This window comes from Chelon labrosus (genome assembly GCF_963514085.1).
Source record: "Chelon labrosus genome assembly, chromosome: 7".
Taxonomy (NCBI): domain Eukaryota; kingdom Metazoa; phylum Chordata; class Actinopteri; order Mugiliformes; family Mugilidae; genus Chelon; species Chelon labrosus.
The window spans coordinates 6,941,439-7,178,567 of NC_140343.1; the positions used below are offsets into that span (position 1 = coordinate 6,941,439).

A 237,129-nucleotide genomic window follows, 5' to 3' on the forward strand; every position below is an offset into this window, starting at 1 on the left:
TAAAAAATCTGCATTCAAAGGCTTGGATGGATACGTAAATATATTTAGCAAGATGCATCATTTACATGGAATCTGCTGCAGTACATTTTCCTTTTTTTACAATGTTTAAGTGTAATTAAAGAAGTAATTAAAGAGAAAACGTTATGTACATTTTGTGCACACCTATCTGTGCAAGCTCCCCCTAACATATTGGTTGCTGTGGCTATTTTTGGAAACACTGTGCTCACCACCACAATTTAAAATACAAAAAAAAAGACTTTTGAGGAATGGGTGACATAGCAGCCGCTGTTAAACAGGCAGCAACAGTCTGTTAAGAGGGAACACGCAGTAGAAACGGAGCTCTATCGTCATTCTCTGCAACCAGCGCTCATCTATCACACTGACTTCCAGTCCATGCCGTTAGGCCCCTCAAGCCTCACAGGCACGTGTTATTTATCATCAGCAAGAAAAGCTGTATATGTGTATTGCCTTTAGCGTACAGTCATAATAGGTCTAATTTAAAGCCACAACACAATCTCTTTGTTAAATTGTTTTGTGTCTTTGGGATAGACTTGTCCTTTGGCCACAACACACACATGCACGCACACACGCAGTAAGGATAGTATGTCTCCTAAAGGTTGTTAAACATAGTTGCTGCATTGATCTCCTATCATTACTGCCAGAGTGAATCTTAGTCGTAGCACAGTTGCAATGAAATATCATACTGTCCAATGAACAAGCATTATTAAATAAATAGTTGTGTACAAGCAGTAAGTGGCAACATCAGGTTTGCAGGTTAATAGATCCATTTACGACATGACCTTTATAGTTTAATTTTACAGCAGTTTTAACCATGCTGCGAGTCCTGCCAATCACAAACAGCAATCATGTGACGGATATCCAGCCTCAAGCGTGATGCTATCATAGTAGCAGGATGTGCCACGCCAAAAAGGTTTTGGACTGAAGGAGGTGATCCTCTCCATCATTCCAGTAAGGTCTCTAACATGCATGCGGAACAAAGTCTGGCTGCTTAAATTCAGGAAATATAAGGATAAATATTAAGCACGCACATGCGCTTGCAGCTGAAAATGATTTGAGTTTGTAGCTAGTAGGCCCCCCAGTCTCATCACAATGCCGCTATAGTAGTTTAGTTCCAGTCAGTGCACTTTTCATCAATTCAAAGACTAAATATATTAACATAAATTGTAAAAAAATAATGCAGTGTGATTACTGAGCCATAGCTGCAGAACTCACTGACAAGAGAAAACCATTTGAAAAGAAAAATTACTAAAGTCAAAATTGTGCAACTGTGCGGAAAGGAAATTATTTTATTATCTGTATCATACACATATACAGATTGGGGTTACTGGATTGTATGCTCAGACCTTATAATAATTCACACTGATTCATTTCTTTGACTCTGAAGTTGCAGCGAGCCACTCATTTTTACTTTCAAGTAAAAGACAGACGCAGGGTTGATGTTTTGATTGATACCGAGAGCTCAGCTGACTCACTGCTGTGCACCTCCTCTTGTCCTCTCAAGTGGTGTCGCGCATCAAAGACGCGAAGAGTGAGAGTCCTCTGCTGGAAGTGTGTTGACTCCTGATTGGATGCTTAGCGATGCAATATTGAAATGATATCAGGTTGCAGCAGAACATAATGTCACATGGCAGCGCACGGTTAGAGTTAGTGTGCATTTCCTGTGCAGCGACAGAGAGCGTTAGATCTGATCATCATCACTTCCACCTTCAGACATGCACTGAGCTGCTGCCAGAAAGAGAACATTTGACCACAGAGGCACCAACGCAAGAGATTAAGAGATATCTGTGAAGGCTGGATTAACACAAGATTATACACAAACCAATATTGTGTAGAGTATTTCTTACGCATATGTTTACAGTAACGGGAAACTCAGGCTGCGATTGCACACAGACCCATGCTTTTTGCTAACAGTGTGACTGGCAGCGCCTCTCGCATCCATCTGCAAACACAAATTAAACGGGGCATAATTATCTGAGCCTTTAATCCACGGTAAAATCTCCCAAATAAAATGAGCTCTTGAATGTAATTATGCATCATCAGTCTCTGCCACCTGTTGGCGTTCCTATTCTTATCCTCCTCGAGTGTTGCTTTTAAGACCAGCCAATACGCTCTCATTTGTCTCCCTCTAAAGGTTCTTTTTGATCATGTTCCCCTTCATCACATCAGTACACGGTAAACCAGGACATTCTTACAGGATTTTGCAGATGCCAAATAAAGGGCTGTTGCTGTTTTGGTAATTTCATGGTTATTTGATTTCAGTCTTATTCTGGGCGCCTTATGAAGCCTCTTTGGTGCATATTTATTTAAATGAACATGAGAATCAAACTGAAAAGACAGCTCTACTTGTAGTCTGTTTATAGCAGAGATTTGAGTGTTACTTCCTCTTTTGAACTCGACCGTAGCGTGTTTTTATGCTGGAACATTCTGCATGCAGCCAGGAAGTTCCTGTAATCAGTCTGTCTTTCAACTTGAAAGACAGCAAGAACAAAACAGTCCACTGAACGAGGCTCAGCGTGCGAGCCCACATGCTATGCATCACCTCTCCTCCTGTGTGTCTTCCCGTTTCTGCCTCTCATCAGGCCCTTTCAAATCAGCTTAACTCCTGCTTGAACAGGCTGGCTGATTAAAGCTGCCACGACGGAAGATGGTCTCCACTGCTCGCAAAGGCACAGGCGCAGTTTTGGATCCAGAATAACAAGCGGTCCTTGGCGGTCCTCAAATCTCCCCTAGAGGTTCAATGCGTACAGCATCTATCTGTGGTAATAAGCACTTTGCGTCTGATCTCACGGATATTGCTGCTTTTTGCCGGCTGTCCCTCTGGGCCAGGTGTCTCCCTCTCGGCGGGCTTGCTGGCCTGCAGGGGAGGTGAACAGAGATATCACTGCTCATGTCTGCAGAATCATAAATTGATGGAGGCAAAGTCACAACATCTACAATTATGTTAGAACAATGAAAAATGCACATAAGGCAAAAAATATACATAAATTGCCATTAATGTTTTAAATGTACTTTCTTGTACCCTTAGTTTAGAGTTCAGTTTAAATCCAACAACAGAACTTAAAATGTTTCTATGAACTTTAAATAGTGTGTTTCCTTACACATCTTCCCTTTGTCATCCTTGATAGCCACAGGTATAAAGCACAAATTAAACCTTACACTCTGGAGTGTATACATGTTTTCCTTATTAATCATTTGGTCAGAAAATGGTACTAATTACTAAAGCGAGGCACCTACGGTCAATTTAGAATCACCAATGAACCTAACCAGCATGTCTTTGGACGGCGGGAGGAAGCTGGAGTACCTGGAGAGAACCCACGCAGACACAGGGAGAACATGCAAACTCCACACAGAAAGGCCCAGTCGGCCCACGGATTCAAACCCTGAAACCTTCTTGCTGTGAGGCATCAGTGCTAACTACAATGCCACTGTGCAGCCCCTGTCAGTTATTACAAAAATGAATTTGGGAATAAAGCTGAACATGTTGCATAAAGATGATGAGAGAAAATATCAAATACACTGAGCGTGTTTATATGCGGGAGACACGAAAACTGACAAGATAAGTCAACCAGCTGCACAGTAAAACACATCTGGGAGTTACACCAGTAGCAGATTTGGCACTTTGGAATTAGGGAGTGTCAGTCATTCATTCATTCACTCCCCATCCATCTACATGAACCTGAAGGAGGTTGCTGTTAAGGTCACCGTGTCATTCTCTGGGGTAAGGTTGCAGCTTTCTCAACTACATAAATAAATAAATAAATTCTTGATAGGTGCAAGAGGCAAAGGGCAAAAGAAATCTGGGAAGAGGAGACAGCTGCAAAACTTTAACTTAACTAAAAATTTAATTAGACCCTTCCTGGAATGAGTTCATGTGCAGTGTCATTGCCGAGCAGCACTGATACTCATAAACACAAGGGGGCGTACTGACTCTACTTTCCAAACTTCCTCAGCTTGTCATGAGTTGTCTCCACACATTTCAAATTATCCAGACAGAGGCTCCACGCTTCCCTGGATTTTTTCCTACAGTGCCGTTTATAATTATTGCTTTGACACAAGTGAGCTAATGTGAGCACTTTTCCTGTGATTGTACCATGACATGATGGGGAAAATACCACAGGCATGATACGGTCCGTCAACACCTCCAGCCAGAAAACACCTAGATTACAGAGTCAACACAGCAGTCAGCCTGGTTTAGCAAGAAGAATCACTTTTGTTATGCACATGTAAAAACCTGCAAAATAAATGACCCAATATAGTGATATATGTGTATTTATTTATCCGTGTCTATACAGACAATGGTTTCTCATATATTTCTGGATAACTTTTGTGCATTTCAGTCCTTGAAAATGCATAGAATAAAAACTCTCTTTGTTTGTAGATTTTACAAATGCACAGAAACACACAGAAGGTGGGTATGTTTTTTTCAGGCTTGAACACCGTTAAATTCTGTATGTAGCAGCCTGTCTGTGTGCCAAATTTAATTTACCAGTCTTTTATCGGAGTTGGAGTACAGCTGCCATCCAACTATAACTTCAACAGATAAACATTTAAGTGGTCTGATCTAAAATAGTTGACATTTGGTCAGTGTAAAAGCTTTCAATTTACCTTTATTTGACCTCTTGTTTAATAGCTGTTAAATAAAATTGCAATAAATATATAGTTTGCTGTCTTTAAATTTGTTTGCTGTACGCTGTGTAAATGAACCCGAGGAAGAGTTGTTGTTGCCAAAGGCAGCAGCGGATAGAGACAGAGTAGACAGTAAAAAACAAACTAACATATATCAAAGAGGTGTTAAGAAATAACGTCTGTTAAGTTCCTGTAATTGAAAATCCACATGCCACTGAAGTCTTGAATGATGTAAAAGTGTCCAGTTCTGCTCTATTTTTTTTTTTCTTTCTCTGCTCAGAAGTGTGTGAAGTCAGACGTCTGTCTGGCACAGATGTGTGTTGATGTGCTTCCAGCTGTTTGCGGGGGAAACATGATGTCTGGACCTATGGTCAGGACTAGAGGCCCCTCCCTGCAGCCTTTGAGATCGTCACACTTTTAATTAGACCAGATCTGACAATTAACAGGGGGTCAGACCGTCTCTCTCAGCCTTTTAAAAGCAGTCTGAGTCAAACCTTCAGCACGGTTCGGACAGAAGCTTAAGCGAGGTAGGTGCTTTCCGTGTGATTTCTTCTATTAAATGTGAAAACCCTTCTGACAAAATGAAAAATGGGATTTATTTATTCTCTGTGTGCTTTGTGCTCAGTTTAAGATTTACAGGAGGATGGCTTCCACAATACTTTGTGTTGTTTTGCTGGTCTGTGCACTGAGATTCAGTGCTACTCAGAGTGAGTATAATTTTATTTTGTATAGATACAGTTATTTTGTATAGAGAATTCATTCTGTTGTTTCTATTGTAAGGCTTTCCTGGAAAGGATGTGTTTTTTGTGCTTGTACTCGCTCATGTTTACTCTGTAAATAATTATTTACCAGAGGGGGAACCTATGTCTACAGTATGTATTTGTCACTACTTCAGAAATCAATGTTTGGCACCATCGCACAAACTGTGTCCTCATGTAGACTATGTTGACAACACAGATGCTATATTATCTCGTTACGAGATGTCCCACTCTGACATTTTTTCATTTTCACTCTCTCACCGACAGCGAGCTGCAAAGGACGGTGTGGCATTGAGTACTACAGGGGCTACATGTGTCAGTGTGACTACACCTGTCTGTCTTATGGAGAGTGCTGCGAAGACTTTGAATCTCAGTGCACCACAAGTGAGGCTTTGCACAGATTTATTTCTAACCGATACCCCCTGTCTGGATCTGAACAAGCATTAAAAAAATAACCATTTATTCGTGTTACTTTTAGAAACCTCATGTCAAGGACGGTGTGGGGAACTTTTCAAGAGAGGCCGGCTGTGTACCTGCGACTATGATTGTGAGAAGTACAATCAGTGTTGTGAAGATTTCAAATCGCAGTGTGATGTAGAAGGTAAACCTTGTCCAACACATTCAGCACCTGTGTGTGAGAGTGTGTGTGTCTGTTTGCATGCTGACCACTCCAGGTTTTTCCTTTACAGCTAAACTCCCATCAGAGAAATTGTTTCCCTGATGCTAAAAGTGGTCATCCATGTCATGACCAACAGATGCATTATTATTAAAACCAACTATTTCAATCGCACTGTCATGCAACAAATGTAATTAGTACACAATACGTGCATGAATAGTGAAATAAAATTTGATAATTACTTCCTACAGTGCAAGCTTGTCACTATGAGGCTACCTGCACGTCCACCGGCAGCATGCACTTTAGCATGTAGCATGCAGTGCATGCAGTAATTTGCCCTGAGGCTTTGGGATTCATTTGACATTATTTTCTGTCTTGGTAATTGCCACAGAAAAAATCAATGGAGCTGCCAGTGAAACGGCACCAGTGAAGAGTAATTCATGTCATAATGTAAATGATAACAAACCCAAAGGTATTTTTTTCTTGGCTAAAAGTTTTATACTACTACTTTTCAGTCATTTAGGATTTTAGGCGATTACCTTTTTACAAGGCCACACTGCTGACACTTTTTCATGAATGTCCCCACAGACCCAGATCTGACTGAAGAGACCGATCTGTCTTCTACATTAGGCGAGGGCAACGATGCAGGTGAAGATGACTCCCATGCCAAAAACAATGCCCTTCAAGTTTGCCAATAAACCCCACATGTTTTACCACACTTAAATGACTATTAGGAGCCAGAACTCGGTGGATTCAATCAGGCAGATGTTAGGAAGATTGCAGGAAGTTGTTTATGGTTTACTGCCACAGTGTGGCTCTGTCACTGCGGTTCGCTTCCTTCGGGGGCCAAGTCTCGACGGAACGAGCCAAGAGCATCGGCCTCCCGGGCCAAAAGAAACACAAGGAAGCAGTGTTGTCGTGAGTGGACGGTGGAGGAGTGTTGGGCACGGGCTCAGTCACAAGAGTGGAAAGAGCAAAACGAAGCCAAAACAGGATGATGTTTTTCTTTTTCTTTCTTTTAATTATTTATTTCTCATTCAGTAGTTGATGGATTTAAGGGTGGAGAAACTTTTGCAATCCTACTTTACTTTCGGGGAAAAACATGTCACGACATTTTTGCCAAACGCAGGAAAAATAAAGATAGTTTTAATGTTTTACATGTTATGATATTTTGCCTTTATTTTGGCCCACAGGTGACTCCTTAACTCCTCTGGACATTCCAACAACATATTCACCAGATACCGTCACTGATGGTGAGCGATAATGTTTCTGACAACACATCCAGCTAAGCGCTTTCCTGTTAAACTTAGATCATGACATCCGAGAGCATACCTCTTCTCACTCTTGTCACATTGTTACAGACATCTACGGTCAGATATTTCCCAGTGATGAATTTTCCGATTCAAGCCCGAGTCCGGCCCCGGAGAGCACCAGCGGCTCTGAGCCCTCTACAGCTAACCTGCTGGAGGTCACCACAGAGGCGCCGGCAGTCTTTCCTCAGACAGGCGATGACAGCCTCTTCACACTTGACCCCACTGCTGGAGAAGTCCAAGCTGAAAGTACAGGTGTGTGATATGCACCAGTCATCTGGCAGAAGCTGGTTTCTGCTTGTACTTAGCATGTGCAATCAGTATTTTTACTTTGTTTTGAAGTTTTACAGGTTTAAATGAGGTATTCTATGTGTTTTTGCACATAATAAATACTTCAGAAACTTATTTTATTAAGGGGTTTCCTTTACTCTGTCACCTATCTATCACTGAATAAATGTGATTCTTTTTATTATCCTGCTTCCAGATGCTATGGATCTTACAGGCTCACCTCAACCCACAACTGCAGCTGACCCCGACTCCAGTCAACCTACTTCACCCAGCGTCCCAGAGCTCGAGACAATGGGCCAAGTAGAGGCAGTGTCTGTGGACGACATTTTTCCTTCTGATGAGCCAGGTGTCACAACCTTCAACACACCGGAGTCAGAAAACTCTGAGGTCACCACCATCCCGGCCTCATTAATGCCGGACTCCACAGTCATCCCAGAGGAAACCACTTTCAACACTGAGAGCAACTCAGACGATGTCACCACAAGCCCTACTTCTCTAACCACAGACCTTGAAGATCCTTCCACCAGTGTTTCTCCAACTGAGCCTGACGCCGTGACGACCGACACTCCCTCATCCACAGCTGCAGCGCAGGAAGACGCCACAGGGGTAACAGAGGCTGATCAGTTAGCCACCTCCGCGCCAACTAGTCCTTCTTCCAAACCCCAGGACAAACCTGTTGCAACCAAACCTTTGCCTACTAAACCCATACCTAAACCTGGGACAAAGCCCCAGGATGAGCAGAAAGAATACCAAGCGGGTAAGACGTGTCTTAGCGCTGGTTCAGATGCTCAGCAGATCATCCGTAGATAACAGGAAGTCTGTGTGCTGAAATTTTAGTGTCAAAATTGCCTTCCTTCCTGCGGGCAACATTTAATTTATTTTATGAATTATTGCGGAGATGGAAGGTTCCAGTTTCAGTTACATATTTATTATTACTGGTTACAGCCTGTTTTATGAGCTCGGGTGTTTTCTCATTATGCCTCTGGCTGAGCAGAGCTATGTTTTGTGACAGAAGCAGCTGTTTTCTCCCACAGTTAATAAATCCAGCAGTCCTCTGAAATTGAAAATAAAGCTCAGGTACATTCAAGAAGTACAAGAAGGAAAAGCTGCTACATAACCTGGAGCATAAAATTACACTCTGCACAAGCTTTGATTGGATTGGCGTGTTTAAAGTTGTTTTTTTTTTTGCTCTTTATTTCTGTTTGTCCCGATGGTTTCTTCCTAACCGCGTCCCTTTGTCCTCAGATGACAGCAACGACACAGACCTGTGCAGCGGGAGGCCGATCGGTGGAGTCACCACACTGAGGAACGGCACAATAGTGGTGTTCAGAGGTCAGAGCCGTTAGCCAGAGCAATTAAAAAATGCAAATACATTCTCTAAACAAATTGGCTGATCTTCCAAACAGGGACTTAATTTAGATAACTTAACAGTTTGAAGAGATGTAATTGTACATTTCACAAAAAATCTAATTCACTCCAATATAATACATTTTGTACACCGATCAGCCATAACATTATGACCAGGAGAAGTAAATAACATTGACCATCTTGTGGCAATTCAGTGTTCTGCTGGGAAACTTTTGGACCTGGCATTCATTCATTCATGTGGATGTTACTTAGACATGTAGCACCCACCTAGACCAGACCAGGCACCCCCACCCCATAGCAATGACACTCCTTGATGGCAGCAGCCATCCCCAGCAGGATGCAGCCTGACACAGGCACACACACAAAAACGCTATAGGAACAACTAAAGAACATCACAAGGTGTTGACCTGGCCTCCAAATTTAGTAGATCCCAAACTGATCAAGTATCTGTGGGATGATCCACAGAGGCCCCTCCCCTCAAAGACCCCCCCACTAACAACATTCTGTTGTCAGACACCACAGGACACCCTCAGAAGGATCATGTCCATTCTCTGATGAGTCACCACAAGGGTGACCTACACAATATTACGAAGGTGGTCATAATGTTATGCCTGATCAGTGTGATGCAGAACATTCAATGGAGCATTTTCAAATTGCTTTATTTATAGTTTTATTTCAGTAAAAACTATTTACATTGATCCAACATTGCAATAAGCACAGAACAGACCAGAAATCATTTATATACACTTAAAACAAATATGAAAACAGCTGATTCCAGTTCTGTGAAGATGATCCATTAGGTGAACTTATGTTATGAATGTGGACCGACCAGCCTTGTGAACTGATGTTATTTTTTCACAGGCCACTACTTCTGGTTACTGAATAACGATAGAACCCCGGGTCCGGCCAGAGGCATCACGGAGGTGTGGGGCGTCCCGTCACCCATTGACACTGTGTTCACCCGCTGCAACTGCCAGGGAAAAACATACATTTTCAAGGTAAGATGACGGATCTTGACAAATTTTTCTCATTATTATTTCACGGTTTAGTTGCCCGTGATTAATATTTTTTTATTCTGTGCTTCACAACGTTCACAGGGAAGCAGATACTGGAGGTTTGAAAATGAGGTTGTGGACCCCGGCTATCCCAAAGTCATTCAAACAGGCTTTGACGGACTACGCGGTCACATCACAGCTGCCCTGTCTGTGCCTCAGTACCGGAGTAGGAGGGAGTCCGTCTACTTCTTCAAGAGAGGTTCTATATGTTTTATTCATGGCTTTTGTTTTAGATTCAATAAATAGATTCTCAGATTTTTTTTTTTTAACTTCTGATTGCTTCCTCCAGGGGGCTCGGTGCAGAAATATTCTTATCAGTTTGGGACCAGTCCAACATGTGGCCGGAAAGTCCAGAATGTCGTTTACACAGTCCGCAACCGCGTGGTTCGACAAGCAGGTATCAAAACGAAGAAGAATTAAAGAGGGAGAAATTTATATTTCAAACAGTTTGCCTAAACATCAGTTTAAATTCTTACTACAGCTAAAGTGTGATAGAAGTTGTGAATGCTTGCTCGGTATTTTAACAGGTCTGTTTTATTCAATTTAAAACACATGCAGTTCTGTGAAAAGTGAGTCACGCTTTGGTGGTCCACCTTGTAAATAAAGAGGCGAGTGGAAACAAATGGCCTGTTTATGGTTTACGGGACCGCCACTGCAGAAGGGGTGGAGATTTCTGAGGGTCAAACAGGGCCAGGAGTACTACACCGCATCGCCACACACAATTTCCTTTCACATGTACACTTCTTTTGCCTCCAGTGTCAGGTTTGGAACCGACCATCAGCATCCGGACGTCCTGGAAAGGCTTCCCCTCCACCATCACAGCTGCTGTGTCCGTCCCCAGCACCAGAGAACCAGAGGGATACAAATACGTCGTCTTCTCCAGATGTAAGTCTTCTGAACAAGGATTGTGTTCATGATATATGTGTCATATGTTATTCTGGCAATAAAGAAGGTGAATTTAAAACCAGCATCAAGCTGTAATTTCAACACTAAATAACTGAGGAAATCATTTATTTTTTTCTCTCTAGTGTGTGTTATTCATATTGAGGACCAGATTTGCAAGTATATATTTGATAAATACAGCGATCAGCCATAACATTCGGACCGACGATTGTGACAATTCAGTGTTCTGCTGGGAAACTTTTGGACCGACGATTGTGACAATTCAGTGTTCTGCTGGGAAACTTTTGGACCTGGCATTCATTCATGTGGATGTTACTTAGACATTTAGCACCCACCTAGACCAAACCAGGCACCCCCACCCCATAGCAATGACACTCCTTGATGGGAGCAGCCATCCCCAGATACACACACAAAAACGCTTTAGGAACAACTCAAAAAAACATGAGGAACAGCACAAGGTGTTGACCTGGCCTCCAAATTCACTAGATCCCAAACTGATCAAGTATCCGTGGGATGATCCACAGAGCCCCCTCCCCTCAACCCATAGGACCCCACTAACGACATTCTGTTGCCAGACACCACAGGACACCTGTGAGTCACAACTGTTCTGGAGGCACAAGGGAGACCTACACAATAACAGGAATAATAGTAAATAATAGTTTACTCAATAGCAAGCAGCAACTAAACTAGCTTCTTGTTCTCTTCTGGATCTTTTAAGAAAAAATTGTTTGCTCAGTGAAGAATGTAGACACTCGTATACAATGACAGAAGCAGTTTTGCTTTATTTTGGTTTATTTCTCCTCACACACTGGTTCAAAAAACATCTTGTACATAAAGACTCAGTTTTAAGAGGTGGAGACGGTCAACTGTTGTTTCCATTCGCTCCTCCGTTCGTAATATTTCCTTTCTCAGCTTCAAAAGAGCAAAATGTCCTTCACTTGTCTGTTAGTAACCTCACTCACATCATGTCTGAACTGTCTAATGAGGACCACATGTCTGTGTGTTAGGGTGGAGCACTGAACAGATGTAAAGATCATTCAGGGTGGTGTCCAGTCACGTTCAGATCATGAAGAATGCTGTAGTTTCTGAGGAAATAGTTTGAAGAATACACAACGTCTCTCGTCAGAGGAGCTTTACTGTCTAGTCATTTACGTCATTCCCAAAACACTACTGCTTTTAAAATTCAGGCATGCAAACTGGTCAGGGGTCAAAAAGGTGAGAAGAGTGCGAAGAGGGAAATGCCCCCCCCCCCCCCCCCCCCCCCCCCGCTTGGTAAACAGAGATTTACAAAGACAACAGACTACAAATTCACTCATTTTTATCAAAAATACTTTTGTTTTTCCTCGGGCCTGAAGGGCATATTTCACTGTCTGAATGGAGTTGAATGTGCCAATTTTCATGTTTCCACTTCTTCCGTCAATAATCTCATTCATGAGACTGAACGAGGATTCAACTCTGGGGCCGTGAAAAACAGAGAGATTTCCGGCGTCTGAACGTCTTCTTTTGCTTCTCCCTTGTCGAAGACTGAATTAATGAATTGCTGTAATGTACTGCGGTATTGATCGGTGACGTGCATAGCGCTTGCAAGTGGCGGGTAAAGTCTGTGCATGTTTAATAAACACATAGGGGCTACGCATGGGGCTCTGACAACACATTTCAATATGTGTTCGCGTCTGTAAATAAAGTCAGCGGTTATATATACCGTATTTCCTCTAATACAGGCCCAAGCCTTTATTTTACTCAAGCGCATAGCGGTCCAGGCCTTTATTGGAAGGAAGCCAGAATTAGAGGCAGGCCTTAATTTCTATTTGAGCAAAACGAACTACGAGTAGAATTAATAAAAACAAGATTTTGTGTATATTTTAACCTATAAAATACTAGGTTCATTTATTGAAAACGTACAGTTACCATAACATGGTATGCATACAGAACATTAATAACAAATGAGCGGCGCGACGCGGTCGGAGCGCACTGAGGACAGTGAGTCCGCTGCCGGTCGGCAGTCGCGCCGGGAGCGAGTGGGACCCGTCCCTCCCCGCACGGAGAGAGGGCGCAGTGAGCACTGATTCCACGACCCCAGGGAAGCGGCGAGGCGAGATGCGGGGGGTCGCTGTAAAGCTCGCGGCCGGAGCCGACGAGCCACCTTCGCCCTGAGCACTTACAGGCCGCGCACCGCCACGGAGGTAATGCGCCCGGCGGAGGTCCCGCTGAGGGATCCTCCCACACCGTGCCGCCGAAACCCTGACCCGCCGAGATGGTTCTAATAATAGCCCCGGCCGCTATTAGAGACCGGCCTTTATTTACCTCTGCTGACAGCGAGACCGGCCAATGTTGGAGACCCAGCCGCTAATGGAATACAGGCCAATATTAGAGGATTTACGGTTATATTATTATATTATTAAAATATATTAAAATAAAAGTCAACGAGTAGGCTACCCCCCCCCCCCCCCCCAAAATATTTTCTCCTCGGATTTGCACGAATCACATAAGTCACCCAATTTGGATTGAAAACGGCGAATTTCGCCGAAAGGTGAGGAGTTTGCATGCCTGAAAATTAGGGGTCGTGGCAGAGAACTACAAACGTCAGGTTGGGAAGATAAAAGCTGTTTTCTGTACACGATGTAACACGAGCATCCATTTAAATCCTTTTTTTTTTTTCTTTTGCAGCAAAGTCCTACAACGTGAGGATGGATAGCGGCCGTCCCGTCCTCGCTGCTCCTAAAGCCAACACCTCGCCTCAGACCAGCAACTTCATCAAATGTCCCAAGAAAGTCTGAGAGAAAAACTAAGTCTGGGCGAAAAAAGAAGAAGATGAAAAAGAAGCCTTCCACAGCAATGTTATAACAAGTTTAAGTTTATTATATTTTTCATAAAACACGCTGCTTCAGCTTGGACCGCAATTACAGAAGGTACTTGTCAAGTACATTTAAAAACAAAAACAAAAAAAATAATTAAAACGAAAAATAGAACTACAAGCCTCGGAACAAGTGAACATTGTTAAGACTGAATACAGAGTCTGAACATTTTGATTTGTTTCTGACGGGAACGACGTTTCCTGATTAGTGCTTCATCTTGGGAACTGTCTCCTGTGTATTCCCCGAGAAGGAAAGGCTTGACCTGTTGAAGAGTAAAAGAAGATTTGTCAAGATGTCTGCGCACATTAAGATAAACGTCAACAATGTGACTATTAGGATTAGGAAGTATATATATATTGCCCAAAGCATGCAGCATATATATATATATATATATAAAGACAAAGGTCTGTTTAAAATGGGATTTCATCAAAGAAATACATTAAAGTATATATGAATAAATTTGGTGTTAAAAGTGTTTAAATATTTAAGCTGAAATCTGTAACTTTTCTATTTGATTATCAATAAAGACGTAGTGTCGTAACAGTGTGTGGAAGCCTGCGTTTTATTTAGATTCAATTGAAAGAGAGAAAAAAAAAAAAAGTGTGGTTGTTTTTTGTCGTGTAAATACAAACAATGTGTGTCAGCCCTTTGCTGTCAGCTGGTTTGAATTTGTGCCAGGTGCCTGAAACACAAGATACTTCCAGCATGAGGCCCATTTTAAGACAAATGTGAATCTTTGTCTCAGACTGTATATAAATATGGACAATGCGTCACCACTTCCTTGCACTGGCCAAACTGACGCCATTACATGTTACATGGAAATGTTGGATTATACACTGTACTTGTTTTTTTAAAAAAAAACAACTCTCATGGGGAGTGGTTGGCATGGCAACTGGTCGTCACCATTACGTCACATCCTGTTTCTATAGCGTCAAAACGAAAACGAAACTTATCCAAAGAATTGACACTTGAGCATGCATCAACATCATATTAACTACCTAAAATAACAAAAAAAACATCCTTGAAAAAAAAAAATAAAAATATATATATATATATATATATATATATATATTTTACGTGTATTTTAGTGTTTTAGTTTCGGCCCAAGTCCCACCCACTAACATAGAGGAGGCGGAGCTTATGACCTATACTGCAGCCAGCCACCAGGGGGAGCTCTACTTGCTTTGGCTTCACTTTTGAGGAGCTGTTCTGCCATCCATCTTTATACCGTCTATGCTTCGTCTCAATAACAAAGTCTTCACAGTATTTTATTCTACCAGTTTATGATATTGGTTGTATTTTAAAATCCAACAGTCCAGTTTGCCACAACTTTAGCAAAACACACTTGATAGTCGACAGCTTTTATTCTGCTGGTAATGCTTTTTTTTTTGGTTAATTGTTAACTCTCAACACTCCCTCCCTCCCTACCATACTTTCATTCACAATATCAGGATTTGTTGGATATAAAAAGGCAGAGTGATTTTGCCATAAATACTAAAGTGGTTTTTTCTATTAATTTTGTGACCAGTTGTGCCACCAAACTGAAAATGACCATAAAGACACCATGGACATGTTTATTTTTTTCCCAAAGATCAGTGATACCACCACAACAATGAGTTACCTCCTCTCTTCATGCGGCCTCCACGGCTCTCTGGCCAGCGCTGCAACTGTCTGCTGGTTCCAGGTCGCGAGGGTTTAGGTGGAGCACAGCTCGTGTCTAGGGTCAAAGCAAACAACTTGATTCAATTAAAGACGCATCAAAAATTTAATTATCAAGTCGCAGTCGGAGTGCACCATACCTGCTGAGCTGGAGGAAGGCTCCTGGCTGGTGGAGGGGAGGCTGGTCTTGTCAGACAGCTGGCTTGGCTCCTCCATATCTCCCTGAGACACCACAGGCTCCACTGACACTTCAGCACTGGGCCTGGAACAAACATACAAAATGCATGGGAATTCCTTTATTTCGTCAAACACGTCCCATTAAGATCACTCAGGACTGCAGACCTCAAACTCTGGAACAGTTTGCCTCTGCATATTAGACAGACTTCATTGTCTTTGTTTTTGTGTCGACTGTGCGTTTATACCGGTTAGGCATAACATTATTACCAACTTCCTAATATTGTGTAGGTCTCCCTTGTTCCTCCAAAACAGTTGTGACTCATCAGAGAATGGACATGGGCCTTCTGAGGGTGTCCTGTGGTGTCTGGCTACAGAATGTTGTTAGTGGGGGGGGCTTTGAGGGGAGGGGCCTCTGTAGATCATCCCACAGATATTTGACCAGTTTGGGATCTAGTGAATTTGGAGGCCAGGTCAACACCTTGTGCTGTTCTTCATGTTTTTTTGAGTTGTTCCTAAAGCATTTTTGTGTGTGTATCTGGGGATGACTGCTGCCATCAAGGAGTGCCATTGCTATGGGGTGGGGGTGCCTGGTCTGGTCTAGTTGGGAGCACTTAGGTCAACAATTGTTTTTAAATGTGCTTTATAAATTAAACTTTGCATGACAACCGCTACTATAAGACTTGTTGGCTTCAGGGTCATAAGTATAAATTCCATAAACTCTGATAAACTGCTAAAGAGGAGTGAGGCTCACCTATCAGTGTCAGGCTCCAGGAAGACGCCGTCTCTCTCCTCCCCTGTACCAGCTGCTCCTGGCACCACCAGGCCTGGTGTGGATGTACTCACCATGGGAACCGACTGGGAGGCGTGCTCTGTAGTGTCGGACTGAGCCACCTCTGAGAACACTGTTAGCGGAACAGACGGACAAGAAAACAAAATAACATTCACTTGTGTTGTTTTTAGGTCACTGATAATCCTCCCAGCTCTGAAAACTTCCACCCAGAAACTGGAGATTGTGTTGAGTTGGAAAAGGGCATGGTCCTCTTCATATCAGAATGACAGAGACAGACGGTTACCTGGTGCTGAAACTTGAAGTGGCGTGGTGGGAACGCTGCGTCCTCCAGAATCCTCCTCAGGAGTTACTGAGAACAGAGGACTTTCATACATCCCAAGACCTGAAGAAAAGAATTATTTTGTATTTAAGATGAAAAACTACATAACCACCTGTGTAGCACCCAACACCCCTCTGCTCTCTCTCCCTTCCACTATTTTATGTCCACCTTTATATTTCCGTCTAATGAAGTATTTAAAAAGGACAAACTCAGTGTGTGAAGTGGTGAAGTACCTCCTTGCGATGCGAGCTGTCCCAGGTCAGAGTGCGAGGAGCTGGTCTGCGGCGTGTCGTCTGAGGGACCAAACCTGAAGCGAGGCACCCCTGCCACCTGAGGAGAACTGAGAAAACAAAAGAAATGTAGAGGTGCATCACATGGCACAAGACCACAGAACAACTTAACACCAAAACGGTCCAGTCAGTCTTAGGTCTGGTCCGCGCTAGTATGTTTACTAAAAACTAGTGTCCCACTTGGTAAGCAAGCTTTGTAACGGGGGCTCACTTACAGTAGAAGGCAAACTTTCTAACTTCATCTAAGATTTTTTTAGATGTGATACCATGGCTTTCTTTCCTCACATACAAGACATTGACATTTATACGTGTTCAGCGCTCTAACTTGTGTCTGGATGCGTGTGAGACTCACTGGATGGCCTGGTCGAAACCATCAGAGCGGTGATGCACCACCAGAGTGGGAGTGCTGGGAACCATCCTGTCGTCCTCATCAAAGAAGTGCTGCTGCAGAGGGAGAGCAAAAAAAAAAAAAAAAAAGAGTTGGATTCAAGCAGAGACACAGGAGTATAATGTTCAAATGGATGCATGTAAAAAAATAACAAAGCGACTTACAGCGCTGCCCTGCACCCCAGGAGTAAGTCTACCCACCGACTGACGACGAACAGGGATACGCTGTGAAGGTAGTTTTATGAGAGACGTTATTTTAATAACCATAACCAAGAAACAACAACAAACAGCTTTATCGTCCTGCGTACCTGAACCTGAGAAGGCGGCCCCAGTTCTGATGTCGGCGCTGAATGGATGTTCAAGCGAGGGGGAAGCTGCTGCATTGGTCTCCGTGGCGACTGGGGCATGCGTGTACCGGAGCTGGAGATGGGTTGCTCTGTAGAGAAGGCCTCCATTGAGCTGCTCTCAACTAAAACAATAATAAAAAAAAAATGTTTTTGGTTAGATAAATACACTGACCCACACTTATCAACCATCAGCCAACCAAACATTTACTGAATTATAGGTTCCAGAAATCAGAAAAAAGCAAATATAGCATCAAAGTAGCAGGACCCAAACCGAGTAGAACACCTCTGGGACATTATTACTCCGGGACCTCACATCTCGGAGGAGATACCCGAGAATGCCATCCGCCGCCTCATTAAGAGGATTCCCCCAGATGTTGTCAGGCATGCATACAAGCACATGGGGGCCATACTAAATACTGAGAACCATTCTGAGTTGCTGCAATGAAATTTCAGCAAAATTAACTAGCATGCCGCATAATTTTTTCCACTTTGATTTTCAGGGTGTCTGCGGATTCAGCCCTCTGTAGACTGATAATTTTAATTTCCATCAAATGATGTGGCATCCTTTTGTTCCTAACACAATTACCCAGTCCATATCAGTATAGATATTCAGCATGACCCCCCCCCCATCGAGATCTGATATGCTTTCAAAGTGTTCCTTTCATTTTTTGAGCAGTGTTTAATGAGTAAGAGGAGATTTAGACTGAACTTAAAAGAGGGGAATTCATGCATCGGTTTAACAAGAAAATTGCGTTGTCTTGATGCCTAATAGTTTTGAAGTTAAACAACTTTATACGAATATTTAGTTTCATTTTTAAAGCGACGCCACCGCTGGAAACAACCTTTAATTTGACCACCCTCCCCCTTCAGACAGACAACAACATATTACAACTTTCCCAGTCACCGTGAAGAGTCAGATAACTAATTCGATGACGGGGCAGTTCATGAGAACATGGGCAGAAGCTGAGGTGGATATACGCTACGTGATGGGGTTTACGGGATCTTACAGCTGGGTGTCTGGGAATCTGCTGGCCTCTGGGTGGAGTCGGACGCCCCCAAACTCTCCTCTGTCTCAGTGCCCGGGTCTGTTGCATCAGCTCCCTGAGAAAGGAAGGAACAAAGGGAAATAATTAAATAAAATGAGCGGTAAAAGAAATGAAAGATGATGACATGAATTTTAAAACATGGTCAAAAGGTTAAATGGAAAGTTAGACGGAGAAGTGAATTAGAAAGGGAACAAGAAACAAGTTATGGCACAGTTCCCATGCACTATAGTTGCCAGTGTATACTGGCAGAACCCCACATACAGATTATGAATCATTTTCTCCCTATAAGGAGCAAAAATGCCCTTTAGAAAGGAAAAAGAATCTTGTTAAAAAAACAAGACTCCATAGAACCGGATCCTTCCAAGGAATGAATTAAAATGTTGAGGAATCATCAAATGTAAACGCAAATGGCAGGCTTCACTAATTTGTTATTCACTTTATTACTAGTTTATTACTATAAGCTAGAGACCTTTTAAAAGGTGAGCACCTTTTAGCTGCTATTCACCAATCAGGCATAACATTATGACCGAATATTGTGTAGGTCTCTCTTGTGCCTCCAAAACAGCTGTGACTAATCAGAGGATGGACATGGGCCTTATGATGGTGTCCTGTGGTGTCTGGCAACAGAATGTTGTTAACGGGGGGGCCTTAGGGTCCTATGGGTTGAGGGGAGGGGGCTCTGTGGATCACCCCACAGATACTTGATCAGTTTGGGATCTAATGAATTTGGAGGCCAGGTCAACACCTTGTGATGTTCTTCATGTTTTTCTTTTAGTTGTTCCTAAAGTGTTTTTGTGTGTGTGTCTGTGTCAGGCTGCATCCTGCTGGGGATGGCTGCTGCCAGCATTACTATGTCATTGCTATGGGGTGGGGGTGCCTGGTCTGGTCTAGGAGGGTGCTACATGTCTAAGTAACATCCACATGAATGAATGCCAGAAGTTTCCCAGAAGAACATTGAGTTGTCACAAGATGATTAATGTTATTTACTTCTCCTGTCTCCTGTCATAATGTTGTGGCTGATCGGGGTATTTTTACCGCAGTGTTTTCTGATTTCGGGAAGTATTGATGGGTTAACACACTTTAAATTAAAGGTTTCGATCTAATTATATAGAAATCTGAGAAGTGTATTGGCACAGGAGTAGGATGTTTGGATGAGTACAAGACTTTTGTTTCACAGGCCCTATGATCCAAACAATGACTATCAGTATAGTTTAAGTCCACATTCATGTTTCCGGGGCAAGAACTCTTTCCACACAGAAACTAGCAGTGCACCAGTTGTTGTCCATCACCTTTTAAACTTATACACATGTGGACGACAAGTCAAAAGACCATTTACCGCCTCTGTGCAGACACTGACTCATCCCACTGAATATGCACAACCAAGACAAGAGTAAAAGGTAAACAGCTAAAGTCAACACCGGCCCAGCTTGCACGCAGACAGAAAGTTACGACATGGGGGTAAAATGCAAGGGACAGTGAAATGAGACTGTGGAAAACCTGAGTGTGGGAGATGTGAGGGGAAAAGGGAGTGTAAATCTCTGACTGGAAGCGTGGGAAGGGTTAATAACACGTGTGTGTGTGTGTGTGTGTGTGTGTGTGTGTGACGGTATAAAAGGTCAAAAAGTAGTAACGGTGAGGACATCATGTGTCACCTGTAAACCAACCTCTGTGTCGTCTCCTTCGTACGCCTCGTTGCCATCCCCACTCCCCTCGTTGCTGTCCTCTCCTTCCTCCCCCATCCCTCCGTCGTCTTCCTCCTCATCTTCTTCTTCCTCCTCCTCATCTTCATCCTCCTCCTCCTCATCTTCGTCATAGTCCTTTGTGATGTTACAAGACACATTTTCACAATGATGTCTCGTGACTAGTTCACATTAATGCTCCATAGAGAGAGAGACTCCCTACCTGCTCTTCTTCCTCTTCCTCCTCCTCTTCCTGGTCTTCTTCACTCTCTGTGTCGGTTACTATGACGATAACTTCCCGCTGTAGCTGGTCATTGGTGTCGCTTTGGCTCAGGCTAAAATCTTGTTCCATGGTGACGGACTGAGAGGATGCAGCTTCATCTCCCTCCTCCAGTGCAGGAAACTCGTCGGTCTGCAGGTTGAAACAAAGATCGACGACGCGATTATTTAAATTATTTTTTGTTAGCAACCGTCAAAAACACGTGTATACGCGGTAAATCTAAAGCTATTAGAACTTTTAGGTACACTAGATAAAACAAATGCATCCTAATGTAACAGTCCTGCATTATATGTTTACATCATGTAGGTTCTGGTATTCAGCATTTGTTTAAAATATGTGAGAGCTGTTGATTCAACTGTGTTTTCAGTTCGGAGGCTATGGTTTGTCGTACTATTGCACTGAATTGTATTGTGTAATGACACACATTTCTATTTTTCTGACAACCCCATTTTATTCAGTGGGCTAAACTAAATAACCGTAACACTTTAACTCAATCCAGCTTAACAGCAACACAAACTACATCCTCCATAATGATCACACGGTTCAATTAGCACCTGGTTTCAACATAAACTGAACATTACTGATAGTTTATAAATCCCAAACTGGGAAATCTCAGTGTATGATCTATAATCGCAGAAAAATCTATATTTACTAAGCAAAGAAAAACAACAAAAAAATGCCGTGTGCCAGTTACAAGAAGACCAGTGTCGTCTGTCAAACACAGACGAGAAAGTGTACGGACTGATGGTATGTGGCAGAAAAGATTTCCAGTAACATTCCTTCTTTTACAGAAGCTGCTCCGTTGTCTGTATGGTATATGATTAGGGATGTCTGATATTAACTTTTTGCCGATATCCGATATGCCGATATTGTCCAAACACACAATTTCCGATTCCGATATCAACCGATACCGATATACAGTATGGAGCCGTTTTTCCCCCAAAACTATTTTTAGGTCACATCACATATCTCCTGTCGTGGAATTAACACATCACCTACTTTCATAGGTGAAATTAACATTGTCTGTACAAAATAAGAACACTCCTTCAACTTAAGGTATGGAAAACGTGCCATATTTATTTTCAACATTTTGTCTCAAACAACAGCTCTTCCTGAGATCATCCTGACAATGCCCATTACAACTAGACTCTTTGAGCGAAAGTTGCGTTGTTTTTTTCAGTGCGTCCTTTCCTAGTTGTTTTGCATTACTTTGCCGCACAAGCGCTTCGTGTACCTCGGGATGGTTCTTCCTGATGTGAGCGATTAAATTTGAAGTGTTGAAGGACGAAGCCTTGGCCCCCCCCTCGCTTGATAAGCGCCTTGCAATCATTACAAATTGCAGTTTTGTTATCCGCAGGTGAAACTTTAAAAAAATTCCAGACCAAGGACATTTTCTGTAGCAATGAGCGAGTAAGCCTGTTAGCCACCACAAGCCACACACTGTTGTTGTTATTTTGCCTACAGGTGCGGTTTGATGATGTAATCAATTGCGCGCCGGTAAACGTCTGAGGACCCCACAAGCGATTCCAGCATATTTGCCGAAATCCAAGCTTTTCATTAACGGGCTTTCATTATCGGAGAAAAAACCGATACCGATTCTTACCAATATTACATAATTATGCTAATATCGGGCCGATAATATCGGACGACCGATATTATCGGACATCCCTATATATGATGGAGAGGCTGGTCCACCATATACTAGACAAGCTTTATGACTTTATAACAGTTATAAAGGTAAGATTTAGAGCAGGGTTGTTTTATTAAAATGCATTAATTTCCACTAGTGTATTTAATGTGTGTGTGTAGATATACAGCGTAATTTATATACGTTTATCCTCTCTCTGGTAAAGTTAAAGAAATATATCAACTCTGACTGGAGACATGGTTAAAAACGTGAAATGCTAAAGGAAACTATATAATAGTGTCTATTAGATTATGTCCAACCTGGCTGACTTCTGTGCCATCTTGACTGTCTGTAGGAACCACTCCCTCGGCCTCAGCACTTTCCTCTGCCAGCATCTCGTCCTTTAAGGAGAACAAACAATAATCAATTATTGAAAACACTTCTATATTTCCATAGCTTTCTGCATTGCCCCGCCTTCCTCCTCACCTCTGGACCCACTCTCTGGATGATGCGCAGCTTCTTGGGTATTGGAGCCCTGGATGTGTCTTCCTGGGTCGACTCGGTGTCAGTGACCACAGTGTTGCTCTCCTCCTCCTCACGGGGCCTCTTGGACATCGCTGAGGTTCCTGGTGTTGCTGAAACTGGAGATAAAAGCTTGGTTGTTGCTTACTGGTGAAAAGTAAGATGATACAATTAAGCTGTAGCACACTGTGTAAATGTAAAACACTGCATTTGTGGCTTACGCTACACGAGTGTCATGTCCACTTTAGCTTAATCTATAGCATCAAGTGCAAAACAAATACATAATGATTGCCTCTAAATATCCCACGGTACTCGACTTCTTTTCAGAGCACATTCCCTCACCTAGCTTTTATAAAAGTCTACATATCATGTCACAAGCATGAGTTCTCACCAGTGCCAAACACAGAGGAGGTGGAGGACGTTGAAGGCCACTCCACCTGCGAGGTGCTAGGTGTTGCTTCAATCACCACAGGCGGCGGCTCTTGATTGGCTGGCTCGGTGTGGGTCACGCTCTGCTGCTGCGTCGGCTGAACAAACGCCGTGGCCTGAGTCTGGGTCTGCTGTACGGTCAACATGGGGCTCGCCAAGGTGGTCTGGACGTTGGGGCTGGCGGAGCGAACCGAGCCGCTGGCGCTGCCGTACACGGTCACGTGCTCCACTGGTGGACCTTCAGTAGACTGCATAGCTGTCAGAGTAAATAAACATTGTTACCTGATACACATCTGAACAGTTTGTTGGTTGGTTTCGTACAAGGAGGAGGATTATGCATGACGGTTCGAGGTTAAACTTACCTTCCTGGGTCTCCACCTGTGTGGTGGGCATGACAGTCGCAGTGGGTGTCGGCGTGGGCACAGTAGCTGGGGTGATCATGGGCCTGATGCTGGCTCTCGGAGTGGGCTTGTTCCCCGGGTTGACGGGCTGTTTGCTGGCTGTAGGGACTACAGGCGTTGGCTTAATGTTGGCAGTCGGAGGCTCTGAGGTGCTGGCACTGACGGAGACGAGGACATAGATCAACGATGATTCTACTTGACCGTGAAAATATTTCTTGGATCCACCAAGTAAATGATCTCAGACCACTGGTGCCTTCCCAATGTAGATGAATAAGCTACTAAGAAACATCTAGTTAACAATCTGTCAGCTTAATAAGGTTTAATGAGTACTGCCAGTTGAATTTATGCATCCTTGTACATTTAATAACACAAAAACTACTAAACTGAAAAATACATACCTGCCCCTGTCTGCAGCCGGGGTCGTCTTCAGACTGATCTGCCTCTGTTCTGTGCTCCTCTGCTGCTCCTGCGTCTAAAACAGAGACATGTGAATGAAACCTACAGCAATATCGCTCAACAAGCCATTTAGATATCTTAACGTTTCTAATCCAGTCTATTAAAATTGAGACATATTAAGTTCTAAATGTACTTGGTTCAGAGCCAACTAATGCTGTACAAAGTTCCTCAGATCTCTTTGTCTGTACATATGTTTGGGTGTGAGTAAACTAATCTAAATTATGCATGTTTAGGGTTTCTGCTAACTTAAAACTCTACAGCGACTCTCACCTTGCTGGGACCTGCCTCGGGAGGCTCATCTCTCTGCTCTTGTCTCTCCTGCTGACCCCTCAGGTCTCTGAGTTCTCTCTCCTGTCGACTCAGACGGCCCTCGTACTGAGACTTGAGCGCGCTCACTCGCACCTCCAGCTCCTCGCGCTGCTGCTTTAATTCCTCGTTTTCCTTCTGCAGCTGGTCTTTGGAACCTGGGCATAAAATTATTTAGGAATGAGATTCCAATAAAGCAAAACAAGCAATTATGATGGGGGCAAAATGAAGATAGGAATGATTAATTTCGAATCTATAAAAATTGGGAAATCCTCACCCATGAGTTGGTTAATTTTCTGCTTGGCACAGACGATAGCCTTCCTCGTTTTGTCATCCTTCTCGCCCATCTGCTGTCTCAGCGACTCCTCCTGAGAAGCCTTCTCCTGCAGCTCCTGCCTCAGCCTGGTAAGCTCCGTCTGCAGCCTGGTTGCCTGCTCCTGGGCGTTACGAACCTCAGTCTCGCGCTCCGTGACCACCTGTGGGAAATGTACAGCCATGTTCAGATATTGTCTTTTTCAAGAAGATATGATGGAGGGCTTAGAACAATTCAGTTAAGATTTAATCTGAGACTTGTCATGTGCAACCTTGTTGATGTTCTCCAACTGTCCTTCCAGCTCTTTGGTCCTGGCTTCAGACTGGCTCAGTGAATCCTTGAGGCTCTGCAGTTCCTGAACTGAGGCTTGACGAGCTTCCTCTTCTTGGGACGGGCCCGCAGCAGCATCAGCTACCAGCTGGAGGACAACCGGTGTGAAATATTAACGTCAAACTAATACAAAAGTGCTGTTGCTAGTGGACTCAAATGTACACTACAATCACAAACCTTTATTTCATGTTTTAGACTGAAGACTTAAGCAGTGAGAAAGCCAACTACCTTGTCATGTTCGACCTTGAGCTCATCGTACTGAGACTTGTAGCGCCGACCAATCTTCTTGACCTGGGTGATAGTTCGCGCCTTCTCCAGGATTTCCCGATTCTTGGTCTCCACTTCCTCATTCAGCTGGTTCCTCTCATCAGTTATTTTACTCAAGTTCTCACGCAAGTTCTGTATCTGGCTCTGCAGGGATGTTGTGAGACTATTTGTCCTTAAGAGAGAAAAAGAGGGCAAAGAGAAAATGAATGCGTGGAAGAAAGAGAACAGACAAGACTGAATAATATTCTGCTTCATTCAGCGGTTGCATTATATATCATTGCTCACCTGGATACGTCTGCTTTAAGTCTGGTGCTCTCCTCAGAGAGCTGCTGGATTCGTTTGAGGTGTGCCTCTTTCTCAGAATGCAGACGCTTGTACTCTTCTGGGTCCGAATCTTTCTGCTGACTCACCAAATGCTAGAAGAGCAAACAGATCACATGTTAGAAATAAAATAGTTGTAGAACTTTTCTTAACACAGTCTCAAATCTGATGACAGGCGTAATTATCTTCTTCATATAAGAAGTATTAGTGATTTACGTTCCAGTCTCTAAACTGACCTGAGTACGAGCTTTCCAGCGCTTGATTTCCTCTTCCAGTAACTTCTTGTCTGCCTGCAGCATGCTGGTTTTCTCACTCAGCTCTGAATTAGCCTGCTGCATTGGCAAGATGTCTGACTCCAGCTTTTGCACCTGCAAACACGTAAAGAGATGAGCTTTAGAGGCAAACGTAATCAAGTGAAGTAACGGGACAAGTAGTTAAAGGACACAAGACAAAAACCACCAACTTATCCTACGAAATGAGACCAATACCTTAGCTTGAGTTTCCTGCAGTTGTATCTCCATCTTATTCTTCTCCTCTCTCAGGATCTTGTTGGTCTCCATCAGGATACTCATGGTTTCCGTCTTCTTCATCAGCTCGTCGTGCTGCTCCAGCGTCTTTGCCGTCACCTGAGACAAGATTAGCAACGCATTCGTCAGGTCCCGTACGTTATAGGTTTGAAAACCGCTGGCGAAGTTAAAGTGATTTGTACACATGGATACTAAATTTGTACCTGCATCCTCTCCCGTGCAGAACTCAGGCTGTCCTGCACCTCCTTCAGCTCTCGTTCCAGGTGCTCCATCCTCAAGCGGTAACGCAAACTCTCCCCCTGGGCAATTTCAAAACGAGACTCGGATATCTCCTTTTCCCGACGGACGAACCTGTGACAGAGGACAGAAATGGTAGGTAGGCAGTAGAACTGGTCAAAACTGAACACCAGTGGAGACGTTGAACCTCTTTACTAGACCAGACTTGATTTGTGAGATTCCTCAAGTACAAGAAAAAGATCTGGGATTAATGTGTTACCTCAGGATCTCAAGGAGCTGGTCTTGAGATTTTCCCTCTTCAGTCAGAGAGATGTTCATGGAGCCCTCACTGGCTGCCTGCTGCAAATTATCAGCCATCTTCCTGCTCACTGTCTGGATCTGCTCATGGAGGAGCGCATTCTGCTTCTGCAGCTCTTCATAGCGGTTCTCCATCTTGGACATCTCTTCCTGTAAAATGAGGGTATTTTCTTAATTTAATACCCCTAATCTAGTCTGCTCATTACTTATTTTATATATCTACTGAATCAAAAACAAACCTTTAGGATCTTTTCCTGCTCCTCCCAGGAGACTCTGGCCTCCAGCAACTCAGCACTGACCCTCTGGGACCTCTCCTCCAACTGGTGTCTGAGCTCTGCGGCCTGCAGGGTCTGAGCCTTGGCAGCCTGCAGAGCCTCCACGTCTGCTGCATGCAGCATCATCTCCCGCTCATACTTATCTTGAGCTTCAGCTGCCAGCTTAGCCTGGGGTGGGAGAGAATATTTTATATCGTCCTTGAATATTGGAAAGTTTATTTTTAAATGTAGAACTTCAACATAAAAATAAACCAACTGAAGCTGCCTTTTTGTTACAGTGAAGTATTTAAGCATCTGGTTGGCAGATGTCTGACATGTGTAGAAAGAGTTGTATGTAAAATCACTTAATGCAGTATTCAGGGAAGAGAGACACAGATTTTAGAGCTTTTTACAGAATATAATAAGATGCAATCTATTCTCCCGATATAACAGCCTCTATACAGTAAAACATGACTACTGGTACAGAGGATTGTTTTGACTTTGCAGAACATATTCTGAAATAACTCCAGATCAGCTTGTTTTATTATAGCGTCTTACCTGCTCCTGGATGTCCTGCATAGCTTGTTGCTGCTGGGTTTCAGCTGCTGTCACTCTCTGCAACGCTGCCTGGTGATCTGCCTGAGCACTGCTAAGACTCCTCTTTAGATTATTTATCTAATACAGACACACAAGAACAAAAAAAAAACATTTTCATTTCTTGCATAGAAAATATGCATTACATATACACAAAACTTTAATTTTTTTCCAGCAATACATGCTTGTTCGTTATACCTGTTCCTCCAGAGAGGCCAGGGCTGTCTTCTTCTGCTCCTCCAAGTCTTGTTTTTCCTTCTCTGCCTCCCGAAGCTTTTCTTCCAGCCTGCAGCGCTGCTCCTCGGCCTCCTTCATACGGGCCTCGATGGATGAGCGTGCCTGCTCCGTTACCTGTTCATTCACAAATATGAAAAGTTTATACAACAATTATCTTTAGTTTCCACTTCAAGCTCCCAATTTGCTGCATCCCAAAAGGTCTTCAAAGATAAATTGTACATGAAAAGTTACTAATTATATATATTCAAAACTAATTGAATTCTACGTAGGTTTTTCTTAATTGACTGTTAATCCTCAAGACAAATCTGTATGGTCTGTATTTCTGTATAAAGTTATAAATTTACATGAATTTAGAAATTCTGTGGTGAATAAAAACACAAAAAGTTTGGAGGTCGTGTCATGATTGTGCCCTTGACCTGTTTTTCTTTGTCCAGAGACTCCTCCAGGCTCTGAGCCATGGCTCTGTACTGCTCCATGGTGGAGGTGACCGACCTCAGGCTCTCCGCCAGCTCCTCAGCCCTGGTTTCAGCCAGCTGCAGACGACCTTGTAGGTCCTCTCTGTCTTGATCTGAACCCTGTAGGCCTGCAAGTCAGTGACACAACTTGAGTCAGAATGGATTTTAGGAGGGGAGGATGCTTTGAGGACAAAACAAAACAAAACAAAACAAAACAAAGCCACTGCACTGTTGAGTCTGTGGTATAAATGTGTGGTTTAGGCGTTTCGTTGGGATGTTTTTACTGGATCTACCTCATAAACAGCAGCATTCAAAAGTAGGTCAAGAGACTATAAAAGTGGACATTTGTAAAATCTTATTTACTTCTTTTAAAGTAATCTAGCGTGTAAATGAACATTTTAATGCACAACAGTTACACAAATAACGGCTTTACAGGACACCGTAACTCATTTGACTTAAAGTGTGTGTACACGTTTTGCAACTCTTTATTCTGTTGTATGCATTAACACCAACCTCTGATGATGGGTGCGGACGGGGAGCTCAGGCTGTGGCGTGCTTCAGTGCTGCCCTGCTGCACCCTCAAGGTTTTCAGCTCCAACTCTGCAGCATTCAGCAACTCCTTGGTTTTCTGGTGTAAAGCCACCTGAGTCTCAAACTGCCTCTTTGCATCCATCAACTGGATCTGTGCGTGAGAAAAACAGTTATGTTAAGAAATACCACAATTACAAATTCTTCTTTGCCCTTTGACGTCTGCTTTCGTTAACTTTAGGCCAGACAGCCAACTCTAAATACCTACAGTTCTTACACTTTTGGCTGAAATACTTACACAGATTAATTTAATGCTTACTTCATGGTTTCTGTTGAGGAGGTGTCTCTGTTCCACTTCATTCTCAAGCCTCTTCTGCAGCTGGGAGATCTCTCGTTCCTGCTTCTCCAGCTGGCTGTTGAGACGTTGACGTGTATCAGTCTCTGAACGCTCGAGCGTGGCCTAGAAGGACAGAGAGGTCAAAGGTTACTAGCTTTGTTTATACATGTATGTACGTGTGTTTAAGTTCGAGAGACTGTTTACCTGAATAGTCTGGAGATTGGTCAGCAGCAGGTTCTGGTTCTGCTGTTGGCTCTGAATTGTCTCCTTCTCTTGACTCAGCCTGGACTCCACCAGCTTCAGCATGTCTCTCTCCTTGCGCAGATTCTCAGCACGGCCCTAAACGGCAGGATAAGAACAGTATAATATCTCTGCATTTCTTCAAGTAGCGACAAATTAACCTCCTCAGCTGTGATAATGAACTAAGACACAAACCTCTGCCGTGCTGACTTTCTCCTTGGCAGCTTTCAGATCCTCGTTCAGGGTGTGGATGGTCTGCTCGAGCTTTTGCGTGGCAGTGGTCATCTTCTGTCCTTTCTCTCTTAGGGATGCGATCTCTTTCCTGTAGCCTTCAACATTGTCCTGCAGCATCTCATATCTGAAATTGCAGTCGTTATTTTTCTTTTTAGGCCAATGCTCTCTCTTTGTAAAACCAGTGTACAAATGATCTGATTATTAGTGCTTACCTCTTGGAGGCAAACTCCAGCTGAGTGGATATCTTGGCATTCTGGGAGCGGAGGTTGGAGAGCTGCTCCTGGAGCTTCTCGTTCTGCCCGGTCATTGCCTTATCACTCTCCATGCGCTCCTTCTTGTAGGTGGAGAACACTTCCTGCAACTGCACACAGACGTTTTATTTAGTTTTGTAGCGGTGGTAGTTTTCTTGTCAGCGGTTTATTGGATGCAGAAATATGAGACTTCAGTCTAAAGTTAAAGCGTTCAGTGAAACCTGGGCAAACAGATGATATTAATACCCTCTAGAAAAGTACAAAAAAGGTGCAAATGTCATTTAGTTTCAGACTGACAAAAGGTAGCAGAATAAAAAAACTTTCTGCTATATCAGAAGCAAACTAGTGTAAGGCACATAAGGATTGCAAATGTACTGAAATATAGTGGATCTTTGTAGGAACAATGCCATCTGGTGGCAACATAATATAAAGATTCAAGCCTCACTTGTCCTCAGGACAGAACCAGTGCTGTTGCTGTGCTTCATGTTATTTCGAAGGGATTTAGACGGTTAAAACTCAAATAAGACAGGATTCCTGCTGCATCGCTCTTGTGCGGCAAATGTGGCGCTCACCTGACGCAAAGCTGCCTTGGCCTCCAGAGCTTCAGCTGAATCTGTGGCCATGGAGACGAGTGCAGTCGGCGTTCCCGTGGTGGGAGTGGTAGCCGGTGAACGTCTGGGAGTAGAAGTCAGGCTGAACTCTTCGGGCGGCGTACCTTAAAGGATAAACAACCAGGATATTATCAGACACGCAGGTATTATTTGAGATGAAACCTGACCGAAGAGCTGGGAACCAAAGCTAGGCTCAAGTTGGGGGAAATCAAATCCTACAAACTCCTGATATTGGCGCTTTGTAAAGGGGTAAATGTGCACGTGTTGTACCTTGTTGTGGGAAGCTGACTCCAGTTGCCTGAGCCAGAAGCACACGGTACATGTCCCTCTGCCTCACGATGGACTCGGTCAACTTTATCTGCTGGCAGCGTTGCTCCTTCAGAGACTCCAGCTCTGTCAGGGCTTTCTCCAAACTCTGCTCCAGCTCCCCTCGCCTGAGACAGTCAATTGGATAATTAATTAGGCTGAATAATTTGGCAAATTTTAGCTTTTATTGCCTTGCGGATAAGCAAAGAGAAAAAGAAATGAAAATATTAGAACACATACTTATTGCCAGTGGCCTCAAACTCCTCTTTCTCTTGGGCATCACTGAGCTCCCTGAGGGCCACAAGGAGACGCTGGTTCTGCTTCTGAAGCTCCTCCACACTGCGGAAGGTCACCAGGTGTTGGCTGATCACCTCTGATGTGCTGCTAACGTCGGCTGAGCTCACCTCCTCCTCATGAACAACATGGTTTCCACGGGCCTCTTCCAGCTCAACCAGCAACACACGCACCTTGGAAGAAAGATAGATAGAAAGTTAAGATGTTAATCAGTTATATCTTTGATTTTCTTTTAAAATAAAACAAAAAAAATTTGCCTGGGATAAAGAGCATGCACCCACCTGCTGTGCCATGTCTGCCAGCTGTAGTTCACACCTCTGACTGTCCCGTTCCAGGACAGAGGAGCGCTTGTTGGCCTCATCCGCCTCGCTCTGCAGACGGTGAACCTCCTGTGAACAAATATTTGGCGTTAACCGTTGTCACTCGACTAAAGAAAAACTAATGAAAGTGCCAAAACATTTTTTCTGCACTACACACCTTTACTGCCTGCTCCAACTTGGCAGAGAGACTGGCCACTGACTTCTGCATGCGCTCATGCTCGTCCCTTTGCCGTTTGAGGATGGGGGCTTTCGCCTCCACTTCCTGCACAATGTCATCTAAATACTTGTTGACTCGTTTGTTCTCCAGTCGCTCCAACTGAAGCTGCTCCTGGCACTCGACATATGCAGTGTACAGCTGAAAACACACATGATGTGTCGTTAAGCAAGGAAAGCAACTCTCGCTGGTAGTTCCACACAAAATGTTGAGAAATTAGAATAAGTAAGAGATTAACGGCCGTACATACCTCAGTCAGCTTCATATTTGGTTTAATTTTGGACACGGCGGCTGCTGTGGGAGACATTGTTGTTATTTGCTCCTCTGTGAGCAGAGATGTTGAACCAACAGGGCCTGGAAAAAAATTAGTAAAATAGTATACATCATTCATTTAAGGAAAATCCCAGGAAGGCTTGGTGTAAAGTTATTTTAAATTCAAGAAAAAACTGACATGTATTTATTTTAAAATGTCCACCATTTAATCATCCAGCGTCACAAAGATAAAAACAAGACTACTGACCTCTAAATTTAGAGCTTGACAGAAGGTCGTTGGCGTTGTCCAGTTCTTTCTCAAGGCTTTGGATCCGCTCCTTTAACTCACTAACGGTTTTGTCTGTGGCTCCATTTATTTCCTGCACCTTCTCCTCGAGAGCCTTGTTTGCTGCGGCAGAAGGAGAAAATTGAAGAATGAAGCACATTCAGACTCTGTCTTTATCTGGATACATATAACGAACTAAATAAGAATGGTAGGTTTATGGCGATAAAGATCATTCTGTGGTAGAATCGTACTTTCTCCTGCATCTTTGAGCAGTTTATGCAGCTCCTCCACGGCCCGACTCAGCTCTTCGCTTTTCGCCTCAGAATCTGCTGCTGCTCCCTGTGAGAATAAATGGTTAGAGGTGGAAAAACACAGACAAAGAAACTGAACAACTACACACAGACAGAATCAGTTCAGTCATGGAAATCAAACATCAGATGTTTGCTGAAGGACAATTGTGTAGGATAAGTCTGTTTTCACAAATGAGCTATTAAAACTCTACCCTTGTCTAAACTAGTTAGCCAAACAGACACAGCGTGAATTTAAAATTGGAGTAAATGTTTTGGTCATCACGTAGCTTGCTTTCACACATCTACATACCTTGTATAAATTGGAAAGCTTAATGTTGGCATTCAGCTCATTTCTGAACTTCTCCTCCATGGCGGCGTGTTGCTCCTTGGCCTAAGATAAGAAAGCACAAAGCCATTCACTCAGATGATTACACTTCACCAAGTGAGAGAGAGAGTAAACAAATGTGAAATACACATACTTCTTTCAGTTTGCTGATCATGTCCTCATTTTGTTTCTGGAGGTGTTCGTTGGAAGTCTTCAAACTGGCCACTTGATCTTGGAGCTTGTTCAACTGGAATCACAACGACATTAGACATTTAGGTCTTTATATTACCTAAAAACAGAACTGCCCAAAGTCAAGGTACGCTGAACGCTGAGCAAAGTGATTCTTTAAAACGTGAAAGGTAACCAGACTTGCCTACTTGTGTCATCATCTCTGTAAAACTAGTCGGATCTGCCACTATAATGTTTTAGATGTTAATAAAGACTTGCCTCATCTTCTTTATTCTCCAGGGTGCATTTCAGCTCCAAGATCTCGTTACCCTTCTGGCGGGACAGGGACAGCATTTCTTCAGTCTTGGCCTTCAGCTCCTCATTCAGCCAAGATGTCTGTCCGTGGAGCAGCTCTTTTTCTTGCTCCATACGCGTCTCCTTGTACTGGAACGGCAAACCACAACAACTTTGGTCAGTAATTGTCTTTTAGACCAATATGTGCAGTAGATTAAAATACAATGTGTTAAGATATATAACCATTTTGAAATTAAAGATATAACTCACCTTAATGTTGACTTCAGCTGCTTCAAGCCCATCTAACTTCATCTGCAGGGCCATCTTAGAGGTGTTGACTTCCACCAACTTATCATTGAGTTGCCTCAAGTCATCTTTTGGAGCAGTCAGAATAACATTAGTGCTATGTACATGAGATATTTTGTAGCTTTTAACAATAATGTCCATATTAATTAATCGATCCGTACCATTTAAATGCTCCACTTCCAAGGATCTCCTCTCCAGTGTTCGAACAAGTTCCCGCTTTTCTGCCTCCAGTTCCTCTTTGGCTTTTGACAGCAAAGCCTGAACAAATGAAGAACTTTAATCACAGACTGCTGGCATAGCTTTAAATTAAACACAATTTAGGGGTTATACCTGAAGCACTATATACATAACCATTTTTTAGTTCAAGTATCTACGTCAGTTATACTTTAAATGCATTGCAATTTAAAGAAATAAATGTACTGATAAGGCATCTTTGATCGGATTAAATCAAGCACGTAGCCAAGCCTGATCTGTAGCGTTTGTTCTAATACTGCCGTAAACCAAAACCAAATTAAAGAACGTACTTAAACATGTAGGCTGTGTGGAACTACTTTACAGAAATGAGAAGAAATTTCTGTTGTATAGTTTTGTAATGCTAGTTTGAGAAGAATTTTGATTTAGTATTTGTTGAATGTTTAATAGACACACCAGAGAGCTATTTATTAAAAGATATTTATGTTAGCTGGTTATTTCTACAGTCAAAACCATTTAACTCTATGTGTTTTTTTGTGATGAAGGTCAGTACACTTGTATGATGAAGAAGAAGGAAATAGTTTGGAGGCACGGACCTTCCCTAAACGCTGTAAGGAACTATTCAAATATTAAGCATAGAGGCCTACACTGGTTTAATGCACATGTTTTCTGGGAGAATACAAGTAAAACAAGAAAAGTCTTTATGTATCACCAGGGAAGGAAATTTAGTTAATTTATAAACATAAAAAGAAAAAAGAAATAGGCTCATACTTCATATTTAATTATCGTAGAGGGGAAAAACTTGATTGGGACATCCCTAAATAAATGATAACAAACTGTAAACCTTTCAAAACACCAACGTACTTTCACTTTCTAAAAGGCCAACAAAAGATGGTTTTGGTTTCTATTAATTTTAGGTGAATATTGTGTCGAGAAAGTGTTTGTGTTCACAGAAGCTCCATCTCAATAAAAATCTATAAATTACATTAAACATCATTGTTTTTCCCAGCAGCATTACTTTATGACACCTCAACTTCATGAACTTGAGGTTTACGTTTTAATCCAGAAGCTAAAGGATGTTTTCTCATCCAGACCATGGTGAATTCACTTATTCCTCATTAAACATCTTGTTTTAGACTGAAACAAATGCTCTATGTATGTCGTCTGTCCTCTTAACATTTGACCAGGGACCAGAAACGCACTCCTTCAGCCTCAGATGGTCAAAAGTTTAACAGAAATTAAACTAGTATCTGTATTTTTGTTACCTGCTCTGATGACACCCTCTCCTGGGCAGATTCATATTCTCTGTTCTTCTCACGTACACTTTTGAGTTCCTCTCCTAAAGGAAAGATTTAGTCAAAGTCAGTATGGTGAAGTAATACAAACTAATGAACCTGAGTGAAGTTAAGTCTGTGTAATACTTACTGAGCTTAGCAAAATCTTCTTTGAGATTATGATGTTCTTGAGTTTGGGACAAAAGATCCACCTGACATTGAGAAAGTTGTTTAACTTTCTCGAAAAACTGTTGCTCTGTAGGATGAAAGTAAGAAAATATGGTTAAACAGATCAGATACAAGCGTCACTTTCTGTTCAATGTCATCTAGCAGTTAGCTCTGGAGGTTAGCATGCTAGCATTAGTTAGCTGCATATCGTGTTTATTGATAAACCGTTTTATGTAACATTAGCGATGGGTCGAACTCCCAGAACCGTTGGCAGACAAACTAAACTTTCATCTATGCGAGGCTGCCATATTAGTCCATTCAAAACAAAGTTATTTGCATTAACTTGGCCCCAAACATGCAGGCATGGTGAGCAACGCCAAACTATTTAGCATGGCAGCGCCGCAATATATAGCCACGTTACAGGGAATAACGTACCGCTGTCAACACGAAATTGTTCATATTGCGCTTTCAATGAATCGATTTCATACTGCTGATCCGACAGGGCTTTCTCGAGTTTGTTTTGAACTGCTTTCGGTAGCTTGGATATCTCCGAACCGTCCAACTCCTGCAGCAGTAGTGCCGCCATTTTTCCGACAACAACCCGACGCGCAGGCGCAGTTGTTAATAAGAGATTGCCGAGGAGGTTTCTGAAGCATTGTGGGAAATGTATTTATTTCATGTGAATTTGAAGTTTTCGCCTTAATCTGGAGGCTAGACGCTGTTTTCCAAACCAGAGCGTGGCAAATATGCTTTCAAACGTGCTCAAAGAGCTAGTGCAAACCTAAATTGTTCATTATCAAAGCTTTAAACTGCATTTTAGACTGAATCTATTGCTTTATTCATGTTGTCTGGGTGCTACAGATGGTCGGTAGATGTCGCCATCACACACAAAAAGACAGGTGCACATGTGCGCAAAACTGTACTTGTCTGACTGTACATGTGGGTAAATTTCCATGTACCAGTAACAGTCAGAGGCTTTATTGGAAATATTTCATGCCATACCTAATAAATATAACAAGTGCGGGCAAAGGGGGAAATAAAAATATCTGATGCATCACGGTTAGACTTTCATTATTTCTTTGAAAGCACAGACTCTTGCTTTTTTTAATGTTTGAACAATACTTAGCATTATAAGTTTTCACTGTTGGAGTCTCTTCAAATAAAATATGATGATGCCATGATTGGTAACACAGAGTTCCTGTTCTTAACACATCTGGGAATTTAGCGGTTTAATACCACACATACTGCATATAGAGTGAATTAACACGTTGTGACAATAAAAATTGTTTTTGTGATATATTAAACATTACTTTGTTTTAAAATAATGAACTTGTCTCGCCCTCTGAAGCTCAACACTCTACATTATACTGCAAACTGTATAATATTGTTGTACAGAATTGTAAAAGTGTATTTTTGTTTTCACCAGGTTACCTCCAGACAGAAAAACATTCACTAACGTTCCTGGAAATCTGGAAGAGCTGAATTAATGTGTGGAACTCCTTTTTTCATACTTTCACACTTACTTTACTTTAAGTTTCAGTCACTGCCCTCTACGTGGGTTTTAATTGCTTCCACAGTTTCTGTTTAACTCATTAATTACCTGCGTCCGGGGTGACATAAACCTGGTAGGTATTTAGACCCTGTCAGGACCAGTTTTGACAAATACCTCAGTGGCTTATTGGTTCATATTCACTGTGGTACTTCCACGAGACAAAAGACCGTCAAGCTATTGCCCCGGGCAGCCAAACTATTTTCTTACACTCTCCTGTCACGCCTGGATACCAAGATGTACAGTAACCTATAGCAACATTACAGTGCAAACCTTTTGATCTGAGTCACCTGGTTGCTGTTTGCACTTGTTGCGAAAGCCAGAAGAAGCATGGACCCTGCAATCTGAGGCATGATTCATGCCAAATGTTTGACTTCCTATTTTAAGTTCCATGCAACAACAATGCGACCGAACAACATCCGGCAAGAATTTAGAAATGTTTAACTACCTCTTCTTCCGTCCTTGCGGTTTGTTTTTGTGCATTCAAGTAACTAGTGTCTGAATCAGAATCAGATTTATTGCCACGTATGTCCACACACACGAGGGATTTCTCTCGGTGTTTGGTGCAATAAACACGGTAAGACAGAAGAAACAACATAAATTATACAAAATATACAAAAATAAAAAAAAGTCTGCTTTTCAATATTAGTAAAAGGAACTGTAGAGATCAATAACCAAAAAAAAAAATGTAGTGTAGAAATGTTCACAGTGTTAAGTATTGATTAAGAGACAGAACGTGTAGGTTATGGTCCGGGGAAAGTTAATGTGATGCATAGACACTGTGTGTGCGGCTTCATCAGATCATCATCATCAAATCCAGAACTAACAGACTAAAAAACAGCTTCTGCCCTCATATGTCTCACACCTTCAACCTCTCCTTCATAAAACTGTTGTGCAATAACCGCCATCCCTATCCCTATTCCCCAGTCTACCTGCACTCAGTACGTTTTATTGTGTATTGCTGCTATAATTTTTATCTTTATTGCTTCTGAACCAGAGAGTTGCTCAACTGTATTTCGTTGTTTCTAACCGGACGATGACAACAAAACTTCTTATTCCTATTCTTAATGTCATGCACATTGACTTATACGAGTCCTGTCACACCTGGGACGAAATCTTGTGGCGTGAGGATTTGGTCCTGGTGTGGTCCTAGCGTGCCAAACATCAGTACAATTACAGTTACGTGGGAGGATGCTGTCATTTATTTACTCCAATATTTCCAGCTTTTGTCACTCATTTTCCGAACTCGTGTTATGCTTTACTCACTCCACCTTTGTTTTAGTCATAACAATTACAGTTGCATTGCGGTCCAGTGTTTACCACTCATTTGAAAAGTAGTTGTTATTACAAAAGACGCACAAGTTTGATTTCATCAAACGGCACCGTCACATTAATGAGTCATGAGGATCTGTCAACAATGTGACTTCAAATACGTTATCACTTCTGTTGACAACCGGCGAGGTTTTATTAGTTATGTCATCTCCCCACCACATCCGCTGTCCATATTTGGTCAAGCGCGTTTCAAACGGGGTCTCCGCCGCCGTGCCATGACGTCACCTCAGTGAAATTGGTTTTTATGTGGATGAAGTAGAGCGCGACAGCTGGGCTTTCCAAGAGCCCAAACATAAAAAGCGCAGAAGATCTCCAATTAGCGGAGCATTGTAAACAAAGGGGGGACCAAAATGTCAGAATGTGGGTGGGATCAGGTGGTCGGAGCCGGGGGTAAACACTGAGGTAAACATTTGTTTGAGTGGAGCCATGAGTCAAATCAAGCTTTGGGGCCTGATCCAAGGGGCAAGTTTGGAGGTAAAATCTAGAACATCCTCCAAATGTGTAGCACGCAAAAGCTACTCAGGACTTTTCTAAGCAGAGTCATCAAGATAGCTCAGGAAACCTGCTTCTCAGTGGAGGCCCATGTTTATGCTCTCCAGAACATTGAGGCAGCGTACGCCCTCTCACTTGGCAATCGTTTATTTTTTTTTTCTGATTTACAAATGAGTCACTGAGGAGAATCTTCTCTCAGCTCTCTTCTTCTCGTAGCTTCTGCTGCACCCGTTGAACCCTTCTTGCTGTTAGAAGGCTGCCGCACATACAGGACATACGTGTGATGTGTGAGTGAATCTCAGAGAAATATCTTTGTGTCATGGCTGCCACAGATTGTGTGACGTTTCTGGGTTTGCATCGTCCAAAGAGCTTACATGTGATGTTTTTTTTGCCAGTTGGCTGCCCTCTTGGATACCGCACTGTAGTCTAGGTCAGCAGTCTGGCGGACATGTTCGGGCATCTCGGAAAATCGTATCTCAGCTCAAAAAACACTTGTGGGAGGTTTCGACATCTTAGACACGCTACTGCATAAAGAAAAAAGCATTCCCGGCTAGAGGCTATGCAAGTCATGCCAGATGTGGTGCTGTGGAATCACAAATGCAAGTAAGTCCTCAGAGAAATATGTGCTAGCGTGTCACTGTTAGGCAGCTCCTGCTTTAAGGGTAATTAGAAGTCACGAACTCCTTCGCAGGCAATATGTCAGAGATGAGAACGGAATTTACACGAAGCAACATAAAAGCAGATCGTGTTTGGAGAAGCTTTTCAACAGGTATATTCCGTTACTGAGATACCAAACAATGCTGTGTATTAGTCAATTTAACAGTGGAAATGAGATGACTATGACCCTTATTTGTCTTTGAATCAAAGCAGCAGTAAAAGCAGCCGACTGCTACTGTTAAAGCGACAACCATAATCCTGCAAGAGGAATGGCCGGATACATGAAAGGCATATTGTACTTGTAAATGTGGACAAACAAGTAGATTAATCTGAAAATATTGGAAGTTTTCAGTTGTCTTTTACACACGGGTAAGGTTGAATGCCACAGAAAGTAAAAGCTGGATCACCAGTTTCTAGTTTTACCTCAGTGAGTCAAAAGATCTACGAGTTGGGACAGGTTCACATTGAACGAGCAGGCAATACAATAGTCCAAGTGACAGGAAATATGGAGTTTTATGAAGCTGTCTGAGAAAAAAATAAATAAAAAATCCTTGTGATCTACTGTATATATATATATATATATATATATATATATATATATATATCAAGCAACAGAAAGCAGATTTTTCCCTGAAACCAACACCCAGATTTCCAAGTGGCGCTGGACTTCTCTTTGAAAAATAAACTAGAATATAACAAACACCTCCTGTTCTTAAGGTTTAACACTATCTACAGTAACTTATGACTTGTCCTCAGGAAGCCGGAGGAAGTTTTGGGACATTAAAGTGTTTATGTCTTTGATGCTTTCAACCAGCGACTTGACAAGGTGAAGACTCCAAGAGGCTGCAGGTATAGAAATGTGTCATTAGCATATTGATATATCTCGTCAGATAGTTAGATATTTAGATCTGCGTATATCCATATAGTGGGAGTGACTGGGGCACTGAAACGTAGCCTCTAAATAATGCATTATCTGCCGCGAAACTCTTTAATTTCACCAATATTTTGTTATAATACGCTAGTGCTATTCCCCGTTGAGTCCGGAGTTAGCTGTTATCATCATCCGGGGTCTGTAGATTGACCTGGATGATGTCATCTCTGAGCGCCGCTTGTTTACCTGTAACTGTAACTACTGCTAGTTTTTTGCAACATGGCTGAATATTTTTCCGATTCTGAGGTTGTGGATGACGACTTTGTTTATGATGGACGTCCTTACCTTTTTGAGCCAGAGTATACGGATAAGGAGCTTGTTGAAAGGAGGATGCGGAGGCAGAGAGAGGAACAGCTGGCCAAAGAACAACAAACCGCTGCACGTCAGTGAATAGATAACAGGTAACTCCGGACTCAACGGGGAATAGCACTAGCCTATCATAACAAATTAATGGTGAAATGAACGAGTTTCGCGGCAGATAATGTGCTATTTAGAGGCTGCGTTTCGGTGCCCCAGTCACTCCCACTATATGGATATACGTGGATCTAAATATCGTCCGAACTCCAAATGACACCAGAGTTATATGGGTGAGTAAACGATTGTATTTTATGCCAGGAAAAAAGGTTGTAAAAAAACTGTAATTCCTCTTTAACACATTAAAAAAAAAGAGAACCCATTATATGCAGTTAAAACATCAGAGCACAAGCAATTAAATGCACTTTTAAATTAAGCTGTCCCCTCAGAAAGACCAGAAAGAACAGCTGAGTCTCCGTACTTCCATCATTTTATAATAGTGACGGAGAGGGCGAGCAAATCAGTAGTGTGATGAGAAAAGAGGAACCAAACATTGTTTTTATTGGTTAATGTCTTAATTGAGTTATATCTGAAATGTAGCTGTATAGGGCTATGTTCTCAAATATTCCCAAACCTTTTGCTGAAGCAGTATGTGCTGCTGTCTGATATTAGTGAGAAGAGTTGAGGCTATTTTTTTTTTAAGGAGAAACAAAGGTTAAAGAGGAAACAGAAAACCATCAATTAACGGATGCTGCTTGGCCTGTCTTGCAAGTCTGTCCAAGGACAAAGTTGAACTGGCTTTATGTGATAATGCAAAAATGTTTTACACATATCTAACCTCTATCTTTACAGCAAAGTCCTGTTTCCTGCAGCAGCAGCGGACGTGATTGTGTGCGGTGAAGCTTTTGTGTCAGATAAGAGACAACTTAATTTGATGCACTTCATATCAAATTGTGGGTTAGTATTGCAAGTCTTTACTTAAAAATCTTAATACACTTTCATGTTGTGGGTTTTGGCACACCCAGAGCTCACCGGGGTCACAGGAGAGTCAAATATGCTACAAGACAAGTGAGGTTATTCGACATGTGACAGCCTGCTTCCACGCAGGAGAAGAGGGATTTTGCAATGGCATGCATCGCCGTGTATATGTGTACTTTGCAACGTTCTGCCATCTGTGTTTCTATTTTGCATTGAAATGTTAAGTCTTCTTTTAGTCCCGGCCATTTGAATAAAGAAATATTTCTTAAAAAAAAAAAAAAGACGAAGAAATGGATTTTTTGGCTTGAAATTCAGACAATGTTTTGAAGTTATCAAACCATGTCATCTACATAAAAAAAAAAAATGCATGCAGGTTGTTGAAGACAGACACACATGGAGTCTAGACACTGGTCGTAGGAGTGAAGACAGGAGGGTTATTTTGGAAATGAAAAATTTGAATATAGCGAAAGAGTGGTGACGTAAGGAGGAGGCAAGTTTTGCAATGTTTAGTCTGTACCAAGGACTCAGAGATTGAAATCGTAAAGACGCTATCATTTTTGGAAAATTCGCTTTCTTGCCCAGAGCTATATAAAAAGATAAATTCCACTCTGTAGTAAGCAACTGATAATCTAAATATAAGTTTTGGAGTACTTCTGTAGCTGTCGGGATGAGTTACCAGCTAGAAACAGTAACTCCCTATACCCAAAACCCAAATTCAGACGGATGATGAATCGCTGAAAAAGACATCTGTTTCCTTTTGCTTAATTTCTGTCGCTTTCTTTACTTTTCTTCACTTTTCTTCACTTCACTGATGAAAATGAAGCTCGTGAATGTTTTTTTTTTCCATACGCCATACTCCTGCCACTTTGGCTAAAGAAGCGAGGTTAGGTAATGTTGGGAGACAAGTTTAAACAAAAATGTTTCCACGTCTTAAGTGCTTTGGCCTCATCAAAATTTAACACTTGAACTTTTTTATTTATATTTTGGCAGAACACTACAGAGACATTAAACACTCATCTTACATTTTGGGATTTCACTTTTGTTTTATAACTTGTGCACACATCCACCCAATCAAATGCTAAAAAAAAAAAAAAAAAAGACTCTATGAATATTTCTTTACAAATACATACAGCATGTAATATTTCCTAATATAACAAAATAACATATTGCAATTATAGTTACAGCTAGCTGGTTTTGGCTTTTATCAAAAGCAAGGGCGGTTTGTGCTATATATATATATATATATATAATTATTTATAAACGCAGGATCTCCTCACGTCATCGTTACTCATTGTCAGTATCACCCATAACTGGGAAACTGAGGTTTCTTCACTCACTGGAAGTAAAATATCTCCTTTAGACAACAATCCTCCCTAGTGAGCTAGTGGAGATGTTATGGTTTTCCTATTTTTCAAATCCCAAAAGAATAAATTCTCTTATTTTATGAAATGTCTTTCTTTGGATCTTTAGATCTCTTTCCAGCCAAGCTCTTTGTTTACTCTACATCGTTTTCTTCCTCATCCTCCAACCCTGGCAACTCTTTCTCCGGCAGAAGGCCGTAGCTGTTGAGGAAGGCTTCCACATCCGTAGCAAAGAACTCCTCATTTAGGTGCTGCGTGCAGGCTAGGAAGTTCCCAAGCAGGTCTCCAGCCTTGTACACGAGCAGCGTGGGCAAAAATTCATCCGAGAAACGTTCGGCGGCGCCGGATGCCACGGCATCAATCCTGCAGAACTTTACGGTGGGGTACTCAGTGGCCAGGCAGTCCAGGCAGTTGTTGAGCTCCTCACAACCTTTGATCCCATTTTTGTAGATGTGCACAACCACCATGGTGCTGTGATGCTCCTTCTCAATGACTTCCAGGAAGGCCTCTCCGCTTTCCAGGTCATGCACGCCTTCAAACTTGGGCCCGAAGCTGAGCTTGTCGTGCATCTCTTGCATGCATCGCCTTCTGTACTTCTTTAGGCAGCCTTCATCCTCCTCCTTAAGCAGTTCATACTCTTGGACACTCATCTGAAAAAGGTTAAGAGCTTTTAATTTGTCAATGCACAAGGTTATCTGTGCATATAGATGCATTCTTAGTTTCCTTAACCCTTTACGGGGCGAGGAACCCTATTCGGTAACTTCAGCACACATTTTAAATTGTGTCCCCGTGCCTCTCAGTGAGGTTGAGAAGCATGTGGTTTTCACCCAGCCAATCAGAGCAGATCAAGGTAACGTTCTCAGGTCAAATCAGGGTCGTAACTGTTTTATTAGGTACCAAGAAGAAATGTAATAATGTTGTCTAATGTGATAATGTGCATGTTGACAAGTGCCTGAATCAGCACTTATATTCTAATGATATAAACACATGTTTACATTTGTTTTACCAATTAAGGGCAAAGAAGCATATATGGTAAATTCATTCATTAAATTAATTAATTATTACATTAATAAATTTTGAAAAATTTCACAAAAGTAAAAAAAAAGTCTTTTTATGCCCTACAATAACACCGAGCGCCTATGAAGGGTTAAATAGCTCAAATATCAAATCACTGCAAACAGACTTTCTTTTTGCACAGAGAAGAATTTGTTTCCTAATGCACAATGCCCAGAGATTACAGTCAAGTGCAATCATTAAAGTGAAAGTCTGCTCTGTTAACACATGGTTTACATAGGTTCTGGGCTGTACCTTGCGGTTAAGATTGGCTTTGGAGTCATCTTTTGGCTTGTTGGGTGATGACATCTGTCTCAGCAGTTCCCTTTTTGCAGGAGGCAGGTTCTCCTGGTCCATACTTTCCAACTTGAACCTCCTCCAGTCATTGATGACCCCTTTTGGACCTGTGGAGAAAGCAAAGAGCAGTTTGTATTCGCATTCTCGAGGGTGATGTCTTCTTTCAGCCTGTCGGGACAGAACAGAAGGGGAAAGCCAGGGAACATCTCTTGGCAGACAGGATTCGGTCCTCGTCCAGCAGGAATAATTTGGCTTCAGTTTCATGAACTGGCAGTCATCAACATGTCTTTTACAACTAACCACCGAACATATTTTGAGAGATTTTCAAGCTGAATGACTGCTACTCCATTGATAAGTAACAATGCACACCTATGAATAACTTGTGGATAATGCGTCCTCTTTTAATTTGGGGATTATCTTAACCCTCTGTAGTGCACTAACTACCCCTGTGTTGCGTAAGAGAAAGAAGATTAGAGCATCTGTTAAACTGCCAAAGCTCTAAAGATCAGCACTCCACTCTGCTTTGGTCTTCCTTTTAGTTTTCTGTTTAGGCACTTCCTCATAAAAGCACAAAAGACTGGGATATTATAAAAGAGTGCGTCTCACCTGTTTGGGTTGCGGTCTCTTCCAAGTCAATCATTCTGTTTGACATTTTTCTGGGTTAGCAACCTGTAAGAGAAAAGCACTGATCAATCATCTGATCCCTGAATGAGTCTTTATTCATATTAGTTGTCATTGTAATCAATCGGGCATCTACAGATTTAAAGTCTTTGTGCTAGTGACGGAGCTATTGGATACCAAGTTAGTCCCATGATATTTAATTAAATTAATGCTCTCTAAGAGGATTACTGAACGGCAACTGATCTGCGTCGCCTGTTGTTAGGCCTTGAAGTTCCTGTTGGAAGTTGATGGACGTGGCGACTCAGATCATGAAACTACAATAATAATGCAGTTGTTTTACATCTATGTGTACATGTGACACCACTGTTGCATTTATTTATACATTATAGGAATACATTTTTAACTGAATGAAAAAAATATTCTTTCCTGCTGCATATTATGATGCATGTCAGTGTTACGTGCACATAACTCAGATAGTGCAGCTCATGCAGATGCACATTTTTGTCCCCTCTTTAAAATACGTTGTCTTTATAAGGTCTCTGGTGTCATTTTTTCAAACCTTTAGAGAACGTGACGCATACAGAGACAATATCTGATTGGATTAAGCGTCCTATCCCCAGTGTTTCAATTAGCGCAGTCCCACTTCCTGCTTGCCTTGCCGTCACAATGCTGATCTTGTCTAATGATCTTTTACGGCCACGGCCCTCCGACTCCGAGAGATTTTCCATGATCGGTTCTCACATGAGCAAACGAAAACAAGTTTAAATGTTTCAGCTCCGTCTCTGTATGTGCGCGGGACGAGAGGTGGACAATAAACTCTTGTAAACAGCTGACTTCCAATTAGACACAGAGCCATGACTAAACTCGGCAATGGAAGAAAGAAATCTTTGTTCTTACTTTGAGCATTTAGTTTAGTTTCTTTCTTATTCTAAAACATGAATTTGTAAAACCTCTCTGTTTGATACGTAACAATAAGCATAATCCAATTTGTTTGTTTTGCAAATTATCTACATGAAAAATGAAGATCAACCCTATGATAAGTTTTGGGTGTATTTAAAAATACTCACACACCAGATGTCTTAAAAGATCTATAGAAAAACCGCATGTCTCCATATATCGCCACACGTTTCAGCAGGTTTCTTTCCATTGTTAATAAAAGTTTGCTTACCTCCCACGGCCACAATAAAGTCCTGCCTTTGTGTGAGTAGTTAACCTTGCACTGGTCCACTCGATCACTTGACTGAGCTATCTATTGCTGGATGGTCTGTGTTTTTCTGTGCATGCGTGAGTCTTTTCCAGCCAATGAGCTCGGTCTAACGGAGATCTCAAAAAAGACCCTATAGAGCAAACAGAAATAGAGCATAGATCCTAAGAGGATTTCACCTCAGGAATTAGAAGCCTCTGCTTGATTAAGACCTGACGACGCACAATGCAGAGAGATAATGACAAAGAGGGGAAGACGTAGAACTGAACACTTCTTCTTCTTCTTTTTTTTTCAAAACTTAAAGACATTTAACACACTCATTAAAAACGGCAGTTTGATAAGAGCAGCACACAAGCACACCACTGTGTTGGATTTCACAAATACAAAACGGCACTTCAGGAGTTAAGCGAAGCCGGAGCGCTATATCCCTGAGATGAACTTTCAAATAAAGTGATATTGTCTGGAATTCAAAGTTCTTCCAGGCACAGAGCTTCACACAGAAGGAACACATGACAAGAGGTGTTGTAAACACAAAACACCGCCAGCGACGGGTGGCAAATACTGTATCTAGTGATGCTTCATCATGTGCTTCTTTCGACACAAAAATCCCACTGTGGTGTCCTCTCACTTCTTAAAACTTTTAATTTTAGAGGCTATATGAAGTTGATGTTGGGCTTTTTATTTTTAAGTTTACAAAGATGTCAATATCTAGTGAGTACACACAGTAACATAAAGAGAAAGACCCAAGGAAAATAGTAGCGTCTGTAAATCTTGCGGTTTTACTATGTTGCCTGTAAAAGAATTAGAAATACTAAGAATGTAGAGCAAACATAACAACATAGGTATAAGATAAGATAAGATAAGATTTTATTTGTCACATGCACAGTTATACATAGTACAATGCACAGTGAAATGTATTTTTGTACCTGCAGTCAGTAGTAAAAAGGTACTGCAGTAAAATAGTAATAACTGCACATAACACACAAGGTAAACAATATAAGTGTAAATGTAAAACTGAGAAAAATGAAATAAAATACAGACTGTAAACTCAAAATGTGAACTTAGAGGGGGGTAACCTGTATATATAGGAAAGGGAAAGTTCTGTCTGAAAGTAGTGATACGAGTTAAATAAGGTACCTGCTTTCTCTTATCACGTCTCCAGTTTTGTGAATTGTCAATATTCAGAATACTTAGTCAAAATCTCACTTAATCTTTAAAGTATATGTGCTAATGTGATGCTTTCAGGGTTTAATTTATCATAAATATATGATCCATTGTCAAAATCTTGATCTCGTAGTGTAGTTAAAATGCAATTTGTGCCTCAGTAATGGAAGAATATGAAGTAAAATAATTGGAAATACTGAAATAAAGTTCCTAACTGCTGTAAAGTGCCGCAGCAATTCACCACTGCTGCGTCTGTAAAGTTCATTGTTCTCATCAAACACCTGCGAAGGCCGTCTAATCTTTTGCACGGAAAGTGAGTGTCAGCGCTAATGCGGTTGTTCACGGTGCAAATTCCTTGAGTTCCACCTTAGACACACAACAAACGTTCATCACTAAATTTCAGTCGGTATTTTTTCTTTATCTTTTTTTTTTTCACAAAAGCTGTCGTGCCTCTTTGTGAGCTTCCCTTTTGGCTGGGCGCTGAATCACTGCAGTGCAAATAGTAGAGTAAATGCTCTCCACACCCACACGATATCCTGCCGCCGTGTTTGACTTCTGTCCTTCGACTCTGTGTCTGTGTCCTGTATTTATTGGCTTAAGGGATTACTGGACTTTTTTTATTCAGGCACACAGTGCATGCATGTCAGGTGGGGTTCCATTATTCTCCGTCACCCGATGAGCGTAGGTTGCTCGAGCTGGAATTCGGGTGATTATTTTTGCACCTTTTGTTCTAAAACTGCCTGTCAGCTGCAGCATACCAGTCCAAGTTTAGCATTTCTATCTATCTATCTATCTATCTATCCATCTATCTATCTATCTATCTATCTATCTATGTTGTTCTGTGCAGAAGAAATATGATAACCGAATACACTACATCATTCCATTGCTTACGTACACACACAGACAAACACGAATAAACCATGAAGCATCTCATTTCCTTACAAAAATAGATCAGATGTGTTTTATGAAGCACAGCGACTGCCAGACGACCATTAAACGCTATAATAATCCGTTCAAAGCTGAGGACTGACGTAAAGTGTCATCTATTTTTTCAGGATAAAAAAATCACATGTTACGTAGAGGCTTACATCAGTGACGGATCTTATCTCACAGCAAACTGTACAAGTTTAGAAAAAAATAAAAAAAGCGTTCTTTATCAGGTTAAACCCTAAGGGATGTTGTCAGTGTACGGTTGCAGAGCATTGTGTGTCATTCTTCCATTCAGAGTCATTCAGTCTGTTACATGAACACAGAACATTGGATCAGTTCTCTTGGCTGGATAACAAGGCGGCGCCCGGTCAGAGACTTTAATCTATTTTTACACACCAGAGGTCAGACTTCTGCCTTCATGATTTGGCTTATGAGGCCAACAGTCATGACGGAGGATGGGAGATACGCTCAGTCACTTCAGGTTTATCATAATTGATGCAGCTTATTGAACTTTTCTATTTCTTCAGATTGAATCAATTTAAAACACAAGTTTTTTTTTCTTGCATCTGTACATTTGTACATACTTTTTGGATACCAATACACCAATCAGCCACAACATTATGACCACTGACAGGAGAAGTGAATAACATTGACCATCTTGTGACAATTCAATGTTCTGCTGGGAAACTTTTGGACCTGGCATTCATTCATGTGGATGTTACTTAGACATGTAGCACCCACCTAGACCAGACAAGGCACCCCCATCCCACAGGCACAGGCACACACACTAAAACGGTTTAGGAACAACTAAAAAAAACAAAAAAAAAACATGAAGAACAGCACAAGGTGTTGACCTGGCCTCCAAATTCACTAGATCCCAAACTGATCAAGTATCTGTGGGATGATCAACAGAGGCCCCTCCCCTCAAAGGCCCCCCACTAACAACATCCTGTTGCCAGACACCACAGGACACCCTCAGAAGGCCCATGTCCATTCTCTGGTGAGTCACAATTGTTCTGGAGGCACAAGGGAGACCTACACAATATTAGGAAGGTGGTCATAATGTTATGTCTGATCTGATTTTGTCTCGTTCACTGACACACATTTGTATATCACACCAGAGTTGGCGTGGCATTTCTTACCTCTTTCCTTACATCTTGTTTAATTTTTTATTTTTTTTTGTGCTCTCTCCTCTGCCTCCTCCTCCTCCTATGTGAACAGAACGCCTTAGTACTTATATCCTCATGACTCACCAACACCAGGACGTCTTTGTTTGGTTTCTAAATATGAATTTACGTCTACCGGCATGTCCTTTCCACACAAGTGTTGGGGACAATAAACAAAAAAAAAAAAATGAAGCTATTGCTGGTACATAGGTGTGTATGCATGTGTCGGCGTCTTTGGAGCCAGGTGTGGTTTTCCAGCCATAAACCATTAGCTCTGTGACATCACGTACGAGCAACTTCCACATACTACTTCCACAATGAGGTCTATGAACGTTTTCTTTACCAAGTATTGAGTCACGGAGATGGACTGTTTAGGATTAGACATACCGTAGTCAGAAAAGCCACCTTTTTGTTTTTGGATTAGACAAGTATGAAGGAATCAAAACACATTAAATGTCACTAATGCTTTCATGTGAATGCAGAGCTTCTCTTGCAGACTCTGAAAGGTCCACCTAGACCTAATTTTCTTATGAGTAGGACACTTTATGGTGCCTTTTCTGGCGTCACATCCCTCATTCATATCGGCTCCTGTTTGTTTTCTCCTCGGCTGCTGGCTCAGGGCACAAGCCGCCCTTTTGTTTGATTTAATAATTTGAGGTAGTGCCTTTAACGGCGGAATGCACCATGGGACCGAGGACACATTTTCGTTCACACTGCTGAACAAACGTGGGCTCATGCAACCCGGTCCACACCCAGATGTGGTCCCATTGATTGGATCTCAATGCGTCATGGGTGCATTCACACCTGTAACTTAAAACTAGCTACTTGTGATCAGATCACCCAGTACAGATATGACACAGGGCCACAGAAAAACCTTCATATTTTGGAATGACATTTAGCTCTACTTGCTTGTAACAGGCCTTTGGTGTCTCTCCCACACACTGAACTGTACATATGATGAGTGAATCTTCTTTTCACCTCCCAACCCCACCCACACCCCCCACCCATACCCCTCTGGTGACTCAATCGTGTGTGCATTCCTTAGATAAGCTGGGAGCAGCTAAATTAGGCAATGGCTGTCCTTGAGGCTATTGATCATCATCGTAACAATGGCAACAGGCGGAACTTCCAGGTAAGACACAGGACACCCGTATGTGTGTCATTGTAGTTTTGACAGGGACGTTTAATTACTGCATGAAGTGTCATGCTTCTTTTTTAAAACGCCAGTCATGAAAGGATAATAGGTGTCAGAGTGAAGAATGTTAATAGCGAAAGCGGAAACCGCCGCTAGCTCTCATAACAACAAACCTGTTAAGTGGCAGGTGCTTTTATTATCACAAACGTCAAACATATTTATTTTTTCTCCCCCCCTCCCTGGAAAACACTGCTACACATTTTCTCTAATTGTTGACAGACACCCCGACGAGTCGTCTGCAGAAATGGTTCTGTAACTTTCCTCTGGCCAGTCTCAGACCGGCCGACATGCAGTTTTCCTTCTTGATGTGGTTTAATCACTCTTACGAGCAGCGATTGAAAGTCTTCCAATGTTATGACAGCTGTGGCTATTACGCCGTTATGAGAGGTTGCCTGAAAGTCCAGCCTTGCTTTACGTGGAACACAGAGCCAACACAGCTCCCCTGCTCTGACTCAGGAGCTTTCATTTCCAGTTCAGCAAACTGTAACAGGCATTCTCCTCCGGCGGTGGGGATGAATGCCACGGAGGTGACTTTTGTTTTTTAAGACTGTTGTGGAAAAAACATTCTACTAACTATTGTGCAATCCACTCTTACTTATTTCCATCTTTCCGGCAACACATTAAAGGCCAATGAGTTTTTTCGCTTATGGCAAGCTTCTCACACATTACATCTCTTGGGCATATATTTTCCTAAACAGCTAACCATGCCCACACAGGTACACATGCAGGTGTGAAAATCGGCAGAGCTCCAAATTCTTTACTGCTAAATGCTGCAGGCACCTCTTTCCCTCTTTTCGTACGAAACGAAACAAATGCATATGACATGTTTCACAACTTCTTTGACTAAAGCTGACAACCAGTCAATCAAATTTATTAATTTGCGCATCTCACTTGTGAGATCTGGAATATCCGTGGGTGGTCATTGCTATGACGGGTGGGGGTGCCTCTATCAACGACCCGATATTCACCTGCAATCAATATTATTTTTTCAGAGTAACCCTGCATTGAGTCTTCTTTTTCACAATTAGTGGTTCTATATGGTTTCATTAAGGCCAGATACTCTCCAGACTCGAGGAGTGAATAAGTGTGAAACGTTTTGGGGAAAGATGTTTAGACTGTGATGTAAATGGATGACAATTGGCGACTTTAGTCCACCTACCCTTGTTCAAAGAAGGACTCTCCAGTTGTACACAGATGGCTTCTCTTCCTCCTCTTTCAAAACATTTATCTCGTTTCTCCGGTCTGTGCACTATACTGCATAAACTACGTTGCTCTGCTTAAACTTTGCCTCCTTGTATTTAGAAGATTGAGACATTCGATCCATTTTGACCGTAATTTAGAGCTAAAATAAAAACAGCTGCTAAAATGCAAAATGTGAGAAAAAGCTGTCATCATGGTGTCATCGGGTTTATTGGAATTATTTCTTAATTTGAAAGTAGTTTGGGTGACGTTCTTAATGATAACCCTGATAATTGACCCTTTAAGGCTCAGATGAAAAGTATGAACCCGGTGCCTTCATACCACCCGCCAGTGTTTCCACTGTCTGCGCTTACAGTAAAAGTACACTGAATGCCTAAGGACTGAGTGAATGTTAACTCCATGAGGCAAACAGATGGAAACTGTGAAGGAGCGCACATAGAAGTAGTTTGAAGTCTACTGTATGTCTGTATGTGTGGGAAGTCCGCCACGGAGTCTGGAAACGCTCGTATGATCCGAGTGACAAAGTCAAAAAATGACCTTTGTGTTTCTTCAGTGATTCATTGTGGCTAAATGTTTTTCTTTCCCAAATGTTTTCTTGCATGCGGAGCGGCACGAACGCCTGCTGCCCAAAGCCACGGAAGCAAATGGAAAAAAGACCAACACAACAGAAACATCTTTATATTAGAAATCATTGACGCAAAAAACATGGTCCTGTTCGGCATGATAATAATTATGATATTTTAGATTTTTTAGTTTATCACACGTTAGTGACACCCATGCTAATGTGCTCAAGGGTAGAAACTTCAATCATCTTAACACATGCTGTGATTTAGGCTTTAGGCTAATTGCATCTCCTAATTTATCCCTAAAATTAAAGGAAAGTTATGTCTGTGAAGGTCCTCAGTCATCCAGGTCATGGTATATCCAAAAAAGGTTCAAAAAAGGCAACTGGACTATTGTTTTTTTTTTGTATCTTCTGCATCTTGCACTGTTGTTTCCTGCCGCTGTAACACCCTAATTTCCCCACGGGGATGAATAAAGTCTTATCTTATCTTAAGACGTTTCACCACTCATCCGACTAGCTTTCCCTGGACGACGTAACATCGTCATCACTTAGGCAAAGACTGGTCCACCCTAAAGACAGAACACCCAGGCAAAAACAGAGTAATGTGGTGTACGCTGTTCAGTGCAGTGAGGAGTGTACAGACTTATACATCTCTTCAGGAAACAATTCAGCGGTCCACCTACACCTGAAGGACAAAGGGCAACAACGTCCAAATCTTAGCTGGAGAAGACCGATGGTTTGAAAGAGGAGTAAAGGAAGCCATCTATGTCAGACTGGAAAAACCTTCACTAAACAGAGGAGGTGGACTGAGATTTAACCTGCCATCTATTTACAATACAGTTTTAACTTCTGTCCCCAAGAAGTTTCAACCTCATTCACACCTTGACACTGGAGCCTCTGACGGACAAGAGTCATTAGAGCACCATTCATAGGGAAGAGGACAGAGGCAAAAACAGTCCCCCCTCAACAACGGGTAAGTACCCAATTGTTAATGGAAATTAGCTGCACCGGTTTCTGGTTGTTAACATAACAAGCAAGTTTCAGGAGGAGTTCCTATTTAAACCTCAGACTTCCCACCAGTCCCCTAGAACTGAAGAAGCTACTTGGATGAGTAGTGAAACTACAAGTCCAGTTGCCTTTTCTGAACCTTTTTTGGATAAAGGAAAGTTATTTGGATGAAATAAGAAAGTCCGGGCCAGCTTAGGTACAAAGTAAGGTTGTTATAAGGTTATTTAACCTTTTTACCTGTTATGTTTGCAGTTTGATCATCATGATGAATCTATTAGTCATCTCTAACATCACGGACACAAAGATTTGTTTCTCAGAAAATCAGAGAAAAGCATCACACAGTGAAGCTGTGATTTATTAGCTTTCCAGGCCTGACAAAAACATTCATTTAGTCTCTATAAAGACAAAATGATTATTGAGAAAATGAATTTGCAAAACTGTTGATAAGTTTTATCTAATTAAGTTAAATTATGATCAGATTCTCACTATGGAGAACTGATCAGTGTCATTCTCTGTATATGTCTTGATTTTGTTCAGAAAAACAAACAAACAAGACGTCACCTGAATCAATTACAGTTCTCTGGAGGGTCGTTTGGGGGGGGGGGGGGCTACACCCTGGGCAGGTCTCCAGTCTATCCCAGGACAGAGAGACAGACAACCATTCACACTCACACCTACGGCCAGTTTAGAATCACCAATGAACCTAACGAGCATGTCTTTGGACGGTGGGAGGAAGCCGGAGTACTAGTAGTTGCATTAAGGGCCCCATCAGCTTAATAAACAGTTCTCAATCACTAATCAATCAATGGCCCTTAAAACATTTTGGCAGTTGATATAAAACTACAGCCTGTTTCAGATCTGAACCAAGTCCCCCGTGGTAAATGTGTTCATTCCTAATAGTAGCTGTGATGTCTATGTTCTCGTCAAGTCGCATTTTCTGCATCGGGTGAGAGATTTTTTCACTTGGTGCCAAATTCAACTCCGTCTGTTCCTTCATACTTCACATTCAGGAGTTAAAAACGTACACAGACCCAGCCCTGCCATTGATTTTGAAATTGTCGTTTGAGCCATCATCTACTGTACGTTTGTCTCCAGACCTGCCTTCACATCTGGTTAATGGAAACAGACTACACTATACTCCAAACACTGCTATACTTTATTTTATTTTGCTTTGTGTGTTTTATTTTATTTATTTTCTATTTTATTTTATTTTATTTATTTTTATTTTTATTTTTATTTTTATTTTTATGTTTATTTTTATTTTTATTTTTATTAATTTAAAGGGAGAGAGAAACAACATTTGCATTCTTCCGTATGTCCTGAAAATGTGGAGAATTGACAATAAAACTCTTGAATCTTATTTCAGTGATTTTCCATTGTCTTCAAATTCATCACCAACAGTAATGATTGTGAGACACGAGAGAAAGTCGTGCCGGGGCTGATGACTCCATACCTTCTTAAGGACCACTGATTAATTCTACACACACTACACTGTATACGCATATAAGACGATTGTGCAACTGTGTGCGTAAAAACAAGAGGAAGACAGTGAGTAAATAATTACGTCCTCTGACCGGCCACCACTGCTACTATTGGCCCATTCATAAGTATTAGTCATCACACAGTTATGCTGGTGTTTCTGCTCTCCACTGAGGGGCCCAGCTCCACTGTTTTGAGGGGAAGAAGTGACGCACACTTTAAAAACATTACACTGTGTTTGATATTACCACACTTTGCCGCCACTGAGAGGCGCTGCAGAGTCAAACAGGAGAAAGGCTGCACTGAGCAAATGTGAGAAGTGACATTTTTTTATTTTTTTATTTGTCATTTGTCTAATAAAAAACACAATACAATAGAGTCATAAACATCAAAGTGTTATCCCAAGGCATCTATAATGGAGTGTACATTATGCACATTTTCTGAACATGTCTGCAATTTAAGTCACAAATCAAGGTTGCACATACATTACTAAATAAAGAAATAAACTGAGATAGGGACACCAGATAAGAAGGGCGCAGGGCCAAAATCAGTTAAGTGCCAAACAATGGAAAAGATAAAATCGAGGGAACTTTAAAAGGAAAAAGTAAACTGAAACTGATGAGAGTCAAAGATTTTCCGAGAGATAAGTGAATGTTGTCAACGAACTTTCACACGTCAGCTGAGAAAATTCTTTATTGAAACGTTGTGACTCATCAGAGAATGGAACATGGGCCTTCTGAGGTTGCCCTTTGGTGTCTTGCAACAGAATGTTGTTAGTGGGAGGAGCCTCTGTGAATCATCCCACAAATACTTGATCATTTTGGGTTCTCGTGAATTTGGAGGCCAGGTCAACACCTTGAGCTTCATGAGTCGTTCCTAAACCGTTTTTGTGTGTGTGCTTGTGTCCGGCTGCATCCTGCTGGGGATGGCTGCTGTCATCAAGGAGTGTCATTGCTATGACGGGTGGGGGTGCCTGCCTGGTCTGGTTTAGGTGGGTGCTACATGTCTAAGTAACATCCACACAAATGTCAGGTCCAAAAGTTTCCCAGCAGAACGCTGAATTGTCACAAAATGGTTAATGTTATTCACTTCTCCTGTCAGTTTATCATAATGTTGTGGCTGATCGGTGTACATCATATTATGCGTCCTTGACATTTTCCGTTTTTCCCAGCTCAACAAAATTGTATTAAAACTGCGTATTTTATCAGACTAATCCCAAAACCAAAAGATATTCACTCTTATATTTGTAGCGCTGGAGCCAGCTCAGTGGTCTCGGACTCTCGAGTTACCTGGGTCTTTTCAGGGGTGTGGCGTGGCTCATTATCCCCCTGGAGGGATGCCTCTGACCTCTGAGAGTGTTGTTTCAATAGGGTGATAGATCTGCACCACTGTCTAAGTGGGCCGTACGTATCGTAGTAACTTCCACTTGAGCTTCACCTGTCAGCGGTGTTGACGTTGTGGCCGACTGGTGTAAATACGACTCGACACAAATTATGGTTTTGTAACTCACTGGGTCATCAGACATAAGTGCTTCCGTGGGTTCTAAATGAGGCAACTGCAAATATTTCCCCTTAGCTACAACCATTGACTGTATATACTAGGCTACAACCCTTCGACTTTCTGCATGACTCAGTGGAACAACAACAAAAAGCGGCTCAGAGCGGCTCCGACCAGCTCAGACTGGCCGCAGGATCAATCACAGGATGCATCCTTTTTTGAAGATGCACGGCAAGTTTTGACAGTCTGGATTTTTTATTTTTTATTTTTTTTTTAAATCCAATCCAGATGTCACCGTTGGGCAAATTTTAGAGACTAGGAGAACCCTGATATCAAATAACACTGATGTTTTGGATTTAAATTTCTTAATGACGCAATATATGCTGCTGAAAATGTATGAGAAAATATGAGAAAGACAAATCACACGTAGAGTCATGGAGGCACGTACGTTACAATTTCCTCAGAACAGAAATGGAGAAAAGGAGAAACTACATTGGATTCTCTTCCTGCTTTTTGTTGGGAAGTGGATACTTATTAAAGAGGGATGATCTTACACCTTCTGCATCACATTATTTTTAAGGTTTTTCTGAAGGTACATCTAATTAAGCATATTTAATAAATATTAAGCCATAATTCTAGAGGAAATATGTAATATCCCGGACAGAAATCAGTCACCCTTTCTCAGGTAGACGCTTCACTGCCCACCACTCCCCTTCCGCTTGTCTCACTCTTCCACCTTCACCCACTCTGCCAGCTGACTCCTGTTGCAGTGTTTACCTATTGTCGTCCCCTTAGTGACTCATCCACTGCTTAACCCTGCTTAATACCTGTTGAGGTTTTTCTATATGTTTTCTTAAGCATTATGCAAGTAGCTTAATTATGAACCCCTCCTTATTGTTTGCTACGCACACGGCTTAAATAACACCACTTTGCAATCACACAAGTATATTTCATACACTGTTTGTCATACACGCTTTTTTTATTTTTGATTTTGTTACTTTATTGTGGAAATCGCACAAAAAGAACAAAACCAGCAATTCATTGATTCGGCTTACACTAATGATGTGTTAAAGCTCTGACAAAGAGCTCTGTTATTGTCTGAACGCTATTAAAAATGCATCAATGAGGCGCATCGGCGCACAAAATTATATCAACAAACCCTCAAAGTGAACTTCCTGTGCTGAATTACTACCAGTAATGAATCAAATCGGTGGCTTCTGGGATGTATTCACTGGTAAAAGAGAGCTCTGTTGTCGGCCAATGCGACGCGTAAGGTATCGGAAAGCACACAAACAACCACAATCTAATACCTCTGCTATTAATATCACATGCTTGCATGGTGTATGAGCTAAAGAGGCTGTCTGAGCAAGAAGCAGAACTTCCTTTTTTTTAAAAGCTGTCTAATACGTGAAGAAAGTCAAGTCGATGTTGAGTAGTCGCCTCTGACATCACTCTTAAAAACACAAGAGAAAGTAATGCTCTGCAACAATGAAATCTATATTCTTGACTTGAATACATATCGTAGCGTCTCACACAAAAGAAGCTACGTAGGCTTTTCTGCAAGTTTACTGAAGCTTGAACACAGGTTACTGTCGGCCTACGGCATCACTATAAATACCGTCAGTCTGACATTTATTATATGTGGCTCACTCGCTTGGCAAACTCTCAACTCTGCCATAACTTCCGTCTCTCGGATGGTGCATTCAATGACATCATGGTCAAAAAACTACGCTCTCTTCTCTCTGTTACCCCAGGGCGTTTGATCCATTCATTCATCTTCTGTACCCGCTTAATCCAGTTAAGGGTCGCGGGGGTCTGCTGGAACCTATCCCAGCTGTCATCAGGCAAGAGGCGGGGGTACACCCTGGACAGGTCGCCAGTCTATCGCAGGGACAACACAGAGAGACACAGACAACCATTCACACTCACACCTACGGCCAATTTAGAATCACCAATTAACCTAACGAGCATGTCTTTGGATGGTGGGAGGAAGCTGGAGTACCCGGAGAGAACCCACGCAGACACAGGGAGAACATGCCACAGGGCGTTTCATGAAGTTGCTAATTGATCATTCCTTTGCTAGCGTCAGCGGATGCCTTTTCATTACTTACTTTCAAACGTACATATTCTGCATGTCATGGTAGTATGGGCTCCATCTTTAGTGAAGTATTTCCACACAGTTGTTTTCTCCACTGCTAGTTTTCTGCAGTGACCCACTGGGGCTCCTCACCTGTCTTCTCAGAGGCGCCAGTGTTGTTATTGTCGCATGATTGATGACTAGTTGACTTGATGCTTAAAGCGTCACGGCACAGCAGTGAAGTGGACTAGTCGGTACAACCCCTAGTGCAGAGTAACACATTGTCATTTTACTTAACCCTACTGATTCTCCACCACCTCTAAAATTAAAGAAGATTAGTTAATTTAGAAGTCAGATGTGTCATTTGAACTTTTTAAAAGGCATTCATCTTTAGCTTGGCTTTGCAGCAAAATCAAGCGCTAATCGTGCTGCTTTCTCTCTGTTAGATAATTTGTGACGTTACATTGCTATTTTGGTCTGTTTCAGTCTGTTTTGAAGGACACGGTTGACTTCCATAAATTAATGGGCTTTGTTCCTCCCATTGTGTGGCTACAAAAGTTCAATCTATTGTTTGACAATATGGACCCATCCTTTTGTAATGGTTCAAGGCCACACAAGGAAGTGTTTCATTGCGCTAATTACATGCTTGGGGCGGAGAGTCCTCTGTTACCTTTCACCTGACATGTTGTGACAACACAGTTCGGTTGTAAATGTCATGGAAACTTTTCCGGCGCCTGTTGTTTCTGGAAAGGAGTAGGCAGGGTCTCGCAGGAGCCAAAATTCTGATTTCTGCAGCAAGAAACCGATCTGCTGTTTGTTAATGTGACAAACAATCACAGTCCTGCTTCTTGTCCGCCAGGGAATAGGTCATAATTATAGGTCTGGATTTCTGGTTTAAGATGTTTCCTGTAAAAAAAAACTATATGAGCATGTGATGATGAGCATCTTCAAAAAATGAAAGTCAACTAGAGAGTACGTGAGCAATGTCAGCTGCAGGGAGTGCATTATAAAATTAAAAAAAATCCCAAGCAGGAAACAAAAGTTTGAAAATAGTCAGGAAATTGGGAGTCTGTTACTGTAAATGTATTGCTCAACATTCCAGTGTATTACTCTTTCAAGCATGTTGTTGACATAAGCAGTGCACTTCACATCTTATTCATTCAAAAATGTACCAAAAAAAGGTTGTGGTGACTTATATTTCACTAGGTGTAATTTTATTATGTTATTATCTGGAAAAGCTCCTGGCTGCATCTTTTTTTTTTTTATTTTTTTATTTTTTATTTTTTTTATTTAAATGACACACAGGTATACAGTGACAACAATTAACATACACATAGACAAGACAAAGTTCACCTGTTCACAGAACTACTTATGCTTAACAAGCTGTATTGAGCAGCAACATGTACACAATTATTACAAGCAGACATAGTAGTTTCAACATTCATCAGCTGAGGAATCAGCGTTGCAAATATTGCAAAAAGGGGGACCATGAGCCTTCGTAAGCTGTCATATTGTTTTTCAAAGATGCAGTAAGCTTTTCTAGATTTGAGTGATTGGTTAAAAGATTGAGCCATTGATTTATAGAAATTTTAGCTCTGTTTTTCCAGTTTAATAAAATTGTTTTTTTTGCAATGGTAAAAGCAATCAAAATAAAAGGCTTAACTGTCTAACCCTAACCCTCCTGGCTGCATCTAACAAATATACGGTTGTAAAGCAGTCACACAGGAATTTCTTTCTGCATAATAATCCTCGCGAATGCGGGACCTTTACCCGTAATCGAGCATGTTTACAGTGCACCGTTGCTACTTCTAGTGACGTAAACGATCTCGGTCCTTCTTCCACAACTGCTCCAGTACCAAAAAGAAAAGCAACTTCATTTTGTGTAAATTGTAGAAAGATTCAAGAGGAACACAGAAATGTAAAGTATTTAATGTCAAACTCTCTGTCAACAAAATGAGTGACTCATTGATTGATTAGGTACACTAATGAACAAGTGAGAACTGCACTGCCTGTAGATTCCTGTACAATTCTTATTAAATTAATCAATCGAAAGTGTAGTTTTGGCACCTTTCTGGCTGACTTTGTGCCAGCAAGACCCCTGGAAAGTTTGGTTTTGCAACACTTAATTATTTTTCCCATTAAGTTGTGAGGGCAAGCATATTCAGGTCCTGAATTTTGCTCAGAGGCAACGTTTCATTGAATGAAGGAGGAGGCTGTTGTCTTGGTTGAATGCTAATGGAACATGTCATGTCATGCTGTGTAACACCCACTGCTGAGTTTCTTTCTAAAACCTGACCACTGCCTTCCCATAACTTTAACCATGATTAGTAATAACTACCTCATTACGATTGTTGATTAAAAAAACACAAAACACAAATGAACATGGTCTCGTTAAAGTAAGACCTTTAAGAATGATGTTGATTCTTGGGGCAGTTTGGAACAGTGTAGCCTAAGTGGTCATCATTTCAGCTGCGTCATAATTTATATGAAGAAATCTTCGGACATGGCAGGATAATTGTTCTCTGAATATAAGGTCATCACCAGTTGAGAGGTTTTCCTTGTAGCACTCTTTAAGCCCCTCTGGTAAGCCCTGAGAAGTGTTATCCTTGGTCATTTAAGAAAAACTGCGATTGAAAGGTACACAGCTGCTGATGACTAAAACCTGAATGTTACTGAATATTTTCACAGTAATGTTATTCATTGAGAGACACCACACGCTTTTTAAGGCCTTTTGTTATGACTTGGCATTGCACACATGAATAAGATTAACCATTCTCACCCTCTCATTTGACGACGTGGGTGGCAGGAAGACGTGCGTACTTCTGTTTACGGTCTGCGTTTGCATTCACACTTCTAAAGCAATGCGGTTTTACTGTATGTGCGATCCCCTCCACATGTGGTGTGAACATGCAGATCTCAAACGCGTCCTCAAAGCGTCTTGGGTGGGATCGGACTTGCAGTTAAAGCTGCCCTCTCGTGATCAGATCTCCCTGGACGTTCGTTAATTCCAGGTCTGAAAAAGATCCTTAAATGCTCCAGAGACACATGAACATATCTTCTTTTCACTGGCACTCACACGTGGCCTTTATTTAAAGAGCTTGCAGTAGCTCAAGAAGACGTCTGAAAGCATTTGATGGGACAGTTAGTTTGAATCTGAATGTGAAGGGAAAAAAATGAATATCCACACATCTAACACACACGTACTGTATGCACGCACATCGACCAGCTGACATAGGAGTTACGTGCCGTTTCAGCAGACCAATTAAGCATTGCTTCACTGAATGTTCCTCCAATCAAACTGGGTGTCCTGCAACTGTCCTGCCAAGTCCTGGATCCCTGTAGAGTCTGGTTTGTGGAGCTTTCCAACAAAGACAAACACTTCATTTAGACAACCAGGGCGAGTTTAAATTAGAAACACGTTTTATTCTTTTAAGCAGAAAAAATACTGAGAGGTTTCCCAGCCAGGGTTACATCTACTAAATAGTTACTAATGTAATTCAGATGGTTGTTATTCTGTTCTGATGTCATTTACATTGTCACAGGTTGTGTAATTTACGGTTACTTCACTTTCCTCTGCCACCTTTTATGCATTTTATCAAAATTAAAAAAATAAGCCAAGAGATTCCGTATTGCGTGATATGTTTGTTCGTTTTATTGTTTTAATCAAAAATATGGCATGAGTGACGTGGAGAAAAAAATCAATGAAATGACAGAGGAAATAGATGTGACAGATATGCAAGGTGTGTCAACGACTGAGAACTTGAGACACCCTATTACTAACATGGGAAAGACAGCAGTCAAATAACTGACATTTTACAGGTCAACTGTAGCATGCACTTAGTCACTATTTGTGATGTGTGATAAAGAGGCCGGCAGCAGTGACGCCCAAATATGAGTGTGACACAAGTCAATAATTCCTTTTAATGAATGACCGCAAGTGGCACTAATGAATGTCTGGCTCTGTGTGCATGCGTGAGATGGAAATATGCGCGGTTTTATTCTTTTGAAACATATTAAATGTGTGTGTGTGTAATTATAGCACAAGGGCAGTCTTTGATGTACCGGCGATGTCTTCATCCCATTTTATTAGCCTCGTGTTTTGACTGTTTCGCAAATAGCTCCAACATGGCGGTCGCTGTCTTTTCAAAGCATCAGATTCCAACTTCGATTGATCTCATATCATTACCATGGAAGAGAATATCTTGGCAAAGACAGCAGCTCTTCCCAAAAGTATAAAATGATGCTGGCAACCATTTCAATCTTGCTGTGTCAATAACTGCGGTTTGGAAGCGATGACAGGTCTAGCTTCGGTTTGTCCAACATGCTGCTAAAAAGCATGGACTTGTCTCTCAGTCGTTAAAGATAATACAACGCTGAAGTTCTTCAGATATGGTGGTGTTTTTAAGCATTTTTCCTTGCCACCGTCGCCTTCTGGGGGTTTCAGGCTGGGTTTTGTAAAGCATCTTGAGACGATTTGTATTGTTATTGACACTATATAAATAAAACTAAATTGAATCACTGCAGTACAGTGACAGTGACATTATCATGTCTGTGTCTTTATTGAGTAAGATGACTCAATTATCCAGTTGTAAGTGACACGCAGACTGATAGCTGTCATCATTAGTTGCTAGATTAGGTGAGTCAAATACATTATGGGGATCTGGGAACTGGCAATATTTCCTGATTTTATCTTCCATCAAGTTTAAAGTTTCACTTGTGCAGCCAACAGCGCACTGTTTAAACACAGCATATAGTTATCAAGGCGCTGAACTGTTCCTTGTTCCTGCTGAACTTATCCCGAAACATTTGTTCAGGTCTCTGCATTAGAAAAACAATTCTATGCTTTTCCTCTACCGCTCAGATTACTAGCAGGAAATAGAAGTAAAGACTTGTGTTGAAAGAGCTTCCTGTTTGATGCGAACGCTCTGCACAGCTGTGTTCACAAAAATGTATGAAAACACGTAGACGAGATAAAGTTTGACAAAGTGTAAAGACAGAAATGTGTCACTGCCTCATATCTCTACTTAACGGAACGATCTATAGTGAACGTTAACAAGATGAGCGCCCTGTTATCTGAAAGGCCAACACAGCTGGCTGTAAAGCTCTCAGTATAGCACACTTATTGTTTTGTCATTTTCCTCTTATCACTGCTGCTAATGCTAGCAGTCTTGCAGCTGTATCTGAATGAGATAAAGTGAGGCTGCGGTTGGCTAGTGCTGTGCAGCGAACTCCGGTGCTGAAAAAAAAAAAACAATATTACAAAAACTTGAGTTTCTTGCTACGATTGCACACGCAATTCAATCCCCATAGACCTCCAAAACCTGTTTACAGCCTGGTACCTATTCATGACAACGGTGCAGGGGTGAGTTTTTACATCAAAGCTTCATTTAATTCAAATAAGAGAGCGGATGTACTGAGCGACTCTTTGGTGCCGTCATTAGGTGTCTGCATCACTCAGTTTTGAATGAGTGGGGATTAAGGAGAAGTCAGGCAAGACATAGACGGGCGTTGCCGCCAACACTGGGCTTCAGAACTGCTCTCCAGGAATACAATCGGGACGATTTGAACAAAAACAAAGGGATTAAGAAAACCCTTTATTTGTCCCGCAGTGAGGAAATTGCAGTAAATTGAATGTGAAAAAAACAACTGTTGTACAACAAATATGTATCTGCAGCCTGCAAGTGGTAGTCGTAGCTTAGCGTTTTATACTAGCTGCTTAGATGTCAAACTTCAATTATAAAATGTGTTTTTATGTCTGTCTTAACATAACATTAGTGTATAAACTCATATTAGCAGCATTGGTGGGACGTGTGAAACATCTCTCTGTCTTTTTTGAAGAATTTTCGTTGTCGATGACGGTGGACAAAAACCACTGAAAGAAGATGAGTTCCACAGTTCAGCTGAGTTTGGCAAGCGGGTATCTTCCCAAGTTGCTCTGTCTTTAGTTCCACATCCCCCTTTTTGTGCTATTATGAATCTACCACGGCAGAGGAAGGAAACTACCAAGGAAACACAGTCGAGGAAGTTCTCTTGAAGCTTAACCTTTTAAAATAAAATTGAGCTCACACGAAACACATTTATTTATTTTTTTTAAATGAGCAGCTTCGAGGGGCGGCACAATGGTGACGTGGTTAGCACTGATGCTTCACAGCAAGAAGGCCCAGGGTTCAAATCCATGGGCCGACTGGGGCCTTTCTGTGTGGAGTTTGCATGTTCTCCCTGTGTCTTCCTCCCACCGTCCAAAGACATGCTCGTTAGGTTCATTGGTGATTCTAAACTGGCTGTAGATGTGAGTGTGAGTGTGAATGGTTGTCTGCCTCTCTGTGTTAGCCCTGCGATACACTGGCGACCTGTCCAGGGTGTACCCCACCTCTTGCCCGATGACAGCTGGGATAGGCTCCAGCAGACCCCGTGACCCTTCACAGGAACAAGCGGTTACAGAAGATGAATGAATGAATGAATGAATGAATGAATGAGCAGCTTCGGGCTATTCTCGTTCAATAGAATCTCTGACAGACCTGCCCATCCATCCCCAGCCCGTGATACTTTTTCGCCTTTTTGAATAACCATTGACTAATCTGTGTTCGCAGCTGGAAAAATTAGTTCACAGCCCACACAAACATGAACACGCACAACACTGTACTTAGATATGGCTGAAGGCCCAGGCTTACATAAAAAAAAAAAAAAAAACTCTTTAGGGTCCTAATGTGGTGAATATGGACAGGAGGAACAATTGCAATGACTTGAAATTAGATTTTTGTTTTTAAACTTCCTGACAGAAACTCTAAACTTGTACTTCTGGAAAACCTGAAATTCTCGAGTTTCTGGTTTTCAACAGTGATTCTTATCAGGTGAACATGGAAAAGTGGAAGTAATCTCCAACGGCTCTGGTACTTGCCGTCATCCACTGTGTCTGTTACTTCAGGCCTTTCCAGTGGATGAACATGACGTCTGCGTGTGTTCAGACTGATGAGTAAGCGAGTGGCACCAGTGTGTATGATGATATGACACAACTGCATTTTCATGTGAAACCTAACATCTGCTTTACCCGTTCTTTATGTTTGCTGTTTCCTCGTCCTGTGACATAGCGTTGTGCGGATGGAGGAGGCTCACCTCCGCCTGCGTGACCTTAAAAGGCTCTGAAGGCAGTTTCTGTCTGAGGGATTCTCCTGTAATGTACACATCAGATGACACAATCGGAAATGGAAACAGTCAGGTGCCAGACATTCCATCGCGGCGAAAGAGAGACAGCACAAGCATGACGGTCAGATTTAGAAAGAGCAGAGGCAACAAAGCGAGATTCCCTTTTCTTTTCTTTGTTTGTATCTTATCTTCATTTATCTTTTAGCCTAATTTTTTACACTCTCCTTTTTCTTTTTTGTCTCTTTCTTCCTTTGCCCCCCCCCCCCCCCCGCCCCCCGACCCACCACCTCTCTCTTTTTTTTTATTCTTAGCATCAACACCGTGTCTTCAGTGTTTATTTTCAGTTCCCAGATATTTGTTTAGGTGACACATGGATCAGTAGTTAAATGGGGAAGAGTTAAAACAATACTAGTCCCGTGATCGTGCATCGGTAGGGTAGTTGTGTGCGTAGGTAAACAGTTTACAGTAATATTTTCAGACTGGAATCGTTCAGTGCATTTCCGTCATGATTATAATACTCACCTGATGATGTCAGATGTCTGATAAACATGAGTCACCGGGTCTCCTCTTCCGTTTCATTCATGTGTGTAAATTCCCTTTTTAATCTCTGACTTTTTCCTTCCTTCTTTACCGTTTATATCCGATGGGATCTCCTCAGTTGCGCCAAAGTTTACAGTAAACACAAGCAAAATTTGTGTGGATTTTAAACAGGAAGCTCACCTGTGCCCCAGGCTCTTCTTTCATTCTTTCTTAGTTCTTCTTGCGACAGCCACCGTGACCTAAACTGCCGTGCAAGTGTGAAGCAATGACAAAAATGTTATTGGTGTGAGTGTGTCAAGTGAAACCACCAAAAAATAATGAGATCACCGACGGTGACAGATGGAGAGTAACCTTGTGGTGGTCCAGTTGCCTTAACAGCGGCAAAACACCTGCTGTCACGTCAGATACTCATCAGCATTAGGTATGAGGACAGAAGCTGAGAGAGTGAAAAATAAAAACATACATGGGTATACGGGTGGATACAAGTCATGCAGAGCTGCAGCCAGCGTCATTTAGACAGGCTATAATTGTCAGCTCTCAGCTCATTAAGCACAGTAGCTACATGGTTTTATTTACTGATGCAGGGAACTTTATGTTCCTGACAATACGGCATCACTCACACGAAACGTTTCACTCCGTAAACTTGAAATGATGCTTCAGTTAAAGGATCGGTTCATCCGCAGAATATGAATCTGTGATTACTTGTTTTCCCTGTGATAGACTGGCAACCTGTCCAGGGTGTGCCCCGCCTCTCGTCCCAGTGACAGCTGGGATAGGCTCCAGCCCCCCCTACCCCCCTTAATAGTTCATACATTATCAGGAAATTCCCATCCACTTAATCTTTGTTCCTGTAATTCATTTTAAAATTTCACTTTGACACCCACATTCATTCATTTTCTGTAACTGCTTGTCCTCTGGAGGGTCACGTGGGAGGGAGGGGGGGTCTCCAGTCTATCACAGGGGTAACACACAGAGACAGACAACCATTCACAGTCACACCTACGCCAATTTAGAATCACCAATTAACCTAACGAGCATGTCTTTGGACGTGGGAGGAAAGGCTCCAGTCAGTCGGTGGATTCGAACACAGAACCTTCTCGCTGTGAGGCATCAGTGCTAACCACCAACGCAACTCTGCCGTCTTGAATTTATACACTTTTTACATATTTTATGTAGATCTGTGTGAGTTTCAGACGACGTGCTTAAGCAGCGGGGAGAGAACTGCAAACCGAACTGTGAATTCCTTTCCGGCGCCAGTGCTTCACGTGCTGACTCAACCGCCATCAGCTCCTAGTTGACCCCAGTAGCAGCCACTTGCAATGTGTCACGTAACTCCAGTCCCGAACGCAGCCTCCACACCCGGTCTGGTTCCACAGAGGTCCAGAAGCGGTCACAAGGAAAACACACGCTAAACTTTCCTGATCTTCTCCCGCACCAGGGCCCACGGCCTGCTCATGCTCATTACACCCGCACAAAGCAAGATGTGTTCCCTCGCTCAATCTCACAGATCAGGACCTGAGCATGCCACACATTGATGCACAGTGGAATAATAATACTAACCCTAGGGCAACTGACAGTCGGTAAAACAAATAATGTGCCCAGTCAATTAGGTCATTTTCATGCTTTGATGGGCCAAGTCCCTTAGATGGGGAATCCTACGCCTCACCCTTTGAAGCGCAGGACAAAGATTACGAGACGGAGAGAGAACTGTCCGTGAGGTTCGGCTGGTTGAGATGACAACTGATGCACATGACTTAATTAATGCGATTTCCTCACTGGCGTACGTGGGTTTTGTGGTCAAAACTCTAATCGTCCAGCGAGGAGGGGTGGGGGGAGTAGATGTGCACTGTATCAGCTGTGAGAAACGTGTGAATGGATGGGAAAATTTGTCTTGTCATTGTCTGTGTATAGAAGGGATGATGCCTGGCACCCTGACTCACGACTCTGTGCTGCCAGTCACGTCAACATTCCTTCCATCATGTCTGTCTTCGTATGGGTAGAAAACAAAAGATTTTAATCTGTTGTTACACCTCCAACGTATACGGTATTCCCGTACGCTTTTGGCCTAGGTTCTATCCCTCACACATCATGTACAGTAAAACAGGTGTTTCATTTGCCATATTCCTTCCCGGCAGAGTTAATACCAACTGCTGGAAAGTTTTTGGAATATGCATAGTGCCGCAGCCTGTAACTGTCAAAAGGTGTAGCGTGTCATATTAGGAATCCAAAATCAACACCAGGCAGTAGAAGAACAGAAAGCTCAGATTAAATTCTTTCCTTTAGTGAGGAATTCCCCCTCTGCTTCATCTTCCCCCTGGTTATCTGTGAGGCGGGAGATTAGGTCATGGCATTCAGATCTCCTTGAGCAGGACAAGCTTCTGCATGTTTTATCAGTGCGCTGAAAAGTGAAATCTCTGCAGCACTGCAAAGTGGGCGCGATGTGTGTGTGCGTAAAGGATGAAGAGGGGGGAAAAAAACAACGATCACCGAGCTCAGTTTGATTTTTATCACTGCAAGTAAATCACTGTCATGGCTGATATAATTTACTTGTTGTTAATCTGCAACGGCATCTGTTGTTGACTACCGATAGAAATATGTTTATACATGCGGTGAGTGAACATGCTCGCGTGAAGTTTGAGTGTGCAAGTTCGTTCTTGACCTTGGAAGGAGTGGAGGAGACAAAATGCTCTTAGGTTTTGATCTTGATTTCATCCCATACTGTGAGGTGCACTCCGGTAGTTAGACCAAGATGATAACTTGATGAAAGTATTTATTTAGCAGATTCTACATTATTTATATTATATTGTACACCGATCAGCCACAACATTAAAACCACTGAAGAGAAGTAAGTAACATTGACCATCTTGTGACAGTGCAAAGTTCTGCTGGGAAACTTTTGGACCTGGCATTCATTCATGTGGATGTTACTTAGACATGTAGCACCCACCTAGACCAGACCAGGCACCCCCACCCCATAGCAATGACACTCCTTGATGGCAGCAGTCATCCCCAGCAGGATGCAGCCTGACACAGACACACGCACAAAAACAATTTAGGAACAACTCAAAAAAACATAAAGAACATCACAAGGTGTTGACCTGGCCTCCAAATTCACTAGATCCCAAACTGATCAAGTATCTGTGGGATGATCCACAGAGGCCCGTCCCCTCAAAGGCCTCCCCAATAACAACATTCTGTTACCAGACACCACAGGACACCCTCAGAAGGAACCACGTCCATTCTCTGATGAGTCGCAACTGTTTTGGAGGCACAAGGGAGACCTACACAATATTAGGAAGGTGGTCGTAATGTTATGCCTGATCGGTGTAGTTTTTCTGGATCAAGAGATGTGTGATTTTTCTTTTGCAGACACTTGAGTTTGTGATTACAAATAAAAAATAACCTGAAATGATGAAGATTATTGTTGACTTGATCTGTATTCATATTCATTCTTACTATAAAAATAAATTGATTAAAGACAAAGATATTAGACGTATAACACCTCCATTAAAATATAGACTACAACTAATTTAAAAAATATTTTAAATTGCATTAATTTTACCAGCAATACCATCTGAGCTGATATGAGTGGCTTTGCAATCAGTTCAGTAAAAGTAAAAATAAATGTCTGCCTGGTTCTGGGGTCGAAGCCAATCTCATCGTCTCTATGAAAACACAAAGTCCCCGAAGTGAAAATGAAAACAGTGTCAGGTGATTTTTTTTTTTGGAGCACCATTTCATGGTAGCATTTATTAATGTCAAAGCAACACATTTGCAGTTTCAAGTTCATCAAATTACACAGTTTCTATGTCGGACGACTACACCGACAGCAGCGCGGCTTTCATGTTACCAAAGCCGATACACAGACTGAAGTAGAAAAGATATCAGGAAAACAGTATCAAAACAGGAATGCATTTATGTTAATCAGGTAAAGGCAGTAGAGCTCAGTCGTTACGTTCACCGTGAATATCAGTACTAAATAGCGTTACTGTATCACTATCTGTACAAAATCTGCAGATGACTGTTGTGCACTGGGACAACAGTGGCATGTACCTTAATGGTGCAGCAGTTATTCTTAGGAACGTACGAGTGTAGCACACACTATTGAAACTGTAAACTAAACTTCAAGTATTTAAGTCGCAGCAACTGAGGTTATAACATTGACAATAAATTACAATACAGTTTACTTTTAAATAAATAAACACGATCACAGGCGTCCGTCCTTGACAACAACTGACAAATACTGTCCACGTTTGCATAATTAGACATTAAAAATAAAACCTGTTCCGCGAATTCCTCGTTTTGCTATAAATACAGAATAGAATAAATATAAAAATAAATAAATATAAATAGTCATATAAAAATAACCTCATACATATATATTTTTTTCCTCTTTTTTTTTTTGTACTTTAGAGCTCAGTAGTCCTTTCTTTCAGAATGACTGTGGGGTTGATGTTGCTGCCACGCGAGTTTGACGTGCTGGAGTTGATGATCATGGACCCCGTCTCCTTGACGTCGGGCACATGGAAGGACGCCACGGGACAGGGACCCCGGACGTTATTGCAGACGAGCTTCTGCAGGGAGGCGGTGTTGATGATGTCGAATCCCGCGCTGCCTCCAAAGGTGCTGGGCTTCCAGTACTCCGGGGAGCAGATGGCGTTACCCATTAAGCCCTTGAGGGAGTATGGGGCGCCCATCTCCACCATTGTCTCCCCGAAGATGCTGTTAGGCCTGGGCTTCTCCACCAGCAGGCCCGGGTAGAGCTCCACGGCATCGACGTGTCCGTACATCTCCTCCAGTATTGCAGCCATTTCTTTGTCGCCTGCAGAAAATAAACAAAGGAACAGTTTTAGTTTAGCTTCTCAAAGCTTGCAGCTGTCTAAATACAAGCTCCAGGTGTTGACTGATTCATATCCGGCTGCTTTACGATAAGAATGACCTCTCCCCTTGCCTTTGCTATGTTCTTCCCTTTTAAAATCCACACAGGCATAAACAAACTAACATTTTCTTTATGCATACATCACATGTAGTTTTTAGTCAATAATAATTGCTCTTCAAATCAAAGTCTCCCGTAAAGCAGGAGGTCTCTCCTATCTGTTTATATCTTGCTCTCTGCGACGACAGTCTGCTTACATTATCTCAAGGATGAAATGATCGCCTGGTTCTTAAGAGTCACGGAAATAAATACCTAACCTCTGAAGCTGCTCGGGACTTAAACTGAGTCCGAGCCACATCCTTAATAAAAAGTAAACTATGAGCCTGAGCTGTGCTCTGCAGCATTCGGGCACGTTTTTCATACCACAACTTCCTGCAATAGTTCATGACAATTCTTTAAATAGTGCGGTAACCTCTTCTAATCTTCTGACTTCATAATTTCCATTCACAGCTATGAGGTTTTACAAGTTGGTGAGGAACTTTTCTCACCTGTCATGTCTTCGAAAGAGCTGTAGGGCTTCATGGAGAATCGTTTCCGGTAGGCGTTAAGGGACTGGTAACGCATCGCTCTGCTGTGCTCTATGGACTTAATGGCCACGTACATGATAGGTCCGGGAACATTTCGACCACCAGCAACCTAAAAAAAAAAAGGGAATGAATGGTAAGTTATAAAACGAAACCAGCGTTAACAATCACAATGTGCAAGTGCTGCTGGAAGAACAGTTCTTACCCGTCCTGCAATCTGCTTGCTAAATGACTCCACCAGGTTGTTTATGCCATGCTCAGTCACTACCGAGGTGTTGAAGACAAACTGTTTGTAGCTATAATCGGCCTCCTCAATGTGGAAACTGTCAGGCATCAGTGGGTGCCAGTGGTACAGGGTGTTGAACTCTGATGCAATGCGGTTCTGGTACTGGAAACGCTGGTTGAAGAGCAGCTCGGGGTCAAACTTGAGCTTGAAGTTGTATCCGCTCAGGTGCTGCACATAATCCTCAATCACAATCTTGATGGTCTCGCCTACAGGATAAATGAATGATATTTAATATATTGCAGACATTACAAATGTTCAAAGCACCCCTTTGCTTACAAAATAGGTCTCGCTTCTTGTTACATCATTTGCATGAAAAGCAAGAAGTCACATGAAAAAAACGTTTCCTCTTTATGATATTTAACCGAAAATCTCAAATTTTTCAGTAAACTCTGTTCCTCAAATGCTCCAGTGACCAGAACAATAAGTTAAACTTCCTCAAATTAAAACCACCACAGAGTAACCATATTAATATCATATTATTATCATTTACAGTTCCTGGCAATTTTTTTTTTTTTTTTTTTACCAGAAATGATTTTAAGTGTCAGAATTTCTTACCAATCAGGATGAGCCGTGAGGTCTGGAAGAGCCTTTCGTCGTCCCAGTCGGGGTGGACCTCCTTCAACACGTCGCACACGCGGTTGTGCTCGCGGAGCCAGATGGTGGCATACATCATCAGACCGGGGACCAGGCCGAACGCTTCATGACCAACGGCAAAGCGGTGGGAGTCTGGGACGTGAGGAGGGTAGTGCATTTCGACACCCACGTCCTTCACTGTTGGCGGGTACACCTCTCCGTCCAGTATCTGCAGAGAAACGCAACTGTGAGACACATGTGTGGCCTGAAGATGTGGCTGCTCGATCGAACACACGTCTCGTCTCTTACCTGATACTTAAGCTTGCCGTCCTTGAAGAGCCTGAGCTTGTGTTGCTTCTCCAGGCTGCCTCCATAAATGTGGTTGAGGTCGACCTAAAAGTATGAATCACACCATTAAAATGGGTTTTCGTGTCTTTTCAGAGTTTCCTTTCACAACTGTGCTCTCCTTGGCTATTTTACTATATCTGCAGTACTCACCCCATGACCTTGAGCAAGGGTGAAAGCAGGTCCTTTCTTCATGTCGGATTTGAAGAACTGGTGCGTGAAGTGCTGGGCGAAGAACGCAAACATCAGGCTGGTGCCTTGTGGGTCTGGGATGAACTGTCTCCTTATGAGGAGCTTCTCAGCCAAAACCTTAACATCAGGCAGCTCCTTTTTACCTAGAAATAATAATAATAAAAAAAAAACCATAGTCAGAATGCTATAATGCAGATTAATAGGTTAGGTTTTGTTATGTTCCCTGAGCCTATCCAGTATACCACTTTGATATTCTGTTCTTCCTGTGATGTAATGGTACCAAGACGCTCTTACTCAGTATTTAAGAATCTGACAAAACAGGTTCTCGGAGGGGATAAAGAGAACACTCACCTACAACTCCCATAGGGGTTGGGCAATCCTCTGGCACAGGGGGAAGTGTGCGCGTGTAGTAGGAAAGGTTAGAATAGGCTTCCCAGCTTTTGTAACCGTAATCCGCATTATAAGTTGGAGGGCTATCAATCATGTGGGAGCGGGCTGGAGAGGAGAAGAAAAAAAAAACAATTTGTTTAGTATAAACACTCTGCTTCTCCACAAGTTGTCATACTAATTATTAAATGTGTTGTGAGAAAGTTCCCGTTCCCATCTGTTCACATCGCCTTCAGGCCAGACCGACTTACATGTCAGCACGTATCTCATGATGGCATCCCTGAGGAATGAGATGTTGTTGATGATGTTCCAGAAGCCCTTGAAATGGGTGAGAAGGTAGTGCACGGTGTTGGGTGACGGCTTCAGGGACAGTTTTAACCAGGTGAGGAATTCAGCTGTAAAAAAATAAATTAAAAAAAATCCAGTTAGTTCACTACATTACAACCAATACATGGTAATTTCAGATTCGGCTCTTGTGTGCTGTTCATACTTACGGGTTGTGCAGTTTTGTCCATAAAATCCGGTGCGTGTGCAGTCACACTCATAATTATCTGCACCCATTGCTGTGCAAACACCCCTGTTCTGACATGGCTCTGAGCAACAAGGGTTACCTGTAGAAGACACATATATGAGATAAACTAGGTTAAACATTTTCCAAGAGTTTAAATTACATTTGCTTGATTAAATAGAAAAGTTTCTTTATAACTTTTCATGCCTAAAGCCTAGATTTGCGATGAAACAGAATGTGGTTAATTAAATTGTTAAAATTTCTTTCTTGAACTTACCCCCTTCACAGAAATGAAACCCCAGTGCCAAAAGGAAAACCGCAAATGTGAGTATATTCATGCTCTAAATGCTTCGTCAGATCCTCGTCTCTTCCCTTCTCGCTCCTCTCCTGCGCAGTAGCTTCTGTCTGAGCTTGAAACTTTGAATGTCTGAACTCAACGAGGAGTCGGTTTTAATACCCTATGCTTACGTCACCTAGGCAACGCCCCGAATGATGACACAGAAGATCGATATGATTGACGATGAAAGTTGTCGAGAAATTTAGGAAATACTTTTCTTTCCCAATTCTAATTGTGTGTGTTTTTTTTTTGTTTTTTTTTAGCAAGTTCACGCTAAGCTATTGATATCATTTTTATTTCAGTGAAATTAATCACAAGTTTATGATATTTTAACTTTCATTATGTAAAACTGTATTCACAAGCTGCAAAGTACTTGTATCTTATATTATTATTATTTTATTTTTTATTTTTTTTAAAAAAACCTCAAGTAGTTCGGGTTCTGTCCCATGAATGTCTTTAAAATACAGAATACATTTCCACATGAGGAACGAAATGAAACATATTAAGAACAAACATAAAGGAACTTAAAATATTTTATTGATGAGAAATTACTTGTTCGTGTGTTTCCCTGAGAAATTAAGAAATAAAATTGGTATGACTGAAAATATGAGCCCAGCGTGGATATCTCTTGGTTGTGAGGCAGAGTAACTCTTTACGCCCTCGGGTGGCCTCATTGCGTACTGCTGCGCACCATTTGGAGAGGTGTAGAGAAAGTAGTCAGCCCCTAAATCTGCGGAGTCAAAACCTGACTCTCGTTGGAATATTTCCGTTATTATTATATCTCCATTTAAGATTCTCAAACTTAAGCTGAAGTTTAACTTATCCTCGTCTTGTGTAGCATTTTTTTTTTTTTTTTTTACTTAAAGCGTAAACCACGGTCTTCCTGAGTGACGGGCGTGCGTACTGAGCAGTGTCTGCCGAGAAGCACCTCCTCCAGCTCCAGTCCTGCCGTGGTGGAAGGGTACGCTCGATCAACATGACAGTTTTTACAGGATTTGTGAGTTGATAGCGTGCTCCCGTGAAGGTACGTTGCATTTTCTGCATATATTGTCGTGGTTTTGTCAGGTCAGATTGGACAGGGATCCGTAGAGTTGGTCCGTGCAGTGGTTTAAAAAGCGTCTTTGCGAAAGCTCAAACTTTACGCAACTCAAGAGGACAAGGGAAATGAAAATATAAATAACACCTTATTAATCTAGTTTAGAAATGTTAGTATTATAAGGTAAGACAGAAAAGTGGAAGCTAGTTGCTCAAAAGAGAGTCTTTTTATTGATACTTGACTCACTGTCTATCATGTTTTATGTTTAAATTATGGCAAATGTGTAGCGTTCACAGTCACCTCTATTGTTTTACATTCTCTGGTAGCATTACCCACTATTGCATGTTTCACTGCCATACCACCATGTCTCATCTTTACTCAGTGTTCCAGCCACTAAGAATCCTGCAAAACCTGTTAATACTGCCCATTGACAAGTTTTGCGTGAAACCTATCATCTACACAGATGTATCACTACAACGGCTCTTAGCTGTAATATTAGCCTGCTTTTGGAAAATGCACTGAGTCACAGAAGTCGTTCTTCCGACCTTTACCTTATATGTCTCAGGTGGGAGCACACCTGTGCGCTGTGAGACTGCGTGGCTTTCAAAGGCTAAAATTACCGAAGCTGTTTTGCATCACGGCCAGTTGCTGTTTTTTTTTTTTTTTTGTGTGTGTGTGTGTGTCTCTATCGCACCTCACATCGTCGTATGAAAATTAAGTGCCGCGAGGTCTCTGGGTTATGTTGGCGCACGCACGCTGGACTCGCCGGCGTGCGCGCCCTCATTGTATGCTGCAGAACGAGGGCAGAATGAACTGGCACATTTAAAAAGTTGGACCGGTGATGCAAAGTACGTGACCGCTGCTGTGCACACACAGACTCCCTACGTGCTCGCAGCCCTCCCATAAATGTTACGCTTTGGTGAACAGATGAGAAAAAAGGCTCGATGACCTTGATACGCTATCGCCAGCACGCATGCACACGCATTCTATATGCAAATCCCTTATCAAGAATGTGCATGTTATGCCATTAGAAAGTAAAAGCACCAGCGCTGCTAAAAATAGCCACATTATCCCACCTGGAAATGTATTTTACTGTTCAGGATGTTATAGAACACCCTTTGCTGAGTTTATGAACCGCTAAGACACATCTCAGTTTACTGGCATATTTCTCTCTCACTTATAAATGCATGTGATATGCACACATATGCTCACAAACATTTTCTATTGGCTCAGTCCTCCTATCTTGACTTTGTGGCTCAGTGCACTTCCCCATTGCCCAGGCTTCACTGATATTTCTAAAGCAGCTTTGCCGTTTTTATGAAGGTGTCAACTCGACAAGTAACATGCATGTCTGGTTGTTGAGGCTGTGGCAGGTCTCGTCAAAAGTAGCCCTGTGCTTTCTTAAGGTTGTTGGCCGACGGTTGCAAAGCGCAATAAAACTACACACTTTTTTTTTTTATTATTTCACACAAGCATAACACATTCACTCAGGCGTTTATTGTGTTTGAACAGTCGACTGTTAAAGCTGCATTATCGCTGATGATGATCAGTTTCTTCCCTTCAGGCTCGAAACCCTGAAACGACGATGTTTTCATGAGTAAAAAGTTCATACCTTGATGACGGCATACCTGAGGATTACTAACCTGGCAAAACAATGGCTTCCAATATAATTGTGAGTATCTATAACCGTAACATCTATTTCCCAGTAAAAGCAGCGTCAAGTCGAATCACGTGTGACGAGATTCCTGTGAGTTTTGTAAAGACACGGCCTACTGGTTTTACAATAATAGTTGTCACGCCAAAGCAAAAAAAATTTAAAAAGTTGTGCACATGTCAGCATGAAGGCTATTTTAATTACCACTGTAACTGGTGGAAAGGTTTATTTTTAAATCACTAAATATTAGTATCTGATAATCTGCATACATTTCACTGTCATAGCTATTTTATATCTGTCAAAAATCTCTCAAACAGTTCACGTTTTACAAGTTTGGAAACGGCTAGTTGAAACCAAATAGCCCTTTATAAGTAAGCGTGTGCGCCAGACCATCACAAACAAGCAGTAATTTAAAGCCACTTGTGTCCCTTATGAATGAGCAACGACGCAGGACAGGAACAGACGACACAGCAGAAAAGAACAGCTCCTGTTCCTAACGTCTGTGAAGGACAAAGTGATCGCTGTTTACACATGAATGACCTTCGGAGACGTCTGTGTTTGAACTTACACCCGATATTACTGAACCCTGGCAGAGACGTGGGTGCAGACTGCTCCTAAAATGCAACACGGATTTCAAACTGTTATGTTGGTAATTAATCAAATATGTGTGGATGCTGATTTCTGCCGGCCCTTAAATGTTGGTTCGGTTGAAGAAAATAAAACTGGGGGGAATAAAGGAAAAAAGGAAAGAAGACTTTGGTGTATTCACGCGATGCAGTGCTAGAAACGAAACAGAAAGGAGATTTAGCCTGCCTGTTTTAGGCTTTTTACACGGACTACAGCGTGCATGGTTTAGTACTTTTCGCTGTTTCTTCAGGTTAGTTACTAGGCCAGTTTTTCACAGCTGCAAAGAGAACTCTGAACTGGAGAATGCCACTGTGCCAAAATCCCAAGATATCCTCAATGGTTGGCACTTAAACGTGCAGTGAAACTGTCTACATCATGTTTTAACTGCAGTGTGGGTTATGCACACAGACAGTTTAAAGACTTATAGTTTTATACAGTCTATGGTTGGTTATGCACATATGCACTCAGTTTGCAGCCTCAATTATCCCACATGAGGACACAGCGCAGCCAAAACTGAACTGAATGAATGCTGTGTTGCAGGTGGAACAGCAGTTTTCTCACAAGTTCACAGTGACGGTGGTTCGAGCTGAGAGCGTCACGAAGGGAGCGCTGGGTGACCTGCGTGAGTCTGAATGCAGTTCATTTTTCATTTTTTGCCCCACATTCAGTTGAATCTAACATGTTGTTTTATGCACGTCGTTCACGTATTCCTTATCCTTCTCTGTGTGTGTATGTGTGTGTGCACAGTGGACACTCCAGATCCTTATGTGGAGCTGTTCATCCCGACGGCGCCAGAGAGCAGGAAGAGGACCAAGCACATAGACAACAACATCAACCCAAAATGGAACGAGACGTTTCATTTCATACTAGACCCAAACCAGCAGAACGTCCTGGAGGTGAGACCTGCTTTTTTTATTGTCTGCAAGCAGTGATTTAGCAAAATCTGAGCCCACACAAACACAGCCTAGCAATTTTTGGAGATGACGACGGAACGCGCTGGGATTGTAAATAGACTGGATTGACTCATGTTTTTCTCCTTCGGGGGTTGTTAGATGAATGTTAGATAAAAATAAACAAGTTTTCATTAATCACTGTTTTACTTCTGGTTATTGAGTTCAACAGGAAACACGTGCTAGAGTTACTAATGCACCTAACCATAAACTGCTGACGTTTATCCCAACCAGTTAACGTTAATGGACGCCAATTATGTGATGGATGAGACGCTTGGGACGGCCTCCTTCGACATCACCAAGCTCAAAGTGGGCCAGACAAAGACGGAGACCTTCCTCATCGGCAAAGTGAGACCGCTGATGCATCACCGGTTCAGATTTGTCTTGACGTACAGATGTTGTGTAGGCGAGCGCGGGGTGAAACTGACGGGAAATTCTGTTTAAAATCCTACAGTTTCCAAAGAAATGAAATACGAGATGATGAACTACAAGGAAATAGGCTGCATTTTTTCCCTATTTGACAAAATATTACATGTTATCATAGGAGCTCTAGAGAATCCCCCGTAACAGATGATTTACTACATGTGTACGGTTTTTTTAGGTGCCTAATTCTAGCAGATTAAATTATGTGTAATTAACTTTTGAAATTGATTTGATTCTCATTGATTTGCTAATCACAGTTTAAAGGTCCTTTTTGCTGTATAATAACCAAATATTCAATTATTTTCACAGGCAACCAAAGTGCACTTAGAGATGTTGTTGGAGATCTGGTAAGTATTACACTTCAAAACCAAACTTCAGTCAATTAATTAGTTAAATTGTTAGCACTGAAAACATTAGTGCGTCATTTCTACAGAAGCGCCACAGTTTCAAGAACACACACAAAGTCCCTCCAGGGCAGCTCAGAAGTAAAATTAGAACCAGAAGCGTAATGACTCAGTTACAATAAAACTTGTGTCAGTGAATAAACATATATATATAGAGTGAGAGAATCCCCGTGTCATCATTGCAAGGTGTTTAGTGGGAGGGATTGGGCATGCTTTACACGTTTGAAGTGTTAGTCAGTGCAAGAAGGCGAAGAAGAAGTAACGGCTGAGAGGTCATAACTGTTATCTGTGAATGTGTTTTTCACATCAGACCACCCCGAAGCAGATATTTTCTCGCCAAGAGACCAGTTTCAACATCACCAGTTTTTTTTTTTTTTTTTTTTTTTTCGCTATTGATTTTATTAAACTTTATTCCCGCTGTTTGTGCCTGCAGTACGAACCTAGATCTACGGTTCAGCCTGGCCCTGTGCGACAAGGAGAAGCAGTTCAGACAAACCCGCAGAGAAAGAGTGATGCTCGGCATCAAGAAGCTGCTAGACATGGAAAAGCCTCGGTTCCTCCCCAGCTCTCCAGAGGAGGTGGGAACAGAGCCTTATGTTTTAACATGCATCTCACAACTGTATTTGAAACTCTGGTGCGCCGAATGTTTATTACTTAGCGCATTTTTATTCTGTTTGGTTAAATTAATTAGCTATAAGTCAGGTTAGCTCTTTCCACTGTTTTATGTCTTAAGTTTAAGCTAACCTTCAGTGACGTAAAGCTTACTGGTATCAGAATGTTATCAATGTCGTCTTCTGACTAATCTCTTATCCTGTACAGCAGATGTGTCAAACATACGGCCCGCGGGCTAAAAGCGGCCCGCCAGAGGGTCTAATCTGGCCCACTGCATGAATTTGAGGGCCAGGTTACTTCTGGTTACTTTGAGTTGTCGTTACTTATGCAGGTTGTTATTCTGTTATCTTACTGATCCGGCCCATTTGAGATCAAATTGGGCTGTATGTGGCCCCCGAACTAAATATATATCCATATGCATATCCATTTTCTGATAAGTCGCAACTGTTTTGGAGGCACAAGGGAGAGCTACACAAAATTAGGAAGGTGGTCATAATGATATGTCTGATCGGTGTATCTAAAAGAGACACTGTTCTGCAGCGGCAGTGAACTTAAACTGAACTCACTGCTCTGCTGCTGCTGCCGCCTCACTGTCCAACAAAAATGCAAAGAAACCAGCACTTCCTGTTTCTGCTGCCATTCATAGAGCATTTCAACACCCCCCACTACCAGGCTTGCTACAGACTTGCTGACTTGCTAAATTCATAACTGTGATGCAGCTTTTCACAAACTGCGTTCTCGGGCTTGAATAACGCTTGAACATTTTATTTGTTTTCACACCGGGAAGCGAACAAGCCTGGCGAAGTTCCAAGCTCCTTTCCCCATTTCCTGTGCTAAGCTATCATTCCAGCTAGTGTGGTTTAGGCTATATGCCCTTGGTGTAATCTCCAGCCAGGCCTGCTCTGGTGTTTAACATCTGCCGGAAGCTCCAGAGGAATGAGATATCCAGTTACTGCGTTCCACTGCGCTCCAGCAGCCCCTCAACTCCCTAACCGAACTATGGAAATATTCATAGCTGATCATGACATAAACGCAGGCTGCAGAAAGGAGGAAGTGTTGCACAATGAAAAATTATGAAATAATTGAAAATTTCAGAGTACAAAAAAATGTTGCAAAGGCTTGATGCAACGAGCAGCGCGAGTATAGGTGCGCCGGAGGGAAGTTACTCAAGCTGAAAGAATGAGCTTGGGTGCATTCAAGACTCATACTTGTAGACGGTAATGATGCGATCAAGCGCGCCTCTGTGTCTGCCGTCCTCCGACTATGACTCTCAACCTTGTGTGCATATGCGTCTTTTGCAGGTGCCGGTGATAGCCATAGCCGGTTCGGGAGGCGGCTTCCGTGCCATGGTCGGCTTCTCGGGCGTGATGAAGGCCCTGTTTGAGTCTGGGGTCCTAGACTGTGCCACATATGTCGCCGGCCTCTCCGGCTCCACATGGTCTGTTTTTATTTCTCTTCTTCTTCTTTGTCTTTTCGCCCCACCCCAGACACCTCTCTCTTTATTACTCAGTTAATTACTCACTGAGCAGAGAGATGAGTTGGTTATCTTTCTCATCTTTGGCTGCTATACTGCAGCTAAAAAGCAATATATTTATGGCTTCTCACACTCTATTAACAAGTTAGTTTGTGTGATAAATTATCTCCAAGATAACTCCAACAGTGTTATCTCCAGATAATGGCAGGGGGAATAAAAAAAAATAAACGGCTTGCATGGTAATTCTCAGCCTGTGTACCTGTCACTGCAACATTTCTCTTCCTCTTATTTTCTTGGCGACTGTGCTCTGGCAAACTTTCCTGCCTTCCTCTGCTGGTATGAAGCTGTCATGATTCAAGCACCTCTGGCTTATTTCAATCTCCACATCTTGGTGGATTTAACTTCCTTACAAGTACAGTACGTCCAGCGTAACTCTTATAAAGATACTTTTTTTCTTAAAGCCTGTTTTAGCCAGTTTGATGACATTTTTATCTTAAACTGAGACTTGGGCGATGTCTCTGTCCATCTTTCTTGCGGCTGTAGGTATATGTCCTCTCTCTACTCCCACCCTGACTTTCCAAATAAGGGCCCAAAGGACATCAACAGTGAGCTGATGAAGAGAGTTAGCAGTAACCCGCTGAGGCTGCTGCTGCCACAGCACATCACCAACTACATCCAGGCCTTGTGGACCAAAAAGGCCTCAGGGCAGCCCGTTACCTTTACCGACATCTTTGGTATGCTCATAGGAGAGACGCTAGTACCGGCGGTAAGCTAAATTTAATTTCCTCCCTTTTCTTTGGAACTGATGTCTCATCCAGATCTATTTTAAACTCGGAAACCATTTCCATGCTATTTATTTTACTTTCAAATAACTTGATTCCGACGCCTACGTGCCACATGAAGGTATTGTCCGTAAACTTGCTAGTGTTTTTTCTTTGCAGAGAATGGACATCAAGCTAAGTGAAATCCAGGAGAAAATAAACCAGGCCCAGAGTCCTCTTCCTCTCTTCACATGTCTGCATGTCAAACCAGATGTTTCTGAGCTCATGTTTGCAGGTACGTACACTTCACAGCTGGACATTTCACAGAATGACTTTGCATATGTAACTACAGAAGAGGTGTTGCCACATGCAAAACAACCAAGCAGTACGTTTCCTTGTAATGCCACTCAGCTATTACAGACAGGATGTGATGTGACACAGTGGGCTGTCTAGTGAGGGCTCTGCGGTGGCAACACAGCTATATAAAGGAACTGACTGGTGTGCACAAGGCTGTGATGGGCTTGGGGGTAGTCCCATGTCACGCACATCTTCCTCTTTGGTGGTACATTATGCTATAACGGAACAGACAGACATACATTAGTAGAGGAAACTCAAAAATCTCCGATGATTCAGATGATTGAATGCCATGTTTGGAGAAAAGCACCAACGTGCCTTTTAAACTGCGCCTGTTAATGGACAGCAAGGAAATGAAATGAAAAGAAAAGCACGCTGACAAGAGCCAAAGGAAACAGTGAGAACAGTGAGTGCAGCACTAAGATGAGAATATCTCACTTAGGGTGTAGGTGTCAACACAATAGATCCCAGTTGACAAATGACCACAAGCATGCCATTTGTTATTTCTGGTTCATGAAGGGCTAATATTGTGCAGTGACACTTTGATACGTATCAAGGCGAGGCCAGACTTGTTCCCAATCTAGAATTTCAAGTTTTTCTATTGTTAGCTCTCGCCATCACGCCTAAACTTAGGGAGACACTTACTAGTGTGACTAAAATAGTCCTACTTTTTCAAAATCTCTTCTTACCTAAAATCCCCAAAGTTCTTTATGCTCAATGGGAAAACACCTCGCTGTCAAAAGACAGCTTAAGTGTGGTTCAGTTGTAAAATAATCTGCACATTAAAAAGGCCATTATCATGTAAAAGGTTGCAGAGGTTTAAGGATTTCTGATGTGCACTCATCAGTGGGTACTTTTTGTGTGTTTGCTTAGCCGAGTGTAAAAGCTTTCACGAATGCGTCATAATGACACGTTACATTCAAGCTGGGGTATATAGTCTCTGCAAAAAGACTGCTCAGACTGTGGCTAGTTGTTCCAGGTAGGGCTGTAACAACACCATCATAGGCTCTGAGGCAGAATTATGCTCTGGGCCCTGATTAACCTCCCACCTCCAACAAATGTTCACGTTTGCTGGGTGTTACTTAAACAATATATTTCAAATTTTGCATCATGCAAGTAGCATTTAACATTTAAAACTAGATTATGACACATAGTGCATGGTGCAGACGTGCAGCACCCACCTAGACCAGACCAGGCATCCCCACCCCATAGCACTGACACTCCTTGATGGCAGCAGCCATCCCCAGCAGCCTGACAAAAACGGTTTAGGAGTAACTAAAAAAAACATGAAGAACAGCACAAGGTGTTGACCTGGCCTCCAAATTCACTAGACCCCAAACTGATCAAGTATCTGTGGGATGATCCACATAGGCCCCTCCCCTCAGCCCACAGGACCCAAAGGCCTCCCACTAACGACATTCTCTTGCCAGACACCACAGGACACCCTCAGAAGGCCCCTGTCCATTCTCTGATAAGTCACAACTGTTTTGAAAGCACAAGGGAGACCTACACAATATTAGGAAGGTGGTCATAATGTTATGCCTGATCGTTGTAACTGCAATTACAAGGAGGTTAACTATGAAGTAGTTGGTAATTGAGTGCTCATATCCAAAAAAGGTTCAAAAAAGGCAACCGGACTTGTAGAGTCTATTAGAGTCTACAAGTCCAGTTGCCTTTTTCGAACCTTTTTTGGATATACCATGACCTGGATGACTGAGAACCTTCACAGACAATTGAGTGCTCAGCTTTTTGTACCATTGACGCTGACATTTCTTACCTTTCTCAGACTGGGTGGAGTTCAGCCCGTACGAAATTGGGATGGCAAAGTATGGCACCTTTATGACCCCTGACCTGTTTGGAAGCAAGTTCTTCATGGGAACTGTTGTGAAGAAATACGAGGAAAATCCTCTTCATTTTCTGATGGGTAGGATGTTTTGATTTTAAACACACAACTGGAAAACAACAACAAAAAAAAAGTACGACATCCTCTTCTGGGATGCTGACAGACGTGTTTTTATGTGCATCAGGTGTGTGGGGAAGCGCCTTCTCGATTCTGTTCAACAGAGTGCTGGGAGTCAAGGACACGGTTGGCGGCAGCACCATGGAGGAGGAACTAGGTAAAAAATAAATAAATCTCTTTCTGTGTCTTTGGACTGACAATGTACAGAGGGTTAAGCTGCAAAGTGACGAAACAATCTCACTGCAAGGTCGATTTAGTTGCTATTCAAGAGGTTTCAGTTACATCGCGTCTTTGCTCGGTTGTTTGTGGATTTGTAGATGAACATGTTCCTACCCCCCCAAGCTCTTTAACGTCTTGTCATTGATGTTGGCTTCAAATTTGATGAGTTGATGTCAAACTCCTGTCCTTTCACTTTGAGTATTATAAAATGTAGGGAGCCAAAGGTTTCCCTAGTCAACTATTAGAGTCAACCTTTGGCTAGAGTTAGCCTTTAGTCAAATTTTAATAGTGGATTCACCAAATTAGCAGCAGCAACACAAACAAAAGACATAATTATCTTGGTCTTATAATTACTGCGAATGCAAATGCTGTAGTAAATGGTCTGCACTTATTTGGTGCTTCTTTTACCGGAAGTGGAAGTAGAGCTGCTCTGCAAGGTGTTTGCCTGCCACGAGGCGTAATGTTGGGTTCAGACATTTTGCATATGGAGAACCCAGGAATTGAACATCTGACGCTGCAATCAGTGGCTCTACCACCTGAGCCACAGCTGGCCGACTCATTCACAGTATAGTGGATGCAGCTGGAAAGAAATTAAACATTTAGTTGACTAAACATATGGTAATTTAGTTCCCCCGGTCCCCACAAACACTCAAGGCTAATTTTATCCAGGCTATGAAACGGTAGACGGATGCTAAGTAGATAAGATTTGAGATTTGAGATCAACAAAGTCTTAGTTGTTTGATCCCACTCTTTGGATTTCCTATCACACTTGATTACGATATATTAACCGCAGGGACCAGCTGTGTAAACCATTACGCGATGTTTGTCCACGAGTGGCTTGGCGTTTTTCCTGCATTCGAACGATTAATCAAAATGTGGTCAACTAATAGTTTTAGCATCGACTATTTGGTTGACCGTTTGGGGGCTCACCTGATAAACTTCGTATGAGCAGCAGGAAGGAGTACTGGAAGACAATTTCTCATATAATTATCTTCATGTTTTCCATTCATGCATATGCTGATGAATTACTTGTTTGCCAAGAATACTATATTTCTAGTGTCTAAAATATAATAGATATGTATATTGTCCACATTTGCAGCATACGTGAGTTGAGCACAATCTGAATGTGAGTTTTTAGTCACGGATGCTTTGTCTTTGTTAAGGTGTTTGTTTTCAGATAACGTCGTTGTGTTGGTATGTCGAGCCACTGATAAAACAACTTCCATGGTACTACTGCCGCCTACTCAACCAAGTCTGGCATGAGATCCTCATATTTCAAATCAGTTCTTGCCTTCGTCACTTGTCTCCGCCAGGATTGAATACTCACACTTTTGACGTCAGTGGATCTCCATACAATCTCAAAAACAGCCCAATCTAAAATTATCTCTCTATTAGGTCATTATTTAAAATATGTAGCACGTGTGTGTGTGTGTGTTTGTTTGATGTTACCACAACAGTGGGACAGTATCAACTTCCTGTGAAGTTCAGCGAATGTTCGCTCTGGTTGAATGAATTGCTTTGGGGTGACCTTTAAGTATTGTGACATAATCTGGACGTTTCCAACTAACTGAAGCATGTTTCTGAGAGTCAGCTGAACTCAAATGGGTGTGGTTCAGATATGCGGCGTAAATGATAAATCAACAATGCTCTTTCAAAAACCTGAAGCATGCAAATCTTCTTGTGTCTCAACAGAGCAGATCAAGCCGCAGCACATCGTCGGAGAAGACAGCCTGGACAATGACGACGAGCCTCGCAAAGGTGAGAGGGACGCGGTTAATCGTCAATCGTGTCAGGAAACACATCGACAGCGCCGATGTGTTGGAGGGAAAGTTGACGCCCTGTTGCGTTTAAAAACGCTGTGGTGATATTGTCATTTGCATCTGCTCGTGTGACAGAGCTGTTTTCAGTGAAGCTGCTGTGGTTACTGCCAGGAATAAAAGTGCTGATCAGCGAGCTTTCACTTCTAACTCCTTTGGCCCACTTTTGGTTTTGTTGTGACTTTGATGGCCCCGTTAATAGTTGTTCAAATGCAGAATGTCTTTGTTCTTTCAAGTGTGAACCTTGTAAACCCTGCCTTAATTGGCAGGGGAGTTGTAGAGACAACTATAGACAGAAAGACAGAAAGAGGAAGAAAGAGAATGGGTGGGTGGGTGAGGTTTCAATAAATCATTTTAAAACGAATGCTCATTGCACACTACTATTTTTAAACTTTCTCCAGGAACATACTTACAGTAGGTGTGCTGAAAAATACTTGGATCTGCAGCTATTCTCGGTCATAGTACGTATTAAATGTTTTTTTTTGGAACCACTGACAGACTGTAATTCTTGGGAATCTCTTAAAGGCGGTTTATCAGCCGCTTGCCTCAAAGGAAATGAGCTGCTTCAGGTTTTCCAGTAGATCTGGGATAAGAATAACAGTGAGGGGAGTGGAACCTTGATACCAGAACGATATTGTACAATAGATCTAAACCATCTGGATGAACCAGAAATAATAAAATGTGGAAGTGATAGCCGAAGCGTTTAAATTTATGGTAATTCACTTAGTATTTCCAGGTGTTTTGCAGAAGTTTCAGTCAAGCTTGCAAGCAAAAGCAAATGAAAGAATATTAGAGACATAAATCAGCAGGATAACTGCTAGTATTATTCTTCAGTATGTTCAATATGTTGTCCTTAATTGCTTCGGTGTTCAGGTGGAACAGAAAACCAGGAGGCAGAAGAGGAGTACAGTCGCACCGCTCAGGCCAGCTGGGTTCAACGAATGTTCACCTCCCTCTTCAGTGACTCTGCCTTGTTCAACACAAGAGAGGGCCGGGCAGGGAAGGTACTTGAATGCATTTATATTGAGAAAAGACACAAAAGCCCATACAAAATGTGCTTTCACAACACAACCTTTTTTTTTTTTTCTTAATCCCCTTATCAACACTTTTTCCCTCAGGTGCATAACTTCATGCTGGGCCTGAACTTGAACACCAGCATCCCGTTCTCCCCAGTCAGTGAGATAACATACCACACCCCTCCGCCAGAAGAGGAGGTGGATGCCGTAACAGGCAAGGAAGATTAATGATTCACAAATTACTGCATTAAGATGTCATTTTTAATTTCTGCAGAAGTCAGGAAAAGGGTTAGGGTTAGGGCAGGGTTCTTGAGAATCCCATATTTAGAAAAAGTCACAGGATTAGCGTTGAGGTATGTGAATCAGAAGAAGTCTGTAGTAACCTCTGTCTTCATTAGCTTGTAGTGCAGGTGCAACTAAAACATCAAGCATAAATTCAATATATTTTCTCTACTGGCTGCACTAATTTAACAAAATCTCATACTTTGTGGATGAAGATACCATTGTGGTATTATCCAGTTTTAAAGTTGATCCAGTGAACGTTGTAGCTCCACATCGAGTAGACACAGAGCAGCATTAGTTCAAATTAGCTCTGTTTTTGGTCTCCACCAACCCCAGATGAAAATATTTAGTTCTTTAGCTGCTAACGGAGCAACTGTATTCACCGGATAGATGTTGCAGGAAGGCCGAGGCTAAATGGTAATCATCCCTTGTCCCTCCACAGTTTATTTGATTTTGCGTTATTTATTTTTTTTCCAGATCCAGATGAGTTCGATCGTATTTACGAGCCTCTGGACGTAAAGAGTAAGAAGATCCATATAGTGGACAGCGGTTTGACCTACAACCTTCCCTACCCCCTCATCCTGCGGCCGCAGCGCGGCGTTGACCTCATCATCTCCTTCGACTTTTCTGCACGACCGAGCGACTCCAGCCCTCCATTCAAGGTCAGAACCGGACTATTAGACACTAAAAAGGTTAATGTACACAGAAAATCAGGACCTTTTTTTAATTTTCTTTCTAATGCGTAGGAGCTTCTGCTGGCAGAAAAGTGGGCTCGAATGAACAAGCTCCCATTCCCCAAGATCGACCCCAGAGTCTTTGACCGCGAGGGCCTGAAGGAGTGCTACGTCTTCAAACCAAAGAAAGGCGAAAAGAACTGCCCCACTGTCATCCACTTTGTCCTGGTCAACATCAACTTCAGACAATTCAAAGCGCCTGGTGAGTATGCGAGGTTTCCGCGGCATTCGTGAGTGGGGAAAATATGCCAACGGCTCTGTATTCTTGTAATTTTACTGTCATGGCACATGAGGCATCCCTTCCTCGAAATTGCACTGTGGAATTCAACCCGTGTGCGGTCGACAGCGGGCGGTTTTTGAAGTCAGACCCTCATCCGAGCGACCCCAATAAAAAGCTGCGGTTTGATGTGGAAACAGTGTGTGTGGAGTTTCTGCGCACATGCAGGAGTGGACCACAACGCGTTCAGTGCTTTATGACCAGCTCGAGTGAAATATGGTTCCTTAAGGAGCCAGGTGCTGGTGGGGAATCTCTCACTCCGGTGGGAGAGCTCCAAGTTATAAACAAGCCATAGATCAGAGGCCACAGAAAAAGACACGGCATCACCTCATCTCCTCTGACGCCTCTTTACGTTCACTGCATCCCACATACTTCTGCGGTCTGTTTATGGAAGTTACATGAGGGCTTTGCTCTCAAATCCAAAAGACGTCTGAAAGACTTATACCATATATGGACTTCCAGTATTACCTCACTACCGTATGCATATTTCTTCCTGGATGTTGTATTTATCTTATCTCGTGTAAAAAAAGAGAAGAGGAAAAAAAAGCAGCTGATTCACCAGAATGAGTCAATGTGGAATTTAGTGAACTATTCTGAATATTGAGCTGGTTTTTGGTATTTGGTGTGACTTTAGATAAAATAAAATAGAATTAAACCATGGTTTTATAAGGGATAGGGGATTCTAATATCCAATTTTTGTGGCCTCTGCTCTCTTGTACTTTTATTCTGTAGTGTAAAAATCATGTTTACCATGGCAGGATGTCTTGCTCAGTTGGTTGTGCACTTAAACGAACCACCTAAAGTTTAATTGGAACATTAAAAGCAATGCTATAAGACAGTCGATTAAACTCACATCAACATCTGGCCTTTCTGCTACAGTTCCTCATTCATCAGCCTGCATAGTTTGTTCTTCACCTTGAATGCAAACCACTCCGCATTGTTGCTTTAAAAGCCGGGAAGGAGCTTTTAACTCAACATAGACAAACTCTGTGTGACGGCGAAGATGATGCGATATGAAACGCTCAGCAGCTGGAACTGCTGTTTCCAGCTGTTCTCTCTCCTTTGTGGATTTTTTTATTTACTTCCTTATTTATTCATTTTTCTCGCAGGCGTTCCCAGAGAGACAGAGAAGGAGAAGGAGCTGGCAGATTTTGACATCTTTGATGACCCCGAGTCGCCGTTCTCCACTTTCAACTTCCAGTACTCCAACGAGGCGTTCACCCGACTTCACGACCTGATGGAGTTCAACACTCTCAACAACCTGGAGGTCAGTTCGGTGCAATTCCAATTCGGTTGAATAAAGCGCTGATAAAGTTTGTAAGTGGCCCAGCGGTGACGTCCGTTGTACATTTCACAGGTTGTAGAACTCGAGGTCGTCAGGAGATTAGAAAGTGATTCATGACTTTGCTCAAACAGATTACGTCCATGCACTTCCTCATGCATTCATTGCTAATCTACCTCTATAGAAGTGTTGCCAGAAAGGAAGTTTCGCATTTTTGTGTCGTTACTACGCAGATTATTTCATTGCGCAACACCAGAATTTCTAAATCCAAATGCCCAACCAGGACAGGGTAGCAGTGTCGACTGGTTTACAGAAGGCGTGATGGTGTGCAAGGTCAGACCGGCTTTCACCAAGTCTTAGTCGAGTCACTTCCCTGCTGAGTTAGGATGTGATGCAATGTTTGATTTCACTGGATAGTCAGCGAATTTTGACCGGATTACGCTGGCCATAGTGACATTTCTTAAGCGCTATGATCATTTATCTGCTGCCAAATAGATGCACCTGACAAAATAAATAAATTAAGGCTGCCTCTCAGTAAGTGTATATACTATATAACCTACGTTTACATGCGCAACATTTTGAAAAAAACCTGTTTGCATGACTAATGAAAATGAATATTCCACATATACTCTTGTTCACATGCAGTGGGCAGTAAGATTATTTAACCCATTTAGGCCTAAAACGCCTGCTAAAAAAGGCCTTTTTATGCCTAAATACTCTTCTGTAAACCCCCTCTCAAAACCTGAGGTTTTTCAGAACAATATGTCAAAATATGTCAACGCTTACTAAAACCTTAATTTCTCAGGCTCTGTAGCAGATAAAAACATGAGAGCATTTGAGAGCTTACTTCTTTGGCTTTCAACTTGACTGACTTGCTAGGGCATAATCTTCAAATGCATTTTTTTAAAAAATCAATAAACACCAAACATTTTTAAAATTTTGAAAATCAGTAAAGATCTATTTTTATTTCATACTTTTGAGGTACCAAAGTGACAAGTGAACATCACTGAAACAAAGATATAGAAAAAACCCACAACAAAACAGAGTTACTTCTTCTTTACCTAATAATTTCATGTTAAATTTGTTTGTTGTATTATTAAAATCCAAATCAATTACTTCGTCAATATCACTTCCTTCACTTGAGTCAGCCATGACGGATCGCTAGCACGGTGTTTAAAATTTTCGACCAAAACATACTCCACGTGTCAGGCTTATTTCGACCAATCACAAAGCATTTTATTAGTCACATGAGTTTAAAAAAAATCCCTAAGCATCTCTGTCACTCACCCCAAGAATATTTCAGCCAATCACAGTGCATATAATTGGCCATGTGCCTCGAAAAAGACGACAACGCTCAAAATGACACAGACGCGTTTGCCGGCCTTAATGGTAACTACGCATAGATGCGTGATCCGGTCTTAAAGGTAAACACGCACAGATGCGTGATCCGGTCTGAATGGGTTAAAAAGGCAGGCTTGTTCAGAGTCTTCCTCTTTTACTCCCTCACCTCTTTCTATAAAAAGTAGGTGTTGCGCATACTTGCACGCATTCAAAATCCTGTTGACATACCCGAATCTTTCGTAACATTTAAAAGTACGCTTCACCTTTGAACAAGAAATGGGGGCTTTTTTTCTTCTTTTTTTTTTCTCTTTTCTCCCTCGGTCTTGCAAACTGCTGACTAGCCGATCTGTGTACAGCACACAGAGCTGACCGTAAACAGGCAAGAGGCTGTGGGTCACAAACCGCTGTGGTTATTGTGCAGTAGTTTGTTTATAATGCGAACGTTGAGTAGCGGGGGCTTGAATTAGACTTCTGGCTGGAGACGGGGTTTGACTGGATGATCTGAGCTGGCTGTGAGTCAGAGAGGAGTAGACGACTCGGTGTGGAGGAAACGACGATGATTGACCATCGTTTGACATTTAGAGGGGGGGTACAACCTACAATCAACCTATGGAAACAGATGATCAAACATGAGTAAGAGCAGAATCGGAACAAGAGCTGACCGTAGCATTCGCGCCTTTGAACGACGTGGCAGAGAATGGAAACGAAGAGGCGGGGTTGATATACTGCGGGAGCTTGATTTACAGATGGGCGTCAGGTGTGCAGGCAGATTGGCAGCAGAAGCAGGAACGCATCACCACGCCCGGACAAACACACTAGACGGATAACCACGGGACTAACTAATAAGGAGACATTAGGGAGGAGGGTTGAATCAGAGGTACACTAAGCTAACCACGAAACCTTCATGCTCTGCCTCAAGATAAATACAGAAGAGCTCATCCTCTCCTAACTGTGGGGATCCCTTCACTTTCATATCGTGCCATCATTATACTGTGAATACTTGCATAAACACTGCACTTTGTGTCATAGTGAGTCATTGTGAGTAATGCAGCACTTGAGCTCAGAAAGTTTGGAGAAAAATCTTCCTTGCATCTCAAAAGTTTGGCAAATTATCAAAAATCCTGTTTAACAGACTTGAGACTTAATGTAATTTAATAATTGAATACTCTCACTGACTCATTGACTATGCAATTTACATTTACTTTTCTTTCCCCCACCCTACAGGTCATCAAAGAAGCCATCAAGGACTGCATCGTGTCGCGCAAGGAGAATCCCTCCGGCCTCTCCCTGCCCTTCTCCCTCAGCGAGATCCCGAAAAAGAAGTTTCTCAAGAGAGATCCTTAGTCATGATGGTTTTAGCTAAACTCTGGGATCGAGATAATTGTCTGAGAACGTTTACAGGTGGAAGCCTCATGACTGGATTCAAGCACAAGTGAATTTTCATCTAATTTTTTTTTTTTTTTTTTTTTTTTTTTCACACAAATGTGTTTGTGTTTATTCTCCTCCTAATCCTTATCGCTATCCCTGCTGGCTGTGAGAAGGGCTGGATGTTTAAAGTTGACACTTACTAAACACTGAAGTGTGACTGGATTGTTACCATCACAGGCAACACGAGATGTTTCTGAATCCTTTCCACAAACTATGACTTCATTTTTTTTTTCCGTTTGAAAGAAATGTTTGCGTTTGATCACTTTTCATCACGTCATGAACATTTTTCACTCTTGACTCCTAGATGCCTGTCGGCTGTGTGTAGCTGCATGTCAGATCGAGGCTGCATTTGCATCTTTCCAGTGACTATTATGTGCTACATGCTAAAATTTTGCTTCATACTGTAGCTTTGTTTGTTTGCTGAACTCTTTCCATACTGATCATGCGACTGCAAATCATGCAAATCATCGCGTTGTTTTTTTTTTTCTCCACACCGGATGGCTCGTCTAAACACGTAATCCTGTTTGAAAACATGGATGAGGAGCTCGTAACTATTGGGTTTGTTTGATGGCAACTCCTAAACACGCCGAGTGCACCCCCACTGGATACCTCAAACATCTCAAAGATGTTTACCCACCTACAGGGAAGGAGCACTCCCTGCTATCCCGTAGGGAGTGTCCCGCATTAAAGCCACCATTTTGGAAAAACAAAACTCGATGCCATGGAAACGCTCACGCTTCACCCTCTCTTTTGCTTTCTCCATGAGGATAAAGGTGTGTTTATTTTCCTGACCATGTTGTTTCAGAGTGCCTTTTAGATACGGTTTGTTTTTTCCATGGCCACACTCAGAGCAGGACCCTGACGTGGACGCTGAGTCAGAGTGTGGGAAGGTGGAGTGGTGCCTGCGATCACGAGACCAGCTCCCAGCTGAGAACGGCGGCCCTCAGTGGAATTTTCCTCACTACACCTACACCTGCAGCAGTAGAGGCCCTGGAATCTGACACACTACACCTATACCTGCGGGGGCCGGAGGGCTGCACACAGAGAAGTGGAATTTTACACCGAGGCCCTTTTATAGACCCCTGTATACTCAAGTTTCCTTGGAAAAAAATGAGGAAAAAAAAGTGTTCTGCAGTCTCGCTGCAGGGATTCATGACCAAGAACTCATTGCGGTTTGCCTTTTTAGCTCATTTTCATAGCAGGTGACTAATTGTTTTATTGTTGGGTTTATTTTTATTGTTGCATTTTTATGTTTTTAGGTAGTGTTGTTGAATCCTCTCGTGTGTTCTGTAAAGGAATGCTTTGACATTTTGGGAAACACGTCCATTCAGTCTGTGTAGACCTGCACGTTCTTATGTCTGTATGTGGGAATTGGGAAAACAGCTGGCTTGCCAAAATAAACAAAAACTAAAATAAGGGATCTAACAAACAAGATATAAGAAGTTAGTTGCTTCACAGACGCTGCTGTTGGATGGATTTTTCCTGTTGGCACTGCAAAATTGACGTATCATTTGTTGATTTAACCAGGAATTATGGAGTATTGTGATAATTTATTTACGTTTGTGGCCGCACTATGGGCATTTACTCTCTTCTAGCTTCGTTTCTGGCTTCCACCAGCTGTCTGAAGTTTGGAGTGTGCACAGGAAATTTTTAGAGATTCTAGTTTTTTGGCGAAAAACGACTCCCCTCGGCATGAGAGCCGCGGGAGTCAACCAAATCATTAAAGCTGGGCCCAGTTTAATGAGCTGAAAATCTCTAAAGGTCCAAAAAGTCGGAGGGAGCTGCAAATTCAGGCAATAATCCTCTTGAAATCCTCTTTCAAATTGTCACATCGCTTTCAGATTTCAGATGTTATAGCAGTGGTGAATCGATCAGCTATCGATCATAGCTGCTTTAAGTTAGCTACCTAAACGGTGGCGGTTCGCATCCATGTTAAAAAGGCTGATATTTGTGGTAAGGATTGTGGTACAAGTTTATTTCCTAAAATGTCAAAATATTGTGCACAGCAAAACAATAACTGATCAACATCTGTGAGCGATGATGCCTCACTTTTTATTTTCCATGTTAGCGTGAGGTTAAACATAACATAGAGAACGGAAATGAGTGTTGTAGTATTTTTTTTTAATATATATTACATTTTATGATCTTTGAAAATGTTTACATGTTACAAGATGCTAAAAGGTCAATTCTTGGGTTATCGACACGTGTACATAAAAACCTGTGATCATTAACTGGCACAGCATTAACATATACATGTATATATGCATCTTAATAAAAGAGAGAACTAATCTCGTGTGCAGTGTTTTCTGTTGAAATATCTGACGCTTCCTGCGGAACCCCGCCTGAAATAACCCAGCATCCTGAGGAAAAAGTGCAGCTTTATCGCCGTGTTTCCTTTAGTTGACTCTTGAATTTTAAAACCTCTTGACACGAGCGACTTTGCTGACTATTCCTTTCAGTAAAGATGTATTAAATTGTTTTTTGACCTCCTGGCTTCGGGGCTGATATCACTTTGCAGGAAACTGATTTTGCCCTCTGTGATGTTATTTCATCTGCAAAGACACACTTTAAAAAAACAAACGAATAGAGGTTTACAGGAATTTCAAGAAAACACGTTATCGCACTTCCCGTTTGTAACAGGGTCATTTTAAAAAAATCTATTGTGTGTTTTATATGTTTGCTTAGTTGGTCTCGGTCTTATTTTTCCTGGAACTATAATTCCGACTATAATTACAACAAATGCTGACTTAACGTGTGAGAACTCCCATTGTTTTATCTTAGTAGTGAGATCAAGTTCTAATTTTAGTCAAAGTCAAAGTGAGCTTTATTGTCCATTTTGACAAAAAAAAAAAATTCGGCACCTGGATTTAACTAAGCATATAGGTACGAGCCTCCTATTGGATAATCACTGCAACAAGTTATTTAACCCCAACTGATGCAATGAGTAGCTTCTCATTTCTTAAACAACCATGTCGAAAGACACATCCTGTGGTCGTGGAAAAGATGTTAGTCTGTTTGAGAAGGGTCAAATCATTGGCATGCATCATTGTAGAGATTGAAGAAACTACTAGAATTAAGAACTGTCCAACGCATTATTAAAAACTGGAAGGATAGTGGGGAACCATCAGGGTAAGAAGGGAAGCAGATGAAGTGATGCACCCATCATGCCTAGTTCCTACTGTACAAGCCTGTGGGGGCAGTGCTATGATCTGGGGTTGCTGCAGTTGCTCAGGTCTAGGTTCAGCAACATTATGTGTCCAAAGAATGAGGTCAGCTGACTACCTGGATATACTGAATGACCAGGTTATTCCATCAACGGACTTTCTCCTTCCCTGATGCCATGGGCATATTCCAAGATGACAATGCCAGGATTAATCAGGCTTAAATTGTGAAAGAGTGGTTCAGGGAGCATGAGACATCATTTTCACACATGGATTGGCCACCACAGAGTCCAGACCTTAACCCCATTGAGAATCTTTGGGATGTGCTGGAGAAGGCTTTGCGCAGTGGTCAGACTCTCCCATCATCAATACAAGATCTTGGTGAAACATTAATGCAACAGTGGATGGAAATAAATGTGGTGACATTGCAGAAGCTTACTGAAACAATGCCACAGTGAATGAGTGCAGTAATCAAAGCTAAAGGAGGTCCAACAACCTCTTTTTTTGGTGGTGACTTTTTTTTTGTGGCGAGGCAGTGTATAAATAAATGAAGTAAAAACTAAGGCACATGACACATAGATCTACAGAACATATGATAAAAAATACACAATTCAGCGTACCATTTTAATACTGACTGGAAAATACTGCGTAACACTGGTCCATATCTAAGAGTCGGTGTAATGTAAATGGAGTGCGAGATGTTGAATTTGGCCTAGCGCAAGGTTTGAGTCAGAGTCTAAACAATGCATGCATTCACACATGGGGGCTTTAAGAGCATATAATATATAATTACCTCCTGTCTGAATGTATGGGCATTTAGCATGATTGAACCCAGATGCATGTGCTACTGTGATGAAATCCGGGAATCGGCTGGTAGTCAGTGTAACCGGTACCAGTGAGTGTGTCTCAGGTCTTGCCTTTATTAAATCTTTCGGGGCCAGTTTTTCATGGAATTAATTAGCTCTATGGGCCATTTATGCCAATGGAAAGATAGAAACATGAGTTTGTATGTGTGTGTGCTGAGTCACCACTACGGACAGTCTGACTGCAGCGGTGGAGGTATTTATGCAACTGTAATGGATGAGTCCGGAGACCACCAGTTCAAAAGGATGATGTCAGGATGTATTCTGCGTCACGGGGTCGTATGAAAGTGCATTGTGACGTTTGCAGGAAACAAGCCCGACTCTCCATTCCTCAGTTTTGCATCTGGGTGGAATTATTTGTAATGAGCGCAAACCGATGTCAAACTGACTGGAAGAGAAATGGGCGACAGTTTTCATCCTCTCGCTCCTATGAGCTCATGGTAACATACTGGCTTGGAGTCCTGTGATGTTGCCACGGGTAACAGGCACACAATTCATGCGTATCATTCCTGACCAATAGAAACTAGTTCACATCACACGGGACCATTTTTTTTTTCTGGGAAGAAAAGGGAGCAGGACACACCTATGTTTCGTTAATGCCTTTTTCTTTTTTTGTTAGCAGTGGAATTTTTAATTTCCTTATCGGCCTTGTCTAGACGGCAGGACCTTTCCCTCAGGACAAGAGCCCAAAAAAAATAACACAGGGCTAATGTGTTTTCCCGCAGAGTTATGAGAAAGTTTTGCTCACTGCACTGGATCACTTGACATTATCCACGTAAGGGTGAAGCATGACACAGACGGAAGAGCAAGACTGAATGATTGTGAAACACAGGAGTCTCTTTTTACACCTCATACATGCCACACGCTTTTCTCATGTTGGTCAACACTCATGCACGATAACCTAAAAACATACTTTCTTTAATTTCTCACCATCTTCCTTCCACTCCCTCTCATTTTCTCTCTCACACACAGAGCCTCACGTGCATTGGTCATGAGTGGCCTCATTGCAGGCTTTGTGGAGTGCCCCAACCCGTCTGTGCTATGCGGGTGACTCAGCACGCCAAGGTGATGGTACAGGCACACACATGACCTTCATCTGAATGTACAAATTAAAAAAAGAGGCCTGGAAAATTTCAATATGGTGTCCGCTTCCCCTCCTCCAGCACGCCGAGGCAGACAGTCAGGCACTGCAGAAGAGATTACGCTGAAAAAAAAAAAAAAAAAAGTCCCAGCTCTGTCAATGTCTCAGCGGTTCTGCAGGGTGGGGGGCCAGGTGCTTCTGTGCCAGAGAACTAAGTGAATAGCAAACTACCCTAAGAACATAATTAGTACTGTCTCATGGTGGGAATATTGCTCTTGGATGATGATTTAATTGGGGAATGTAATGATTTAGCCGGTGCCGCGTTGGAGCAGGTCTTGAGGCTTGAGGAGACTGTGGGTGGTTTTCGTCATAGTGGAGGTGAAAGTGACTCTGGTGTGTTGTTGTGTAACATCAACTGGAGCTTAAAGTTACCCAACAGGACACATGGGGTCGATGCACATGTTTTATAATATATACATATACACACATACACGTATACACATATACATATACACGTAAACACACGCGTATATACGTATACACACAGATATACATATATACACATATACATGTATACATACATTATATATGTATATGTATATATATGTGTGTATATATATATATATATATATATATGTGTGTGTTTGTGTATGTGCATATGTATATATATATATATAAAGTGTGTATATGTACATGTGTGTATATGTGTATATGTATATATATATATATATATATATATGTGTATATGTATATATATGTGTATATGTATGTTTAAATCAAATTCCTATATATATGCATATTTGCTCATACTGAATATGGGTGGATAGCAATAATAAATCACTCTTAGCTGGAACGTACACATGCGCATAGTTTTGGTTTCGTTTATCCAAGTTTTAAGATATCCTTCTCTGTAATTTCTCCACCAGTACAATATGAATGACAGAAGTGTTACTGTAAATGATTGCATGATTCAGAATTAATAATCTCTGTGTGGTTTGTTTTTTTTATTTAATCATTATCCCCGTCACTCTGGGAATTTCTTTCATTGGCACAAAAAAAGGGAAGATGACTCTCCAAGGAAGTAGCTCTCAGCAAAAGTGGTTTACTATGACTGTTTAAAAATCTTCCATTGACCACCATTACACGGGGGTGGTTGTGGTAATCTCAGACAGTGAAGTGCAATTATTATAAACAAAGCTATCTTCTATTTTCATTTTACTAAAGTCATGCTTACAATCATGTGTCTCCAACGTTTAGCTCTACATATTTAGAATACCTTCATAATTAAGCTACATGCTGCCGTTAACACCCAACATAAATCAGAAGAACTCTGCAGACTTAGCGACAAATTATTCCTGGTTCCTTGGTCAAAAACTGCAACCATGTGTACATGAGCTCATGTATGATATGTTTCTCTGTGCTGCTTTTATTGAACATACATAGGTTATAGAAAGTAATATATATTCTGATCCCTGCTGATGCCCATCCAGGGACTGGTGTTGGAAATTAGCTCAGGCTATAAACACGTATACGTACGCTGGACGTCGTCTCAGTGGCTGTCAATGTTTATCTGTATTTGTCCCTTTCAAACGTGGATTGCTGAAAAGGGGTTTATTGTAGTAAATTATGTTGAGGTGCAGAAAGTTGAAAGCATTGATTTTTAACATATTTTTTAACAATCATACATCTTAAAATATTGATATTCACACCATTTACGGCTGTTTGCAATACATTTTATTATTATTTGAAGTAATATTAGTTGTTGCAATAAAGTTTATTGGTAGTTACGTTATTTAATCTAAATTTATTCTGTGCTTTTTTTTGTTGGAAGAATAGAAGAGGAGAAAGATTTAGTTTTAACTTTACAATAACAAATATGCAATAACAACGGAATAGACGTATACAGTACACCAAAATGGACATAGATATAAAAAAAATGTTTTCTTTCTTGACAAAATTAACAATAATTATGACACATTAAACTAGATAAACAATTGACGATATAAAACTGAAGAGAAAACTTAATTTTAAACTGAGTATTATTCATTCATTCAATCTTTATTTATTCTCGGAGGTTCATTGAGGGTAGTCCTCATTTTCAGTGAAGCCGAGATTACACAGTAACAATGGGATAACAATAGATATAGTATAATAATTGTGGAAAATAAAACAAATAATAAGATAACCTACATAACATTATAAAGGAGGAAGGAAGGGAAAAATAAAGATACAGAAAATATTAATAGTAAAATAATAAAATAATAATAATAATAATAATAAAATAACATTTACATAAAACAGGTACAGTTTGACATAGGAAGGTTTGTGATTACAGATCTGAATTGATTATAGGAAAGTAGAGAGTTAATTTTTATGTTACATTGGAGATTATTCCAGGAAGTAGGGGCACCATAACAAAAGGCCGACTTTCCCAAATCAGTGTGGATACGAGGAACCTTGAGCATCAAACAGTCATTTGATCTGGTCTGATAGGGACCAGAATTCCAAACAAGCATGTTTGAAATATAACCTGGTAATTTTCCAATAATACCTTTGTAAATAAACAGGTACCAATGATTAAGTCTCCTCTCAGACAAAGATGACCAACCCACTTTACCATAGAGGACACAATGATGAGTGCTATAGCCATCACCAGTAATGAACCTCAGAGCAGAGTGGTAGACTGAGTCCAGGGCTTTAAGTGAGCAAGCAGTAGCATTTCTATAAATCACATCACCATAGTCTAGAACTGACATAAAAACTGCTTCAACAACTTGTTTCCTACATTCCGTAAGGAGGTTGGCTTTGTTTCTGTAGAAGAAACCAATTTTTTGTCTCAGTTTTTTTACTAGGATGGCTATGGTAATTAAATGTGAGTTTGTCATCCAGCCATATACCAAGATATTTGTACTCAGAAACTCTATCAATGCTGGAACCAGTTACAGTGGTTATTTGCACATCATTAACCTCAATATTCCTTGCTCTAGTAAATAGCATATATTTAGTTTTCTTTTCATTTAGTACTAATTTAAGATTAATGAGAGCTTCTCGAAGAACATTAAATGAAACCTGAAGATTATCAATGGCAAGTTGAACAGAGTCAGCAATACAATACAAAATAGTGTCATCAGCATAAAAGGTGAACTTGACAACCATTTAAGTAATTATTAATTAAAATAAAAGGGCTAAAATGTGCCGTGAGGGCTATGAAACATTCAGATCCTTATCGGCCTTATAGTTAAAATGAAAAAATAAATAAACATTGAGGTTTTATGTGTAATTTTTGTAAAGAGTTAAACATTGGTCAGAATAAAATAGACTGGTTAAATTTCTTAGGTTTGATCGCCCTCTTGTGGCCAAATCATAAATTACAGTCGCCAACCTGCGATTACACATGGCTGCCTCTAGGTGGCGGTGTTGAGTAAACCGGAGGCCAAAACCACAAAAAGAAGGAACGGGGAGGAAGTCAGGAAGCCGCCTGTCTCCCTGCTTGTGACAGCGAAGACGAAGATCGCCGCAAAAAAATAAACAAACAAACAAACAGCTTTGAAGAGCTTGAACTCGTGTCTCTTTTTTTTGGGGTTTTAGTAACAGAACCCCCCAAAACCGCCGCCGACATGTCGAAGAACACAGTGTCCGCCCGCTTCAGGCGAGTGGACGTGGACGAGTACGACGAGAACAAATTTGTGGACGAGGAGGACGGTGGAGAAAACCAGCTGGGTCCCGACGAGACGGAGGTGGACTCCCTCATCAGGCAATATCCTTCTCACGATTAGCTGGCCTTTGCTGTTAGCCGACGCGGCTTGCTTGAAAGGAAACGGGGCCGGGCTGTGTTTATTTAGGGCTTTATTTGGCGTTTACTGTATGAATGGGCGTTTTTAGCTAGCAGGCCGGTCACTGTCCAGACTTGCCTGACAGTCACCTTCCAGGGATTTCTGCTCCAAGATGAAACAGGTCGGCTATATAATGTACAGCAAGTCTGTATGCATCTGTGGATTTAAATATTTCATTGTATTTCTGCAAGAGTAGCTTTTTTTTTCTTGCACCGGAAGTGTTGCAGCAGCAGCAGCCAGAAGAGTCAACAGTTTCAGTCTTAAAGGCCTTATAAGGCTTCAGAGAGCTGCACTTCCTCTTTTAATAAGTCCTCCCACTTCATGTCAGAATACAGGAGGAGAGGAATATTCAACCAAGTTACACTGATTTGTCTTCAAAAAGTTTTACCAGTCTGTCTTGGCAAGACATGTATGCATACAGCACTTAAGAATGATTGGTCACAAATAATCTGTGTACACCAATCAGGCTTAACATTATGACCACCATCCTAATATTGTGTAGGTCTCCCTTGTGCCCTTGAGGAGTGGGGCCTCTGTGGATCATCCCACAGATACTTGATCAGTTTAGGATCTAGTGAATTTGGAGGCCAGGTCAACACCTTGTGCTGTTCTTCATGTTTTTTTTTTTTTGAGTTGAGTTGTTTTTGCCATCAAGGAGTGTCATTGCTATGGGGTGGGGGTGCCTGGTCTGGTCTAGGTGAGTGCTACATGTCTAAGTAACATCCACACGAATAGCAGGTTCAAAAGCAGAACATTGTATTATCACAAGATGGTCAATGTTATTCACTTCTCCTGTCAGTAGTTCTAATGTTGTGGCTGTTCGGTGGATGTACCTAGGGTCCAAATCCACAACAGTGGAAAATATGGCTTGACTCAGAATAATTAAGTGATTACGCTCCAAAGTGAGACAAACAAATAAAATCACACTTAATACTACTACTGCGCCAGAGTAAGAAATTCTTTCAGTAGATAAGGACCAAACAGACACATTAGTTTGATTCCTTATGATTGGGCTAATATTCTTATTATTAGTAGTAGAACTAGTACTTTTAGGACATTTTCTTTTGGTGAATGTGGGATTTATAGGTCTGTATTATCACCTGGCCTTTGCCCAGATATCTGCAGTAACTCTTGTAGTAGTAAGCAATCATAAACTTGAGAAAATGGGAAAGCTTTGCGCTTTCTTTTGAGAGTAACAAATAAAACCTTCAGAGCTAGATGAATGTGGATTGCAAGAAACACACCAGCTGTGACGCACCTCAGAGGACTCTAGTGAGAAACTGTGGTGCTCGTGTAGAAACAACTGTTGGTATTTGTGTCCTTTCTGTGCTGTGTTGCATCCTTAACCCTCCCTGCACAGGAAATCTTGTGGAGGCTTTACATGCGGTTCTGAAGAACCCACCGATCAACACAAAGAACCAGAACGTTAAGGTGGGCCTGGTTTTTTCTCATCAATCCTTCAGTCATAGCCACATGTTAATGCATCACTCTGACAGCCTGTAGACTATTGAACGTCATTCAGTCACATCCCCACTTTGAATACTGTGAGAATTTGTTTCTTGTAAATAGACAATATAGATATAGCTTTCTATAGAACAAGAAGAGTAATGAACTGGTCTTAACGTGCGTTCACTCTCCCGGTCAGGATCGTGCGGAGGGTCTGGTGCTGAAGGTGCTCAGTGCCTTTAAGAGCAGTGACATCGAGAAGGCCGTGCAGTCGCTCGACAAGAACGGCGTCGACCTGCTGATGAAATACATCTACAAAGGATTCGAGAGGCCGTCGGAAAATAGCAGCGCAGTCCTGCTGCAGTGGCATGAAAAGGTGAACAGTTACACTCTCTTATTTCACAGGGGACTTTCTCCTGCACTGATGAGTAACAGTCTGATATAAGTGGCATCTTTTTTTTTTCACAGCTATACTATCTGTAAATTTCACCAAGTAGAAGTGATTGTTATGACCTGGCTAGTGGGCCGCAACATAAAGTGGAGACACATGACAGAGCAACAAATATAAGGGTTAAAGACATGGTGAAAAGTAGTTGTCTTAGGCCTCTTCAACAAGGCTCTTTATTCAGTCTTCTCAGGTGTGGCTGATTAAGGTGATTAAGCCAGGGACACTAGTACAGCCAGTGGAGAGTACAAAGGGTCTTTGACATTAATCAAGGCTATTTTATGAGCTTTTTGGGGGAAAAAAACTTCTTATGAACTGGCTTGACTTGAGGGAGAAGTTGAGGTGATGGTGGTGACCAAGGACACCCCAAACCTAAGATATGTACAGTTTATTAGAAAAGATTGTGTTTGGTTAACCCGAAAATATATTGAAATTATCTTTCTTAAAAGGGATTTGTGGTTTCACACTGTGCAGGGGCTGTGAAGGCTGGTTTTAGGTAGAGAAAAAAAATTAGGCCTTAAGTTGAAAATATCCTGACCCTCCTTTTCTTTTCTTCTTTTTATCTGTGTTTTTTTTTTTTGCCTATCTGTTCTCAGGCTCTGGCAGCTGGAGGAGTGGGCAGCATCGTCAGGGTACTAACGGCGAGGAAGACGGTTTAAAGGATGAGCAGAGAAACACTTCACTTCACATCACTGACAGACGCGGGAGGGCTCACGTAACACGTTCACGTAACAGACGGAATTGGGACGAAAAGGAAAACACGCAAGGTTCCTCGTGTGTCGAGCCAAAAGAACAAAAAAAAAAAAATACATTCTGGATCATATTAGGTTAAAAAAAAATTATCTTTCTAACTGCACATGATCATAGCTTAAGTCATCTCCAGGTATCTTTACACCTCACGTGTCATCTATGAACCCTCCTGGACGCTAAGGGGCTCAGTCTGTACACCAGTGGTTCCCAATCTTCAAAAACAAGGCACGTTCCTGCTCCACAATAATGTGCAATTAGTCTTTGCTTCTGTTACAAATTACTCACCTGAGACAAGGAGGCGGGTCAGAAAGTTTGGGTGCCACTGCTGTACATTCATTCATTCATTCATTCATTTTCTGTAACCGTCATCGGGCGAGAGGCGGGGTACACCCTGGACAAGTCACCAGTCTGTCACAGGGCTAACACAGAGAGACAGACAACCACTCACACTTACAGCCAATTTAGAATCACCTTTTAACCTAACGAGCGTGTCTTTGGACGGTGGGAGGAAACTGGAGTACCCGGAGAGAACCCACAAACTGACAAACACACAGGAGGTTTTTATTTTCCATCATGTTATGTCGAGACTTCCTGATGGAGTAAAAGCATCCAGTAAATCCTCTCACTGTAGCACTTCAGCAGTCTCCTGAAAAGCACAGTCACAGATGGAGGGTGGTGGATTTGCTCACGGGGGTCAACGTTCAACCAGGGAGGATGGAGATGGAGGAGGAGGAGGAGGAGGAGGAGGTTTGTGCTATCTATCCATCCGTCCATCCATCCATAAGGATTATTACCCACGATGCATCTCCACCACCACTCTCATTAATCCCACTTTGCTGTTCCTCACGTCCTCCCTCTGCTACTGAACACGGTGTTATGTGGCTCTGCTGGTACTCTGCTGCATTTCAGGAAAAAACAAAAAAAACAAAACACTTGTAATATGTGCTCAGATATGTTTTTTTAACTATTTAACAAAAAAGAGAAAAAACCTAGGATTAAACATTATCCTCTTTGCTTTGATATTATTTGGAGTAATAATGCCTCAAGGCCTAATCCCTCCTCACACAGTATTTAAAGCACCGCTCACAGGTTTGACTATGTTGACGTGGTTGTTAGTAAGATAGGAATTTAATTAATCAAAAACATTTTTTGAGATGATAAGGATTTACTGGAGTGTTTCATACCTGTCTTTTGTACTTGTTTTTTTGTGTATGTGTTAAATTTGAATTTAAATCCATGCTATACTACGTTTAAAACAAATCCATACATACAGGGTGTTGCTTACTCTAGACGTACAGTACGTTTACTGTCACGTTATCTGACTGAAAGTTGAAAAATCCCTCACGTTTTATATAATGAGTGGAAGTGTTAAACATTTTATCTGCCTTAACGGGTAGATTACGTCTGTTGCCAAATGATTTATTTGCTTATTAATAATAATAATAATAATACTAATAATATATCTTACATCGGTGATTCGGTGGAGATTGTGATGATTTATGACTACATATATGGTATAAATGAGCATAAAAGCAAATATGTGGTGATAATTATTGACTTCCAGCTTTTTGTTTTGTTCTTTCTCATTTTCAAACAGTAAATGTTACTCGTGAATTTTCTCAGACGCCACAGTTGTGTTTTTATCGGACTTATTATCACCAGTGGATAATTAAAACATGTGGTCATGTTTGCATACTGTCATCAGTGACGATGCATCCAGGCGTTAAACACCTTTTCTAATGCAGTAATGCATTAGATGCCCCTCCGAGCCGATGGCGAGAAGACGAGGGAACCGAACTGATGTACAAACTGCCTTACTCTAATATTCCCTTTTTTTATGTTTGTGCTTTTTTTGAAAAAGAAAATCAAATAAAAGGTATGAGTGCTGATCAAAGCTTTTGTTGTGATTTTTGATTATGTTTCACAAGAAAAACGTGAGTAGCTTATTCTGAAGAGAGGATCCTGACGTAAAAGGCTGCTGGACGGAGAAAGAAGGGAACATACCGTCTGAGGCACTTCCTGGTGTGATTATAAAAAATATTGTTGGCCACGATGAACAAGAGTTAACCCATATTGTAATATTTGCACAGATTTTCTGATCATGGCTGCATTTCTCTAGCTTTAAAGTTATTTAGAGCTGCAACTAATGATTATTTTTACCATTTCAAACAAATAGTCTATACAAAGGAATGAGATTATTAGCATTATTGATATTTTTGATCAACTTGGTCATTTCAACTCTATGCATGAAGCTTTAATTAAATAACTCAGTGAGTTATTGTGGTACCATGCAGGCACAGGGAGAACGTGCACAGAAAGGCCCCAGTCGGAGGTGGATTCAAACCCAGAGCCTTCTTGCTGTGAGGCAACTATTTCTTTAGAGATGTGGCATGCTGTTTTCATACAGCAGTGCTGCTGTATGAAACACAAATATTAATGTATGTATGTATTCATTTATTACATTTTTATTACAAAACAGATGCAATAAGTACAAGTATAGCATTACATCATAAGAAAAACGCCTATGTACAAGTCATAAAAATAAAATACATCTTGGTATCAGCTACTGGATGGAGCGTTATAGAATTACATTGATGAAACTGAAGGGACCATTTCTATTTGAGGCACTTGTGTGTGTGTGTGTTTATATGTGATGGGCCAATACCTGAGGATGTAGAACATGTGACAGTGAAGCTTTCTATCGCCAATATGAGCACCGTATCTGAACAGTCACACACCCACTGTGGTGATGGATGACATGAGGGCTAAACAAAGGCCCCCACTCATGCGTTCAAGCACTTCCCAATAAGTTAATAATAGGTAGATGTAAATACAAGAAGAGCTGAGATTTCTTCAGTAGGGCTGACGCCTACTTTCTGAGCCAGCGGTGGACGTTTTTGGCTTTGAGGAGTCAAATCTAGATCTTATAAATAAATTTGTGGGGGCAGGGGAATTAACAAGACAAAATATCAAACATTTTAATAACCGGAAATAGGTTTCCAGGGATTACAGCCAATAAATAGCCAGGCTTATGCAAGTTTCTTCTTGTTGATCTCCAGCAGCTCCAATTGATTTCTTCCTTATATCTTCAGGGATCTGTGCAGCCACTGGCCTCTCTCACAAAGTCTTTTTCAGTCTGTTGTGGTCACTCGTCCAAAGTCACACCCGCTCACGTGCACCACGCCACTCTCCTTGTGATACTGCATGTGGAGGACGCGATTCATCACCGCACCTTTCTCGTCTCGTTTAAAGTGCTCTCAGTAGGGGTAGGCGGAGACGGCGATGTAGACAATGAAGGTCGTCTGGTACTCGATGCCCCCGTCCTCCCTGTAGGAGAGGGCTCGGACCTTCATGCGGTACGTGTGGGGTTCCCGCAGCGCCCGAGTGGTGAACAGCACCCCCTTCAGGTTCTCATCTCGCAGGGCGAAAGGTAACGAGACGTCCTCGTCCACCACTAGGAAGGAGGTTCTGGGGTGCATCACTCCGTCCTGCGTGTAGGCCACCAGCCTGATGAGGTCCTGGTTGGCTGCGATGCCGAAGGGGAGAGACAGCAGCTTGTACTCCAGGGCGTACGGGCTCAGCGCACATTCCAGGTCATTTGGTGGGCAGTTCTTCAGGCAGAACCTACGACAAAGTGGATTTTTTGTTAAAATGCTCTGCTTGCTCTGTTTGCCCCTGGCTTTTATTAAAGGATCAAGGAGTGTAGGATTTAGTGGCATCTAGTGGTGAGGTTGCAGATTGCAGCCAGCAAAAGCTACACTCTAAGGTTTGGTGCTACATATAAAATGTTCATTCTAAGCTCACAAAAACATATTTCTATCTCCATTTTATATTATATCTCCTTCCTGCCCAACAGATACCAATAAATCTTACACACCGCATCTTTAAAAGATTAAATTCTTGAACTTTTGCACAGTCATCCTGTACGGACACTGTATAATGTTACTTGCAGCTAGAACGCAAACCTGAACACCATCTTCCATTCTGCTAGTGTGGCGACAAAAGCCTGAGCAACATGGGTCTCAAAACTGCAAAAAACAGCAAACTAGCTGCACGAGACAACAAAATAAAAATTTGTAGACATGTTTAACTTTCTATCAGTGAGTGGTGGACGTGTATATCTGCGACGGTTACCCTGTTGCTGGGTCCCTCTGGTAGTTTGGCGGACAGGGTGTATCAATACACTGGTAACTTCCTCTCATGTTGAAACACATCCGGTTCGCTCCGCACTGAATGCTCTGCTCCAGACACTCGTCTACATCTGTAGATACCAGAAAAAGGATCATTAGAGAGAAATTATTACAGGCTACAGAGAAAATATGTTGTAGTACGAAGAATTGGAAGATTGTTTGTGTAATGAAACAAAAGTTACAGAGCAGAAATGGGTTAACTGGAGTTGAGGGAGCGGGCCATGGATCTCACCTTGACACGTCTTGCCATTGGCCATGAGGCGGTAGCCTGCGGGACAGAGACACCTGTGGCTTCCTGGTGTGTTCATGCACTCGTGCTGACAGGTGTCCCTCACTTCACACTCATTGATGTCTGTTGGTGTCACACACAGAGAGTACCAGGATAAATAAATGGTGCATCCTTGAGATACAATTTAAGTTCACAGTCCACATTTAGCAGTGACCTTCTGCTGCTTCACTCTTCATCCTCTCTCTCATCTCAACCCTGCCTGTCCTCCATAGTTACCTAAGCAGTGGCCACCTCTGGGCTCAAACCCCTGCTGACAAACAAGGAAGCCCTGACGTGAGGAGTGTTTGCGAGCCTCTCTGCGACTATGGCTCCTGTAACGCCCCCTTGCGGCGGCTGCGTAGGAGTGGTAGCTCTGAGAGGCCAAGTTGTGGTACAGCCGCTGGTTGAAGCTGCGCTCAGGTGAGGACTGAGACGTGCGGTAGCCGTACGAGTAACTCTCATAGCTGGGCAGCCGCTCGAGCCCAGCACAGGACTTGCCGTCACCCAGCAGTTGGCGTCCCGGTGGGCAGGTGCACTTGTAGCTGCCGGGAGTGTTGATGCACTGGTGGGCGCAAGGCTGTGGAAGCCGCTCACACTCATTTATGTCTGCCCACAGTACAAAGAAAGACCAGCACCAAGAAAAGTGACAGAAAGCAAGGTTGGAAGGAGAGAATAAAAAAGATATGTAGTGATGAAAGGAGCAAATGAAGTGGTGCGGGCCATGAAAAAAAAAGAAATGAGGGGGAAAAAGGGGATATGTCAATTACCCCACTGTATAACAATACATATTTCTGTCTCTGAGAGAAATGTATTGACATCATACCTTTATATATTTAATTTGAATGAGAGAATTGTTACCTCTCATATATGATTTGAAGAAAATATGAATTGTATTTGTATTATCAGGTACAAAAACCAATTCATGGCTTATATATGTACAGTATTTGATTACAAAACTACAGTCCAGTGTTAATGTCACAGGGGGAACAGGAAGACGTATGCCATTACAAAGCAACACCAGGAAATAGCCATATCCGCACAATAAAGGTGTTGGAAACGGTATGGAAAGTCAGAATTGGAAGTGAGAGGATACAAAGTGACGCACAGAAAGAGCTGTGACGGTGCTGGTGCTGGTCTTTCTATAGTCAGTGTACAAAAGAAGGAACCGCGTATTTTCAGTTTCCCTTCCCTCCTAACGTTTTCCTCTAACTGTTACCAAATAGTGAACACACACACGGATGCAGAATCAGCCTTGAGCTCCAAAAGATTTCATAATACCATGCAGCAAATCTCTGTGAAAAGAAAAAGGCTGTGTGCGTTTAATGTGAAGAGTTAATCAGCAGTTTTCACTGCAGCATCTACAAAAGCAAGCAAGCAGCAGCAGGATATGATATTTACGTTGCAGATTGCAGCCATTATTGTAGATTTTAGATGCGAGTGAGTCTCCAAAAAAAAAAAAAAAGAGAAAAGTGTGCTGGCAGAAGCAAGCAAGCTGATTGGAAGTGTAGGCAAAGAGCAGCGCAAAAATGAATTGTTTAACATGGAAGTATCGTCTGTGATACTGTGATGAGGCTTTTGAATATCGTACAATACTGGAATCTATTCAATCTAAGGCAGCGGTGTAACATAATAGCGTATTAACCTATAAATTATGACAACATTTCCCTTTGTTTCCCATTTCTTAAGAAAAATAAGTATAATTTCTGTATAGTTTTAGGTTTTAGTGTTGTGTTATGTACAAAATTCATCCCGTGGGCCAGATTGGACCGTCTGGCAGGCCGGATTTGGCCCCCAGGCTGTATGTTTGACACCCCTGATCTAAGATTTGCCTGTTCCTAATGACGTGCTGACCCTGAGAAGACGACGTGAGGCAATGTACGTACCAACACAGGGCCGTCCTACTCCCTGAGATCTGAAGCCACGCGGACAGGTACAGTGGTAGCTGCCTCTGGTGTTCTCACAGATCTGGTTGTATCTGCACTGGTGGGTGCCGTCTCTGCACTCGTCGATGTCTACAACACACACGACCGACACAGATCAACCTTTCAACCTTTGTTTGACTATACATTTAGTAACTCAGCATGCAAACCTATAATCTCTCATGTGTTCATCTGCGTGGACGCTCACCAACACATGTGCCGTTTCCACCCTTGGTCATACCGCTGGGGCACAGGTCAATACAGGTGTAGCCGCCCCGGGTGTTTTTACACTGCTGATCTGAACGGCAAACTCTCTGTCTGCACTCGTTTATATCTGAGGTGAACAGAGAGAAAGGAGAATGAGTCAGAAATAAGAATTATATCTAAGCAATAAAATCATTGCAGCCAAAATGTAGCCGAGGGTTCGAAAGGCAACAGGTTAATGTAGCTGAGCAGCAGTCTCACCTATGCAGCGTCTATTCCTGAGTTGAAAGCCTGGCTCACAGGCACAGCGGTAACTACCAATGGTGTTTAAACAGTGCTGATTACATGGATTGGACTCCTGACACTCATTCACGTCTGAAGCACACACACAAAAAAAACACATTACTCATAAGAAACACGGATAAAGAAACCAGTAAAATGATGTGCAGTCCCGTCCCATGACATACCTGTGCAGCTGTGACCATCTGTTGTTCTCCTGAAGCCACGTCCACAGCGCAGGACACACCTGTAAGAGCCGATGGTGTTCTCACAGTCTTGTCCGTCATGGCACACGTTCCCACCCAGTGAACACTCATCGATGTCTAAGAGAGGAAGAGGGGATTAAGAGATTAACTGGGCAAGGAACTACTGCTGTGAAAGATTTCAATAAACTATATGCGTCTGTGTGTGCGGTTTGTGCCTTGACAGGTGCGGCCGTCAGCAGAGATGGTGAGACCCCGAGGGCAGGAGCAGTAGTAGGTGCCCATGGCGTTGTGGCAGGCGTGAGAGCAGGGGTTCCCAACCTCACATTCATTTTCATCTGCAGCACATACATTATATACATTAAAAAAAACAACAACATGGAAACAATCAGATTAACATCAACAGTAATCGTGATAAGTCTAATGCATCATGCACACCTGAACAGTAAGGCCCAGCAGACACCAAAGTGAAGCCATGAGGACACTGGTTACTCCGATCACCTGGAATCAAATCAACACTTCATCTTTAAGTTTAAAACATATATAAAGACAACGGACGCTATTGCCATGAGAAATAACAGCATAAAAGGTCTAATTTTACCTAAAGTCTTCTATTTTTTACTTACCCTTGGAGATACTAGCTTGGATCTTATACTCCAACACCTCCTCCAGTGGATGATATTGAGCACTGATGGCTGTGGCCTGCAACGTTTCTACCAGGTAGGGCATCTTCCCTTTGGACGGGTCGTAGGAGATGGTGTGATTCCAAGAGTACGGGACGCTCTCCTTGTCGATGCTGAACATGCGGGTGGACAGAGCGTACAGCTGGCCCGGACCTGTCTGGATGTAATCCTCCGTGTAGTCCTGAGAGAAGACAGACCTTTTGCAATTATTATTAATTTCACTCCAGATTAACCAACATTTGCAGAGACTTGTGCATGGTTCAAATATTTTTTTTGTTGGCATTCAGCTTAAAAAAGCTAATTCTCAGTGTTTTAAGTTGTGGTTAAGGTGATGGTGGCAACGTTGTCCTCTAAATCTCTCAAAACTGAAACAGATAGAGATAAACACACCTAAAACAGGCGTCAAACTCAAACTATTTCCACTGTCGTTTGTGTACCTTGATGCTGATGTCGGCATGTGAAGGCAGCTGTAGGATGTGCCCATTCACTACAATGTCCAATAGCAACGCTCCATCAGAGTCCAGGCCTCTGGCAATGTGGGTCATCCTCAGGATCTCACCTGGCAACCGCGTCACACATTTTAGTCAACCTTTTCTGTTAAGATTTCATTATTCTATAGGCAGCCGACGGAGCACTCCTACCTGTAGCGAACTCCACCTGTGTCTCTCGCCTGAAGATGCCTCCGGTGAGCGTGTAGCCGTTGACAGCCTCTCCTATTTCCTGTGCAGTGGTCCAGTAGATGGGGTTCAGGATGGAGATGAGCTTCCTCATGGCAGGACCTTAAATTAAAAGGTCCTAAATTTAGTTTAACGCAGGTATGATTGAGTGTATATCATCTTAAAGTGGAAGATGTATAGATGTGAGATTGTTGGAAAACTCACCTAATGCCCTTGGTACATTAGAAATTGTGGCTTTGATGATTTTTCCACCAGACCTGCTGTCTGTGATGGTAGCGTTGAGGATGGCGATGCCAAACTCAATATCATTGATGTTCCCTATGATGCTTCCTCGCGCCCTCTGGGGCCCACCTGACGAACACAAGGTGATAAATGCTTCAAGTGTATTCAGAATCACACACACACATGCAGCTCCTTTCAGTCCACGCCTTACCTGGACAGGCCTGAGTGTTACACCTGGACAGCTGGGTAGAGTCTCCCGGACATGGCCTGCCACCGTTACTGGGAGATGGACTGTTACAGAGTCGGACACGTGTCCTCTCTCCACCTCCACAGGAGGAGGAGCATTCTCCCCAAGGCTGCCATAAACCCCAGTTACCATCAACTGCAATGATACGCCCCAAAAACAATAAGTATGGACTACAAGTATACATATTCATTCATTCATTCATTCATTCACTCATTTTCTGTAGCCGCTTGTCGCCTGGAGGGCCCTGGGGGGACTGCAGCCCAGCTCTCACTGGGCAGTATACATATTATAACATATCATTTGTATTATTATACTGTTCATATCATGAGGATTTCTTGACAAATAATAATAAAAACCCAGTTTGCTCAATGCTACACTTGCACAAAATAATACATAGCCATTTTTCTGATAACGAAGTGGTTTTGTGTTTGATTCTTTTTGTCATCTTTCCCTCCATAAACACTAAAAAAAATTTGCTTTGTTCTGTTTTTAAATTAATTTAAATGCTTTTAAAACATTTGTTTGAGCATCTATGACCCCTGACGCAATCACAAGAACTCACCAGGGCAGCTGGCCGTGCTACATCTCTGTATATGTGTATCAGCACCTGCACAAGCTCTCCCACCATTAGCAGGCCTGGGGTTGTCACAGGTCCTGTAACGCCTCATCTGACCCCCATTACATGTCCTGCTGCAGCTGCCCCAGCTGCTCCATGGACCCCAGTTGCCGCTGACTGACAGGGAGCAGTGGAAAAAAGGTTAGAAGCACAGAGGAAAACAGACAGAAGTACAGAAAAATATAAAAGTAAAAGGCTGCATTTATAAATTCTAAGCGGTAAGATTCATATCAAAGTTAAAATATCTCACTCGGGCAGGGGTCGCTGTTACAGAAGTCAATATGCACGTCGTTGCCCTCACACTGCCTGCCACCATGCTGAGGGGCGGGGCTGGCACAGAGGCGTGTCCTCTGTCTGGTCCCACCTCCACAGGAAACACTGCAGGCTCCCCAGCTCACCCAGGATGACCACTTTCCATCCACTGGAGGACACAAGAATGAGAGGGTGCGGTCATTTCATGTGTATATTTAAGATGCGCTTTTCACAACAGCTTTTAAATCTACTGAGGAAAATAATCCTGTCCTTACCAGGACAAGGTCTCTCCTTGCACACTTGTGTTTGCGTGTCTGTGCCCTCACACTGTGGACCATCAAATGCGGGAGGGGGGTTGTTGCAGAGCCGGATCCTAGACTGCATGCCTTTCTCACATGTCTCACTGCACGGGCTCCATGGTAGCCAAGACCCCCAGTTACCTGCCACTGTGAGAGCATTAACATGAACTTCACAGTCAATCCTTTAACAATGTAAAGTGCAGTTGCAAAAAACAGTGATCTATGTGCAAAGCTGAGAGATTTTTTTTTTTATCTGTGCAGGCAAACAGTCTCTGGAAACATCGCTGACTGTCCCATTTATCAGACATGGGTGTCTCAATGTTTGACAATCTTCTGCTGCATTTAAAGAAAACATATTTTCTCACCAGGACATGGTCGGACACTGCACATGATGACCTCCACTGCCTTCCCCTCACACGGCCTGCCTCCATGCTGAGCTGGAGGGCTACTGCAGGTCCTGATCCTGGTTCTGTTGCCCTGACCACAGGTACGTGAGCACTCCTCCCAGAGAGACCACTCTGACCAGTTACCGTCAACTGTAGCGAGGCAAAAGTACAAATTATGTCACCGCATAAGCATTGTCCTTTACAAATATTGAAATGATCAGATGTATTCTCTGCCTCGGGTTTTGCAAAGCACTCTCACCCGGACAGGGTTTTCCCTGACAGCTGCGTTTCTCTGTGTTTGATCCTGCACAGTGGCGGCCTCCGTTGGCAGGTAAAGGATTGTTACACTGCCTCACCCTCTTCTGGGCCCCGACACCACAGGACACAGTGCACGGACCCCACTCTGCCCACTCTGAGTAGCCGCCATGAACTGCAAAATGAGTTAATAAACTTCATACAGGTGCAAATGGAAGTCACCAGGAAAATATGGCACAATGAAAAGCTGCATGCTCATCTCACCTCTAACAGTAAGAGTGACCCTGACCAGCACTGATCCGAGCAAGTTTCTGGCCACACATTCATATTCAGCTGTGTCCTCCTTCTGGGCACTGCTGATCCTGAGGGAGCCATTGGACAAGGTGGAGAAGCGGTCATTGCCCAGTAGGGGGCGCCCCTGACGAGACCACTCTATCATGGGTGTGGGCTCGCCCTCCGCCTGACAGTTGAGCACAGCTGTGGTGCCAGCATCCATTACCGTCTCCACTGGCTCCACGGTGATGGTGGGTGCATCTGGAGATCATGTACTTACATTAGATCGATTAGAAAATATTATAATTATTATTATTATTATTAAAGCAGAAATGTACTTACTCTGTAAGGTAAGCGTGACACTTCTTTCCACCACTCCGGCATCATTTGTTGCCACACACATGTAGTTGCCTGCATCTTCGCTCTGTGTAAAAGATATTTGTGCTTACATGTGAGGTGTGAATTAAACCAGATCAATCAAACCTTTTCTCTGCATCATTTCTACATCGGCCTCAGCCTCATGTGTTTTCGTACCACTGTGCCATAGATGGCCAGGGAGCCGTTGTCCAGTTGACGTATTCGGTTGCTGATCTGGATGTTTATTCCATTTTTGCTCCACTGGATGGTCGGCAGCGGGTCTCCTCGAACCTCGCAGTTCAGGATGGCATTACCACCCAGAGGCTCAATGCGGTTGGAGTGAAGGTCCCCATCAATTATCGGAGGCTCTGGAGAGCAGACGGAGAAGTTGTTAGCAGCAAATGTGAGATGAAGGAGAGTCAGAATGTTTCCTGGGATCGTAGTTTTTACCTTTTACATAAACAAATCCAAGAGACTTGATGGTCCCCACGCTGTTTTCTGCCACACAGGTGTATGTGCCGGAATCGTCTTTGCTTACTCTCTCTATCACCAGCTCACTGTGACCGTTCACATGATCATAATGAACTACAACATAAAGGAAATACAAAACACAGTTAAAAATCAAAAATGCCACTGTGAAATAAACCACTATTTGTTATTTAATCACACCTGGGATGATGTTGTTGTTGAAGGCCCATGTGATCCTGGGTAGGGGGATGCCATTGACCCCGCAGGCCAGCACGAGGCGCTCTCCCTTGTTTAGGTCCACATCTCCGAGCAGCTCAGTGAAGACGGGGTGAGTATGAACCGACAGAGTCACGGTCCAACTGTCCTGCCCGACTGTGTTGGTAGCGACGCAGGTATAGCTGCCTGCGTCGTCAGGCTGGTGCAGTGAGGGCAAAAAGAGGATTTACAAACAAGTTTTATTCTTCATATTTTTCCACAGAACAAACTTAATCATAAGCAAACAGAAATAAAATGTGGATTCTTTCTCGTTTTCACCTGAGCAATGTCAATAACCAGCTCCCCGGATGGCAGGATCGTGTACTCCCCTGTACTTTCACTGAGAGGATTACCGTCTTTTTCCCAGGACAGCGTAGGCTGAGGGACACCCCGTGCCGCGCACACCAGCTGGGCTTGACTGTTTTCCGCCACTGCAACCTCCTGCTCTCCACCACGAATAGAGGGAGGAACTGAAAAGGTAAAGAAAAGTTGAAAGTCAGTTTAAAATTACTTATTGTTAATTTGATTTCATTCTGTATTATTTCTAAAACATGTGCATACTTTTCTGCATAAGTTGTATTTGTGCTAAAAAAGAATTGTTCTCTAGTGCAGGGGTGTCAAACCTGCGGCCTGTGGGCCAAAACCGGCCAGCCAGAGAGTTGGATCTGGCTCACGGGATGAATTTACAAAGGAAGAGGAGAAGAAGAAGAGGGAGCAAGAGATAAAAGAGGATGAGGAAAAGGAAATGGAGAAAATGAGAAAGAATGAAGAAGAACAAGGGGAAGAGGAAGAGGAGGAGTAGTAGGAAGAAAATAAGGGAAGAGTAGAAGAAGGAGAGGGAAGATGAGGAGGAGAAGTAGATGGGGAAGGTGGAAGAGGAGGAAGAGCAGAGAAAGGAGAAGTTAAAGGGAAGAGTAGAAGGGAAAAAGGAAGAGATGCATGTATGGAGTTGTCTTTATTTATAGGTTATTATAATATTATGTTACTGGTCTGGCCCGCTTGAGATCAAACTATGCTGTATGTGGCCCTGCAGATGGTGGAACAAGTGAAGTGTTTATGGAGGTTTATCTGAAATGTGGTCTTAAGATATATCAGACTAATCCATCTGCAGTACAATCCTCTGAGTCGCCACAAATGGTTTAAATGACTGTAGTGACTGGGACCTACTCTGCACGGTAAGGCTCATTTCCATGCTGACAGTGCCCGCAGCGTTGGCAGCGGTGCACGTGTATCGCCCAGCATCACTCGGCTGAATGAAGGCGATCTGCAGTGATCCTGAACTGAGAGCCCGCTGCCGTACAGTTTCACTCAGTAGCTGCCCGTCTTTGTGCCACGTGACTGCGGGCGGAGGGGAGCCGTCCGCTTGGCACTGCAGCGTCACAGAGGAGTCCACAGTCGCCAGGTACTCCTGAGTCTCTGACCTGATCACTGGGGGAACTGCAAACACATGAAGGGAGTGCAGGTCACATAACTGTTACTTATCTGGATAAACGGGATTTAATAATGTCAGACCTACCTTGTACTCTGAGTTTGGTCTTGCCGAGCGCTGTCCCTGCAGGGTTTTGAGCCACGCATATGTACGTCCCAGAGTCTGATAAAGAGGCCTTGGAGATCTGCAGACTTCCATCAGGGAGTATAGTAAAGCTACCACCTAGTACGACGAAGAAAGGACACACTGTCATGATGTGCCCTATTATTACTGGCACACAAATAGACCGGAATAATCACCTGTGGTGGGTATGTTGATGCCCTCCTTCTGCCAGGTGATGGTGGGTCTGGGTGAGCCTGTGGCCCTGCAGGGCAGAATGGTGGGGTTATTGAGGATCACATCCAGGCTGGATGGATGGGACTGGATCACTGGGAGCTCTGAGGAGAGGGAAGGGAAAGGAATAATGCTCAAAAAGACCTAAAAAATAAATGAATAAAGTAGCAAATTAGAATCACAACAGTTATACCTTCATAAAAACACACTGATTTATTTTAACCGAGGATTAACAATGCAGTCACCCTCTTGTAATCTGTTTTTTAAGTGTTTCAGTGTGCGTGCAGGCCTCCTCCCTGCCTTGTCACCTCCTCCACAATAAGATGTACATTAACAAAAGATAGAAATATGACGATTAATTGTACATTAGTTATAAATAAATTAATTTTACATATAAGCCCTTGGAGATATTGCCCATGCAAACAGCTGTTTGTAGTTATTGGTTAATTAGAAAAGGTAAATGTATTTTTAGTAAAAGATTTTGACATACTACGTTTTAAAACTACATACACATGATAAAATGAATGGCTAAAATCCAGTTAACTGCTCCAGCATTTTGCACATGTGCATTGTTTTGCACAGTCATTTGTGCTTTTGACAAAATGCAGGTTGCAGGTGCAGGAGAGCGTCTTTCAAGCAGAGCTGGTATAAATTTCATAATCTTAAAACAAGGCCTAATCTGAAAAACACAACAACAGAAAACATCTGTTTTAAGTGGACCATGGCTCTACAGTAAATACTGTATGTACAGAGTTATAACACACAATCATGTCACTATTAACCAATATTATCCATTTTAGATAAAATAGCGTGATTTCCCCTCTGCATTACCATTTCAGAGGGTAAATAATTACATTCTAAGGTACATCAAACTAAATAAAATCACTTTTAACCACTCTTAACAGCCTAACAACTTACCTTTCTCTGTCTCAAACGTTTAACGACCTAAGTTACAGCAAACATTTTGACACATCAAACAAGTACAGGTGAAACTAATTTGGTTGAATCAAGTGTCCAAGTGTCTGCTTTCGTACAACCTGGTTCACTGTCCTTGCTTAGCCATCATTAATATTATTAATTCCACCTGTGCCACAGTGACCTGATAGCTGAGTGATAGAGGTTGGTGTGCACACCACATGACAAAGCTTGGTTGCATTGATGAGAATCCACAGCCATAATATAATTTACCCTGCACCGTGAGCTGCACGTGGCGGTGGGTGGAGCCTGCCACATTCTTGGCCGTGCACGTGTAGCGTCCAGCATGACCTAGCTCCGCTGAGGGGATCTCCACCGGACCTATGCAGACCAACACAAATGACACACAGATGAACATAATTACAGACTTTTACTACTTAGGTCCTCACTAACATTTTATTCTCACTCACATTTAACGTAACCGGATGTGTTTATGAAATAGCAGACTCTTCTTTTAAAACTAATCTTGTGTTAGCTTTACTATTACTTATTCTTTCAATGACATGAGTCTAATTTGGACATATAAAAAGGCAATCTTTTATATTCCTGCCTATTATTCGCATGAATATGATTCTGACCAGTTGGCAGGATGCTGTATCCTTGGCCCTGTGTGGGGAGTTTCATGCCATCTTTGCTCCAGTGGATGGTGGGCTCTGGGATACCAGATGCAGAGCAGGCAATGACCACTGGGGACTGTCTGGTTACAACCAGCTCTGTGGGCTCATCTGCTATTGATGGAGGAACTGCAGTGGGAGAGATACAGAAAGTTATTAATGTGGAATGAAAATTTAAATAGTACCAGTAAAGTTCAGTCTCTTCACAAGGCAATATAAATGACAACTGTCACCATTAACTGTGAGGTTGATGGATCTGGAGTCTTCCCCTGCCTCATTAGAGACCACACACTCATACACTGCTGTGTCCTCCACCGTGGGCGCTATAACTACCAGGGAGCCTGACGACAGTAATCTGAAAATGATTAAAAACAGTGATGTTAATATAAAGTCATTTAACTAATAAAAACTAATGAAGTTACTATCACTTTAGTTCAGGAACTAGACCACGCTCCATATCTTAAAAGTGTCCTAAACCTCTCTCTCAATCCCTGGGTTGCTCTTCCATCATCTGTCTACAGCTTCTGACTCCTTCATGTCTTCCCTTTAGCCCCTTTTCATCCCATCACCTTGACCCTTTTCTCATCCCATCCCTTCAACCCCTTTTCTCATCCCATCTCCTCAACCCCTTTTCATCAAAACCCCTCGACCCCATTCACACCCCCACGACCCCTGTTCATCCCTTTTCATCCCATCCCCTCCGACCCCTTTCATCCCACCCCCTCGACCCCCTTTCATCCCATGGATTTAGACACATTAAATCCCTTCACTTCCGACCGTTTTCATCCCATACCGTCGGCCTTTTTCATCCCATCCCCTCGATCCTATTCATCCCATCCCCTGAACCCCTTTCATCCCTTTTCATCCCATCCCCTCTGCCCCTTTTCATCCCATCTATGCAACCCCTTTCACCCCATCCCCTCGATCCCTTCTCATCCCATACCCTCTACCCCTTTTCATCCCATACCCATCAACCCTACCATCCTCATCCCTCCATCCATTTTTCTCACAACCTGTCAATCAATAACCTTATTTGCATCAATTAAGGCTTGGTTTTTATTAGTGAAAACACATATAGACAATGGATGAGATTATATATTATTGAAAATTAACACTAAATAATTGCTCAACCAATGTAGGTAATCTAGGTAAAAGAAAAGCACTGTATAAACTTTCTTGAATACATTTTAAATATCTTAATTAGGAAAGAGAGGGAAAAAACCTGGATCAACCTGTACATATTCTGGTTCTGGTCAGTATTGATGGTTCGTCCGTTTTTCGTCCAGCTCACAGTGGGTTTAGGTATGCCGGTGGCCTCGCACGACAAGGTGGTCTGAACATTGACTATGACCGTCACATTGGTGCGGCTGTCAGCAATGGAAGGAGGCACTAAAAGTAGAAGAGCAGGGATCATAAACATAAAATAGTTGCGTGACCCTTGTTTTGTATAACATTTATACATATTTCACCACCCACCGTACACCTGCAGATCCACTCTCTTGCGTTGAGTACCAGCCTGATTTGTTGCCATACACAGGTAGCGACCAGTGTCAATCACCTGAGCTGACTGGATGTGTAAGGACCCATCTTCTGCAAATGTGTACCTGCACACACGTTCACAAGCTGAGTGAAATACTGAATCTGGCAATATGAAACAGTTGTATAAGGATATTGGTGTTGTGCTTTACCTGGGGTTGTTTCCTGACAATATTGCACCATGTTTCCTCCAGGTGACCCGAGGTGGTGGTACTCCACTGACTATACATTCAAGCACAGCTGGCTGGTTGATGTGCACTGACACAGTCTGGGAGCCTTCCTTTATAGTCGGGGCCACTACGGGTTAAACAAACTGTTTTTTAAAATGAAATGATATCTATAGCACATTTTGCTTCTTTAGATCTCTAGTAGGTGTATGTATTTAGATCTAAATAATACAACTGTACCATTTACAGCCAGGTTAAACTGTCGGGTGGTCTTGCCAGCGATGTTACTCGCCTCACAGGTGTACTGAGCTCTATCACTGAGCTCTGCCATGTTGATCTGTAAGTAGCGACCACCAGACAGAATACGCACACGAGCAGAGGCCTGCACAAAAGGGGAAACAAAAATCATTTGTGTTTATGCTAGTAATATTTGTATTGTGTGTTGCAGGCGTATGTTTGATTTCCGACCTGCAGAGGTTGGCCATCTTTGAACCAGGTAAGAGTTGGAGGTGGAACAGCATCTGACTTGCACTCCAGAGTCACCTGTCTGTTCTTTAGCACTGACACATCCTGAGGTGTGCTCTCACCCACGATGTTAGGAGGAACTTAGAGAGGTATAGACCAGAGGAAGCTACAGTTACAGGAGTCTTTCCCATGCACGCATTTAATGTAATGAAATCTATTACCTGCAGAGTAGAGGTTACTGCCACTATGTTACTCACCATGCACTCGAACCAGGAACTCTTTGTCATCATCTCCTGCTGGACTGTTGGCTAAGCAGCTATATCTGCCTGTGTCCTCCAGCTGAGTTTGGAAAAAGTGTGAGCAAGGGTAATAACAATAAAAAAAAAAATCACATTCACAAAATAATATTGTGTTTTATAGTATAATGTGAAACACACTGACTTGTGCCGAGGCCACACGGAGCACCTCTCCTCCCCGCAGGATACGCAAGCTGTCTGTCTGTGGGAGCGGCCGTCCATCCTTCAGCCAGGTCAGAGAGGGTGTAGGGATACCTGTGGCTTCACACTGGAGCTCCAGGACATTATTAACCACCACAGATACTTCTGCTGGTACGTCGGAGCTCTTGATGTGTGGAGGGTCTGACAAAGAAAAAAATAACAAGGTTTCCTTTCTCGTTCATTCATAAATCAAACGTTGAATCAAAGGCATTAATCTACTTTCACTCACCCAGAACTTTCAGGTTGAAGTGGCGGCTAGCTTGGCCAGCGGTGTTGTTAGCCATGCAGGTGTAGCGTCCTGTGTCGTTGACCTGGGTCTGGCTAATCTGTAAAGTGGTATTCAGGTTGAGGAGAACGACATGGCGGTCAGGGATTAAAGTGACTCCATCTTTAATCCAGGAGACAGTGGGTGTTGGGGTCCCATCCGCAACACACAGGAGAGAAGCCAAGCTGCCTCTGACTACTGTCACATCTTCTGTGCTCCCTGCTCCATCCAGACCAGGAGGGACTGAGGAGGATCATTTAACAATCATTAGCCACATTAAGAAAGATACAAACAAACATGAACATCCTTTTCTGCAAAAATATGCTGTTGATTATGCAGACTCACCCTGCACCTGTAGGTTATAATGTCTGTTGTCCACTCCCGCTCTGTTTGAAGCAACACATGTATAGCTTCCACCGTCAGACACCTGGATCCGTGTAATCCTGACAGATTAAAAGAAAGAATGTATAAATATCCTGATATACTGTCTTTCACTAAAGGTGGACAATATTCAACCACATATTTATTTTTCCCAAAACTATTTCTGTCCTAAGACATCATAATGTCACTATTATCAAAGTGACGTTATGGGTGAAGTTCCACAGATCAGGCATAACATTATGACTACTGACAAGTGAAGTAAATAACATTGACCATCTTGTGACAATACAATGTTCTTCTGGGAAACTTTTGGACCTGGCATTCATTCATGTGGATGTTACTTAGACATGTACTACCCACCTAGACCAGACCAGGCACCCACACCCCATAGCAATGACACTCCTTGATGGCAGCACACAAAAAGTCTTTAGGAACAACTAACAAGTCACTGACAAGTCACAACTGTTTTGGAGGCACAAGGGGGGACCTACGCAATATTAGGAAGGTGGTCATAATGTTATGCCTGATAGGTGTGCATTTCATCTCTAGCCAAGTTACAGTTTTAAAACATGTTCTTCATCAGTCCTTTCTTAGTACAATCTGGACATCATAAAGTTCATGTCCAATGTTATGCCTGATCGTGTATATTCACATTCAAAAGAGGAAACTCTTTCGCAAAAACATCACCCTCCTCTTTCTGCACCCTGTCCACTGACCTACCGGAGCACCTGTCCAGCAGAAAGGAGTCGTATGTGGGAGGAGACTGGCAGAGGCAGGCCGTTCCTCAGCCAGTTAAGCTGAGGCAGAGGAGAGCCCGTGGCAACGCATTCAATATTGACAGAGCTGTCCAGAACTGCACTCAGCTCCTCCACAGTGTCAGTGTCGCCATCGATCACCGGAGGCACTGGGAGAGTGGATAGAGAGTAAGGTCAGTGACATCACAACAAACGGTGAATGATGATGATTTAATAAAAATGAATTACACCCACCATACACATTCAGATTAAATATCCTGTCCTCTTCTCCTGCAGCGTTGGTGGCCACACAGGTGTACTTGCCGCTGTCTGTGGTGTCTGCTCGGATCACAGTAAGTCTGCTGCCGTCTGGACTGATCCTGGACATACAGAACGGACAGACAGCGAACATCTCTCATCAAGTGTACAAGGTATGCACTTAGATAGATAGATAGGCAACTTTATTGATCCCTTTGACAAACTTACACTGTAAAGTACTATTAAAGTCTCACATGATTGTTCTTTAATCCAGATTTTTCTGTGGGCTGCTGGTGTCAGACAAATTGTATTTTTGTCCCTTTCTAATATTTTCTCTGAACCTTGATTTTAATAAATATGGTAGATTTAATCATCTGTGGCTCAATATGAAATATTTCCCATGGATATCTGCATTGGCATGCTGTCAGTTATTGGCAGCACACATTACTCTACCTGATCCCTTTATTTCTCGTACTGTTGATGGCTTCCCCATCCTTCAGCCACTGGATGGTTGGCGTTGGGGTTCCTTGTGCTCGACAGACCAGCTGGATGCTTTCATTGAGCAGGACTCCCATCTCACCGGGCATCTCTGATCCAGAGATACTGGGAGGGACTAAACCAGAATTACAGGTGTTAGCTCCAGTCCACTTTAGACATACCTACATTAATATGAGAAACTCATCAAGGCTCATCAACTAAATTAAAATACAAAATACCGTACTATTCTAAGCTTATATACTTAGAAGCTGTAAAATTTCTGTCTATGCAAAGAATCTCCTAGAAAAGAGGCAGCATTTTTGTACAGTGGCTCAAATGTAAAGGTGTGCAAGTACCTTGAATGGTGAGGTGGTAGGCCTTTTGCGCTTGGCCCTCCAAATTGGAGGCCACACACGTGTAAGTGCCGCTGTCTGAAAGCTGTGACCGTGCGATCTGTAGTTTGCTGCCTCCCGAGAAGATGTGCATCTCCAGAGACTCTGAATTCTCTATGAAGTCCATAGGTTTGTTATTAATAAAGCATAATGAAAGAACTGTATTTTGACTGCAAATGAATACTAAATCCCTTCTCACAGAATTACATTAACAGATCATAAAACAACTTTTTGTGGTTTGTCAGTCAAACCTGCACATGCTTACCTATGGGACGTCCATTTTTCAGCCATGTGAGACTGGGTGGAGGGATTCCAGTAGCGTCACAGGCAAAAGTAACTGGGTTACTTATGGTTTCCATGACGGTCTCCTCTGCTTGGCCATCGATACTGGGAGGCACTGAGGAAACAGAGGGAGAGTATATGCAAGTGTGAAATATTGCTCTGAACGCTCCGTTTTCCAATTTGTAAATCATTTCATATTTAGAATATTTTACCGTAGATGTTCAAGTGGAAGTTCTTGTCCACTTGTCCAGCAATATTGGTGGCCATGCAAACATACTGTCCTGTATCGGACACCTGAGGCAGCAACACAACACATTAAACTAAAACATTAAAAACAATGCAGCTATTCAGCTTTTTAATTTTTGCAAGGGAAGAAAAGATAAAAGTATCTATTCATCTGTCACCTCTGAGCCTTTAATCTGAAGGATCCGTCCTGCGGCCAGAATACGCAGGTTGGCAGATTCTGTCACCATTCGGCCGTTCTTGTACCAGGTGATGGTGGGAGGAGGGACGGCGTTGGATTCACACTCCAGAGTTACCGATTTACCGACAAGCACATTCACCACCACAGGAGAGTCCCCGCTGTTGTCTCGGATACTGGGAGGGACTGCGGGCAGAGGAGAGAGGGTTTACCTTCAGTTTATGATGTACGTCGAGGCCAAAGTCAGGAGCGTGGTGTGCGATGCAAACTGCACGGTTTAGGACTCACCAAAAACAGTGAGGTAGATTTGTTTATAAGCCTCTCCTGCTGCGTTCATGGCCACACACGTGTACTTTCCCCCGTCAGATACTTTTGCTTTCAGAATCTGTAATGTACGACCTCCTGAAATGGACACAGACACACATCATTTGGCTTCGGTTATTTATCTTGTGTTGTTTTACGGTGTGGTGGTTAGCACTGATGCCTCACAGCAAGAAGGTTCTGGGTATTCAAACCCAGAACTATTGGCAGACTGGGGCCTTTCTGTGTGGAGTTTGCATGTCCTCCCTGTGTGTGCGTGGGTTCTCTCTGGGTACTCCTACACCTCCCAAAGAACCTTAATGTTCTTTGTTATGACAGACTGTACAGTATAAGTGTGTATATTACCTGGCATGATGAGTGCATTGGTGTTGGCCTGAATGGGGCCCCTGTCGTTTAACCAGCTCAGTGTGGGAGGAGGGAAACCAGTGGCTTCACAGGAGAGAGACACAAAGTTGTTCACCACCACTGTCACGTTCTCAAAACTCAGGCCGATGATGGTGGGAGGCACTGAGAGGAAGAAAAGAGTTTTATTAATCCCTCGTTAACTTCTCTGCTTAAAAAGAGGCAATAATGCAGACTAACTTCCTGTAACTCACCGTGAACGTTGAGATTGAAGGATTTTTCTGCACTTCCAGCCACATTGTCAGCCACACACACATAGCGTCCAGTGTCAGACACCTGAGCAGTCAGCACCTGATGGAGCGGAGGAAAAAATACAGTATATATAAAGCAAGAACACAGACTGCACTACGACGTTTCACTAGAAATAGATTGACAAACAGTTTAGCAATGTTTAAATTAAATGTTATGTTGAAGTTAGTAATGTAATTATCTGAAAAAAACATTCATTCATTCATTCATTCATTCATTCATTTTCTGTAACTGCTTGTTAACAGTCAACCTGTTCTAAAAAATTGCATTAATTGCAGTTAACTCTATAAGATGCTTAAAAATCCTAATATCAATCATATATTTGACCTTAAACTTGCTACTTTCTAACTCATCAGTTGTTTCATCTGCAAGATTTGAGCTTCCTGCACGTGATCTGTTGGTTTTAAAGGCAATTAATGGGTTATAATTAAATTAACCCGGTTTAGATGCACGTCAAACGTCACGGCCTGTTTAACCTTTCCCTGTTTCCTTGTCGTTACCTGAAGTGCTCGCCCATTGGAGAGGATTCTATGTGGACCATACGAGCCGATCGGCCGGTTGTCCTTAAACCAGGTGATCTTGGGGGCGGGGTTTCCATCCACATGACAATCCAGTTGAGTAGTTTTGTTGACCAGGACTGTGACTTCATCGGGCAAGTCGCTGTCTGTTCCCCGTATGATCGGAGGTACTGTTGCAAGGTAGATAGACGCAATGAGAAACAGCTTCGCTTCCCTCAGCTCTGTTAAACCGACTGATGACGTGTGTACTCACATAACACTCTAACGTCATACTGGATGGAGTCTTCTCCTGCTTCATTCACTGCTACACATGTATATCTGCCTGAGTCCTCAACCTGGGCCCTGGGAATCTGCAACACTCGTCCACCTGAGAATAAAAGTGGAAGATCGGTATCACCTCACTCTCTCTCTCTATATATTTCTTGTTTTCTCGCCGTCTTTCTGTTTTTGTCTCACCTGGCAGGATCAGAACTTTGTCGTTAGAGGTCAACAGCTGTCCATCTTTGTACCATGTCAGTGTCGGAGGGGGGACGGCGTTGGTCTCGCAGTACAGAGAGATGGGATTGTTAAGAATCACGTCTCGAGCATCACCTCCAAAGCCCGGGGTAGACGTGGCGTCACCAGCACCGCCAGGCTTATTGAAATTAGGTGGAACTGAATCGAGGGAAATATACAAAAACAATATTAAAACCCTACTTTGAGCATATGTGACACTTTTCATAGTGTAGTGGAAACAAAATGAAGTCTGCAGTTCAGTCTCTGCGTACTGACTGCGGTTATTAATAATCATCTCAGTTAACACATCAGCATCAGTCAACCCAGTTCACCTTGTATATTTACATCAAAGTCCTTCTCATCCTCTCCAGCTATGTTAGTGGCCACGCAGGTGTAGCGGCCAGTGTCTGACACCTGAGCATGCTTGATCTGAACAATGCGTCCATTGGCTGTGATGGACACATGGTCGTCTGTCTGCAGGATCTGTGGAGAAGATGCATCAGAATGAAAATATTATTTTTTTTTTCCCAAGAAATCTTAATGTAGAAATGTTTCCCAAGAAGCTTAATGTAAAAATAAGCTTGACATTCTGATCTGCTACCTGTCCATCCTTATACCACTGCAGTGCCGGGGTAGGAAAGGCCTGAGCTACACACTCCAGGGTCAGCGTGCTGTTGACCTTGATCTTGACCTCTTTAGGGACCAGTCCTTCCCCAGGTATGTCATTCTTATTGATCTGTGGAGGCACTGTCATAAAACACATTTAAAGTTAGACCACTGACATATTTAGCTATGTTTACAAGCACTTCTTGGACATACACCGATCGGCCACAACATTATGACCAATGACAGGAGAAGTAAATAACATTGACCATCTTGTGACAATTCAGTGTTCTGCTGGGAAACTTTTGGACCTGGCATTCATTCATTCATGTGGGTGTCACTTAGACATGTAGCACCCACCTAGACCAGACCAGGCACCCCCACCCCATAGCAATGACACTCCTTGATGGCAGCAGCCATCCCCAGCAGGATGCAGCCTGACACAGGCACACACAGAAACGCTTTAGGAACAACTAAAAAAAAAAAAAAAAAAAAACATGGAAACTGCACAAATTTAATATTGGTGAGGGTTGGTGTTGTCTTTGAATAAGGTTACAAGTACTTGTCAAGTTTATATGTGAGTCTCGTATGCAAAGCCACAGCGAAGTGGCAGGTGTCGGGTTTCCCATGTGGAATGCAAACATGCTGTAGATAGCAACAGCTTCAGCCGAAAGTAACAGCATCAGCGACCATAGAAATGTGTTGTCGTGGCCGAGTGGTTAAGGCGATGGACTAGAAATCCATTGGGGTCTCCCCGCGCAGGTTCGAATCCTGCCGACAACGGCACAATGTTTTCTTAGCTGTTCAGAGGACTGAGGAACACGATTCCCTCAACCTCTGTGTGTTTGAAATATCGCAGCGACAATGTCACTTGTTTCCACTGCCGCTGATTTATTGAAAGTGCTAAGACACAGATAAATATCCTGGCTCTTACTAGTGGAGTGGGCTCATAACATGATTTACAGCCTTTTCTGTCTTTTCTTTTTCTTGTTTTATTTTAACTCGGCTAAATCTTACACGATCAGCCACAACATTACAACCACTAACAGAAGAAGTAAATAACATTAACCATCTTGTGACAATACAATATTCTGCTGGGAAACCTCGTGTGGATGTTGTAGCACCCACCTAGACCAGACCAGGCACCCCCACCCCATAGCAATGACACTCCTTGATAGCAGCAGCCATCCCCTGCAGGATAACAACATTCTGTTGCCAGACACCACAGGACACCCTCAGAAGACCCATGTCCATTCTCTGATGAGTCACAACTGTTTTGGAGGCACAAGGAAGACCTACACAATATTAGGAAGGTGGTCATAATGTTATGCCTGATCAGTGTACCTTTTCTTGTCTAGGGAATATTTCATGTTATCAAAGGTGCAGGAGTCTCACCATAAACCTTGACCTCATAGTGCTTCAGAGTCTCTCCAGCCTCGTTAGTGGCCACACAGGTATACCTCCCAGCATCCCCTTCTTTAGCGTTGAGAATCTGCAGTGTTCGCCCGCCTGTAAAAACAAGGGTCAAACTTCTACCACACTATTCTAGCATAAGTTTTTATATAGGTTCTTTTCTGTACATTTGTCATCTCAGACCTGGAAGGACTCTGACGTTGCGACTGGATTCAAACGGAGTGCCATCCTTGAGCCAGGTGATCAGAGCAGGAGGGTAAGACTGGACTTCACACACCAGTGAGGTGGGGCTGCTCAGGGTTACTGTGACCTCCTCTGCAGAAATGTCAGGGCCCGACCCAACGATGGTGGGTGAAACTGGTCAAGAAAGGAACAGGAACACAAAGCAGTCAAATTAAATCCCTTGATTCATTATTTAAACATTGTTAAGCTGACGGGGAAGAGTTGTGCTCGTACCCAGGACGTTGAGGTTGAAATGCCGGCTGCGGTCTCCTGCGCTGTTAGATGCCAGACAGCTGTACCTGCCTGTGTCTGCAACTCGGGCCTCGGAGATTTGGAGAAAGCGTCCGTGGGACAAAACTTGGTGACGCCTGTCAGGTGCCAGCAGCTGCCCATCCTTCAGCCATTTAATGTCTGGCACAGGATTGCCTGCAAAATAACAAGAGAAAATTATAAAGACTATTTGTTTTACTGTTATCTACATTAAAGTTACAGCAACAATTTGCATTTGCAGATGATTTACCTGAAGCCTCACAGGTGAGAGTGATGTTGTGTTTCTCCTTTACTTTCGTGTCCAACACAGTTCCCTCCCCCACAATGCTTGGAGGAACTGTCAATTGAATTAATTACATTTTTCTCACTGTTCATTGTCTCTATCTTTTGAACACAACCATGAACTTATTAATAATGCAAAATTTGGAGTTATCTATATTGACATTAATAAGACCATAATAAAAAAAATTGTACCGAGGATATCAAGGTCAAAGTTCTTCCTCTCTTCTCCGGCGCTGTTTGAAACAATACAGGTGTACCTCCCAGCATCCTCCACAGCAACGTGCATAAGACGTAGGCTGCGGCCGCCTGCAGGTTAAACAGGTTAAACAGGTCAAATACTGTCATTTATCTATTGCCACGATGGAATGGATTCCATCCTTCTTTCCAGAAAACACAAGCATTTTAAGTTTGTTGAAAGAAAATTGCCACTCAAATTACAATTGGTTCAATTAGGAGAAACGCTTTAAGCTGACAGCTGTTCAAATATTTGCAAACCAGTTAAAGGCGATTAAGAGTAATTGGATCCGTCTAAAAATGGTTTTGCCTTAGCAGGGTTCATGAGAATCTCCCGAGAAACAAGTGATAAATTCTGACACAATACAAAATCTGCAGCGCATTGAATTTATTTTCATCATGCACTTTAATTGGAGCCTTTGGCCGCATTAATTTCCTTCTCTTTCAGCACGTTGTCTTGTGAGACTTTTCTAAATAATATTTAAGAATTGGTTGGCTCTGCAAAGGCAATTCAGGCAGCAAGCTAAAGTTCAGGGACCACAGTTTCATTTGGGAGCACCCAAGACATCTTGATGAATTGGTTTAAACACTATTTAAAGCAATTGCTTCTGTTTGTCTTCTTCTTTCACAGACATCGTTTTTGCTGGGTTTGGCCCCAGTTGCAATGATCCTATTACGACTTATTACTCGGGATGAATTGCGACTGCTTGGCCTCTGAAGCTTAGCTGGAGAGAAAAACAGTTCAAGATGCTCTTTTGAAAATGTTAACCATCATTCATATTCTTGGCGGCTTGCTTCCACTTGAGAGAGGGACGCTAAGAAAACACGGATCTTTAAAGACGTCTGACATGACATACAGCTACGGATAGTAATAATTTAAAAAACAAACTCCTTCACATCGTCCAGAGAGTGCCAAGACAATCAAACGGGATCTGACCTGAGAGGACGCGCACTGAACTGGTGGTCTTGATCGGTCGACCATCCTTCAGCCAGGAGATGACAGGAAGAGGGATGCCGGACGCCTCACAGCTCAGAGCCACTGGGTTCTTCACTACAACGCTCACGTTTTCTGCAAACTGCACCTGACCAATGATAGTAGGTGGAACTGAACAACACAAGAGGGAATGAGGGAAAGATTATTTAACACAGATTCTCTTAACCGAACCAGGATGATTAGAAAATAAAAAACGCTAATCCATACCGTGTACACTGATGTCATGCTTGCTGTCAGCCTGTCCCGCCACGTTAACAGCGATGCAGGTGTAGCGTCCCGTGTCCGACACCTTAGCGTCTTTGATCTGCAACAGCCTCCCCTCATTCAAGACTTTGGCTCCGTGCTGACCTGTGATGGGCCGTCCATCCTTCAGCCACGTGACGGCGGGTCGCGGCACGCCCTCTGCAGCGCACTGCAGGGTCACGTCCCCTCCCTTTGTCACAGTAACGTCATCGGTGTCGCCTTCGCTGCGTCTGATGGAAGGGCGAACTGAAGTGAGAAAAGCAGGTGAGTTGAGTGTCGATTAAGAGCTGCTGAGAACACATAGCACGTTATGTATGTAATGTATTGTAGCTCTGTGTCATACAGTCAGTCACAGTGAAAATTACAGTGTGAGGTGTTGTTTCCATAAGGTTTTAGTAATTTTTATGAAACAAAAAGTCATTTACTGATTTCACTCACGCTATATGTTGGTTTTTCTGTTAGCAGTCGACCTCTAGCACTTATTTTTGTCGACTGTTGCTTCTTCTTTACTTTAATGTACACACGACATACGAAACACACCGCTTTCTGCAAAGGAAGATGTGCATATGTACCATAAACCTGCAGGCTGTACTCCTTGGACGTGGTGCCGGCCGCGCTGGTTGCTGTGCAGGTGTAAGAGGCCGTGTCCATCCTCTCGGCACTGGAAATCTGCAGCTGACGACCTCCTGACAAAACCCTGAGCCGCTGGTCTGACTTGAGTTCGGAACCTGGAACAGCACACAATTTAGGTGATCTTCAAGATTCAAGATTTATTTATTGCCATTTTTCACCGAGTACCTGCGTACCCAGAGAAGAACAAAATACTGTTTCCCAGATGTGACAGACAGTGCAAGTCAACAAAATAAGTTAAAAATCTAGAACTTTGAAAAGAAATAAACAAGATAGAGACAAAAATGAGTAAACTAAGATCACAAAATGCCATACAACATACACTATCTACTCTAAGGGAAGTACATAGGTAAAGTGCCGGCCGTGAAATATTGTCCATGTTGCCTTGAACAGATGATTTGTGTGTGAGGGTGTAAGTTTAGAGATTGACTGATCAGCCTGACAGATTCCTGGATGTCCTACAGCTGATGCTTGTGTACCTTCTCCCTGAGGACAGCAGGGAGAAGATGTGATGGGAGGGATGATGTGAGCCTGTAATGATGCAGATTGCTTTATGGACACAGCGCTGCTTGTATAATTCCAACAAGCAGGGGAGTGGAGCGTCTTTGATCTTGTTCCTCACTTTGTGTTTCTGTGTCTCTTACAAACACACATGCACCTACCGTCCTTCCTCCACGTAAGGCTGGGAGGAGGTATGCCACTGGACTCGCACACCAGAGTGATGAGACTTCCTTCGACCACCGTCAGAGGGGACGCTTCTTCTGAGCCGCGGATACTGGGGGAAACTGTAATAGCAGCAGGACACCAAAAGGAGGCACTCAAGTCACTTTAAAGAAGAATAGTCGTACAGTTCCAGAGGGATATTTGTGACAATACGAGATAAAAACAATTGTTTAGACTTGACACAGATAAAGTGGATGTAAAACTAATTTAAACACTGATTTTAAGCTCAGTTTAAGCAGGAAATAGGGCAGACAATAGACAAATCAACTCACCCCAGACATTTAGGTTATAGTTTTTCTCTGTTTTTCCAGCAACATTGGTGGCCTCACAGGTATACCTGCCTGAATCCTGCACCTGGGCACTATCAACCTAGCAAATTAAACAGCAGACAAATATTGGGATTTCTTTAATGATATGCAAATATATTACCTTTAAAGACAATCAAAGAAATAAACTAATAAGAACAATCTAAGAAACAAGTACGTATACCTTGTTGTATAATTTCTAATAAACTGTACCTTAAGGAGACTACCATCAGCTGAGACAGTCAGACCAGGCTTCCTGAACAGTGGGCGGCCATCTCTGCGCCAGGAGAGGGTAGGTGGAGGGATCGCATCGCTCTGGCAGTGCAGCTCCACGGGACGGCCGAGCATCACTGTCGCATTCACCTCCTCGCCTCTGATGTTAGGCGGCACTGTGGCGGACACAAAGACAATCAGAATAATCCCCAGCAGGATGAGGGACACACAAAAGTCTTCTTTGCTCTTCGTCTATGTCAAGGTTCGCCCATTACGTCATGCTAAGTGCTGCAGACTCTTGCGGTTAACTCATGAATGAAGAGAATAATTGTTTCCTGAGAGGCATGCGCTCTGCTCTGTTGGGCATCTGGTGCTCTTTAGGCACTAATTCCATCTTGAGCAGTGACAACGCTATTAAGCATTTGTTTGTGGCATTAAAAGTGGCCATGTTTCCCAGAAGCATAATGAGTTGGGACAAAAAAAAGAAGAAGACATTGATATTTACCACCAGTTTTATTAAAATCAAGGCCTAGACACACCTTTGCGTCTAAGCCACTGCAACAAAATTACTTAACATCATGGATCTTCTTGGTTCTTTTGTGTTTTCTTTCGTTTTTTTATTGAATCTGGCCTGTTCTAGAAAATAACTGCCGGCCAATTTCCCTCACGTTACGGTCACTGGACAGACAGAGCTCGAGTCATCTGGGAAGGACAGAAACAGGCCCTCAGCTCCGCATTTGGCCAGACACAGGAAGCTGCTAAAGAATGGTAGCAATTACCCCAAGAAATCTGCCTTTATTTGTGTGGACAAGCTCTTTTTGATCACGCGTCAAGGGGATGTTTGCATTCTGCGCCAAACAGACACACTCAAGCACAGACTTTACAATTGCATGCGTGTAAACAACTTGTCTTCTGTTGCCTCAGCGACTTTAGCTTTGGTTAGACCTGTATAACAACCGATTTCCAATCAAACTCAGCTCTCTGCAGGGAAGTGACAGGGTTTACTGGAATGCTAAACTCGGTCAAACCGTACTTCCTGTGCACATGTTATGGTCAAAGCTTTTGTCAGGTATTGTTTGAGTATTTTATGTTTCAAGTTCAATCTGGTGCTCTGCTGAAAGACATACAACAGCGAGACATAATCATTATTTTGGAAAACAAAGAGTGGGCGAAGGAAATGATATCAGAGGCAAGAACAAGAGGGATTTGGCCTACGGAGAGAGATCAGTACCAGACAAGAAATTACTTTGACACAAGAAAGACTATTTTTACTATGTATACAGAGATCAGCCACAACATTAAGACTACTGACACGAGAAGTGAAAAACATTGACCGTCTTGTGACAATTCAGTGTTCTGCTGGGAAACTTTTGGACCTGGCATTCATTCGTGTGGATGTTAATTAGACATGTAGCACCCGCCTAGACCAGACCAGGCACCCCCACCCCATAGCAATGACACTCCTTGATGGCAGCAGCCCTCCCCAGCAGGATGCAGCCTGACACAGACACACACACAAAAACGCTTTACGAACAACTCAAGGTATTGACCTGGCCTCTAAATTCACTCGATCCCAAACTGATCGAGTATCTGCGAAATGATCCACAGAGGCCCATCCCCTCAACCCATAGGACCCAAAGACCCCCCACTAACAAAATCCTGTCTCCAGACACCACAGGACACCCTCAGAAGGCCCATGTCCATTCTCTGATGAGTCACAACTGTTTTGGAGGCACAAGGGAGACCTACACATATTAGGAAGGTGATCATAATGTTATGCTGGATCAGTGTATGGTGTTAAAGAACAATATGGTTCCAAATATACAGTACATGTATTTAACGTAATTTAGCATCTGACAAGGTTGTTTCTCACCATAGACCCTCAGGTCGTACTCTCTTTGTTGCTCTCCACCGGCGTTGACAGCCACGCAGGTGTATCTGCCTGTATCGCTGACCTGTGCACTGTTGAGAGACAACACTCTGCCCCCAGACAACACCTGAGAGGGAGACAGTAGCACAGCACTCAGCACACACAAACACACAGTAGAAAAAAAACTAAAATCTGCAGAATAATATCATTAACTTCTTGCACATGTTCTGTAAACCCGCAGGAATATGCAGCAATTCAAAATTTCAACATACTGACAAACCTACGATGGCCTATACAAGTAATATATGTAATGTATGAGTGTATCTATGTTCTCTTTTTTTAACTGAAGCACATCAAAGTTGATTATTTAATTAAATGACTTCGTGGGCACCTGTATGCCATGTGAAACGCTTGCCACAGGGCTGCCGTCTTTAAGCCACGTGAGACTGGGCAGGGGAACACCAGTGGCCTCGCATGCCAGTCTGGCGGCCTCGTTCACCACGACCGTTACTGTACCACCGCGGCTGGAGATGACCGGAGGAACTGTAAGAAATACACCACACAGTCAAGACAAATTTTGTGAATCAGTCAGCCATGGAACTCATTCTCACTCTGGACATTTTCACTGACCAATGAAAAAGTTACCCACCAAACACCTGCAAGCTGTAAGATATCTCAGCGACTCCAGCCAGGTTGACGGCTACACATCTGTACATGCCGGCGTCAGACAGCTGTGCCCGTTCGACCTCCAGCACCTGGCCGCGTTTCAGCATCGTCACACCAGCCGCACTGGTCAGAGGTCGGCCATCTTTGTACCAAGTGATCGCTGGGGGCACAGAGGTAATTCAAAAGGGTTTATATAAAGCAACAGAACTATTAAAATAAAAGTTTAAAAATCGTCAGAAACTAAAAGCTTTTCTTTAACTTCACTAATTCTGGTACTTTGTAAACAGGAATATTTAATTAAAAATGCAAAACAGCTGAAAAACTAAAGCTAGAACACTGACAGTTAGACGTAGCTATAATACAATACCGAATGGAAAGCAACGACTGCTAAAACTGCAAAAACATCACATAAAAGTGTTTAATTGCACTGGAATTTAAGTGTTTATCCGTATAGAACTTGTACATCACACCGTTCATCCAACTAGAAAGAAAGAGAGTCGGAAGAACTGCCTGTGTCTGCCTGGAGATATTCATCTGTGATCAATTTTCTGCTCTTCCTTTACTGAGCAAAGATAAGAAAAGGCTGTGAGTGAGCACAGCGAGACAGAGGGGGGGACGTTTGTGGGATGTCTTACCAGGTAACGGGCTCCCTGTGGCCTTGCACTCAAGCTCAGTGGGAAAGCCTGACAGGATGGTCTCGTTGATGATCTCTCCAGATTTTGGAATACTGGGAGGCTCTGAGTATTACACACAAGAAGAACAATTTATTAGATGATGTCTCCGCCTAGTCTCTCGACAACAGAAGGAGGAGAGGAGGAAGATGCGTGACAGAAACCAGGGACACACGAGCAGAGAGAGCGCTTTGTGTATCTGTACGTTACCATGGACACTGAGTCTGATGTTCTTCTGAGCTTCACCAGCTGCATTGGTGGCGAGACAGGTGTATCTCCCAGAATCCTCCAGTCTTGCCTCTGCGATTGTTAGTGTTCTTCCCGCTGACTCCAGCTGCGGTGGATTTAAATACAAACACGGAGAATTCAGACTTTTCAGTTTCGTTCGACAGATCAGAAGAAGTTGTCGGTTTGTGATTCAGTAACAGAAACATCACGCTGCAGCTACCAAGTCACTGTTTCAGGCTTAAATGCAGCAACTATTTCTACTTGTTGAAGCGCAGTAATACTATTATTCTATGTTTACTATTTATTTTATGACTTTAATGTGACCAGTTAAATTAATGCCCGTCCGTCTTCTCGCTTATCCGGGACCGGGTCGCGGGGACAGCAGCCTCAGCGGGGAAGTCCACACTGCTCTCTACCCAGCCACTTCCACCAACTCCTGCGGAGGAATCCCCAGCCATTCCCAGGCCAGACGAGAGACATAATTCCTCCATCATGTCCTGGGTTTGCCCCGGGGCTTCCTTCCAGTGGGACATGCCCAAAACACCTCTCCCGTGAGGCGTTCGGGAGGCATCCTTACCAGATGCCCTAGTCACCTCAACTGACGCTGGGTTCTACTCTGAGCTCCTTACCCTATCTCTAAGGCTGAGCCCGGCCACACTGCGAAGGAAACTCATTTCGGATGCTTGTATTCACGATCTCGTTGTTTTGGTCATACCCAAAGCCCTAACCCTAACCCTAACCCAAAGCCCAGATGGTTACTGGGGCCCCACCCTGGAGCCAGGCCTGGGGTTCGTGAGTGAGCGTCTGGTGGCTGGACCTTCGCCAATGGGGTTCTGGCCCGGGCCCAGCCCAAGCTGGAAACATGGGCTTACCTCCCTGTGGGCCCACCACCCACAGGAAGAGCACGAAGGGTCTTATGCAATGCGGATTGGGGAGCAGACCAAGGTGGGGGCCTTGGTGGTCTGATCCTCGGTTATGGAAGTTAAATTAATTCACTTTATAATTTTTATTTTGGTAAGTGCAGCGTTAAAAGCTTTATCCATCTTTGCTGTATTATTTTAAGAGGAAGAAAAGTTGTTGCGCTACCATTTCACAAGGACGGTAGGCTTGAGTTGCAGATGAACGTTTGCCTTGCTGTTCGTCTCAGAGGTGCAACAGATACAGCACAGAACAAAGGTCGATAATCATCACCAATTTATGATTTCCATTTTCCATTACATGAAATTATAACTGTTGAACACACTCTTCAGTGTCAGAGGCAAACGTCTGCAGGCATGTATGAAGATGTGCATACTTTGGTGATTCGTAATTTCTAAATCAGTAAAGTCAAATATGCAATATAAACTAATCAGGGAGCAAACCTTGAGGTGCTCCTTTGTTGTGTCAACCGGTCGGCCATCTTTAAGCCAGGTGATGCTGGGGGGTGGGATGCCGCTGGAGATGCACTCCAGACTGATGGACTTGTGGAGAACCACTGAACGTTCAGCAGGCCCCGTGGTACGAATGGATGGAGGTACTAGAGAGGTTCAGAAGATAGACTTATAAACATACTAAATAAATAATAACAATAAAAAAAATACTTTACAACTGCAAATGAGGAAAAAGGGAAATTACAGAAAGGCAGAGAGTGTTATTTACCCAAAGCAGGAGTTGTCCTGAAGCTTGCATTTAGGTACAGGTTACGTAAATTACATTTAGAACATGTGCAAAAAGGATTGTTCATTTCATGTATAAGCATTTAGATTAATATTATTTTTATACCTTGGACAACTACATTGAAGTCCCTTTCATGGTCTCCTGCCTCATTCGTGGCTACACACTGAAACCGAGCAGTGTCAGACACCTGAGCGCGGGAAACAATCAATCGTCGCCCGCTGGCCGCAACACGCAACCCTTCACCCTGTCTTACTGGTTTTCCATCCTTATACCACCTGGAAAGGGAAAGTTATTACCACGAATTAGTGCTGGCACACATCATCATTTATGTCTCTTATGTGCATTAGACAAAGGTCGTACGTGATAACAGGTGTAGGTGTCCCAGTGGCATGACACTCCAGCTCCAAAGGGCTGTTGATTATAACTGTGCTGTCTGTCACAACATCGGCTCCATCGATGAACGGAGGAACTGCAAGTTAAAAAGAAATCTCCCTCAGATCAATATTGGTGAGGGTTGGTGCTGTCTTTGAATAAGGTTAGAAGTACTTGTCAGGTTTATATGCGAGTCTGGTGCAAAGCCACAGTGAAGTGGCAGGTGTTTGGTTTCCCATGTGGAATGCAAACATGCTGTAGATAGCAGCATGGAACAGCTTCAGCCGAAAGTAACAGCATCAGCTGCCGTAGAAATGTGTTGTCGTGGCCGAGTGGTTAAGGCGATGGACTAGAAATCCATTGGGGTCTCCCCGCGCAGGTTCGAATCCTGCCGACAACGGCACAATCTTTTCTCAGCTGTTCAGAGGACTGAGGAAGACGATTCCCTCAACCTCTGTGTGTTTGAAATATCGCAGCGACAGTGTCACTTGTTTTGTGCATAAAAAAGCACAGTTGTTTCACTGCCACTGATTTATTGATGTGATTAAATCTTACATCGATCAGGCATAACATTAAAACCACTGACAGGAGAAGTAAATATTACTGGTCATCTTGTGACAATTCAATGTTCCGCTGGGAAACTTTTGGACCTGGCATTCATTCATGTGGATGTTACTTAGACATGTAGCACCCACCTAGACCAGACCAGGCACCCCCACCCCATAGCAATGACACTCCTTGATGGCAGCAGTCATCCCTCCCCTCAATCTATTGGACCCAAAGGCCCCCACTAAGAACATCATTTCGCAGATCGAGTATCTGCGAAATGATCCACAGAGGCCCATCCCCTCAACCCATAGGACCCAAAGACCCCCCACTACCAAAATCCTGTCTCCAGACACCACAGGACACCCTCAGAAGGTCCATGTCCATTCTCTGATGAGTCACAACTGTTTTGGAGGCACAAGGGAGACCTACACAATATTAGGACATGGTCATAATGTTATGCCTGATCGGTATATGCTTAAACTGGAGGTCTTTGTGAGCAGTGGTCATGATCTAATTGCTGGTCATATGCAATGCCAGGTCAAAGGCTTTAGAATAATAACTGCTGCATCTTGAATGTCAGCCAACATGTCTGTGAAGGTGCTGTGAGGCAACCAGACTTGTTTGAGTTTTCTTGTTGATGTTTCACCACCATCCAAGCGGCTTCTGAAGAGGATAGTGAAACCAGTTCATGAAAACAACTCCAGCTGCCTTTGTTTTAGATAAGCAAGCCAACTTCTTTTTTTAAAAAAACACTACCCACAGGGATAGCCTCTTGTTTTCCCCTCTAGTCTTGTTATTTTGAAGCTGTCTAACAACATAACCGTCTGACTGTATTATCACTTATTTGTACCTAAAACCTTGACGTCGTATTTGACCTCCTTCTCCCCGGCGATGCTGGTGGCCACGCAGATGTACCGTCCGGAGTCTGAGACAGTGGCTGAGAGGATCTCTATTTTCTTCCCCTGCTCGAGCACACGGACACTTTCCCCGTCACGCACCGGGACTCCGTCCTTCAGCCAGGTGAGAGAGGGCGGAGGGTGTCCCCCTGCCTTGCACTCCAGGACCAGAGGTTTACTGAGAACCACTTTTCTCTCAGTGGGCCAGTCATCTCCCCCTGCAATGGTAGGAGGCACTAGGGGGAAAAGACGTATAAAAGAATAAGAAGAAAACAACAGTTGAAACTTGGTGGGCTTTTCTGCTTGACTGATATTGCATGTAATGTCCAATACTCTCAACTTTCATCTGAGAACATGTAAAAAAAAAAAAAAGCTTGAACTTAATTATGTATCTGAGTCCATGTTTATGCTCTCATTCTCATTTTTTGCCACATTTCCACAGCTGCTAGAAATTATTCTTCACTGCTACAAATGCCTTTATGTATTGTGAGTTAGCCCATATGCCTTCAAGCTCAGATTAAAACAATAATAACCTTCAGAGCTAAACAACATATACCAGAAGGGTTGCAAGCACAGACAATGAGAGCATTAAGCTCCAAGAGTTTCTCATTTCTGATAAATAGGAAAAAATCGGTTTAATGTCAAAATGTGTTCTTGATTTTCTAAATCACAAAGTGCAATGAAAATAAAATGACTCTCTTACGGTAGACGTCCAGCTCATAGGGCTTCTCAGCGCTCCCGGCCACACTGGTCACCTTGCAGGTGTACTGACCGGCGTCGGACGCCTGCGCCCGGGGGATCTTCAGGTAATGGCCTCGCTCTACGTACTGAGCCTGGCGGTTGGACAGGATGGCCTCCCCTTTTCGGTACCAGGTGATGGTGGGGAGGGGCACCCCCCGTGCCTCACACTCCAGTGTTACCAATGTGTCCAGTAGCGCAGTCACCTCTGTGGTTAGGTTACCTCCTTTGATGGAGGGGGGCACTGAGAGAGAAGAACAAGGAGCATTTTAAACTAAAAAGAGCACGCGTTGCATGCAATACCCTAACGGCTTTAGATTTGCCCAAATAGACACTCACCATAGACACTAAGGTTAAAGTCCTTTGACTGTTTTCCAGCTGTATTCATGACACTACACTGGTAGCGTGCCTGGTCTCCAAGGCGAGCACTCTTAATCCTCAAAACCTGACCCCTGTTGGTGACCTCCAGATTGGGATCGCCGAGAAACACCAGCCTAGAAAGGATGAGAATGAGAAGGAGGACGGGAATTACTAAATGAAGAATGTTTGGTTCAGTGTTTCCCTTTAGTTTCACTTACTTCCTGTCCTTGTACCACTGGATTGTGGGAAAGGGTATTCCGTGCACCTTGCACTCAAGAGTGACGTCTTGTTTGAGAACGGCTGAGACGTCACGAGGAGAGTCTGACCCTTCAATCGTTGGTGGGACTGAAGCACAGAACATACAAGTTAGCAGAGGTGTCATAGATCTATTAACAAATTAAGCTATATTTGTACGGCCCAAATTTACACAGCTGATAATAAGACACTTCAAATAAAAAATACTATTAGGGATTCATGCACAAGAAACGTCAACATGGTAAAATATTCATCTTCATCTTCTGTAACCACTTGTCCTGTAAAGGGTGGTAAAATATTGAAATGGAAATATAATGATAAAATAAATAATTACTGGAAGAAGTAAGTGAGGACAAAAATTTAAATCCTAAAAAAGTAAGCAGAGCATGCAAACATGAAAACAATCAAACCACCCATCGTCTTCACTCACCCAGCACGTCTAAAAAAAAGTCTTTCTCCGTGCTGCCTGCAATGTTGATGGCTTTACAGCTGTAGCTTCCTGCGTCTGCCGTTTCTGCCTTGAGCAGTCTCAGGGTTCTTCCCGTATCGAGAATCTGGACGCTGTTACTGGCGACTACCTGTCAAGATAAGCAAATTAAATCGAACACAAAAACAACGACATGACTAGAAGTTTAAGAAATGCTGATGCTATCATCACATCATGATGACAGGATCTAAACTAAGAAAGCTGCAGCTTACAGTTCATGCAGAAGTGAAAAACAACCGTGGTCCGCAGACAAAGATTTATTCAGCTGAGGAATATAATGTAAAAAGTCCACAAATGAGGCAAAGTTGTTGTTGAAACGTTCAGAGAGCAGAGTATCTTGATTATGATTACTCATAATTAGCAGATTTAAGTACACAATCTGATTTTCCCAATCTATTCCCGGCAGGAAAAACAATAAGAGAGCCAAGGGAACGAAGAGCAGCCAACAAACTGGGATGTTTCAGCAAAGTGTATACTAATGCGCTTCGGTTTATCATAATTATTCTGTTATTTCGAGGAGTGGTCTGGCTTTTTGTTAAACACACAAACTCGCAGAGTAAACACAAACCTTAAATCAGTGTGTGGCTCTGATTTAAACTTGCCCTGTAATCAGAGCCCATCAAGTCTTTACGAGTGCTTTCATTAATGAATGAAAGGAAAGGTCTTTATGACTTCTCATTATTTTTATGCATGTAAAACATTCATTAGAGGACTCTCCAAAGCACAAGGTAAGTACAGGTTGTGCAAAATTATAAGGCTGCATGTATTTACCTTTAACAGATGAAACATTTGCTAAAAATAGAAAAATAAAATGAGTTTTAGCGGCTTATCGGGCGGGATTTGACTTACAGGAGTTCCATCTTTGTACCAGGTGATGACCGGGGTCGGACTTCCTGTGACGTCACACACCAAGTTGGTGGGCTGACTCAGGACCACTGAGATGTTGCCAGGTGTTTCACTGTCACGGAAATCTGGGGGAACTGTGGAGGGGTCAAAGGTTGTGAATAAGCTACATAACGTAGAGGTGCACTGATATGTTAGCATCAGCTAGCTTAAGCTTGTTACATACTCTGCAAGAAGAGAGAAATTTGTTCTGGCTCCCACTGAAGAATACACCACATGCGCGAAGCATTGTGGGAGATGCGGGAGAAGGATGACAAGAGGCACTTTTCTTATTATTTAGGGATATCAGTGTCCGTTGGATCACGCCGTTCATTCAGCATGCACCCAAAACAAGGTATGCTGATCTCTACCCAGGAGAGAGTAGCGGTCACACTGCGAATATTAGCATCTGGGAGCTCACAGAGCATTTCTGCTAGCCGCTAGCATCTCCGCTCTCCGCATTGACCACACCCACTTCCAATTTCTGACTATTCACAAAACAGAAACCGGACACCACACGAGAAAAACATTCTGCCCAGTTGATGTGTCGAGTACAAGCTGCGAGAACAAATTTCTTGCTTCTCGCGGAGTATGTAACAGCCTTTAATAAAAAAGGTCCATCACCATTAACTTTGAGCTGGTACTTTCTCTCGGTGGATCCAGCATCATTGACAGCGGCACAGACGTACTCTCCATTGTCCAGCGGTGACACAGAGGCCAGAATTAGCAGCGTGCCGTCCTCTAGGATGGACACACCAGGCTCGTTGCCGGTCAGCTCCTGGCCGTTACGCAACCAACGAATCACTGGCTTAGGAAGACCTAGAGTAGGGGACAAAGAAAGGAACACAAGTAAAGAAAACTCAAACCATTAGTACTCCAAATCAGACTGCAAATAATCGTAATACTGTAAGTCAGGAGGAAACAGTGCAGTACCTTTGGCAGGGCAGGGGAACGCGATACGCTGGTTTGCAACTCTCTCCTGTAGCGGACTGTTGAATGGGGGCTCCAATACCTCAACAACAGGGGGCACTGAAAATATGTAAGCACACATAATTAACAGACAATACACATTGCAAAATATATACAATAATAGTTTCTGGTGCACCTCAGAAGGGGGAAGATACTCTTAAATTCAGTGGCCAAGTTCCTGGTTTAATTTCTGGCTGACTTGACCTTAACTGCACAATATTTTTTTTTTGCCCTCTTTGTCTCATGTCACAATCCAAGAAAATCCAAACTGCTAAAAATTTACTCCACAGAACAGCTTCCCTTAAAAACTGTGTTGCATACACACAGATGTGATGACATCCAACCTTGAACTAGAAGCTGAACTCGAGTCTCGTCTCTGCCTGCAGCGTTAGTGGCTGTGCACGTGTAAGTTCCTTCATCATCCAGTCCCACGTTTCCAAGAGCCAGGCTGCCGTCGGGCGATACCTGGTACATTTTACCATCCTTGCTCCAAGTGAGTGTCGGCTCTGGGACCCCTCTCACCACGCAGGGTAGCTCTACGGGGTGACCAACCTGTACCTTCATCACCCTGGGGCCAGCTTGAATACTAGGGGGCACTGCAAGAGAGAGATGACAGATGTTAAGATTTAGTGAGCCTTTTTTTTTTGCCTCATCTGGTCCTTCATGTTATTTATCACACAGGAATTTCGGCCCAGACGTTACTATGGTGACTGTGTTTTGTAAACTATGTAATCACTGCCAGTATGTCTGAGCTGCACCTTTTATTCAAGTGACTGGGAGTATTGAAGTAGACGTTTTGACCGTCTGAGATTTAAAAATGAAAATCACATAAGTGGGGATCTTTGACACTTACCCAAAACACTCAGCTCAACGGACTGTGTCAGGTTACCAGCAATATTGGAGGCAACGCACACATAAAGTCCACTGTCTGACACTCTGGTCTCCAAGATCTTCATAGATCCAGAGGGCAGCAGGTTATGCCTTGGAGGAACAAGAACAAACAATGTTATAATACAATAATAAATACACCGCTCACTCATAATATTATGACCACCTTCCTAATTGTGTAGGTCCATTGTGTATCCATTGTATAGGTCTCCCTTGTGTCTCCAAAGCGGTTGTAACTCAGAATGGACATGGGCCTTCTGAGTGGGGGGCCTTTGGGTCTTTGGGTTGAGGGGAGGGGCCTCTGTGGATCATCTCACAGATACTTGATCAGTTTGGGATCTAATGAATTTGGAGGCCAGGTCAACACCTTGTGCTGTTCTTCATGTTTTTATTAGTTGTTCCTAAAGCGTTTTCGTGTGTGTGTCTGCTGGGGATGGCTGCTGACATCAGGGAGTGTCATTGCTATGGGGTGGGGGTGCCTGGTCTGGTCTAGGTGGGTGGTACATGTCTAAGGAACGTCCACATGAATGAATGCCAGGTCCAAAAGTTTCCCAGCAGAACATTGTATTGTCACAAGATGGTCAATGTTATTTACTTCTGCTGTCAGTGGTTTTAATGTTGTGGCTGATTGGTGTATACTGAAGTATAAAGTGAAAGTTTGGACGACAATCACGCTTTAAAAGCCTCCAAATACTCACAGACTAATTGTTTCCACTCAGTGACTTGTTCAGTTATTACTGTAAACAGATACTTCAGTAACTCTTACTAATCCACCATCAACCATAATTACGAGTCCTGTGGCAGGCGTACAGAAAGATCAACAAATCACAGGGAACAGTATGATTACTCAGTCATCTTAGAAAACCACAAACTACTGTATATCCTGAGGTCCTGAACCACTGGCAGAGACAAAGCACTGCAATGTAGCTGGCATGGATGTTCTCTCAATCTTCTAGAAGCACAAATTTAGCTCTTACTTTGAGGTTACTGCCAGTTAAAAGGATTTGCCAAGTGTTCATTTATCCGAAGGGCAAATGTTATTCAAGTAACCTCAGTGTTGTGTGCGTGTACAGTGCGTGAGTTACCTGGGAGAGAAAGGAGAGATGAGCTGCCTCTCTTTGGCCCAGCTGATTGTGGGAGGTGGGACACTGTGGACTTGACATGGCAAAACGGCTTCCTGACCCTCAATCACCGACATTCTCGTCGGCTCTGCTGAACCTCCGACCCCACCGCCGTTGGATCTAGGTCGAACTAGGCAGAAAAATCAAGAAGAATAAATTGTTGGTAAAAGCTCAGCTGCTTTTGGACATATCTGACCCCGTTTTACTGGAACAAAACTCCATCATACTGAAAGTGAACAAATACAAATTGGAACTCTCCTCATTTTAATGTCTCGACACACCTGGTCAGTTTCTATTTGAATTGGATGACGTTGTCACAAGAGACTGGGAAATGTTTCATATTAGTTTTGTGTTCTGCTTTTTTTCACTCTGAAACATTTAGCGTGGGAAATAAGAGGGGTTACCGAGGCAACCAGAGCCTGGAACGTCCACTAGCGACCAAGTGTTGGCTACAAAGAGATGGGTAATGTACAAATCCATTTTATATGTGGAAGGAGCATAAATATTGTAGATTTGAGGGAGTTAAACATTTTGAAAACTGGCCTATAGATTGGTTTAGGGATTAATTAAATTCCCCAACAGTCATTGAGGACACAGGCTTTACATAAGGACAAGATGTACTAAACTATTTTCATCACTATAACTGCAGTGTGGCAGTTGAAAGAGGCTAGTAAGCATCTTAGCAATAATCATGGTGATTACACTCATTAGAATTATTCATTCATTCATTCATCTTCTGTAACCGCTTGTTCCTGTGAAGGGTTGCGGGGGGTCATCGGGCAAGAAGCAGGGTACACCCTGTACAGGTCGCCAGTCTATCACAGGGCTAACACAGAGAGACAGACAACTCACATGCACACCTATAGCCAACTTAGAATCACAAATAAACCTAACCAGCATGTCTTTGGACAGTGGGAGGAAGCCGGAGTACCCGGAGAGAACCCACACAGACACAGGGAGAACATGCAAACTCCACATAGAAAGGCCCCAGTCGACCCATGGACTCGAACCTTTGACCTTCTTGTTTTGAGGCATCAGTGCTAACCAAGTCGCCACTGTTCTGCCCGTCATTAGAATTAATCTAGTAATAATTTGTTGACGTTATATGCTCCATTTGGACCCTTTTATTTTTGTGCCCTAACTTTATCCAGCCTTTAGCTGGTTGTGAGTTCTTACCATAGACAGTGAGCTGGACCTTCCTGGAAGCAAAGCCGGCAGCGTTGGTAGCCGTGCAGATGAACTCTCCCGTCTCATTTCCAGAAGGGGAGGTGATGAAGAGGCTGCCATCTGAATCCAGGGAGAAGGCCGGACCACCCAAGTTCAGCAGCTCCCCACCCTTCAAAACAAATCACAGCAGGGAAAGGGAAGGGCGGAGGCCAGAATTTATTTCATTAACTCAGCTTTATTAACACTTGTGTGGTTTGACCTTGTAAGTGCTTACATTTATGATTTGACTTTATTCCTGCTGTTAAATAAAAATCAACCAAAACACAAAGCAATCACGATGTGAGCGCATCATGATCGTGTCTTAACTTTACTTTCCTTTTAGCTCCCTTTAGCAACTAACCTGACTTGATTGATGTTATAGAGGACAGCAAAGAAATCAGAGGGAATCATATCTGTACAGCTGGTGCACAACTTAACAGAGTCCAGTTTCATATGTCCCTGCAGCCCTGTTCACTTTAACAGCAACACTTTTACAACTCAGAGAAACTAGTGTAAAAGACGGAAAAGAGTGAGGCGCTGCACACACACACACACACACACACACACACACACACACACACTGGCTAACCAGACAAAGTGCATATTTAAAGGCTGGACACACTGTACAAGCCAATGGACACAGGTAGAACTGATGGTGCAGCACATCAGGCACACATATGTATCCTCGCAGACACACAGGCATTTTCCATTAAAGACATATTGCCAGACTCCATCAATGGAGCACTGCTGTTAAAGTATAAACCAATCCTGGCCGAGTTTATTGTAGCTGAAATTGAATATCATAATATATATGTGAGCGTGTGAGTCCAGGCATTGTTACAAGGTGGTTGGATGTCACAGGCATTGGTGATATAGTTTTTCCAACAGCATGTCGTGCAGTTACATTCTCGATGCGTGGAAGGAAGTTGAAAGTCTTTAATGGCTTTAATTGCATGGGGGTACTGGCCTGCTCATTGGCCTTCATGCATGAAGAGATAATGTCGATACAGACCTTGGACCACGTGATATCAGGCGTTGGTACTCCAATGGCGCGGCAGGGTAGAGCGATGGGTGTTCCTTCAATCGTGCTGAATACTTGAGGGCCATGCTGAATAGTAGGAATCACTGTGAACACAAGACCAAACTAGCTCGGTATATTTATGTGCATGCATACATACAAACATACATGCAAAAGTCCCTCCACTTATTTGTTCCCTCCACTTATTGAGTGTCTGAGAAGCATCTGGACAAAGCCTGCACCCAGATGAACATACAGTACTGGATAAAGACATCCCGCGTGTTTTAATCTTTCTCTCCCTCCTTCCCTAGCTGTCGTGTTTTTGTTTTGTTTCCGACCCAAGGAGTCTGCAGAAACGATCAGCACTTTGGAGCTTGTAGCGTTTTCTTGGAAAAGAAAAATATGATTCAACTAAACAACCAATCAAATCAAAAACAGTGCACTCAACGTGACTCTCTACATGGTTTGTTGGGACTGTTTGGAAAGTATTAACGCAAACTGAGCTATACAATGACCTACATAGTATATTGTGCATATGAAAAGCACTGACCTAATTTCAACAACGGAAGGAGTCAGGGATTTAATGTACACGGTGTGAACATTTCCTTTTTTCAGTTACGTAGAATCTGGCAACGTCTGACTTCAGTATAAATGGAGAACACATTTTTTTCCCTATTTCTTACTGTACTTCAAACACTGCCTCAGAAAGCCCTGGTTTTAATGCTACCTCAAATATAATCCCATTCATGAGGTTAAGAGCCTCCATAGAGTAGACGAGACGTTTAAGGAAGTTGTGAAACGGAGGAGGAGTTCTGGTGGCAAATCTTACATTTGATTAAATGTATGCAACAGACATTTTTAACCAAAGATGTTTAGATTTGTAGCCATAACATTAATCCTTGCCTACTGACACCCAATGAGCCAGTATGCAAAATACCAGGAGCCAATCACAACTGCTGAAGCCCCTTTTGCCCTGAATGTAATATATGCAAAGACCAAAAACATAAACTACTCAGTTGTTTTCAGATTTGTGGACAATTCTAAACTGCAGTGTTGATATTTTTTTTTTTTTGTGTGTGTGTGTGCTTTGTGATATACCATAAACGTTGACAGTGGTCGTGTGATTGGTGGCACCGACAACGTTCTCAGCCAGGCAGGTGTAGTCACCGGCATCATCCAGTTGAACTCTCTCAATGTGCAGACTCCCATCCCTCCTCACCGTCAAATACTGGTCTGAGGTCACCTAACAGGTTGGTGGTGAAATAGGTTTGGATCCCAGTTAATACATGCAAAATAAGAGGCATTTAAATTTGAATTAGACGTCCGTTTTCTCACCAGGCCATAGTTGTGGAGCCACTGCCTCTCAGGGAGCGGATTTCCAGCCAGCAGCACACAGGGAAGAGTCAACTGCTGGTCCTCAATCACGCTGAGGACAGCCGGACTCAGTGCAATGACGGGTGAAACTGCAGATGACATTAAAAGAATTATGCAAAGATTATGTAAAAATACGAAGTTAACTCAACGGATGACAAGAATATGCTTAGGCAGATTCATATCAGCAAAAAGAAAGTCACCTGCAGCCATTTACACTGTTGAGATCTACAGTATGTTGCAACTTCTTGGCTTAGAGACAAAAAAAACTTATATTTGTGTCTCTTAAATGATATCTTCACCCAAAAATATAAAATAAAAACTCTTCATCACTGGCATATCCAAAGGAAGTACATGTGTGTGGCCAATATAATGAATAGGGAGTTGCCTGGTTACTATAAACATATTAACAATACAGTATATCTCTTCTGCAGCTGCTAGAACTATAGGCACACCCAGATCTTCCCTCACGTATACATATTTATACACAGTGCATACATAAACATAATGTAGCATCACATTTGTCTAAAGGGTTAAGGGTGTTCACAAAGACAGCAGTGATGATGTCATCTGCGGGGGCTTTGACAGGCAACAGGGTGTGGGCGAGGGAATTCGACGACCACCCTCAACGGCCTGGGAACACAACCTCTGACACACAAACGTGCATCTTTTTTAGAAGATGCAACAACTTCCCACACCCCTTTTTTTAATTCCCTTATAGTCGAAAAGCAAAGCTGCTGCACATGTGCTTCTGCACTGCATGTGCATAGCTCCTGAGCCGGGATTATCAGCAGAGAAATGGGCCAGTGGGGCAGTAATACATGTCATCTGGGTGGGTCTTTGCTGTCTAACCTTTGGCCCACATATAAGAGCTCAGTGTGTTTCCACTGTAGAGAAACGGTGAAACAGAAGTAGTGGTTAACGAGGCACACGTGTTCAGACACACCCACTAAAATGTGCTAATGAACCAAAACAGAAACACACATGCATGAAGATATACAGTTAAACTCAAAGATACTGTAAATTGTTTTAGATATGAAGGGAAAACGTTTGTACTGTGCTAGACTCCTGTTCTACTGTGTTACACTTCCACAAACTAAGCTTTCTGGTTCTAAAGATAACAAATTAGTCTGTCTCAGTGCATCAAGAAGTCAAAAGTAAATGACAATACATGCCTTTTTGGGTTCCTTATCAACCAAAGTTTTATTTTATCTTATTATATGGGGAATAAGGAAAAGCATTCAATGAGAGAAACGACATTTTTCATGTGCTCTTCTTACCAAGTCCTGTCACAGTAATGCTGGCCTGAGTTTGGATCCTCCCAAAGTGGTTTTGGGCCTCACAGATATACACCGCCTCATCCTCCACCCATAAGTCTGACAGAAACAGGGACATTAATGTGTAAACCATGTGCATATACTGTATGTGTCTAATGTAAATGCATGCATGTAACTAGAAAGCTTACAATTGATGTGCAGATCTCCCTTCCTTGTTGAGATTGTGCCATGTGTGCGGGGCCTGGCGAAAAGGGGGGCGCCGTCCTCTCTCCGCCAGGTAACCTGTGGTTCAGGGTAGCCTTGGGCTTGACACGTCAAGGTGACGTTGGAGCCGATGTCCACCGCCACATCTGACGGCTCTCGGGTGAACTTGGGTGCAGCTGGAGCAGTCAGGGTTGATGATGACCAAAGTCAAAAGAAAATGTACACCATTAATAAAACTTTGTGTAGGAATAGTTCTGCTATACAAGTTATTTTTAAATCGTGGGCACGTACAAACATCCAGCTTGAAGAGTTAACTGCACATGTGAATACACCACTGTTTGACCTTGTGTAGGTGTAAACCAAACACATTTTGTTCTTGGTCTGGCAAAGGCCTCATTCATTAAAAGCACAAAATGAGCCTTTGTATCATTACACACAGCCATCATACACTACTATATTTTATACGGTGGAATCAAAAGACCCAATGTTTATATAATTGAGTCTCTAGATAAAGTGCTGCCAGAATTCATTCTTTGTGTCTATCCTTCTGTATGCAAAGGTGTGTGATTGCTGTAAAGTAATGTGTGAAGCTACAAATTGTCTACCTTCTTTGGAAAACGTATGCTTGCATCATTGACACATCTGGCATGAGGTTTTGTAGTTCACAGATGGGATAAAGTCTCAAGAAAATGCTACTACAGTTCTGAGCTAGCTTCTTTTCCAGCGTATTTTCTCACTTTCGGAAAAGCCAATACTGTCTACTATGTTTATCCCAATTTTTATCAAGATAGGTATCTAATGCTAGACTAGTTAAAAACACAAGCAATCCATCACTTAAGATAGTAAAAAAAACTCCAGTCCTCTGTGTAGTTTTCTTGGGACCTCATGCCACACTCACTCATGCCATTCAGAGAACCAGGGTTACACTAGTAACCTAAATTTCTGTTCAATAACTTCAAGTCCCACTCTATTTTCTCACAGAAGGCTTTGTTGCTCTTACAGAAAACTACTCTCTGTGTCCCTATTTTAAACTTGAGGTATCTAATGCTAAACTAGATGGTTAAAAACTAAGCAAAACATCACTTAAAATACATTTGGTCCAGAACAGAGGCAAAAACAGAAAACTCCAGTCACGGTTCGTCATGGTGGGACGGAACATGGATTCCATAAAACTGCTTTGACAACCAAGGTTAACTAATCTTACTGTCACTCTCACCTCCTACATCGAGAGAGATCTTTCCTGACGAGGTGCCAGCATCATTGACAGCCACACAGGTGTAATCTCCAGCATCAACGTCCTGGGTCTCCTTGATGGTCAGTGTCCCTCCCAACGTGTCAACCTCTAAGAGGGTTGATGAACGCAGCTGGATATCACCTTGCAATTTGAACAAACACAACAGTTGAGAGTGGTCAGCTTGCTGCTAAAACAGAGTTGTGTTGTCTAAGTAATTAATAGGAAAATGGACTCAGTTTCCATAATTTAACTGGGTTATCTTCTACCTCCATCCTAAGATTCAATATGTTTTCAGTTTGAAGACCTTACTTTGGGTTTCTAAGGTGTTACCTTTGTACCACAAGATCTCAGGCTGAGGGATCCCAGATGCTGAACAGGCCATCACAGTGGTTTCTCCAATGCCAATGAGAATCTCACTTAAGGCCACCGTCACCACAGGAGATTCTAATAAAAGGAACATTTTGAAAGATTCACAAAATCAGCGCGATGCAGAAATCAAAGGATAATTAATAAAGTGTTCAATTTTGGTCTAATTGCTGGTGTGTCCATTTCTTTTTGTGGCACTCACCAATGTAAGTGAGGACGGAGGTCACTGTGTCCGTCCCAGCCTGGTTGCTGGCCAGGCAGCCATAAACGCCTCCATCTTTTTCCTCCATGTTTCTTACAACCAGAGTTCCGTCAGGAGTCATTCTGTGTCTGTGCCCAAGATACAAGATTCAGTATTTTCGTGGAGTATAAAGAAAAGTGGTTGCACCTGGTCAAGCAAATTAATTCACCTGCTGGACGCCATAATGAACATGTCGTTGTGGGTCCAGACCAGGCGGGGAGGGGGATAGCCGCTGGCCGAGCACCTGATCCTCACATCATCTCCAGTCGTAAAAGTCTGATTCCTCGGCTCCACCGAGACCCTGGGCACCTCTAAAGGACAACGAAACTTAACGGTAAATCTGCTGATTATTCATCAAATCAGTCATTCGCCACCTGAATCAGTTACTCAGCAAGCAAGAGAGTTAAGTTCAAATTACGTATTATATTTTGGGAAGCTGATTTGGGGTTTGAGAAGAATCAGTAGAAGCTCTTGACGCGTGCATTTCTACATAGGAGTGCCTCTACGAGAAGGGTTCTTCCATAATCCCTAAATGTATTTGTTCAGTCACGAGATATAACAGAGTATTAACTTTTACTGTCACTGTAACAGGAAGAGTGATGGCTGTTCCGACAACTAATAATTTTTAACAGCATATCTTTCACCCCCATTGCCTTTTTATTGGTAAGACAGGAAGGAATATTGAATCCAGACCCAGAAAAGCTGCTGAATCCAGAGAGTTTTTTATGGATTCATGATGTGTGACACGTCTCTTGAAGAGTGTGTTTTCTCTATTATATTCCCACATCTATAATCATTTTTTTTTTCTTCCTTTGGGCTCTTTAAGGAAACTTCCTTGTGTGCCATCTACAAACTGCTGCATGAAGCTTTCTTTGGTTAAACTAAAGGAGTGAGTTCAAAAGGCTGAAGAGACACGTACAAGTACACGTGTGTGAAGGAATGTGTAGATTTTTGTACCGGTGCTTCGACTTCAAACGTCAGAGCCTACACATGTTTAAAGATACGCAGCACATGTACCCGATGCTGCCAAGAACATACAGGCAACGCTTTTGATATACTACAACCTTGACTTAAAACAAATTGAAATGCCTCAGCTGTCCATCATATCGATCTTAGCACCTAAGGCTGTGCAGTGTGGATCGTACAACACGAGGCGAGGTCAAAAGTAAGTGTGTCAGGAGAACTACTATAAGGCTCCCTTTTTCTGTGTTTACAGCTACAAACCAGACCCTCTCCTCACTTACCTCCCCTTCTCGCAAGGTCACCCTGCCCCGAGGGGGGGCAGGGACACCTCGGAGTTCAGAAACAAGGAGGTTCCTGAGAGGGTGGACGCATTCTTCTACCCTGACTCAGCAGCAGCAGCCTTAATGTGTCAGGAAGGAGCATGTCTTTAGGACTCCCTTCGAGACCTGTGACATCCTTTCTCCTCTATCTTCACAATCCTCAAATCTCAACTTTCTTCCAAAATCCTCTACCTCTTTACCACTCGACATCGGTATTTCTATTGCCGCCTCATCTGGCTGGCTAAAAAACACTACAACTTTCACAAAGACCCTATGAACGTATGCGTCTTGATCATATTTGTGGACATGCTCTGAGTGCGTCCAAGCGTTGCAAGATGTCAGCAGACTTGACTTACTTCAAAGCGAGGCTAATCACTAGGATGGGACAAACCAGGGGGTAATTAGGAAACCCCCTAGGGTTTGCTAACAGCTGTTATAGAGAGAAAGAGAGAGAAAAAAAGAACCGAAGATGCAGCAAGAAACTGTTTAAAACAAAGAATGACAAGGAAGGATGTGACGGGCAATACAAACATTACGCAAACAAAACAAAAAAACTAAAACCAGGGAAAAACTTTGCAACATATCACTCAGTGTGATGGCCCAAATGACAGAGTTCCTCTAAAGACCCATTGGAGCACTGGTATTAAGCCTTCAACTTCTCATTCTGTGTCAGCGGAGTTTACCTTGAAGTGATAACAGTTGGCTCCAAGGTTAAGATCACAAGGAACATTTCAAGCTTAAGTAATTTTCTTTCATTTAAGCCTTCAAGACCTGGAAAGATGCACACAAGAAGCAATTTAGGGTAGGAGTTGTTTGTATTGCTAAGAGAGTAGAGTGTGTTTGTTTAGACTAGATTGGATTATGTAAAAGAAATGCTTCTTGAATTCTCTGGCTGAGACTATCTGTTGTTTGTGGATTTTAGCCGCTGTACTACATCAACATTTCCTGGATATGTGTTGGCTGATGTTCTGTGGAGACGGCCAGCAACACGCTTTCATCCGCACAAAGAAAAAACGTGTTCCTGATTCAGTGCTGGTGAAGTGTAATAGGACTTTAAGAGGTGTGAGGAGATGGAAAAACTCCACTTCCACGCTCAAGAGCATCAAGCATAAATAATTTTCTTACTCGCCTCATAAAGCATTAGAATGAAATATAGGGAGCAGGGGAGGGGAGCGGGAGCAGGGGCACTTGGATGACCATCATATATTTGGGAAGGAGTTTATGTTTGCCAAGAGTCCGGTTCCCCCGTGGTATCAATCACACAGAAGGAACAGGTACATAGCAAATACAAAAGTCCATGCACAAACACGCATACACAACACACACCATTGACAAAATCAAACAAAAGAAAGTTCTGCTGCAGCCTCGTGGTTCCTCTTTCTAGAATAAACGACATAAACACACACTCCTCACCTTGCACAGTGAGGTAGATCCGCTCTGCGGTCACCCCTCCTTCGTTTATCGCAATGCATTCGTACCAGCCGGAATGATCCGGGGTTACGGAGGACACCTGCAGCGACAGGTTTGTCAGGATCTTCACCCGTGGGTCCAGGTGGGCATCGTGGCCTCCTCTCAGCCAGGTGAGGTTGAAGTTGACGGTGCTGACGACGTGGCAGGTGAGAACGGCGCGAGAGCCGGGAGAGACGGTTACATTCCCCGCAGTTGTGACGGCCGGAGGCGGCTCTGCAGGGTAAGGACAGAAAGGCCGTTGCTGTCAGCTGTTGGACACTTAATTCGTAACCTAATTTGTCTGTTTGATGTTGACAGGCCGCAGATCAGCATTTAGAACGATGATTTGAGGCAACTCAAGAGGTGCGATGTGATGATTAACAAAAAGAAGCTAATTTTAACTTAACATTCATTCATTGATTTTCTGTAAATGCTTGTCTTCTGGAGGGTCGCGTGGGGGCTGGAGCCTATCCCAGCTGTCATTGGGCGAGAGGTGGGGTACACCCTGGACAAATCAGACAGACAACCATTCACACTCACACCTATGGCCAATTTAGAATCACCAATTAACCTAACGAGCATGTCTTCGGACGGTGGGAGGAAGCTGGAGTGCCCGGAGAGAACCCACGCAGAAAGGCCCCAGTTGGCCGAGGGATTCGAACCCAGAACCTCGAACATCATCATAACATCAACTAACACAGGAATTCATGTTTGTCTGATCCTCATATCATTTTTCTACATTTTGTGTTTGCATATATATGAGTTTCTTAGCTTTGCCTTAAGATATTTCATTGCAGCTTAGCTCAGTTTAAAATGGTCCTCATCGTTCATCAGAGCCGTGATATCTACTTTCCCTATCTCATTTCTCGCGCTCCTCCTTATATTCCTCTTTGCTTTCGTCACCGCGCTGAAATCAATCTCTCTCTTGAGCCCCACTGTGCAGTCAATCAGTTCTGTCAGAGTCGAAACCAGAGCTAAGCCGAAAGGGACGATGGAAAAGAAAAGGGGAAGATACAGAGGAGGTAGGCTTTGGCTCCGGTAAAGGGAGGATGCTGGGGATTTCTGCACAGCTCACTGGGATTAGGATGAGATACGGTACATTTGGCAGCTGAATAGGTAATTTGTTGAATAGCAGCTTGTTACCCTGTTAAGAATATAACTGTCCCGCTGAGGTTGGACTTACGGATGAGAAGGATTAACTTTGACTAATTTCAGAGACGTCATAAGAAGTCACAGTCACCTCTTAAACCTTAAACATAGCAGGTGAGTTACAGTAATGTGTTAGCCCCATATATTACACAGATCCGTGTCTGGCTCCCTCGTTCCTTCTGCCTTTTCACGAGATGTCTTTCAGCTACCTCTCACTCTCTTGGTCTCCACCTTCTTCCTTACTACTTGGCGTCCATCATGGCGATGAAGCCCCAATGAATTCCACAAAGCATAAAGTTTTTTGGAAAGCAAAAACTGGACGAAAGGTTTGACTGCATCTAGACCCATGCGTTGCATAATGGAAAATGCTCTGAGTGAAAAAAATTAAAGCACTACAGAGGCTTTTGGAATAAGAGAACTTTAATTTTTGTTTTGCCAAGTGGTGAGACTAAACGTATAAATCATCGCATGATCCCTCTGGTTTTGTCCTTACTCAAAGCTTTGACATCATGATGATCGCAAAATCCTCATCCCAGTAATTTATTAGCTGGATTATGATTTTCTGTGTGAGCTTGTAAATCGTTATGCGTTTATTATCGTGCAGACCGCGGAGTGTCTGTTTTAAAGCTCTGCTGGTTTTATTGAAACGGCGCAGTAACCATATACTCACCTAAACCGTCAACGTACAGCTCGCTCTTTGTGTCGTGTGCAGCTTGGAACTCGTTTACTGCTTCATTTGTATTCTCACGTTACACTGTATGCACAGTCCATTTCTTTACAAATCAAGCGCAAAGAAAACACACAACACAGACCCCATGTCATGATCACCATGAGGCATGGATTATAACATCGTGTGGTAAGCCGGGGTCAAATGTTCCATGAAGTTACATTCGTTCTACCATTGAGCAGTTTCTCTGCATGGGATCGACTGCAATAAAACTCAACCAACATCCACAGCCACTTACCATATGTCCATAAGTAGTGTGCATATACTGTATGTGTGTGTGTAAACCTTTTGAGCATGACATAAACTTCATCTTGCCGCACCATTTAACTCACGGTATCTTGAGCCTCTATACCATATGCATCCTTTAAGTGTTATTTTCCAAACATGACACAGGACATTTAACGTAATGATACTTTAAATTGCTTACTGCCCTGCCAGTGGATCCATCTCACGTCGATTACATTATGTGACAGTCTAATGCCAGGTTGTAAGCATTCCTGTCTAACAGTCCTGGCTCATTACATCTATTGATGCAGAGTGGCTCAGCACGGACTGTTAATTAATACAAACCACGGTTCTACAGTCCACTAAGAAAAGTCAACACGACTCTCTGTGTAGCGGATCTGTCTGACGTGTTGTTAAGACTGTCTTAATACACAGCTTGCCTCATATTCTGGTCTCTGTGGACATTGTAGAGAATTACAAATACATAAATGAAGCAGTCGACAATAAGGCCAATAACTGCCTCTATTTTCTGAGAAGGCTAAGGTCCTTCAACATTTGCAGGACGATGCTGAGGATGTTCTATGAGTCTGTGGTGGCCCGTGATAGACAGAACAAGCTCATTTGTAATAGGTGGTTGATGCATCTGTGTCAATTTGACCGTACGCAGACCCTAACGCCACAGCCTGACGTGTACCTCCCCAGAAATGTAACCACAAGAGGTGTGATTGGTCCGCTTTGTAGTAGCGTGTTTCCACTTTAGTATTTCTGTCCGCTTCTCCATCTACGGAGTTTTCGAATTGATTGTTTTGGATCAATAAAGATGGAACACATCGAGGAAAGGTTAAGTGAGGAGGTTCAGGAGCTACAAACATTTGTATGACTCGTCTTTGGCAAAATTTCGGAGAAACTTTCAGTCGCCATTGTTGAAAGTGAAGCAGGAAGTAGAAACAAAAAGTGTTTGGGTGGTGTTTTTACAGAACGAACCAGACTCATGAGCGCCGTAGGCTACGTGCGTAGGTTACACCGCCTACAGTACGTCCCGCAGAGGCATAAACCACATTTAAGGCTGGTGGGTGATGTTGTGGAGCTGGACTCTTTTTAGTGTCAGAATGAAGGATGTTGTTTAAGCTACAGATTATCTCGGACAACATCTCCCACTGGCTCCATGATGCCCCCTCTAGAACTCGGGGTACTTTCAGTCAGAGACTTATTCACTTAAGGTGCTCCACAGAACACCACAGGAAATCTTTCCTACCTGTGGCCATCAGACTTTACAATTCATTCTTTAATGTGAAATAAACTTTATTTTGCCTACAGGTCTATTTAGGCCTATATTGTCTTGTGGTAGGTCTGATTCTTCCTTCTTTTTATATATAATTCTGTTTCTGAGGTGTCAAATATTTGAGCATGTTAGCATTTTGTGAGATATTGATTGGAAAAATATCTATAGAAATGCTGGTAAAATCGCCTTCAACATGCTGTGATGGTCTTGGGATGTCTGCTCACCTGATACATCGAGGAAGGTGCGCGCTCGTCCCGTCCCAGCACTGCTGATGGCGATGCACTCGTAGTAGCCCTCATCCTTCAGAGTTACCTGGGCTATTTCCCAAGATGCACCGTCAGACTCACTAGAATTTAAAACAGCGGAGAGGAGATTTGGAGAACGATGAGTGTTCAATGCATGTGTTTTTCACTCACTGTTTTTAAGAAGCACGTTGAATCCATTCAGTCTGATAATAACTCATGTTAGGATAGGGTAAGAATCCAGTTGGATTTAGCTGGCAGTGGGATGAAGTCAAGATGGAAACAAAATAAAGCCGTTTTACCTCCTCTGACAAACTTTTGATCCAAGCTGCTTGACTTTTTACCTACTTCGCAAAATGAGCCCCTGAATCGAAACATGTATTTCTCCACAGTCCTGCTCACCTGAAGAGTTGGTCCACCCCAAGTCGTCTTCCATCCCTGGTAAAGCGCAGAGTGAAGGGGATCAAGCTCTCCACTTGGCAGTTCACAGCTCCACTTTGGAGGTAATAACCATGAGTTGTGGCGGGCATCAGCACCTTAGGAGCGTCTAACAAGGACACAAGCGAATTAATAAGCAGCCTCACGTCCTCATCTGAACATGGGTGACAACATGCTTTACTCACTAGGTATAATACTGGAGAAGGAAACGCTGGAGACTCTTTGGAACAGAAAGCCGTCCCGGTCGTATCCTGTCACCCGCAGGAAAAAGGCCTCATTGGGTGGAATGAACTCGGTGATGTTCCAGAGTCCGTACGGCTGGCGCTCAGGGTAGTACTGGATTGGCAAAGTTTTGATCACTTTGCCCATAATTGAGAGGAGCTCCAGCCTGTCGGCCCGAGCAGGAGGAGAGAGCCCAGTGGTGTTGAGCAGGATGTGGGTGGGAATACCTGGAAAGTTCATGTGACAAATGATTTATGCTTTGCTGTCCAAGAAGATTTAAGCGAGCACAACAAGGTTGACCTCACTGACCTTGAACTGGCCTACTTATGGTCTGTTTGAGGTCCAGGGTGGGTTTCCTGGAAAACCCGGCTCGGAAGTCAATGGTGCTGAGACCTGAGATACGGACCGAGTGTCTTCCTTCACTAGAGGTCTGTATAAAAAAAGGGCAAACAGATGTTAAGGTCTTCTAAGTCATGTGTTTGGTAAGGCGACTCCTAAGTACTGCTTAGTGGGAGAAACAAATACTGTTGGACAAAGCCTATCCTTGATACTTAGTGCTGATAGGTTCGATGGAAACAAAGCCGCATCCAAGCGAGCGCTCTGGAGTACTCTAAATGACAGACACCGCTTTGTTGTGCAACAGCCTTTTGTATGCCAACAATCCTCACATGTACAGACAAGCCACTTTGAGTAAGTCGCCGCTGTCTGTCGAATATCTCACACCTGAGCTTATAAAACATCCACAAGTCAGAGATGACCCCATTCGGTCTGACAGTCGCACTTTAATTAAAACAAACACCACCACTGTAATCACAGAATAGGTAATGGCTCGTGGTCTTCATCATCATTTGGAGTCTTTTGAAGCTTTGCACAAATAGAGACAGAGTAATTACACCGAAGTATACGTTGGTGAGAGGTGGAAACTCCTCACCTTAGGTAAAACAGCTTGGCGGTGTCACAGACATTGACTCACAATGGAGAGAGAAGCACGCAAACCTAAACTGCCTGAAATGAAAGCGATCGTGTGGATTTTACAATGACTAACGTCTGATTGACATGAACTTAAATCGTGGAGAAACCTACCAAACACGAAAGGCATGCTAAGCTAGAGGTGAAATTGCTCAAACAATGAGATAGCACCGGGAGACAAAGGGGATTCACCACAGACTTAAATGCTAATGCCTGCCGCCATGAAACACAATACACGCCGTGGCCGTCAGACCTGCCCTAATGGCCGCCATAGAATCATCCTGGGCCTTTGGTCGGTTGTAAATGAGGCCGTAATTAGGGGAGAGGTTCTTTAAAGGTCACGCAAAGACAAGAAGAGCCCCTGTCATTAAAGTCACTCATTTCCCAATTTCACACCCACCCGGACACTCTGACCTGCCCAGGCTTCGGTTACACCATCAGTAAACTGATGACCTCAGACTGGGTTTCCATACAAGGCTCAAACTGCTACATGATGTATGCCTCCGCATCCGATATTTTATTAGTGGATTCATCCTGTTTGGTTGCATTTAACATAATGTTTAGTGAGGTATTGTCCTGTGAGATACTGCAGTACAATGAGACAAGATTCTCAATTTTCTATTGGTTATGTTCGGATTTTTATTATTTGATATGATTCCCTCTAAAAAAGTGGTGTTTTCTGTGCATTATGCAAAAGAAAACCTCTTTAGGTCCTGTTCTGTTTCCTCACCCCCATTATTTCAGGTGTTAGCCGTGTTCTGCGCTCATCAGGACAACTGGCTGCAGCATATAATAATCAGTTTGTAAATGGCATGTTGTAATAGAATAAAAACTGTGTGTCTGTGTGAGCATGACAAGTGCAAAAAAAGCAAGACACAAAAAATAACTATGGGAAGTAACCACCACTGCTTTCCTTCACAGTTTGCCTGCATTTAAAGCCTTTCTAAGATGTTATCAAGGGCTATCAAATTCAATATATGCACTCATTAGTGCTGAAGTAAAATTTGCTGAATTTCCACAGATATATTTACACAGTAGAAATTTAAATTTCTCACTAGAAGAATAAAAATATTAAATAAAATATAAAAAATTCAAAATATCTGGGTGTAGTTGGCACACCCTACTGTCCCACAAAGAACTAATAACACTTATCGTGTATTAAAAATGTAAAAGTAAGACACCTGATATCATATTTTTGTATTGTTATTAAGTATTGCAGCTTACATTTTAGAAAGTCTTCTGTCAGGGTTCCATATCCTGCTCCCCCTCCTGTGTTCTCTGGCAGCGGCTCCCTCTACCCGACCCTCTCCCCTGGTTAATTGAACTCACCTGCTTCCCATCTACTCGTCAAGCCTCCATCAAAAGACCTCCGAGTCCAGCTTTGCCAGTTGGTTCTGTGGCGATTGTGCGCCAGTGCCTTTTGAGACCTGTTAGACCTTTTCTAGTTCTTTCCTGCTACCTTTTGACCCCTATCTTTTCTTCTCCCACAGTCTGCTTGGGTGAACCTTGATCAACCTCTGTATTCAACCCACCTCTCTCCAGACTACAGCGCTACAACCGCATGCCATCAGCCGCCTAGGGATTTCACCGTTTTTGAGGAAACCTAACAGTTTACTATTATAGAAATGAAAGCAGTTCAACCAAAATTACAGTAGTTCTACTATCCTATTTTATATTGTTTCACTTAGTAATAGTAGCAGAATTAAATCACCACAAAGTGAGGGCAAAAGCTACAGAAGCAGGGGGTGATAATGTGGTGAACATGCATTTTACAAATCACTACAATATCCAATTAAAGGCAGATTAAAAAGGATCAAATTCCTTTTCACGCGCAATCTCTTGCCCCGGGCCTTACCCTGGCATGTCATGGGCCATTAGCGCTACTGAAACCCAGCATGGCTGAGCAGCTAAATCCCCCTCAAGTATTTATCCACATTTCTTTAGATGCCCTGGGAAACACGGCTGCAGACGAGGAGGAGTTTTTTTGCGAGCCCGACAGAGCCGTGCTGGGAGCCGATGCCGGGGAAGGCAGCATTCAAGAGGGAACAGCGAGATGATTTGGGAGTGCATGGAGAATCATAGATCGGTCTTGCGCATCACTGAGGGAGGGCATTGGAGGACTAAATGTGTAGGGATGAAACAGAAAGCAAAATAGAGTAACTGACGGAAAGGTACTAAAGAAGATGGATTGAAAAGGAGCAAAGACAAAAGTGGAAAAACAAACAAAAAAAACTGTAGGATGAAACAAGTGGATGCAATGAATCTTTCTTGTTTCTCTGTCTGTTTAAAATCCATCATCACTTCTATAAGGACTGTCTATGAGACCGCTAACATATTGGCCGATGTCTGAAAGCACAGATTCCATTCAAAGCTCTCTGATATGACTTTTATGCAGACATTAAACAGAACACTACAATCTATAGCATCTTTGAATCCCAAAGTTTCACAAGAGAGGGCCGACAATAGAGAAGATGAGCGTCACACGGGCCAAAGAAAACAGCAATATCGCAATAAATCAAAGGTTTATAAAAGGTCTGCCAAAGGTACTGCTGCGTTTCAGAGAGTGTTTTCTAGTCTATGTCACAGATGTGGAAAAAGACGGGAAAAGTTTCTGCAGTTTCTGGCATTTTTATTTTTTTTTTTCTGCGTGAAAAGGGAAAAGAGCTTCTGACATTGTGACAGATCGCAGCATTTGGTTAACCTGACGGTTAAGTGTAGGCACAGCTGGAAGGGAGTCATTTATATCTTACACTGTACATAAAAAAACAAAACTAAAAATACTGTAATGGTTCCACGTTCATGCTATACAACCTAAATGGGCTGCACAAACACAAGCATATTACTTTTTCTATATTATTAGCGCCTACAAGAAGGGGAAGAAAGAGCGTAGCATGCATGCACGTTGCATGGCAAAAGGCAAAAGATGAAAGGAGCATGTGATATCAGTGAATATAAAAGCCCTCAGAAAGTAGCGCTACAGCAACTACACAAATATTTGATCTCCTTCGTGCATTCTTATCTGCTCGCAGCAACACTTGTTTTGCAGGGAAACACTGGGATGATAAAGTCTTAATTCTTTTCCCCTGTAAATGTGTTGGCTTCTAACACACAACACAGCTATGCAGAGACGAGACAAAGAGTTCACCAGGAGTCTTCAGAGAACACGGGGGCCATCGAGGCCCCATCAACAAATCACTCAGGTAAAAATGCTTGTCATTTTCCCAACATCTGTCTCACGGGCAGTCAAACGTGTGGCCTTTTTTGCATTACGCCGACCACAGCGTGCCAACAGCTTCAACGTTTGAGTATCCACGGGCGCTCAAAAAAATGAAGCAGGCCGCGCTGACAGCAGTGGCCTTGAACATACTTTATCTTCATCCGCCGAGGACGCCCTAAAAACCGTAGAGCTCAAATGTGTCTTTCTGATCATGTTTGTGTTCGCTGGTAGATGCGTTCACCAGATACGTGCATGTAAAATTGATTACAAATCACCGCATCTCACCATGCTGATATACGACGGCTGTAATTCAACTTTCCTCAAGGGCACAGCTCCCTCCTGGGGAGTGAGTTGTGACCCCATTCCACGGTAACATTACTGAACTATCCGCAGTAAGTCCTTCTAAAAGACAGCTCTGGGAATTGTTAGACGCCTGTAATTTCACACACAGAATGGATTGTTTACCTTGATAGACCACATCCCGGGCTGTGGATCCTTGATGTTGACAACTTTGGCGGAGTTGGGAATGTGCAAGAGCTCAGTCAGGCCGTCACTTTTCCCCACAACCTTCCCTGGAGGCCAAACATGGACACTGGGACGGTTATTTACCTTTTCAGCGGCTACGGCTGAAACAAATAATTTCTCGACACTTCTCGTTGCATGGCTGCAAATCATACAAGTGAAATCTAATAAACAATGCCTGACGTGTTTTCTACACGAGCCAAAACATGTGCTCAATGTATGGATCCCAGATGTGGTTGGAATCTGTACTATGATAAGAGGGGGAAAGGAGTTTTTTGATGTTCTCCACCTGCCTTTTATACTGTACTTTAATCACAATAGTTACTGGTGTCCTAGTAACTATCAACTCTTGTAGAAAGCTTACAGTATCTGCTGGGCTAGAAGTATTGTGATCATTTGTCCACTTATAAATACAACCTCCTAATTTCCCCCCTGAATTATTTAATTAGTAAGTATCCAAAATGTTTGGTGAACTCTACAAGCCGTATAAAATGCTAAACATTCATCTAAAAATAAAGCCTTTGGGAATCTTACTGATATTTCTGGTGATATATGGTAACGGTTACCGTACCCTGGGGGTTCTTTATCTCGATGTCAGGTGCTGGGCCGCTGAGAGCCACGGTGACTTCCTTGAGGCTGGGGTCAAAGGGCAGCTGCCAAGTGTTGCTGACCCCGCTGAAATGATCAGTGGACAGCAGGTGGACCTTTGAGGACTGAACTGCCTCCTCTACCCATTTGAGAACCTACAGCGACGGGAAGGAAGCGGGAAGAATTCAGGAATTACACATAAAACATACACTTTATATAGCCTATAAAGTGTCCTATGGGTTGAAGGGAGGGACCTCCGTGGAGCATCACACAGATACTTGATCAGTTTGGGATCTAGTGAATTTGGAGGCCAGGTCGACACCTTGTGCTGTTCTTCATGTTTTTTTTTAGTTGTTCCTAAAGTGTTTTTGTGTGTGTGTCTGTGTCAGGCTGCATCCTGCTGGGGATGGCTGCTGCCATCAAGGAGTGTCATTGCTATGGGGTGGGGGTGCCTGGTCTGGTCTAGGTGGGTGGTACGCGTCTAAGCAACATCCACATGAATGAATGCCAGGTCCAAACGTTTCTCAGAGGAACACTGAATTGTCACAAGATGCTCAATGTTATTTACTTCTCCTGTCAGTGGTTTTAATGTTGTGGCTGATTGGTGTATATACGGCATAATGAAATTGAAGCTGCATCTGTATTAAAAACACCTTGTTATTTTCTAATAATAGATGGGTGCTTAAATACAGGGCTAGCACACACACATGCATACATCATCCAACGTCATCCTCTTAACATGTGAAAGCTTTCATTAGGAAGTTTCTAACATTCCCCCCCGTGCCCTGCCCTCTATTTCCTCCCTGCCCCAGAGGAGAACCCCAACCGCTACTGTGTCGGAGCCAGATGTGATTCTACCCCGAAAATATGAAGGGGCAAATATTTCAGACGAGACACAATGCGCTCAGTATTTTTTTTTCTCAGACATTCTTTAATTAAAGAAGTATGTTTAATAATCGGACACCTTCCTTCCCTGAGAAAAGAATCTTATCTTACGGTGATGAAATAGCATACCATTTTGACTTCAGGCTTTGACTCGTTTCCCAGTCCAGGACCATTGATTTAAATGTTTGGAAAGCTTAAAAAGAGCTACGGAGCACATCAATCAATTACATGTTTCCTGCACATTTGATCTGGAATCCAGACTTGAACGTGGGCACAGCAAAAACACGAGAGGCTGTAAAAACATTCTTACTCTGGTTTTATTGACACAGCTAAGGGAGGAAAACCAAATGATTGGATCACCATGAGCAAATCATGTCATTTGAAACTAAAAACGTTTTGCCTTGGTCTCTGAAACTTGACAGACAGAACAGAGCCAGAGTTATGTTCCTCACTGCTCTTACCTCATTGACCTGTTTCTTGTCCAGATGGAAGACCTGCCCAGAGCTTGTGGAGGCAATCTCCTCGTACGCCTTGTAACCGACGTGAGTCCTATCATCACAGTCGCCCGTCAGCACAAACACCACCTATGTACAAACAAACACAGGCATGAAAATCTCTTTGATTCAGTCCTATCCAGCGGTCTAGACTAGAGAAAGTGATCTCCAAACCTGCGACTGTTTCTGCTGAATGAGCTGCAGGACATCATGGGTCAGCTTGTAATCTTTGGAACGGGCATCCGTGAAGACATAAATGAAGGATCCTGGCAAGGAGATCTCCAAAGCGATCTTAATGGCACCAATGCTCATCTCTGGACAGTCCCCACCTCCCTGAGAGATAAAAGAAAAAACTACGTCACACAGCACCGACTATGGATATTCAGCTATGTACATATGATGAAGCAAGCTTGGTATTCTAGGTACAGAGGAGGAAAAGGAAAAAAAAATGGCCAAGGAGGAGTAGATGGCCATTTGACCCTAGTTTTTTGGAAGGTCCTATCATTACCACATGTTGTACCCCTCAGCTTCTTGAATCGGCAGTGGAGTGAGTCAGAGTGAAAGAGAGATCAATCTGATTATTGTTTACACACTACTGCAACTTGCTGGTGTAAAGCACAGAATGTAAATAAAGATGGACGTCAGAACTGCTCCTTAAAAGTGAACCCAAAGCAAGTAGAGCTCCCCCTGGTGGCTGGCTCCAGTATAGCTCATAAGCTCCACCTCCTCCATGTTAGTGGATGGGACTTGGGCCAAACTAAAACTCTAAAATACACGTCATATAAATCTTTTCAGGGATAGTTTCAGTCATTTTAGACAGTTAATATAACACTGATGCATAATCATTTTTCTGATAAGTCACATTTTAGTTAGGAATGTTAGGATGTGATATCATGATCACTACCAGTTGCCATGCCAACCGCTCAGTGAAGTGATCCCATAGGACCACAAGAGTATAAAAAAATTAATTAATTAATTAATTAATTAATTAATACAGTGTATAATTAAACATTTCTTTGAAATTGGCAGAGGTAGAGCAGAGGGTAGTACTAATTAAAAGAAAAAACGGGTGAGTCTGCGACTCCAAACCCACAACATGGCACCACCCATATCCCCAAGAAACCTAGCATCAGTTTGGCTAATGCAAGGAAGTGGGAACGCATTGTCCATATTTATATACAGTCTATGGTGTGAAGATGTTTTTTTTTTTTCCAAGCATGCACAGACTGTATGTGCTGGCTGGTTGTTGGCTGCAGTTGGTGTAGACGGTGTGTTCAGGAGCAAATTTTGTTGGCCTTCATCAATGCTGGTTTGCTGTACGTGTACCTTAAATTGGCTTTTAAACGGCAAGACAATGACAGAGATAGCATATGGACTAGTATGTAATGTTAGCTGGAGTGCTTTGTCTTGTATTTGTTCCACTTGCTCAATGTTTAGTTGTGTTAGCAAAGTTGTCAACTCATTCATTTCTGAGTCAAGAATAATTTATCAACAGAGGACAGTGGTGTTAATGACTTTTGCACAATAAGGTTTGAAAAGCACCAACATTATGTGTGGAAGGCCCACTGGTGAGAATGTTCTTGTAGCTCTTGTAGCTAAAGATATCCAACCAACAAAAGATCGTCCTGACAAGAACGACATACAGTATACTGTTTAAAAAGAAATGCGTAAAAGGACGTGTTAACAATCGATCTATCCATCTATGTCCACTATTCTTTTCTCTGTCTTGGAGGTGGGTTAAAAAACAAATGCTCTGTGTAGCAGTCCAACATTTCTTTCTGTCTGAGGAGGTCAGTGGTTAGCTCGGATGCATCACCCCCAGGAGTAACATCTGGAACGGAGTGACCCATGATTTTTAAGCTGGGGGTGGAAAGTAAAGACACAGGACTCTCTTCTCTCATCTGAACCCCAGCATCTCCCCTCTGGGGAAACATCTACCCCCCCCCCCCTCGTTTGCCCCCAACACTAAGGCTAATAACCTCCCTGTGCACTCTTGTTCTTAACGCTCTTTAAAATATGAAGTGTTGCCTAACGTCTTCTCCCTTGTGTCTTAAACTCAACTGCAACCATGAGAGAAAATCTTTAATTTTAAGCAAAAAAAAATGTTAATTCCAAACCGTATATTTTCCAAGCTCTCTGGCCAAAACCTTTTCAGGAGTTGTGCAGGTGAAGAGGTGAGGAGAGGAAAAACAGACTCAGGAATGAAGCAGCAAGTGAGAGGAAACTGGATCCCTTCCATGCTACAGACAACATGCTTGCACACCAGATTAACAAGAGGACATGCCAAGGATGCACAGACACTTGCCAAAGTCTTGCTTCAAAGGACCTCTGACTGGTACTTTGTCTCTGTCTCGCTTTCATCCTTAGATTTGAACGTATGTAGTTTTGCAGCTTTTCTGCTTTGCTAAAATCATTCGCCACACAGTCCCTGCACAACTTCATTTTTCGCTCCAAGTAATTACAGTAATAACATTTAGCCTTGGCAGTTCTCTGTTCAGCTGTCCAGCCATTGTATGTTTTTGTTTATACATGCAGAAAGCAATACATTTTGAGATTTCTTTCATCATCCAATGTAGAACTTCTTAATCAGCAGAAGCACGACCACAGTCTGCCGCTTTTATCAAGGCCAGATGACCTGAGCATCCAGGCTACAGCTGCCATTTCCTTAGTTTGATGAATTTGCTCTCTGAACCCACCTGAACGTACAGCTCTCTCAGTTCATACTGGAACTTCTTCGGGTCTGTTGTGATTGTTACGGGTCCAATCTCTGCAAAGAAGCAACACAAAAGAGGCTATGTGATTAGAAGGTCCGCAGGCACACGTCTGCATCTGATGAATAGCAATTTATATTTTCTTAAATTCTGCTCTAGAGCCAAATATTAGTTTTGGCAAATGCCTGCGGATGTCCAGATTAAAATGTCACAATGTGAACTGCAGTTACTTAAACTGGAGGAAGCAAGATATATTTAACAAAGAGAAAAATGCAAAAAAGGAAATGTGAGGAACATAACAGTGGTCAAATGATTAAGGAAGATTTTAGTAAAGTATACAGAAAAAAGTCATAAAATCAACTAACCACTACGACTAAAGGCTAAAAAAGTATCCGCCCTGTCATTTGTTGTGTTGTTAGCTCCTCTGTGGCCACAGAAGAAAGACTTTTCAGCATCGTAACGTTCTTTTGTCTTTAGTTGTAGAGGATTTGGCCCAAGTGAGCCCATCTTCCATTGTGCCATAAAAGTGCGGCACCACCACACCGTGACACGGCCTGTGCTCTTTACCTCGGCCAGTGTTAGTAGCTGCTGTTTCTCAGCTACTTTGTTCTATCCGTTAATGGGCTGCTAAGCCCCTTGTTGAGTCAAACTGTGTGACTTCAGCCACTGCAGCTGTGCTGTGGAATGAGACTGATGAGGGGCTGCAAAAAAAAAAAAAAGCATGCACACACACACACACACGCCCTCTCACACAGTGAAGTTCTGCACATGCAAGCAGGTTGGAAAACAAGGGTTCCCTTGTTGAAGTTATGGCATTTACAAAAGATCCCTGGCGTTTGAAAAAGGATACAGTTTGAAGTCTTCAACTCTGTCTAGAGGCCAAATGAGAAATTTAGCTGCTCAATGTAGCATTGCAACTTCTTAAATATACTTTCCATGAAGAACTTTCAATTCTTCTATTTCATATGATTTTTTTATTATTATTATTTCAGAGTTAAGTATTTGCGGGTACCACCATGAAATGCAGAATCATTATCTACTCTCTATTTGCAGCTGCCATCACCTTGTATTTCCTCTTTAAAAGCACTCCCCAAGCCCTTTCGATTTCTATAATAACATACACAAAGAGGCGAAAAGCCTTTTTTTCCAAATGACCCAGATTTTGGCATCACTATAAATCCTCAAGGTGGAGCAAAGGAACATTTGCGGCGATCAGAGACGCTTTTTAAAACTAACATGGAAATGTCTCTGGCTGCTCCGAACGGAACATGGATCCCAAGCCAAACTTTTCAGGGATGGAAAAGCTGACATCTCTTTCCTTGTGGGAGAAGTTCCCATGGCTGGTGTAAGTATTCTTTAGACAGTTTTGGCTTTGGTGCCCCTCTCCACCGCTACCCTCTTTGCACCAGTAGCGTGGAAAACCGTAGGTATAGTCATAACCTCTAAACAATACAACATGAAATAAAACTAACTCTTCAAACCCTCACTAGAGGAATGATCTCTGACGTATCAAAACAAAGCTAGCACTGCTCTTTGTCATTACTTTTCTCTTTAAATGTGTGTTTATCTGTATTTGGACGTCTGAAAGAGCATGTGTGCACCACACCAGTCGGATAGTTACAAACATTCATGCCTGGGAGTTTCTTTGTGCCAAAAGAAACACTTGTGGAGAATTAAGTGCCTTGCTCAAGGGCACCTTAATCAAACCAGTTAAGAATTATCCCTGAAGGGCATTTTCCTAGATGATCTGGAGAGTCATAGATGTGGTTTTGCATGCCATCTAATAGTAAGTTTACCATCTTGGGAGTCATGAATATAATGTCTGTGGACAGAAGACGCAAACCCACATCCCATGCCTTGAGGTAAATAATCAAAATCAGTGATTTCAAGTTTCACCAAAGGCATTCTACAATATTTATCTATAGTGCACGCTGTAAAATCAGTCATCTACTAATCACATACAGGCTTAAATGCTCACGGAGCCTCTGGTGAGATGGGCAACTGTCCAACGGTAAACTCAGTTTCACCCCCTCTGATGTTCAGCCTTGGAGTAATTTACTTCAGCTCAAGCATTTACTGTGCAGCGAGCTTCTCTTTCCCTCTTACAACATCAGCAGCAAAGAATTCCAAGGTCAATGCATCCGAAGTTCACACTCCTCGATGTCCTCGGATGAAGTAGGAGCTTTGGCAGCAGCGAATCAGAGTTTCACTAGCTGCTGCATGACGGACAGTTGACAGAAACATTGTCACGACTGCGCTATTTATTGCTGAAAGTTACAATCATGATGTGATACGACGGTCTGGGAGAAGTTTTATGATCTTCAGGCGCTCTGTGCTCACTACCTCCAAGACCTTCTGCCAAAGCAAGAGGGAGTTTATACAGAAAGGGAAGCACATTTTATCATTTCTGAAGGCACAGACCTGAATGTTAACTCACAGTTATTCGGGTTTTATCAAAGCCAGAGCTACAAAACCACAGCCCTGTGACAACGCAAACCAATGACGACCTGAAGAAAACCTTCTGCTCTTTAAAGCCAGCAGCAACACAGTCTCTAAATGTTGCATTCCTTTTCCTTTCACTTACAGGAACTCGTCATTCATGGTCCATGATTTTTATTCAAGAAATGAGCCCAATGTGCCTAATTTTTATATCCCAGAATTACAGTTTTGGATTGTATACATGAATCTGTCAATTTGCTTTTTGTGAACACAATAACACAATGAGGTAATTGCTTTTATCCAACTGCAAACCACAGACTGTATATAAATACGAACAATGCATCCCCACTTCCTTGCATTGGCCAAACTGACGCTACTTTCCCAGAGCCAGAGTCTACGCAGTGTGGTCTCTGAGAGTGAAGCCACACTTCCGCCAGACTAACTCGTGTTTTCGTTTAATTAATACTGTGCTCTACTCTACCTCCGCTTCACGGAGCTGTTGACGTGGCAAGTTGTAGTGACCATGATGTCACATCCTGTTTCTATAGCGTTAAATAACTAACTAAAATGAAACTTGCGGAATTGACACTTGAGTGTGCATCAGCATTATGTGAACTACCCAAAATGACAGAAATCATATTTGAAAAAAATGTATTTCACATGTACTTTCATGTTTTAATTTGGCCCAAGTCCCATCCACTAACATGGAAGGGGTGGAGCAGTATAGGTCATATCTATACTGCAGCCGGCCACCAGGGGGAGCTCTACTTGCTTTGGCTTGACTTTTGAAGAGCTGTTCCGCCGTACATCTTTATACAGTCTATGCTTCAAACGCTGACCTGGACCGAAAGATGAACTTATGTGAATTTGGTGGTCAAAGGTCACTTTCAGCGAAGTCTTCACTACACACACATATGAGCAGAAGTGAAGCTGTTGTTACATCAGATGGGATAATGGACGCTCGACTGACACCAATTCAACGGAAAGGATGCACATGAGATGAGCAGCCACACTCCGCAACTTGCTGGAACTGTGTCCACATTTAACACAAACCGTGTAAATTAGTTACTGCTATACATCCACACAAATAACATGCACTCTTATATTACTAAGGATTTGCAAACAGAAAAGCGACTCACTTGTCAATGGACTCACACAGACTGCCACTGTCCAAACTGTCCCTTCACACTGTCTGACCAATGGAAATGATCCAAACTACCATATGCTATGAGCAATTAACTAATAAGCTATTGGACCAATCAGAGGTGGGCGGGACTTAACAGAATGAAATGCAGCTGCTGTGTAATTAAAGAAACTATGCCCTGAAATAGAACAATACAAACAACTCAAACCCTTCTTTACAGCAGTTATTCTAGATAAGTTTGTTTATTTGAATAATGGTCAGGTGAAGGAGCTCCTGTGGCTTTTCCCAATCCCCCAAGTTACACAACACGTCGCTGTTATAACACTTAACAGCAGCAGACGCCGCAAACAAACACTTTCTGTCCTTCTGCTGACTCAGGGTAAAATCTGCCAGGATGAGAGTGGCTGTCATCCTCACCGTCAGCTATGGGGCATAATTCACTTAATCAGCCCCCACCGAGAAAACACATGTGAAACAGCACATGGGGCAATTAGTGCGTGTCAGTCAGGAAAGTGTCCGGCAGTAAACACGCTACATGCGTATAAGGGAACATGTTTCCAGACACATATCTGAGGTAAAGCACGCAATTGCATTTATGCTGTTAACATATAAATGCCCTCACAGGCTCAGGCAAACATACGCTAGATAAAAGGTCACCTGTAATTACACCAGCATGTGCAGCCATCGCTACCAATAGAGTGTACATACTGTTATGTTATGTACTTCTTGGGAATAGGAAACCAACAACAAAACAGGATTGCATACCTCCAACAAACAACATTAAACTGGTAACATTCCTTCTCAATCTACTTTTGTTTACGGCATTTTTAAACTGTGACTCCTATTTAGTTTATTATGCACTGTTAACTTTTTATTCCTTCATTTTCTTTTTATTTCTTCTTCTTTTTCTTTTTTTTACTTGCCTTGCTTGTGATATAGATCTGAATCCCCTAATTAAATTTAGTCGAATTGGCCGGCTTCACCGAGACACCAGTGGTGAAATCAGCCCCAGAGATTTTGCCAAACAGGAAATTGCAGCCATTGAAAGATTAATTCATGGTTTCTGCTGCGTTCATGTGCGCTGTTGCTTTGTGGAGAGGAAGTGGTCTGTCCCTCTGACGGGAAAATAATCTCCATTTGCTTCAAATGAAGTCTCATTATTTCTGGTGTTGACAGTGACACGGCTGTGTCCTCGGTGCTGCTGCTGCTGCCGCCGCGGAGCAATAACCACGCTTGCAGCGCTAACTCAGAAATGTGTCCTTCCAACGAGCGCGGCTTCAAAAGTCAAAGCAGCATGTTGTTTTAAGATATTTTAAGGACAAATTAAGACAGCTTTGTCTGCGTTATAAATTTGGCTTCCCTCGTGCATTCTTACTGCTGATTTCCTTTTCTGGGAAGTTCAAAAAGCGTTCACAGCAGAAGAGAGCACTGCTACATATTTCTATATGCGGTCAGAGCCACTGTCTAGTGCATTCTCATCAATTCATCAAGGGCTGCTAGGATCATATTTTCTGTTCTCACTGATTAACTTGAGTTGATTCGTTTAGTCTGCATGCCATACGACGATCCAGTACAGCAAAGTTTCTTTCTGTCCCTTTTTACAGAACCTTCCTCTCCCGGTATTTTTTCATTCCCCCCTTTTCTTCCTTGCCCTTACTCTTCTAAACTACATACACTGACCCTGCATGACTTCACCAGATTTCATCTAAATGGCTGAGGTTTAGCCCTGAGCATCAGTGCTGTCCACGGGCTTCGTTTCAAACCACCGCGAGCTGAAATTGTGATGGAAACATCTCACCACAACCAGCAGACAGATAGAAGGGACCACCAGGCTGTTTTAACCCCCACGATCCTCCTGTTTCGTTTCACTCAAAGCAATTGAATGTGTCTCGGCACAATGGGGCGCGAAACCGCGGGTCTCTATTAACGGCACTCGTGAGTTCAAATGATCGTCGCACACACAACCACAACTGATGCACACGCTCGATAGAGGCGTGTAATCCCCGCCAGATGCACAGCTCAATGGGGAGCGTGTTCCAGAGACGGTTAACACATCTGACTGCATGACTGATGCTGGAGACATAACACAGAGGAGGGTGCAACCGGCGGTAAAGAAGAGCTTAACTGTGTGCTGTGTATTTGTACATTTATGGGGACGTGTGGCTATTCACGCAGCCAAAGAAGCTGGGAACCTCACTATCCTCTTTCAAGGGAAAGGGGAAATAAATTGAAGCAACACAGTTAACGGTTAGGTTTTCATGTCAGTTCAACATGGCACTATTTCACATCTTCAGCTGAGATATGCCCCTCTAGTTTCGATTTCATTCCAACTTCAAACTGGTATTTTATTACTTGTATATTAAATTTTATTCTACTGTCATTTGAGCACTTTGCACTTTGTGGAAAATTCCCTATCATGCTCAAAGTCTTTCACAGCTGCAACTTGTTGAAGTGATCTAAAGATTTCACTGAGGTTGACCAAAGATTTCAGCCATGTGTGTGCTATTATCACACAGCGGTCTTCATAAACATTATCTAAAAGTCATAAATGCAGCTTGTTACCGTTCTGGTCCGGTTAACGGAAATGATCAGAGCGCACTGAAACAAAGAGGTCTTTTTGTCGGTGTCGAGGATCCTCATAAACATTGTCACATGTTGGCAGCCAGAAGCCCTCGGTCTAATTCTCACGGCAAGCTTAACGTGACCGAACGGAACATGAGAGCGAGGGCTGGATGTGATCTGTCTCTGTGGTTGTGCGACAGCCTTCACGCTGTATCTGAATACAAGCCACAAGAGAAGACCCAAAACGAATATGAAGGGACGAAGACAAGAAAAGTAAGTAAACTATTATTGCTGCATTGATTTACACAGTATTCACAAGGAGCAGGAGAAATGTTGAAACAGAGTTTTGCACATTTGGACATGAACTTCATGATGTCAAGATTATGCTAAGAAAAGACTGATGCATGGAGAACATGTAGGTTTTAAAATTGTAACTTGGCTAGAGATGAAATGCACACCTATCAGGCATAACATTATGACCACCTTCCTAATATTGTGTAGGTCTCCCTTGTGCCTCCAAAACAGTTGTGACTCATTAGAGAATGGACATGGGCCTTCTGAGGGTGTCCTGTGGTGTCTGGTAACAGAATGTAGTTAGTGGGGGGGCAGTTGAGGGGAAGGGGCTCTGTGGATCATCCCACAGATACTTGATCAGTTTGGGATCTAGTGAATTTGGAGGCCAGGTCAACACCTTGTGCTGTTCTTCATGTTTTTTTGAGTTGTTCCTAAAGCGTTTTTGTGTGTGTCAAGCTGCATCCTGCTGGGGATGGCATCAAGGAGTGTCATTGCTATGGGGTGGGGGTGCCTGGTCTGGTCTAGGTGGGTGCTACATGTCTAAGTAACATCCACACTAATGCCAGGTCCAACATTTTCCCAGCAGAACATCGAACTGTCACAAGATGGTCAACGTTATTTACTTCTCCTGTCAGTGGTTTTAATGTTGTGGCTGATCGTGTATGAGCTGAAGAAAAAGACAACTCTAAAGAATGAGTTACAATTTTCTCAGACCCCGTCTGACCCTGACTTAAGCCTGACTTCTGACCTTTACAGTTCAACAACTGTGCTCTTGAACTCTGTGATCTGGATTTGGTCTGGACAGGGTCAATAGCAGATAAAGCCATCTGGAGCACATTAGTTCACCTCCATACACTACTGGAGAATTTTAGTTTTCATTGTATTCATTCTTTAGTGCTATTAAACGTCAGTTTTAATGTTAGCTCACTGTGTGATATAAAAAGACCCCAATGAGAGTTTTTAATTTTGAGCCAAATATGGCACTGTACTTTTCAAAGGCAGATGTTTCACACAAAAGACTTCCTCAATGTGACCGCCTCTCTATTCTCTGGTGAGTTTCAGACCATAAAAGCTTCATCAAAGCACGACTCTGCCGTTGTTTATGCTCACAGTGCTTCAAATCTCATGCCAAGTCATATTGGAGTTCATCTTTATGCATGCAATGACGTGGTGATTTAGACTTTTCATTTTGAGTTTTGTCTGGAATCTACATGCCACATGGTTTGTATCTCAAACAAGAATACTTGCAATTAACACTGACCCAGACATCCAGACAAATGCACAAATAATTCAAAAAGAATGTGTAAGAGGTTTCGTCTTATCAACTCGTCTTATTCTCTGTTTTCTGTTAGCAGGTGTTCCGGCTCAAGCTGTAATGAATCCATCCGTCAACCTGTGAAAAATGTGAAACGCAAAAACACCAACAAATCACGGCCGTAAGTCCAGGTGACACCTCTGCCTGGTTATAAAAGCATGTTATACAACTGCCTACCCTACCCACAATGCATCACAGCATTGCCTTGACAACATCGGAAGCGCTGGTGTAAAGGATGAAAAAGACAAAGAGGTGGCTTACAGAGGCTCCAGGTAGCGCTGTCTCTGTTAAGATTCTCTTGAGAAACGGTAAAAACTGCCCCTCTTAGAGCGCTAAGGTCTTGACTATTCACTCGCATTTCTCAAATAAATGTGGCCTTTTAATTGCCGTAATTGCATTACACTGAAAATTAACAACAACCTCAATATTGCGACCACAAAACTGCAAAAGGATTTTACGACCGATGGCGTAATCCGCTCAAAGGAGACTTGGGTGGCGTTTTCTGTTCAGTGTGCTCCTTTTGTTTTACTGAGGAAATTCTAATTGTGCACGGTGAAGCAGATGCAGAAACCTCAAATGCGGCAAGATCAGCAGTGTCGACCACACACGGATGGCTGAGGTAGTGATTTGCAAACGGTGTGCCGCAACACAGAGCAGCGACTTTAATCGGGCTGCAAAAAATAAAAACTTCGATTTAGACGAGGTTTTTTAGACAGAGCTCCGCACGTCATCAGGTTGACACAGAAAAAGAACTTTCTCAGCAAATCAAGATCAGGTTTCACACTGTATTAGATCATATCTGAAGGGAATAAACACAACTGATGATATGAGTGTGCCTAGGGGTTTTGAAACATGCCGTATAAAATGCTGGAAAACACTGGTTTAAGGTGGTCTCCGTGATGGCTTCCCCCAACACATACCTCATAGAGGCTTAGGGGGCAGAGGGCACTGACAGCCTGACCTTGAGTCTCGCAGACTGTAATTCAGATTCCCTAAACACTTGTCTGGCTCAGAGACATTTGCCACAGTTAAAACTCACACAGGCCGCCGTGTCAGTCAAAGGTTTTTTTAAGGGCCTTGTTGTTTCTTGCTTCTAACGTTTCATCCCGTCTTCTGGTGCGGACACATAAAGTTGTGTTGCCTTTTCAGGAAATGTTTTGGCACTAAATAAATATATATATACAGAAACGAGATAAGGATAAATAGCATAAACAACTGCATAAAGAAAAACATACTGGGGCGACAAAGTGCAAGAATGCACTGCAGAGATTTGTTTCCATGCAAACAATGCCAAAGTCCTGCATTCATTGATAGTTAGGAAGCAACAGAAAGAAACCTGTAATCATTTTGTCATGCTATAACGTCACCTTTTACAAGGCAGGCTCGTTTTCAGCGAATTAAATGTGTCCAAGTAGACTATATATAGCAACCGGATTATATCTTTGGCCATTCTGAGGTAGGGTAACAAGCTGTTAATGTTACCCTGACCAATTATCACCTTATAAAGTTGTTGTGGTCAGCGTGTTAGCAAACAATTTCCTATTTACACTCCCTGCAGATACGTGATAATGTTTCTAAGTCTAGTTTTCACCTTATTTTACCTGCGTGTTGTTTTCCACTACCTGAAAAAAATGAAATATCAAGAATCAGAGGACTGCTAACTTTGGCATTTGTGCAGTTTTGTGATGATTAATGATTAATGTGTTGGAGGCTGCAGGGAGTAATATGTGACTCTGCACACACTGGCCACGCTCCTCGAACCTTACATATGTTTCGACTAAAACATATATGAACAGCTCTTACAGTGTAAAACACAGCCTTAAGAAGCGCGGCCAACATGAGGTCATGCCATACCGAAACCATGGGAACATTCAACTTTGGCATCGGGTCTTTGTGCACGTAAATCTAATGTGTTCCAAATGAGTCCTCCAGAGCCCTTAAAGTATGATGTAAAACAATGAAATGTGATGAATCGGTGCTACATAAAAAAAAAAAAAAAGTCTTTTAGGAAAAATAATGTCTAGACATCAATCTAAAAATGCTGATTTGAGGGAAGCCTTCATAAAAAGTCCAACAGTAAAAGCACTGAGGGTGCTGCTTAGTATTATGAGTAATAAAGCTGTAAAACGCTGACGGGCAAATACTAATATGCAACATAGTTTACGTAGTGTATGTCTGCAGCTGGTATAGTTGGCAACAAGCAGCTGGAAATTATCCACATGGATTTCAGGGTAGTGAGTTTAAAAAGAGTAGTCTTTGCTGCAGAGGCATAAAAACACATTAGTATGATAAAATTTCGAATGTGTAATGCAGCTCAAGGCTTGTGTCCTCACATCGCTGCTGGACCATAGTGCAAGAGCAGCATTTAAAAAGCTGCTCCCCGCCAACAAAAGGCAGCGAGCGGGCAGCTGTTATCAAAATCACCTGACTTGCCTCGGGCGCTCCGCTCTCCTAAACCGAACTGACTTGGAGTGACTCGCTGCTTACGCTGAGGACACATGGTAAGAGTTAGGGATAGGTCAGGTAAACAAGTCTGCCCCAGAACAGGAAAAAACACATCCTGAATGTGCAGCAAAACACGGGTTTGTGACACACAACATAAATTCTACAAACATACAAGAGGGTTAATGGTCAAATTCCTCCGTTATGGGAACTGGTTTGAGGTTTTGTTTCACCGGGTGATGTTAAATTTTGATTTAACTCAGTAAAATACTTACTGAGGTTAAAATATCTTTTTCAAGATTTTTTTTGTTGTGATTTATAAAAGTTTGCGATACTATAAAACAAAGATTTGAATCTGGAAAGTTATTAAGGTCATAAGGTTAAGGTCAAATATCTATTTTTACTTTTGCACCGCTGCTATTTGCCCCAGGTTGATGTCTCCGTGATCAGGGAAGTAAGACAGAAGACTCAAACAAAATCCAGCCCCGAAAGGTCAAGAGGATATCGGCAAGAGCCCAGACAGTGATGTCAAAGAGACATGCAGGTCAAAACCGGGGCACATGAAACCTCAAGACCTCAGGGTGAGCTTTCGGAGTTCAACGGAGGTTAGAAAACAAGAACAAAGGGAAATGAACCCATCATGGTGAGGAAAAAAAACTTCGCTTATTGAATGGGTTACTCATAATATGCGATGAAAGCTGAGTCGACGTCGACTAGTCAATGACGTTACACATAAAAACATAAAGGAAAGTAATTCTTTGCAACAATGAAATCTATTGTCTTGACCCGAATACATATTGTAGCATTTCACACAAAGGTACGGAGGCTTTTCTGCGAGGTAATTGAAGCTTGAACAGGGCCTACTGTCGGCCCATGCCATCACCGTAAATACCATCAGTCCGACACTTCTAATATGCGGCTCTCGCTCAGCAAACTCTACCATAAGCTCCATTGCTCGCATGGTGCATTCACTGGCATCAAGGACAAAAAAACACACACTTTACAATCACGGCAACAATGTCAACTAATAAACCACAGCAGAACTGAACATAAACACATGAGCTTAGCAATACTGTGTGCTTCAGATATGTTTAGCCTATATTAATCGACACAGTCAATAGTCAATCCTTTTCTGTGTACAGTAGCTAAAGGTCTAATGACTTTAGACAATGAAATTCACCAACAAATTGTTGATTTGGAGCCTCATTCTCTCTGTTACCGCAGGACGTTTGGTGAAGTTGTTGATTGACTGATTACATATTCTGCATGTCACGGTAGAATGGGCTTCATCTTTAGTGAAGTATTTCCACACGCTAGTTTGCTGCAATGACCCACGGGGCTCCTCACCTGTCCTCTCAGAGGCGTCCGTGTTGTTATTGTCATGTGATCGGCGACCAGTCGACTTCCTGCTTAAAGCGCCATGGCCCAGCAGTAAAGTCCACTAGTCGGTGCAACCTTTAATTCCAACTGGATTTATGTCAGCTAGTGTATCTAAAGGTCATCGGCATCGATAGACGGACGACATCCTTGAACCTTAATTAGCCTTGGAACCCCGAAGGCTGTCATACTTCGACCTCAACAAACAGGTAACAGAAAGGCCAAAGCGTTTCTGCAGCAGTCCTCAGGTATGTCCTGCCTCCCAAGATGAAAGATCAACCCTCAGCAACAATTACAAAGCTAAATGGAGTGGAAACTATTGCACTAAGAACACGTTGGCCACATCAGAAGGTGCGTGCACAGCTCTAAAAATTAACAACCATTTACATATTCCGGGGTCGGTCTATCAGAACATGCAGACGCTCCTTGTAGTCACTCCTCTCTCCTCCTCTAATTCTCCCAAAAACCTCCACCTCTCTCCTTTGGCATTCCTGCCTAATAGCATCATTATTGTCTCTGTCCAGCTAAACGCAGGCTCCTTGTAATCTCAAACGGGCGGGGTGCCTCAGACAAAAACTGCTGCTCTGGAAAGAAGGAAACAAAGGGAAGAGGAGACGGGAGAAAAGGACGCTGAACGACAACAAGGGGAGCTCTGAGACCCAACGCCTTTGATCTTGCAGAGCAGGTAGAAGCTATTCCATCATCTCCTCTCATCACTCCACGCCCCGGGCTTTGGTGCGCGTCCTTCTAACTAAAGATGGCTCGCATGAAGAGTCAGAGCGGAACAAATCTCCACAGTACAAACAAACACCAGATATTAATAAAACACAAGCAAAAGAAGATGTAGGATGTTTTTCAGTTTTGTCTATTTTTTTTTGTAGATGTACACCGATCAGGCATAACATTATGATCACCTTCCTAATATTGTGTAGGTCTCCCTTGTGCCTCGAAAGCAGATTTGACTCATCAGAGAATGGACATGGGACTTCTGAGGGTGTCCTGTGGTGTCTGGCAACAGAATGTTGTTAGTGGGGGCCTTTGGGTCCTATGGGTTGAGGGGAGGGGCCTCTGTGGATCATTCTTGTTCCAGTACATCCCACAGATACTTGATCAGTTTGGGATCTAGTGAATTTGGAGGCCAGGTCAACACCTTGTGCTGTTCTTTATGTTTTTTGAGGTGTTCCAAAAGTGTTTTGTGTGTGTCCCTGTCTCAGGCTGCATCCTGCTGGGGATGGCTGCTGCCATCAAGGAGTGTCACTACCATGGGGTGGGGGTGCCTGGTCTGGTCTACGTGGGTGCTACATGTCTAAGTAACATTCACACGAATGTCAGGTCTAAAAGTTTCCTAGCAGAACATTGCATTGTGACAAGATGGTCAATGTTATTTACTTCTCCTGTCAGTGGTTTTAATGTTGTGGCTGAAGTAGATCAACGCTCACTTCAAAGGTGAGGGCGTTCCATTAATACTGTATGATGTTGTATCTCTATTTATTATATGTTAACAGAAATACATGACAAGAAAGAAGTGCTGTCCTTTTGTATGTTTCACCATCAAATTAAATTAAATATCAGTGATGTTCCAGGACAGGACAAGACAGGAGAGCATTTGCAGGAATGATACCATAGTTCACTGAATGCACAGGCTTTGCAAACAAATACTAAACATAATGGCATTGTTGTGCAAGTGCAGCGTATTTGAAACACCCATTTCAAAGGAAAAACGCTCAGACACATTCCATCTGATGTGGATTCACCCTTAAATTAAACCACTTAGTCAAGAGTTAAACTTCTGTCACTGCTTGTGTTTCCACATCCGTTATGGAAGGGTTGCACAGCCAGCAAGTGTCACTGAGTGTTTGCGACTATGACTATGTGTGCGTCAGGTCCCCCACTGACCCAAGGCAACGAGCTCTGACCCGTCTCAACCTCAGCCAATTAAACACTCACACAAGCACGTATAAGACTCACACGAACACACCCTCTCACAGCAAGGTAGGATTTACAAGGACGAGCATGTGTACGCAAGGACGCCGACAGAGCGACAAAAAGGGCAATGCAGGATTCTAGTGGTCACACATGTATACTCGTGTGATTTCATGTCATCTTTGCGCATTGTGGAGTTCCTTTTATAAATGGCTAATTGGAAAACCGTGCAAGTAGCCTTGAGTCCTGGGATCGAGGCCACGTTTCCTGGCTTGGGAATGGCGGGACTGTTGTGAAATAAAGTTTATTTGGCTGTAAATTCTCAAATAAATGTTGCGTGAGTCCAGTGAGTCTGTTTGCAATACACCTTTGACTTTTGAATCGAAAACTGGACTCCTTAATGACTGATTATCCATTCTCCTAAACAGAGGAGACAGAAGAGAGCTGTTCAGAACTACTGCACGAACAATCCAGGACTACACCGCAGAGTTTATTCTCTCATTAAGCGAAAGCCCATTTCAAAAAAGTGAAGTTTCACTGGAGTGTTTTCAAAAAGTCGTGCTGAATACACAAACCCTGTACCTCAGTAAAATAACTTGTGAAGTATCCTCTTTTTTTCTCTCTCTCCCTGCAGGATGGAGGAAAGAGGGGGGGGAGGCTTCCTGACTGATCTTCCCACACTGGCCTGACCCCAATATCCAGGCATCCTCCTGACACTCTTGCTCCACACACGCACACACACACAAGCACACAGGCAAACACGCACAGAGGCCGACAGAAACCCAGATTACAAACACACACTCTAATGTTTACCGTGTCAGATTGCAGTGTAAATAAAAAGGGGAGCTTTGATTTAAAAGGAGCCAAATCAAACAGGAGGGACAGCGCTATCGCTCCGGGGCGGACGGAGAAAATGGTTCCGTGTCAGAATGAAACAAACTCTAAATAAAAGCCCCAATGAAAACAAAACCGATTCTCTCCAAGGGTCTGGGATATTGTTGGAAAAGGACAGAAAGCGAGGCAGAGAGACGGGGTCAGAACAACATTTGGCGAAATGTTCAGCTACCCCTGCTCGCAGTGTGCTGTGCTAATCATTCCTCTATACCCCGGGGGGTTTTGGGAGAACACATTCTGACATCCTCGTAAACGTTTTAAGAAGCAAACGAACGTCACTTGCTGGTGAGGGACAAACACAAAGACGAGGAGTCAACACCGAGTGTCTGAATCAAGCTGTTGCTGTTTGCTGTTAACAGAAAATCCTTTAATTACTTCCTCGTCAGAGCAACTTTTCCAATAAACCAAGTCCCGAAGTTAGATACCGCTCATAATTACAGCGTTCTCTCACTACTGTTGCTTTGTCCAAGACCCAGAGCTCTTTTATCATCTGCTAATGATCTCAGATTTACTTTCCCCTCGGGGGCACACGATAATGAAATCACCATTTGTTGCACTTGTGTACACTGAGCATATTTCCCCCTTTGAATATGGTTATTATTCTAGAAACAGGGCTGGCAGATCGAGTCAGTGATTAAAGAAATGTGCCTCGTAAGAATTTGTGACACGCTGAAATTTAGCAGAGAAAAAACATCTGGAATAGGAATCTGCGTCTTCACACACAGATCACCTCTGTCTCTTCACCTCTTTCCTTCTGCCTCAGATCTCTGGGATCGTTTTTTTTTTTTGTCCCTGTAATTACTGAGCGCGCTTTTGGACTAGATAATGCAGATTTCAAAACGTATAGATCATAAAGGGGGGTGGGGGGTTACACACTGATAGTCATGAAGCCCATGTGGCAGATAGATTCTTTAAAACTAGAGTGTGGCAAAAGAATAACAGTCTCTTTGTTGTGTTTTAGTAAGATTTTTGCAGCAGACATGCACCCTAACCACTCTGTTAGTATTACTATTGTACTATTGTAGAATACTTACCTACTTTATACTTTATACAGTCAGCCTGTGCAATAGTCATAGCTTGGTCCCTGCTTTTAGGTTAATTTTGTATTTTCTGCACTTCTTGTTTGATGCCAAGTTACATGTTGTTGTACCTGTACTCTAACGCAATGACAATAAAGTAGAATCTAATCTGTTCCTGTTGTTGAATGTACATTTTCGCAGGTGAACCTTCTGCTTCTAGCATCCATATCTGAAATATGGCATAACAGCAGCCCTGGTCTGTGTTTTAATAAGCTGCTAAATGACTTCTCTTCTCTCTCCCCCCCCCCCCCCCCCTCTCTCTTTCAGAAAAGGAGCATTGCAGGAGCTTGAGTAAATCTATGGCTGTGAATCCAAACAGGAATTTGAATTTGAAAGCGATATATGTACCGATGTATGTTCTCCAGTAACTTTGGTTTGCCATGCTCCCACACTGCTGCTCATATGGACCCAACTCTTCCTAACTGTGAGTCCTGAGTATGTAACACAGCTTTGCCATTTAGAAATTCTTATTCCTATGGGACTGCCTGTGCCTCTGACCTACAAACCAGTGTTACCTTTAAAATGGACCAATGAGATATTGCCCCAGAATGAGAGAGAGAGCACCCAAAGGTGATGATAATCATCAAGCTGCATTTGCAAACCTAACGCCACACACTAACCCTGGCGGAATGCTAATGATAGTGACCGCCAGCCTGAACATCTGTGCGCGGAGACGAAATCCCCCAGGTCCCTCCTCTCTGGAGGTGTGAGGAGCATTAGGTATTCAAAGGGCGGATTGTGAGCAAACTATCAGATTTCTCACTTTTCTGACTGCTTTTTGTTTCGACTGCAAAGAGGGGAGTCCAAATAATCTCAAAACACGCACACTTGTTTTAAAGAAAAGTACAACGGGTCATGAAGGGATTAAACAAACTGACCAATACAGAGTTATGTGTTCGAAACTCGTCTGTTAATTGGGTTACCTGGGTCATGGAAGGGCACCAGGGCGAAGTTGTACAAAGGTCTCTTCGGTCTGCTCAGGGATGTTTCCAAAATCTTGGATGCACCCTCGATAACCTGGACCAGGTCGTCATACATGGAGCCGGTCACGTCAAACACGAATGCCAGGGTGGATGCGCCCTCCGGGATGTCCTCCTTTGCGGCCCCGGTGCCTGCGTCTTGCCCGGCGCAAAAAGCCACTGACAGAAAGAGCGACAGCCGCAGCAGTCTGGTGCCCATTTCTGATCCAAGAGTCTTCTCAGGCAGAGTTCTTGGATATTATGTTCTCGCCAGTGGCAACGTTAGGGTGAGTCTCGAGGTAAAGGCAGAGACATCGGGCTCTCAAAAATGCACTGAAAATGATTTAAAATTATTTGTGTAATACACAGAATGAGCCAAAAATAAAAAAAAAGTGCAATCGGAATCTCTCCGCGCTGAGTCCCTGTGACTTCTTCTGCAGTCTGGTGCAGCCTCTCACCTCTCTCTGTGAGCTAAACTTGTGATCCCAGCAGCTGTGGCAGTGCCTGTTCTCTCAGATCTGCAGAGTCAGGAGCCCTTGTTCAGCTCTGTCATACAAAGACCACCTCTCAGCTGGCCAGAAAAGTCTCCAAGGCGCAAACTACGTCCCCATGCACATCATGCGGGGCTGTGATTGGACGAGATGTTTTGGGCAACTTCTAGGGAGCCGTGTGCGCAGTTAGCTTTGCCACAGTCACTTTACTGCGTTGCACAAAGAAACGCAGCGCTTTGATGTGTCACATTATCATATAACGGTGATAAATGCATCATTTTATACAGATTTAAAAACTGCACCAACAGTGTCTTAGTTGCAGCTCTTACGCACGAAAAAAAAAAAGTTTTGTGTTCGTTTTTTGTTTTTGTTTTTTTCAAGAATTAAACCCTGAAGCATGAACCTTGAAAGTATGACAATCTGAAATAGATGAGACAAGCTGAAAAGAGACAGTGGGTGACCGTAGCCATGCAGTGATACAGAGCCCTGTACTCCCATCTAGTGGTTGTAACTTAACCTCACTGAAGCATGGAACCTCTTACTCCGCTGCGTTAATCTGACAGCTGGATGTACTTTGTATTTATATAGCATTTTAATCATAATTACACCAGAGCTGTCCAACTTCTTCTTCAGTAACTTATTCCAAACAATCATTTCAAATGAGCTTTTAACAGTTTCACCGCTCCAACAGGCATTTCCTCCTCTAAACGTCTCATATGGTTTTGTTTAAGTGACTGAGGCTAAAAACAGCGCTCATTCATTCACTCGCTTGTCCTCTGGAGGGGGGGCTGGAGCCTATCTTAGCTGGGCAGGTCTCCAGTCTATCACAGGGCTAACACAGAGAGACAGGCAACCACTCACACTCACACCTACGGCCAGTTTAGAATCACCAATGGACCTAACGAGCATGTCTTTGGACGGTGGGAGGAAGCTGGAGTACCTGGAGAGAACCCACGCAGACACAGGGAGAACATGCAAACTCCACATAGAAAGGCCCAGTCGGCTTATGGATTCAAAAGATTATGAAAAAGTGCAAAATAGGTCTCGTGACCTCTCATATTTGTCTCGTGACCTCTGGAGGGCCCTGACCCCTGGGTTGGAAGAAACACCCTAAACTACTAAGCAGTTCAATTTAGGTGAACTTACATCAGATGATTAATAATTTAAAATATCAGATAGTTATATTTTCAGCCAGACAGGACTATTTTAACATCTTACTGATGCTATGTGTACCGGAGACGGATTTGGTCAAAGTACACCCATTGTTCAAAACTTAAGTGCAGCTAGACACACACTGAAAGGAATTTTGGAAAGCCAAAAATTCTTTGTATCACTCTTCAACTTACTGATGATTTTCATTAGTTGTTTCATTAGTTATGTTCTGAATGCACATTTCTTGCCTCTACGTTTCTCTTGTGTGCTCCAGGTGGTGCTCCTCCTGCAGGTGATTGAGTGCACCTGTGGTCATTTGATTGTCAGAGAGAGAGAGAGAGAGAGAGAGAAAGAGAGAGAAAGAGAGAGAGCATAAAACCAGGAAAAAAGAGAATCGGACAGAGCCAAGCCTTTGTGTGTTTTACTTTATTCTTCAGTCTAGTTACAGCTGTTTGTGCATTTGTTTGGGTTGTAATTTTCAGTCACAGTACATTTGATATGTTTACACTGATTTACAGTTCAGTTTCTCTGCTCTTTCATTCCCAGTCACTTTTAATTGTTGCTCCTTTCATCCCCTCTCTCAAAGTGAGACATAATTTGAGGGCTCGCCCGGGATAAATCTTTACAGCGTGTCACGTCTGTCGGGTTGAATTCCATTTGACTTTTCAGCAACCCTGCCCTGACCACCATTCTCTGTTCTGGCATCCTACAATGCAAAGAGCTTTAAGTCAAAGTGGAAAGGATTCTGAATGAAGAGGAGTCTGGAGCAATGATGTTTTCTAATCATTAGCAAAACTACAGATGCAGAATACAGAGGATCTAAATGAAAACACAGAACACAATTCACCAATATAACCATGTTTTCCCACATGAGACAAGTCGACGCTTGTACATTTTGATGAGAGCTAACACAATGCTCACATGCATTCAACTTCTAGGGCTCTTCTGTGTTTGAGAAATTAGATAAGAATCAGATTCAGAAAACTTTATTTGTCTCCGGAGGGTAATTCAGGGCACAGGTGAGCAGCATGATGTGTAAGTACAAGACACAAAGTATATATAAAACAAACAAAAAAATTATGCCATAAATAACTAACTATCTAAAACTGTCAAAAACTGGACTGGTCTGACCATGCTAATGCAATTTATAAGAAAGCCCAGAGCAGAATCTACCTGCTAAGGACACTAAGGTCATTCTATGACTCTGTGATGGCTTCAACTACATACTGTGGAGCGGTCTGCTGGAGCAGCAGCATCTCAGCGGCAGAAAGGAGACTGAAGGATGGAAGCAAAGCGGTCAGCGCCGGTGGAAAACCAGTCCCACTCCCTCCATGGCGCTGTTACAGCACTGGGCAGCGACTTCAGCAGTCGACTGCTTCACCCATGCTGCGTGAAGGAGCGTAACTGGAGGTCCTTCCTGTAAAACTAAACCTGCTCCCAAGAGATCTACTGTTGTATTTTATTTGCTATTTTTTGTAACGTCATTTTTCTTGTCTTGTACACTATCCTTAGCTATATGCTGCTGTAACATGGAAATTTCCCCACTGTGGGATAAATTAAAGGATTATCTTATTTTATCTTATCTTACCCAGCTTGGCTCAGAACAGTCTGAAATACAGCAAAAACCAAAGAGATGGTAGTGGATTTCCAGAAGTTCAGGCCCCACCTGCAGCCTGTAACCATCATCGGGGAGTGTGTAGAGGTGGTTCAGACCTATAAGTACCTGGGTCTACATCTGGATCACAAACCGGACTGGTCGGCTAACATAGACTCAGTATACAAATAACGTCAGAGCCGTCTCTATTTCCTCAGTAGGCTAAGGTCGTTTAATATCTGACGGAAGCTGCTGGACATGTTCTACCAGACTATCGTTGCCAGTGCCCTCTTCTATGCTGTGGTGTGCTGGGGATGGACACCTGGACAAGCTGATACAGAAGGCAGAAGGACCTTGAACAAAATCCAGTGCATCATGAACGACGTCCACCACCCTCTGCTCTCTATTGTTTTCTCGCAGCTGAGTTCTTCTTGCGAACAATGCAATTCAGTTCAATTCGCATGTTTTGGCACTAGGGGGAGCTAGTGCACCATGCCGTGCTGTAGCTCATCAACAAGAAAGAATAGTAAATGAGATCATGACAACGAGAAAATAAAAAGGGGTCATTAAAGGTCACGATTAAGCATGACGCCAACACACGGCTCAGTAAAAGTGACTAGTAGAAGTCGTCTGAGGTAATTTCACCAGGTCTTTAAAGGGTGATGTGGATGGAAAGTTTCATGGACGCATTCAAATAAGAATCCAGACCTCAGTAACCAAGATTTGCTAATGAGATGTAGGCAGAGGGCCTCTGCTGCTGAGATATTTTGCATGACAAACAAATAGGGAGGCAAAATGCACGGTGGCATATCCAGCCTGGCAGTGATTACACAACATGTCTCAACATAAATAAATCACATCTTTTCCAAGTTGAAAAAACAAAAAACAAACAAAAAAAACTGGCTGCAGAGGCACATCCTGTTCCTAACAAGCTCACACAGGACAAAAACAATAAAGAGGTTCTTAAAACACTCACTCACACACTGATTTCATATAATTTCTATTATGCGTGTGTGCGAGCTGTGACTGACTCATCCCAAAGTATTCTGTCGGTGTATTTTGGCACTCACTTTGTGAAATTCCCAGTCTCAGTTCTCTGGAAATAGGGTGCAGGAGCAGACAAAGATGAGAAAGCACCAAAGTGTATGGGAAGTGTCCCTTCTGTCCCACATGCTGTGACCTGCTATTAAAGCAAACATCAGAAGATTAAACTCTGACAAAACAGCAGTGGACAGAGTCAAACGTGGCTTGGCCGGCGGATTTGTTTGCACGTCAATAATCTGGTTTCAGCAGGTCAGCATTTAAATAAACCTCTGTGACCCTCTGACTGTAAAAGTGTAAATGATTAAAGATAATTAACGAATAATTTTTTTTATTGCATGTCATGGAGTTTAATCAGATATCATGTTCAAATATAAAACAACTTTCAGTTATTTCTGTTTTGAACCCTTTTCCCCTAATACACTACCTTACTTAACAATCACTACAGTAGAAGCAACAGAAACAGGTTAGGACATTTGCACACTGACTCAACGCTGTCCTAAGGCAACCGCCAAGCCAACAAAGCTCTGATTTAACGGCAGTCGATCAATGATTTACTCGGTTGACTGGCAGGTATGGATCTTGTGTTGTGATTGTTCCAACTCCACATCTTGCCTCACATCAAAGATCACACTCTTACTCAAACTATTTTGTTTTTTGGAATTGTGGGAGTGGACAGGAAATCTTGTGTTATGATTCATTTTTTTACTTCTGCTTTTTACTATTAAGAATTCCCTCCTAAAAACAGAAATATTCCCCAAAGTGTCTGTTAACACGGCTTCTTTTGCAGCATTCATACCAAAAGCCTTTGTCCTACAGAACTCATTCGGGCAACCAGTTTGTCTGCTCTTAAGGTGAAATTTGGGCAGGAATCAACACTGCCTGAGGCATTGGGTGCAAAGATTCACCAAACCTGACAAAAACCAAATGATGCAACGGACACCAGTTGTGTAATATCCTTTTCGCAACAAATCTAGTTGTGAGAAATTGACAGTAGACATAATGTTCTTCTCGATTGTACTAGCACAGTTCAGATAATAAAACAAAGAGATAGGGGAAAGTTTCGTGGACAATATACGTATGTTCCCTTTGTTTATGAAAATGAAATGTTTTGGGTGAGGAACAAAATGTTCCTCGGTGGCTAAAAATAAGGTATGACACAGATTTGACCATGTAACAAGTAAACGGATGGTATATACACCAATCAGCCACAACATTATGACCACTAACAGGAGAAGTAAATAAAACTGACCATCTTGTGACAATTCAATGTTCTGCTGGGAAACTTCTGAACCTGGCATTCATTCACGTGCATGTTACTTAGACATGTAGCACCCACCTAGACCAGACCAGGCACCCCCACCCCATAGCAATGACACTCCTTGATGGCAGCAGCCATCCCCAGCAGGATGCAGCCTGACACAGGCATACACATAAAAACGCTTCAGGAACAACTAAAAAACAGTTTTAATTTTCTTGCGTACGGTTCATGCCTGTGTATGTAACCATAGATCTACATTTTTAATTTTCTTGACAAAAGGAGATGGTTTATTTATTAAAGTCTTGCAGCCTTTGTAAAATACTCAGCTGACCTTCTACAGGATAGGCAGTGATAGATGATGGATGGGTGGATGAAAGCTGTTGCTCATTAATGTTATATCCACCGATCACGCATAACATTGTGACCACTGACAGTGAAAGTGAAAGTGAAGTGAATAACATTGACCATCTTGTGACAATTCCGTGTTCTGCTGGGAAACTTTTAGACCTGGCACTCATTCATGTGGATGTTACTTAGACATGTAGCCACCTAGACCAGACCAGGTACCTCCCACCCCATAACAATGACACTCCTTGATGCACAGGGACTCACACAAAAACGCTTTAGGAACAACTCAAAAAAACAAAAAAACAAAAAAAAAAAAACATGAAGAACAGCACAAGATGTTGACCTGGCCTCCAAATTCACTAGATCCCAAACTGATCAAGTATCTGTGGGATGATCCACAGAGGCCCCTCCCCTCAAAGGCCCCCCACTAACAACATCCTTTTGCCAGACACCACAGGACACCCTCAGAAGGCCCATGTCCGTTCTCTGATGAGTCACAACTGTTTTTGGAGGCACAAGGGAGACACAATATTAGGAAGGTGGTCATAATGTTATGCCTGATTGGTGTACAATAGGAAAGCAGCGGGTAGAGGAAAGGCTTATTTTGTCTTAAATACAGTCAATTCATCTTATCTGAGGATTTCAGGAAAAGGCAGGCAGGTGCACACAGCAGCAGTCCTTTCCCAGCCATATGGATTCGTCTTTTCGCCACCAAGCACTTTTAGAAATTCAAGACTGCATTTGCGTTTTTTTATTTATTTATTTTTTAATTAGAAATGAAATAGCTCAGCTAAATAAAGTGTTTCAACAGGCAGTACAAGACTAAATCTGTCACTGAAAGGAGGAGATGTCAAGAGAGATCAATGAGAGCTACAAAAGCTACATTTACAGGAAGGAGTGAAGCGTTGAGCAACAACCCGCTTTCACACTAATAATTTTCTCCATCCTGCGCTGCCTCTAGCAGTCAGCCGTGTCTTTGACTCCCCCCTCTAGCACTCTCTCGATTGTTCTCAAAAAACGCCTCGCATGTGTAACTGGCTAGAAGGTGCCAGAACGAGCGAGTGTTCTCGTATCCTGTGCGAACAGCTCGGCATTTTTTTTGACAATTTCTGTGACAATCCCTCACCATATGGCAGTTTTTGCGCACCAGCTGAACCACTTGAAGGGTGTCTGCCTGTCTCTAAGCGTGGGTGTGTTTTCTCTGCTGTAGCTTTCTAGAGTTTGCGAAAAGTGCAGGTTCACAGCGACGAGCGTGACTGCAGCGCACAAACACCAGCCCCTCCGTCTCCCAAACGAGATCCAAATGACACATGTGCTCCAACCTTCCAGTAAACCAACCAGAAAGCCCGCCCTGGGGCCTGGTGCTGTGTTGGCCAACAGACCTAATCTCTGGGTTTACCGCCTCTCAACCCGCTAAAGTCTCTCCTTTGTCGCAAACACAACTCATCTGGCCAATGAGACTCACTAGTTTTGCACATACACGCCAACACACCCTTTGTTAATCCCTCCCCATTCTTTCCATTTGTCTCTTTCTCCCACCCTGGCTCTCCCTTTCATAAACATACACTGTACAATATGGGGTAACCACGCGAACACCAGCGTTTGTCTGTGAAGGTTCTCATTTGTGTGCACCAACAACAACTGTCGCCCTTCCTGCGCTCTCTCCCTCACGCCCACTCACATCTGCAGCACAGAGGCAGTGATGAAAATATTATTTTCTTGCTTCCAGTGGCTATTTATATCTTGGGTTATCATGAATACAGAGAACAACAGAGGACGGGGGATGGACTATGAAGAAATAAAGAGTTTAAATCAGTTAATAAAAACACTGCAGACCTTTCACATTTCTGACTTTTGAAAATTTAAGGCAGCCTGCATTGCGTCACTCTTCATGTGGTGCAGTCAGGAAAAGAAGAAGCTTCTCCGTCTGTTCAGTTCAGATCTAACTGGATTCAGCCAGACTGCTGCCTGGCGATATAATTTCTTTTGTCCCTTGTACTTTCCTCTGTCACCACTCTTGTCCTCCTCTCTGGCCGTGGTGCTATTTGGTCTGCACATTCCTCTCTCCAAAAAAACAAAAAAAAAACAAACAAACAAAAAACAAAAACGCTGTTGATATGCTGATCGCCTAATTACGTGCCTGTTCAGGTTTTTGTTTTCCACAGAGCGGGAACACAGAGTGTGCGAGAACAGTGTGTGTACGTGTTTGCACGCATGCGAGTACATGGGCGTGTTTAACAGAGAGGTAGAGGAAACAAAGGTGAGAGGAGGGTGAGAGGAGGAACACATTCAGCTCTGAGAGGACAAGGCTTGTGGATTCCAGCAACTTCTGACAGCACATTTTTGACGTGATAATGCACTTGTCTGTCCTCAATCACTGTGAAGTGGTTACAAAACAAACCCACTAGTACAATTTTGAGCATTTTAGTTTGTAAACAGGTTTTTATGCACCTATTAATGTAACAGCTACTGAACTGGAATAGTTAATTCACACCGATCAGGCATAACATTACGATCACCTTCCTAATATTGTGTAGGTCTCCGTTGTACATCCAAAACAGTCGTGACTCATCAGAGAATGGACATGGGCCTTCTGAGGGTGTCCTGTGGTGTCTGGCAACAGGATGTTGTTAGTGGGGGGCCTTTGAGGGGAGGGGCCTCTGTGGATCATCCCACAGATACTTGATCATTTTGGGATCTAGTGAATTTGGAGGCCAGGTCAACACCTTGTGCTGTTCTTCATGTTTTTTGAGTTGTACCTTTGTCAGGCTGCATCCTGCTGTCCTGCTGGGGGGTGCCTGGTCTGGTCTAGGTGGGTGCTACATGTCTAAGTAACATCCACATGAATGAATGCCAGGTCCAAAAGTTTCCCAGCAGAACACTGAATTGTCACAAAATGATCAATAATAATAATGTTATGCCTGATCGGTGTATATAACATTAATGAGCAGCAGCTTTCATCCACCCATCCATCATCTTTCACTGCCTATCCTGTAGAAGGTCAGTTGAGGCTGAAGAAGTATTATACATAGGCTGGAAGACTTTAATAAATAAACCATTTCCTTTTGTCAAGAAAATTAAAAATGCAAATCTATGGTTACATAAGAGCAACAGGCGTGAACTGTACGCTGATTTACAGAACAACACAACTGAGGATGCTCAGTCACTGCAGCTCCCCCGGGGGGGGGGGAATCAAAAAAATCTCACACAAATCCTCCACAGCAGAACAGGATACGCAGCGATGCCGGGGTTGAACCGCTCGCGTTAAATGCTAATGTAACATTTCGGTCTATTCAGGGGAAAGTGGGTCAGTCATAAGACTCGTCCTGTGTGGGTAATTACAGCTTCCTCTTTTTGCTGCTCTTGTGAATGGACCAATCGAAATGTGGCATTGACTGCTATCTGTCGGCCAATATGTCTGTGGCACATAGAGAGGAGAGGAGAAGAGAGGAGAGATTCTTTTCATCCCTCCTTTTCTTCCATTCACTGGCATCCCTCCACGTCTTCCTTTCAGTCACCTCTCTTCCGCATCTTCCTTACTTTTTCCATCCGAGCGTGACTGTGTAATTGAGAGTTTCAGAGGGAGCCAAGCTAAAGAGGAACGGTGTGACAACAGCGAAGGGATGTGCCATGAATAATGTAATTAGAGGTGGGGGTGGGGTGTGGAATGGATGGCTGGATGGATGGAGGGATTTTAGAGAGAGTGAGAAGGGATTTAAGTTCAAGAGACTAAAGTGACGGCTTAGAGGAAGGGGGGAAGGAGAGTGGGCGGGCAGACGAGTGCGTTATGCAAGTGTCTGTTGTTTCTCAGTTGACTCAGCTGACTATCAGTTGTTCCTTTCAATTCATTTTGTTTTTATTATAGCGCCAAAATGTCTCCAGATGCTTTGCAGATCCCAGAGCCTGAAAACCCGCCAGGGCAGCACTGTAAGGCGACGGTGGGACAGTGGGAAACCTTGAGCGGGAGGAGCAAGCAGATAAATTCATATTTGCATCTGGATAAAACAACCCGTGCACCTGCGTTTATGCAGACTCCACTTGTTCACACAAGGAAGACACAAAACAAGAACTAGACAAACACAAGATATTATGAGAAAGAGGCCTTTATCTCTTCCCATGCAGCCTTTTTCTCAAAACACTACCGCCACAACCGCAGCAGATTTTCTGACATTCACAGCCTTCCTATACGTTGACGGAGGGTGTGTTAGTCAGGCGTACTTTGTGTGCAGCGGTGGGACATTGTGTCTTCATGCTGTTCCCCCACACAAGGACTCATCTGTCAAAAAAACAGTTTCATCAGTAAGTCTCACTTCCCATGGCCGTGAGGAAGCTGACTTGTGGATGTTTATCTGACGTGAGAGGAAGAAAGCACTCGGTCTGCATGTTTGAAATACTTACAAATGAACAGAAACACAACAAACTGCTGCACGTACGACACCGAGGATTAGAGCGAAGGTTCATCAGAATAACAATTAACTCAGTCGGGTGAGGATCCACCGCACATTATTCCTGCTGCTTCGCAACAGAAGTAAATTAATAGAGAGCGCTTTCCAGTTTATCTTGTCTGACCTGCTGCCTGAATTTGCGCACACTACGTTGAATGGCGGAATCAATATTAAACATTTTAGCCACAGAAACACTTGTATCACTAGGAGGAAGCTTGTTGAACGTCATATTTACAAAGAAGAAAACTAAGGATTTGAAAAATAGCAAGAGATTACAGTTCCTTTTAATTTTAGTCAAGGAAAAATATATACCGATCAGGAGAAGTAAATAACTTTGACCATCTTGGGACAATATCAATGTTCTGCTGGGAAATGTTTGGACCTGGCACCTGGGGTGTGGATGTTACTTAGACATGTAGCACCCACCTAGACCAGACCAGGCACCCCCACCTCAAAGCAATGACAAAAACAGTTTAGGAACAACTCACAAAAAACATGAAGAACAGCACAAGGTGTTGACCTGGCCTCCAAATTCACTAGATCCCAAACTGATCTGTGAGATGATCCACAGAGGCCCCTCCCCTCAACCCATAGGACCCAAAGGCCCCCCACTAACGACATCCTCTTCCCAGACACCACAGGACACACTCAGAAGGCCCATGTCCATCTCTGATGAGTCACAACTGTTTTGGAGGCACAAGGGAGACCTACGCAATATTAGGAAGGTGGTCATAATGTTATGCCTGATTGGTGTACATTTTCAAATGCAAAGGAGTTGAGTCCAACTGTAAATGCAAACATACAGGTAGAGGAAGGATACTGAGCTAGGAGACATACAATACTATGTAGCTAATACGATTTAGCTGCTTGTACCTTAGCCAAGTATGTAAAAAATAAAACAATAACACGAATAAGTGACATAACTAGTAAATAAATAAATAAAAAACAACCAGCATCCCCATGAAATCTGCTTCCCAGGAATAAACTCTTTTTTTTCCCTGAGGAAAGCATTAATTCTGGTTAGCGATTACTGCTTTGATGACTGTGCCAGAAAAATCCAAAGTTAATATAAAACTAGTATGGGCCCAAAATAATCTGAAAAAGGAAGAAAACGCACTAAAAACGGTTTAACATTAACATAGCTATAGTTACAGTTTGAGAGCTTGTTGACATCCGACTTAACCCAGTAAGAAAAGCACAGGGTCTCCTTCTTCTTCCTCTTCTTTCTTCTTCTTCTCAACCTGTACATCCTAACCTTGTCTGCCTCAGCGGCAGTAAAGAAACTCACGTGCACATATTTCACATTTCCAATTTACCTCACCATGGTAACGCAGCGGCAAAGGCTGCGTGCCGTATCGACAAGGTCACTGCAGGTTTTGCTAATCAGACCGGGTGCCGCTGCACGTGAGTGCGCCAGTGCGTGCGCATGTGGGTCAGTGTGACAGACTGAACGCTGGGCATTTTGGGGGAGTAGGTGACCTCTGATAGCTTATCTTGTTTTGTTGCCTCTTACTGAAGAACTTCAAACACGAATGAAGACAGTACAAAGCCTTGACGGCACAGAGGGACTTGTGATGCATCGACGCGGACGAGGTTTCAGCTCGGTGACCTTGGTCGTCAGTGCAAGAAAGCAATGATTTATTTCTGGAATGAGTGTGTACGTTGTTGCTTGTGCTCTATGGACTGCAGGTCACGTGACAAGAAGAGGTTTATTATCAAGACGTCATTTGAATCGTTTTATGGCCTTGGCTCCTCGTCCTAACATTGATACTCACCCTCAATCCTTCCACTCATAAACCTAATTAGACAGATAGATAGATAGATAGATAGATAGACAGATATTTAGATAGATAGATAGATAGATAGATAGATAGATAGATAGATACACTGGTCCTCTCAAAAATAACCAAACAAGGAGTCATACACTAAAAATCATGTGACACAGCACGTGATACAGGAAGGAAACTACATCTCCGAATGTTGCATGCACATCAACATGAACAGTCATTTTTATTTCCTGTTCTAAAACTTAAAAAGGTTTCAGTTAGGTGCTCTACTGCTGTCACAACCTTGACCCAGTTTTACAAGACAGTTTATAGTAAATGACGTCAGATCTGTGACAGCAAGCAAACATTTCACTTTCATTATGGCATATACATCTTTACATCTTCTTCTTCTGCCAATACAGCAGCACTCTTTTTGTCAGTGCAGCTTTTTTGTTGTTAATTTAATTTAATTAGCTATAATCAGCTCACTGTTTACCAAGGAAGACATCATGTGCAGCTAACTCTTGTGGTAACCAAAAGTTCTAAATCGTTTAAATATAGCCTAATTCCGAGTCCACTGTATCTTCAAAGGAAACCCACCTCTGCAACATACAGTTGAGGGAAAGTGTTCAGCTTGCTGCATAGCTGTGCATGATGAGGGTGGAAAATGATTTGTCTCAACCGCTATCCCTTTGTGCTTGCTCCTTATAATTCACGTAAATCCATCCTTCTTTGGGTTAAGTGGTGTGAACACTCTCTAACAGTGAACATGTATTAAACTGGACAGGGCCGGCTGCAGTCATCAGCTGTGCAGCCGTCATGGAGTCAGAGGTTAAAAAGTTCCATTATATTTTAGCCTATGTAAAAAATAGACCTGGATTCATTTTCCTTACTGCCCTAAGTGGCCGGATGTAATGGAGAATCTGGCACTATTCAATCCTCAGGTGAGGTCACCGACCTCACAGTGTGTTTATTTTCTGCTTAATATGAAAACAGTTCGGGGAATGCCGAGAATGGATTCCAAAAAAAAAAGTGGTTGTGTTTCTGGCCAAAACACAGGATCGTGGTCAAAATATCAACACTGACCTACATACATAGTATTTTGACAGGTAAAGCTGACCCATATAGCCAACTATATCACGTCTGTGGAACAGTAAAAGCATAAAAAGTGTGACACTTGCATAACATTTTGATTTAGGCCTTCAAACCTTATCATCAATATGAAAACAGTTCGGGGAGACCTTTAGGAAGGCCGGGGGATAGATTCCAAAAAAGTGAGTGGTTGTGTTTTTGGCCACAACACAAGATCGTGGTCAAAATATCAACACTGGTCTTCACTGCTGGAATGTGACATTGAGGAAAAAAATACACAAGAAACTGGGCCACAGTGTGGGACAATATTGGGACTGCAGCATTTTTTTAAAGACGCCGCTTCAAATGAAGCAGCTGCATTATTAATGCATCCACAAACATTCATTTACTCATTTTCCGTAACCGTTTGTCCTCTGGAGGGTCGCAGCGGAGACTATTCCAGCTGTCACTGGGCGAGAGGCGGGGTACGCCCTGGACAGGTCTCCAGTCTATCGCAGGGCTAACACAGAGGGACAGAAACCACTCACACTCACACCTACGGCCAATTTAGAATCACCAGTTAATGCTTGAGTTTATTTTTACTCTTATCATAGTTGAAAGTGCAATCTCTCATGCTTTGTTTTGTATTTATTTGCTTTAATGGCACATAATCACACACTATTTACACTTTAAAAGCATAAAAAGCTTGACATTTGGGTAAAATGTTTTTAATTCATGCCTTCAAACCTCACCATTAACTGCAATTTCCGCAAATGCATCATCATCAATCATGCATGTGCCACGTGCGCAATTAAAGTTCAGTTGTGTATTGTCGTTTTCACTTCTATGTAGAGCAGCACAGATTTGTGATGACCCCTTTTTCCCAAAGTAAATATTATGGTCCGCCACGCCAAAATTCGGCTGCTGACATTTTCTGCTGGTGCCATAATAAAACCCATCACATACAACAGTGATGACATGAAAAGCTGCCTGAACAACACAACAACACGGGACATCATCGGTGAATTTTCCACCCACAACAGGAGCACAGTCTCTTATGTTTATATGCCCGAGGAGCGCGCAGACATGTGATCCTCGACACACACTGATATTTTAAACAAGAAGCATAAATGCCAAGGGTGCAGGCCTCCAAATGAATCCTCAGCCTCTGTTCCATCATAGCAGTTGGAGCTGTACGATAGAGCTCTGAGAGCATAATGCATCTGTACTTTGTTTAATGTGCACATTAGTGGAAGACAGACGGAGAACATTCGATATACATGCATTAGCACTGCAGTCTCTCTCTCTTCACAACTAATTTACTCTTCCCAGGCTGCACTGTAAATGCCAGGGCCTCTCCTGTTACAGTGCTTCTCAGTTTGATATCAGCTGCCTGCTCTGTTAATCCTCCATTTACCTGTAACAAACGTAGACAGCGAAGTTGAGAAAAAAGTAAATCACTATACAGTAAGTGCCCATTAAATCGTAATCAGTAATTCTCAGTATTTCTGAATCTAAAACTAGAACCTCATTTAAAAAAAGGAACAAAACCAAACATCCTTGAAAGAGCATTAACCCTTTATGGGGAGAGGAACCATATTTGGTAACTTCCACACACATTTTAAATTGCTGAAGCTGAAATATTGGTCCATATAATATAATATAGTGAGGTTGAGAAGCATTGTTAGGCCAAGACGGCAGACGCTGACTTTAATAAACAGGACCAATATAAGCCCCTCGACGAAGAGAGAAAATAAACAGGCTACAGAACTTAAGAAAATCAAAATCACTCCTGAAGGAGGCAAACAAAGACAGCTGTGGAAATTAACGTTAGCTTCGATTAAAAAAAAACTAGACTCCCAAACACACTAAAGCAGCATGAACAGACTTGAGACACAGACAAATGGCTTGGGTGCACGATAGGGCACAACACATGACAAGGGGAGACACAGACTATATATACACATAAGGGTAATGGGGAACAGGTGGAAACAATCAGAAATCAGGGAAGACAATCAGACAGGTGACACATGAGGGAAGGGCAAGTGATATGAACCGAGAGAGGAGAGTTACTTTTCAAAATAAAACATGAAGTCACAAGACAAAAAGAAACGGGAAGGAGACAAAACCTCTTGACTAACATGTGGTTTTCACCCAGCAACGACCTCAGGTCAAATGTGGTCTGTAAGGTCCACCTCTGCATGAACGCTGAGCATAACTGTTGCTTTATTAGGTACCACAAAGAAGAGGCCTAATGTTGTCTAAAGTGCCTCAATCAGCACTTATGTTCTAATGGGCTAATATACTTGTTTACATTTGTTTACCACTTAAAGGTAAGGACCCATATATGGTTACTTCACTGAGCTTGATGTTGTACAATTAAAATTTTTTAAAAATGTCGCGAAAGTAAATAAGTCTTCCTATGCCCTACAATAACACTCTAGGGTTGAAATTTGTATTTTCGAAGTATTTCAATGAGTGCCCTGTAATGGGTTAATGCAAATGCATGGACTTGCTTATTCTGCCATTCAGTCCAGAAGCTCTCGCCGTCAAACCAGCATTGTCTCTGTGCATACAGCTCTGCTGTTGATAAGCACACAATCTAACAACTTATTGACTGACCCCTGATTAATTCTGAGTTGAGATCAATGCAGCTTGATAGTTAAATGTAATCCAATGAGCACTGCTTCTACAGTAGTTTTTACTGTCAGGCTAGTGGTGTCATCTGCCTCTCATGTCTTAATAAAGTTTCTACTGACACTGTTATGTGGTGTGTGAGTTGCCAGTGACTCTAGTTATAACTGAATAAATGTGACTGGGGTCAAAATGAGGCAAGACCTCATCTCTGGAAGCACGCTGGTTAAAAGTTAAACGGCTTAAAGAGGAATGTTACTGATAGCCACTGTGTGTGTCTGTGTGTGTGTGTGTGTGTGTGTGTGTGTGCACTTGTACAGCTATCTTTCTGAGGACCACCATCAAAGTGAAGACATTTTGACTGGTCCTCGCTTCTTTACAAGGAAAACTTGGTTTTAGAGTAAGGCTACAATAAGGTAATGGTAACAGTTAGATTTAGGCACTTAACTGAGATTGTTAATGAATGTCCTCACAAACATGTGTGTGTCTTTGTCCACGTACACATCCTCATAACATCGGTCTGTCTCCTCTCGTTGAAATTTTACCTATGAGGTAATCTGGCTCTCATTATATACACTCTTGTTTGAGGGTTAGCTTCCTTAACAGGTCAATGAAATCCTATTGCTACATCCGTGATAAGTCCCAGTTGTTAGGGTTTACCTACTCACCTAAACAGTGGAAAGTTCCCTTTGCACAACTCTAAGCGTGAACAGAATAATGATTAACTGTGTACAAGGTGTAATCCAGATTCTTTACTCCATCACAATAGATATTTATATAATTTCTGAAGTGCAGGGATTAGCCTCATGGTTGAGGCAGTTGATGTGTTTTAAGCATGTCAAAATGAGATTGGTAATGGCTGCCGACAAACAGTGCAGATAACAGAGAGGGCTATGACACAGAAGCGTGTTGAAACAGCTGATAGATGCTGATAATGCTGTCCATTCACCGTGGCCTCACAAAAACGGGCTTGACAGATCCTCTGCAACAGTGTGCTAATGTGCATCATTCCTGTTCCCAGGGGTTTATTCTGCTAACTAGCTCATTACAGGAAAGCACAGTGCGATGAGCTGGCCATTGGTACGCGACTAATTAGCCACTGCTGGCAGCTTTTCCCTGCGCCGCACCGTCACTATGGGTGAAGTGCGTCAAGGGGAAACCCGTGAGATGTTAAATCTCAGTTGAGAAAAACCCAGAGGAATTAAACAACAGTGGGCGGCCAGTCCTCAGAGGCTGAGACAACACAGTCATCCACAGCCTGTAACGAAAACTCAGATTAATTAACCCCTTTGAAACCCCGGAGGTTACCTGAGCTGGTGTCGTTTCTGTTATTAAAATCGAACCAGATGGCTGGAAGGTTGCAGAGCACTGCACAATCATTGAAGATCAGCGTTGCTGTTGTGAAAACAAATGCTTCTTTTGCAGATGAGAAATTTTCAAACGGCTTCAATAGAACCAGTTTTACTGACGTGTAGTCATGTGGATATTTACACGTTTAATCTCTTATTTAGAGAAGTGAGGAACAATGGGGACAACGAGATGTAGTGTTTTATTCATAGATCCCAAGGCTATTCGGCTATTCAGTGTGGTGTTTCTTTATCAAGGTACTGGCTGAACCCAGTTTGGAGAATAGGAAAATGTGTTTTTGCTACAGTGAGGAGAATCATGCTGTAAAGAAGGTCTTTATTTGCAGATACAATATACGAAAATGATCAAGAGAGGTTGAGAGCCTTGTTTCCATTTTTAGATGCAGAGAGGAGCTGCCATGTTTGTTTTTCTACTCAGTTTTTTGTGTCCTCTCTCCATTCGGCTACCTGTCCTGACGTAAACACGAAACCCAGAGCAATCTCCTGTGCCGAATGTTCTTGTTGTATAAATGTGCTTCTTAAAATGTTGTTGTTGCTCCCCCCCGAGTACTCATTTAAGGCTTCCATGTCATGTCTGTTATACTAATGTTGAGCTTTTGTAAAAAAAAAAAATGTATTTCTCTGGCTCACAGCAGCTCTTGCCTCTGGCTCTGTGTAATATGTATGAGGTTTTACGAGTTCAGCTGAGATAATCCTGTCTTAACAGTCGTGGGGAAAAAGAGACACAGCATCAGATTAAAATACTGGCTGGAGATACGAAGAGCAAACAGGGTGATTGATGTTATTTATGTGTTTCAAAGAACCGAGCATCTGACAGACTGTCAACACTTCAGGCATCTATTCACAAAAAGAGAGAAGAATCACTGGCCAAACAGAGAAATGGAAAGAAAGAGACAGACAAAAAGAAAGGAACAGACGAGGAAGTGATTGGAACTGCCTAAACCAGACTGTCAAATGGAAGTTTACAGATTTACATGTGTTTAAACCGGTTCTATAGAAGGTCAGGGGAGCATTATGAGAGATAATGTGTTGTCTCAGTCATTTACATCGCAGTCAATCGTATGCACACACACACACATGCACACCTACATCTCCACAGTGATTTCTACCACAGCTCCATCAATAAATCGTTAGATGTTGATATGATATTCCTTGAAGTTATTGACTGTTTGAAGTGACCTCTGTCACTGATCCTCCTTGTCTCGTGTTGCTCTTAAATAGCAGCCTCGAGGCCCGTCTGCAGGTTGGTGATTGGCTTCTTGACGTTTCCGGCAAAACCTGAACATTCTTGGAACAAGAACATCACGTAAGAGAAGAAGCACGTGGCTGCCTAAAAGTAAGTTTGTTCTCATCTTAAACAAATCCCCAAAGATAAATAGATTGGGGACACTGCTGACTTTCATCATTGGCTTTCGAAGCAGGTTTTGTATTTGTTAAGTAACTCAAGCAGACGTGCTAACACTGATCTGTTTGAATGCGGAGGTCAGAAGATAGAAGTAGGGTTCACTGAGCACAGCTTGTGCAATACAACATGCATACATACCATAGTCTCACATGAGTGTTGTGTAATGTCGTTGCTTAACTGTCATACCCCAAAAACTGCGTGAGCAAGTAGGATCTTTGCTGTTTTACAAAACCCATCTGCACTGAATGTCTGTTTCACGCTTATTAACTAAAAAAGCTGTGATCAGACTTGGGCTGCTCTCTGTTTGTTCACTGTTTGACAGAAGAGGTCAGGGGGCAAAGCACGATGAAAGACGGGTTCAAGTAGCCTGACGTCTGCAGTGTAAGTGTGTGAAACATCTATGCATTTTGTTTTTCTGTGGAAGGAAATAAAACTTTGAATATTTAGATATTTAACTTCCTCACATCATATTCACTGCAGAAAAGTTCTGATTACTGTACTGACTACTGCATTACTGATGAGTAATGCAACCTGTAAACAGAGAAAATAGTGAGACTAAGGCTACTGCAGCTGTTTAAGCAAACCAAACACACAGACTGTTGTTGCTGTTAATTAGAACACCTTGTACAATTACAAGAGGGCAGTGAACCCTCCAGGGAGACCAGCTAAGACACTACCTCAATGTGCTCGAGGCTGTGCGTTTGAGTGTGTTCCATCCTCGCTGGACGGACTGACCCACTTCCTAAGTGCAGGGCGGAACACAAGGAGGGTGGGGGATTTGAAAAGTGAGACACCCCGGTACCACACTGAAGCAAGAGAGTGGTTTTGTGTGCTTTCATGGAAGAGGTGGACTCCGGTGACTCTCTCGCTTCTGCGGAAATTCGGGGAAAGCCTGGCACAGTCTGTGGGAAAGTCCGGACAGGGTGTTCGACTAAAGCGAGCCTTTGTGTGACCACACAATCGTAATTATCAGTGTCAGCACAAGTTGTTGCTCAGCATTTTACTGCAACAGATATCACGCGCCGTTCTTTATTTGTACACACTCAGTTGTGTGGGTAGCAGATTAGGAGGAGATGCAATGTTCAAATTAATGTTTCTAATGACAACACATCAGGTGTAGCCAGTGAGACTCTAAAGTGGTGTATGCTACATTTGACTGCGCAGTTTTGCTACATCAAGCTAAATTACATTAAAAATAGGTTTGAAATGTTTCCAACATTAACACTTTTCTGGTTAAAATCACTCAATGATTACATATTAAGTAACTGTGGTAGGATTTCATGATAAATTTAGTGGGGATGTAATGAATTCAAACCTCATTTGGCTACAAGAAAGGTGTCATGAGCGCCACAAAAATAAATAAATAACGTGATTTAATTTCATTACACCGAGTGCCATTCTCCTTTAAGAGACTAGATGAGAGGAAAAAAGAGGAGCATAGATCATATCTGTGTTAACAAACATCACAGGCTGGATTCTCAGGAACTAATCCAGATTCTCTGAGGTCCGTTGACTCCGAACGTAAATGAGGCCACAACATGCATGTTCCTCAGTCTAATCTTTGAGCTGGCCTCCCTCCTAAAACCCACTGCCTCGCGTCTGTCAATGTCATCAGTCTGTCACGAGAAGGTTAACTTAATGAGTTTTTACAGTTTATCAGTGCCTTATCAGAGGACTATGCAACTGTACACTCAAGCGGCACTGCTCTCATTTTTCAGTGCCCCGAGGGTGAGGGGCAGGGAGGCCGTGTTAGCAACAAAACTCTAGGTTTGCCTTGTTAAATGGCTCTAAAAGAGATGCACAGCTAGGATTTTCCAAGAAGAATCAGGCCAGAGAAGTGAATTTTTTCATTAACGTGATCAATATACAGCATAATCAAATCCTTTTGACACCATTAGAAAACAGTCAATAACTCATGAGAATTAAATAGTTTCTTACTACCAGGACTAGAATGAAATAGTTTCCTTTAAGATGAATTATCATGTGGAGGAATGTCCCACGTTCCTAAACCGTACAAGTCCTGACAAGACCTGAACCTCCTGCTTGTATGCATCCTGAACCGAACAGCAGCACCGGCCACGTGCTACCGCTGGGCGCAGATACCTAAAATATTCATAGTGTCCTTGTCAGAATACATTTATGCAGCTTCACTGAACAAATCTCTGTAGAATGAGGGGGCGCCAGAGTCTACAACGTGACTCAGCAAATTGAAAGCTGTGTCCTTTGTGCTGGAATTCGATGAAAGCGTCACACACACACACACATCAGGGTAATGGGGAACAGTTTGTTTGCTATTTGGTTCTTGACTGAATATTTCATAATAACAAGACAGGGGTAGAAAATATCTCCAAGGCTAAGACATTTTTAGTGATGTGTTTTTTTTTTTTTTTTAGTTACTGGCTCACATGACAGACAAACAGGACCATGCTCAGTGCTGTGAGCTGCAAGCACTGTTGCAGAAGATAAGCTGGGAATGCCACACGTGCATGATTAGTGGAAGACGATGTGAGCAGAACTTATGTTTTATGCATTTAAATGTGGCGTAATGTGCCAGATAACCACATACAGTAGATGTGGACCTCATTTGTCTGCAATTATGTTTTGTTTTTGTGTGATGCGGTATTACACCACCTGTGTAATAGTTAAGAATGCCACTGAGATACAGCAAGCAGGTGTAGCTTATGCCAGTCTGTTTCAAATATTTATTCAATTAACAACCACAAAATGACCTCTCAAAACAGATTTTGAAGTCTATATGGACGACTAGAAGTAATAATTTGACGTTGTGCTATGAATATATATTTTATTTACATATTATTGACTTGCACAGTTCATTAACATGAACAATTGCTGGCATATAAAAGACACAGCCTTGTATCATAGTGAAAAATTAAAAGAAAACATGCAAAAGGCATCATTGTTAACACTAGTCCGGATTGTGAATTTGAACAGAATATATGAACTTGCCTTTGATTTATTCATACTGAAGACAACGAGACAAACGTCAAACTACCTCGAAGGCTCAAAAGGTGACAGGTAAACATGCCACTCCAGAAAATGTCTACCCGCCTCAACAACAAACAGCGAATGGCAATATTGCAATGCCGTCCTGCTTTTCCCTTTTGCCACTTTCCTTAGTTCCCAAGCCAATTCCAAAAAACACCTCTTTGAGAAACTAATAAGTCGGCTGGATTTCTTGGCTCCACTCCATCAGCTTTAATCGCCACGTCTGTGTCTGCGGCTCCAGACGCTGTGTTACGGAGTCAGACTAACTGTTTGCCAAGGGATCTTCATTCACCTTTGCAGATGCTCAGGGGAATGCTGAATAGAGTTGACCTGAAAGAGCTTTTACAGAGACAAAGCTTAGAGTGAGTTGACGGTGTCTTGTGGGTAACAAAGTAAAGCTGATACCGAGGTAGACTTTGCACTTTATAAATTGAAGCCATTATTCATAGTCTACCTTTGTATATTAATTTTCATGGCAACCTGTTTTGCAGTCTTATCAAGGAGACTCATCAGTGATAGAATGTACTGTTTCAAGTTTCATTTGTTTTGCTGCAAATATCAGCGATGATATGACCTTGAAGCTGGTAGGTTTCGTGGAGTGTCTGCCCAGAGGTGTTTCCTTTACCATACAGACACACATACACACAGCTATAAAAAGATATACAGGTGAAATATGATGCAGGCATCCATCCTTGGCAACCAGCCGCCCATTTTCTTGACCAGAGGCCAGCAGTTCACCTTGTCAGGAAAGTCATCCCCACATGGATGTAAGCAAAAACTTGTTGTGGTAATAATACCAGCACTGGAGCTGTTATGAAGAGATTACTTTGGTGTTGATACTGTAAATCTAATCTGTGTAAACTGGACTCCTGGCTGTGGCTGCTATCAATGTAGTTTCCAACACAATGGCTGGTGTGCTTTTAAGGCCACAGCTAAATGCTCTTTACGCTGCAGTTGCTTGGTTACATCTGGATTTCACAAACAGCTTCACATGCAGACATATACACACTTGCGCCTGCTTACAACGAAGATACAAAGGCTGGCTGACACATTGGCATTGAAGCGATTCTTATCCTCTAATCTAATTACTGACGTACTGATGTAGTACTAAGCTCTATTCAGTCGAGGCAGGTGAATGGGTTCTGCTTCCTCCGCAGTGACGTATGTGCTAGTAGCAGCGAGGGTTTAGCCTGGCTGTTCCTTCTTAATGGACATCAAAGGGCTAATGCGGTGTAACTTTGTCACAATTAAATTAAACGCCTAACTTGTCAAAAAGACAGACGGCGTCATGTGAAATGGAGAATACCATACTGACATGACAAGCACATGGTCGATGCTGATTACAGGTCAGACCAAGGTCCAAGTGGACTCACGTTAAAGTCCTTTGTCAGCAAGAATAAGCCCTGCTAAGGTGTCCCAAGCAAGTAGCTGAATCCTAACTCTGTCACTGACCTGCTTTTTAACCTTATCACTTGGGGGAAGAATTTGAAACTCAACAAATCTAGCTGAAAATTAGTTGGGATTCATATTTTCACAAAAGCATTTTTAAATATAAAAGTGCGTATTTGTAAAGGGTAAATAGTTTACCCTACTTTACTACAATGAGAGCTGTGTACTTTGTATGAAAATGATTTGACCGCTCATTATTACAGTTCTAATGTTCTTATCATTTAAATTGTGTTTAATAGTGTTTAAAGAAGGTAAAATCAGCTCCATCACTATCAGCCACACACTGAAAGACTTCTTATAGCCCTTATAGGCTAGAGTTGACACATGAGTAAAATGAGAGAGGTTTTAAATCAACTGTATTATCATTTTGGACAAAATATAAGAAACAACTTTCAGTTCCAGGTTCTTGCTGTCTGTCAACTGGACTGTGGCTGCTCTACTTCCACTTGCTGTTACTTTACATATATTTATACAGTATGACATTTTTAACATTTATCAATACCAATATTGTATACAGCATTTATATATCTTGTATAGTTCCATACATATACTCAGATGCTGTCTTTGAACTGATTTGTTGTACACAATATTTATACATTCTATATTACCACATATCTTCATGTCCATATTTATTTCATTATATATCTAGTAAATTCGCTCTCTATATATATGTGTGTGTGTATCTATCACCTCTGTAAAATGGTTTCAACAAGTACTGAACATTGTGACCTTCAAGATTTATTGAAGTAGACTCGTTTTTGTTCAGTGTTCCTAAAATACACAAGCAGAGAGTTCTACTGTATACTGTGAAATAAGACTAAATTGTGAGTCTGTGAAGGTTCTTAGTCACCCAGTTCATGGTACATCTAAAAAAAAATAGCATATTGTGCTGATAGCACATTTATTCTAATGGAATCTTGAGTGCAGTGGTTTTAATTTAGACTGCACAGTTGCATTGCTACTTATTGCAGTATTACCTCCGGAAATGGTTGTGTACACTATACGCATTGTTAAAAATGCTGATGTGTGTGTAATCATAACGTTCTTAGAAGGGGGGGGGAAAAAAACACTTGACACTTCTGAGTATTTTTCTTCTTTTCCATAAATATTCTTGTTTACACGTCTACATCATGGTCTACATCCGGCATTTCATCACTCTCAAGAGTGTGGGCGTTGTAGCACCGCCCACCACTGATGACATCATAGGCGGCGTGGCGGTAGCAGAGCTTTTCTCGAGAGCGCGCTTTCTCGCTTCCAACCGCCACCGGCCATTCTGTCAGAGCGAGTCCAGGCTAGACAGAGAGTGGACGTGCATCTCTTACCGAGAGGAAACAGCCATCTGCCGCCATCCCGACAAGCCGTGCCTGTAGTCGCGTTTTGCGTCTTTTCTCTAACCCGAATCGACCATCTCTGAATTCGCATTAAATATGTCTAATATCGTTTGCTGTCAAACGCCTCAGGTAAGATTTTTTTTTTCTTCCTCTCTGTCTTCGAAGCACGAAAGCGGGAATTGATGCCGCTTGACGTCTTTGTCGGGGGGGAGCCAGCCGTTAACCGTTAAATCTGGTATTAGCTACAGTGGTCATCATTCATTACCTAGGTAGATGTTTAACTTGCTCTTTGAATAAATGGTAGCTGTCGTGTTCGCCCTGGTTGAGAGGAAACCGCCTCGAATGCTGTATTGGAGCGAAAGAGGCGCGGGACACGCAAACAACCGCTTTTTTTTTTTTTTTTTTTTTTTTTTGCCCCGACATTACAATCTCAAAACGATATTTAATTCACGTTGGCAGCTGAGGGAACAGTAAAACTGCGTGTCCCTGTCAATTTCATCTCTAAAAAAAATGACCGAATGCAGCGTTAGTTTAATTAATTAACACCGGCGTGGCTGTCTCATGGCTCCCCATCCCCGGCTAAGCAGCAGGTTGCCTAGCTAGAATGCTAACACGCGTTAGCTTCCGACACATCTCAATGAGGGACTGGCGGCTGCTTCGCTCCAGCTGGATGCCTACCTCTCTTTGCAAGCATACGTATGTGTATTGTCTGCGTTTGTAATCCGTGGAAATATCGAAATGCCCACATAATCACATATTTTTTTTTGGGGGGGGGGCTCTGGTTCCTGACCCAGTTTCTAGTTGAGGGGGTGTGTGTATGTATGTCTATATATACACACATTATATATGACTATATGGCAAGTCGCCAGGCATCGTGGTCTTCGTACGTTACTCTCATCAGAGGAGAGGTAGGGACATGGATGGCATAGCATAGCATTGCAGTGAATAGACAAGCATGAGACTTGGTGGCCAATTGCAAGACTTGCCCACTGGGGGATGGTAGGGTAGGGTAGGATAGGGTAGGGCAGGGTAGGGTACATGCTGTCCTTTACTAACCTTACATTAAGTGCCATATGTGTCGGATTTGGCGGCCGGTGTCCTTGGCACATTTCCCTTTTTATTACAGGTTGCTCTGAAGAGAGGTTGTCAAGTAAAGGAAGTAGTCCTTCCGATTCATATTTCCTAGTGTCCACGCTGCGTATTACTATAGTACTATTTGACCTACTGTACTGTTAATCCGGATCTCAAGATGGCAACCACGTGGAAAATTCCCGTGTAACATGCTGCGGATTGATTCTAATGAAAACGGGCATGATATATTATAAATAAAAATAGTACTGTGTGTGTGGTCATGCTCTCACACACACACACACACACACACACACACACACACACTTAACTGTTACGGGAATTATCTGACTCAGAAGATGGGGGTGTTCCAAAAAAAACAAAACAACACATTTGAAGTCATTCCTCGTTTCATTGTCTTGTAAAATATGTTGTAATTGAGTTCTGCTACCCTTATGTTTAAGGGTTTGATTTTTGTATTATTTTTTTTTTAGACATAGTGCCAATGCCTTGTGTATTGCCTAATTTATTATTTTATTGCCCCTGTTTAGCTTCGTAAATGTATTTAATTTAAGCAGTAAATTTCCACTGAGCAAAGCTGACTTAAATATTCAGCAGTGCCCCCTTTTCGCCACTGGAGGGGTGTCTAAACAACTGTTTATTGTCCAGCTGAGACCTGCACCCTTGTGCCTGTCTAATCAGATGGAAAAAGGGAGAAAGTACATTCACAGCCACCCCCCTTGTGACAAAGTTGTGAACCGTGTCGGCCGTTTCTCTTTCAGGCCGTTGTTCTGTCTTTGTTTCCCTGTTGTCAAGTGTATGGCCGTATCCCCTTTTACAGCTCATCAAGTCGGCTTGGCCGTTTTAACACCGTTTGCTTTACCACAGATGCGGCCTGGGTACTGTGATTTCCTTTTTTCTCAGTTTAGTTTTTGATCACAAGTCTTGTTCCCACATAAGCGACCAAAATGGCAACCGGCAGGCTTTAATTGCATAGATTGTCGGTGTGTGGTACGGTGGTGTGAAATGGGTTTTGTTATTCGTGTTATTAAGATGGGAACTGTCCAGTAGAATTGTCTAGAAAAGTGAGGGCGCTGTTTGTCTTTCGGAGCTTAGAGTCGAGAGTGAGGTAGGAAAAATAAACAAGGAAACAGCCCAGTGTGGTCGATCCAGCCATGTGGAGGAGCATTCAAGCCTTCACAAGAAGTCTGCTGCCAGGTGTTGCGTAACAACCAAAAACTGGGTCAGTGTTCCCTACATCCACGAGCAGACGGGGTGAATTATAGCCTTTCTTTACATGCTATTCAGTGCAATATATATATAAAAAGGCTATTTTCCAGCATGTGACATCGTGCTTGCACATTTACTCAGGGAAAAATGTCTGGCGCACTTCCCCGCAGTCTTAACGTGGTAGTTTTACACATATCCCTTTCACCCATCTTTCATAAAACCATAACAGCGGTGCAGCATGGCACGCACATCTTTTTTTTATTATTTGTTTACATTTTATAATCGGCTCAGTAGCATCATTTTATATGGACTCGCAAATGAGACTGGCTCGCGGCGACTGTTGACTAGTGCAAGGTACGTTTTCAGAGCAAGCGATTCATTTTTCGTAGTTCCTTTTATTTCTACCTCCTTCACCCTGACACAGCCGTTATCATGCGCCTTCACATTTTGTCCTTTGCATCTTGTTGTGTTGTTAAAAAGACAAAGAAGAACGGTTCAGTGCAGTCTGAAGCAAAAAAAATACTTATAATTATGAAATTCACAATGTGCTCCATGTGGTTTTGGGTTCAGTAGATCGTTGGAGTTTAGTATTTTGTCTCCCTTTATGGTTGCTTTTAAATGTTAGACATATTGGATAGTAGTTGGATATGGCTGGGGAAAAAGCTTTGCATAATCGTTGCATAATAGTTTATTCTGGAAGAGTAATATGTAAAGTTAGCATTTGCTGCTTGACAGCGTTTTTGTTTCCTTGTACAACCAGTTGCTTTTTAGACATGTGTTTATGGATCATTTATAAAAAAAAGAAAAGGCAGAGCTCGGAGCAACGCTAAGCAGATTCAGAGTGCTTTTATGTCTGAACGCAGCATGTATTTGTCAGCTGAATACAATTATACCATCAAAAATATTATTTCAGTACAAAAGTGTCGCGCACCTTCTTTCAAAGCCGTGTGTGAACGTGTTTCTTTCAAAATAGTCGGACTGTGGATAAAATTGTTGTTTTAGCAGCTCACAAGGGGCATGCTGTTTTATTTTTATATATATATATGCAACATCTGTCATGTTAGCTGATAACTCTCCACCTTGAAGCCTACAAATAGATTGTGCACAGTCTGAGAAGACTTAAAGTACTGCAAGGCTAAAGAATATTTTTTAATAAAAGTCTTTTTTTTTTGTATTTTTGCCAGTGGACAAACGCTAAATCACTTCCTGGGATCACATGTTTTCTTTGAAGAGTGGAGGCCTGCAGTAATCTGTTACAGGGCTGTTAGTTGTTAATATTCAGTCAGCACACACATAAAACTTTGTGTTTTACATAAAACTTCTTGCACAGTGAATGACAGACTTGTATCTGAGACAGTACAGCGCATGTGTAGCCGTTGACTAAATGACAGATTTATTTTTTTAATGAGCTCGAATTGCATGCACGTTGGAAGCTGGCACAAAGCAAGGCTGCCCTTAAAAGGCTCGTCACATGGGGTGCGGATACAATTTCAAATTATGAGGCAGCTGCTGTGGTCCGTCTTGTCCTCTCTCCGTTTCATTTGATTTTAAAGGCGAGTGAATTCTGAACTAGCCGGTGAATGTGAGCGGGTTTGTGCACAGAAGTCACATGTTGTTTGAAGGACAAATAATGGGCCGACCTGAAATCACAATGCAGTTGTTTTAAGAGGGCCTTCTGACGGTCTGTGAATGGCTGTCAGAAATTGCTCCGTCCTGCATTGTGCTTGTAGGTCAGCGCCTGAGCGAGAGGGTTCCAGTTGGGAGGAGCCAGCCGACGAGGCTTTGTCACATAAGATAGCCTTGGAGTGGCCTTACTTCAGACGGAGCGGAGACGGCGCTGAAGGCATGAGACGGATTAAGCGGTTCTGCTTGGGCCGGTGGGATGTAGCAGCAGGTGTGGAGATTTAAAGAGCTAAATGGAGGGTGTTAGAAGGGAGGAGTATCAAAGGCGTGGGCTTAGTTACAACTGCTGTATGCCTTATGGTTTATAGCATTTCGGGATAAAATGCTGGTTTCCACTTCTGACGTTGTTGAGGATGAAATGTAATTGAAGGACGTGACCAATATATTGTGGATCAAATCATGTATGGTGGAAATTTTCATGAAATGAGACGAGAGGACTGTGTTCTTAACTGCCATCCAGTGTGCACGTGGAACTGACTCATGCTGACACGTTGCTCTGGTGCCAGGAGCAAGCAGCATTGCTTTGAAAAAAGCCAAACTCAACTCCTTTTTCTTTCTTTTCTAGGTTATAATGTATGACCAACACAGAATAAGTACAACTCTATAGCCAACGGGATCCCGAGGACTTGATTACAGTCGCTTCAAGCCTGATAGTTTGTCCGTGCGGCTGCTCCCCCTCTCCCTTCTGCTCACGCCCGTGAAGTCAACTGGCATTTCTTCTGACGACTCCCCGTCCCTCTCCTCGGGTGAAGAAGACTCGGTTCCACCGTGACCTCAGTCTACTTAGCCTGTTGCCTGCGTTTGGTTCCTGTCTACTCTCGGCAGCGGCACTTACCTGGATTTGCATTATTCTCTATTAGGTAAGACCATGACTAATGCATGGGACAGATTGTAATACACAATGCACGGGCACCTAATCCTAATCCTCTCTCTGGTCGTCAATGAATAAAGCCAGCTATTACGATGTTGCATAATTAAAAGCAGGTTGAACAGAGTTGCAGCAGAAGGCCTGCATGTTGGGGCATTATTCCATTACTTGGCACAAATGTGTTTTTTCTTCTGTTGTCTTCAGGAAAACCACCGAAATTTACCAACATGATTCCAAACGGTTATTTGATCTTTGAGGATGACAGTTTCCTGGATTCTACCGTGGCCAAAATGAATGCTCTGAGAAAGAGCGGTCAGTTCTGTGATGTTAGACTGCAGGTATGTTTTTTTCTCAAATATTATTTTCTCTTCAACAAATGCTGGGTCATCCTGATCTTTTAACCTACCTTGTCTTTCTTTACATTTGTCCAGGTGTGTGGTCATGAGCTGATGGCTCACCGTGCTGTTCTGGCTTGCTGTAGTCCCTACCTGTTTGAAATCTTCAACAGTGATATTGAGCCTCATGGAGTCTCTCATGTCACCTTTGAGGACCTGGACCCGGAGGCAGTGGAGATCTTGCTCAACTATGCCTACACTGCCCAGTTAGTAGCACTTTTGGCCTTTGACCCTTTGCCTCCGATCTTATCTCTGCAAAATACTCAGCTTTTGGACATGGTTGACAACATATTTTTTGTTCTTGTGTAACACAGGCTAAAGGCAGACAAGGAACTGGTGAAGGAAGTTTACTCTGCAGCCAAAAGGTTCAGAATGGAGCGAGTCAAACAGGTATGGCCTTTAATCTCACGTGTGTCCTGCGAATTTACTCAAAAAATCTGAGATTTCTCAAAATTAAATCTTGCCGTCTCCCTCTCCTCAGATTTGCGGCGACTACCTGCTGTCTAAAATGGATTCCCAGAATGCCATCTCCTTTCGAAACTTCGCCAGCTCGATGGGAGATGCCAGAGTTTTGGCCAAGGTGGATTCCTTCATCCAAGACCATCTGTTGGAAGTGTCTGAACAAGAAGACTTCCTTAAACTTCCCCGCCTCAAGGTACATGCTTAAATTTGCATATTCCAGTCTTCTGCAGATAATTAAAAAAAATATTATGTAACTATGGCGCTACAAGACAACACGGGTTTGTCCTCCGATGGTAAATTAAGGGCCCGAACCAGCACATACGCATGCAATATATGCTGATACTCTTGACATCAGTTGCTGGCAATTGTCTTATGTAGCCCCCCTTTTGCTCTTGCAATGAGTAACAGATTATTTTTACCTTTCTGACTTCTACACAAGATTAACAATACTTGGAGTATGAATGCGTGCCGGTGAAAACCTGCTGAGATGGATTTGGGGCAAGAGACTTAAAACATGTGCAGTAGTGTAGGCAGGTTAGAGTGTGGAGGCTTTTGTTCAGACTGCATCTGACGGACAAAAAAAAAAAGCTGAATTCCACATTCAATAATGATATTTTGATGCTTAAAATGTACTTGATTCACAATTAATCCATTGATTTAATTTGTCTTTCATTTTGAACCGTAAGCTTTTAGCTGGTTTAATGCGTGGTGTCCTACGCATGGCATAATTTAACAATTGTTCAGGAACAAATCAGTTAATCACATGTTCCTAGCGCACAATTAATTAGTTCATTCCCTATTACACAGTCACTTCACTGTTCCCCCTGTGTGTGTTCGCAGTTAGAAGTAATGCTAGAAGACAACCTGACTCTACCCAGCAACGGCAAGCTCTACTCCAAGGTACTCAACTGGGTGCAGCGCAGTCTCTGGGAGAATGGAGACCAACTGGAACGACTGATGGAGGAGGTCAGTACCAGGGCGTGCACTCTTTCAACCAATCTTCATTCTTACCCTGACACTTCCCCTCCCTCTGACCCCTCCTGTTTTTGACATTAAGAAGGCATTAAGGGGGGTTGAAGTAGAAATGGCATGCTGCTGTCATGCTGCTATGTCAGGACTGTTCTTTTTTGTTTTCCTCTGATTTGTTGAGGTTTTTGCAGTAAGAAACTCTGTATCCCTGAACCATACTACAAATTAGAGGTGAGCTGAAAAGCACTGCTGTTTGCAGTTGTTTTTTGTTTCCACTGTTCTTTCTTGGGTATGTGGTTGTTTTACGTACAGCCCCATCTTGATTATTACAGTGCCCTTCTCCTGTGACACACAAAACCCCAAAGGTTTCTCAAAAGGTCTGACCCCTTGATTCTGCTTTCTCACTGCCACTTTGCTATCTGAACAGGTGCGTGTTTTTTTGCCCCAGCACTAACAGGCGCTCCTCCCCGTTGATTTATCTCTCCTGTAGGTTTATTAGCAGCAGCAGGAGACGAGACTGAGGAGCCAGGACTGAACCACCAGGGTAATGAGTCAGAGAAAAGAGAGGGAGGAGAGGAGCACTACTGCCTCTCCGCAGCTTCTCTTTGCAGCCAAACAACACTGTGCCCCCATCTGTCCATGCCACTCATACAGATGAATCCCATTTATGCATTTACCATAAAACATTGCCCGCAAACCTTCAGCAGCCATTACATCTAATTGAATACCCCTTTGCTCCATATTAGATATTCTTATCCAGGGCCATCTATCCACTGGTACATTAAAAAAAAAAATCACTTAAATTGGACATTGGACAGAAGCATTGTTTTCTCCGTTAAAAGTAAAATTCGCTGGACTTTAAATTATCATTTTAAAGCTATGCACCGTTCTCCTAAGAATATGCACCGTCTGCTTTTTTCCTAAAATCTGCCGCCGCATTTTCTGACTTTATTTTGTCAGGCCACAACACAGTATAAACGTATCTTAGAAATTTTGCTGGGATTATCCTTATTGTGGAAACGTGTTCAAGCTAGTGGCTGATGCACTCGTGCCGTCAGTCATCTGGATTTGACTGCCTATTGCGTCCAACTTCTTCGTCTAGAGGAGCGGTATCCAAGCAGCAAAAAAAACGGGAAGAGTGCCGTTTTCCCGATCCTCCTCCTTTTCATTCTTCACAGAAGATCTTTCCAGATGCAGCTTCTCAATTTTCAACCTCTTTTTATAGATGCAAATGAAGTGGGAGACCTGCAGATACCTTCTTGAGCTCAAACACTTAACCCACTCTATGCAGTGGCAGCAGCATGTGTCTTTTTAAAGGAAGCTTTCCATTCAAGCGACTGAAGATCCAGGCGTTCGTCCCTTCCCCCCCTCTCTTCCTCTTCACAGCACTGCCTCCCCCTCCTCCTCCCTCCTTCCCCCCCTCCCCCCCCTTGTGGGGGCTCTCAGTGTGTTGCCATGGAGACAGCCACATGGGTATGTTGTTCCTGTTTGTGTTTCAGGTGCAAACGCTGTACTACTCACCTGACCATAAGCTGGTGGATGGAGGGCTGGTGATTGAAGGGCACAGTGAGGTGTTTGGTGGCGAGGAGGACCACCTTCAGTTTGTGCAGGTACTCAACAGCTTGTGCCTGGCTTAACCAAACTGAAAGTCGTTTTGCTTGGCAGCTTTATTTTGCAGCTCGAGCCCTGCCATGCTTAGAAATACTACGCAGCCTGTGCCTGGCTATATATGGCTCATTTGATACCATAATACAGCCACAGCGTAAGGACTAATGTTAGCAGATTAGCAAAACATGAGCTATGATGCCTGCCTTGCTATGCTGTTGAGCATAATATTAAAAACCACATTTTGATTTATAACCTAATTACAACTAGCTGAGTGTGAGCAGTGGTGGCTCTGTCTCTGTCTACCATTCTGAGTTGTGACTTAATTGTGTGCCGTCAGATCTGTTTGTAGCATGGTCTCAGACTTTAGTGTGCAGTGCTGTGTTGTTGGCTTCATACGGCGTGAGTTTTTCCCGTACATGCTCGGACAAGATTCGTTATGCCACGGCTACGTTAGACAAGCCGGATCAAAGATTAGGTTGGGGTATAATTAGCTGGTGTTGGCCGCCGGTGGGCCTGTGGTGCAAGCTTGGCTTCTATAGCTGCACTGTGCTCTTGCAGAAGAAACCCGTACGGGAGAGCACCCAGAGACAGATGAGCTGCAGCTCCTCAGGAAGCCTGTCGCCATCCAACCAAGCTGCAAATGCCCCAAAGCAGACTGCCAGGAGAGAGTGGAAGTACATCGCCTCTGAGAAGACCACAAGTAAGATGACAAAGAATTCCTCCTTGTGGGTGTGGGGGATAATTGACTGGTTAGATCTGAAAACGAGTACCTATGGTTTTTTCTAATGATCTCGAATCTTAACCCCAGACAACACCTACCTGTGTCTGGCTGTGCTGGACGGTGTGCTGTGTGTGATCTTCCTGCACGGTCGCAGCAGCCCTCAGACATCTCCCTCTGCCACACCCTGCTTGATGAAGAGCCTCAGCTTCGAGGCCCAGCCTGAGGAGCTGGAAGAGCACCCGCTCTCACCCATGCACTACGCTCGCTCTGGGCTGGGCGCTGCAGCCCTGAACGGAAGAGTCATCGCAGCAGGTTAGCACTGAAATGATTAAAACAACCATCCATCCTTTAGAGGCTCACTGGGGACTGAAGATTTCTCTCCCTTTGAAAATATAGCCTGACAATTGGTCTTGGTATTTGGGGTTTGTATTGAGGCAAAAAATGGACGCATAGTTTAACCTTGGTGCATCTTTCTCATAATGTAGGAGGCTACAACAGAGAGGAGTGTCTGAGGACTGTGGAGTGTTATGATCCCAAAGAGGACCGCTGGACCTTCATCGCACCCATGCGGACTCCAAGGGCTCGATTCCAGATGGCTGTGCTCATGGTAGAGTTTACAATAAAGACTCCTTGAACCTTGAACCTTATCTGACACGTGTTGACCTTTCCATTGACTTATGGATATCGGCCCACGAGTGTGCCTACACTTGTTTAAACAGTTTCAATTGTCCAGTGCAAATACTTAAATATTTATCGACTCTCTGTCCAAATAGCACGTGCTTACGTCCAATCTTAAACCTGTCATAATCTATAACTTTGTCCGTATCCACGTGTCACAGGGTCAGCTGTACGTGATTGGAGGTTCAAACGGACATTCTGACGAGCTGAGCTGCGGGGAGACGTACGATCCACACGCTGACGAGTGGGCTCAAGTGCCAGAGCTGAGGACAAACCGCTGCAATGCAGGTTCGCTCCGTTTAATGATTCTGTGAAGGGGAATGATTTAACAGGTTGGTGTATTGGTTAACTTCTAGACTTGTTGAACTCATTATTTTCCTCTATTGTCTGAAGGTGTCTGCTCCTTGAACAACAAACTGTATGTTGTGGGAGGGTCGGACCCCTGCGGGCAGAAGGGCCTGAAGAACTGTGACGCTTTTGACCCTGTGACCAAAACCTGGTCCAACTGTGCCTCCCTTAACATCAGTAAGCGTGAATTATTGACTAGTGTTGCAGCACACACTGAATAAGACGGCAGTTAAACACACAATCTGAACAGCTTACCGTCTGGTGATATATATATATATATATATATATTTCCAGCCTGAGACGATGAAAAGTTTAATTCATTCAACACGTTTTGTTTTCAGGGAGGCACCAGGCAGCAGTGTGTGAGTTGGATGGCTTCATGTACGTGATTGGAGGGGCAGAGTCGTGGAACTGCCTGAACACCGTGGAACGCTACAACCCTGAGAACAACACCTGGACTCTGATAGCCCCCATGAATGTGGCTCGTAGGGGGGCCGCTGTTACCGTACATGCTGGTAAGTTCACCTACAGCATATAGGTCGTGGAACCAGACGTTAACATTACGATGTTTAACTGACGTCTCCAACTCTTCTCAGGCAAGCTGTTCGTTGTTGGTGGCTTCGATGGCTCCCACGCTTTGCGCTGTGTGGAGGTGTACGACCCCGCCCGCAACGAGTGGAGGATGCTGGGTAGCATGACGTCATCACGCAGCAACGCGGGCGTGGCCATGCTGGGCGAGACCATCTACGCCGTGGGCGGCTTCGACGGAAACGAGTTCCTAAACACAGTGGAGGTGTACAACCCCGAGACGGACGAGTGGGACGACTGCACCAAGTCCCTGTCTCCCCTCTCCGACTGAGGAGGAGGAGGAGGGGGGGGGGGACATGGGCGGGGCAGAGAAGGGGTTGGGGAGTTTTCACAGTGCTTCACCGTTTTTCCAAACTAACAGGCTTAGTGACGTAATCGTGTTTCGTGATGTTCTGTGTGTGTGTATGAGCGGGTATGTGTGGGGGGGGGACGAGGGAAACGTTGGGACGAGGGTCTTCAGTGAAGACTGGCTTGTATTTGGTGGGTTGGGAGGGAGGAGGGAGGAGGGAGGGGTTGTTGCCCAAAGCAACTTGACGCCTTTGCATATTGCATACAATGTTTTCCGTGCTGTACATATTTTGTTTCTTCCTCATTTTTTTGTCATATGCCAACATTTACTACACATTTAGTGCTTTTCTTTTACTCTTAGAGTTTAAAGGTTTGTCACTTTGAGGGTTTTCAGACGAGCTTTCTGCTATTGGTCACTTCCAAAGTGGCGGCATGGAGTGGTGACAGTTGACTTTAGGAAAGTTTATTTAACAGTGTTCCTGTTGTGGAAATGTAATTCTCTGCTCACATATTTCAAGGTCAGTGGTTTTGAAGCCTTACTCAAGAGTGCGAGTTGATAAAACACCCATCATGGCTTTTTTTTTTTTTTTGTCATTTTAATCAAGCTGGATTGCTTTTTGAATCTTAAATGATGGCCTTTTTTATATTTTTTATACACTGCTGATTTACCAGTAAAAAATAAGAGTAGTAGCAAAACAGCTTGAGTCAATGAATCTAACCAGTGCCAGATTTAGTTCACTTCTTGTGCACAAACCACACACGCACAACCACGCTTTGCTAACCAAACTTTTGTTATCGTGATTTAACTAATTGATGTTCGTAGAGATGCAGTTGACTGAAGATCCTATGTTTTGTTTTTTTTTTTCTTTCTTTTTGTGTTTTAAAGTGTCAGGCATTGGCAGATTCTTCTGGAAGGAATGTTAGAGAAAGATAAAATTATCACATTTGTAACATTTCTTAATTAATAAATCATTTAAATCTCTTTCTGCCTTGTTTCTAAATGTGTCGGTGAATGACTTGTCAATACAATAACACAATTTGTAATATTCAGGTCGGTGGCAAAGAGCTTTTTACTGACCTTAAATTTAGGCTTTACCGTCACGTCATCTTCCCTTCACTCAGCTGTTGGGAGTTTAGTAATTACTGCGTACCAATCACTGCTGTCTAAGCTTTCATTGCCACACTTTTCCTCAGGGACTACCACAGTGAGCTAGGGCTTTTTTACCTCCTGCTCCTCTATAAGTGTCTTTTTAGGTGAGATTATAGTAAGCTGGCTAACGAACCTCAGCAGGAAGGGACGACGACAGTCACTCTGATCTGTGGAAGTGTTGAAAGAGGACCGACGGAGCTGACTGCATCTGCATGACCTCAGACATGACTGGCGGCCTGCCAGAGTAGGTTAAATCCCCCACTGTGTGCTCATTCACAACTTAGTCTCAGATAATCCCCGCTGGCACACCTGACCGTCAGGAAAAAAGAAAAAGGCCATGTGCTACAGGAAGCAGAATGCTTAAAATAGTTTGTCTGGCCTCACCGATGTAGACTAATGCCCATTAACCTTGAGCTGTGAAGTGGGAACCTTTACTTCTATGCTGATCAGGCATAACATTATGACCACCTTTCTAATATTGTGTAGGTCTCCCTTGTTGCCTCCAAAATAGTTGGGACTCATCAGAGAATGGACATGGGCCTTCTGAGGGTGTCCTGTGGTGTCTGATAACAGAATGTTGTTCGTGGGGGGCCTTTGGGTTCTATGTATTGAGAGGAGGGGGCTCTGTGGATCATCCCACAGACACTTGATCAGTTTGGGATCTAGTGAATTTGGAGGCCAAAGCAGAATTTGTTCCTAAAGCGTTTTTGTGTGAGTCCCTGTGCATCAAGGAGTGTCATTGCTATGGGGTAGGGGTGCCTGGTCTGGTCTAGGTGGGTGCTACATGTCTAAGTAACATCCACATGAATGAATGCCAGATCCAGAAGCTTCCCAGCAGAACATTGAATTGTCACAAGATGATACTTCTCCTGTCAGAGGTTCTAATGTTGTGGCTGATCGGTGTACAGTCACAATAGGAAATAAAAAAAATCCTCTGGAATGAATGAATGAATAAAAGTGTTTTCATATCAGTGAAGAATTTGTTAGAAATTAAAATTTAGAAATGCAGTAACGAAAGACACACTACTTTTAAGATGCAGAGAGAGAACGTGGAACAAAATATTTCAGGACCTGGATCCAACATTAAGTTTAATAACATCTGTATCTGTGCAGCGTCCCAACTCTAAACAGATCTCACGAGACGGGAGGCTGAGATCACTCGTTCTCTCTCTCCGTCGCCTCCTGCCCGACGCCTGACGCTTCGGCCCCGTCTGTGTGTCACACAGGCAGCAGGTGTAATCTCAGCCTGTCTGCTGGCGTCATCTGAATCTAATCCCCTTTAATGACTACGCACGAGCGCGGCACACACACATACAGCAGAGCTAAAAATGACGGGAAACACCACAAGGGACGCAGTTTGTATACTTTATTCAATCTGAATAAAGTAGCGTGGAAATCCTGTACAAAAAAAAAACTCATCTTTAACAAACGACATTCATGACAAACATCTTTTCTCACTGTAAACATTAAACTTTAAGCATACAGTGCATTTTTATTTATTTTTTTACATTTCTCTTCAACTAAAACTTGATGACTGACAAAGTAAACTATTTAATTTAAACAATAGCTTCTTTTAATATCATCCGTTTATCATTAAACAGCTCCATCTGGAACCGGGAAAAAATAAAAATAAAAGATGATTTAAAGCCAGTGTATAAATGTTAAATAAATGTATAGAAAATTATAGAGGGCTAGAAATACTGAACCAGCTAAAATCAAACGGAAACGCGTTGTAAAAAAATGCTATGCTAATCTTTATGACCGTTGCAAATAAAATGTTAAACCTTCAATAACCTTTAAGTTGTGGCTTTTTAATACAACACTAAGGTAAAAATTTAAATCTCAGTGATCGTTTCTCGCTGAACTTAAACGTTGGCTCTTCCTCCTGAAAAGACATCTGTGGGATGAAGATAAAAAAATAAATAAATAAATAAATAAAAAATAAAGCCTATTACAGTGCAATTAGGGTCTAAATTAAGATATATATAAAAAAATCAAAAGAAGAATGCTTGGGAACATTACATGACCAAAATAAAAACTATGAGAAGGCTGAGGCCAGAGCCGGGTGAAATTACTTGACCCCAATCACTAACAAAAGCTAGCTCTTTTTTATTTTCTAGTTTAAGAGCTAACATGTTAATGCTAAACAGTTTTTGAACTATGGGGTGTTTCCTTGATTGAGGTCAGGTGGTGATTTTATTTTACCGGGATCGTCAGTATGTCATGTCGATGACCATTTATTGGTTAAATCTTGCTGATATATATAAAAAAATAAATTATTAGGAGATATGAGAGGAGGTGAGGGGACATGAGAGTAAACTGAAACCAGTACAGTACTAGTAAACATCCCGACACACCCTGAGAACGACGGAGGGCATCCATTGACATCCATTCAACCCTCAGAGTCTTTGTTTCTCTGGCTAGACACCGTTTTAAAGCTGGAGAATAATGAGGTAAACAGGCGCAGTGCCCTGGAGGCCCAATCACAACAGACACGCCGTTCTTTAGCTTCTAGCGTTTAGTTTTAAGTACAGCATCGATTATTCTGAAGGCACCTGACGCCGGCCCAGCAAGCGCTACGTGGTCAAGGCGGCGCGTTGACCCGTGACCTGAACGCAGCGGTCCAGGGCTTCTCGTAGCTCCATCAGCTGGCTCCCGCCGACTCTGAGCTTCTCCCTGGAAACACAGGAAAGGACATTCGTTAGGAAATGAATCGCAGGAAATGGAGACCGAGGAGAGAGGTGAGATAAAACTATGAGCTACAAGCAGCCTGGGAAGAAATGAGAAATGATGGCGTTTAATAGTTTAACAACGCTCTACGAATAGAGACAGGAACGCTAGCAGGAAACACCAGCTGGTCAGTCAAGTACTCTGTTGAAGACTTATTTTAAAGTTTATTTAAATGTCTTCTTCAGCGGTAAAAACACATCCAGTAGCCCACCACGCCACAGCCATACACCAATCAGCCACAACATTAAAGCCACTGACGGGAGGAGTTTGTTTCGTTCCTTTCCTTCCCACTGTCTTAAAAAAACAGAATAATTAAGACGCCTTTCAGAAAAAGGGCTTATATAAACAACACAGGTCTTCCCAAGAAATACCACACTGTCAACTCAAAGTGTGCTATATACTCTGATCAGCCACAACATTAAAACCACTGACAGGAGAAGTAAATGACGTCGACCATCTTGTGACAATCGAATGTTCTGCTGGGAAACTTTTGGACCTGGCATTCACTGATGTGGATGTTACACCAGACCAGGCACCCCCACCCCATAGCAATGACACGCCTTGATGGCAGCAGCCATCCCCAGCAGGATGCAGCCTGACACATGCACACATACAAAAAACGCTTTCGGAACAACTAAAGGTGTTGACCTGGCCTCCAAATTCACTCGATCCCAAACTGATCAAGTATCTGTGGGATGATCCACAGAGGCCCCTCCCCTCAAAGGGCACCTCACTAACAACATTCTGTTGCCAGACACCACAGGACACCCTCAGAAGGCCCATGTCCATTCTGATGAATCGTTTTGGAGGCACAAGGGAGGCCTACACAATATTAGGACGGTGGTTTTAATGCTAAGCTAAGCTAAGATCGGCTAAGCTAAATTAAAATGATCCATATTTAATGTACAGAGATGTTTCTTCTTCTATATTTTGTCATGTATTTGTGGAGCTTTTACTTGGTGATCTTTATTATTATTCAAATCTTCTGTCTGAATCAACAGTGCGCTTTGTTTCTGGTCAGCCACAGGAAAGCTGTGTGCAACAAAAAACCCTCAGGTGCAGCGATCAAGCTGACGAGGAGGTGGCTTCTTGTTGTGACACTGCAGCAGACTGATCCAGACTGATCCAGACCTTTCCACACAGACATCTCCATAACTGCACTCCCTGCGTGCCGCTCGCGCTCAGCGCAGAACAAAAGAGCTTCTGTGAGCGCTGCAGCTTCCAGAAGCCCTGCATTTCAACGGCGTCTGTTCTTCTGGTTACGCCGCCACACACACACACACACACACACACACACGCACACACGTACATACATGCATACAGGCTATTACAGTTCCGAACATGACAAACACACAACTCGCGGGAGTTGAGCGCACGCATGCACAAACTGGTTCCTGCAGTCCTGGCAACGGCTGCTTAGCGGCGGAGACACTGAGGGAGCTTGTTGCTTGTTTGTTTCCTCCTCTGCTTTGTTTCCACTGAATCGTTGCGTAACTGCAGGAAGGACAGAATGAGAAGAATTCTGCAGGCTGCTGACGCCCCCTGTTTCCACTCGCCATCCATCCATCCACTCCATCCAGCCGTGCAGACCGAGGGGGGGTTTTTTTTTTTGCAACCTGTGGAAACGGGCAGGTTGCGTTTCCCCACGGCTGTGTCTCTTGACTGTTCCCACAGCGTCTTGGTTAGTCGCAACTATGTGGTTTTGCATTAGAGCATGAACAGAGGGATTGTGTGAAAGGCCCGCCGGGTAAGTGCTGACAGCTTCAGATTCAGCTATACAAAAACACTGGTCACATCAAAAGGCAACAGACTCAAGAGTCACAGAACTAGATCGACAACACATAGACAAGAGGAGGGAGTGTGGCGCGCTGCCTCTGTGTGTTACGTAACGTGTGTTTCAGAGGAAGTTAATGGATATCCCGAGGAAACGGCAACGATTTGTACTGGACTGATTACTGGACCACATGATACGGCCAGATGACATAACTGATTGTCAGCCAGGTTTCCCCTCTACCTTCCATTACTGTGGAGCTGCTACGAACACATGATGATCATCTCCTCAGTCTAGTTTTAAATATTTACAAACTGAAGAACAGTAGTGAGCACAGACGGTCACAAGGTTTGCTGCTACTGTGAGATATCAATCGGCCGTGTAATAACGCCAATTTGCTCGTGCCTTCAGGCTTTCTATTCCCAACTGGACGTAAACCTCCTGCCAATAAGCACGAGCAAATAATCATTCCGGTCTGCACGCTGACACTCTGCACGCCGGTTACGCTGCAGAGACTTTTGCGTCGAGACCTTTTTTCGCGCTGTAATTACGCGGTTTACTGGAAACAAAAACTTCTTTAAGAGTCAGTTTTTCCATTTCGGAGTCACTTGAAAGCAAAACATCGACCTTTAAGAGACCGACTCAGCCACGCGGGCGTATGAAAGAAACGACAGTTAATGAGAAAAAGGTGGCTTTGCTTTTAAAATGTTTGGAGCACTTAAAAGACACGCCAAGGCTTTGGGTGCGGCCCAGGTGGAGAATGGCAGCTGTCTTCAAGGTGGCAGACAAAGTGTAAGCATCGAAAACCATACGCTAGGAGCACATCTGACCCCGACATTAGCTGGGAATTTGGGAGAGACTCAGACCGGACTGTCCAAGCTCTTGACAGAATTTAACAAATACTTCAAACCTCAGATGACCCAAGAAATGTTAATGTCCCTGGGAAATCGTCCGTCCCAGTACAGACGGACAATCGTCTCTTTGAGCTTGCAAATTGACGGTGGTTTGAAAAGTATGTTTGACATGACATCTGGTGGACTTTTGGATCCAAGTCATGGATAATTATCCTGAGATATGAAGCACAACATCAATACGAACAACACAACACTTTGGAGATTACTGCAATTAATACAACGGAAACCAAAATTGCAGTGTAGACCGGAGATAAGGGACACCCTGTCTCCCATCGCCCTTTTACGGAATGTCTTGTTGTAGGGAAATCAAGCTGAAATGTCCAGGTCTGAAAAACGTAATCGATGCGGACGTGTCAAAAAAATTGCAGTTCCATAGCTGGCCACTTGAGGGCGTGAATCTGTAAATCGCCATGTTAACCCTTTAAAACTGAACGCGTCGCCTTGGATCCCCTGTAATTACATCGGCTATCGGAAAAACCCCAACAGTTTCTGAAAGCTGAGAAATTACGATTTACAGCCAATAAGGTGTCATAATTGCGATAATTTCGATTTTTACGTCTTTTCCGGAAGTTTACCACACTCTTATAACATGCGTTCAATTGTAAATAACTGCCAGGTATTTTCAGCCAGTTTCGAGTATTTGGGAAAAATTATAAAAGCATGTACTCACGGGACATTTTCGGACCTTTTTAGGCCACGTGGACATCCTGAAACTCAGGTGTTGAAGGTTCAAATCAAATGGTTTTGGTTTCTAAGGTTACATTTATTCATGACAATTGTGCAGGGATTAATGTTTATGTAACTCGCCTATTTATGTCAAAGCATAAAGCAAGGCATGATTAAGGGTGTGGCCACTTTGAGTGACAGGTGGATGCCGTCACAGGCTGCCAGCTGGGTTAGGGATGGAAGAAAAGCTTTCAGCTGTCTGCCTCTAATGGTTTGAATTCATCCATTCATGGGAAAGACAAGGATCTGTCTTATCAAACAAAGCACTTCTCCTCTACATCTTCTCTTGTAGCTACTGAATACTCTGAAAGGAAAATTAAGTAATGCAAGGCCTTAGGCTTTCATTTACTTAACAATATGCTGCTCCCTGTAGGGTTATGCAGCAGCGTGGCAGTGATTCCTCCAGGTAATTATCTCTGGGACAGAACACTGTGACAGCTAGACATAAGGACCTGATGCGTCAGTGTGTGTGTGTGTGTCTGGGTTAGTGATTTATGCAAACAATGACATGCACATTAAGCATGCATTCACATACTGTACATTCAGTGAGAGTGAGATCACCAGCGTAGCCCGGACAACTGAGTCACACGGTGTCACTTACTCAGCTGCGGCAGCCAGCGTCAAAACCGCGCTGCATCAAAACCCATCAGGCTTCAGCCGTGGTGACACATCCTCCGGTGAAAACAACCCAGGAGCAGCAGAAACGTCAGGCAAACGACTCTACAGTCACATATACCAACACGTAAAACAGACGCTTTCACACGACCTTGGGAAAACAGCAGAATCGTGTAGAAAGACGACTCTCCTATAGATGCATTCCTGAGTATGTTTAAATACATATTTGACCTGGAGGTATAAGGCAAACTGAGCTGAACCACGATACGTCACAAAAACTGGACAGACAAGTTTGTTTTGTTCCTTTCCCGCCCACTGTCTTGAAAAAAACAGCATAATTAAGACGGCTTATATAAACAACACAGGTCTGCCCAAGAAATACCACACTGTCAACTCAAAGTGCGCTATATACTCTGATCAGCCACAACATTAAAACCACTGACAGGAGATACCATTGATGACCATCTTGTGACAATTCAATGTTCTGCTGGGAACAACTCAAAAAAAACATGAAGAACAGCACAAGGTCTGGTCCCAAACTGATCAAGTATCTGTGGGATGATTCACAGAGGCCCCTCCCCTCAACCCATAGGACCTGAAGGCTCCCCCACTAACAACATTTTGTTACCAGACACCACAGGACACCCTCAGAAGGCCCATGTTCATTCTCTGATGAGTCACAAGTGTTTCGGAGGCACAAGGGAGACCTACACAATACTAGGAAGGTAGTCATAATGTTATGCCTGATCGGTGTATAACATTTTCTCCTATTAAACACATAATAACCAGCAATTTGTTGTTAACAGTATTATAAACCCTGCATGCTTCTATTATCAGGGCTGATAAGCGACACATTTTTAATCCGACATTGTAAAAATCTTATCTGCTGTGTGTACTGAACGCTGCCTGTCAATGACCACACATGCTCCTGGAGAGGGGGGGCCCCCCCCGGGGGCCTTATATAACTCGTGACATCATACCACAGCTCTGAGCACTCAGATCAAATATTTAACGCGGCCGCTAATGGGCTCACTAAGTAAAGGCCTGGATCACTTCGTAGCGAATGTAACGAATAAAACATTTACAACCACAACGCCGTTGGTTTAACCGTGTCTTTCGGCGGTGACCTGGTGTAACAAAAGCTGGGATGACGTGACTCCCGCGAAGCTTTTCTTTGAAGTGACGCATGTAGTCTTAATACTAAATAAACCATTGGTTTCACTGTGGCTTGCCACTGCTATCCCGAGCAAGAAAGTGATTAAATATGAAATACAAGGAACATGAACACTTTCAGTTATGTAAATATCATGCTTTTAAGAGTTAGCTACACCGATCAGGCATAACATTATGACCACCTTCCTAATTGTTGTGTAGATCTCCCTTGTGCCTCCAAAACAGTTGTGACTCATTAGAGAATGGACATGGGCCTTTGGGTCCTATGGGTTGAGGGGAGGAGCCTCTGTGGATCATCCCACAGATACTTGATCAGTTTGGGATCTAATGAATTTGGAGGCCAGGTCAACACCTTGTGCTGTTCTTCATGTTTTTTTTTTAGTTGTTCCTAAACCGAGTTTGTGTGTGTGCCTGTGTCAGGCTGCATCCTGTTGGGGATGGCTGCTGCCATCAAGGAGTGTCATTGCTATGGGGTGGGGGGTGTCTGGTCTGGTCTGGGTGGGGGTGTCTGGTCTGGTCTAGGTGGGTGCTACATGTCTAAGTAACATCCACACGAATGAATGCCAGGCCCAAAAGTTTCCCAGCAGAACATTGTATTGTCACAAGATGGTCAATGTTATCTACTTCACCTGCTGGTGGTTTTAATGTTATGGCTGATTGGTGTATGTATAACAGTCATCAACAGTAACCATGGTACCAACTGACAGTAGAAAAGCTAAACTCTAGTTACAGTGAAAGTCAATATTTCCTGTGCTGTGGTCATGAGATTATAAAGCCTCTGACAGCAGCGTAAAGAGAGGACAGATAATGGCCAGGAAATCATTAATCTGTTAAATGCATAGAACCGGGGGCTTGTTTCCGTGGCAGCAGGCTTGCGTTCGACAAATAACAACTAACCAACAAGCTGCCGTCGTTACTAGCGACACGACTGCTACCAGACCAACAGCGGCCGAAGCAAAAGCTGCGCGCCAGTCTGAGTTTAGCCGCGTCATATTTAAGGTGACGAGCTGCCAAAAATAAACGGGGTAATTCAAGAGTTATTCAAGCCACGCAAGCTAATCTCAGAGATGGTGCCGACGTAAAGCCCGCGTTACGTGACACGAGGGACTTAGAGGTCACTTTGTTGTCCTAAATGCAATCCTTTCAGCAGCACTTCCTCTGGCAGCTCACAAATCCTACCTCCTTCCATAAGATACTTACAGCTTGATAATAATGAGATACAGCCCACAGGTTAAAATAAACCATTTAAGCAGGATGACAATGACAATGCTCTCTTGAAGTGGCACCTAACTCCCTTCAGTCGTGACTCCGGCCAAGACTATAATCACACTTCTTTGACTTTATGAGAGATCTTGAGCTCTGCTGAATCTCCGTGGTTCAAATAAACTCCACTGGCTCCTTAAACATTTACCTCTCGCTCACTCTGCTCCTTGACAAATAGGTTTCCTCACCCTCGGAGACAATGTGTGATTATGTTTCGACGGCTGACAAGAATCAGGCGACTCCAAATGAACACCGTGCTCCCGTTAAGCTGCGCGTCGCCCCGGTGTTGGGCATAAAGGCACAAAGATGAATGGCGTTAACAATGAGAGTCACGACTGTTTGTAAATGTTGGCATGGCCACGGGCCATTGTGAGGGCTCTGCTGGGGATATCTGCAAGGACGGCTATTACGCAAGAGTAACGGCTTCTTTGCTGGGAAAAAAAAACACGCTTGCCTGGGCACGCTGCAGCAGAGGGCGTGAGATTATAATATTTACAAGGAAGTAAGATGTGTTAAATACACACATCACCTCAGCGGTCGCATGCACAAGCACCAAATCCCTTTTGTCTAGTGAAGCCGAGGAGGCTTGTACCAGCAGCAATTTAAATGCACTGATTATAATGACAACGGACATACAATTAGCATTATTGTGACTGTGTGCGTGGCCTCCTACCTGTAGTCTGGTTGCGAGAAACAATCAAGCAGGTCTTTGGCTGTTAATCTGGAATCCTCATTAAGAATCTGAAACACAAGGAATATATGAGCTGAGCAAACGCCACAGCGAGGGTAAAAAGGTCAAATGACTTCAATTACCCATGGCTGTGACGTGGCACCGACCTTGTTGGAATGGAAGACGCTGAGGAGTGAGTGGACTTCCTCCAAACCAGGGGCAGAGGACAAGACGCTGGAAAGTAAAAGCGCACATGTTAGAGGTCAGTTTCAGTGAATGTGCACTAAATTCGCAAACGAATATACACCGATCAGGCAACAGAATGTTGTTAGTGGGGGGCCTTTGGGTCCTATGGGTTGAAGGGAGGGGTCTTTCATCTCACAGATACTTGATCAGTTTGGGGTCTAGTGAATTTGGACGCCAGGTACAACACCTTGTGCTGTTGTGTGTCTGTGTCAGGCTGCATCCTGCTGGGGATGGCTGCTGCCATCAAGGAGTGTCATTGCTATGGGGTGGGGTTGTCTGGTCTGGTTTAGGTGGGTGCTACATGTCTAAGTAACATCCACACAAATTAATGCCAGGTCCAGTAGTTTCCCAGCAGAACACTGGATTGTCTTGTTGGTCAATGTTATTTACTACTACTGTCAGTGGTTTTAATGTTATGCCTGATCGGTGTACATCCTCATTTGTAGCTGCATTTAAAAGCCTCAAAATATGTGCAGTTTTCTCGGATGATTAACTTCTCAGTGAACACACAGAGCTGCCAGCAAAATAAGCACACAGCTCTTCACTGCTTTATCTGCGCGACCGTTAAAGCTGACAAAATTGCACAAACCCACACAAACTGTCACTAAGTACATTATAGAGAACTGCCCTGAAGGCACAGGGATGATACAGAGCGACAGACGAGAAGACAGCAAGCAAGGAGAAGGAGGGAAGAAAGAGGAGTAGACAAAAGAAAATATAAAAAATGGTAATGTGAGCCGAGTCCTAAATTATCCATATCTGGCGCCCACGGTGTGAGAGAAATGAGTGAGACGGAGGGAGAAAGCCTCAACGCAGTGAGTCACAGCTCTCTGCTCAAACACGTGAAAGCGAGTCTGGCTGTTTCCTAGGCAACGGGGCTCGAGCAGCCCGACACACACGTTCGCGTGCGCAGAAGGTATGCAAAGATATACACACATAAAGCATAAACCGAGGCTCCTGCAGCCAGAGGCGCAGGTAATGCAGAGCCTTTTCTAAAACACTGTGCGCCGACAGACTGACTGTTTACTAGTATTTATACTCTGAGATATTAACAACCTATATATTTAAGTGAAGTCAGATTTATTTATGCAATACCTTGTGCTGCATCCACGGTCGCAGCATTCACGCTGCCAGAAGTTCACAGTGTGCTTTCCATTTTTCCATCATCAGAGGATTTCATAACCACTTTTTGTTTACTTTATATTTGCCTACTCATTTAGAATGAGTCGTATAAGCCTCTCCCACCGTCATCAACACATATACCGTCATTACCAGTCTTTCATCAAGTTTAACAGAAGTTTTTCTGTGCTGAGGAGTTCATCAGCCAAAAACATCAACGTCACAAGCTTAGAGTAGCCACTGCTCTTCTTCGAGCTGATTCATGTCAAACTTAGACCCGGTTTAGCGAGTACATGTGCGCCGTCACAGGACACGCTCGGCAGTTAATTACATAACATCTCATGCCACGCTTACATACATTTGAATTAGATGCTAGTCAATCAAAACACAAAGAATGCAGATGTGATGTAACATCTGGTAATAAACTACCACTATATTGTGTCATACATGTTAAGACAAAAAAAAATTAGATAAACTAGCCTACATTGCAGCAATACATTGCAGATCTAAGAGTGAAGAAGAAGGAGAAGAAGAAGGAGGAGAAGAAGGAGGAGGACAAGAAGAAGGAGGGGGAGAAGGAGGAGGACAAGAAGAAGGAGGAGAAGAAAAAGGGGGAAGAGGAGAAGAAGAAGGAGTATGAGGTGGCAGAGAAGAAGAAGGAGAAGGACAAGAAGAAGAAGGAGGAGGACAAGTAGGAGGACAAGAAAAATGAGGGGGAGAAGAAAAATAGGGGGAAGAGGAGAAGAAAAAGAAGAAGAAGATGAAGAAGGAGGAGGAGAAGAAAAAGGGGGAAGAGGAGAAGAAGAAAAAGAAGGAGGAGAAAAAAGAAGGAGGAGGACAAGAAGAAGGAAGAGAAGAAAAAGGGGGGAGAGGAGAAGAAGAAGGAGGATGAGGTGGCAGAGAAGAAGGAGAAGGACAAGAAGAAGAAGGAGGAGAAGAAGAAGGAGGAGGACAAGTAGGAGGACAAGAAAAATGAGGGGGAGAAGAAAAATAGGGGGAAGAGGAGAAGAAAAAGAAGAAGATGAAGAAGGAGGAGGAGAAGAAGGATAAGGACAAGTAGGAGGAGGACAAGAAAAAGGAGGTGGAGAAGAAAAGGAAGGGGAAGAGGAGAAAAAGAAAAAGAAGGAGGAGAAGATGAAGAAGGAGGAGGACAAGAAAAGGGAGGGGGAGAAGAAAAAGACTAGCATCAATTACAAACCACAACAGGAAGAGGCTGCAGGTGAGCAGAGAATGTCTGCTGCCTAACTGCGTGAAATCTCAACAAAACATCTCAATCTCCTTTTTGATTTTTAATTACCTTCACACAAAAAGGCTTCTTTTCAGGGCTCGTATCGCTATCAAAGCAAACGTCACATTTCGGATCACCCGAATAAAACGGAGGCGTATCAGTGGACACTTTGCCCTTTGGATGTTGGGAGTTTATTGTTACCCGCCTTCAAAGAGACCCTAATGTCACACTGAATACCGTTCATGAATGAATAATGCACCGACTGTGAACTAAGGTCTGTGTGATGTTTAGAGAAAGGCGGCATTGCGCAACAATATTAAAGACAATACTGTGAGTACTTAAAAAGCCTTAAAAAGCCATTCTAAATGAATCAACAGAAACTGTATCCAAAAAAGGTTTAAAAAGCCAACTGGACTTGTAGAGTTTTTTCAGAAGACGTTTCACCACTCATCCGAGTAGCTTCTTCAGTTCTGGTGGACTGGTGGGAAATCTGAGGTTTAAATAGGAACTCCTCCTGAAAAAACTTGCTTGTTATGCTAATAACCAGGAACTGGTGCAGCTAATTAGCGTCTTCTGAAAAAACTCTACAAGTCCAGTTGCCTTTTTAAACCTTTTTTGGATATACCATGACCTGGATGACTGAGAACCTTCACAGACAACAGAAACTGTACTTTAAAAAAAGTACAGTACATCAAAGGTGACAAAACAACAAGTCGTCCCATTTCTTCAAGAGAGACGCTGACTCCAGGGTACACATGCTTCTCCTACTGTTACGTGTCAAGAGAGATGCACATAGAGTACAGAATTCATAAACAGCTCTACGATAAGTGCTCACATCTGTTTTGCAGCCTGCGTATCATACAAAGATACTGTGGCAAAGTCAGCAGGGAGGCAATGACGTCCAAGAGACCACCGTTTGCGTTTCTCTTCCGAGAGGCTTAGCAGTGCTACTGTGTAGCGGCCACTGTTGCGTCACGAGAAAGGTGATAAGGTAAAGCTACAAGGTCAAGCAGATTACGGACCAAACCAACATCGCATGCCAAACAAGGCCATGAGAGCACACAGCACATTACGCAGGAAAGTGGGTGGCCCAGGCCAGTCTGAAGGGTCATCCTAGGGCCCGTTCACACCGGGCGTTAACATAAAGTGACAAGCTCTGAGTACAGGCGTGAACACACCAGGGATTGGCTGTTAGGAGCAAGGTGAAACACAGCTGTGACGGCAAGAGGGAGGTTAAATCAGAGGGTTTTAGGTAGAGAGAAAATTTTGAACGGATAGTGGAAGTGAATTTCTAGACAACCAGTACATTTTTTTATGAGCCACATAGGCCCCGTTCACACCTCGCATTGCATTGACATCCATCCCGGGGAATTCGGTCACAAAGACCAGCATAAGCTACAGGTGTGAACATTTGAGGGATCTGATCTCTGACCACATTTGGAGGTGGTCCGGGTCACATTTACCCGCATTGGTCCGCATTCCCGTGGTAGTGTGAACACACACGGTCCATCCTGGGTCAAATTAAACTCAAGCCTTTTAAAATATTCTGTCCATGTAGCAGTTAACTAGCTAAATAAAGAATGGATCCAAACTCAAATAAGCAAATGAAAGTATTTAATATGAGTAGACTGTGTGCCATTCTGTCATTAAATAACTTTTCGACATGTGGTTAATCATTAATGTGATCATGCTGATCGTTAAGCGCGTTTCCTCAAACACCGGCGTCTTTATTCACCTTTATTACCAGTTCGTACGGAAGCTTCCACATGTAGAGTAATAATCCGAGTTCAGTGCAGGTCTTGAAAATAGCACACACACTAAACAGCGCTGTTTATGGTTCCGACACCGCTGTAGTGATCCATTAAAGACAGCCGCTGGTATAATATTGTACTGAGACCCAAATTATGTCGGTGTTTGTTTTTTTATACAGAGCGCAAAACCGAAACAACTGAGAGAGGTGGAAGCAGGTAACTCCTACAAGATTAAGCTCAAATAATCCAATTTATTAGGCTAAATACAAATGAATAAAGTGACCAGCGGCATGTTAAAAACCGACAGCAACACATGAAGGGGCTGACATACCTGCTGAAAGCTTGGAGCAGCTGCGAGACCATGGAGGACAGTTTGTGCAAACAGGCCAAAGCGTCCTGCGGCGGCGGCGGACCTCCCGCTGGCTGAGCACTCTGCATGGTGTGAGGGTCAAAGCCCAGAGCTTTG

At 42.9% G+C, this 237,129-nt stretch overlaps 9 protein-coding genes across 15 annotated transcripts in view; 4 read left to right on the forward strand and 5 right to left on the reverse strand.

Annotated features, from left to right (window-relative positions):
• Positions 1 to 5,656: 5,656 nt before the first annotated feature.
• On the forward strand, positions 5,657 to 13,747 carry prg4b (proteoglycan 4b; the record flags this gene model as incomplete). Its single annotated transcript, XM_084548991.1, has 12 exons — positions 5,657 to 5,789; positions 5,884 to 6,006; positions 6,610 to 6,669; positions 7,215 to 7,274; positions 7,383 to 7,580; positions 7,816 to 8,376; positions 8,865 to 8,951; positions 9,849 to 9,985; positions 10,085 to 10,241; positions 10,332 to 10,439; positions 10,799 to 10,927; positions 13,613 to 13,747. Coding segments are annotated over 12 exons (1,863 nt in total), but the record flags the coding sequence as incomplete, so codon positions are not given.
• A 51-nt stretch (positions 13,748 to 13,798) lies between these two features.
• tprb (translocated promoter region b, nuclear basket protein) lies at positions 13,799 to 36,348 on the reverse strand. Of its 2 annotated transcripts, XM_084547686.1 has the most exons (52): positions 35,673 to 36,348; positions 35,221 to 35,325; positions 35,061 to 35,134; positions 33,765 to 33,861; positions 33,568 to 33,671; positions 33,283 to 33,447; positions 32,990 to 33,082; positions 32,821 to 32,901; positions 32,472 to 32,559; positions 32,203 to 32,343; positions 31,933 to 32,036; positions 31,626 to 31,823; positions 31,430 to 31,537; positions 31,095 to 31,321; positions 30,819 to 30,982; positions 30,510 to 30,652; positions 29,899 to 30,047; positions 29,648 to 29,810; positions 29,417 to 29,551; positions 29,195 to 29,335; positions 28,861 to 29,029; positions 28,309 to 28,475; positions 27,854 to 28,006; positions 27,620 to 27,736; positions 27,047 to 27,250; positions 26,770 to 26,957; positions 26,477 to 26,624; positions 26,235 to 26,372; positions 25,983 to 26,114; positions 25,711 to 25,841; positions 25,387 to 25,597; positions 25,100 to 25,246; positions 24,793 to 24,991; positions 24,480 to 24,673; positions 24,152 to 24,225; positions 23,715 to 23,911; positions 23,315 to 23,608; positions 22,888 to 23,042; positions 22,722 to 22,802; positions 20,718 to 20,906; positions 20,480 to 20,632; positions 18,777 to 18,870; positions 17,731 to 17,891; positions 17,588 to 17,647; positions 17,388 to 17,479; positions 16,979 to 17,085; positions 16,710 to 16,808; positions 16,388 to 16,538; positions 15,600 to 15,721; positions 15,422 to 15,517; positions 14,433 to 14,482; positions 13,799 to 14,062 (listed from the first exon to the last, which is right to left on the reverse strand). In XM_084547686.1, exons 1-52 carry the CDS (start codon positions 35,821 to 35,823, stop codon positions 13,943 to 13,945), a joined length of 7,224 nt encoding a protein of 2,407 aa, XP_084403812.1. In that variant the 5' UTR covers positions 35,824 to 36,348; the 3' UTR covers positions 13,799 to 13,942. The 2 variants fall into 2 exon arrangements, with proteins under 2 accessions (XP_084403812.1, XP_084403813.1); XM_084547687.1 differs by lacking the exon at positions 14,433 to 14,482 and having other exon boundaries at positions 13,866 to 14,062; positions 35,673 to 36,014.
• Positions 36,349 to 42,619: 6,271 nt separating this feature from the next.
• Positions 42,620 to 44,833, reverse strand: pdcb (phosducin b; the record flags this gene model as incomplete). Of its 2 annotated transcripts, XM_084547664.1 has the most annotated exons (3): positions 42,620 to 43,481; positions 44,140 to 44,288; positions 44,788 to 44,833. In XM_084547664.1, the coding sequence occupies 3 exons, from the start codon at positions 44,831 to 44,833 to the stop codon at positions 42,966 to 42,968; spliced, it is 711 nt and encodes a 236-aa protein (XP_084403790.1). In that variant the 3' UTR covers positions 42,620 to 42,965. The 2 variants fall into 2 exon arrangements, with proteins under 2 accessions (XP_084403790.1, XP_084403789.1); XM_084547663.1 differs by lacking the exon at positions 44,788 to 44,833 and having other exon boundaries at positions 44,140 to 44,663.
• A 24,778-nt stretch (positions 44,834 to 69,611) lies between these two features.
• Positions 69,612 to 74,135, reverse strand: ptgs2b (prostaglandin-endoperoxide synthase 2b). The gene is made up of 10 exons (XM_084547612.1): positions 73,999 to 74,135; positions 73,708 to 73,824; positions 73,465 to 73,608; positions 73,178 to 73,321; positions 72,788 to 72,969; positions 72,599 to 72,682; positions 72,272 to 72,518; positions 71,636 to 71,922; positions 71,395 to 71,542; positions 69,612 to 70,792 (listed from the first exon to the last, which is right to left on the reverse strand). The coding sequence occupies exons 1-10, from the start codon at positions 74,057 to 74,059 to the stop codon at positions 70,380 to 70,382; spliced, it is 1,827 nt and encodes a 608-aa protein (XP_084403738.1). The 5' UTR covers positions 74,060 to 74,135; the 3' UTR covers positions 69,612 to 70,379.
• Positions 74,136 to 74,832: 697 nt separating this feature from the next.
• On the forward strand, positions 74,833 to 95,265 carry LOC311490428 (cytosolic phospholipase A2-like). Of its 2 annotated transcripts, none has more exons than XM_084547897.1 (19): positions 74,833 to 75,082; positions 76,645 to 76,766; positions 77,916 to 77,997; positions 78,123 to 78,271; positions 78,560 to 78,673; positions 79,058 to 79,095; positions 79,586 to 79,730; positions 81,066 to 81,202; positions 81,782 to 82,004; positions 82,180 to 82,294; positions 84,140 to 84,277; positions 84,381 to 84,470; positions 86,225 to 86,290; positions 87,223 to 87,353; positions 87,468 to 87,579; positions 88,125 to 88,309; positions 88,394 to 88,583; positions 89,768 to 89,925; positions 92,506 to 95,265. In XM_084547897.1, exons 2-19 carry the CDS (start codon positions 76,749 to 76,751, stop codon positions 92,623 to 92,625), a joined length of 2,211 nt encoding a protein of 736 aa, XP_084404023.1. In that variant the 5' UTR covers positions 74,833 to 75,082; positions 76,645 to 76,748; the 3' UTR covers positions 92,626 to 95,265. The 2 variants fall into 2 exon arrangements, with proteins under 2 accessions (XP_084404023.1, XP_084404022.1); XM_084547896.1 differs by having other exon boundaries at positions 76,659 to 76,766.
• Positions 95,266 to 101,271: 6,006 nt separating this feature from the next.
• On the forward strand, positions 101,272 to 106,200 carry arpc5b (actin related protein 2/3 complex, subunit 5B). Its single transcript, XM_084548660.1, has 4 exons — positions 101,272 to 101,571; positions 103,006 to 103,078; positions 103,293 to 103,469; positions 104,135 to 106,200. The coding sequence occupies exons 1-4, from the start codon at positions 101,432 to 101,434 to the stop codon at positions 104,195 to 104,197; spliced, it is 453 nt and encodes a 150-aa protein (XP_084404786.1). The 5' UTR covers positions 101,272 to 101,431; the 3' UTR covers positions 104,198 to 106,200.
• Positions 106,201 to 106,733: 533 nt separating this feature from the next.
• On the reverse strand, positions 106,734 to 186,260 carry hmcn1 (hemicentin 1; the record flags this gene model as incomplete). Its single annotated transcript, XM_084548089.1, has 107 exons — positions 106,734 to 107,912; positions 108,423 to 108,549; positions 108,711 to 108,830; positions 108,984 to 109,352; positions 110,630 to 110,758; positions 110,874 to 110,999; positions 111,131 to 111,244; positions 111,337 to 111,471; positions 111,570 to 111,689; positions 111,790 to 111,852; positions 111,978 to 112,215; positions 112,472 to 112,593; positions 112,676 to 112,813; positions 112,916 to 113,062; positions 113,145 to 113,315; positions 113,743 to 113,913; positions 114,047 to 114,217; positions 114,324 to 114,494; positions 114,713 to 114,883; positions 114,993 to 115,163; positions 115,253 to 115,522; positions 115,604 to 115,685; positions 115,796 to 115,986; positions 116,069 to 116,203; positions 116,288 to 116,501; positions 116,621 to 116,811; positions 117,509 to 117,778; positions 117,858 to 117,992; positions 118,070 to 118,207; positions 119,292 to 119,399; positions 119,657 to 119,821; positions 119,926 to 120,047; positions 120,925 to 121,081; positions 121,169 to 121,296; positions 121,381 to 121,525; positions 121,636 to 121,777; positions 121,864 to 122,000; positions 122,118 to 122,199; positions 122,302 to 122,498; positions 122,587 to 122,865; positions 122,968 to 123,065; positions 123,724 to 123,907; positions 123,993 to 124,117; positions 124,449 to 124,608; positions 124,829 to 124,978; positions 125,130 to 125,261; positions 125,359 to 125,440; positions 125,551 to 125,753; positions 125,856 to 125,969; positions 126,234 to 126,395; positions 126,485 to 126,581; positions 127,040 to 127,227; positions 127,311 to 127,424; positions 127,514 to 127,711; positions 127,885 to 128,035; positions 128,154 to 128,299; positions 129,551 to 129,664; positions 129,752 to 129,925; positions 130,025 to 130,216; positions 130,311 to 130,397; positions 130,535 to 130,648; positions 131,514 to 131,681; positions 131,778 to 132,059; positions 132,386 to 132,541; positions 133,106 to 133,228; positions 133,439 to 133,535; positions 133,685 to 133,860; positions 135,558 to 135,681; positions 135,946 to 136,097; positions 136,204 to 136,380; positions 136,856 to 136,957; positions 137,102 to 137,225; positions 138,481 to 138,635; positions 138,881 to 139,050; positions 139,136 to 139,244; positions 140,547 to 140,828; positions 141,296 to 141,574; positions 141,670 to 141,824; positions 141,909 to 142,035; positions 142,376 to 142,523; positions 143,282 to 143,412; positions 143,939 to 144,133; positions 144,248 to 144,343; positions 144,628 to 144,879; positions 145,137 to 145,264; positions 146,257 to 146,422; positions 147,469 to 147,628; positions 148,511 to 148,623; positions 149,615 to 149,759; positions 149,852 to 149,979; positions 151,168 to 151,263; positions 151,353 to 151,544; positions 152,585 to 152,743; positions 152,933 to 153,046; positions 153,171 to 153,298; positions 153,379 to 153,520; positions 155,906 to 156,175; positions 159,549 to 159,670; positions 159,969 to 160,113; positions 160,190 to 160,453; positions 160,536 to 160,656; positions 164,878 to 164,984; positions 165,506 to 165,677; positions 166,869 to 166,991; positions 167,076 to 167,234; positions 169,598 to 169,668; positions 186,005 to 186,260. The coding sequence occupies 107 exons, from the start codon at positions 186,258 to 186,260 to the stop codon at positions 107,546 to 107,548; spliced, it is 16,875 nt and encodes a 5,624-aa protein (XP_084404215.1). The 3' UTR covers positions 106,734 to 107,545.
• A 24,076-nt stretch (positions 186,261 to 210,336) lies between these two features.
• On the forward strand, positions 210,337 to 221,297 carry ivns1abpa (influenza virus NS1A binding protein a). Its single transcript, XM_084548661.1, has 15 exons — positions 210,337 to 210,530; positions 214,948 to 215,242; positions 215,455 to 215,588; positions 215,682 to 215,851; positions 215,960 to 216,035; positions 216,127 to 216,300; positions 216,948 to 217,073; positions 218,576 to 218,686; positions 219,243 to 219,384; positions 219,493 to 219,717; positions 219,891 to 220,012; positions 220,245 to 220,371; positions 220,477 to 220,608; positions 220,773 to 220,946; positions 221,028 to 221,297. The coding sequence occupies exons 3-15, from the start codon at positions 215,478 to 215,480 to the stop codon at positions 221,288 to 221,290; spliced, it is 1,953 nt and encodes a 650-aa protein (XP_084404787.1). The 5' UTR covers positions 210,337 to 210,530; positions 214,948 to 215,242; positions 215,455 to 215,477; the 3' UTR covers positions 221,291 to 221,297.
• A 2,370-nt stretch (positions 221,298 to 223,667) lies between these two features.
• swt1 (SWT1 RNA endoribonuclease homolog) overlaps positions 223,668 to 237,129 on the reverse strand; it is a 23,083-nt gene continuing 9,621 nt past the window's right edge. For 3 of the 4 annotated variants that reach the window (XM_084548350.1, XM_084548351.1, XM_084548348.1), the window contains 4 exons: positions 236,995 to 237,129; positions 232,463 to 232,553; positions 232,323 to 232,390; positions 223,668 to 225,133 (listed from right to left, as the gene is read on the reverse strand). The exon at positions 236,995 to 237,129 is cut by the window's right edge and continues 12 nt beyond it. In XM_084548350.1, coding sequence (XP_084404476.1) covers positions 225,034 to 225,133; positions 232,323 to 232,390; positions 232,463 to 232,553; positions 236,995 to 237,129 — 394 coding nt within the window. In that variant the 3' untranslated portion in view covers positions 223,668 to 225,033. The remainder of the gene's footprint in view (positions 225,134 to 232,322; positions 232,391 to 232,462; positions 232,554 to 236,994) is intronic. The other variant, XM_084548349.1, reaches the window with a different exon arrangement.

Bases quoted from the DNA above. Each gene is read 5' to 3' on its own strand.
- LOC311490428 (XM_084547897.1), top strand. The intron at 77,998-78,122 runs GTGAGTCTGAAT...GTGTGTGCACAG, and splicing joins GGGAGCGCTGGGTGACCTGC to TGGACACTCCAGATCCTTAT. The intron at 87,354-87,467 runs GTACTTGAATGC...TTTTTCCCTCAG, and splicing joins GAGAGGGCCGGGCAGGGAAG to GTGCATAACTTCATGCTGGG.
- ivns1abpa (XM_084548661.1), top strand. From the start codon at position 215,478: ATGATTCCAAACGGTTATTTGATCTTTGAGGATGACAGTTTCCTGGAT. The intron at 216,301-216,947 runs GTACATGCTTAA...GTGTGTTCGCAG, and splicing joins TTAAACTTCCCCGCCTCAAG to TTAGAAGTAATGCTAGAAGA. The intron at 220,947-221,027 runs GTAAGTTCACCT...AACTCTTCTCAG, and splicing joins CGCTGTTACCGTACATGCTG to GCAAGCTGTTCGTTGTTGGT.
- tprb (XM_084547686.1), bottom strand. From the start codon at position 35,823: ATGGCGGCACTACTGCTGCAGGAGTTGGACGGTTCGGAGATATCCAAG. The intron at 25,842-25,982 runs GTCAGTTTAGAG...TTGCTCTTCTAG, and splicing joins GCTGGAAAGCTCGTACTCAG to CATTTGGTGAGTCAGCAGAA. The intron at 20,907-22,721 runs GTTGGACATAAT...TTCAACCTGCAG, and splicing joins ATGGCACAGAAGTCAGCCAG to ACCGACGAGTTTCCTGCACT.
- ptgs2b (XM_084547612.1), bottom strand. From the start codon at position 74,059: ATGAATATACTCACATTTGCGGTTTTCCTTTTGGCACTGGGGTTTCAT. The intron at 73,609-73,707 runs GTAAGTATGAAC...ATTTTTTTACAG, and splicing joins TGGACAAAACTGCACAACCC to CTGAATTCCTCACCTGGTTA. The intron at 71,543-71,635 runs GTAAGAACTGTT...TTTTTTTTTTAG, and splicing joins GCAAGCAGATTGCAGGACGG to GTTGCTGGTGGTCGAAATGT.
- arpc5b (XM_084548660.1), top strand. From the start codon at position 101,432: ATGTCGAAGAACACAGTGTCCGCCCGCTTCAGGCGAGTGGACGTGGAC. The intron at 101,572-103,005 runs ATATCCTTCTCA...CCCTCCCTGCAC, and splicing joins GTGGACTCCCTCATCAGGCA to AGGAAATCTTGTGGAGGCTT. The intron at 103,079-103,292 runs GTGGGCCTGGTT...TCTCCCGGTCAG, and splicing joins CAAAGAACCAGAACGTTAAG to GATCGTGCGGAGGGTCTGGT.